Source organism: Hyperoodon ampullatus (assembly GCF_949752795.1).
Source record: "Hyperoodon ampullatus genome assembly, chromosome: 4".
NCBI lineage: Eukaryota > Metazoa > Chordata > Mammalia > Artiodactyla > Ziphiidae > Hyperoodon > Hyperoodon ampullatus.
Window position 1 is genome coordinate 116,578,173 of NC_136917.1, and position 287,171 is coordinate 116,865,343.

General features: G+C 39.6%; 2 protein-coding genes and 2 pseudogenes across 4 annotated transcripts; 3 read left to right on the forward strand and 1 right to left on the reverse strand.

Moving 5' to 3' along the window:
• Nucleotides 1-5,158: 5,158 nt before the first annotated feature.
• On the forward strand, nucleotides 5,159-141,432 carry ANKRD31 (ankyrin repeat domain 31; the record flags this gene model as incomplete). Its single annotated transcript, XM_079702042.1, has 26 exons — nucleotides 5,159-5,262; nucleotides 13,756-13,829; nucleotides 17,269-17,375; nucleotides 25,559-25,599; nucleotides 29,245-29,321; nucleotides 31,295-31,338; nucleotides 34,491-35,021; nucleotides 37,421-37,692; nucleotides 39,750-39,859; nucleotides 50,084-50,239; nucleotides 57,720-57,862; nucleotides 64,311-64,455; nucleotides 67,503-67,555; nucleotides 68,519-70,031; nucleotides 70,557-70,727; nucleotides 72,554-72,691; nucleotides 80,500-80,642; nucleotides 86,628-86,790; nucleotides 88,757-88,872; nucleotides 92,666-92,753; nucleotides 104,431-104,527; nucleotides 107,138-108,134; nucleotides 115,124-115,264; nucleotides 122,693-122,795; nucleotides 135,648-135,710; nucleotides 141,287-141,432. The coding sequence occupies 26 exons, from the start codon at nucleotides 5,159-5,161 to the stop codon at nucleotides 141,430-141,432; spliced, it is 5,736 nt and encodes a 1,911-aa protein (XP_079558168.1).
• Nucleotides 141,433-150,935: 9,503 nt separating this feature from the next.
• On the forward strand, nucleotides 150,936-176,559 carry GCNT4 (glucosaminyl (N-acetyl) transferase 4; the record flags this gene model as incomplete). Its single annotated transcript, XM_079703153.1, has 2 exons — nucleotides 150,936-151,027; nucleotides 175,194-176,559. Exons 1-2 carry the CDS (start codon nucleotides 150,966-150,968, stop codon nucleotides 176,557-176,559), a joined length of 1,428 nt encoding a protein of 475 aa, XP_079559279.1. The 5' UTR covers nucleotides 150,936-150,965.
• A 16,883-nt stretch (nucleotides 176,560-193,442) lies between these two features.
• On the forward strand, nucleotides 193,443-194,001 carry LOC307052521 (large ribosomal subunit protein uL22-like; annotated as a pseudogene). Its single transcript has one exon. The product of its transcript is annotated as a large ribosomal subunit protein uL22-like (transcript).
• A 69,633-nt stretch (nucleotides 194,002-263,634) lies between these two features.
• On the reverse strand, nucleotides 263,635-263,920 carry LOC307052153 (HIG1 domain family member 1A, mitochondrial-like; annotated as a pseudogene). Its single transcript has one exon. The product of its transcript is annotated as an HIG1 domain family member 1A, mitochondrial-like (transcript).
• Nucleotides 263,921-287,171: the final 23,251 nt, after the last annotated feature.

A 287,171-nucleotide genomic window follows, 5' to 3' on the forward strand; every position in this document is an offset into this window, starting at 1 on the left:
GGCTGGGCCCGTGAGCCGTGGCCGCTGAGCCTGTGCGTCCGGAGCCTGTGCTCCGCAACGGGAGAGGCCACAGCAGTGAGAGGCCCGCGTACCGCAAAAAAAAAAAAATAATAATAATAATAATAAAAACATTAAACCTACTAAAAGAATCCAGTTTAAAAAGATACATACAATATGATTCCATTTACATGAAAGGCTACTCTGTGGTGCTAGAGAAACTACATGATAGAAATCATAAAGTGTTTGCTTGGGGGTAGGTATTGAGGAAAGGGCAGAAGCAATGGAAATATTCTTTATCCTGTTTTAAGCAGTGGTTACCTGAGTGTGTGTGTGTGTGTGTGTGTATTCAATACCACTGAACTGCATCACTTTACTACATCAAAATTCTGATTAACCTTTCATGGCTGGCATTTTTGTGTCTTTCTACTTTGGCAGACCTGCTAATATATTAGTCTAAACTAGTTTACATGACTATTTCAGTTACACACAAAGAATATCCCATTACCATGTGTAAATTTGGCAATTTCGTGAGTCCAAAAATCAATTAAAATTTATTATTTTTTATGTATTAATCATTTATGTAAATTATACTTTTAAGATTTGAGCTTTTAAGATTACCATTTTTCCACTTACAACTCCGATTTTCCTGCTGTAGGTTGTGTATGCTGGTGTAAGAAATACAGAAACTTACAACAGTTAAAAAAAAATCCACCACACATTGAACTGAACACTAAGGTCCATATATGTCATTATATGCAAATTACTCCTTAATGAAGAGAAGCAATAAGAAACAGATTATACAGTTCTTCAGTAGCAGAGTCAGGGGGTGGCTTGGTATGCTTGATACCCTCATTTCTTCAATCCCCCTAAACAACCGCAAATAAACATACACTCTAAGAATCTTTAAAGGCTTGAATTTGCTGTGTAAGCAGCTAAGTGACAACTGTGTTTGCTATTCAAACACAACCTTTGTTGAAGTTTCATAGCTCTCACTTCAAAAAGATTATCACCCTGACACCTTTCCTATATGTAATTCCAGGGCTGTCATTGTTCAGCTTTTTGCTTTCCCACATTTTGCAGTTTTTGAGAAAGGGTCTCACATATACTGATTTTTCGGATTACATGCATATTCTCATTCATTTTTAAATTCACAAAATAGTTCTTATTTGTGAAAGACCATGCAAATAATTTGGGTTGATGGACGGCAATCTTTTTTTTTAAATCCAAATCTTTGAGAAAATGAATGTTCTTTTTGGAAAATGCATTTTAAAATACTCATCATAAAATACTCAGTGAAATACTTCATATACATTTATTTTGGGGGGAAATAAAGTAATAAGGTGAAAAGTGGGTTTACTCTCTTAGATATTCATGTTGTTATATTTATGATCAAGCAAATCTTCCATGAAAGACTCATCTCTTACAGTTCTGGGATCTAAAGTAACCTGGAAAAAATGCTATGAAGCTATATAGACAGGAAAAAATTTAAATTATAAAAGCCAAATATATTGTGTAACCACAAAAATCCTGAAGCTTCTTTTTCGAAATCCACACTTCCAAACAAGTCTCATTATAGTACACCTTGTACATACTCCACTGTCCTGCTTAGTGCCTGAGTCCTCATCTCACACCACTCTCCTCTGACTCCCCAACTTCCGGCACACAAGCCTCCTGGGATGTCTTAGGGCCTGTGCACTAATGTTCATTCTTTAAGTCTTAGGTCAAATGTCACCTCTTCAGAGAGGTGATCTCTGACCATGTTCTCTAATCAGAAGCCTCTTTATTTCTTTCAGGCACACATCACTCTCTGAATTATCTCACTTATTTATGTACTTGTTTGTTGTCTGCCTCATCCATTAGAAGGCGAGGCCAGTAAGGGAGGGGCCCTAATTCCCAGTCCTCCTTCAGGGCACTGAGCCTCACGAGCATTTGTGGTATAGCATATATGCTATTGGTATGATTTTGGAATTTTCCTTCCTAATGAAAATCTGAGGTGGCAAAGCCAGCCTTCTACTTTTAATTCACCTTTAAAACAAGTAAAGAATTCCCAAATAGAACTTTTTCTTGAAAGACTTAAAGCCTAAATGGAAATCAAGCAATGGAAATTTAATTATAGCTCTGAAGGATTACTTGGTTTCATTTTATAAATTTACTATACAATATTATTCCTCAAAGATTCAAATTTTGATATAATCTAACTTAATTGTATTCTGCCTCATATTCTTTAATTTTTTACAGATATTTGTTGGTTTAAAAAGAATATAATGCTCTTCTCAAGGTTTTCTGACTAATTCACTATGTGTTAGTATTTATATTAACAAGCAATCAATTTTCCTTTTTAACTGCTTGAATTTCTCCCCTATTCTTAGGGACTCTTTAAATCTAAAAGAGTTCCCATTCCCTCTTTTTTTACCCCATGATATTAAATTGTTGAAAGAAACCAGGTCATTTGTCCTATTGAATTTCCCACATTCTAGATTTGGTTAATTTTATCTTCCTGGTGTTAACACATTTCTCTGCTTTTCCACCTTCCCCCCTCATATAAATAACTGATAGTTAGATCTAGAGTCTTGATTAGATTCAGGTTTTAACTTTCGTGGAAGCTTAGAATACTTCATAGGTAGCACCATTTATTCCTACTGTATCATGCCTGGAGGAACATATTTGGTTGTCTCACTATTAGTGATATGTTAAGATTATCAGTGGATGTAATGTTGTCAGCCTGATCTACCTGTTACAAAATTCCCCATCAGCCTTTTACCTGGGAATTTAGGACTGTTTTAAACATGGAGGATATATAGGTGGAGAGGTGTAAAAAACACAAAGAGGTCTAGTTCTTTGCATATTTATTACTGTTCTGCCTCGTTTATAGAGTTGAGGTGAGGACTATTCAAATAAGTTTATTTTTTATTTTTTGTATATAAACTGTAGGTTAGTTTATTTTTATTGAAGTATAGTTGATTTATAATATTGTTAGTTTCAGGTGTACAGCAGCCTGATTCAGTTATACATATATATATGTTTTTTTTCAGATTCTTTTCTGTTGTAGGTTATTACAGGATATTGAATATAGTTCCTCGTGCTATACAGTAAATCCTTGTTGTTTATCCATTTTATGTATCACAGTGTGTATCTGTTCATCCCAGAATCCTAATTTACCCCCCCTTCCCCTTTGGTAACCGTAAGTTTGTTTTCTATGTCGATGAGTCTGTTTCTGTTTTGTAAATAAATTCATTTGTATTATTTTTCCACATATAAGTGATATATACTATTTGTCTTTCTCTGTCTGACTTACTTCACTTAGCGTGATATATTTTAGGTCCATCCATGATGCTGCAAATGGCAATACTTCAGTCTTTATGACTGAGTAATATTCCATCGTATATATATACACCACATCTTTATCCATTTATCTATGGATGGACACTTCAGTTGCTTCCATATCTTGGCTATTATAAATAGTGCTGCTATGAACATTGGGGTACATGACTCTTTTTAAATTAGAGTTTTTTGTCTTTTCCAGATATACGCCCAGGAGTGGGACAGCTGGATCATATGGTAGCTCTAGTTTTAGTTTTTTAAGGAACCTCCTCCACACTGTTTCCCATAGTGGCTGCACCAATTTACATTCCCATCAACAGTTGTAGGAGGGTTTCCTTTTCTCCACACCCAGAATCAAGTAAGTTTAAAAGACAACCACGAACCAAGTGTTTTAAACAGCAGTGGCTTAAATATGGTCTAAATAGTAAAGTGCACAGGGAACTCTGCTCAATACTCTGTAATAACATAAATGGGAAAAGAAATTGAAAAAGAACAGATACATGCATATGTATAACTGAATCACTTTGCTGTACACCTGAAACTAACACTGTTAATCAACTCTACTCCAATACAAAATAAAAATTTAAAAGAATAGTAAAATAATAATAAGTATGGCAAAGCCACTCCATGTACTGAAAAGCACAGTAAATTGAGGAGTCAGAAAACCCTAGTTTCTTCCATTTATTTGACAAACCATTAAAGACCCAATATGTGCTTGGACCCTGTAGATTCCGAAGTGAGTAGTAAAAATTTGCTATGCAAAAAGGGTCTGTCTTATTGGAATCTTCCTCTCACTTGGGAGGTGGAGCTCACTTGGCTTCGTTTCGAATGAGTCTGAATTAAAAACTTGCAAAGAGACTGAAATCCAATATGTAAGAATGTAGTCACTTCATTTAAAAATAATAATTGGTTACTGTGGGAGGCTTCTAGGCACCAATATTATTATAAAAAGTAATAAAGGGAAAATATAAGGCTTTTAACCTGCCTTTCCAACACAATCTGTATTCCAGCGTAACCAAAGAGTTGAGGAAAAAACAGAAATATAAAACATACCAGTTAGATCATCTAAAAACTTCTGATTAACATTTTTGTTTTGCTTACCTCAGGGGGACTCTTGGGGAAGGGATGTCAAAGGGATTAAGGAGAAAGGCAGCACTTGGCGGACTCAAAAACACTCTTCGGGGCTAAGGCCACATTCTGGCTTCAGAAAACTCTAGCAGAGCTGACAGTTCTTTCCGGGTCTGGGTCTCACAAGCCCGAGATGAGCTGTACGGCACATGACCCAGCTCTCCCTCGCTGCCGGTAGCGTTAGGCGGGCTCGGGCTCCAGTCTGTCTGGGGCAACGCTTCCTTTCCGATCCCCGCGGCCGCAGCTCTAGTCCCCCCACCGCCCAGCCACAAAGCAAAAGTGCGGAAGGCGGGTGTAGTAGCCGGCCACGCCCCAGACCGCCGGGAAAACCTGGGCCCGCGGGCCCACGCCCGGCCACTTCGGGCCACTTCCGGCCACGGGAGCGGAGGGGCGGGGGCCGACGTGCGGGGGCGGGGACGGCGTGTGGGGGCGGGGCCGACTGCGGCGCGCGGGTCAGACGAGCGGCGCGCGGCTCCCCCTGCCGGCGGCGTGGGGTCAGGCCTCCGCGCTGGCCCGCCTTCCCACGACGCCCTTCGGCCCCGCCGTGTGTACCCGCGTAGCGCACCGGGCTCCCGCCACCAGTTTTGTTCTGAATTCACAATTTCTCCTGGCCCTCAGAGCAAATTAAAAATTTATTTTTATTTTTATTTTTTGGGGAATGGAGGAGTTAGAGAAAGAGGATAAAAAAGACTTCGAGTGCGAGGCGGAGATGGAGGAAGGTGCCCAGGCCCCAGACTGGGACAGTGATGAAACGGTGATCGAGGCATCGGTGACGGAGAGCGACGAGGAAGAAGAGGAGTTGCCCTGGAGAAGGTGACCGCCGTCGGGCCTGGGTTCTGGCGGCGGGTGGCCCTCTGAGGGTTGAGGAGAAGTTGTTACCAGCCGAACGTCTGCGTGCGGGCGGGAGTCGGGCCTTGTGGGGCAGCCAGGCCTGAGCTCAGAATTTCGTAGATAAAGAAGACCGCAACTGCCCCCCAGCCCTTCCCCAACTTAGGACCGAATGAGCTGTATAGCAGGTGGCTTTCTGACATTTTTTAAAAGCCTTCTTTCTTAGCCTGGGGCTTTTTTGCGTAGGCAAAACAGTCTTGGGTCTAAACCCCTCAAGTGCATTTTGCTTCCAGCGACTCGTAGCTCAGGTCCAGGAGACGGTTAGTATACTTTCTCTCAGGAAGAGAATGTGTGACGGGGGAACTGGTTACTACCAAACTGGAAACGGATAGTTTTATAAGAATCAAGGGAAGATGGTAGTTCCGTTCATCAAAACATATCTAGTTCCCCGTGCTGGACACAGGGAGAAGATAAAAGAGATGAGGCCACTGACTCTGAGAAACCTACAGGCCAGGAAAGACGTAAACAGATCATTTCAGTGTAATGTGAGAAGTCAGGGTAGGAAGGATACCCGGACTGGTTTAGGAGCCCAGAGGGATGCTTACCTCAACCTGGGTGGTCATCAGAGTTTGCCAGGGTTGACTTCTGGGTAGAGGCTCGAAGGTGGGTAGGAATTTGTCAGATGAAGGAGAGGAGGTTTTCAGGAACTGCGTGCATGGGTAAAGGTGTAGTGGTGGGACATAACATTGTGTTACGTGTGTTGGAATGTGCAAACAGTTGGGTGTTACTGAAGTGTTAAATGGTGAGATGGGTGTGGTGAAAGATGAGCCTGGAGAGGAAGGTACAGTAAGGTCACGTGAGGCCTCTTATAGCCTGTGTGTGTCCTGGTAGGGAGCTTGTAAGATGTTAAGTGGAGGAGCAGCATAATCAGATTTTCATTCACTCGGGCAAGCCCTAGACTAGGGCTTTGCAAATTTTTTATTTTTATTTTTTTGCGGTACGCGGGCCTCTCACTGCGTGGCCTCCCCCGTTGCGGAGCACAGGCTCTGGACGCGCAGGCTCAGCGGCCATGGCTCACGGGCCCAGCCACTCCGCGGCATGTGGGACCTTCCAGGACCGGGGCACGAACCCGTGTCCCCTGCATCGGCAGGCGGACTCTCAACCACTGCACCACCAGGGAAGCCCGGGCTTTGCAAATTTTAATGAAAGTTATGAATTTCTTATAAATCACTTCAGAATCCTGTTACAAGGTGGATTCCAACTCAGGAGTTCTAGGCTGGGGTTTGAGATTCTGCATTTCTAGCAAGCGTCCAGGTTAAAGTTGGTACTATTAGATCAGGGATCACCTTTTGCAAAGCAAGGCTATAGGGGTTAGCTGTGGGATCAAAGTAGTAACAGACTGGGAGGATGAGAGCTCAGCTAGGCAGAAACAGTGGGAATAGAGGGAAAAGGACAAATCTGAGAAGTCTTTAGAAAGTAAATTTGGCCGCAGATGGTGATTGATGAGATATGGAGGATGAGGGCAGGGCAGCAGTAAAGGGTGATATCCAGATTTTTGGCCCTTTTATATATAGAAACGGTAATATTTGCTCTTATTGGTGTACAGGGACCATTTTGACTGGTACCTGGAGTCTTATAACAACCACTACACTCAAGATCCAGAACAGTTCTGTTATGCCAAAAAAACAAAAAAAAACCTCCTTCGTGCTGCCCTGTCCCTTGTAGTCAAGCCCCTCCCTCCCCATTTAAATCACTATTTCCATTTGTGTGATATATCATCTTTTTTAATCTGTCTGCTTTCATTTCCCCCACTGTCTTTCATTTTCAGCAGTTTGATTATGATGTTTCTGGTAATGATTTTATTTGTGTTTTTCCTGTTTGGGGTTCACTGCTTCTCAAATCTATAAACATATCTTTCACCAAACTTCGGAAGTTTTCTGTCATGATTTCTTCGTATATATTTTTATGTACCAATCTTTTTCTCCTCTCTTTCTGGGGTTTTAAATGACATGACTGGTAGACCTTTTGATAGTGTCCAGATCCTTGAGGCTCTAATAATTTTTTTCGATTTTTTCTCTCTTAGTTCTTCAGACTGTATAATTTCTATTGCTTTATCTTAAGATTCACTTAGTTTTTCCTGTCTCATCTCCATTCTGTTGTTGAGACCATCCAGTGAATTTTTAATTTCAGATATTGTAATTATATCTCCTAAATTTTCCATCAGATTCTCTTTTACAGTTTTTATTTCTCTGTTGAGAACTTCATTGTTTTCATCCATTGATAAATGTTCACCTTTATATAATAGAGAATTATTATAATAGCTGCTTTAAGGTCTTTGTCTTGTAATTCCAACATCTGGGCTTGGGAGGTTGGGGCATTGGCATCTGTTATTTTTTCTCTCAAGAATTAGTCAGATTTTCCTTTTCTTTGCATGTTGAGTAATTCTGGATTATATCCTGTATATTTTGAACGTTATGTTTTGGACTCTTGTTCCTGTTAAAATCCTCTAGAGGGAGTTGATTTTTGTTTGTTGTAACAGGCAGTCAATCTGATTAGGTTCTGACTGCATGTTCCGTTTTTGCCTTCTGTGGGTGGTAGTTACATCAGTCCAATTTTCAAAGCCTTTACTATTTGAGTAAAGCCTTTACTTTACTGTTTGAGTCTGTCTGACTTATGTGCCACTCAGGGATTAATCTGGATTTGGACAGTAGTTAATATCATAGTTCAGTTCTCTAAGCCTTTGTTACACTTTTCTGAATCTGCTCTGCATGTGGACAGCTCAGGGTTGAGCCTCACACTTATGTTGGATCATATACAGAAGTAGGTGATTCCCCTTCCTGCTCTCTTTTCTCCAGGATTCTCATGCACCCTTCCCTCCCCATGCCCACATGTTGATTCGTATGACCAGAAAGATGGATTTCTTTCATTGTTAGTCTTCTCGCTGTAGAGTAGTTCCCTGCAGTTGGGCCCACCTTCAGGGCAAAGTGAAAGAAAAAGTGAAGAAAATAAAAGAGGTTCTTTTCATACTCTTGGAAGTATGGTTCCTCTAGTAGGAGAGAGACAGGTTTTCTCTTCAGTTTTAAGTGCCCAAGCTACCATGATTGGTAGCAGTATAGCTCTGAAGCTAAAGAGAGAAAAGAAGAAAACTCAGGCACATTCCCCTCACACCTTCCGGCATTCAGGGATCTCTTTCCCTAGTTCTCTGGTACAGATAGGAGAGGTTTCTTCTGGAGTTTTTGCTGTCTGTGTCCACTGTACACTTCTAGGTTTAGGCCTAGGATCAAAGCTGGAGACAAAAAAAAGAAAAAAGGAGCAAAGAACAAAACAAAAAAACCAAGCAAACCAAGAGACTCACCTACTCCAGAGTTGTTATTTAGATTTCAATTTCAGCCCCCAGTCTACCTGCTATTGTTTACTTTTCAGATTGCTCAGGTAGCTTTTAAAAAAAAATTCTACCAGAGTTTTTATTTTTTTTATAGATGGCACTGTCTTTTTTTTTTTTAATATTTATTTATTTATTTATTTGGTAGCACTGGGTCTTAGTTGCAGCAGGCAGCCTCCTTAGTTGTGGCTCGCGGGCTCCTTATTTGCGGCACATGGGCTCCTTAGTTGTGGCAGGCGAGCTCCTTAGTGGCAAGTGGGCTCCTTAGTTGCAGCTCACTGGCTCCTTAGTTGTGGCATGCAAACTCTTAGTTGTGGCATGCATGTGAGATCTAGTTCCCTGACCAGGGATCAAACCCGGGCCCCCTGCATTGGGAGCATGGAGTCTTAACCACTGCACCACCAGGGAAGTCCCATCTACCAGAGTTTTTAGTTGTAATGAGTGGAGAACTAGGCTATAGATGGCTTACTCTATCTTGATTGACCAGTCTTTTTTTTCCCCCTAATTCATTTTTAAATGTTTCTCTGCAGTGCCATAGAAACATCATTCTTTCAGATCTCATAGCTCAAGTTTAAAAATTAGTGTTCTTTTTATTGGTATGGAAATACAAAGTCTAAGCATTGCTGGAGCTGAATACCATTGCTTCCCTCCCACCCATCTTCTTTGCTTACTTATATGCAGTTTATTCTGTTTTTCATTCACAAGCTCTCAACTTTGACTGGAATGAGGAGCACAGGTCCTAGTAGAGCAGAGACCCCCCCAACAGGTAAAATGTTATACATGAATAATCCTTAAATGTTGCAGCTATTGAGGTGCTTTTGCTAAGATCTGAGAAGGGGTTTGATGACCACTGGGATTAGATAAAGCAAGGCTTTCAAAGAATGAGGATGCCAGGTGTTAACTGTGCCTGAAAAGTACTCTGAGGACCTGGACTTGGTCCTAGCCCTCTTGAAACTGTAAAATGCATCCAGTCCCTTTTTTGGCTTGGTAAGTGTTGCTACTAATCTGTGAGAATTCAAGTTGCTGATTAGTGAGGTTTTGTTTGCTTGTGATTTGTTTACTAAGAGGCAGGATTCATTTTTCTTATATGTGCCCTGGGAACCTTTTACCAATCCTTAATTTCTGTCCCAGCCTCCCGTAAATGTGAACTGCTCAATAACATTAAGGGCTATATCGCAAACTAATCCTGTTCAATACATTTAAACAGAACCACCTTATAAGATAGTTCATTATTACCTGAATTTAGGTATATGTTCAGGTCAAATCACGTCCTCTGGACATTATAAGTGCATATAGTAAAAGGCTAATTGAACATAATTACCCTGCAAGATGAGTGTTAATTCTTTCCCTTAAGATAAACTAACACTATTTTCATGTGAATTGTCTAGATGGAAAATGCCTGTTTTAGAGGATACAGTTGCAGAAGGGAAAAATAGCAAAATACAAGGAGACAAAGAATTAATAATCACATTAAATTAGCTAAAGAAAGCAATATTTTTGGTCAGGATATATGGCAAATAGGGGCTCCTCTAATGATTAAAACAGAATGGTGCCGAGTACTATTCTTAAAACTGGTAAACGGAGAGAAGAGAAGAGACAGAGTGAGATTAGCTTCAGTAGTGGGCATCAGTCCCCCGTGGCCAGCAGTCACTCTCTGCAGCTGACGCATGGCCATTGGCCTGCCCACACCCCTCTTGTGCCACAGAACAAAGGACTTCATCCTTTCCCCACAGAGGATAGACAGAGCAGTGGGGTTGGCCAGGTACCATATGACACACACGTTTAAACAGAACGAAGGAGTACACACTGAGTCTAAACAGGGAAAGGGATTCCCATACAAGGTGGTAAGTCCAGTACAGGCTGGGAGGACTCTATCTTTTAGTAAGAAGGTGTGCCAGACCCAAGGCCTAGCAGGGGTTGAAAGACTGTATGCACAAGACTGCCTTTCTCAGCACATTCTTTGTTATCTCCTGTAGGAAGTACACACATTGCCTCCCCAAATTGAACTCGAATCAGATCAAACCTCTATATATAATAACCAGTTTACAGGAAATATGCAGGACAGAGGAACATGTTAAATGACATGCAGTCTTCAAATCCAAAATGTGGGAAACTCTATAGGAAAAACAACTCAGTTTCTTCAACAAATAAATTGTAAGGGGCAGGGAAGGGGATAACTTACAGATTTTAAAAGAGAATTAAGAGTCATACAACCAAATGCAATGTGTGCATCTTGTTTGGAGCCTGATATGAACAAAACAACTGTAAAAAGAGACAGGGAAATCTGACTACAATCTGTTTATTAGTTTACGTTGCTGTGTAACAGCTTACTCCAAAACTTACTAGCATCTTAAAACAATAAACATACTGTGTAGTTTCTGTGGTTCAGGAATCCAGGAGTGGCTTAACTGGATCATCAGCTTCAAGGACTCAGAAGGCTGCATTCATCTCCAGCCTTCATGAGAAAGATCTTCTTCCCAAATGGTGGCTGTAAGATTCAGTTCCTTTTCTGGCTATTGAACTGAGTCCTTAGTTCCTCTTTGACTGTTGACTGGGGGCCTCCCTTAGTTTCTTGCTACATAGGCTTCTGCAAATGGCTTTCACAACATGGCAAGCTGGCTTCCATGAGAGGGAAGAAGCAAGAGAATAAGAGAGTAAGATGGAAGCCACTATCTTTTCGTAACCTAATCTCAGAAGGAACATCTCAACCTATTTGCTCTATTTTGTTCGTTCGGAGAGTCACTGGATCCAGTCCGTACTCAGGGATAAATACCATACACAAGGGCATAAATACCAGGAGCCATTATAGAGGCTGCTTACTACGGACTGTAAATTTAATAATATTAAGGAGTTATTGACTTTTTTTTAGGTATGAAATTTTGGCTGTTTTTTTAAAGGTGTGATTATTACGGTTACATTTGAAGAGTCCTTATATTTTAAAGTTGAATACTGAAATATTTCCAGATGAAATGGAATAAGATGTCCAGGATTTGCTTTAAAAATAATCCAGTGGGAGACTCGCAGCAGGTAGAGAGGATGGCAGAGGGATCATAGAGGACGCAAGATCGGCTGTGTACTGATAATTGTTGCACCTAGACGATGAGTATACTATTGTCTCTGTTATTTGTTGATGTTTGTAATTTTCCATAAAAAAAGTAAAAAGCAAAATGAATAAGTAAATAAACCAAAAAACCCCTAGTTCCAAATCATATATTTATGCCTTAGTACATTGTTACATTCCTGGATTCTGGCAAGATTTTAAAACTTTTTTTTTTATTGTGGTAAGATATATATAAAAACATAGAATTTATCATTTTAACCATTTTTAAGTGTATAATTCAATGGCATTAAGTATATTCACATTGTTGTACAACTATCACTACTAGTTATCTCCAGAATTTTTTCATCTTCCCAGGCTGACACTCTGTGTACCCTTTAAATAATAGCTCCCCATTCTTTCATGCCTTCAGCCTCTGGCAACTACCATTCTACTTTCTATGAATCTGACTCCTCTAGATACCTCATGTAAGTGGAATTATATCATTTTTGTTCTTTTGTGTCTGGCTTATTTCACTTAGTATGATATTTCTAAGGTCTATCCATGTTGTAGCATGTATCAGTAGTTCCTTCGTTTTTAAGGATGAAAAATATTCCACTGTATGTCTGTACCACATTTTGTTTATCCACTCATCTGTCGATGGATACTTGTCAATTCCACCTTTTAGCTATTGTGAATAATGTTTCTATGAACATGGGTGTACAAGTTAGGTCCCTGCTTTCAGTTATTTTGTGTACATACCCAGAAATGGAATTACTGGATCAAATGGTAGTTCTATGTCTAATTTTTGAGGAACCACCAAACTGTTTTTCACAGTGGCTGTACCATTTTACATTTCCAGTAGAATGTACAAGAGTTCCAGTTTCTCTATATCCTTGCCACACTTGTTATTTTCTGTTTTTTGTTTTGTTTTTTGGTTGGTGTGAAGTGGTATCTCATTGTGGTTTTGATTTACGTTTCCCTAATGTTTAGTATTGTTGAGCATCTTTTCATGTACTTACTGGCTATTTGTATACTCTCTTTGGAGAAATGTCTATTCAAGTCCTTTGCCTGTTTTTTCATTCTTTAAAGGTTTTTTAAGCAGAAGAAATAAACACTTAGGTCTGCCTAGTAGCATACTCACCATGCTATATCATTGCTATTTGTATCCCTCGCCAGATTTGAAGCTTCTTGAGACCAAGAACTGTCTTCTCTCTTTACCTTGGTGCTGCCAAGAGCATAGTCAGAAGTGAATCCAAAGGTTAAAGTTCTGTAATTGTATGTTCTGAAAATATACACTCAGATTTAACCCTGGGATTTTAATCTTAAATTCTCTGTGGTGGGCTTCCCTGGTGGCGCAGTGGTTGAGAGTCCACCTGCCAATGCAGGGTACATGGGTTCGTGCCCCGGTCTGGGAAGATCCCACATGCTGCGGAGCGGCTGGGCCCGTGAGCCATGGCCGCTGAGCCTGCGGGTCCGGAGCCTGTGCTCCGCAACGGGAGAGGCCACAATAGTGAGAGGCCCGCGTACCGCAAAAAAAAAAAAAAAAATTCTCTGTGGTATAGAGAAAGGTGAAGGAAAAAACCCAACAGCACTGGTCCTTCAGATAATCTCCTCATTTCACTTCTGTTCAAAAACTATATTGATATTTGTCCCTTACTCCAAAATATCCAAAAATAACAATATTTATAAAAATGAACAGGACCATATGAATAAGTCTTTATTTTTCATCTTGGATAAGTTTTAAATTAAAGGCTACATTTCTGAAAAAAATACTTTGATATAGAATATTAATAGTGGTGTAACTAAGAATTTTAACAAATTAATTATAATTTTTATGAGTAGTTTACATTGAACCATGTTAAAAGTTTATCCACTTAATCATTTTGCAGTATATGCAATATATCATCATATTGTACACCTTAAACTTGCATAATGTTGTATGTCAATTGTATTTCGATAAAGCTGGAAAAAATTTTCTAAAAGATGACAGTTGATTTGTTAGTCTTTGTTTAGGAAACATCATAACATCTGTACCTTCTTTTCTTATGTTTGAAAGGTTGATCTTTAATCAAGACACATCTCTTAGATCTGAGTTCAGTCTCCATCCTGGTATAAGTAGAACACGCAAAGGTGAGAAATAATTCTTTTCTCTAAGTAGTTCCTTTAATTTTCCAAGTATTATTCCATTAACTTCTTTTATATTTAGTCTTATTCTTTAACTTTACACGGAGTTAGTTTCTTACAGGCATCTGTAATAGACCTTAAAATCTGTTATTTTATAAGGATAGCAGTGGGGATTGTAACTTCTGGAAGATGTTTATGACTCTTAGAGAGGGCTTCCGAGTTGTGGAAGTGGCACTCGAATAGCAATTCTCCCCCCAAAATCTCCTGCTTAACCCTGAACTTTCCTATTTGCAAAAATAAATAATACTTTTTAATAATCAGTCTGGTTCTTTCTGACTAAAATTAAGGTACAAATATCCTTGGTATATATATTTTTAAAAAGAGCCTTTCACTTACAAATTCTCCAAACCTCCTAAGTCCACTTCTAGATCAATTTAAGCACTTCTGGAAAAATCTATCACTAATTGTTACAGTTCAGAAACATCAAATCTGCAGTAGCTGTTCAAATTGTAGGTTATTTCCTTTTATGATTTCTTCCTGTGAGCCATTTTTTATTGGAGGATGTCTGGAAATAGGTGTAGAATGGAAGGAAAATCTCCTAAACATCATGAAAATCTTCTTGTGTGTATACACTTGTCCCTTGGTATCGATGGAGGATTGATTCCAGGAACCCCTGTTTACACCCGGATCCTCAGATTCTCAAGTCCCATAGTTGGTCCTCCCTATCTGTGGATTGAACATCCACAAATTCCACCAGCTGCAGATTGTAAACATAGTACATGATATGGTCTGTGGTTGGTGGAATCTGTGGACGCCATACCCATGGATATGGAGGGCCAAATGTATGTCTATTAAAAAAAATCCTCGTTTAAGTGGATCTGCGTAGTTCAAGCCCACTGTAGTTCACAAAGTCTTCACTGTACTTCCTCTCACCTGATACCCCGGTGGCAAATTACAGTTTCATCTTGGAGTAGTTTTTCCTACATGTAATCAGAAGGGATAGTGTGTAATATTGGTCTCCAGAATGTGTTCTTATGATATATAAAATGACACTAGGAAGAAGTTAGAGATCTGTTTCAATATTCCAACCAAGTTTTTTCCCTTCCCTTCCCTTCCCTTCCTCAAATGGATAGACCTTAATTATTTTTGCTAATTTTTAAAAGTATAAAATATTTTTTAAATGTAAAATTATATAATGTAGAAAGTGAAAGATCCCATCCCCTCCTCTTCCCTGTGATTCCACTCCCAACAATTGGCAGTGTTTAGTATTTGTGTTTCTTTCTAGACTTTTGCATACCAATATATGTATATTTTTTCGTAATTAGTATTGCACTACATGTATTATTTCTTTGTTATATTGATCTACCTCAGCTTGTTAAATTGCTACTTTTATTCCATTGTATGAATGTACCCTTATATAATGATTTGATTATGTTTGATGTTTCTCAGTATTATATCTTTGCCTACTTTTCTGATTATTTCCTTAGAGTAACTAGCTAAAGTTAGATTTGCTTTAAAGGATGAGCACATGTCAGACCTTGACATATATTGCCCCCTAAAATAGATGACTTTTTCCCTCTAGATCCAACACAGGACATATGCAATCTTTGCCAAACTGGTGAATAAAACATATCTGATTATTTTAATTTGCATTTTTGAAGAATACCAAGGCTAGGCATATTTTAATATCGACCATTTATAGTTTTTGTGTGTGTGTGAATTGCCTTAATGTCTCTTAATCTCATTTTATTGTTAATTTATTAGAGCATTTTATATATTAAAGGTAGCAAAACTGTCGTATGTACATTGTAAATAGTTTTACCCAGTTTCCTAGTTATCATTTAATGTTATTCATGATATCTTTTGTAGTACAGAAATTAAAAATTTTTATATAGTAAAATCTGTCAGTCTTTTCTTTAAAGGTTTCTTTTTTCAAGCTTAGAAATATTTTACCTATCTCAAGACCATAAAAATATTTTCTTTATCTTTTTTCCATTTATTATATTTATTGTTTTTACTTTTATGTCTTTAATATTTTTAGAATAATTTAGCATATGGAGGGTAGGTAGGGTAGGTCTCTAACTTCATTTTTTTCAAATGATTAACTACTTGCCCCAGTATTATTTATTGAATGTCATCTTGTTGCCACTGTTTAAAATACCATTATTGTTATATATTAAATTCCCAAATATATTATAGGTCTGTTTCCCACTTTTTGTTTTGTTTCACTGATATATTTGATTATTTCTACTTCTGTGCCATCACTACATTATTTTATCCACCTTAGATTTTAGTACATTTCTGTATCTTGGAGGGAACATATTCTCCTACACCCAGTAGTTGGCTGCAGCGTACATCCTAAGCTTCTTTGGTACAAACAGCAAGCTCTTTGGTACAAATAGTGTGAGACTTCAGCCACTGTGAGCTTCCAGCTTACCCTCCTTCATATTTTGTCTGTGGGATTTGCTCTGAGCTAGGTGGTTTTCTGGGATTCTGATGGAAGAATTCCATATACTGGTTACTTCTGAGGGAGCCCCGCCTTTTCCTATGATGAGTGACAAGCTGCTAACCAGGGTTTGGTTTCCCTTTAATCCATTCCCATCTTCTATATTTTTTATTTTATATATTTTTTAATTTTATATTTCCTTTTTCCCATTGCTGCTTCAGATTTTTTTTAAAAACTAATTTCTTTGGATTCTTTTTGAGAACTGGGAAGGGAAGAAAAGTTAAATATGGGCTAAATTTGCCGTCTTGAAAATTCTGACTCTTCTTGAATAATATATTAGCATTATGAGTTTTAAAGAATGACTTAAAATGAAAAAAGAAAGTGTTCTTTCTAGCAGGGTTTAAGTCTGTACAATTTTCTTTATATATCCTTTGCATTCATTCATCCTGGGAAAAAGAAATATCAAGTATTATTTCATTCAGTGTTGTATATACATTTCTTCTTAAATTTAAAAACCTTGACACATAAAAGTGGCAGTTAGGAAATTATGATTTACAAAATGATTTTAAAATTTTATTTATTTATTTTTGGCTGCGTTGGGTCTCTGTTTCTGTGCGCAGACCTTCTCTAGTTGCGGCTAGCAGGGGCTACTCTTGCGGTGCGCGAGCTTCTCTTTGTCGTGGCTTCTCTTGTTGCAGAGCATGGGCTCTAGGTGTGCGGGCTTCAGTAGTTGTGGCATGCGGGCTCTGGAGCGCAGGCTCAGTAGTTGTGGCGCACGGGCTTAGTTGCTCTGCGGCATGTGGGGTCCTCCCAGACCAGGGCTCAAACCTGTGTCCCCTGCATTGGCAGGCGGATTCTTAACCACTGCACCACCATCAGAGAAGTCCTGTACAAGATGATTTTTAATGACATTTTGCAGTGTTTATAAAATCCTTGGGTCATTGTTAAAGCAGAGCAATAAAACTATTGCAAATGATTTATGATTATATTTCATTCTAGGCACACCTCCAGAGATTCAACTTGGATTCAAACTTGGAGAGGATCCACAAGAGCAAATGAATAAAAGTCAGATGATGCCTATTCCTAGTGAGGGTGCAGTCTTACAGGTATGTAGTATATTGATGAAATACATACTTATTAAAAATTGGTAATGCTGTTTGAAATAGGGGCAAATTACTAATGATTAATTCTATTTGTCTATTATTTTATTTATTTCTTTTCTTACTCAGTTTTTTCCCTTTTCTTCGCCAGTCATTCTGTTTCTTCGCTGCAACTTCAGTAAAAGCCAAATGTTTTAAGCCCTCTTTCCTTTATTTATTTCTCTTTCTGGTAGAGTTGTGGAAATGAGAAGGTTAAAATAGGCTAAAATAGGATATAATAATTACAGTTTCATCTCCATTGTGTGTCAGAGGTCACCTTAAAGTTGTGAAAAAGATACTAGTCTATGTAGTATAATTTGAGATATGGGCCACTGAAAGACCCTTCTATTCGTGTGTGTGTGTGTGTGTGTGTGTGTGTGAGTGCATGTGTGTGGGCACACACTTAGAAACACAAATTTTCACTTGTTTCTTTTTAATGCAGTCACCACGGGGAAAGGTAAGGGATGATTCATTTAGCACCTTGGCATAAATAAGTTAGCTAACCAGAGATAACTACAGAGTCTTAAGGAATAGAACGGAGAATACATGTATTTTAATAGCAGAAACTGACAGCAGTTCCAAAGAGTGACCATGCGGGTTTATTTAATATTGTACCTAGGAAGGTGTATCACTTGAATTATATCTAGTCAAAAGAGTAAAATTCAAAACGAAATATTTTTTTAAAGCTGAGATGTCCATATTTAGCTTCTAATAATTTGTTGAAATATCATTTTTGTAACTTCTGATTTAAGAAAAAGAATTTTTTCCCTTTAGCTTCAGTAACTGTGAAATGGGAAATAAAAATTAACTTTTTTCAATTTATCTGAGAAACATTTACCATGTGAATATTGTACCAGGCTCTAGATTGTACCTCAGAACGGTGATTTTGAGAGCTTGATTACCAAACTTATTTGGATAGTGTTTACTTAAAGAATTGCACAACGTGAGAGTTACGAGGTAAGTTTTATTTGGGGCAAAATGAGCACTGCAGCCCGGGAGACAGCGTTTCAGATAACTCTGAGAAACTGCTCTGAGGAGGCGAGGGGAGGAGCCAGGATAAATTAGGAGTTTTGCAACAAAGGGCAGGTAGTCGGGACGTCAAAAGATTGTTAATGAAAGAAAACCAGGTATCTCAAGTTAAGGAATTTAGAGCTTTTCTGTGTATGGGAAGATGCAAGAGTCTGGGCTCGTTGAAATCATTCCTTTGATGTGAACCTCAGCTCTCTGGGGCCGGTATCCTGTGTTTTCACATCCTGAGTTTCCTCAGGGCTCACCGCAGGGAGTGGCTGCAGTCTGATGGCTGCTAGATGGCAGGTATTCTTTTCAGCCCTGAGTTTCCTCAGGGCTCACCGGCTCACGTTGGATGGTTGCAATCATTGATGACTGTGACAACCTTTGTTTATCGATATGGCAGGAAATACTCCATTTATAAATATTCCATCTATCTGTAGCTTTTTAAAAATATAGACTCTTAGATCCGTACTTGAGTAGAACCTAGGACTGTCCATTTTTCAAAAGCCTCCCAAGTAATTGCTGATGATCAGCTGTTGGAACAGTTGCCATAGAGGACTTGAAGAGTTAATTATGTATCTTTCAAAGATTTTTCATGAGTTTGTAACTCAGCCATCTGCTGGTTATGGGCTTGTTGTAAAATTAAGATAAGAAGGATAAATGAAATACTTGATATTTGTCCCTCTTTTTTGCCTTCATGGGAATTCATTGGTAGTAAAATAGATACCTCCTTTAACTTTCCACTGCCCCCCTCCACCGTTTTTGTTTACAGTAAGAGTTAGACCATGTTACCAAAGTGTTAAACATCTGTAGCAAATTTTAATTGATATTAGTTTTTAAATTGACAGATGCTGCTTTCACAGTTTTTAATTTTATTCCTTGAAAATAAGCCTTCAGAAATTTAACTATATGCGGAAAATTGATTTTGTCAAATAAATAGAGAGACCAGAAAAGGTGCTTTCCCAGAGTTATTTAAAGAAAAAAATGTATATTGTTTCACAACTTCAACCTGATTTTAAGTAAATTCTAAATAATTCAGTTACTAAACAGATTTCTAAATAAATTTTCCTTAAAACTCAGATATAATATTGATATTCAACTTCAAAACAAACTATTTTAGAAATGATGAGATTGGGATTGACACATATACACTACTATGTATAAAATAGACAACTAATGAGAACCTACTGTTTAGCACAGGGAGCGCTACTCAATGATCTGTGGTGTCCTAAATGGGAAAGAAATCTAAAAAAGAGTGGATATATGTATATGTATAACTGATTCAGTTTACTGTACAGCAAAAACTAACACAACATTGTAAAGCAACTATACTGCAATAAAAAATTTTTTTTAAATGATGGAACATTTCAAGTAAGGGCAAACTATGAAGAAATAGAGGATCTTTGGTTTGACATGCACTATGCTAATTTTTTTTTTTTTTTTTTTTTTTTTTTTTTTTTGTGGTACGTGGACCTCTCACTGTTGTGGCCTCTCCCATTGCAGAGCACAGGCTCCGGATGTGCAGGCTCAGCAGCCATGGCTCACGGGCCCAGCCACTCCGCGGCATGTGGGATCTTCCTGGACCGGGGCACAAACCCGGGTCCCCTGCATCAGCAGGCGGACTCCCAATCACTGTGCCACCAGGGAAGCCCCACTATGCTAATTTTTAAAAACATAGGGGGCAGTCTTTTAAAATATTTCATACTCATCATTTTTATTGGGTCTTGCAGTACCTTTTCTTGTTCTTTATAGGTGCTATGGCAAGCAGTTTTTAAACTTTACATAGAAATTTTAATAATTTTGGAGAGTTTAGTAGTATGTATGGAGAGATAATTGGAGACATTACTATCAAAATTAGGAGGTATGATAGTTAATTTTATATGTCAACTTGTCTGGGCCATCAGGTGCCCAGATAGTTGGTCAAACATTATTCTGGGAATTTCTTTGAGGATGTTTTTGAATGACATTAACGTTTAAATCAGTGGATTTGGGTAAATCAGATTGCCCTCCATAATGTGGGTGGGCCTCATCCAACCAATTGAAGGCCTATATAGAACAAAAAGACCAGCTTCCCTGAGCAAGAGATAATTATCCAGCAGATGGCCTTTGGACTTTATCTATACCATCAGCTTTCTTGGGTCTTGGGCCTGATGGCCCACAGTGCAGATCTGGACTTGCCAGTTTCCATAGTTACATGATCCAGCTCCTTACAATAAATCTCTTTCTGTGTATAAACATATCCTGTTAGTTCTGTTTCTCTGGAGAACCCTGACTAATACAGCAGGCATCATTGATCTTACTATAATCGTTTTTGAATACTGGAAAATACTTGTTTGACAGGGAATAATGATTAATTCAATCTTGTGATTATTACCATCAGGCTGCTTCTTCCATCTTCTGCTCTCTGAAATGCTGTCTAAGAGGTATGAATCCAGGTTGAATTCACTTTCCCTCTCCATTAAGCAGCTTCCACCTTCTACCCTTATCCATATGTAGTGGTAAAATCAGTTAAAATGAACATTTAAGAGAACCTTGAAAGAGAAACAAACAAGCACAAGTTTGACAACTGTGTAACGGAAGGATCATGGTTGGCAAGACCAGAGCTCATGGAGAGATTATGTATATATATACTGCAGGGTCTTTTTTCTTTTTTAATTTATTTTATTGAAGTACAGTTGATTTACAATGTTGTTAATTTGTGCTGTACAGCAAAGTGATTCAGTTATATATATATATATGTATATACACACATGCACACACATATTCTTTTTCATATTCTTTTCCATTATGGTTTATCACAGGATATTGAATATAGTTCCCTGTGCTATATAGTAGGACCTTGTTGTTTATCCATTCTATATGTAGTAATTTGCATCCTGCAGGGTCTTTTTAAGCCCCAGTAGGCAGGTAATATTCTCTCTTACTAGCTACCTCTCTGATTCATGAATAGCTGGACCACTCAAATTCAGGGTGAGTTTTCAAAACGTAGGGAACCCCTTGACTCTACTATGCTGATCATTAATGTCATTGATATCCTTTTCCTGACTCTAACCCATCCTGACCTGCTTTAACTCTTAGGGTCCTAGAATTGCTGTCTCTGCCCAGAGTTGCAATTGCTTAGGAATATTTGGGGAAGGAATGGATGAAAACAGGTCTTTGGCACCTGACTCAGCCAGAGTAAAGATATTTCTCATTTAGTGGTTAAATAACTTTGTGTTTAAGTTGTATTTAGATACTACTCAGTGGAGTTTAAAATGATCATTTTAGCATTTACTAACACTGAAGCAATGTAGAGATGGTACCATATGTCCAGATCAAACTCTCTAAAAGACAATCATGTGGATATTTGGAAATAATAAAAAATATTTGTATAGATAACCAAATTTGGCTACCTCAGTCTGAGAGAAAGGTATTTTAAGCAAACATTATCAATAATTCATCAAGATCACTAAAACGCTGAATATCAGGAATGTGTATTCTCTTCTGCGGAAAGTGAGGATAGTTTGTGTGAGACATCTCATGCCTCATGGAGAGCCAAGGCTGGTCAGGCTGATCAGGTTGGCCAGGCTTCCATTTCTCTCCCAGTAATCCATGATTCAGTTGAAGAAAATGATCTCAGATAGTAGAGTATTGTTTTTTGGTTAAGGATATATAAACAGATTTGCTCCTTTCCCAGATCCTCTAAATTAATGAAATTAATTTAAACCTTCTTTCACCTCTCACACCCCACCCCCAACAGATTTTTTTTTTTTTTTAATATGTGGTCTTATTTATTTATTTATTTTTATTTTTGGCTGTGTTGGGTCTTCGTTTCTGTGCGAGGGCTTTCTCTAGTTGAGGCAAGTGGAGGCCACTCTTCATCACGGTGCGTGGGCCTCTCACTATTGCGGCCTCTCTTGTTGCGGAGCACAGGCTCCAGACACGCAGGCTCAGTAGCTGTGGCTCACAGGCCTAGTTGCTCCGCGGCATGTGGGATCTTCCCAGACCAGGGCTCGAACCCATGTCCCCTGCACTGGCAGGCAGATTCTCAACCACTGCACCACCAGGGAAGCCCCCAGATTTTTTTTTTTTAATGTCTACACTTTAATGCCCTCGTAGGGGCAGGAGAAAAATGTCACATGTATCAAAAGCATAGATAGCAATTTGTACCCCTTAAGAAAGAATGGATTGAAGTGTGTCCTTACATTTTGTTAATCAACAAATGAACAGCTCCAACCCCCATTATATTCTGAGGCATTACCTCTTGAGGGGTATTTCTACCTATGGAAGAGGAAAAAAAAATCAGCTGTCAGAAGCAAACTTTCTTCTTACTTGCTCTCTTATCTTTTGTATTTTCCTTATGTGGGTAGGGTCAAATGAAAAATTAGCCCTCAGTGGGAAAATTCACTGGTCCTTTAGTAAGATGAATGAAATGAGTGTTACAGATACTTGAATTAATTGCTTTGTGAAGACTCAGAAATACCAAGTAAGTACATAAGTGTACCCTGTTTAATTAATCCTTGGAAATATCTAGGTTTACTTCTTTCTTTTTTTAAAAAATAAATTTCCTTATTTATTTATCATATTTGTGGCTGTGTTGGCTCTTTGTTGCTGTGCTCAGGTTTTCTCTAGTTGCGGCAAGCGGGGGCTACTGTTTGTTGTGGTGCGCGGGCTTCTCACTGCAGCAGCCTCTCTTGTTGCAGAGCACGGGCTCTAGGCACGCGGGCTTCAGTAGTCGTGGCGCACGGGCTTAGCTGCTCCGCGGCATGTGGGGTCTTCCCGCATCAGGGCTCGAACCCGTGTCCCCTGCATTGGCAGGCAGACTCTTAACCACTGTGCCACCAGGAAAGTCCCTAGATTTACTTCTTGAAATTCCTTCTTCACTCTGGACCTCTGAGCTTTTTGTAAAGTCTGCTTAGGAAGTATGTATATGTGGAACCAATGTGATAACCTTGAGCACTATAAGGATGCACTATCAATAAATAACAATGAACATTATTAATTGGAGAGGATTTAAGTTCTCAAATTACTTTGTGTTTTCTTGTTATTATGGCTGTTTCAGTGATCAAAAATGCTTGGAAGTTCAGGCTAGTGGCTTTACATATTTTCAGAAAGCTTTATTATTGATCATAGAAACAAACATAGAGGGTCCCCCAAAGAGAGACCTTTTTGTAAAATCTTTGATACTAATAAGATATTTAAGGTAAGAATTCCTTTTAAAGTGATGAAAGCCAGTGTGCTGTGAAATCTTAAAATGGAAACATTTTATCAGAACATCTTAATCTTTTTTGAAAGGGACACAACAACTTCAGATTTTCTGGCATGACTTGAGGATTAGGCAGAACCCATTAAGCATTAATGCTGTAACAAGAAGGTTGTATGATTTTTGGCCCTCAGGAGAAATATTAGAACTCAGAACCTGACAAGAGTGGCTCATCAGAACCATTATGGATTAATGAACTAAGAAAAGGGAAATACTAGGAATAAAAAGAAGGAACACTCCCTTTCTCTTTACCTAAGTTCCACAAATTCTTTTACAGAAAGAAATTAAAACAAAATACTAAGCATAAGAGCCAAAACTATAAAACTCTTAGAAGAAAACATAGGGGGAAAGTATCATGACATTCAATTTGGCAATGATTTCTTGGCTATGAAACCATAAGCAACAAAATAAAAAATAGATAAGCTAGACTTCATGAAAATTAAAAACCTATGTGCATCAAAGGACACTATCAACAGAGTGAAAAGATAACTCAAAGAAAGGGAGAAAATATTATTTGTAAATCATATATCTGATAAAGGATTGATACACAGAGTATATGGAGACTCTTATAACTCAACAACAACAAACAACTGATTAAAAAATGGGCAGGGCTTCCCTAGTGGCTCAGTGGTTGAGGGTCCGCCTGCCGATGCAGGGGACACGGGTTCGTGCCCCGGTCTGGGAGGATCCCACATGCCGCGGAGCGGCTGGGCCTGTGAGCCATGGCCGCTGAGCCTGCGCGTCCGGAGCCTGTGCCCCGCAACGGGAGAGGCCACGGGAGTGAGAGGCCCGCGTACCGCAAAAAAAAAAAAAAAAAAAAAAAATGGGCAAAGGACATAAATCGACATTTAGTAAAGAAGATGTAGGGAATTCCCTGGTGGTCCAGTGGTTAGGACTTGGCACTTTCACTGCTGGGACCCAGGTTCGATCCTTTGTTGGGGAACTAAAATCCCACAAGCCACGCAGCATGGCCAAAAAAAAGATATACAAATGGCTAATAAGCATATGAAAAGATACTCAGCATCTTTAACCATTATGGAAATGCACATCAGAACCATGATGAGATACCATCTCACACTCATCAGGATGGCTATTACCAAAACAAAATAACAAGTATTGATGAGAATATGGAAAAATTGGAATTCTTGCTCATTGCTGGTGGGAAATGTAAAATGAAATGGTACAGCTGCTATGGAAAATGGTATGGTGATTCCTCAAAAAATTAAACATATAATTACCATATGATCCAGAAATTCCATTTCTGGTTGTATATCCAAAATAAGTGAAAGCAGGGACTCGAAAATATATTTGTACACCCACACTCATAGACGCATTATTCACAATAGCCAAAAGGTGGAAACAACCCAGGTGTCCATTAATAGATGAGTAGATAAATCAAATGTGGTACATACATACAATGGAATATTATTTAGCCTGAGAAAGGAAAGAAATGCTGATACATGGTACAACAAGGATGAACCTTGAAGACATCATTACTAAGTGAAATAAGCCAGTCACGAAAGGACAAATATTGTATGATTCCTTTTATATGAGGCACTTAGAGTAGTCAAAACAGAGACAGAAAATAGAATCATGGATGCCAGGGGTTGGGAGAGGAGTAAATAGGGAGTTAGTGTTTAAATAGGTATGGACTTTCAGTTAGAGAAAATGAAAAAGTTCTGGAAATGGATGTTGGTGTTGATTGTACATCAGTGGGAATGTACATAATGCCACAAAACTTTAAATGGTCAAAATGGTAAATTTTATGTTATATATATTTTACCACAATTAAAAAAGATACTAAGAAAGAATAACATATCTTAAATGTTAAATTTTTAGCTTGTTGCATTAGCTTAGTATTCCTCAGTTGGAAAAAACTACTGTTTTTTCTTTCTAGCAACCTCAAGATGAAATGGAACAAATTGAAGCTCCGTTACAGTAAGTATAATGATTTTTGGCATTATTATATTATAGATAATTTTTGTCATTTTACACATATAAAATAAGTGTTCTTTTTCTTAAGAGTTTTAAAGTTATTGTATATTTTTGAATAATTGTCCCTTTAGCAACATAAATATATGTTATTTTACAAACATTGTAGATAAGTTTCATTTCATGAGAAAGACTGAATCAGATTAAGTTGATTCTCTAATATTACTTAAAAAGCAAATTTATAGCATAGCATGAGGGAAGAATTTGTAGAGCTTATTGAAATTAGACTTTCATAGAATTATTATACTTAAAGAGACCTTATCCTTTCAATTTTTTTTAAAACAATGGTTCTCAAAGTAAAGCCTGTGGACCCCCGGGGAGTCCCTGAGGCTCTTTCCAGAGGATCTGTGAGGTTAAAACTATTTTCATAATAATGCTAACACATTATTTGCCTATTTCATGGTATTGACATTTGCACTTACAGTGCTAAAGCAAATGGTGGATAAAAAGTTGGAGCCTTAGTAGGCATCAGGGCAGTGGCACCAAATAGGACTAGTAGTCACCGTACACACCGTTCACAGCCACGTACTAGTGGTTTAAAAAAAAAAAAGAAGGCCAGTTTTACTTAGTGCATTTGATGAAGCAGAAAAGTTATTAGTTTTATTAAATTTCTACCCTTGAATATATATCTTTTTACACTTCTGTGTAAAGTGTGATAGTTGTCTTAAGAAGAGCACTTGTGCACTTGTTTGAGTTATAAGATTTGTAAAAAAAAAAAACTAGCTTCACCTTTTTTTTTAACTTGGAAGAATAACTGACAAACTGGTTATTCACAGTGTAGTATATGGCAGACGTTTTCTTGAACTTTCTGGTAAAATCAGTGGAAATATTTACAAAGGTGACCTTTTTGAGATTTTTATGATGAAATAGATCAATATAGGGAAGACCTGCATAACTCAGCAAATCAGTATTTTCTGAAAGACCAATGCATAATGTCACAGCATCACCCACAGACAAGTAAAAGATCCATTCAAAGTGCAGCGTAGACCAATATAAAAGTTCATTGATTTTGTTTCAATTTTCACATTTCCAGTAACCTTTAAGGAAATTATTGCTTTTAGAGTTTTGGTATGTTATCTAAAAAGAATATGCACTATTATCCAAAAAGGCTGCTAAAGTACTCCTTCCTTTTCCAACTGCATATCTGTATGAGGCCAGATTTTTGTAATATACTTCAAATAAAAAAATATACCACAAAAGATTGAATGTGTTGTTAGCAGTTCAGATGGCAGCTGTCTTTTTTTTTTTTTTTTTTTTTTTTTTGCGGTATGTGGGCCTCTCACTGTTGTGGCCTCTCCCGTTGTGGAGCACAGGCTCCGGACACGCAGGCTCAATGGCCATGGCTCATGGGCCAAGCCGCTCCGCGGCATGTGGGATCCTCCCAGACCGGGGCACGAACCCGTGTCCCCTGCATCGGCAGGCGGACTCTCAACCACTGCGCCACCAGGGAAGCCCCGGCAGCTGTCTTGCATTAAGCCATACATTAAAGAGATTTTTTAAAATGTGAAACAGTGCCACTTTCTCACTAAATTTTTTTTCATTTTGGAAAATGCAAAAATGTTTCATAACAATATAATAATATATTGGATTATTACGGTTACTTAAAAATTAATGATTATTTAACATTTTTCTCTATTTTAATTTCTAATATGTAAATATAAATAAATAGAAGCCACATGAACAAAAGCTCTTTGAGTTCCTCACTAAGTTTTAAGAGTGTAAAGGAGTCCAAAGACCAAAAGTTTGAGAATCACTATTTTAAAAAAATCCTTTTACTGAATATATCAGCAGTATAAGTTCATCTACAGAAATGGAAAAAGAGAAAAGACTAAGAAAGACTAATGCAGCATCCATGGTCTCATAGCCTGGAGAGAACCATTGTTAACATTTTGGTACATTTTATTTTAGGCTTTCTATATATTTTTGTTTTGTTCATATTTTCTACAAAATTGGGATTATTCTGCAGATACTTTTGTTTCCTGGGGGTTTTTTTCTTTCTTTCTTTCTTTTTTTTTTTTTTTTTGGCCACACCACGCAGCTTGAGGAATCTTGGTTCCCTGACCAGGGATCGAACCCATGCCCCCTGCAGTGGAAGCCCAGCCTCCTAACCACTGGACCGCCAGGAAATTCCCCCTGTTTTCAAATTTTAAGTAGTGTTTATCATAATTATTATTTCACATCATAAATATTTTTTAAAAACATGAATTTTAATGACCTCATAATATTTCATTATATAACTTACTATACTGTAATTCATTTAATCATTTCACTAATATTGGACATGTATGTTGTTTGCAGTCTTGCCTAATATAAATAATTATTTTTTAATACCTTAGATGAAAGTTTGCTCTATTTTCAAAACTTCTGTGTTAAATTCTCTTTTATAATTAAGGAAAAAATTCTGCTGTTGATTTAAACTATGATTTTGTTTTATTTTAAATCAGCTTGTACTCAAAGAATCATGTTTTAGGGGAAAAAATGGCATTCTTTTCTGTTTGCCTCAGAAATTATTCTATATGAGCAGTTTCATTTTCAAGATAGCTTATACTGGTTACTTCTATTTTTTTAGGCAGGAGAGAATGTTCAATTTATTATTCTTGCTTAGGAATCAAGTAGCTATGCCTGGTTCATAAAAACTGTTCTTAAAACAACTGGAACAAGAAGCTTTTTTTTTTTAAAGGAAGATATCTTGACTGCATTTGTATAGTAAATTAGATTGAGAAAAAAATAGTTAACTGCTTTTCTTCAATCAACTTTTTTTAAACATCTTTATTGGAGTATAATTGCTTTACAGTGTTGTGTTAGTTTCTGCTGTATAACAAAGTGAATCAGCTATACATATACATATATCCCCATATCCCCTCCCTATTGCGTCTCCCTCCCACCCTCTTTATCCCACCCCTCTAGGTGGTTGCAAAGCACCGAGCTGATCTCCCTGTGCCATGCACCTGCTTCCCACTAGCTAGCTATTTTACATTTGGTAGTGTATATATGCCAATGCTATTTTCTTACTTCGTCCCAGCTTACAGTCAACTTTTAATTATCCCAGGGTAGATGATCAAAATTGTAGATTAGGCATGACCTTTATTTTGCTCGCAACCTCTTCCCTTCAGTAGTTCCTACCTTTTTTTCCCCTGCTGTGAAATACAAGAAAGGTAAATAATGTCTGAGAATTTTCTCATGAGTGACTTTCACTTACATCTCAAGCTATAATGACAAACTTTCAGTGTATTTGAAGATTTAAGTGGTCAAGCTTCATAAATTAGGACCAATTTTTCTCTCTCACTCCACCTTTCTATTTGGTAGACAGTCATCTCCAAAGTTACTTTCAGACCTAAATGTAGTTTAGCTTGTCTACACTCCTAAAGGTCATTCCTTAATTTTTTTGGCTTTCTCCATTTTTGCAGCCATTTGAAATTTAAATGTTAACAAATTGCTAGTAATTGGAGCAAAAAAAGATGATCCTATTTGAAATTCCTTTAAATTAAAAAGAAGTTTAAATTGTATCTGAATGAGAAATAGTGGGGTTTTTTCCATTTGAAAATTTATATGTATTTATTAATTAATTGATTGATTTTTTTTTTTTTTTAGGATTAGAAAAAGTTGTCCGGTGTTCACTGTGTCATTTCCCCAGGCTGAACTTTCACTGAACCACCAGAGCATTCAAGGTACACTTTTTTTTTTTTTTTTTTTTTTTTTTTTTTTTTTTTTTTCGGTACGCGGGCCTCCCACCGCCGTGGCCTCTCCCTTTGCGGAGCACAGGCTCCGGACGCGCAGGCTCAGCGGCCATGGCTCACGGGCCCAGCCGCTCCGCGGCATGTGGGATCTTCCCGGACCGGGGCACGAACCCGTGTGTCCCCTGCATCGGCAGGCGGACTCTCAACCAGTGTGCCACCAGGGAAGCCCCAAGGTACACTTTTATGAGTAGAGTCATATAAAGTGAATTTGTCTTTGCCTAAAAATAGAAGGCTTAGTTAGATATGGATTTATTTACAACTAGGCTGGTCTACTATACATTGCTACCATACATTTTTACATATGAAATCAGTGTTGCTGTTGACCTTGGAATCATGCTGCTTAAAGTTGCCCATATGCGAAGAGCTCAGGTGCTACTCCTCCACATCTACTTTTTTGACTTGTAATTTGGGGGCTGAAATTTGAAAACAATGTTTGTTTTCTCTATTCATAATATTCTTAATATGTATGTCATGTCTTTCTTTCTTTTTTTTTTTTTTTTTTTTGCGGTACATGGGCGTCTCACTGCTGTGGCCTCTCCCATTGCGGAGCACAGGCTCCGGACACGCAGGCTTAGCGGCCATGGCTCACAGGCCTAGCCACTCTGCGGCACGTGGGATCTTCCCGGACCGGGGCATGAACCCGTGTCCCCTGCATCGGCAGGCGGACTCTCAACCACTGCGCCACCAGGGAAGCCCTGTCATGTCTTTCTTGACTGGCAGTTAGGCAGGCCATTTACTTGATTTCAGCTGTATTAGAGGGTAGCTGTCTTTCACTTTGAAGTGCCACCTGTGTATGTTGTATGACAGTGTAGTAAATATTCTTAGTGGTCATTGAAACTTTGTATTATAAGAAAAGGCACAAGGACATGATACTTGAAATTGAAAAGCTAAGTTTTAAAATCTCTGTCTTCTCCTGATCTGTTGCTACTACAACAATAGCAGTACCACTTAACGCCATCACCAACTCTTGCATGCACTCCTAGTGCCTGCATTTTGGTCTGTAATATTATTTATTCATTATTTTAACAAATATTTATTTAGCCTGCTAAGTGCCAGGTGTATGGGTGCTATGACTTTACAAATGCCAAGCAAACCAGGGATCCTAAAAGGATAGCTGATCTGTCTTGGAGCTTGAAGATATTAGGATGGATCTGAAACTCTTACCATTGTTGGAAAACAAAAATGATTTCAAGGATGTCAGGGGGCAGTGCTAAAAGGATAAAGAGCTAGGTCAGTTGTGCTCCCACTGGCCAACCTGTGACAAATTAGCTGGGGGAAAAAACACATGATTTTGGTTCATGGAAATAAGTTAAGTTTGTGATTTTTTTTGATACTCAAAAAATGTTAGTAGTGTTCAAAAGGTAGTCTCAATACAGGAAAAAAAACAACTATAGTAGAATGTTTAAAAATTTTTAATGACTTTAAGAAATAGAGACTTGTTGATACATGTACCTTTAGGACATCTCCTGATTACTTTTGGCCGCTACATGAATGTTCCTTTTTATGCCTAACTCAACAGCATGAATTCATTTAAATTCTGTTACCTATAATGGAGATGATAATGACACAGAGAAAGTAGATATGATTTTTCCATGTAGTTGCGAATACTTAGGATAACTCAGCCAAAGTAGAGAGGTTGGTTTTTAACTAATCTAATTCCAAACAATTATAATATTACCTGGCTTCATGTGAAATATTTTTTAAGGAATGGAAGAATTTCATAATTTTATTGCCAACATACTTTTATATCAATAAATTGGTATAATATTTATTAAATATTTGATATATCACATGAATGTTTGAGGGAATCATTTCAAGTTATATGATTAAGAAATGCTGAGTCGGATAATATGTTTTAATGCTTTAATAAAACTGGAATGAAAACATGTAATGTTATCTTCTAGGACCTGAGGCTGAAGATCCTAAAGTGCTAACACACCCAGAAAAGGTTGGTCTGTATAATAGAAATTAGCTATTCAAATCTTGGGTTTAGATTTTTTTTAAAACATTATGTTGATTAAAGTATCAAGCTCATTTAAGTTTTCCCCTAGGCAGGAATATGACTAAACCATTTCAATAGATAGAATTGTGTAACAACCCATTTCAGTGTTTTTGTTTTTTTTTAAGGGGAATAATTTTCCAGTACTTTTCTCGTAAACTCTTGTAAATCTGTCTTTGGAATAAAGCAGGCTTTCACTGTTCACAGGTTTTTTTTTTTTTTTTTTTTTTTTTGCGGTACGCGGGCCTCTCACTGTTGCGGCCCCTCCCGTTGCTGAGCACAGGCTCTGGACGCGCAGGCTCAGCGGCCATGGAGCGGCACGTGGGATCTTCCCAGGCTGGGGCACGAACCCACGTCCCCCGCATCAGCGGGCGAACTCTCAACCACTGTGCCTGTTCACAGGTTTTTTTGTGAGTTGCAAAAAATTTTTCCCTGCATTCCCGCATTTACTCTGGGCTGCCACAGTCAGACAGAAAGCGCAAGGACACTTTTCTTACATCTGTAGTGGAGACCCATTTCAGTATTTATTCTTCCTTATCTCTAATGAAATAGAATTTTCTTGATCTGTGTTTCTTATCTAGCATTATAAGTCTTTTATTCTTTATGTAGAGGAGAAGCATATAATTTAATATCAAACTAGTTGCTGAGATGTAATAGCAAAAATGCCTTCTGTTGCTTTGTCTATTACCCTTGTTCCTTTAATACTTCCTGCTGGATACTGCTTTCCCATCTTTCAGTTACTAATCAGTAACCATGTACTGAGTGCTTGTTTTGGCTTTGCTTTCTGCTTGGTGCTATGGGAGATCAGAGGACTATAAGATTGGCTCTGCCCATAACAGATTCCAACAATCAAGGACATCCCCAGGCCAACCCTGTCATACACCTGTACCTTACTTCATCTCAGGTATACCTTACACATTCCCACCTCCATGCCTTTGTTTAAGTCAGGAGCCAGAAAGCAAGGGAAAGAGCATAAAATTTGGAACCACATAGGTTGTGTTCCAAAGGCAGGTGTGTCATTTACATGTGTAATATATGGAAAGTGATACTCATTTCATAGGATTATAGTGAGGACTGAGAGCAGTGATGGCTCACGGTGTTTGGTACCTAGTTGGTGCTTAAGAAATACATGTTTTTGCCTTCTTTTACGCCTTCACAAATCATTAATTTCTGGCTTAAGTTCCTTCTCCTCTTTGGATCTGTCTCAGATGACTGGTGATCTTGACCAAATTGCTCCCTCTTTAACATTGCTTATTCACTATGTCAGTATTTCCCTAGCACTTGCCTCCTGTGACATTAATAGATCTTCTGAGAATAAAGGATTTTTTTGAACAAAGTTTAGAGAACACTGTATCCTAAAGTATCCTCAAAGATTTATAGTGCATGTTTTGAAAAGTCTTGTAGTAAATAAATCTGTTTAACTTTGTTTACCCGAGCATTTTTCAGGCAATCTTGAAAACCCTTCACTGCCTCCCTTTCTTTCCCCCCAGAAAACTTATTCTTGTAACACTAGGGCTATGGTTTATGCCATTCATTTGAGTTCATGCAGTGTTTTTGACATTATTTATAGTTTATTTAATGTCTTATGTATTAATGCCTTCAATCTTAATTTAGAAATTAAGTTCCTTTAGGGCAGAGTTCAATATATATATATATATATATATATATATATATATATACTTTATTAGATCTAAGGCCTTGAATTTAGTAGATATAAGGACTTCAGATAAGAGGGAGATCTTGAACATGACTTCAAGAATGGATCGGGCTTCCCTGGTGGCACAGTGGTTGAGAGTCCGCCTGCCGATGCAGGGGACACGGGTTCATGCCCCGGTCCGGGAAGATCCCACATGCCGCGGAGCAGCTGGGCCCGTGAGCCATAGCCGCTGAGCCTGCGCGTCCGGAGCCTGTGCTCCGCAACGGGAGAGGCCACAACAGTGAGAGGCCCACATACCACAAAAAAAAAAAAAGAAAAAAAAAAGAATGGATAGGATCCAGTTCTTCAATTCCTTCTAAATTTCTTTTATCTTTCTGAGCAAATTATAGTTTGCATTGCTAATAAATATATCTTATTAAGCTCTGGATGCTATGTACAGAGAATATAAATGGTGGCAGGTAGAAAAGGAAGAGAGGGAGAATAAAATATTTTTCACTTCCCTTATTGAAATCAAATCATAGTATTAGAGGGCTTACAAGTTACAGTGCATTCTGGCAGAGTGATGTGTCAGTGAAGGTGGATTTGATTTTTAGAAACAGGCAAAAGTCACTGAAACCCATTCTGTTATTTAAGGTCAAGCAAATTAACAGTTTTCAATGTTGAAAAAAAGTTTAGTGCCTTTAAGTTATTGAGACTGATTTTCTTGAATGGCTTATAAACAATTTTGAAAGCGCTTTCAAAAGAGGAAGTCTAATAATATTTTGGTCATTGGAAATATTTTGAGAACAGGTATAACCTGTTAAGGTGATGTCTTTGAAAATAATAGTCATTTTGTGTTTTGTGTTTTTGTTTAAAACAACCACAAGTTAGAACCATTGATTTATAGCCAGAGCTTGTAATATTTACATAGAACTGTTTTCATTTCTCCTTTTCTCCTCCCTTACCACCTGTCCTTTGGCCTTTTTACATCACATTTACATATGCGTACAGAGGTGGGGAATAAAAGGAAGGTGAAACCACACCAATTTTGTTCCTGGTTAATTAATAAAATTCAATAGGGATTTATAGCAAGGGAGAATTTGTCAACTATTAACTGCAGTGAAGTTTTTAGATTATCTGTTGATTTAACTATCCATGTTATCTCTGCCTCTTCCCTTAGCCCAGATAATTTAAACTTAGCTGAACAGATAACTTGCCATCTGTAATTATGGCCCGGCCAATTTTACCCTTGGTCTACTATTAAATGTGTAACCATGTGTTCACAGTCATTAGTAATTTGGTATAGGAAAGTAATAAAGAGTATTTTTATTTATGGAAGGGAGGAAAGTTGATAAAGCTTTTTGGTGATAACTTAGCAACATGATGAACTAGAAAACTAACATTTTCATTTTAAACACTTTTTTGTATATGTAATAATGATTTAAATTCTGTTTGGAATATACAGGAACTAAGTAGAGACAGAGACTCTCCTGAAATAAGCCTTCTCTCAAGTACTACTATTAAAGAATTTGATACATTTGCTGTAAAGGAGAACTTGTTAATAGAGCCAGAGAAGGATCCTAGCAAGGAAGTCACATTGACCATGACTTCTGAAGAAATCAAAGATGAAGAAAGCTCTCTTGAAACTTTTGTGTCTGCCTTAGAAAAGTTGCTGACATCACCAGAAATCACCCAGGAGGAAAGACCGATTAGAATAATGAGTGATTTTCAACATAGAGAGTTGATGAACCCATTGAGCAGTTCCTCGAGTTCCATATCAATACCTTTGACATGTCACAAAGATTTACTAGAAAACTCAAAGGATGATGCATTGCCAGCTGAGTCGTTAGCAGCCTTAAACACGTTGTCAGAAGCCAAGGTGGAACCCATCTGTCACAGAAAAGAGGGAGATACCAGTCTCAGTGCTGGAAATGAATGTTTAGGAGTAGAGCCCAATATGTCTCAGACTGATGACGATTGTACACAAATAGCAGAGGTGAATTTTGAGACTCTTTGTTCTACTCAACCATTTGAACAGGATTCCAAGTTAGGTGAGCTACAGGACAAGCATCTTTCCGTGCAGCAAGTAAGTGCAAGTATGAGTCTATGATTTTGCCTTTTATAGTGACCTTTAACAAGTCTTCATTGTCCATATACTTTATTTTAAATTCAAACCTTCTACCCAAATACCAACACTCAGAAGATACTTTTTGACTTTGAAGCATATAGTACATTTTTCGAGGTTCCCAGGGTAGAGTTTTCAAGGGGTTAAAAGTTAAAATAGATCAGTTTCTCCTCTGAAAACCTGAGAAGATATATCGTCATTACATTGCTTATATAGAAGAAGGAAAAATTTTTTTTACCAGAATTTTCCTGGTTAGCTCAGAAAATCACTATGTCTGCCTGGGTGCAGAGTAGAGATAAGATACCCCACATCAGTTTCTAGTTGGAAGTAAAATATATGCAATTGGACTGCCAGGAGAGGGTTTAGAATTCCGGGATTATTATGCTTGGAGACCCTGGAGTGGCCTATCACTTGCCAAGTCCCTTTTTCATGTTGACAATTTTTTTCTTTTTAAAAGTAATCTTTATTTTTTCCTGATTATAATAGAAACACATCCTCATTATAAAAAAAAAATCAAACATTACAGTAAGAGGAAGTCTCCCACAATTCCACTTTCCAGAGATAATCATTGTTAACAGTTTGCTGCATGTCTCAATTTTTTTCTGTGCATATTCTATGTAAGTTTATTTTATATAAATGGGATTATATTATACGTAATGCTTTGCAACTTGTTTTTAAAATTTAATAATGCATCGTGGTTATCTTTCTGTGTCAACAAAAGTAGCACTACTTAAATCTTTCTACTTGTTGAATGGTATTCCACTCTATGGGTATGTTTGTGTGTGTGTGTGTATAATAATATAATTTATTTAACCAATTCACTAATGATGGTCATTTGGATTTTTTTTCTTTTTTTTTTTTTAAACATCTTTATTGGAGTATAATTGCTTAACAATGGTGTGTTGGTTTCTGCTTTATAACAAAATTAATCAGTTATACATATACATATGTTCCCATATCCCCTCCCTCTTGCATCTCCCTCCCACCCTCCCTATGCCACCCCTCCAGGCGGTCACAAAGCACCGAGCTGATATCCCTGTGCTATGTTTTCTTTTCTTTTCTATCCTCCTTCTGGCTATTACCAAAATACTCCTGTGAACATTTCTTGGAAGATATAAATAACATGATACTAAGCTCAGGTTATAACATACACACCTGGAATAATACTGCATGCAATTCTGGTCAAAAAATTTCAAAACAGACATAATGATATGTTTAAAAATCCAGAAAAAGAGAAACTAATCATGGGGATAGGGCATGAAGATTAAGTTAAACTTTCCAGGATTCTAATCTAAAAAGAGGTAATATGAGTAAAGTGTAGGAAATTATGACTGGTATTGATAGAGTGATCATGAACTTAGGAGGTCTTCAAAAAAAAGTCTACTTAGAAGTAGAAAAGAGATTGATTTAGAACAAATCAAATTAAATACTCTTTTACTTAGCTATAATAAAAATATGAAACCTGTGGGACTTCCCCGGTGGTCCAGTTGTTAAGACTCTGCGCTCCCAATGCAGGGGGCCCGGGTTCGATCCCTGGTCAGGGAACTAGATCCCACATGTGGCAACAAAGACCCCGTGTGCTGCAACTAAGACCTGGTGCGGCCAAATAAATAAATATATATATATGTTTTTTTTTAATATGAAACTTGTTACCTTGAGAAGCTTTGCAAGCTGGATATATAAATAAGCTCAAGAAAGGTTTACGTGATATATATAAAATATGTATCCCCACGAAAGTTAAATCTATAATGGATTATTAAGGGGAAGTTAGAGCCGTTCATGATATACTGCTAACCTTTTAAAATCAATGTAATGGAAGTTATATAGTATCTCGTCTCACAAATACACTTACTGTTGCTATCAAATAACAAAATACTAGGCTAGGCTGAATAGAACACTGATCTGGCCTGGTGTGACAGTACTACTGTTTTTATGTGTCTCTCATCATTTCGTGCTACCCACTTCCTGTGAAATTAAAGCACCCAGAGTGACCTTAGGTTTATCCTTGAGTCTTAAGGATGAATATTGATAAAAATAATGTTTACTTATGCTTTTCTTGTCTTAGACTTCTAAATCTGCATTGTCATTTGTTACCTTAATTATGATAAAATTTTCATTATGTCCACATATGTCTATGGGTTTTTGTATTTCCATCTTATAAGGTATTTTTGTGTAATCAAAGGACAAGATAAAACTTAATTTCTTCTAATTTTATTTTATTTTTTTGCATTGTTGTAATTATTTGTGTATGTATTTACATCTTATTACAGAGTCTAGAAGACCCAAATCCATTTGGATTGCAAACTTTGGTTCATCAAAATGTCACCTCTTGTGATCCACTAAATAATAAGGGAAATTCAAATCCGGTGGAAAATAGCTCTGACCAGGACACTCCATGTGTGTTAAGGAGATCGTCCAGACTGAAAGTAGGCAGAGATGCAAAGCCCACAGATGACATATATAAGATGCCAGAAAAGATTTTACCCAAAATACTTGGCTGTGAGGATCAAACAAATAATAACTCTTCAACTGAGAATTTCAGGTATGCTACCAACCTAATAGATAATTCTGTGTTTGGGACATTAGAGTCAGTTTACCTCTAAGTAAAGAACTTTATTTTTCAGTGTTGTTATTTTATTTATTTTGCAATTTAAAAAAACCCCAGAAAACTCTTTTACTTTCTTTTTTTAAGACAAAGTAATGGGAAATAATTGTATTTTAGCTTAATGCTAATTTTCTTTCTTTAACATCTCTCACCACACATAGTTACAAATTTTTTTTCTTGTGATGAGAACTTTTAAGGTCTACTCTCTTAGCAACTTCTCAAATATACAATACAGTATTATTAACTATAGTCACCATGCTGTATATTACATCCCCTGAACTTATTTATCTTATAACTGGAAGTTTGTACCTTTTGACCACCTTCACCCATTTCACCCACCCACACCGTCTCCTACCTCCAGAACCAGTCTGTTCTCTGTATCTATTAGTTTAGGGTTTTTGTTTTTTTGTTGTTTTTTTGTTTTAGATTCCACATGTAAGTGAGATCATATGGTATTTGTCTTTCTCTGACTTATTTCACTTAGCATAATGCTCTCGAGGCCCATGCATGTTCTAGCAAATGGCAGGATTTTTTCTTTTCTATGGCTGAATACCATTCCATTGTGTGTGTGTGTGTGTGTGTGTGTGTGTGTGTATCACATTTTCTTTATTTATTCATCCATCAATGGATATTTAGGTTGCTTCCATGTCTTGACTATTGTAAGTAAAGCCACAGTAAAAATGGGACTGCAGATATTATTTTGAGATAGTGATTTTGTTTCCTTTGGATAAATACCCAGGAGTGGAATTGCTGGATCATATATGGTAGTTCTGTTTTTAATTTTTGAGGAATCTCCATACTGTTTTCCGTCATGGTTGCACCAATTTACATTCCCACCAACAGTGCAAGAGGGTTTCCTTTTCTCCACACCCTCTCCAGCATTTATTATTTGTAGACTTTTTGATGATGGCCATTCTGACTGGTGTGGGGTGATATCTCATTGTGGTTTTGATTTACATTTCCCTGATGATCAGTGATGCTAAGCACCTTTTCATGTACCTGCTGGCCATTTGGATGCCTTTTTTGGAAATGTCTTTTTAGTTCCTCTCACATTTTTTAATCGGATTGCTTTTCTCTTTGCTATTGAGTTGTATGAGTTCTTTATATGTTTTGGATATTAATCCCTTTTCAAGTATATGATTTGCAAATATTTTCTCCCATTTGGTAGGTTGTCTTTTCATTTTGTTGATAGTTTCATTTGCTGTACAGAAATTTTTAGGTTGATGTAGTCTCACTTCTTTATTTTTGCTTTTGGTGTCAAATCCAAAAAATCATTGCCAAGACTGATGTCAAGGTGCTTACTTATGTTTTTTCCTAGGAGTTCTGTGGTTTCAAGTCTTACTTTCAAGTCTTCAATCCATTTTGAGTTGATTTTTGTATATGGTGTAAGATTGTGATCCAGCTTTATTCTTGTGTATTTGGCTGTCCAGTTTTCCCAACACCATTTATTGAAGAGACTGTCCTTTCCCCATTGTATATTCTTGGCTCCTTTGTCATAGATTAATTGACCATATATGGGTAGGTTTATTTTGGGGCTCTCAGAATAGAGAGAACCAAAATAAACCTACCCATATATGCTTTTATGCCAGTATTTTACAGTTTTTGATCAGTGCCATACCACAGGGCAAGTCCTTTTCTTTTGCCTGCCTCTTTTTTTCCTAGAAGTTGTGAATAGAGTGGATAGTGGCATGCCAGCATGGGGAGTGAGGGACAGGAGCCTCAGAATACTCACTTATAGGTGACTATCCCTAAAGGAGAGAAACCCATAGGTGGCACAAAGACAAAGAAACCATAATGACTGGCATGTCTCTCACAGAATTATCTGCAGTTTACTCAGGAGCCATCTCCATACTTAAAACTGCCATCCTGCTTGACAACAGCTCAGTAAAATATCTTTGAGTTTTAAAAAAATTTAGTCAAAAATTCGGTATGATTCTCTTTGAACAGTTGTGGAGAACATGATAGTAATTTTAAAAGCACATTTATTTTTCAAGAATGCAGAATCCTGCTTTAAGGATTGAAGGTAAAGGGAAGACTATGCATTCATCCAGACTCAAGAGTGGAGAACAGATCAGGAAAAACAGAAAACTTGCAGGGAAAAATGGTGAGGCCTACTTTATTTCTTTATTTCTTTAATAAGTAACTTATAAAAATATAGAATGCTGGTACTAAAAAAGGATTTAGAGATTATATGTCTCAACTTTCTCATTCTACTGATGAGGAAGTTCAGAGAGGTTAAGGATTTTCCCCAGCACTGCACAGCTCATTAGTAGTATAACTAGGATCCTGAACTTCTGCCTCATAGCCTGGTATATTTCCTGTACTTGTACTTTTAAGAGAATAGTTTCAGAACCCTTTTCAAATTTAGATATCTGACCTATTTGTGGTGTGACTAAACTAGCATAGGCTTTGGGAAATTATAACCAGAAGAATAAATAGAGGAAATTATTATATATTTAGATGTTATTTCTTTGTTCCTATATATAAAACCCCAAAGAATGAACTAAAAAACTATTAGAAATAATAAAAACCTAGGAGTACTGGTTACAAAATAATAGATGGTGGGACAGTTGGCATAATTGAAATATGGACTGTAGATTAAAGAATAATATTGTATCAATGTTAAATTTTCTTAATTTAATAATTTGGTTATGTTAGATAGTATCCTTGCTTTTAGAGAATATGCTCTTAAGTATTAGTAAGTAAAGAGGCATGGTTTATGCAAGTTATTCATTATGTGTATATGTGTCTGTGTGCATGTGTATGTATATATAAAGAGGGAGATAAAATGATTTAAGTGGCGGCAAAATGTTAACAATGGGGGAATCCTTTGTTTTATTTGTACAACTTTTTTATAAATCGGAAATTATTTCCAGCTAAAAAGTTTTAAAAATTCAATAAACCAAAAGAAGACAAAAGTAAATACCTTTCATATACATAAGTATTACCCAGTTACAAAATATAAGAGAAGATCCCATTTATAATAGTTACAAAAGAGAGAAAATACCTGTTTGTATACCTAATAAGAAATTGCCATACCTGTAAGAAGAAAGTGTAAAAATTATGCTGAGGGACATAAAAAAGACTTGAATAAATGGAAAGAAGAGCCTTATTCTTGACCATAAAGATTCAGTATTGTAAGAAACTTACTTCTCCCTAAATTATTCTGTAAATGCATGAGAGCTCAATCAAAATCAGATTTTTGTGTATTTGTTAATTGTTTTGTTTTATTTTGCTTTATAGGGCTGGAGGGCTGGAGGTTAGCTATGAGAATGATACAAAATTTCAGCTGGAAAACTAAATATAAAAGACTAACAAAGAAAATTCTGAAAAATGAAACAAAGGGAGAGTAGAGAGGCAGGAACCTGCTCTACATAATGTGAAAGCAATTAGAAAACAATAGAAGTTAAAATAAGTTGGTATTGGCACAGGAACAGACAGATAAATCAGTGAAACAGAATAAAGGGTTTAGATGTAGAAGCCAGATACAAGGGGAATATGGGGGTAGGTCTGTGATAAATATGGCATCTCAAATTGATGGCAGAAAGAAGGACTAAATAATAAATAGTGAAAAACACAAACAGTTGGATCCCTATAACATTCCTTATACCAAATTTAATTCCAGTTTGGCCAGAGTTAAAGGAAAAAAAAAGTTCTAGGAGAAAAGACAAGTGAATCTTTTTATAATCTTGGAAAAACCCTTTGTGAAGAACAATTCAAAACCAGAAGGAGGGAAAAGAATGATAAAATTGACTATATACATTTTTTAAAAATTATATGGAAAGATATCGTAAAGAAAACCAATCATCAAACACAGAAGAAATATTAATAACACATGACAAGGGGTTAATTATACTAGTATGCAAAGAGCTCTTACAAAACAGTAAGGATAAAGAAAAATAGGAGTTCACAGAAAAAAAAATTTTATATCTGAAAAGATTAACATCTCACTCATACTTAAAGAAATGCAAATTAACAAGTACAATTTTCAGCTAAGAAAATGCCAATAAACATTTGAGAATTCCCAGTGGCAAGAATGTGGAAAAAGTAAACAATCTCATGTTTTTGGTAAAAGTTTTTTCCGTCTTTTTATAAGGCAGTTTATTTACATTCATCAGAATTTTAAATCACAATTCTTTTGAATCAGCAATTCTGTTTAAAGGGATTTATTCTATGGCTGTATTTGCTTATATATGTAAATATATTTTATAAAGATGTTCATTACAGCATTGTTTATTATAATAAAATGACTAGAAACAATCTAAATTAAGTGAATAGTTAACAAACTATAATGTAACCAATGAAATAATATTCAGTCATTTAAGAAGTCAGAAGAATATGTATGTGTTGATAAGGAAAAAAAGGCCATGGATTTTTTTTTTCATGTCATAAGGATGATATCAAATTTCTTGTTGGAAACAATGCAAGCAAGAAGACAGTGGAGCAGCAGCTTTAAAGTACTAAAAGAAATTCTATAGAATTCTATAAAGAACCTAGAATTCTATACCTAGCAAAATATCTTTCAGAAATGAAGGTGAGGGGAGAGGAACCAAGATGACGGAGTAGAAGGACGTGCTCTCACTCCCTCTTGTGAGAACACCAGAATCACAACCAGCTGCTGGACAGTCATTGACAGGAAGACACTGGAACTCACCAAAAAAGATACCCCACATCCAAAGACAAAGGAGAAGCCACAATGAGACGGTAGGAGGGGCGCAATCAGAGTAAAATCAAATCCCATGACTGCTGGGTGGGTGACTCACAGACTGGAGAACACTTAGACCACAGAAGTCCACCCCCTGGAGTTAAGGTTCTGAGCCCCACATCAGGTTTCCCAACCCGGGGGGTCCAGCAACGGGAGGAGGAATTCCTAGAGAATCAGACTTTGAAGCCTAGTGGGATTTGATTGCAGGACTTCGACAGGACTGGGGGAAACAGAGACTCCACTGTTGGAGGACACCCACAAAGTAGTGTGCACATCGGGACCCAGGGGAAGGAGCAGTAACCCCAGGGAAGACTGAACCAGACCTGCCTGCTGGTATTGGGGGGTCTCCTGCAGAGGCGGGCGGTGGCTGTGCCTCACTGTGAGGACAAGGACACTGGCAGCAGAAGTTCTGAGAAGTACTCCTTGGCGTGAGCCCTCCCAGAGTCTGTCACTAGCCCCACCAAAGAGCCCAGGTAGGCTCCAGTGTTGGGTTGCCTCAGGCTAAACAACCAACAGGGAGGGAACCCAGCCCCGCCCATCAACAGTCAAGCAGATTAAAGTTTTACTGACCTCTGCCCACCAGAGTAACAGTCAGCTCTACCCACCACCAGTCCCTCCCATCAGGAAACTTACACAAGCCTCTTAGATAGCCTCATCCACCAGAGGGCAGACAGCAGAAGCAAGAACTACAATCCTGCAGCCTGTGGAACAAAAACCACATTCACAGAAAGATAGACAAGATGAAAAGGCAGAGGGCTATGTACCAGATGAAGGAACAAGATAAAACTGCAGAAAAACAACTAAATGAAGTGGAGATAGGCAACATTCCAGAAAAAGAATTCAGAATAATGATAGTGAAGATGATCCAGGACCTCGGAAAAAGAATGGAGGCAAAGATCGAGAAGATGCAAGAAATGTTTAACAAAGACCTAGAAGAATTAAAGAGCAAACAAACAGAGATGAACAATACAATAACCGAAATGAAAACTACACTAGAAGGCATCAATAGCAGAATAACTGAGGCAGAAGAATGGATAAGTGACCTGGAAGACAGAATGGTGGAATTCACAGCTGCGGAACAGAATAAAGAAAAAAGAATGAAAAGAAATGAAGACAGCCTAAGAGACTTCTGAGACAACGTTAAACACAACAACATTCGCATTATAGGGGTCCCAGAAGGAGAAGAGAGAGAGAAAGACCCCGAGAAAATATTTGGAGAGATTATAGTCAAAAACTTCCCTAACATGGGAAAGGAAATAGCCACCCAAGTCCAGGAAATGCAGCGAGTCCCATACAGGATAAACCCAAGGAGAAACACGCCGAGACACATAGTAATCAAATTGGCAAAAATTAAAGACAAAGAAAAATTATTGAAAGCAGCAAGGGAAAAATGACAACATACAAGGGAACTCCCATAAGGTTAAGAGCTGATTTCTCAGCAGAAACTCTACAAGCCAGAAGGGAGTGGCATGATACACTTAAAGTGATGAAAGGGAAGAACCTACAACCAAGATTACTCTACCCAGCAAGGATCTCATTCAGATTCGATGGAGAAATCAAAAGCTTTACAGACAATCAAAAGCTAAGCGAATTCAGCACCACCAAACTAGCTCTACAGCAAATGCTAAAGGAACTTCTCTAAGTGGGAAACAAAAGAGAAGAAAGGACCTACAAAAACAAACCCAAAACAAATAAGAAAATGGTAATAGGAACATACATATTGATAATTACCTTAAACGTGAATGGATTAAATGCTCCAACCAAAAGACACAGGCTCACTGAACGGATACAAAAACAAGACCCATCTATATGCTGTCTACAAGAGACCCACTTCAGACCTAGGGACACATACAGACTGAAAGTGAGAGGATGGAAAAAGGTATTCCATGCAAATGGAAATCAAAAGAAAGCTGGAGTAGCAATACTCATATCAGATAAAATAGGCTTTAAAATAATGTTACAAGAGACAAGGAACGACACTACATAATGATCAAGGGATCAATCCAAGAAGAAGATATAACAATTATAAATACATATGCACCCAATATAGGGGCACCTCAATACATAAGGCAACTGCTAACAGCTATAAAAGAGGAAATCGACAGTAACACAGTAATACTGGGGGACTTTAACACCTCACTTACACCAATGGACAGATCATCCAAAATGAAAATAAACAAGGAAACAGAAGCTTTAACTGACACAATAGACCAGATAGATTTAATTGATATTTATAGGACATTCCATCCAAAAACAGCAGATTACACTCTCTTCTCAAGTGCACAAGGAACATTCTCCAGGATAGATCACATCTTGGGTCACAAATCAAGCCTCAGTAAATATAAGAAAATTGAAATCATATCAAGCATCTTTTCTGACCACAGTGCTATGAGATTAGAAATGAATTACAGGGAAAAAAATGTAAAAACCACAAACACATGGAGGCTAAACAATACGTTACTAAATAACCAAGAGATCACTAAAGAAATCAAAGAGGAAATCAAAAAATACCTAGAGACAAATGACAATGAAAACACGACGATGCAAAACCTATGGGATGCAGCAAAAGCAGTTCTAAGAGGGAAGTTTATAGCTATACAAGCCTACCTCAAGAAACAAGAAAAATCTCAAATAAACAATCTAACCTTACACCTAAAGGAACTAGAGAAGGAAGAACATACAAAACCCAAAGTTGGCAGAAGGAAAGAAATCATGAAAATCAGAGCAGAAATAAATGAAATAGAAAGAAAGAAAACAATAGCAAAGATCAATAAAACTGGGGCTTCCCTGGTGGCGCAGTGGTTGAGAGTCTGCCTGCCGATGCAGGGGACACGGGTTTGTGCCCCGGTCTGGGAAGATCCCACATGCCGCGGAGCGGCTGGGCCCGTGAGCCATGGCCGTTGAGCCTGCGCGTCCGGAGCCTGTGCTCCGCAACGGGAGAGGCCACAACAGTGAGAGGCCCGCATACCACAAAAAAAAAAAAAAAAATCAATAAAACTAAAAACTGGCTCTTTGAGAAGATAAACAAAATTGATAAACCATTAGCCAGACTCATCAAGAAAAAGAGGGAGAGGACTCAAATCAGTAAAATTAGAAATGAAAAAGGAGAAGTTACAACAGACACTGCAGAAATACAAAGCATCATAAGAGGCTACTACAAGCAACTCTATGCCAATAAAATGGACAACCTGTAAGAAATGGACAAATTCTTATAAAGGTATAACCTTCCAAGACTGAACCAGGAAGATACAGAAAATATGAACAGACCAATCACAAGTAATGAAATTGAAACTATGATAAAAATCTTCCAACAAGCAAAAGTCCAGGACCAGATGGCTTCACAGGTGAATTCTATCAAAGATTTAGAGAAGAGCTAACACCCATCCTTCCCAAACTCTTTCCAAAAATTGCAGAGGAAGGAACACTCCCAAACTCATTCTGTGAGGCCACCATCACCCTGATACCAAAACTAGACAAAGATACTACCAAAAAAGAAAATTACAGACCAATATCACTAATGAATATAGATGCAAAAATCCTCAACAAAATACTAGCAAACAGAATGCAACAACACATTAAAAGGATCATACACCATGATTAAGTGGGATTTATCCCAGGGATGCAAGGATTCTTCAATATAGGCAAATGAATCACTGTGATACACCATATTAACAAATTGAAAAATAAAAACCATATGATCATCTCAATAGATGGAGAAAAAGCTTTTGACAAAATTCAACACCCATTTAGGACAAAAACTCTCCAGAAGGTGGGCATAGAGGGAACCTACCTCAACATAATAAAGGCCATATATGGCAAACCCAGAGCAGACATCATTCTCAATGGTGAAAAACTGAAAACATTTCCTTTAAGATCAGGAAGAAGACAAGGATGTCCACTGTCACCACTGTTATTCAACATAGTTTTGGAAGTCCTAGCCACGGCAATCAGAGAAGAAAAAGAAATGAAAGGAATACAAATTGGAAAAGAAGAAGTAAAACTGTCACTGTTTGCAGATGACAGGATACATAGAGAATCCTAAAAATGCCACCAGAAAACTACTAGAGCTAATCAATGAATTTGGTAAAGTAGCAGGATACAAAATTAATGCACAGAAATCTCTTGCGTTCCTATACACTAATGATGAAAAATCTGAAAGAGAAATTAAGGAAACACTCCCATTTACCATTGCAACAAAAAGAATAAAATACCTAGGAATAAACCTACCTAGGGAGACAGAAGACCTGTATGCAGAAAACTGTAAGACACTGATGAAAGAAATTAAAGATGGTACCAAGAGATGGAGAGATATACCATGTTCTTGGATTGGAAGAATCAATATTGTGAAAATGACTACACTACCCAAAGCAATCTAGAGATTCAATGCAATCCCTATCAAATTACAAATGGCATTTTTTACGGAACTAGAACAAAAAATTTACGTTACATTACATTTGAAAATCAATCACTGTAATTTGTTATATTATAAGCTAAAAAGGAAAAACCATATGATCATCTTAGTAGATGATGCAGAGAAAGATTTTGACAACACCTGACATCCATTACTAATGAAAACTCTCAGCAAACTCAGAATAGAGGGGAACTTGGTTAATCTGACAAAGGGCATCTACAAAAAAAATACACAGCTGTCATACTTAATGGTGAAAGACTGAATGCTTTCCCCCTAAGATCAGAAATAAGACAGGGATGTCTGTTCCCACCACTTCCACTGATCATTGTACTGGAGGTCCTAGCCAGTACAGTCAGGAAGAAAAACAAATAAAAGGCATCCATGTTGGAAAAGAAGAAGTAAAACAGTCTTTAGTCACAAGTGACATAATCGTCTATATAGAAAATCTGATGGAATCTACAATAAAAGCAACTGTAAGTGAGTTTAGCAAAGTTCCAAAATACAAGATTAATATACAGATACTAATTATATTTCTGTATTCTAGCAACAAACAATTAGAAAGTGAAATATGAAAACCAAACAACTAGGAAGTGAAATTTATGCCGCAGTTTCAAAAAATGTGAAATACGGATAAAATTTAGCAAAAGAGGGCTTCCCTGGTGGCGCAGTGGTTGAGAGTCCGCCTGCCAATGCAGAGGACACGGGTTCGTGCCCCGGTCCGGGAAGATCCCACATGCCGCGGAGCGGCTGGGCCCGTGAGCCACGGCTGCTGGGCCTGCGTGTCCAGAGCCTGTGCTCCGCATCGGGAGAGGCCATAACAGTGAGAGGCCCGCATACCGCAAAAAAAAAAGAAAAAAAAATTTAGCAAAAGATGTAAAAGACAGGTACACTGAAACCTACAAAATATTAAACAGAAAACAGAAAATTTGATGGAGAGAAATGGAGAGAGATTGAGTCAGAAGACTATATTATTAAGATGTTATTTCCACTCAGGTATATTTATGGATTCTACACAATCTCAATCAAAATTCCTGTAGGATTTTCTTGTAGAAATTCCAAAGCTGGTTCTAAAATTCATATGGAATGCAAAGAATCTAGAGTAGTAAGACAACTCTGATAAAGAACAAAGTTAAAGGGCTAACACTACCTGATTTCAAGAATTATTATATGGCATAATCAAAACAGCATGATGTTGGCATCAAGATAGGGAAATAGGTCCATGGAAGGAGAAGGGAGTTCAGAAATAAACCCTGAGTTTTGACAAAGGCACAAGGCCTTTTTAGTAGAGAACAATTGTATATCTGTATGCAGCAGAATGTTATTCAGTGTCATTCTGTGTATTTTAAGAGTGTTGATTTTTGTTTTGGCCAACAAGTTACTTGAAGATCAGTTTGATCCTTTCAACACTTTTTTTAAAACCTTGTTAGTCAGGTCTAGTGTAGGCCTTACTCTAGAACTATTTTAGCTCTGCTACTAAGACATGACCCATTAAAGGTCTCTCTGAATGTTCCAGTAGTTCAGCAAGGTCTCTCTCCTCAGCCTGGCAGGAATGTGAATGTCTCCCAGCCTGTGTGATCTCTGATGGTTGTTAATTTATAGTTCCTGGGTAACTGTTCTTGCCCAGCCTCATGAAGATTCACCCCACGCATAAGCAGTTCAGTATTGAGATAACGACTCAAGGAGCCCTTCTTATAGATTTCTGGTGCCTTTTCTCTATGCTCTCATCTCTGGTGCCCTGCCCTGTAAATTCTGTTCACCCCAGCCTCCCCAGACTCTGACCTCTGTCTCCTTAGCTCAGCAGAATCACCTTGCTATGCTTGTGCTATACTCTGAAAAGCCTCCAGGCAAGAAGCTTGAGTGAGTGACCTTAGGGCTCACTTCATTATTTGTCTTCACTCAGGGGAGTCAAATAGGTCTGAACTACCTGTTTTCCAATGTCTGAATAAAGGGTCTTTTCCCCCATACATTTTGTTTAATATTCTAGTTGTTTACAATGGGAGGGCAAGTCACAGCAGTTATTTAGTCATGACTGGAAGTGAATGTCTTTCACAACTTAGGTTCACTGAAAATTTTTGTATTCTTAATTTGTTATTTTGAATAAATTGCATATTTATAATAGCGGGTACAACTGGAAAAGAAAGATCTGGGAGTAAAGACTATTGATTTTTGCATATAGTTTATCTCGTGGGAACAGAATACTTTGTAGTCTGGGGTCGGGGGAGGCAGGCTCAGGTGTTCAGCAGTTGGTTTGTTTTACAGTGGAACTGAATGGAGAGAATCAAATAAAAACAAAGCAGTTAAATTGTGGTCCATTAAGAAATCTGTTGCAGTACCCAATTACCTTTCTGAGGTTTTAGGATGGGGCAGGTTATTTAGATGAAACTGGAAAAGCTATCACCAAAGTTACTCTGAGGGAATTCCCTGGCGGTCCAGTGGTTAGGACCCTGCGCTGTCACTGCCGAGGGCCCGGGGTTCAATCCCACAAGCTGGGCGGTGCGCCAAAGGAAAAAAATGCTATTCTGAAATTCAGGAAAACCAAATGAGTATTATCTGTAAAAATTGACAGGATTTGGATTATCTAGATGAGGAGTTTAGGAGGCACAGGGGAGAAATGATACTTGGTATATATAACCTGGAAAACTATTTTAATTGTGTATTTCCCAGCTTAGGAAATCAAAACTATTATACTGCTCAAGACCAAGCTTTATTTAATTTCATGACAGTTATTTTTAGTAAGGAAAGAAAATTTAGCATTCTCTTTTCTGGTCTTGCTGGGGTTAATTTTTGTATCTTCCTTATATACTTCTGAGATTTTCTCCTCATGGTTTTATAAGACATTTTGGTATTGTAATATTTTGTTAGGTTTAATAACATCTAATTCTGGATTTAAATAATCCCTTTCACCAGAACTTTTAAGAAAATAATCCATTGGTCTTCTCATGTATGCACCTTTCCTGGAGTTTCAATCAATATAAACTGCTTACATGATGTATAATTTACTCAAATATTTCAAACTAATGACATTTGTCTTTTTCACCTTTTTGCATGTAGATACCATTATAGTTGGGTTAAGGGATGAAATACTCCTCCATAATGTAATATACTCTATTCCAGAATGTTGACTGGATTCATTCTATTACTTATATTCCTCTTGATTTTCAAATAAGGATTATTAATTTTTTTGTTTTCTTTTGTTCATGCCCTCATTTCAGAAAAAATGAAGATGAATAAAGTATCTCGTTGTAACATTAACCGTAGAAACATCTTTGGAGAGAACTTATTGTATAAAGCTGCTCTGCACAATGACGCTAATCTTGTTCATCATTATATGAAGAAAGGTGGAAATGTTAATCAGCCAAGTTATGCTGGTAGGTTGTGGTTACCACTTACAGTTATCTTAAGAGTGGTTTGTAGTTTCAGCTGAGTCACTACTATGAAAGTATGGCAAAGTAGGCCTAAGACAAGTCTCAAACAGAAAGCTTCCATGTAATTTTTCTACTTAGGCAGTGCTTCACCATCATCTCCCAGGGAAGTGGTAAGTTAGGGGGGAGAAGCAGGAGAAGAACATTACATTTCACCTTCAAAGATTATGCCTTCCTTCAAAGGTTATGCCTTCAAAGGCCCACTGCACCAGGTGGGCCATGTGCAGTGGCATTACACAGAAGGATGGGGTTCCTGGGGCTGGCTTGCTGGCTTTGTGTGGGCATTTTTACTATGAGACTCAGCTTTTAATGGAAGAGGAGTGAGGTTCAAAGCTGAAAGAAGCAGATGGTACACTGAGCTTCAGGGAAAATTGATGATAAAATGGTAGATGTACAGCAAGGACAATTGCCAGGGAAATGGAGAGAACAGACTATGAGGTAGAGAGGGTGGGGCAGGAAGCTCAGAAAGAACAGTCTTTCTGCAAGGCTAGGTCTCTGGTACAGTCTTCCTGTGGGGAGAACCTGATACGTTCTCCTGGAGAGGAATGATTTCTTAAAGGCACGTAAGTACTTAAAACACTGAGCAGCACTGTGTCCATACTTTTACTATTGTTTCTAGACTTTCTCGGTGTATGAAACAGTGCACAAAGTCTTATGGTACACAGAGATCAGCAGCACAGTCCATGGACAAGCACCCCCAGTACTTACTTTAGCAGCACCTGGGTTTATCCTATAATCAGTGTTTTAAAGACTATTATTCTAAGTCTCACACCCAGTTCATCCATTATGGTCTTATAGCTCTCAACCTTGGATCCTTACTTGCTAGCCAGAGCACTTGCTCCCTTGATTTTGAGAAATATATGGTTCTTTCTCTTAGTCTCTATGTGCTCCTTAAGTTCAGGAGTAGTTCTGCATGCCACTAATTGGACTTTATGGATTTCCCAAGCATCAATCTTAACATGTTTCTTTTCATTAACCTTTTTTTCTGTGCCATCACTAACATCCCCAGTTGCTATTCCCTGCTTGTCTTTGGCAGTGACCTTCTTCTCACTTCCCTAGGTACTTCTGTGACCTTCATGAATTCCTTATCCTTCCATATTTTCCAGACTTTTTGAACTCTCTTGTTTTCTATTTTTCCTTCTCAATTTGCATCTTAATCTGACGTTTACTACTTCTGGCTACCACATCCCACAGAATTGCAGAGGGCAGTGTTTGCAAAGGGTTGTCCATAAGCCATTTTCGTAAGAGTCACTTAAAATATTTGTTCAAAATGCAACCTTTACTTCACCCCCCCCAAAAGCACACACACACACAAAATCACTCAAAGTCACAATCAAAATCTGTAGGTTAAAATCTGGAAATCAAGTTCCCTAGATGATTTTTATTCTCATTAATGTTCAAGAACTACTGACAAGAGGTGTATGGCCTCCATATAATTCAATGTAGTGAGCTTTTACCATATGCCTTCTCTGTGCCAGATACTATGAAAACAAAAAGATAAACAGTATCTACTAGGAAGGTTTAAATAAATTTATTTTGTGAGATAATCCAATAAAGGCTTAAGTGCCTTTTGAGGAATTAACAAAATGTTATAGTAACAGACCAATGGTCTTTTTATAGGTAACATTTGCATTTTATAAGTCCTCATTTACGTTTTGTGATATCTTTGATTTAAAAAACCAATTTCAATAATTCTTTACCTATCAAAACCAAGGGTGACAACCATGAAGTAGCCTGAAAATAAATTCTGAATACCTAAAATAGATCTAATAAAGCTTCTTTGCTAAAACCCTCTCAGATCAATGACTTGAGCATTATTTTACACAGAATCCTATCTGATTCCTAAACCTATGATACATTAGAACTGAAAAGAAAGGTTGGCTTAGGCCAGGATATTGATAATAGCAAGAAGTTTAAGCTAACAGCAAGGCAAGAGACAGATAAAAGATGAGAGGCAAAATTGTTGAGGACTGTAATGAAGAGAGTGCACTTTATATCTCTGTGGGTGTTAAGAATTGCTGCATTAGATCATATAACTAATATTATTATCTTGAATCTTTTTAAACAAATGCATTAAATTATATTGTCTTCATAGGAAATTTACACTCTTATTAACCTTTGAAGAAATTTCCTCCAAGATAGTTACATTTAAAAAAAAAAAACTATGTTGCTTAAGGATCTCCCAACCTGCAGTTTTGGGAGATAATAAAAGATCTGTTATAAAATGTACTCCATCTTTATTTAAGAGGAGTGGTTTTACAACACAGAAGGAGTAAGCCTTAGGAGAAGGGAAATTCTTTGTTACATTTGATTTCTTTCTGGAATATGTAGCCCTTTATGTGGTCTAGAGTAGCTTTCTGCAGAATAAGGGTCCCTCTGGCTTTGTTGCTGCTGGGAATTTCTTTCAACCCTGGAACTGATACTGTTCATCACTGGGTCATCCTTGCTTACTTAGGTCACACTTAAAGTAGCATTCATTTTCAGCTTCCCTCCCCAAGACCCCATCATTTACTATGAATTGCTCACATGGACTTTGTTTTCTTTGGGAATTTTCTGAAGTAAATTTAGTGTACGAGACTGGCTTTTTCTTGGAAGCCAGACAGTTGCTTTACATTTACCTTATATTTAGTCATTCTGAGCTCAGGGAAAACAAACATCCTTTGTTATGGTTATTTTCTCATTCCTGTAGCAGCCATTTCTGTCCCCTTTAGGAAACTAATTTTTATTGTAGTTTAAGCAAAACCTAAATAAGGAAAGGAAGTTTCCTAGAAGGAAAATCATCTACATTCCAAAGTTAATAACTTTTGGATTTCTGATACTTCATTTTTTATCCCACCAAACCTAGACTGTGACAAATAATCAAGTTAACCAGTGTACATTATCAGTAAGCAAATTTCCACTGGTTTACAGGTCCCAGAATCTAAATAGCAATTAGTTCACGCTTTTTATTGGAGACAGTACTTTGGGGGAAGAGAGTTTTTATATTATTTTTTAAAAAATAGATAGTTCTTAAATAGTTATCTTCCAAAAGTTCACATTTATTTAAAAATTTTTATGAAATTATGAAAAAATTCAAACATACAGAAAAGTTGAAAGAACTGAACAGTGATCTAATTCCTAGATTCTCTGTATTTGTTTTTGTTACATACTTATTGTAAAGGGAAACACTCATGTGTTTCTCCTCTACTCACACCCAGATACGTGGGTTTTCCATACATTGAACAATTCTTCCACACCAGCTGGGTATCCTGCAATTCAATTCAATTCTGACACTAAACATTGTTAGTGTAGACTCCACAGATTAAGAAATCAGTCCCATGAGGCTGACCCCCACTTCACATGCCAATCACAAGTAGGAGATCACCAGGTTACCCACAGCTTTCACTCACCTTAGCTACAAACTGGGGGTTACCATGACCCATTTCTTGGATTTGATCATTTCCTAGAACAGCTCATGGACTCAGGGAAGCACTTAACTTATATTTACCAGTTTATTATGTAATAAAGCATATGATTAAGGATACAGATGAAAAGCCAGATGAAGAGTGTACATAAGGTGAGGTCTGGAAGGGTCTGAAACACAGGAAATTCTGTCTCCATGGAATTGGGGTGTGCTGTCCTCTCAGCATGCAGATGTGTTCACCAACCTGGATAAGCTCTCCAAACCCCATACTTCGGAGATTTTTATGGAGACTTCATCACGTAGGCATGATCGATTATTAAATCCATTTCTAGCCCCTCTCTCCTTTCTGAAGTATAGAGGCAGACTTGAAAGTTCCAGCTTCTAATTATGACTTGGTCTTTCTGGTGACCAGCCTCATCTATGAGCCCACCAAAACTTGCCTCATTGGAACAAAATACACTTCTATCTCCCAGGAAATTCCAAGGGATTTTAGGAGCTCTGAGACCGATTCTCCTATCATTTAGGAAATTACAAAGGTTTGGAAATTCTGTATCAGGAACTAGGGTCAAAGACTATAAGGACGAAAGATTCTCCTGCCACCCCTGTTTACAAGGGTATTAGGAGCTCTGTGTTAGGAACCAGGGGGCAGAGGCCAGTATACATATTTTTTATTTTTTAAATTATTCTTTCAACTCCAACATGGCTTTCTCAAACATTTATTTCTTTATTATTTTTAAAAATTGAAGTTTAGTTGATTTACAATATTAGTTTCAGGTATACAACATAGTGATGCAATATTTTTATATGTTATACTCCATTTAAAGTTAATACAAAATAATGGCTATATTTCCCAGTCCTGTACAATATTTCCATATTGCTTATGTATTTTGTACATAGTAGATTGTGTCTCTTAATTCCCTACCCCTTTCTTGCCCCTCCCCACTTCCCTCTATCCACTGGTAGCCATTAATTTTTACTCTATATGTGTAAGGCTGTTTCTGTTTTGTTATATACATTTGTTTGTTTTATTTTTTAGATTTCACACATCATAACATATAGTATTTGTCTTTCTCTGTCGTATTTCGCTAAGCATAGTACTCTCTAGGTCCATCCACATTGTTGCAAATGACAGATTTCATTCTTTTTTATGGCTGAGTAATATTCCATTGTGTGTGTGTGTGTGTGTGTGTGTGTGTGTGTGTGTGTGTACCACATCTTATTTTTCTGTTCATCATTGTTGGGCACTTAAGTTGCTTCCAAATCTTGACTATTTGTAAATAATGCTGCTGTGAACATTGGGGTGCATGTATCTTCAAATTAGTGTTTTCATTTTCTTCAGATACATACCCAGCAGTAGAATTGCTGGATCATAAGGTAGTTCTGTTTTTTGGTTTTTGAGGAACCTCCCTACAGTTTTCCATAGTGGCTGTACCAATTTACATTTCCACCAGCAGTGTACAAGGGTTCTCTTTTCTCTGCATCCTCACCAGCCTTTGTTATTTGCAGACTTTTTGATGATAGCCATTTTGACAGTTGTGAGGTGATATCTCATTGTGGTTTTGATTTGCATTTCTCTGATAATTTTTCATGTTGGGCATCTTTTCATGTGCCTGTTAGCCAGCTGTATGTCTGCTTTGGAAAAATGTCTGTTCAGGTCTTCTGCCCATTTTTTGATTGGCCTGTTTGTTTTTTTGATATTGAGTTGTATGAGCTGTTTATGTATTTTGGATATTAACCTCTTATTGGTCATATCATTTGCAAATGTTTTCTCCCATCCAGTACATTGTCTTTTTGTTTTGTCGATGGTTTCCTTTGCTGTGCAAAAGCTTTTCAGTTTAACTAGGTCCCATTTGTTTATTTTTGCTTTTGTTTCCTTCATCTTAAGAGACAGATCCAAAAAAGTATTGCTATGATTTATGTCACAGTGTGTTCTGCCTCTGTTTTCTTCTGGGAGTTTTATGATTTCCCATCTTACATTTACATCTTCAATCCTTTTTGAGTTTATTTTTGTATATGGAGTGAGAAAATGTTCTAATTTCATTCTGACAACCTCTGCCTGTCTAATTGGGGTAATTAGTCGATTTTCATTTAATATGAATATTTGGATTCACTGCCATTTTACTAGTGTTTCTTGTGTCTTCATTTATTTGTTTTTGTCTTTGCATTATTTTGTAGTGCTTACTCTAGGGATTACAATATACATTTTTAATGTTTTATAGTCTTCTTAGAGTTAATATTGTAATACTTCATATAAAATGTAAGAACATCAAATATATCTCCTTTTTCCTTTTTTTAAATATATTTATTTATTTATTTTTGGCTACATTGGGTCTTCGTTGCTGTGTGTGGTCTTTCTCTAGTTGCAGTGAGTGGGGGCTACTCTTTGTTGCTGTGTGCAGCCTTCTCATTGCAGTGGCTTCTCTTGTTGTGGAGTGCGGGCTCTAGGCACACGGGCTTCAGTACTTGTGGCACACAGGCTCAGTAGTTGTGGCTCGTGGGCTCTAGAGCACAGGCTCAGTAGTTGTGGCACATGGGCTTAGTTGCTCCATGGCATGTGGGATCTTCCTGGCTCAGGGCTTGAACCCATGTCCCCTGCATTGGCAGGCGGATTCTTAACCACTGTGCCACCAGGGAAGCCCCTCCCTTATCCCTTACGTTATGTCTGTCGCATATATTACATGTATATACAGAATAAACTCCAAAACATAGTTACAATTTTTGCTTTAAGTAGCTTTGTGTATTTTAAGGAAATTTATAGGAAATAAATTCTATTAACTATATATTTACCAGTTTTGGTGCTCTTCATTTCTTCCTCAAGGCTTTCTAATTAATACTATTGGAGAAAGTCCTTCTATAGACGTTCTTAACTGGAGTGTCCCCTCAAAGGGGACATTTGGTAGTTTCTGGAAACATTTTTAGTTTTTACAACTGGAATGGGCAGCAGGGTACTACTGGCATCTGATGGATTAAGACCAGGGATACTGCTAAACAGCCTACAGTGCCCAGAACATTTAGCCTAAAATGTCAGTGCCAAGATTGAGAAACTGGATTATGGAGAAGGTTCTGAAAATATTAGTGCCAAGATTGAGAAACTGGATTATGGAGAAGGTTCTGAAAATATTAGTGCCAAGATTGAGAAACTCTGGTTTATGGAAGGAAAGAATGAAGCACACTTTAACTTGCAACTTTTTATGATTTCTTATATCAATCGTATGATTTTTTGGAGTTTAGATATCTTTGACTTATACCATTATATCTGGCTAGCAAAGGAAGAAGATATTTATTTGGATGACTGGTTTTTTTTGGAGCAGTTTGTGGTATGTTTGTTGAATTTACTGTAACTAACTTTTTGCAAATAGGGAGAAAAGAAATATACAATTTACCCATGAACAACGTGGGAGTTAAGGGTGCCAACCCTCTGTGTGGTCAAAAATCTGAGAATAAGTTACAGTTAGCCCTCCGTATCCATGGTTACTCCTTCAGCTAACCTCAGATTGTGTAGTACTGTAGTATTTACTGTTGGAAAAAAATCTGTGTATAAGGCGAACCTGCACAGTTCAAACCCACGTTGTTCACGAGTCGACTGTATACTTTTGAACTGACGTCTGCGTAGTCTTGCTGGCTGGGTGGGTTATTTTAATGGAAGTACCTTGAGTTACAAATAAGGCTTTTCCCCCTCTTCTCTGCAGAAAAGTAGCCTGCAACCAGCATTCTCTATGAGCTAATAATGAGCCCCCTTACAGCCTTTTTATTTGAGGGGGGCAAAAATAGTTTCAAATATTTTACTTATTTTCATAAGTAAAATTCCATATTAACACCAACAGAATTAGGGGTAGGAATTTTATTTGTCCATCAGATTTATTGAATCCACAAATAATACAGGTTGCTTTCATGGTGAGATTATCTTGTCTCATAACCAAAATATTTTTAAAGCAACAACTTAGAGTTCTTATTTTAAGGGCAAGCACAAACATTATTAAGATGCCAAATATAAACAAACACCATTTCTTTTTTGTGTAACAGGTTGGACAGCACTTCATGAAGCTAGTGTAGGAGGATTTTATCAGACAGCAAGTGAACTATTAAAGGGTGGAGCAGATGTAAATATCAGAGGAATGTACCAGATCACTCCCCTACATGATGCTGTGATGAATGGACATTATAAGGTACTGTGATTCTTTTGTTTGCAGAGCAAACACTACATTCTTCAAGTATTAAAAAGCCTCTGGGACCAAGCAATAGAAAAACAGATAGGGATCCAGTTTCAGTTCATTCTGCTAATCAATACTCAGAATTCATAATAAAATTTTACTGTGTGATGGATCGGTTGTGCCTAATGTGGTAGATCCCATTTTACATGTTACTTTTAATAACTACAGAATGTGTATTTTGGTTATACACAGTATTTTTAAAATTTCTTTAGACTCTTTTTGTATGGTTCTTTATAGGCTTTAGGAGAACATTTCCTTCTTAGAGTGTTACACAGTGATGTCCAGCCCTGATAGCAGGCTTACAGCTTTTTGTAGTCTAGTGTTACTTTCAGAGTCAGACTAAGACATGAGAACCTCCCAGGTTTTAATGATCAGCCAGTACACACCAGCACAGAGGTACCAGTGGTTATAGTATCAAAATACTATAATTCTATACAAGTTGGTTAATAGTAACTTCAATAATGGTAATATTAATTAAGATTATGAATTCCAGCACACTTGCTTTATCATATATGTTCTGAGCTTCCTAGACATTTTTCTGGTCCAGGAACTGCATTGGTCTGAGGCACTTGTGAAAATAGCTTATTATTTATTTCAAGTATTGGAAGTTGCCTCTGGGTTTAAAACCTCTAGGGTAGGAAAGGGGGCTAATCAGCTAGGCTCAGGAAGATCTGTTCAGTGTTCCTCCAGAAGAAATGCCTACCACAGGTAGAGCTGGGGAAGGCTGCCAGGAACCATGGGCATAGACAAATAGGACATATCCCTTCCTAGTTTGGAGGGTTTAGGTGGTTTTGCTTTTTTTGGATAATGTATCACCTGATGGTAGGTGGTCATTCCTGCACATTTTGTAGAGGGCTTGGGGGAGAGAACTCTGCCTTGGACCTAATTTAATGGCCAGAAGAATGCTAGAACAAGTGATGGTGTGAGCCCTCTCTCTTTTATCTGCTCTTCAAAACTGGCCTCTAGCAGAGAACCTCATGCCAAAGCATTTCTTCTCTCTTTCCATGGCCCATCCGCTCTCCAACTTGCCAGGGCTGACCTGTCCTGGTCAAGAATCTTTTCTCCCTTTGGGTAATATGAGCCGTGGGTGCTTTATACCTTTTTTTCTTTTCTTTCTCAGTTCTTCCTTTGCCCCTCCTGATAACTTGGCTCCAATTAACTTCTGCCTCACAGGCTATAACTGCAGTCTTCTTTCTGGCCTTTGCAGATATGTAGCCTTCTCTTGTACCCTTAGTGAAGTAAAAGGGACCAAAGACACAGGCCTCTAACTCCTGAAGTATCCTGTGGTATATAAATATTTGAGATGTTGAATTGGAGGTTCACTGACAGTGTTACTGGGATTCACAGATATTGAAAAGATATCCCCCAGACATGGTGATTATGCATTCCATTTGTGTCTCGAGTGAGCTTTCTTATAAAGTTTGATTGTATATTCTACTACACTTTAAAAAGTCATACCACATCAACAGGCCGGAGCATGGATGGTGTTTTGTTGTTGTTGGGAGTATTTTTTAAAAATCCCAGACATCATACCATTTTATCCATAAATACGTGTACCTGCATCTCTAACAGATAAGGACATTTTTTTCCACACCCACATTTTTTATCATCTTACCTAATAAAAATTAAAATTTTAAATACCATTTAATAGTATCTAGTCCATACTTAAATTTCCCCAAATTATCTAAAAATGTTTTTTATTACAAGTTTTTGTTTGAATCAGGATCTATCAATGTCTGTACATTACATGTGTTTGTTATGTCTCTTAAGTGTGTGTGGGTTTTTTTATAGGTTTATTATTTATTTATTTTATTTACTTTTGGCTGCGTCGGGTCTTAGTTGCGGCACACTGGATCTTCATTGAGGCATGCAGGATTTTTCGTTGTGGCGTGTGGGCTCTTTGTTGTAGTGCTCGGGCTTCTCTCTAGTTGTGGCATGCGGGTTTTCTCTTCTCTAATTGTGGTGCCCAGGCTCCAGAGTGCGTGGGCTCTGTAGTTTGCAGCACGTGGGCTCTAGTTGAGGTGCAGGAGCTTAGTAGTTATGGCACGCAGGCTTAGTTGACCTGCGGCATGCAGGATCTTAGTTCCCTGACTAGGGATTGAACCTGCGTCCCCTGCATTGGAAGGTGGATTTTTTACCACTGGACCACCAGGGAAGTCCCTCTTAAGTGTGTTTTAATCTATAACAGTTCTTCCTATATTTTGTTTTTTTGTGTCTTCTAGAACCTGGGTCATTTGTCTTATAGAACTTCCTAAATCCTGGATTTGACTGAGTTTATCTTTGTTTCTTCCCATATTTTCTCTAAATGGTGTTTTAATGTAAAATCTATCAGAGACCACAATCTGGGTGCTATGTGTGCTCATTGCTATTGGATGTCATTGTTTTTAGGCATTTTCAGTGAAATGTATGCTTTTAGAAAGAAAAACAAATCATGAGTTCTTACTGATATTTCCATTTCAGACTTAATATTATAGATTCATAATAACTTTGATTTTATACTTGTATCTCTTTTTCTCTTATGCTAAACATTTGTTTCTTAATACATTAATTTCTTTATTGTACAGCATACTTACAGTATTACTATTAGTGTATTATTATTATGAATATTAACAATATTATTATTAACAATGGAACTACTAATGAAGTGCTTTTTTTACAGTTCTTTTTGTTTTGTTTATATTCCATTAGGGATGTGTGGTAAAAATACTGTCTTTTCCAGTACTTGAAAGAATTTTATTCTCTGTCCTGTTGGCTTCTTATGCAAGGAAGTTGTTGGAAGGCAGAGATACGGAATAATATCCTCCAAACTGAAAAGGAACTTTGAGAGAGACTGGAAAACAAAGCAGGCAACTCCATAAAGTGCAATTGTGAAGTTTATTGTGGGTAATTTACATACTGGCAGGATTGGGCAGACAACAATCCAGAGGCATTCTCAGCTGTGCTCCTCACCGCTGAAAGGAGCACAGGGAGATTTAAAGTGACCAAAGCTGACAACAGAATCTGACTACCAAATGAGAAGCATGTCCACACTGACTGGAACTGGAGATTTTTCCTCCCCCTGCGGGGTCTCATGACCATTAAGCATCTGTGTCAACAAAAGACACTCTTCCAGTTTTCACATCAGATGAAAGCAAGGGTAAAAGTTGACAGGGAATTTATCTGGCTTGGGCACATTCCTTGTGAGTAGGCTAAAGCTTAATCATGCAGAAAGGGGAGGGGTAGGACTTCAGACCTAAGATAGAGCTGACAAAATGGAGTCAGTGTGGTTCAGCCACACAGAAGTCAGCTGATTCTAGAGGGAGGAAAGCACTAGAGTCAATAATATGATTAAAGGTGAAAAGCCACGGGCACGCTTTAAGTAGCAGTGTATTTCCTTATGGGGCCTATTGTTTGATGAACTAAATAAGTAGGGATTGTGAGGCCAGCCACTTACTGAAATTGCTCTGCTTGTTCCAGTTAAGAACATGTGGTAATCTTAAAATATGTCCACAAATTCTTTAACAGTCCTCCCTTCGCAAGGTGGATCCTGATTCCTCTCCTCAGGAGGGTGGGCTGGAGTTTCAGTGAGTTGCTTCTAACAAACACGATGTGGCAGGAGTGACACAGTACATGACTTCTAAGACTAGGTTGAAAACTGTTGTAGCTTCTTCCTTGTTCTCTCACTCACTTGTTCAGCAACGCTGGGAGAAGCCAGATGTCATTTCATGCAGCCACTCAAGCAGCTCCATGGAGAGGTTCATGTGTCAGTGGACAAAGGCCTCCTGCCCATAGCCATGTGAGTGAGCCATCTTAGAAACAGATCCTCCAGTCCCAGGCAAACTTTTATTTATTTTTATTTTTTAATTTTTAAATTTTTTAAAATAAATTTATTTATTTATTTTTGGCTGCGTTGGGTCTTCGTTGCTGCACGTGGGCTTTCTCTAGTTGCGGCGAGTGGGGGCTACTCTTCGTTGTGGGCTTCTCATTGCAGTGGCTTCTCTTGTTGCGGAGCATGGGCTCTAGGCGCGTGGGCTCAGTAGTTGTGGCACGTGGGCTCAGTAGTTTTGGCTCGCGGGCTCTAGAGTGCAGGCTCAGTAGTTGTGCCCCAGGGGCTTAGTTGCTCCGTGGCATGTGGGATCTTCCCGGACCAGGGCTCGATCCGTGTCCCCTGCCTTGGCAGGTGGATTCTTAACTACTGCGCCACCAGGGAAGTCCCCAGGCAAGCTTTTAGGTGATTGTATCTCCAGCCAACCTCTTGACTGTAACCTCATGAGAGACCCTGAGGCAGAACCATCCACCTGTGGCCACTCCCAAATTCCTGACCCACAGAAACTATGAGATTATAAATATTTATTACTGTTTTAAGCTACTACGTTTTGGGGTAACTTGTTAGGTAGCAACAGATAACTAATACAGAACCTAAATGCAGATTTAAAATAGGGGTAAAAAACGCAGTGGAAATAACTGATTTACTGCCATTTGGTAAGAAAAGAGTTTTTTAAAGAGGATATATTAGTTAGGCTTCAGAATTCCTGATACCAAGCTATAGAGAGGATTGGTAAATGTGAATAGTTGGTGAAACAGAGTATCCAGAGTCTAAAACAGAGACTGCCGAAGTAATGTATTCACTCCCTTGGGATCACCAACCCAGATTAACAGAAAAGTGAAGCTCTAGCCCTTGCCTTTTCCCTTCCTCCCATCTTCCTTCTCATGCTTATTGATCCTGAGTTACTTTCATACTGCAATGGCTTATTATTTGACATGAAACCTCCAGAGATAAGCAACACAGCTCCTTTGGCAACCCACTTATGAAATTACTTTTCCTGAAAGAAAGTGGTACACTCTCTATTTGTATTACTAAACAAAATGTGAAGCTCCAGGAATATGAATTATAAATTTAATTGTACCTACTATTACTTTCAATCCCCCTATCTAGCATTAAACTCCCACAGTAAAGCCATTTGAAAAGCAGAATCAAGTTGCTGAGTCCTAAGAATTTTTAAAAGATTTAGCTCATATTCTCCCTGTGTGTGGTGGGACATTTTTCTCTCCTAGAATGCTTTCTTATAAAAGGAAAAATGTATATATCTTTAATCTTTAGATGCATAAAATTTACAGAAATTCAGATCCTTTCTCTCTTTCCAGACATTAACATGGAAATCTAGGCTTCATTTAGTATGTTATTTAAAGCCTGTTACCCACATCCTCCTTGGTCAACGTTCATTCTTTTATTAAACAACATTTATTAAATATATACTCTATGCCAGATACTGAAATAGACACTGGGAATATAAAGATGATTAAGACATATATCTGTTGCAAAAACTTGGAAGCAACTTAAACATGCATCAGTAGGATACTGGTTAAGTAAATTATAGTACATTCATATAGTACATTCAAAAATAAACTATTAGCTGCTAAAAAGAATGATGAAGTTCAATCCGTACTGATTTGGAACAATCTTCAAAGTCTGTTGCAGGGTGGGGTGGGGAGGAAATAAGCTAAGATATAGAGGAATGTATATAGTATATGACCACTTGTGTAAGAAAAAATGTGTTTACACAGTTATGATACGTACATATATACCTGTTGGACTAGACTAACTCTGGAAAAATTCAGGAGAAACTGTAACCAGAGCTGACTTAGAAAAAATGATTAGATGACTAGAGGACAAGGGTTGAGGAGGGAAACTTATTTTTCATTGTCTACTTCTCTGAGCCTTCTGTATTTTGAACCATATTTATTAATTTCCTATTCAAAAATAATAAATTAATTTTAAAAGAAAACAGAGTCCTACCCTCAAAAAACTTGGAGTACAGGAGAGAGAAATATATAAGAAATAAGTATAATATAGAGCATATTGGACATAAAATATGTACATAAAGAAGAAAGAGGTCATTTTTCTCTAGGGGATCAGTGGGTGAGGAGGTCAGGGAGAGCATCATAGAGGAGGTGACTTGAGGAGGGGTAACAGATTAAGGATTTACCTGTTTCTCTCTGATACCGAGGGGGAGCAGCAGCAACACAGGTCTATACAGAAGATCTAGCTATTTCCTGGAACCTGTTAAAATTACATTTACTACTACAGAATGTAATCCTAATTCCTGGTATATCTACTCGCTCCATTTCATCAGCAACTGAACCACAAACATTTCTGCCCCTCCCTCCATTCCTCCTTTCCTCCCTCTTCCTTACTTCCTCTCTCCTTTTTTTTTTTTTTTTTTTTGTAAGAGAAGGCATATTTATATCAATAAATTATGATTCAGTAGCAGTTACATTAATTTTTGGTTTTGGGCAGTAGTGTTACAGGAAACCGAAACTGTATTGTTGAAAGAAATATTTGATGTTGCTTAGAGTTGTATGCTAGCACACATTTATAATAATACACCTTTTGTCTGGGCTCTCTCACACAATCTTCCTCTAGGTGGCACAGTTACTTCTTTTGAATGGAGCAGATCCTTTATTTAGAAATGACAGTGGAAAGTGTGCTTTGGATGAAGCCAAAGACTCATGTATGAAGCGTCTCCTTGAGAGATACGTTCCTAAACATCAAAAACATCTTATATCAGGTAAAATTAAACTGCCCTGTTATATCTGTTCATCATGTCAGTAGAGAGTTATAGAAATCAAACATGGAATTATAGAAATTAAATTGATTTTCCTCATAAATTTTGAGAAAATCCATCCTGTGGTGTCCTTGCTCCATTCCTTTAGTTGAGCACACTGACTTGTTTGCAAATGCACCAAATGTAAGAACTCTAAAAGAACAAAGAAAGATAGTATTAAATGTACTTTTCCCCAGGACATGTATTGGAAACAGTTAAGAAAACTTTTGTAAAGTTCTGGGTCTTTTCCCCATAATCCGTTGTCTGAATAACATGAGGTGATGTAACTTATATTTGGCTTTATCATTTTCCATGAATATGGCCAGGATTGTTTACTTTCATTCCTTAAGAATATTTTCTTATGGCTGTACTTTTGCCTTCTCATTCATCATTGCACTAAGTTGAACTACAAAAGAACTTGACCTGCAGTTTCAAGAAGATTATATAAAAACTTTAGTTTTTATTGAAGTATAATTGATTTATAATACTGTATTAGTTTCAGGTGTACAGTGTAGTGATTCAGTACTTTTATAGATTATACTCCATTTAAAGTTATTACAAAATAGTGGTTACGTTCTCTGTGCTGTACAATATATCCTTGTTGCTTATTTATTTTATACATAGTAGTTTGTATCTCTTAATTCCAAAATGCTATTTTGCGCTTCCCCCTTCCTTCTCCCCACTGGTAACCATTACTTTGTTCTCTATATCAGTGAGTCTGTTTCTGTTTATACATTGGTTTGTTATATACATTGGTTTGTTTTATTTTTTTAGATTCTATATATGTGATAACAGAGTATTTGTCTTTCTCTGACTTATCTCACCAAGAATAATACCCTCTAGGTATCCATGTTGTTGCAAATGGCAGCATTTCATTCTTTTTTATGGTTGAGTAATATTCCATTGTATATATATAATACTGTATCTTCTTTATCCATTCATCTGCTATGGACAGTTAGGTTGCTTCCATGTCTTGGCTATTGTAAATAGTAGTGCTGCTATGAACATTGGGATGTGTGTATCTTTTTGAATTAGTGTTTTCATTTTCTTTGGATATATACCCAGCAGTGGAATTGCTGGATGATATGGTAGTTCTACTTTTAGTTTTTTGAGAAACCTCCATACTGTTTTCCATAGTGGCTTTACCAGTTTGCATTCCCACCAACTGTATACAAGGGCTCCTTTTTCTACAAATCCTTAACAATCTTTGTTATCTGTAGACTTTTTGATGATAGCCATTTTGACAGGTGTGAGGTAATATCTCATTGTTGGTTTAATTTGCATTTCTCTGATGATTATCAGTGTTGAGCATCTTTTCATGTGCCTGTTAGCCATCTGTGTTATCTTTTTCTTTTTTTTTTTTTTTTTGCGGTACGTGGGCCTCTCACTGTTGTGGCCTCTCCCGTTGTGGAGCACAGGCTCTGGACACGCAGGCTCAGCGGCCATGGCTCACGGGCCCAGCCGCTCCGTGGCATGTGGGATCTTCCTGGACCGGGGCACAAACCTGCATCCCCTGCATCGGCAGGTGGACTCTCAACAACTGCGCCACCAGGAAAGCCCTTTCTGTGTTATCTTGTTTGGAAAAATATCTTTCAGGTCTTCTGTCCATTTTTTTTGATTGGATTTTTTTTATATTGGGTTGTATGAGCTGTTTATAAATTTTGGATATTAACCCCTTATTGGTCGTATCTTTTACAAATATTTTCTCCCATTCAGTACGTCATCTTTTTGTTTTGTCAATGGTTTCCTATTCTGTGTAAAAGCTTTTCAGTTTTATGAGGTCCCATTTGTTTATTTTTTGTTTCCCTTGCCTTAGGAAACAAATCCCAAACAATATTAGTATGATTTATGTCAGAGTGTTCTACCTATGTTCTCTCTTAGGAGTTTTATGGTTTCTGGTCTTACATTTATGTCTTTAATCCATTTGAGTTTATTTTTGTATGTGGTGTGAGAAAATGTTCTAATTTCATTCTTTTACATGTAGCTGTCCAGTTTTACCACTTATTGAAGGCACCGTTTGTTGAAGAGACTTTCTTTTCTCCATTGTATGTTTTTGCCTCCTTTGTCATAGACTAATTGAAGATAGGTGTGTTGGTTTATTTCTGGACTCTCTATTCTGTTCCATTGATCTATGTGTCTGTTTTTGTGCCATTACTGTGCTATTTTGACTACTGTAGTATTGTATAGTCTGAAGTAGGGAGCACGATACCTCCAGCTCTGTTCAACTTTCTCTAAATTGCTTTGGCAGTTCAGGGTCTTTTGTGGTTCCATATAAATTTTGGGATTATTTGTTCTAGTTCTGTGAAAAATGTTGTGGCTATTTTGATAGGGGTTGCATTAAATCTGTAGATTGCTTTGCGTAGTATGGAAATTTAAGCAGTATTCTTCCAGTCCAAGAACACAGTATATCTTCCCATGGCCTTGTATCATCTTCAGTTTCCTTCATCAGTGTTTTATAGTTTTCAGAGTATAGGTCTTTCACCTCTTTGGTCAAGTTTATTCCTAGGTATTTTATTCTTTTTGATGAGATTATAAATGTAAATGGGATTTTTTTCTTGCTTTCTCTTTCTGGTAGTTCACTATTAGTATATAGAAAAGCAACAGATTTCTGTATATTACTCATGTATCCTGCAACTTTATTAAGCAGACATATTAGAAAATGATGATAATACAATTAATTATGAAAAAATTTTTTGCCTTATAAAACCTTCCACACAGTTGCATATCTGAGTATAACTGTGGGGAATATAAAAATACTGAGTTCAGTGCCCATCTTTAGCATAATTTTGTTGGGTCTGTTTTGCTTTTCCTAGAGAAATGTTTTCAGCTCTCTCAATAAATATGGAAATTATAAATTATGGAATGTTATATGTGCCAATTTTAATAGAAAGTGTTTGCATAATTTCACTTTTTCCACTTGGTTTTCTCATGGCAAAGGAGTTTTGGTTTTAGAAGTCTAGAGTCTGACTACTGGAGGCTCTTTTCTTTGATTTTTCTCTTTTTGCTTACAGCGCAGACAAATAGCACTGACCCTTCAGACTTAGAGGATGAACACCACCACAAGGTATATCTCTGTTCAGCAATAAACATTTTTATAGAGCACACCTGCTGGTTATTTTATAGATCATCAGAGGGGAAAGAAAGACTACTGAAGCATTCACCAGGAACAGTGACTTCATTTGCTTTTAAGACACTTTGGAATAATTACATAATCAGAAGGTTCTGGCCTGTTAGTTTGGGAAGCAATTGAGTAAATAAAGCATATGTGGGCACACTAATGTATTGGTAGCCATTTCCATTTCCTTTCTCCTCTTTATGGAGCCATGAGGGTTATCAACAATGTCGAATTTCCTCTGGCCTGAGCACAGTATAAGAGTCAAAAGTGTCGATCCATCCCTTCAGACTTCACGTGGTGGGCAGTTACTTTTCATCTGGTGCTTGTGTTGTGATGTGCGAGAGGAAGCACTGTCCCTGTTTTAATCTTGGCAGCCCACAGTAATCTTTGCATGCAGGCCAACTTGGTTGTATATCTATCTTTTTGTTTTTAAATCCATTCTTCCACTGCCCTACCTGTGGTCTCTCACAGATACCAGAGGAAGAAACTCTCTTAATTCTAGGTCTATCTATATAACAAATGGAAGTGGAGAGTGTTTCTACAGTATTCTTGTAAAGATTCCTTGTAAAGGAATTATCTGATTGTTTTAAAAACCTCTAAAAATTAGGTAGATTAAAATTTTTCATTATGTTTAGTAAGATAGATAGTGCTAAAATACTGGCAAAAAGAAATTAAAATGTACAGGAGAAAATAAAGATTAGTACACATACTGAGTCTATTACTTTTGCCTTTCTTCTGTTAGTCTGCTTTTCTGAAATACAAATCAGGTTGTATATATCCCAGCAGGCCCTGTGGTTAGATCAAATTATAACATTGAATGGAATATTAGTTTGCTTTATCTCCAATCCAGAATGAATTAAGTGTAGAACTATAGTTGAAAATTAAAGCTAACTATGTGTTTTGTTTCTATAGAAACCAAAATTCAGTTCTAAAAATCACAGGGGGTTTGTTTGTGATGAAAATTCGAAGAGACAGAAGCCAGAACATGCAAAAGACAATAAAGGAAGCAAAGAGGGTTTATTTATAAATGAAGAAGATGTATATGAACATTTCCAAAAAGATTCCCAAAACACGAAATTTGGTAAATCCAAACATACACGATCAACTCTTAACCAAATACACTCGACAGGACTCAGAAAGGACAATCTCCATGGTGTTGAGGATCCCAGCACAAATGTGTCTAAAGATAAAGGAAGAAGAAATACACGACATAAAAGGACTCAAGTGGATGATGCAATCCAAGAAAGCAATCCAAGAAAGACAATCGCTGTCTCTTCTTCCAGAAAAATAAACAGATTGATTACTTGTCAACAACATACTCTCCAAACCCTTGATGACCTTCCAGAAAAGTCATGTAAACCTTTTAGCCCATCTCTGTCAGGCCTGAAAAATGGTTTAAGTAATGATGTTGAGACTTGTTCATTTCCCAAAGAGACACATACCCAAAGCCTGGATTTATCAGATAGACAAGAAATAAAATTTTTGGAATTAGAATCCACTGACCAAGCTGAAGCCGTTTCTTTCTCAGGACTTTCTTTACATAAAAAAACCGAGTTACCACTTGTTACTACAGATCAGCAGCCTCATACTCACCAAGAACAGCAGCACATTAGCCCTTATAAATCTCATGAAAACAGTAACTCAGTTCAAAAAGATGAGAGCCCTAATAAGTGGGAAAACTTTTCCCCATCCTTTATAAAGGAAAATTTTAATAATGATGATGATGGTGATTCCTGTGCTCCTGAGAAGACTGTAACACTTAAAAAGGTGATAAGTTCTTCAGGTTGCAAAAACCACAATAATTATAAAGAGAATAAAACAAATAGAGAAGAAATGGATTTTCAACAATTTTTACCTTCTCAAGACCATTTTTCACAGGAAAATGAGTTAATAAAAGCAGGCAGCCTAACCATATTTCCACAACAGAAAGCTGTTAGTTTTTCTAATTCAGATAATATAATAGTTTCTGAACATGTTTCAAATTATGAACAATGTACATGTGGCACTTCTTTTGATCACTCACATGGCAGTCCTGAACATACTTCACTTGCTTGTACAAGAACACTCTCAACACATGAAGTTTCAAAGTTGACTAGTCATGTGGAACTATTCGAGAGGCCTCAGGATAGTAGCCCCAGAATACCAACTCCTTTAATGAATCAAACGGATACACATATTGTGGAAAAGGTGAATAAGGAAGGAGACACTAAAAGGAATTACACTGACAAAGGCCAAAAACCAAGTTCTTCAAATAGGCCCTTATCCAGAGTTGTTCATTCTCAAGTAATAAAAACAACTAAAGTTGAAAAAAGGAGACAAGAGATCAAAACTATACATAGTATAGGCTTTCAGTCCACTGACAATAAAGAATTGACCGTCTCACAGCTTAGTCAAAGAGAAGAGAAGGAAATTTCTCACAAACCAGGTATTAGTAGTATTGCTCAATTTGTACACATTTCCTATAGATTTACTTATTTCACAGAAATTTCTAACTGAATTTCACTCAACCTATGCCCAAACTGATAAGAATGAGGACATGTGGACCATAATTTGGAGATACTGTTAATTAGTTAAGTAATGGTATTTACTTTGAAAGAAGGTGCTAAATTGATATTGACAGGAGATAATAAACAGTATATCTATGAGTTTTTATGTTTCTATGAGTTTTTTTAATATAGCACCTACTTAGTATCAAGAAACCGAACAACATTTTCATAACAGGAAATTGTTAGCTCCATTGATTTCAGTGATTCACAGTTGAAATTGCATCCAGAAAACTAATTTATGTTTGTTGTATGAAAACATTTTTAAAGGCTTCCACTCCTTTAAAATAAAAGCAGTCCGGCTAGGAACAGAAGCTTGGAACAATTAACATGACTAGACTCTTTTTTAGTCATGTAACGGGTAAGGAGAACTACAACACTGATATTGCAAAATGTTTGTTTTTCAGGTGAGGAATTAACTAATAATGTCAATGGAGATGAAAACACTATAAGAAATTGTGATGAGAAGAAAGAAAAAACAGATTCAGAAATTCACATGCCTACTAACATCCAGGAACACAAAAAAGTTCAGAATTTCAGAAAAAGGCAAAATTTCTTGAAAGCTACCTGCAGCCAAGGTTTGTATTCCTATTTTTATATAGGGAAAGGTTTGCATGATCAAGCCTAGCAATCCACTCTCCTTCAAAGAATTATACACTTTCATATTTACTGTTTTTTTTAGTCATTCACTAATTTTTAAGGTTATTTGAGCTATATTTGTCAGATGGTTTTATTGTAATCCACCACTTGAGAATCTCTTAGTCTTCCAATATATTGTCATATCTTTGCCTATGACTTCTAATTTGTTATGTTAGAGGAGATAAGATAAACAGTAGAGACAGCAAGAATGTTGAGTGGGGGCAGCACATCTGAATTGTGTCAGATCCCTTAGATACTTTCACTGAGCCCTTTTAACACATGGGAAACTAAAGAAGCATAGCCACTAGTTTCTTTGTGTCAGATGCATGAACTGTGTGTGTTTGGCAGCATGGATAGCTGACTATTCTTTGATAGTTCTTGGAGCTAGTTCTGTGTGAACAATAGGCTGGACTACTTCAGGTTAAATGTTAAGCACCGAAAAGTTGATTTAGTAAGAAAAAGTTGATATAGTAAGAGGTAGGAATATTAGGCATACTCTTTGAACCTTCCCCCATTGTCCGCCTGTCATGTAAACTAAAGCCCTTCTTATACATACCTCCTGTAGTGGGTTGAATAGTGGCCCCCCAAAACATATGTCCATGTCCTAATTCCTGGAATCTGTGATACTATCTCATTTAAAGAGTGAACGTTACCTTGTTTAGAAAAAATCTTTGCAGATGTAGTTAAGGATCTTGAGATGAGGAGGTTGTCCTGGATTTTCCAAATGGGACCCAAATCTTACAAGTATCCTTATCAAAGAAAAATGGAGAGAGCTTTGAAACACACAGGAAAGGAGAAGATAATGTGAAGAGCCAGGCAAAGGAACAATGTGGCCAAAAGCCAAGGAAGCTAAGGAATGCTGGTATCCATCAGAAGTTGGAGGAAGCAAGGAAGGATTCTTCCTTAGAGCTTTCAGAGAGAGTGCAGCCCTGCTGCCACCTTGGTTTTGGACTTCTGGTCTCCAGAACTATGAGATAATATATTTGTGTTGTGTTAAGCACAACACAACCACCCAGTTTGTGGTCATCTGTTACAGCTACCACAGGAAACTCATACATTTCTCTAGCAGCACTGAATCATATTTTAATGTAATTTTTTACATGTCTGTCATTCCACTGTACTGTAGGCCACTTGAAGAAGAGATAGTGTCTTCTATTTTCTTTATATGATGTTATAAAAAATCTTTTAGTACATCATTTTAGCATAGTTTGGGAAAAAAACTATTCACTGTTTTTAGTTCCAACTCAAGTCTAACTTGTGATGCAAGGAAAAGATTTAAAAATCTTCAGATAATGATATCGTACTACATTTTCTATGAAAGAAAATGAAATACCCAATAGGCCATAGTTTGGTTCTTGGCATCTTTTGTGATCAGAAACACGCCCACTGAGATATAAGAATAGTTATAGAAAGAGGATTTTATAAAATCACAATTTGGTTTAAGAAAATTTTTATCCATTGATAGAAGACTACTGAGAGTGAAGTGAGTGTAGAAATGAAGCAAGTATTATTTGTTTTAATCCAGCATATGATAGAGTGAACAACTGCTAGAATGAATTTGAAGTAATGTGATGAGATACTCTATCAATTCTTTACAAGTTATATTTTTAAATAGTAACAGCAGTGATATTAATTGAGGTATGTTTCTGTGTAGTGCATCCTACTTACGATGTTTTGAGGAAGTTGCTGTGTATTTTCTAAGATCCTTCATAATAATCAGCACTTGGCAGAAAAGAATACTCAGTTTTGCTTGGCAAATTTACAGAAATGAAAACAGCTGGGATCAGTAAGAGGAATGCCAGAGGAGAAAGCCGGCTTCATTTGGCTGCCAGAAGAGGAAACTTGTCTCTGGTGAAAGCTCTGATAGAATCTGGAGCAGATGTGAATCTAAAAGATAACGCAGGTTTCGATTTTAAATTGTAGTTGTCTTTATAATGTGAACTCACTGATATACACATTTCATCTACCCTCCCCCATTTTGATCCTGGCTGATATATAGCTACTCACTTTGAAAATCTTTTTTATAATATATTATTATTTAGTTGAATAGTAAGATTTATCTTGGTTCACACCAATTGCTAAAATAACCTCCTTTGAAACAGTTTTTAACATACGTTTGGGAGCATTCAGAGCGAGTATACAGAATGGGAAGGGAAAGAAGCTTTATGTAGACCTTTTCCTTAAAGGCCTTAATATCATTATCTAACTTTGTAGAGAATGCCAAATTTTCCCATTTCCCTGTCCCTTCTTTTCTTTCCTTGTCTATTAATACGATTCCTTTTTTCTCCCATGTCTTGTTTTTATCTTAAACCTCCATTTTTAAATTGATCTTCTAACATTTTTCTCAAGCACAAAAGAAACTTGTATAAGGAATTCCAGAGGGAAAAAACTCAGATTGATTGATCAAATGTCATTTCAAAGAGAAATGTGACAATACAAGATATAAATAGGAAGGTCAGATGATCTTACTCTATTTTAATATCTGACTTGAAACCATTTGACATGATTAGTATTTACTCTGGTCCCATTATATCTTATGCTCTGTGAGTCTTTTGGCACTTGTATCAACAGATATTTTTGATGTGGTTAATTTGTTTAAAAAATGAAGCATACTTTTTTATTGAGGTATAGTTGATTTATTATATTACATTAGTTTCAGGTGTACAACATAGTGATTCAAAGTTGTAATATTGTACAACTGTACCTCAAAATTTTTTTAATTAAAAATAAAACTAAAAAACAAAGAAAAAACCCAAAGTTGATAGATTATATTCCACTTAGTTATTATAAAATATTGGCTATATTCCCTGTGCTGTACAATATATCCTTGTAGCTTATTTATTTTATACACAGTAGTTTGTACCTTTTAATCCCCTACCCCTATCTTGCCCCTCCCCCCTTCCCTCTCCCTACTGGTAACCACTAGTTTATTGTCTATATCCATGAATCTGTTTCTGTTTTGCTGAATTTGCTTGTTTCTTTTCTTTTTTAGATTCCACAGTTACGTGATAACATAGAGTATCTGTCTCTGTCTGACTTATTTCACTAAGCATAATACCCTTCAGGTCCATCCATGTTTTTGCACAAGGCAAAATTTCATTCTTTTTATGCCCAAGTAGTATTCATTGCACATATATATATATATATACACACACACACACACACACACACACACCACCTCTTTATCCATTCGTCTGTTGATGGACACTTAGGTTGCTTATATGTCTTGGCTATTGTAAATAATGTTGCTGTGAACACTGGGGTGCATGTATCTTTTTGAATTAGTGTCTTTGTTTTCTTCAGATATATACCCAGCAGTGGAATTGCTGGATCATATGATAGTTCTGTTTTTAGTTTTTTGAAAAACCTCCATACTGTTTTCTACAGTTGCTGCACCAATTTACATGCCCAACAGTGTACAAGGGCTCCCTTTTTTACATATCCTCACCAATATTTGTTATTGGTGGGTTTTTTTTGATGATTATCATTCTGACAGGAGTAGGGTAATATCTCATTGTGGCTTTGATTTACATTTTTTTGATGATTAGCAATGTTGAGCATGTTTTCATGTGCCTGTTGGCCATCTGTATGTCTTTGGAAAAATGTCTATTCAGGTCTTCTGCCCATTTTTTGACTGGCATGTTTCTTTTATTGGTTTTGAATTCTATGAGCTGTTTATATATTTTGGATATTAACCCCTTATTGGTCATGTCATTTGCAAACATTTCCTCCCATTCAGTAGATTTTCTTTTCATTTTGTCAATGGTTTCCTTTGCTGTGCAAAAGCGTTTAAGTTTAACTGGGTCCCATTTGTTTATTTTTTATTTTGTTTCCTTTGCCATAAGAGACAGATCCAAAACAATGTTGGTATGATTTATGTCAGAGTATTCTGTCTATGTTTTCTTCTAGGAGTTTTATGGTTTCCAGTCTTACATTTAGTTCTTTAGTCCATTTTGAGTTTATGTTTGTATAGATGTGAGAAATGTTCTAATTTCATTCTTTTACACGTAGCTCTTCAGTTTTCCCAGCACCACTTATTGAAGAAACTGTCTTTTCTCCATTGTTTATTCTTGCCTCCTTTGTCATAGATTAATTGACATAAATGTGTGGATTTATTTCTGGGCTCTCTGTCCTGTTCCATTGATCTGTGTGTCTGTGTTTGTGCCAGTATGAGACTGTTTTGATTACTGTAGCTTTGTAGTATAGTCTGAAGTCAGAGAGTGTGATTCCTCCAGCTCTGGTCTTCTTTCTTGAGATTTTTTTTGGCTATTCGAGGTCTTTTGTGCTACAGTACAAGTTTTAAAATTTTTTTTCTAGTTTTGTGAAAAATGCCATTGGAATTATGATAGGAACTGCATTGAATCTGTAGATTGCCTTGGGTAGTACGGTCATTTTAACAATATTAATTCTTCTAATCCATGAACACGGTATATCTTGTCTCTCCATCTGTGTGTGTCATCTTTAGTTTTGTTTTTTTTTTCATCACTGTCTTATAATTTTTTGAGTACAGCTCTTTTACCCCCTTAGGCAGGTTTATCCCCAGGTATTTTAGTCTTTTTGATGCAGTTGAAAATGAGAAGGTTCCTTAATTTTGCTTTCTGATAATTTGTTGTTAGTGTATAGAAATACAACAGATTTCTGTATGTTAATCTTATATCCTGCAACTTAACTGAATTTATTGATGTGCTCTAGTAGTTCTTAGTGGTGTCTTTAGGATTTTTCTATGTATAGTACCATGTCATCTGCAAAGAGTGACAGTTTTACTTCTTCCTTTCCAATTTGAATTCCTTTTATTTCTTTTTCTTGTCTCATTGGTGTGGCTAGGCCTTCTAATACTGTGTTGAATAAAAGTGGCAAGAGTGGGCATCCTTGTCTTGTTCCTGATATTAGAGGAAATGATTCCAGCTTTTCACATTGAACATGATTTTAGCTGTGGGCTTATCATATATGGTCTTTATAATGTGGAAGTATGTTCCCTCTATACCTGCTTTGTGGGGAGTTTTTTTCAAAATGGATGTTGAATTTTATCCAAAGCTTTTTCTGCATCTGTGGAGATGATCATATGATTTTTATTCTTCAGTTTGTTAATGTGATGTATCACATTGAATGGTGTGTGGATATTGAGTCATCCTTGCATCCCTGGGATAAATCCCACTTAATCATGGTGTATGATGTTTTTAATGTGTTGTTGGATTCTGTTTGCTAATATTTTGTTGAAGATTTTTGCATCTATGTTCATCAGTGATGTTGGCCTGTAATTTTCTTCTTTTGTGTGATATCTTTCTCTGGTGTCAAGGAGATGCTGGCCTTGTAGAATGAGTTTGGAATTGTTTCTTCCTCTGCAATTTTTGGAATAGTTTGAGCAGGATAGGTGTTAATTCTTCCCTAAATATTTGGTAGAATTCACCTGTGAAGCCATCTGGACTTTGGTTCATTTGGAGTTTTTCATTACTGATTCAATTTCATTACTGGTAATTTATCTGTTCCTATTTTCTGTTTCTTCCTGATTCAGTCTTAGGAGACTGTATATTTCTAGGAATTCGTCCATTTCTTGTAGGTTGTCCTTTTTATTGGCATATAGTTGTTTGTAGTAATCTTTTATGATCCTTTGTATTTCTGTGGTGTCCCTTGTAACTTCTTTTTCATTTCTGATTTTATTGATTTGGGCCCTCTCTCTTTTTTTGTTGGTGAGTCTGGCCAAAGTGTTGTCAATTTTGTTTATCTTTTCAAAGAACCAGCTCTTAGTTTCATTGATCTTTTCTATTTTTTTAGCCTCTATTTAATTTATTTCTGCTGTGATCTTTATGATTTCTTTCCTTCTACTAACTTTCAAGTTTTTTGTTCTTTTTCTCTAGTTTCTTTGGGTGTAAGTTTAGATTGTTTATTTGAGATTTTTCTTGTTTCCTGGGGTAATCTTTTTTTTTTAACATCTTTATTGGAGTTTAATTGCTTTACAATGGTGTGTTAGTTTCTGCTGTATAACAAAGTGCATCAGCTATATATAAACATATATCCCTATATCTCCTCCCTCTTGTGTCTCCCTCCCACCCTCCCTATCCCACCCCTCCAGGTGGACACAAAGCACCGAGCTGATCTCCCTGTGCTATGCAGCTGCTTCCCACTAGCTATCTATTTTACATTTGGTAATGTATATATGTCTATTCCACTCTCTCACTTCGTCCCAGCTTACCCTTCCCCCTCCCCATGTCCTCAAGTCCACTCTCTACATCTGCATCTTTATTCCTGTTCTGCCCCTAGGTTCTTCAGAACCCTTTTTTTTTTTTTTTTTTTTTAGATTCCATATATATGTGTTAGCATGTGGTATTTGTTTTCCTGTTTCTGACTTACTTCACTCCTAAGGAAATCTTGTATCACTATAAACTTCTCTCTTCGAACTGCTGTTCCTGCATCCCATAGATTTTGGATCATTGTGTTCTCATTTTCATTTGTCTCTAGGTATTTGTTGTTTTTTCCTTTGATTTCTTCAGTGATCCATTGGTTGTTTAGTAGTATGTTGTTTAGCTTCCATGTGTTTGTGTTTTTTTCAGTTTTGTTCTTGTAGTTGATTTCTAGTCTCATAGTGTTGTGGTCAGAAAAGATGCTCAGCATGATTTCAGTTTTCTTATATTTACCAGATCTTGTTTTGTGGCCTAGCATGTGACCTATCCTGGAGACTGTTCCTTATGCACTTGAAAAGAATGTGTATTCCGATGCTTTTGGATGGAATGTTTTATATGTATCAATTAAGTTCATCTGGTATAATGTGTCATTTAAGGCCAGTTTTTCCTTATTGATTTTCTGTCTGGATGATCTGTCCATTGATGAAAGTGGGGTGTTAAAGTCCCCTACTGTGTTGCTGTCAATTTCTCCCTTTATGTCTGTTAATATTTGCTTTATGTATTTAGGTGGCCCTATATTGGGTGCAAATATATTTAAAATCGTTATACCTTCTTCTTGGATTGATTCCTTGATCATTATGAAATGTCCTTCTTTGTCTCTTGTAACAGTTTTTGTTTTAAAGTCTATTTTGTCTGATACAGATATTGTTACCCCAGTTTGCTTTTTGTTTCCATTTTCATGGAATATCTTTTTCCATCCCCTCACTTTCAGTTTGTGTGTGTCTTTAGATCTCAAGTGAGTCTCTTGTAGGCAGCATATATATGGGTCTTGTTCTTGTATCCATTCAGCCACTCTGTGTCTTTTGATTGGAGCATTTAGTCCATTTACATTTAAAGTAATTATTGATATGTATGTACTTATTGCCATTGTATTCATGGTTTGGGAGTTGTTTTTGTAATTATTTTTTATTCCTTTCTTCTTTTGTTCTCTTCTCTTTTGATTTTATGATTATCTTTAATGTTATGTTTGGTTTCCATTCTCTTTTTTGCATGTGGCTCTATTATAGATTTTTGATTTGTGGTTACCATGAGTTTTATTTATATATGTGTGTATATATATATATGATTATTTTAACTTGCTGATCTCTTAATTTCAGATGCATTTTAACAACCCTGCATTTTTACTCTCCTCACCTCACAATTACTGTTTTCAACATCATATTTTTCATGTATTTGTTTTGTGGATTCCTTAACTGCTTATTGTGGATATAGATGATTTTACTAATTTTGTCTTTTAACCTTCCTAATAGTTTTGTACCCAGTTGACTTACTATCTTTACTGTATATTTGCCTTTACTGATGAACTTTTTCTTTTGTGATATTCATGTTTCCAGTTGTGGCCTTTTCCTTTTTGCTTAGAGGAGTCCCTTTAACATTTCATATAAAGCTGGTTGGTGGTGCTGAACTCTTAGCTCTTGCTTGTCTGTACAACTTTTGATATCATCATCAAATTTGAATAGGAGCCTGGCTGGGTAGAGTATTTTTTGTTGTACATTTTTCCCTTTCATCACTTTAAATATATGCTGCCAGTACTTTCTGACCTGCATAGTTCTGTTGCAAAGTCAGCTGAAAGCCTTATAGGAGTTCCTTTGTATGTTATTTGTTGCTTTTCCCTTCCTGCTCTTAATATTCTCTCTTTATCTTTTAATTTTTCCATTTAAATCACAGTGTATCTTAATGTGGTCCTCTATGTTGATCCTATTTGGGACTGTCTGTGCTTCCTGGACCTGGATATCTCTTTCCTTTCCCAGATTAGGGGAGTTTTCAGATTATTATGTTTTAAAATATGCTTTCCATCCCTTTCTCTCTCTTCTTCTTCTGGGACTCCTATAATGAAAATGTTGGTACACTTGATATTGTCCCAGAGAGCTCTTAAACTGTCCTCACTTCTTGATTTCCACTACTCTGTCTTTCAGCTTGCTGATTCGTTCCTATATATATCATTTAGTGTACTGTTAATTCCTTTTAGTGTATTTTTCATTTCAGTTATTGTATTCTTCATCTGTTTGGTTGTTCTTTATGTTGTTCTTTATATTTTCTAACTCTTTGTTAAAAACTTCTAACCTCTCTGTTCATCCAGTCTTCTCCAAAGTTCTTTTGTTATCCTTACAGTCATTACCTTGAACTTTTTCTCAGGTAGATTTCCTATCTCCACTTAGTTCTTCTTCTGAGGTTTTATCTTGTTCCTTTGTTTTGAACATGTTCCTCTGTTGCCTCATTCTGCTTCACTAGTTATTTCTATGTATCTGGTAGGCTTGTTACATATCCCAACCTTGGAGAAGTAGCCTTTTATAGGAAATGTCTTAAGCTTCCAGGAGTTCACTCCCCTCTGATCACTAGGGCTGTATGTTCTAGGGGTGCCCCCTAGGTGGGCTGCATGGGTCCTTCTGTTGTGGCAGGCTGACTACTGTGTGTGGTCTCGTAAGCTTGGCTGGCCCCCAGTACAGTTGGTTGCCAGGCCCTGCTTTGTGTGGAGGCTGCTGGCCCCTGGTTGGTGGGGCTAGGTCACAAGGTGACTGGCTGCTAAACCCCAGGGGACCCCAGGGCTAGTGCTGGCTCACTGATGGACAGAGTCTGGGTATAGGAGATCCCAGGGCTGGTGCCCATCTGCCAGTGGGTGAAGCTAGTTCTTGGAACCAGTGCCAGCCCACTGGCGAGCAGAGCCAGGTCCTGAGGTCTGGCTTCAAGACCCAGGGGTCCCAGAGCTCGTGTTGGACTGCTGGTGAGTGGGACAAGTTCCTGATACAGGTGGCTGTGGGGTTCAGTGTGTCCTAAAGTTTGTGTTGGCCTACTGCTAGGCAGAGCTTGGACCCAGCTGGTCCTAGGGTTCGTGCTGGCCTGCCTGTGGGTAGGCTGACTCCTGCCACAGCAGGCTGTGGGGCTGTAGTTGTCCTGGGGCTGGTGTCCACCTACTGTGGGTGAGGCTGTTCCTGAGGCTAAAGCAGCCTTGCTGGTACACAGACCTGGGGCCCAAGGGTTTCTCGGCTGGTACCTGCCCACTGGTGGGTGGAACTGGGTGCTAGGGTCTCTGGCTACAGGGCCCTGTGCATCCTGGGTCTGATGTTTGTGCACTGGTGGGCGGGTCTGGATCCTGGGCCCTCTGGTGGACAGGGCCATGTCCAGGGGCAGCTCTGGGCTCAGGAATCTTAAGGTAGCCTGTTTTCAATATTATTTCTTGTCCAGTACTTAGTACATACATTTGAATCAATAAAATTAATAATTCCATTAGTGCAAATAAACTTAATAATGAATATACTACTTGAATACTGATTTGTAAGCAGCTTGTTTTGTTTTTTCTTTTTTCCCTTTTTAGGTTGGACACCACTTCATGAGGCAGCTAGTACGGGATGTAATGATATCATTGTAGAGTTGTTAAAAGCTAGTGCTAATGTTAATTGTGAAAATCTAGATGGAATTCTGCCCTTACATGATGCTGTTGCAAACAACCATTTAAAGGTATAGTGCACATCAGATTAGGTTCCTATTTCTTTTTCTTTAAAAAGTGAGTGAAGACAGTGAAGATATTTTAAATTGCGAACTAAAGTGATTCCTTAAAACAAATGATTTTTAAAAACTGCTTAAAAGTACAAATGAATATGATATTACATATAGATTAGAAAACCAGTGTATTTCCTAATGAATCATTTTTCCATGGTCTCTTCATCACGTAATTCATGTAAGTGAGAATAAAATGAAAGGGCTAGAAGTAAACACAGCCTATTAATATAATACATTCCAATTTTAATTGCGTTAAATGCTTTGCTGTTGTGTATAAAAGAGTCTATATTAGTGATGATATATGTGACAGCCAGATGTTTTTTAAACTCGAAATTTCTCAGTGGGTTTGAAGTTTCAAAGAAATGGGTAAAAGCTCAAGTTGCTTGTTTCCTTGGGGGTTCTTGTATTTTTTTCTCCTTTTTTTTTTTTTAATCAGATAGCTATGGTAAAAATATCACAAGAGAAAATCACCAGGGTAATTATTTCAGTAACACTCAATTTCAAATCTAGACTTTAAAATCCTCCAGATTTTTAAACTTATCTTTTTTGTTTGACAAACCTTAGGAGAAGATTTGTCAGTAGGCAATATAGACTTCAGGAATAATAATTGGCTTTGAAAAATAGTTAAGGAAACTACCAGCAACAATATAAAACCAAGGTTCATATAAAAAATTCCTTGGATCTCTCACTAAAACTACTTTATCTGTCTCTAGGTATTTTTAATAGCCTGGTAATTTTATTTAATTTTATGAAAATATATCCCCACTGTTTTCAGTCTAAATATAGTCATGTGAAAGAATAGTATTGAATTTATGATTTGCAGAGATAAGAGAGATAAACTAATGATTAAGAATAAACCAAATGGGTAGGCTAATGTCCAGGGAGGCTTCTTTTGATCAAAGAAGCTCTTTGACCTTTAAGATATTTAAATCAAAAAAGAATTGACAAAGTCTCAAAGTTATGTGCTCATGCAATGGCAGAAAGCAAACAGGAAGAGTCATTGAAGTGATGAACTTACTGGTTATATGTACAGGGAAAAGGTTACTTAAAGTGAAACCACTTAAATAAGGGTCAAAATTTCATAGTAGGAAAATCAGGATTTTAGACATTATCCTGAAAATGCCATATAAACAAAATAAGGGGTTTCCCAATACCACCCCATACTTGGAAATTTGTTAGAAGGTGTTACAGAGCTCAGCATATGATTGTATTCATAGCTAAGATTTATTACAGCGGTATAGTAAGGATACACAGGGAGATCATCAGAGAAAAAGGTGGAGTCTGGAGGTATTCATGTGCAGGCTGTACTATGCACTGTTCCTTATGAGAGGTCACATACAGTTTGCTTTTCCCTCAGCAGTGAAAATGTAACAACGTAAGTGCAATGTTTCTGTCCAGGGAAGCTCATTAGAAACTCAGTGCTCAAGATTTATATTGAGGGCTGATCATGTAGGCACCCTCTGCCTAGCACATAGCAAGATTCCAGACTCCCAGAAGCATAAATAAACCACATTGCTTGTGTAGACAGTTTAAGCACAGAGAGCCACCCTTATCAATTAGGGAAAGTTTTATATCAGTGTAGGGCACTGTTTACCAGCCAATTTCACAGATGCCAGCTACAGACCAACCTAGCAAGCAGCCTTTCTAGATAGCAGTTTTAGGCCTGCTATGTTAACTCCTTTCTAAATAGTATTATATTTAGTTTCTAATTGAAATACATACTGATTTCTGGAATAGCAAAAGCAGAATAATGTATGTTTTCTTGGCCTAGCTTTTCTGGAAAAATAGTATGATAGCACATAGGACATCCTTTATCTCACAGTTGGTTTTTTGCATCATGACCTCAGGGAAGGTCTTTTTTTCAAAAATTTTGAGAGGTACCACAAGTTTTCCCTAGGTCCTGTATTAATCCATTCATATTCAAAATTTTTCTTTTTTTTTAGGTTAACAGTTTTACCTCTAAGTTTCTCATTTATCAGTTGCTTCACAGGTGCTTCAAGCATTTCTACAATATTATTATTATTTTTTTTTTTTTTTTTTTTTTTTTTTGCGGTACGTGGGCCTCTCACTGCTGCGGCCTCTCCCGTTGTGGAGCACAGGCTCCGGACGCGCAGGCTCAGAGGCCATGGCTCACGGGCCCAGCCGCTCCGCGGCATGTGGGATCTTCCTGGACCGGGGACGAACCCACGTCCCCTGCATCGGCAGGCGGACTCTCAACCACTGCGCCACCAGGGAAGCCCTACAATATTATTTTAATATATGACTTCAGGAAATCCTACATCTTTACATTTTGGCTGTGTAATCAATTTGTAGTGTATTTCCATTTTATTGTTGGCTATTTACAATATCAGGGACCAGTGGTAAATTGACCAAAACTCAAGAGAAAGATGTTGACTTGATGGATGGGAAAAAATGCCATGTTATTGAGCAGGGAGGGATGTTTGATTAGATCAAATTTTGTGAGTAGCCTTCATAAGTGAGAATTTTCCTATTTTGAAGAGTGTAGCTTCCCTCATAGAAATTTGGTAACCTCAAGGGTTAGAGAAAATGATAACTCAGATGTAGAGGGTCTTCTGTAAAGATAAATGCCAAGAACTGAAAATTCACCACAGGAAATAGCAGATAGGGAGCTTGACAAAACACCAAACTGGATATTAGAGAACTTGAGTTCTAGGCCTAGCTCTGCTGCTTGAAAAAGATAAAGATATCTTTACCCCTGAAATAAGGAATTTGATCTAGAGCTCTACTGTCCTATACTGTAGCCACTAACCACATGTGGCTATTTAAATTTAAATTACTTAAAATTAATTAAATTTAAAAGTTCAATTCTTGGACTTCCCTGGTGGTCCAGTGGTTAAGACTTCACCTTCCAATGTAGGGGTTGCAGGGTTTGATCCCTGGTCGGGGAGCTAAGATCCCACATGCGTTGTGGCCAAAAAACCAAAACATAAAAACAGAAGCAATATTGTAACAAATTCAAAAAGCCTTTTAAAATGGTCCGCATCAAAAAAAAATCTTAAAAAAAAAAATTCAGGGACTTCTCTGGTGGTCCAGTGGGTTAAGATTCTGCTCTCCCAATGCAGGGGGCCTGGGTTTGATCCCTTGTCAGGGAACTAGATCCCGCATGCATGCCGCAACTAAGAGTTTGCATGCCGCGACTAAGAGTCCTCCTGCCACAACTAAAAGATCCCGCACGCTGCAATGCAGGTCCAGCCCACGGCAACAAAGAACCCTAGTGCTGCAACTAAGACCCGGAGCAGCCAAAATAAATAAATAAATAAAATTTTTTTTTGGAAAGTTTCAATTCTTCAGTTGCATTAGCCACATTTGAAGTACTCAATAGCTACATGTGGCAGTGGCTCCCATATTAGACAATATAGATTAGAACATTTCCATCATAACAGAAAACTCTGTTGAACAGCTCTGGTCTAGAGCAAGGATTGGTAAATACTTCCTACAGAGGGCTAATCAACAGTTTAGGTTTTCCGGGCCACGTAGTCTATTGCAACTACTCAACTGCTGTTCTAGTGCAAAAGCAACCCTAGACAACATGTAAATGAGTGGGTTTGACTGTGTGCCAATAAAACTTAATTTACAAAGTCAGGCAGCAGACTGGATTTGGCCCATGGGCCATAGTTTGCTATTGCTTTATCTAGAGAATTACTGACGTTCTTTTACCTAAGTGGTGATAAAGACAAAGTTTGCTTTTGGAATAACCTTTCACATCTCTGTTGCCTTTACTTTAAGGAGAAATATTCTATTTAAAAAGAAGGAGGTAGTATTTTTAATGATATTTTAATTCCTTTGATACTAATGTATTGCCAGCATCTTTCTTCATATCTTCATTAACTTTCCCTCCATGTGACAGTTCTTCTATCATTGACTCATTTTATTTCTGACTCACTCCCCTTTTGTCCCTATTTCTTTATTTTGAGGTAGGATATTGATAGATGATCTAGAAAGATTAATAAGGGGGAGCAAGAAAGGTAAATATATGGTACTGTAGACCTACTAAGTATCAATTCTATAACACCCTGTATATTTAATTCCTAATTTTCTCTCTGGCATGACTACATGCAAAGTTATTCAACATCTTATTTTCTTTTTCAACTTTCAATTTTAAAAAAATCTTAATTTCTTTTTTAAGTTATCTTCCAAGATGGTTGTATTCTACATTGTAAAATGTGGAGAATAAAAAGATAAGGAAAAGAAGAATAAGAGGAAAAGATTTTTTTTAAAGATAAAATGTGGGTGGGAATGGGTACCCACTTTTGTACAAGATGGGATAGCAGGGATAAGATATTTCCTCCTACCTTAAAAACTAGAAAAGTGAGCAAAATATATGAAATAACAGTTTTGAGACATTAGACAACATGCAGCAGAGGGCAGTGATCCCTGACAGGATGGAAACATGAGACGAACCGTATGATTGCCCCACCTCATGGACTTGGAGGAGTTTTCAGGCAGAAGCCTAGGGAGGAAGAAAGCAAATAGCCTTATGATCTCAATGAGTTGAGAAGGTTGTTTGGAGTTTAAAACTCCAACAGCTAAAATTTATGGAGCAAAATACCAGACAGAATGTATCTGCACAGAGAAAATTCTCCAGAGATTTAAAGGGGAATCCCCTCAGTTCCTTGGCTGATCTACAGATGTGTGTAAGGAAACTACATGAGATTAGGCAAAGAGCCAGCAGGCTGGAGATTACACAGGGCTAAATAGGGGAGTGTTTTCCTTAAGCCCCACCATGTGCCAAATACTTTACACGGGTTCACATTTAAGCCTCATAGGTGAGAGAAATGAGGTTCAGATGGTAAATAACTTGCCCAAGGACATAACTAGTAAGTAGCAGGAGTGAGTTTTGTATGCTTGACTTTAAAACAAATATATTTTCCTTTAGGCTGGGCTAACTCTAGGCTGATAGAACAAATAAGGAGCTATCCTTATTATTTCTACTGGCCCATTTGCTCCTAAGTTTTTCTGCTTTTCCATACCTGGACACAAGTTGAAAGAGAAAAGCTACTAGCACATATGCATATCTTTACTTTAACAAAATACTGACCATTTTTCCTAAACAAAAGGTTTTTCAGTGGTTTGAGTCATTTGCCTTGTGCAGATGGAATCACTGATTGTTTTTTACTAGTTGACTTATAGTGTCAACTAATTAGTGACAATCTTTAACTTCGATGAATTATAAACTTACTTCTAATACACAACTTGGAGTTATTCAAATTTTTTAAACACAAATTTGAGTTATTTGAGTTATTCAGGGAAGCATCATTTATATTAGAAACTTTTGCCCCCAAAATGTCACATTTATCTTTGACGTCAGTTTTCTCTTCTTTAAAAGGTGGGGTTGGAGTAGATTATTTCTGTTTCTTTTTAATCTTATTAACATTCTGTGAATGTCATCTATTTAGGAAACATACTTGCATAGAAAATATTAGAATGGACATTAGGTTCCCAGGCTAGCTTATAAAACCTCCTAAACAAGTAACATACCTGAAATATAGTTCCAATGAAACTTTATTCAACTATGTCTGATGGCAATTTATAATACAGTGTATAATTTAATATAATCCTGAAATGATCCCTGCTCCCTTCTCCACCCTGTCTTCCATCAGCTTAGGGGAGGACAAAGGGCTGTGTTAAAGAGATAGAGTAAATCCTTTTGCACATCAGTCTACCAAAGTCTGCCTCTTCAGCCATGAAGGCAGCATATCTGGTACTTGCATGTCATGGTGTTTGGTTCTTCTGTGAGGACAGATCAGGCCAAATCAGTGGAGCAGTTTACAGTTGTCATATCAAATTTAATCAAGATTTTCTTGGTCAGAGTTTGAAAACTTTTTGATAACTTTTAGTACTTGATAGTGGTGTCTTGTAATGAAAGCAGGAATTATTGATCTTAGGTGTCTGTAGAGATAACTTTGGAAAAATACCTTTTAGGCAGCTGAGATTCTACTACAACATGGAGCAAACCCTAATCAAAAGGATCAAAAGCAGAAGACTGCTTTGGATGAAGCAGATGATAAAAATATGAAAGAGCTGCTAAAATCTTATGGTGCTATTGAGACTGACAATAGAGATGAGAGTAATGCTGTAGTCACTGGTATGTATGTCAGTGGTGCTTGATATTTTATAAGGGTGTGTACCTCTGCTTAGAAAAAGAAAATCTTAAGATTTGTGTAAATTGTTTCATAACTAGGGATAAATGTTTTGTATGTTTTTTAAACTCTTGAAAAGCATCATTTATTTTTAGAAATAGCATTTCCAAACTTGGTTTAATTTATAGATTATATGGTCCTGTTGTATTGGGATTATATGTTGAAACAAAACAATATCATTCATTAAACAAACATTAATCTCTCGTAACATTGGATCTGAGATAGAGATGTTACTGAAACTATGCAGATTGGTTTACTTATAGTGGGGCTGGAAAAGAATGACATTATACTAAAGTCTTTGAAACTAAGATTCCATTACTTCAAAATTTGTAATGCCAACTTTTCGAGACAAACTTTCTAATGCTAGAATATGAATTTGTTAAGCAAATATATTATGCTTATATGTGTATGTGAGTGTGTGTGTAACATATTACAATGGAAAGAATATTTCAAGGGAATATATAGTCAGGTAAAATTTTGTGAACCATTTTTAGCAGTAGTTTGCACTTAAATAATATGATGAGTTATCTATAAGAAATAAGCATTTAATCCTGCCATTTGTGGCAACATGGGTGAACCTGGAGGATGTTATGCTAAGTGAAATAAGCATAGAAAGACACAGAAAGACAAACTCTTTATGGTGTCACTTATAAGTGGAACCTAAAAAAGTCAAGCTTAAAGAACCAGGAAGGTACTGAATGATGGTTGCCAAGGGCTTGGGGGAGGGGGTGATGGGGGGGAGATGGGGAAATGTTTGTCACAGAATACAAGCTTTCACTTATAAGATGAATGAGTTCTGGGGAGCTAATATATGAGATGATGATTATAGTGTATAATTGTAAATTGTATACTTAAAATTTGCCAAGAGAGTAAATCTTAAATGTTCTCACCAGCACGCACACACACACACACATACGGTAACAATGTCAGGTGATGGATGTGTTAAAAAAAACAAAAAAGCATTTAGTGAACACTAATTGAGAAAACATACATTTGTTGAGCACCTGCTATACAAACCAGGCACTTGCCCAAGAAGAGCTTCCAGTCTTGTGAGGAGATAACATTGGGAAGAGAAACCCCGTGACTCACTTTTCCCCCAGCCTACCACAGTCCTTACCAACTGTTTGTTTTCAAGGGAGGAATCATTATTACTGATACGATTGGTGAGAGGCAAGGATAATCATTGTTTCCTGTTTTACTAGTGAGCTAGATCACATGTAGGTCAAAGTCAAGAGACTGACACACAAATCTTTTCTTTGCCTGCTACCATATGCTAAGTCCATAGGGTCAGGGACTTTCTTAGAGCTCCAGGCATGTCTCTTTCCCTCTTCACAGCCATATTTGGAGTTATTGGGCACTCTTGTTAAAAAGTGCTATATCTATTCCCACTTTTCTGTTGTTTCTTGTATTTACCTTTCCTTCATCAGGTTCCCCAACAGAATGAGGGGTATAGGGTACCCATATATGGAGAAAGAATCCAAAATGGGAGAAGGTTCAGAGAGAATTTTACAGAGACAGTGAATTATAATCATAGTATTTAAGAGCATGGACTTGAAGTCAGATCTGGTTTCAGTACTAGCTATGTGACTTTAGGCAACTTCTTGAATCCCTCTAAGCTTCGCGTTCCTCTTCTGTAAAATAGATGTAATTAATTACCTACCTCATGGGCTCATATGAAGATTAAATAAGATGATTCAGGAAAAGAGTTCGATGTCCAGCATGTGATAAGTATTCAGCAAATGTTAGCTGTAGTTAGTCAATTGATAATAAATAATGAGGTGCTGACCAACATTAAGATATCATAGTAATTATAGACTTAATTTATCCTTCCCATTCCTGTCACCATTACAATTGATAAAATGATGCTAAATTTTTACACATTCTTATATTTTCTAATTTTATGTCTTAAAGTAAAAATTCCTGCTATCCAGGCAAAAAGACCTAAACAGTGTTTTTGTGATGACTGCAAAACTGTTGATACACGTTCTATTTCACACCAAGAAAAAACAAAAGAAAACCTTGCCATGGTGAGTGAAGTTGAAATCCTTTTATTCTTCAGCCTAGAAAATTCCATTCTTTGGGCCAGCCAGCCATTAGCTGTTGGCAGCACCCTTTCCATTTTAAGGATATACAGGTTGAAACTGTTTTTTGTCATAAGAAAATAATACAGCATAATTGAACAGAATGAACCAAGAAAACATGGTATATAGTTAACTCTCCATTATCTGCATTGAACACAGAATTATAGTTTAGCTGCTATCCTTTACACCTAGGTTGGGTTTTTTGGCTACTTCTTATCCGACAGACAGTGCCACTGTCATAGTGTGTCTTCACCCACCCACTTCCAAAAAGTATCTAAGATACATACTAGGTAGAAAAGACCCTGGAACCCACACAGAGAAGAGAAAAGAAACCTGGTTTAACCAACGTGGATCCCACATGGTTTATAGTGATAGTGTTTGCTATATGTGAAATCCCTCATGTAAACGTATATTTTTGAAAAAAAAAACATAGTAGTTGCACATATATTAATATATAAGATGGATATTCTTAGTTTGATTAAAACATACAGCTTACTAGACACTAACTTCTTAAGCAAAGTAGCATCCTCAATGAAATATTATTTTGAATAAGACTATGTTGATTAGATTTCCCTTACATATTTTTTGTTAGTGTAGAGGGGAAAATATTATTCATTAAACCTAAACTATGATTAATCAACTATTTTATACCTTAAATATTTTGAATGGTATTCAAACTAAATTGTATTTGCCTCAGCATTTAAAAAATATTTTACATTGTTCCTAGTATCTCTTGTAATGAATGAAAAGTTAATTGTCAATCTAATTGTCATTCCCTTGTAGGTAATGTCTTTTAAGCTTACAGTTTTTAAGATTTTTCTTTTATATTCTGCAGTTTCACTAGGTTATGTCTAAATGTGGATGTGTTTTTAATTAATTATTCTAAGGACTAGACATGCTCCTTTAATCTGAAGACACATTTCTCGTTTGTATTTTGGAAACTCTCAGCCCTTATATCTTTGAATATTAGCCCTCTCCTATTCTCAGTATCTCCTTTTTTGGAACTCATATTTAGATGGCTGTTAGACCAGTCTCCATATGTCTTTTTCGTATTTTCCATCTCTTTAACTCTCTGCACTATATTCTGGGCAATAGTCTTTGATCTCTGATTTTCTACCCAAAGCCTTGGGTGGGTGACAAGTAGAATTTTTTCTAATCCTTATTTAAGATAAAGGATACCCACTTAAGGTCACTAGCTTTATGAGGGGACTCCATTCTAACTCCTTCTTCATGTGGCCCTGAGGCCTTATCTTCTGTTCCTTTGTAGGACCCTAATCCCTAATAATCTATGTTTGTTCCAGATCCCTCATGGGCTGCTACTAGCTTCATTTTATTTCTCTTTCTTTTTCCAATCTTAGCTCAGGACAGGTGGTTAAAGTTTATTGTATTTTGTCTAATGTGTTTTTCCAACTGTTTGGAGTAGACTGGAGTCCTTCTGTATCAGCTCAGTTCACCATATTGACCATTAGTATCTTTAAGGTATATTTTCATGTAAAGATTAAAACATTATGGAAAAATCACCCTATTGTTATTAACTATATGGGCATTTGCTTTAGGAATAATGTATATTATTTTAGATGCTGAGCCACAGAGGAATATAGTGGAGATTTAGGAGTTTAATGAAAACCAACTTTAAAAAAAAGAAAAAAAACCTTAAATATGCAGACATTAAAATCATCAAGGGTTTGTCTTTTGTAAATGTAAAATTGTTTTTGAATGTTGAAATTTCCAAACCAAATTGAGGATGGTGGGGGGGGGGGTGCGACTCTATGGCCAGGTGCAAAGGAAATGAGATGATTTTAGTTTGGTGCTACCTTCTAACATCTTCAGATCACAGCATGTGTGGGCAGCCTCTTTCTCTACCTCCATATAGAATGAGTACAGAAGTAATAAAAAATAATAATGATAATAGTTTGCATTCACCGAGTATTTATTATATGGTAAGCTCTCCTCTAAGTGCTTTATGTTAACTCATTTAGTCCTTATAATAATTCTTCTAGGTAGTTTCTATTAATATCATTACCTTCCTCATTACAGATAAGGAAGCTAAAGTAAGAGAGGGTAAGTAACAATCCAGAATTACATTTCTATTAAGTAGCAATGGCAGAATTAAACTCCAGGCAATCTGACTCCAGAGCCTGTGCTCTTAACCACTATGTTTTAATATTCAAAATTATAAAAGAGATGTCAGAGGCAAAGATAATCCTGCCATAGTAAAAGTTGTAAATCTGGAATAAAATCATAGTGAAGCTTTACAGTAAGTAGAGTGTAAACTGTCTATGAGTTGCTTATTCCAAAGACAGATCCTAGGTTAGGAGTGTTTTTTTTTGTTTTGGGGTTTTTTTTTTTTTTTTGGTAAGATAAACAAATAGTAATGAAGGACTAAGAAGGGGGATCTTGGAGGGAAAGTTTTACTGGGCCCTCCTGGTAAAATGTGGAGCTGGTATGGACTGAAAAGTTACGGCCCATGGTGGACAAGACTGAGTGCATCTACAATATGAGACAAAACAGAAGGGGAAGTCAGCACCAAAAGATGTTTTCTTTATCCCAACCTGTAGGTAGAGGCTTAGTCTGGTCACAAATTTAGACCTTTAGTTTGCTTTTCCACATAACTGGATGGTTTTATTATGTGCATTTTCCATATCCCTTGTGGGCACCAAAGTAAAACTTCAGAGCAACGTACTTCACAAGGCTTTGAAGACATAAATCTTTTAAAAATGAATGTGTTTTGAGAATGTATTAAAGGATGCATAGTACGAGTCAGTCCATCAGTTGTCATTTATTGAGCAACAGCTGTATATCCAGCAGTGTGGAAACCTGTACAAATATGAAAGCCGTGCTCCTGCCTTCAAGATCTCATTGTTTTGATGGAGGAAATATAATATATAAGACATTATACATGTTAATGCTAATTTCTGTAGCACTAAAATTCTTAAGTAATTCTGAGAAAGAAGAAATCAATATGGATTAGATTAGTCAGGGGTTTTGTGTGTGAGATTGGTTTAATATAATAATAATAAGCAGTATTTATTGAGCTTTTACTTTGTGCTGACACTGTCCTAAACATTTTATATGTGTTACTCAGTTCAGACAAGGAGAGGATAATTAACTTGCTGTAGTCACCCAGCTAGGAAGAGATAAAGCCGGAATTCAAACCCAGGCAGTCCAGTTCCAGAGTCCACTCCACAATTCCATCTCTCATAAGAAAGAGAAAGTTCTGGGCAGAATACATAGAAGGCATTTGAGTCAGGAATATTAATACTGACAAGTATATAAAGAGGTGGTTTTAAATCCCCTTTGTGAGTTTTTGAGAGTGTTTTGTATTTGTAAGACTGTGTGAAATTTCAGTAGTGTGCAATGATAGTCATAAAGCCTTAAAGTGAACTTGTTGCATATATATGGTCTTTAAATATGTGCTGAGTTGTTCTTTTTCTCCTATGCCTATAACAGAAGTCATTGAGAAATTGTGATTCTTTGTATGCTTGCTACTCTTACATTCTGTTTTCCTGGAGCAGATCTGCTACATAAATCAAGATATATTTAAGTTTAATTTTTCCCCAGATATGCAATATATATACAATTAAGTTTAAACAAAGCCTGAGTACATTTGGAACATAAAGGGAAATGAGCATTTTTAGTGGCACTTTCTTTAGCACTTTTACTGTGCATTTGTCAATTGCATATCAGAGAAAAAACATCTACCTTCTTGTAATGAAGTTTTTAATATTTTATCTGATAGCATCAGACCATCAGTGCCATTCTACAAGATTTAGAAGAAAAACAAGAAAATTTGTTAGCGTTTGAAATAAGAACCCCTGAAGATGCAGGTAAATATATACTCATACTCAAGTCTGATTATTTCAATCATCCAAGGTATTGCTATCTCATCTTCTTTTTTGGGGGGTGGGGTATAAGTATGATTCCATTTTTATAAAGTTCAAGAACAGGCCAAATTAACTTTTGGTAGAATTCAAAATAGTAGTGCAGTGGGGTTGAAGGTGCCCTCCCCCCCAAAATATGTCCACATTCTAAGCCCCAGAATCTGTGAATGTGACTTTTTTGCAGGGGGGAGAGTCTTTACAGATATAATTAGAGATCTTGAAATGAGATTTATCTTGGATTTTCCAAATGGGCTCTAAATCCAATGACAAGTGTCCATATAAGAGGCACACAAGAGAGAGACACAGAGAGAAGGAGAAGGCCATGTGAAGATGGAGGCAGAGACTGGAGTGATGCAACCACAAGCCAAGGAATGCCTGGAGCCACCAGAGACTAGAAGAGGCAAGGAAGTTTCCTCCCCTAGAGCCTTCAGAGGGAGTACAGTACTGTCAGTACCTTAATTTTGGACTTCACTCTTTGCAGGAGTATGATATCCCTTGAAACCAAAGTAAAATAATATAAAATGAAATCATTTTTTTAAAAGTGATAATAAATCCTCAAAGTTAATTCTAAGTTATTGAATAGACTAAGTATCTTCTCATAGAAGTATTTAGGGCAAGTTTCTCTTTATAAAATGGTTATGCTACTGGTGTTTCATTAGGAAGAATTTTTAAAAATATAATTACACATCTTCAGATGCACTAGAAAAACTTCATGTCAGAGGGAACCAGTTCTGAATCATTTATGACTTGACTATACATTCCATATTTGTCGTGTTGCAATTTGATAATAATTACTAAGCCATAAGCCAAATTATTATTTGTCCTGAGTAGGATTTATTTGAAGACTTGTTTGTTTGCTGCTTTTATCCTGCATGAAACTTCCCATATTCTGCCCATAAGATAAAAGTACCCTTTGAGATAAAATCAGACACCTTGGGAAGATCCTTGATTTATAACCTTTTTTCTTCTTCCTTTTTGGCATTAATTTACTAAAACATCTAAATTTTAGAGTTGAAACTCACAGAATTTCAAACATTTAAGGCATTACCAGAAATAGTGTATTAGATGTGTGAGAAATAATGTATTAGATAGTATTAATTAAACAATGGATGGTCTATATTTAATTTTTTCTCCCATATGCTACTTTATTATTTTTTTAATTTTTATTTCATATTGGAGTATAGTTGATTAACAATGTTGTGTTAGTTTCAGATGTATAGCATAGTGATTCAGTTATACATATAAACATATCTATTCTTTTTCAAGTTCCTTTCCCATTTAGGCTATTACAGAATATTGAGCAGAGTTCCCTGTGCTATACAGTAGGTCCTTGTTGGTTATCTGTTTTAAATACAGCAGTGTGTATATGTCAATCCCAAACTCCCTGTGTATCCCTCTCCCCCACCCTCTCCCACTGGTAACCATAAGTGTGTTCTCTAAGTCTGTGAGTCTTTTTCTGTATTGTAAATAAGTCCATTTGTATCATTTTTTTTAGATTCCACATATAAGCAATATCATATGATATTTGTCTTTCTCTGTCTAACTTGCTTCACTTAGTATGATAATCTCCAGGTCCATCCACGTTGCTGCAAATGGCGGCATTATTTCATTCTTTTTAATGGCTGAGTAATATTCCATTGTATATATGTACCACATCTTCTTTATCATTCGTCTGTCGGACATTTAGGTTGCTGCCATGTCTTGGCTATTGTACGCAGCACTGCAGTGAATATTGGGTTGCGTGTATCCCCTTGAACCGTGGTTTTCTCCAGATATATGCCCAGGAGTGGGATTGCTGGAACATATGGTAGCTCTATTTTTAGTTTTTTAAGGAACCTCAGTACTGTTCTCCTTAGTGGCTGAACCAACTTACATTCCCACCAACAGTATAGGAGGGTTCTCTTTTCTCCACACCCTCTCCAGCATTTATTGTTTGTACACTTTCTGGTGATGGCCGTTCTGACTGGTGTGAGGTGATGTCTCATTGTAGATGTGATTTGCATTTCTCTAATAATTATCAATATTGACCATCTCTTTTCATGTGCCTCTTGGCCATCTGTATATATCCTTTGGAGAAATGTTCTTTTTATTTAGTTATTCTGCCCATTTTTTGATTGGGTTATTTTTTTGATATAGAACCTCATGAGCTGTTTGTAAATTTTGAAGATTAATCCCTTTTCGGTCACATCATTTGCAAATATTTTCTCCCATTCTGTGAGTTTTTGGTTTGTTTATGGCTTCCTTTGCTGTGCAGAAGCTTTTGAATTTAATTAGGTCCCATTTGTTTATTTTTGTTTTTATTTCCATTACTCTAGGAGATGGATCTAAAAAGATAATGCTGCGATTTATATCAAAGAGTGTTCTGCCTGTGTTTTCCACTAAGAGTTTTATAGTGTCAAGTCTTACATTTAGGTCTTTAATCCATTTTGAGCTATTTTATCTTTATGGTGTTAAAGAATGTTCTAATTTCATTTTTTTACATGTAGCTTTCCAGTTTTCCCAGAACCATTTATTGAAGAGACCGTCTTTTCTCCACTGTATAGTCTTGACTCCTTTGTCTTAGATTAATTGACCATAGGAGTGTGGGTTTATTTCTGGGCTTTCTGTCTTTTTCCATTGATCTATATTTCTGTTTTTGTACCAGTACCATACTGCTTTGATGACCATAGCTTTGTAGTATAGTCTGAAGTCAGGGAGCCTGATTCCTCCAGCTCCATTTTTCTTTCTCAAGGTCACTTTGGCTATTTGGGGTCTTTTGTGTCTCCATTGTTCTAGTTCTGTGAAAAATGCCATTGGTAATTTGATAGGGGTTTCATTGAATCTGTAGATTGCCTTGGGTTGTATAGTCATTTTGACAATACTGATTCTTCCAATCCAAGAACATGGTGTATCTTTCCATCTGTTTGTGTCATCTTTGATTTCTTTCATCAGCATCTTACAGTTTTCAGAGTACAGGTCTTTTGCCTCCTTAGGTAGGTTTATTCCTAGGTATTTTATTCTTTTTGATGTGATGGTAAATGGGATTGTTTCTTTAATTTCTCTTTCTGATCTTTCATTGTTAGTGTATAGAAATGTTGTATAGTATCATGTCATCTGCAGACGGTGACAGTTTTACTTCTTCTTTCCCAATTTGGATTCCTTTTATTTCTTTTTCTTCTTTGATTACTGTGGCTAGGACTTCCAATACTATGTTGAATAAAAGTGATGAGAGTGGACATCCTTGTCTTATTCCCGATCATAGAGGAAATGCTTTCAGCTTTTCCCCATAGAGTATGATGCTAGCTGTAGGTTTGTCACATATGGCCTTTATTATGTTGAGGAATGTTCCCTCTCTGCCCACTTTCTAGAGAGTTTTTATCATAAATGGGTGTTGAATTTTGTCGAGTTTTTTCTGCATCTGCTGAGATGATCATATGGTTTTTATTCTTCAATTTGTTGACGTGGTGTTGTATCACACTGATTGATTTGTGGTTATTTTAAAATCCTTGCATCCCTGGGATAAATCTCACTTGATCATGGTGTATGATCCTTTTAATGCATTGTTGGATTCAATTTGCTAGTATTTTGTTGAGGATTTTTACATCTATGTTCATCAGTGATATTGGCCAGTAACTTTCTTTCTTTTTGTGGTATCTTTGTCTGGTTTGGGTATCAGGGTGATAGTGTCCTCACAGAATGAGTTTGGGAGTGTTCATTCCTCTGCAATTTTTTGGAATAATTTCAGAAGGGTGGGTGTTAACTCTTCTCCAAATGTTTGATAGAATTTGCCTGTGAAGCCATCTGGTCCTGGACTTTTGTTTGTTGGGAGCTTTTAAATCACAATTTCAATTTCAGTACTTGTGATTGGTCTGTTCGTATTTTCTATTTCTTCCTGGTTCAGTCTTGGGAGATTGTACCTTTCTAAGAATTTGTCCATTTCTTCTAGGTTTTCTATTTTATTGGCATATAGTTTATTGTAGTAGTCTTTTGTGATCCTTTGTACCTCCGCAGTGTCCATCATAACTTCTCCTTTTATATTTCTAGTTTTACTGATTTGAGCCCTCTCCCTGTTTTCTTGATCAGTCCACCTAAAGGTTTATCAGTTTTGTTTATCTTTTTAAAGAACTTTTTAGTTTCATTGATCTTTTCTATTGTTTTCTTCATCTCTATTTCATTTATTTCTGCTCGGATCTTTATGATTTCTTTCCTTCTACTAACTTTGAGTTTTGTTTGTTCTTCTTTCCCTAGTTGCTTTAGGTGTAAGCTTAGGTTGTTTATTTGAGATTTTTCTTGTTTCCTGAGGTGAGATTGTATTGCTATAAACATCTGTCTTAGAACTGCTTTTGCTGTGTCCGATAGGTTTTGGATCATCATGCTTTTGTTTTCATTTGTCTCTAGGTATTTTTTAATTTCCTCTTAGATTTCTTCAGTGATCCATTGGTTGTTTAGTAGTATATTGTTTAGCTTCCACATGTTTGTGTTTTTTACAGTTTTTTTTCTTGCAGTTGATTTCTAATCTCATAGTATTGTGGTCAGAAAAGATGCTTGATAGTATTTCCATTTTCTTAAGTTTACCAAGACTCACTTTGTGGCCCAGCATGTGGTCAATCCTGGAGAATGTTCCTTGTGCACTTGAGAAGAATGTGTATTCTGCTGCTTTTGGATGGAATGCTCCATAAATATCAATTAAGTCCATCTGGTCTAATGTGTCATCTAAGGCCTGTGTTTTCTTACTGATTTTCTGTCTGGATGATCTGTTCATTGATGAAAGTGGAGTGTTAAAAGTCCCCCATTATTATTGTGTAATTGTCAGTTGCTCCTTTTATGGCTGTTAGTATTTGCCTTATATATTGAGGTGCTCCTATGTTGGGTACATATATATTTACAATTGTTATATCTTCTTCTTGGATTGATCCCTTGATCATTATGTAGTATCCTTTTGTGTCTCTTGTGACAGTCTTTATTTTAAAGTCTATTTTGTCTGATATGAGTAGTGCTACTCCAGCTTTTGTTTGATTTCCGTTTGCATGGAATACCTTTTTTCATCCCCTCACTTTCAGTCTGTATGTCCCTAGATCTGAAGTGGGTCTCTTGTAGACAGCATATATATGGGTCTTGTTTTTGTATCCATTCAGCCAGTTTATGTCTTTTGGTTGGGCCATTTAATCCATTTTCATTTAAGATAATTATCAACATGTATGTCCCTATTGCCATTTTGTTAATTGTTTCAGATTTGGTTTTCTAGGTCTTTTTTCCTCCCTTATGCTTCTGTTCTCTTCTCTTGTGATTTAATGATTAACTTCAGTGTTGTGTTTGGATCCTTTTTCTTTTGTGTGTGTGTATCTATTGTAGATTTTTGGTTTGCGGTTACCATGAGGTTTTAATTTAGCAGTCTATATATATATATACAAGATTGTTTTAAATGCTGTTTTTTTTTTAATTTCAAATGCATTTCCAGTATCCTGAATTTGTACTCTCCTCTTCTTACGATTGCTGGTTTTGATATCATATTTGTGTGTGGATGATTTCCTACCTTTACTATATGTTTGCCTTTACTGGTGAGCTTTTCCATTCATCATTTTCTCATTTCTAGTTGTGGCCTTTTCTTTTCCACCTAGAGAAGTTCCTTCAGCATTTGTTGCAAAGCTGGTATGATGGTGCTGAATTCTCTTAGCTTTTGCTTGTCTGTAAAGCTTTTGATTTCTCCATCGAATCTGAATACGATCCTTGCCGGGTAGAGTAATCTTGGTTGTAGGTTCTTTCCTTTTATCACTTTAAGTATTTTGTGCCACTCCCTTCTGGCCTGCAGGGTTTCTGCTGAGAAAGCAGCTGATAACCTTATGGGAATTCCCTTGTATGTTATTTGTTGTTTTTCCCTTGCAGCTTTTAATATTTTGTCTTTGTTTTTAATTTTTGACAATTTGATACTGTGTGTCTCAGCATGTTTCTCCTTGGGTTTATCCTGCCTGGGACTGTCTGTGCTTCCTGGACTTGGGTGACTATTTCCTTTCCCATGTTAAGGAAGTTTTCAGCTATTATCTCTTTAAATATTTTCTCAGGTCCTTCCTCTCTCTCTTCTCCTTCTGAGACCCCTGTAATGTGAATGTTGGTGCATTTAGTGTTGTCCCAGAGGTCTCTTAGGCTGTCCTCATTTCTTTTCATTCTTTTTTCTTTATTCTGTTCTGCAGCAGTGATTTCCACCATCTGGCTTCCAGCTCACTTATCCATTCTTCTGCCTCAGTTATTCTGCTATTGATTCCTTCTAGTGTATTTTTTTATTTCAGTTATTGTACTTTTCATCTCTGTTTGTTTGTTCTTTAATTCTTCTAGGTCTTTGTTAAACATTTCTTGTATCTTCTTGATCTGTGCCTACATTATTTTTTCAAGGTCTTGGATCATCTTTACTATCATTACTCTGAATTTTTTCAGATGGATTGCCCATTTCCACTTCACTTAGTTGTTCTTCTGATGTTTTATCTTGTTCCTTCATCTGGGACATATTCCTTTGCTATCTCATTTTGTCTAACTTTCTGAGATTGCTGTTTCCATTCTGCAGGCTGCAGGGTTATAGTTCTTTTTGCTTCTGCTGTTCTGCCCCCCCAGTGGATGAGGCGTATAAGAGGCTTGTGAAGGCTTCCTTGTGGGAGGGACTGGTTCCTGCCCACTGGTGGGTGGGGCTGGGTGTTGTCCCTCTGGTGGGCGGGCCATGTCAAGGGGTGTGTTTAGCCAGCAGCTGTGTGCTCAGGAAGACTTTAAGTAGCTTGTCTGCTGATGGGTGGAGCTGTGTTCCTGCCCTGTTGGTTGTTTGGCTCAAGGTGTCCCAGCACTGGAGCCCACAGGCTGTTGGGTGGGGCCAGGTCTTGGTGAGAAAATGGCGCCCTCCAGGAGGGCTCAAGCCAGTGAGTACTACCCAGAACTACTGCCACCAGTGTCTTTGTCCCTGCAGTGAGGCACAGCCACCCCCCACCTCTGCAGGAGACCCTCCGATACTAGCAGGTAGGTCCGGCCCAGGCTCTCATGAAGTCATTGCTTTTTTCCCTGGGTCCTGGTGCACATGAGACCTTGTGTGCACCCTCCAAGAGTGTAGTTTCTGTTTCCCGCAGTGCTGTGGAATTCCTGCAGTCAAACCCTGCTGGTCTTAAAAACCAGATTCTCTGGGGCCTCCTCCTCCCATTGCCAAACCCCCAGGCTGGGGAGCCTGACGTGGGGCTCAGAACTTTCACTCCTGTAGGAGAATTTCTGTGGTATAATTATCTTACAGTTTATGGGTTGCCCACCTGGCGGGTATGGGATTTGATTTTATCGCGATTACGCCCCTCCTACTGTCTCATTGTGGTTTCTTTGTCTTTGGATGTAGGATATCTTTTTTGGTACGTGTGCTAGATGTGCTGTTTTTACATTCTTTTTTGTCATAATCATCATTCTTAGTGGTTACATAGTAAATGTTCAATAAATATTCCATGGTTTACTTAATTTTCCCCTTTTTGTTGAACATTTAGATTTTTGTAATTTTTTGCTGTTACAACACATAGTTTTTTCTGGATTTAGGATTATCTTCTTAGGAAAAATTAACATAATTGAAATTATTGGGTCAAAAATATATAAACATTTAGGGCTTCCCTGGTGGCGCAGTGGTTGAGAGTCCACCTGCCGATGCAGGGGACGGGGGTTCGTGCCCCGGTCCGGGAGGATCCCACATGCCGTGGAGCGGCTGGGCCCGTGAGCCATGGCCGCTGAGCCTGCGCATCCGGAGCCTGTGCTCCACAGCGGGAGGGGCCACAGCGGTGAGAGGCCCGCGTACCGCAAAATATATATATATATATATATATATATATATATATATATATATATATAAACATTTAAAAATCTATTGGTTCATATTGATAAATGGATTTCCTAAAGTATTACATAAGAATTTGTACTTTCGCCAACACACATTCATGTTTGTTTGCCTTTACGCTGCTAATAGCATCAGTATTTTCTTTTTTTTTTTTTTTTTTTTTTTGCGGTATGCAGGCCTCTCACTGTCATGGCCTCTCCCGTTGCGGAGCACAGGCTCCGGACGCGCAGGCCCAGCAGCCATGGCTCACGGGCCCAGCCGCTCCGCGGCATATGGGATCCTCCCGGACCGGGGCACGAACCCGTATCCCCTGCATCGGCAGGCGGACTCTCAACCACTGCGCCACCAGGGAGGCCCCAGTATTTTCATTTTAAATAATTTTACAGAAAAAAATTTTTACTAGTTTAATAAAAAATATGCATCGTATTTTCATCTGCCTCATTGATTTTATTAGTGGTACTTGTTCACTAGTTTTATTTTCTGTTTCATAAACTGACTGTTCCTGTTTGTTAATAAATTGGAGCCATTTTATATAATCAAGTTATTGACCCCTTTTCTGCCATAACTGCTGCAAATACTTTTTTCACCCCTTAACTGTCTTTTTATTTATAACATGTTAATGTGTGCTTAAATAGAGAAATTCTCAAATTCTGTATAGTAGAATGTATCAGCCTCTTTGCTGTTTCTTTTAATGCTTCTAAGATTAGGAACTTTCCTCCCCTCCCCACCCCCAGGCTTTGTAACTTAATTTTATTCTGTTATAACCATGATTCTGTTATCGCCATGATTATTCTAATCATGATCCCTATTTTTGGTCTCATTGCCCCTTTAGGGGAGGAGAGGTAAGGCAGTAGGACTCTAGAGTTCTTGGCTGGTGATCAAGTCCTGACTGTGGTTGGTGCCATCACTCTTCCGCAGTTGTTTAAAACTAAGTTTCTTCAAAACAAAATTTCTGAGCCTGTTCTGAAACTTCTACATAGCTCCCATAATGTGACAGTGCACATTTTTCTTTCCCAGGGCCCTCTCAGTCTCCTCTCAGCTTCTTTTTTTTCCTGGTGGTCCACCTTACACTGATTGTCACCTCAGGTACAAACCTTCATAAGCAGGACCACAGGGCAGTCTCCACACTGTCTTCAAGATCCTGGCTCCTTGGACCCACTGTTAGAAGGAAGGACAATTAATTCCTAGCACAGCAGCAACTTTCTCCTTGCCCTGCTGTGGAAGCTCCCTGCTTTTCAGGGTCTCAACCTCTAGATGTTCAAGGTCAAGGAGGAAGTCAGATATGAGTCCATTGTCACCTCAATAGAAAGTCGTTACACTCTTAATAGTCCTTTGAGAAACTACCCCTTTAGGCTTGAGGTAAAGGGGAGAAACGCCCTCGCCTTTCACTTTTGCTGCTCACCATAGAGAATCCCACCCAGTTAAGCTACAGCTCTCTAAAGAAACAGCTTTACAAAGTCACCACCTCCGTATTCTGACATCTTTTGTATCTTTGATCTGGTTGAGAGATCCAAGAGTAACAAATTTTTTCTGTACATTTCTTTGTAAATTTTTCTTATTGATGTTTTATATACACTTTGATGTCGAATATTTTTAGTGCCTCAACTGAATTGAGGCAGAAAAAAATGTTCATTTTAAACATTTTATATGTTTTTTTTCTAAGCATCTTAACTCTATAATTCAACCGAAATTTCTCTGCCACATATGGTATAAGGATAGAATAGGGCTTTCCCCCATATTACTACCCCATTTGCCTAGTCTTATTTGTTGAATAATTCCTCTCATCTTCATTGTTTACAATGCCTTATTATCACATATTAAAATCTTACACATATTAGGGCAATTTCTAGGTTTTCTCTAAGATACCATTGATTAATTTTGTCTCTTTGATAAATAAGTATATAGTATCAAGTTACATGTAAAACATCTTTATATCCATTCTTATAGAAATATATAGAATCTTTTAGGTTTCTATGATAATGTTATTTTTACCAGTGGTTTAAAATTCAGTTAGAAAACCCAAATGTAACAGGAGACATAGATAATGTAAATGTTTTTTATTGAAGTGTCAAATCTGCTAAAAAATTGATATCTAAATTCTTAATTATCATACAAGTTTCTCCCCTTTGTTAGCCTATGCATCACATCGTGAAACTAATCTTTTGCCATAATAATAGGGAGATAGAAACTAGTCTCGGAACAGACTCTATAGTTATTTGTCTGATTTGCAGAGGGAGGTTCTGGAGTAAATTCCAACTATGAACTTCATGTCATTTTTCACCACTGATTTTGTCTAGTTAAATTATCTAGAAAAATATGCGTTGGTCTAAAAGAATTAGGAAAAAGCTTAAGAAACAAAGCCAAAAATGAAATGAATAGCAAGTAGGCTTAAAAGAGATAAAATGTATTCATCTAAGTGAAATTTCCTATTTGGGAATCTGGGTTTGGGCATAACTGACGTTTACATGTAAATCCTGTGAATCTGTGATGCGGGAGGTCATGATGCCTTGGGAAGCAATGGAAGAAAGTAGGAAAAATTTAATTGTTATAAAAGTAATTTTATATAGATCAATAAGTGACTGTAGATATCATATAGCCCTATCTAAGTGTTAAGTGTAAAGAACAAAAACTAACAGTGTGGGACTTCCCTGGTGGTGCAGTGGTTAAGAATCTGCCTGCCAATTCAGGGGACACGGGTTTGAGCCCTGGTCCATGAAGATCCCACATGCCACAGAGCAACTAAGCCCATGTGCCATGACTGCTGAGCCTGTGCTCTAGAGCCCACGAGCCACAACTACTGAGCCTGTGTGCCACAACTACTGAAGCCTGCATGCCTAGAGCCCATGCTCTGCAACAACAGAAGCCACAGCAATGAGAAGCCTGCATACTGCAAGGAAGAGTAGCCCCCACTCGCCACAACTAGAGAAAGCCCATGTGCAGCAATGAAGACCCAATGCAGCCAGAAGTAAATAAAATAAAAAATAAATTAATTTTAAAAAAGAACTGAGGGCTTCCCTGGTGGCGCAGTGGTTGAGAGTTCGCCTGCCGATGCAGGGGACGCGGGTTCGTGCCCCAGTCCGGGAAGATCCCACATGCCGCGGAGCGGCTGGGCCCGTGAGCCATGGCTGCTGAGCCTGCGCGTCCGGAGCCTGTTTTCCGCAGCGGGAGAGGCCACAGCAGTGAGAGGCCCACGTACCGCAAAAAAAAAATAAAAAAAGAACTGATAGTGACTCTTATTTTTAAGTACGTATAAGTTATATATAGTACAAATATAGAACAATATATTATATAAATATATTTTAAAGTTTACACACACCCCTACCAAAGTATTAACAGCAATCTCTTTCATGGGGTGAAATATTGAGGAAAAGGAGTGGTTGAGTGGGATACTCTTTGACTTCTCTTCTCCGTAAACATTCATATTATTTGCAAATTTTCTTTATATTGACAATGTATTCCTTTTGTGTTTTAAAAAGTAAATAATTTTAACAGACAAAATATTTATCTTCCTATTTATTTTCCTTTACTACCCTCATTTCACAGGTAAGGAAGCTGACCAGAGAGGTCAGTGACTTGTCCAGGTTCACAAAGCTTAGTCAGTGGAGTAGCAGGATTAGAATTCAGTCTGGCCTGCTTCTTCTTGATACCGTGTTCTTACTTATACACTTCAGGGTACTTTCATAGAGTGACATAATTCCTAGGGAAATAATGGCTTTTTAATTAACAGTAAGGCTAAGTCCTGTGTGACCAAATTTAACATTTATCTCTCAATTAACTGACTTTATTTTATTACCATGTTTCTAGAACAATACACTGATAAGATGTTAGAGATAAAGGAGGTTATGGACAACGTGCTTGCCAAACAGAAGGCAGAAAGGGATGATTTAGCTAAAAAATACAGGTGAGTGAAAAAAAATATAGGAATGCTTTAGAGTTTTCAGAATTTATCTATTTTTATCTACAATAGGCCTAGAATTTCTTAAGATTACAAATGTTGCTTAGGACCAGAAAAGGACTTTATGAGGTCATCTAATCTATTACCTCCATGAGGAATTATACTTCCTAGAAAGATGTTTTTCTACTTTATTACTTGAAATGTTCAGAAAAGGACATTTTACTATCTTAAAAAGTTGTCTACAGCCATGAATTTTATGAAAGCCTTTCTGGTCATGAATCCCATAAGTAAATTTCTTTCCTTAGTAAACTCACATTTTTTACATTAAAATTTTTTCTTTTATGCTATCACAAATGTTGTTCTTCTAAGCAGTTTAATCATGTATATTTTGTGGTTTTGTGTACTTCTAAACTCTCAGGGTCCTTAAAGAGTTTTATCCTGATTATATTGATTATTTAACTCTTATCCTTTTTTTTGAGAAATTTGTTATATATTTTTTCTTGTTTTGAGCATTATTTTTTTTAGTTTTTCTATTCCTTTTTTCTTTTTTCTTGTGATGAGAACTTTTAAGGTCTACTCTCTTAGCAACTTTCAAATATGTAATACAGTATTATCAACTGTAGACACCATGCTATATATTACACTCCCATGCCTTATTTATTTCATAATGAAATTTATACCTTTTGATTACCTTCACCCATTTCACCCACCTGTCACCTCCACCTCCACCAACCACCAATCTGTTCTCTGTATCTATGCCTTTTTTGTTTTTGTTTTAGCTTCCAAATATCAGTGAGATCATACAGTATTTGTCTTTCCCTGTCTGACTTTTTTCACTTAGCATAGCGCTCTCAGGATCTATCCATGTTGTCACAAACGGCAGGATTTATTTCTTTTTTATGGCTGAATAATATTCCTTTATATATGTGTGTCTTCATACTAATGTTGCTAGTAGCCTTAAAATCTTGTAATCTAAAGAGCACTTGTGGGCTTCCCTGGTGGCGCAGTGGTTGAGAGTCCGCCTGCCGATGCAGGGGACACGGGTTCGTGTCCCGGTCCGGGTAGATCCCACATGCCGTGGAGCGGCTGGGCCCGTGAGCCATGGCCGCTGAGCCTGTGCGTCCGGAGCCTGTGCTCCGCAACGGGAGAGGCCACAACAGTGAGAGGCCCGCGTACCGCAAAAAAAAAAAAAATAAAAAAAAAAATAATAATAAAGAGCACTTGTATTTTCTGTCTGAACTCTGTTTCACATAGTCTTAAATGTGATATTAATTTCTTCTTTCTTCTCCTCTATCTATCCAGCTTCTTGCATTTTATACTACCAGTTATTTACTAATCTTATTTCTTCTTGATGCTTCTTCCACTTACATCCACTACTTGCTTTAACATCCAGTTGGTTTGGAGTTCAGTACCAACAACTCTAAACTGTGTTAGGAGAGACAAGTGTCTATACTATTGCTTTCTCTTAAAACAGCTGCTCTAAAAAGATGGTCCCTGAGGATCCCTGAGACCATTTCAAGGGGTCTAAGAAGTCAAAAACATTTTTATAATAACATTAAGATGTTACTTGCCCTCTTTTGCTCTCATTTTCTCATAAGTGTACAGTGGAATTTTCTAGAGGCCACATGGTGTGTGATGATATCACCACTCTAATAGCTAATGGAATGTGCAGTTGTGTAGTCTTGTGTTTTAAAATTTTCTGTCTTATTTTCTAAAACAGTAAATATTGATAGATATAACTCAAATAAACAAAAGCTCTTTGCATTCCTTAATAATTTTTAAGAGTATAAAAAAAAGTCCTGAAACCAAAAAATTTGAGAGCTACTGGAAACAATGTGTCCAATATCCTGAAGATCAGTGTGGAATAGGTGAGTATAACCAAAAGACAGGTGTGGATGAGCCAGTTTCCTCCCATTCAGTCTTCAAGCCCCTGAGAGATTTGGTTTAAGGAGGGCACACAGGATAATGCTTATCTGGGTAGTCACTTCAAAGTACCTCACTACAGATTCAAAGTACAATTATTGGCTTGGCCAAAAAGTTCATTCGGGTTTTTCCATAACATCTTGTGGAAAAACCCAAATGAGCTTTTTGGCCAACCCAATACGATAAGTACTTGATGAATTGACATTTCTCAGGTCTAGCTTACTTATAATTATTCACAAAACAATCTCAGTCCTCCATAACTAGGGGAATTTGGGTGGAACTTACTCCCAAATTTTACTTCTTGATACACCATTTCACTGTAAACCGGTAAGCGAATTCCAAACTTAAAGAATGGTGTTGCTCCTTGGCCATCAATTTATACCTTCCAACTAAAGGACTACTAGGTATCTAGATAAACAACCCAAGTTTTGTTTCTCTTTTAAGGCTGACTCACAACTGATAAGTAATGATGTGAATATAAATGTGGATAACCACACTGTCACCTCCTAAAAAAGGCAAACTTATTTACCTCAAGTAAAGCAACAGTTTCCTCTCAAAGAATATACATTGCAAAGATAGACTCTTGTGTACTTTGAGCTGATTAAATTGACACAAAGTATAAAATCTAAATGATTGCTAAAAAAAAAGTTTTCTACTGTTTTTGTATTTTTTCCTTTCTGTTTCTTCCTACAGGGTGTCCATAGAGTCATTTAAGCATGGAGTCCTGAGAGAACAACTAGCTAACTTGGCCACAAGGCAGAAGAGCCTTTTACTTGTAGCAAAAAAACAGAAAAAAATAAGCCAGAAAATTCAGAACTATAAGAATGTTACATCTTTGTCTGGTCTTAGTTTCAAGAAGCTGCCATTGAGCTCAGAAATCTCTAATGAAAAGGACAGCCAAGAGTTTACTAGTCTGGAAAATTCAGTACAGCCCCAGTCATGTTCAGTTTCTCCTGTCAGCCTTGTTTGTGGAAGCATGCAGGAAACACAGTTGTCTTGGGAAATCTGGCATGACAACCAAAATACCAACACTTGTCTAAATTCAAAGACAGTGAGAAGAGAAGAATTTTCTGGAAATGAACTGAATTCTAAACAAAGTGTCAGTGACTGTACCTTAGATAGATTATCAAAATCCAGACTTTCAGATGGCACTAAGAAGATTAAATTACAATCCCAACCTATTTCTTTTATTGCTCAAGCGGAATATTCACAAAAAGAAAATGATCTTACAGATACTACAGCCAAAGGGCATGAGTCCTTTAGTCCTTCAGCAGTAACTGGCACATTAAAGATTTCAGAAACCGCAAGTGTATTTGCCCACAATGATGCCAATCCATCAACTGTTATTTGTGATCAGGCTCTTTCCAATTGTGATCCAAAAAAAGGAAACAGGAAAACAGCTTCCCAGCAACCACATAGGGGGACATCAGAATCCCTGGTACATCAAGGGATTGATGTCTTTGGCAGTAATACGGGGCATCAGGTGAAACCTTATCTTAGAAAATCAGCTCTTGCTGTTCCACATGCAAGTGATAGTCAGAGCTCCTCCTCCTCTGGGTCTGGCCGTCAACATACTGTAAAAAATCCTTCAAAATACAGCACAACTCCTAAAAAATGCATGCAGATAAAGGATCTGATATTGCTAGGAAGAATTAATCCGGGAAATAATATTCTGGAATTCAAAACACAGGTATCCTTTTTTTTTCTCTAAAATTATGTAAATTTTATAAGTAAGTGAGTAAATGTTGCTGTTACATAGTGTCAGTGTTTAGCTCTAATTAGGGGAATAGGGTTTGGCTGGGCTTCTTGAATGGAGAGACTTAACCATTATATCTTAGCAAGTGAAATCATGCTTCTAAAATTGCCCTGTACATTTTAGTCACAAGCACCTTTAGGCTCTCAGACCAGAATTAGTTTTACTGCAGCAGGAAGGATTTAAGAACAAAATAAAAATGATAAATTGGACCTGTGTTTGGTTCCAAAGTTTTGGGAACTACCAGTGTGTACTGCTGAAGCTTCCCCTAATATGGGTTAAGTATAAACTCATCTTCCATAGTAGCTCAATTTAGAAACAGAAAGTGACTTGTGTTGGGTAAATATAACTCAATTAAAACAATATCACATATGCATAATAACAGAAGAGGAAAAAAAAGGTTCTGCTAGAAATGCCTACAAAGGAGGCTTCCTTTCCCTTTCTCCCCCATTCATTTTTTGAAAGAGGATATAAGAGTGGCAGAGATTGCAGGGTCCTGGAATGCTGCTTTGCTTGTGGACCAATCCAACAGAAAACCAATTCAAGCTAATTGGAATTTAATCTAAATGACCCCTTTTTTCAACCCTTTCCACTTCTGGATTATAAGACTTTTCCTAGTTAATAAGCTTTATTTATAAGTTAGGAGCAAAAAAATTTAATTTCAAAGCTTCAAACTATAGTTTAAACACTAAATTAGCAGCTTGATCTCAGATCCCTCTAGATGTTCCTGTTTGCTTGCCTGTCAACCAATTTATTGCTAAGTAGTGCCTACTTCACATTAGCCAAAGCAACTCAAATTTCAGTTATTAATTGGTTACATTAACTAAAATTTTGACAGCTGTGGTTACTCCTCTGGATCAGCAATGATAAAATTCTAATATGATTTTTTGTATTTCAGCTATTTTTAACAGCTTTATTGAGATATAATTGATATACAATATGCTACACGTATTTATATAATTTGACAAGTTTTGATGTATGCACATATGCAAAGTATAAAGTAAATGATTGCTAAAAAAAAAAAGTTTTCTACTGTTTTTGTATTTTTTCCTCTTTCTTCCTACAGGGTGTCCATAGAGTCATTTAAGCATATTGGTCTGTAGTTTTCTTGTGTTGTCTTTGGTTTTGGTCTCAGAGTAATACTGGTCTCACAGAATGAATTCCAAAGTGTTTCCTTCCCTTCTATTTTTTGGAAGAGTTTGTGAATTGGTATTAAGTCTTTTTTAAATGTTTTCTAGTAATCAGCAGTAAAACCATCTGTACCTGGGCTTTTTTGTTGTTGTTGATAGTTTTTTGATTATTAATTCAGTGTCTACTTTTTATAGTTTTTTTTTCAGATTGTCTATTTCTTCTTGAGTCAGTTTTGGTAGTTTGTATCTTTCTAGGAATTTGCTCATTTCATCTAATTTATTGGCATACAGTTGTTCATAGTGTCTCTTATAGTCCTTTTTATTTCTATAAGGTCAGTAGTAATGTCCACATTTTCATTTTTGCTCTTAGTAATTTGAGTCTTCCCTCTTGCTTTTCTTGGTTAATCTAGCTAAAGGTTTGTCAATTTTATTAATCTTTTCAAAGAACCAATTTTGATTTTTTTAATTTTCTCTATTTTTCTATTGCATGTTTTACTTTTTTCCACTTTAATATTTACTGTTTCCTTCCTTCTGCTTGCTTTATGTTTAGTTTGCTGTTCTCTTTCCAGTGTGTTTTGTGTAAGTTTAGGTTATTGACATGAGATCTTTCATCTTTTTCAATATAGGCATTTACACCAATAAATTTCCCTCTAACCCACTGCTTTTACTGCATCCCATAAGTTTCAGTATGTTTTGCTTTCATTTTCATTCATCTCAAAGTATTTTCTCATTTACCTTTTGATTACTTCTTTAACCCATTGGTTATGTTGTTTGAGTTCCACATAATTGTGAGTTTCTCATTTTTTTGTTATTAATTTCTAATTTCATTCCATTGCTCTTAGAGAACCTACTTTGTATTATTTGGGTCCTTTTAAATTTTCTGAGACTTATTTTGTGGCTTAGATAGTGTATAGCCTGTGCTAGAGAATGTCCCATGTGTACTTGAGAAGAATGTATATATTCTATCATTAGGAGAAGTTTTCTATAGATGCCTGTTCAGTCTACTTAGTTTATATAGTGTTGCTCAAGTTTTCTCTTTCCCTTTTGTGATATTATTATATATATTATTGATATATCTGTAAATGTTATAAACCCAATAATTCATTGTTATAATTATTACTTTATAAAATTTTGTGACCCTTTTTTTTTTTTTTTTTGTGGTGTGCAGGCCTCTCACTGTTGTGGCCTCTCCCATTGTGGAGCACAGGCTCCGGACGTGCAGGCTCAGTGGCCATGGCTCACGGGCCCAGCCGCACCACGGCATGTGGGATCTTTCCGGACCGGGGCACGAACCCGTGTCCCCTGCATCAGCAGGCAGACTCTCAACCACTGCACCACCAGGGAAGCCCCTAAAGTTTTTTGACTTTTAAAGGAGCTGAGGAGAAGAAAGGAGAGCAAGTTTATATTTATAACTTTTGATATATTAACCTTCTTATTTATCCTTTCTGGTTCTCTTCATTTGTTCCTGTGGATTTGAGTTACCATATGGAGTCGTTTTCTTAGCCCAGTAAAACTTCTTCCACCCACCTCCTTTGTGCTTTTGCAAATATATATGTATTATATCCCTATTGTTTTGTACAATTGTTTTAAAAACCAGTTAAGGGACTTCCCTGGTGGCTCAGTGGTTAGGACTACACGCTCCCAATGCGGGGGTCTTGGGTTCAATCCCTGGTCAGGGAACTAGATCCCACATGCATGCTGCAACTAAGAGTTCACATGCCACAACTAAGGAGCCCACGAGCCGCAACTAAAGACCCAGTGCAACCAAATAAATAAATAAATAAATTTAAAATAAATAAATAAATAAATAAATAAAAATAAAAACCAGTTAAGCAAAGAAAGAAGAAATGTGCATTTATACTGTCTTTTATAATATGTGATTACTTTTACTAATGCTCTTTGTTTTTCCATGTGGATTCATATTACCATTTGGGGGTCACTTGATTTCAACCTCAAGAACTTCCTTTAGTATTTTTTGTAAGGCAGGTCTGCTAGCAACAAATTTTCTCAACAGAGGTCTTTACATCACCTTTATTTTTGAAAGATTTGCTGAAAATAGGATTCTTGGTTACAGGTTTTTCTTTGTGTACTTTGAGTGTGTTATTCCACTGCTTCTGGCTTTCATTGTTTCTGATAGTCAGTTGTTAATCTTTTTGGGTTTACCTTGTAAGTGATGAGTCATTTTTCACTTGCTTCTTTCAATAATTTCTTATTGTCTTTGACTTTCAGTATTTTTACTATGTATCAATTTATGGCTCTCTTTGTGTTTATCCTTATTGGACGTCATCGAGCTTCCTGAATATGTAGATTAATGTTTTTCAATAAATTTGGGAAATTTTTAGCCATTATTTCTTCAAATATTTTTTCTGCTCCTTTCTCCTTTCCTTTTGGTACTCCCATTATGCATATGTTGGTGTGCTTAATGGTGTCCCACATTTCTCTGAAGCTTTTTCTTTTTTCTTCACTCTTTTTTCTTTTCTTCCTCAGCTTACATAATCTCTATTGATCTCTCTTCAAGTTTACTAATTCTTTCTTCTGACATTGAAAATCTGTTGAGCCTCTCTATTAAGTTTTTCATTTTAGTTACTGAACTTTTCAACTCCATAACTTCTTTTTGTTTCCTTGTTTTTCTTTTTGTTTTTTTTTTTTTGTGGTACGCGGGCCTCTCACTGTTGTGGCCTCTCCTGTTGCAGAGCACAGGCTCCGGACGCTCAGGCTCAGCGGCCATGGCTCACGGGCCTAGCCGCTTTGCGGCATGTGGGATCTTCCCGGACCGGGGCATGAACCCGTGTCCCCTGCACCAGCAGGCGGACTCTCAACCACTGCGCCACCAGGGAAGCCCTAAATGGCTCTTTTGAAGTCTTTGTTAAATCTAACACCTGGTCATTCTCACAGGCAGTTTATGTTGCTTTTTCGTTAGTTTATTTTGCTGTATGTGTCATACTTCCTGTTTCTTCACATGTCTCATAATTTTTTGTTGGAACTGGACATTTTAGATATTTTAGAGTAGGTAATGTATTGTAGCAAGTCTGTATATTGATCCCCATCTTCTCTTACATTTGTTACTGTTCCCAGGCAAAATATTTGTGCCATGGCTCTGGAGCTTAGGGCAGGAACATGGCAACTTCTCTCTGAATGATACCCCTGCTTTAGGATCTGAGCATTTAGTGGAAAGGGGCACACTAGCCTCTTGCATTTTCAACTTGCCTCTCCTGACATGAAACCACCACCTTACAAACCAGGGCAAGTGTGAGCAGGACCCCAATAGTCTCAGTAGCACCTTGCCAAAGATAGAGACTCTGTCTCACCAGTACAGGTTAAACTGAAGAAAAGAACCCCCACCTCTTGGCTGCACTTGCCCACAACTTGGACTTAGCAACAGATAGCTGAGGCAGGATGAGAAGTATTTATGTCTTACCCCTACCAAGAAGGTAGCCCTCTGACTGGCAGTTTTAGGGAGAGAGAGCCCTGTGCTCTTGGCTGTAGCAGTCAAGGGGAGTCTCCACCTCACTGCAGGGGGAGGAAGGAAGCAGTCTTGGTTCAAATATCACTGTTTCTCACATTTTTTCAACCTACTTTTCATAGATTTTGTTGAATAGATGTGTCTTCACTTACTGCATGCCCTTATGACCATTTTCAACAACTTAAAATTTTTTTTAATAGTTTTTACCTGGAAGTGGATCCTCATACTGTCATGCCAGAAGTCAATTCTAGAATACTACATTCAATGTGACTTTTTATATAGTTAGTTTAAATCTGTCATGTGGTATTTGTTTTCTATTTCTCTTATCTCTCTTTGTTCCTTTTTTCATCTTTTTATGCTTTATCCCCTTTGTTCATTTATGAGCTATAACTTTCTTTTTTTTTTTTTTTTTTTTGACCACACTGTGCATCTTGTGGGATCTTAGTTCCCCAACCAGGGATTGAACCCGGGCTGCAGCAGTGAAAGAGCCGAGTCTCAACCACTGGACCGCCAGGGAACTCCCAGCTATAACTTTGTATTTTAGTTCTGCCTTGAGAGTTTATGGCATCTGTTTCTAACTTCTCACAATCTACCTTTAAGTGATATTATACCACTTCATGTATACTGTTGGTTGGGCCAAAAGGTTTGTTCATTTTTTTCCTTAAGATGGCTCTAGTAGCACTTAGTTGTCTTTAACTTCATTTGAAACAATTGTATGTGACAATAGATTGTATGTGACAGCTGTCATATCAGTGTGCATTTAAAAAAAGACTTATCAAAACTGGTAAATTTTTGTGTAGACATTTTAATATTGAAGGTGGAAGAAAAAAAGCAACACTTTCAGCATATTATGCTTTATTATTTCAAGAAGGGTTAAAACACAACTGAAATGCACAAAAAGATTTGTGCAGTGTATGGAGAACGTGCTGTGACTGATCAAATGCGTCAAAAGTGGTTTGTGAAGTTTTGTGCTGGAGATTTCTCGCTGGACGATGCTCCAGGGTTTGTTGAACTTCTTGAATCTCTGGTTTTATCATTGCCTCAAATTTGGAAAAATTTCAGCCATTATTTCTTCAAATATTTTTTCTTCCCTCCCCTTGTTTTTGAATTCCCGTTACATATATATTAGGCTGCTTAAAATCATTCCACAACTCACTGTGATGATCTTATTTTAAATTCTCTTTTCTCTGGGTTTTTTATGCCATTCCTATTCCTGTGTCTTTGAATTCACTAATCTTTTTGTTTGCAGTGTCTGATCTGTTAATATCATCCAGTGTATTTTTCATTTCATATGTTGTAATTTTCATCTCTAGAAGCTTGATTTGAGTCTTCTTTTATATCTTCCGTGTCTCCATGTAACATTTGGAACATGTGGAATATGATTATAATAGCTATTTAATGTCCTTATCTGCTAATTCTAACATCTTTGAGAGTTCTCAGTCATTTTCAATTGATTGCTTTCTCTCCTCCCTATGGATTTATTTTCCTACCTGTTTCTAGGCCTGTTAATTTTTTATTGGATCCCAGAATTGTGAAATTTATCTTGTTGGATGCCAGATATGTTTTTATTCTTAAAAATATTTTTGATATTTGTTCTAGAATATAGCTAATTTACACAGAAACAGTTTTATCCTTTTGGGTCTTGCTTTTACAATTTGTTAGGCAGGATTTGAGCAGTGTTCAGTCTAAGGCTAATTATATCCCACTACAGAGGCAAGACACTTCTGTGTACCTCCCAATGCCCCATCAGTTTTGAGGGTTTTGTAGTCTTACTATTGGGAACAGGTGCTATTTCTGCCCTTTGAGAATGCCAGAGAATGCCATTACCTCTAATTCTTTCAAGTAGTTCTTTTCCCAGGCTTGGGTAATTTCCTCACACACATGGCCAATCACAGCTCAGCGGAATACTTAAAAAGGACCCCCTGAAGATCTGCAGAGTTCTCTCTCTATATATTTCTCTCTTCTTCAGTACTCTGTCCTGCAAACTCTAGCCATCATGCCTCCCTAGACTATGCTCTGTCTATTCAACTCAGAATCCACGGGTTTTGCCTGGATGCCCTCTCCCTGTACCATGACCTGGAAACTCTCAAGGCAGTGAGTTGGGACAATTGTAGGGCTCACCTCATTAGTTTCTCATTTCTCAGGATCACTGTACTTTTTCCCCTGATGTTTGGTATCTTGGAAACCATTGTTTCATATATTTAGTTTGCCATTTTTTTTGGTTGTGTCATGTGTTAGGGTAAATCTGGTCCCTGTTGCTTCATCATGGACAGAAGCAGAAGTTCATATATTTCAGATATTAATCCTAATTTTTGTTCTATTTTTCACTTCAGGAGACTACCCATAAAGCCAGTGTTTTATTGAATGGCAAAATTAAGGTAGAAAATGGTCAGATTTATCAAAACCCAGTCATCTGGCTCAAGGATCTTCTAGGAGCTGACAGTTACGTGACCTGGAATTATGCTTGGAGTAAGGTGGGTCACTCTTAAGTTTATCTTTAACTTCATATTCAAATGGAAAGGTACATATTTTTTGATGATAAAACTATTTCCTTTTTTTAAGGAATTTGAAAGTTCTCCAAATTAGTTTTGTCCTCATGCATCCCTTCTGCGGTGTGCTACATGCTTTCTCCCACAATTCCTATTTGCCAGAATTCCCCACAGCAGGATTGCACAGCTAACTGAGCCTCTCCTTCCTTGTTACTCACCTAGTCTGAGAAAATTGAATGCCCCCGATCTTCCCCTCTTGTCCCTGCCACCTCACCTCCACAGTGATTGCAGGTCCCTGTGACTCCACAGAGAAAATTTGGAACCACTGGTGAATTGATAATTTAATTAATATGTTACTAATATTCTGATAAAATAAAGCAAAATCTTCCCCTAAAGACGAAAGTTATGATAAAGGGGCCTAAGACACACAGAAGTTATGGTGCACTTTTATGTTTGAACATAGTCTTATCCATGAATTTCTAGCCTCCCAAAAAAATATTTCTGAATTTTTATTCAGACTTCCCAGACTTAGTGGTCTCCCCCTCAGTTCTGACTTCTGAGTTATAAGCCCAGTTTAATAACCAATTGAAGAGTATCGATGACTGACACCCTTGAGGTCCAGTGATCAGCCACCTCCAGATGTCCATGGCACCCCTTCAGGGAACAGTATTGCAGTGATTCACCCAGAAAAGTGTGAGTCATCAGACAGTCACCATTACTGTTTCACAGAATTGCAAATACCTTCAACCTCCACTAGCCATTACAGTAAGTCTCAGTGCACCAGTAATAGAAGGTGGTTTCCTCTCTTGTTTTTTGTCCAACTCAGCTCTGCCCACTCTCTTTCCTAGCTCCTATCTCAGTCTTAGTCCCTAAACCCTGCATTCTGGTCTCCTAGACCTCTGTTGCAGGTGCTTCCAGAACAGTGTTTCAGTTCCTTCACTTACATGAGCACATTTTAAATTTTCTCTGCTTTATATTATAGTCTCTCTGTGTTCCTTTTTTCCTGTATTATTATTTTTTTTTCCCACCACTGGAGTCACCAGGCCGTCTGCTTTCAATTCAACCGCCTAATCCTTTCCATGGATTCATAAATCATATTTGCATGTTAGTAATTAACATTTTACCCATGGAAATCCCTTTTTATTACAAAGTTTCTTAAATTCATGATAGATGATATTGTTTTGCTGAAACTGAATCTATGCTCACAGTGTGAATATGGTACTAATTTGTAGCTTAGGTTCTTTTGAGCTTAACATGCCTGTGGCCCACTGATGATGACTCAGTCCTCCCACTCTTTTTCTCTGTTGGAACTACTGCATTTTCTGCTTTTGAATAGCTGGCTGTGATATCATTTGGCTCTCACTCTGTACTTATATGCCTCATTTACATATCACATTGCCTCTGGTCTTTTCTCATTAGCCATGTCAATTGGAGTCATATTGTTTAACATCTATGTGATAGTGAAGCCAAATACAAATGTGGGCACTAAAATTAGGGCAATTCTTGGGTATAAGATACTCATACAGATTATCTGAGCAAGCTTAGATTTTTTAAAAATTATCCTAAAAATGGAAATAGTTTCAAAAATTACGGTAGGATACTCATGTACTTCTAGTAAATACCACAAGCTGAGAAACACTGCCCCAGTGAGTTTGTTTACAATTTTTTAAAGCCTCTTTTAAAATTTACCACAGTAACCTCTACCCCTCTTGTCTTGGGGTAACTCCTGAATTCACAGTCACTTCTTGTTAGGAGCTTTTTGCTACCTCGGTAAATGTGAACATTTCTACTGACTAGTTCCTAGTACAGTGGTGGGGCTATAGAGCCAGGACTGGTTGGTTGTCAGGCAAGAAATGCCAGAAAACTAGGTCTTGTCCTACATCAGACAGAATGACACAGCCACTAGACACGGAGATGACTCACACCTCGTACCCAAACAGCTGAGCTGCTGTACAGCTTTGCCAAGGGAATCCTCATGCGTACTCCACTGGACATCACTCACTCCTCTTGCCGCTTCAGTCTCCTGAAGTGACCTAGTGCCTGTTCAGTTTGAGTTCTATTCATTGTTATCCTTGTTCATTAAATCACTCCTACCTTGTGGAAAATAGATTTTTAACTCAGTGGATTTTCTTAAAGCTGTGTTCTTTGAATTTGTGAATTATCCCTGGTGATGTCTGGGGCCTATGGGGACTCATGACCTCTAAGGCTACTAAGGTAAAATTTTACCCAGCACTAACTGATAAAAATATACTTTAAATCTGAGACATAGGTGAAAACATACTGAGCCTACACATTGATGAGTGCATAAGGTGTGTTGGATATTGTCAGGGTGATAATGTGAACAAAATCCATTCTTTCTTCTTTTTATATACTTGCAGGTAAACTTTATTATTTCTGAGGTATAGCTGATTTCGGCTGTACAACATAGTCATTCAAAATCTTCATAGATTATACTTAAATTTATTATAAAATATTGGCGATATTCCCTGTGCTGTACAATATATCCTCATAGCTTATTTATTTTATACATAGTAGTTTGTACCTCTTAATCTCCTACCCCTATCTTGCCCTTCTTCCCTCTCCACCCTGGTAACCACTAGTTTATTTTCTCTATCTGTGTCTGTTTCTATTTTGTTATATTCATTCATTTTATTTTTTAGATTCCACATATAAGTGATAACAGAGTATTTGTCTTTCTCTGTCTGACTTATTTCATGTAGCATAATACCCTCCAGGTCCATCCATGTTGTTGCAGATGGCAAGTTTACATTCTTTTTTATGGCTGAGTGATATTCCATTGTACATATATACCACATCTTCTTTATCCATTCATCTGTTGATGGGCACTTAGGTTGCTTTCATATCTTGGCAACTGTAAATAATGCTTCTGTGAACATTGGGTGCATGTACCTTTTCAAATTGGTGTTTTTGTTTTTGTTTTCAGATATATACCCAGGACTGGAATTGCTGAATCATATGACAGTTCTATTTTTAGTTTTTTGAGAAACCTCCATACTGTTTTCCACTGTGGCTGCACCAATATACATTCCCACCAACAGCATACAAAAGGGTTCCCCTTTCTCCACAGCCTTGCCAACATTTGTTATTTGTGTTCTTTTTGATGATAGCCATTCTCACAGGTGTGAGGTGATACCTCATTGTGGTTTTGATTTTCATTTTTCTGATGATTAGCAGTGTCGAACATCTTTTCATGTGACTGTTGGCCATCTGTATGTCTTCTTTGGAAAAATTTCTATTCAGGTCTTCTGCCCATTTTTTGACCAGGCTGTTTGTTTTTTGATATTGAGTTGTATGAGCTGTTTATATATTTTGGATATTACCCCCTTAATACTTTCAAATAGTTATATCATTTGCAAGTATTTTCTCCCCTTCAGAAGGTTGTGTTTTCATTTTGTCGATGGTTTCTTTTGCTGTACAAAAGCTTTTAAGTTTAAATAGGTCCCATTTGTTTATTTTTTATTTTGTTTCCTTTGCCTTAGGAGACAGATCCAAAACAATATTGCTCTGATTTATATCAAAGCATGTTCTGCCTATGTTTTCTTCTGGGAATTTTATGATTTCCAGTCTTACATTTAGGTCTTCCATCCATTTGGATTGGTATATAGTATGAGAAATGTTCTAATTTCATTTTTTTACATGTAGCTATCCAGTTTTCCCAGCACCATTTATTGAAGAGACTGTCTTTTCTCCATTGTATATTCTTGCCTCCTTTGTCATAGATTAATTGACTGTAAGTGCATAGGTTTACATCTGGGCTCTCTGTTCTGTTCTGTTGATCTGTCTGTGTGTTTTTGTGCCCATACTGTTTTGATTACTGTAGCTTTGTAGTATAATCTGAAGTCAGGGAGTATGATTCCTCCAGCTCTGTTCTTCTTTCTCAAGATTGTTTTGGCTATTCATGTCTTTTGTGTTTTTATACAAATTTTTAAATTATTTTTTCTAGTTCTGTGCAAAATGCCATTGGTATTTTGATAGGGGTTGCATTGAATCTGTACATTGCCTTGGGTAGTATGGTCATTTTAACAATATTAATTCTTCCAGTCCAACAGCATGTTTTTCTTTCCATTTGTTTGTTTCATTTTCAGTTTCTTTCATCAGTGTCTTACAGTTTCCCAAGTATGGGACTTTTACCTCCTTAGATAGGTTTATTCCTAGGTATTTTATTCTTTTTTGATGGAATGGTAAACAGGATTGTTTCCTTAATCTCTTTCTGATGGTTCATTGTTTTTTTTTAAATACATATTTATTGGAGTATAATTGCTTCACAATGCTGTGTTAGTTTCTGTTGTACAACAAAGTGAATCAGCCATATGCATACATAGTTCATTGTTAATGTATAGAAAGGCAACAAATTTCTATATATTAATTTTGTATCCTGCAGCTTTTCTGAATTCACTGATAAGCTCTGATAGTTTTCTGGTGGTGTTTTTAGTATTTTCTATGTTTAGTATCATGTCATCTGCAAACAGTGACAGTTTTGCTTACGTGTTTCCAATTGGGATGCCTTTTATTTCTTTTTCTTGCCCGATTCTTGTGGCTAGGACTTGCAATACTATGTGAATAAAAGTAGCAAGAGTGGGCATCTTTGTCTTGTTTCTGATCTTAGAGGAAAGGCTTTCAGCTTTTCACCATAAGTATGATGTTAACTATGGGTTTGTCATATGTGATCTTTATTATGTTGAGGTATATTTCCTCTGTGCCCACTTTCTGGAGTGTTTTTATTATAAATGGATGTTGAATTTGGTCAAAGCTTTTTCTGCATCTATTGAGATGATCATATGATTTTTATTCTTCAGTTTGTTAATATAGTATATCACATTGATCGATTTGCAGACATCAAAAAATCCTTGCATCCCTAGGATAAATCCCACTTGATCATGGTGTATGGTCCTCTTAATGTATTGTTGGATTCTGTTTGCTAATATTTTGTGAGGATTTTTGTGTCTGTGTTTATCAGTGATATGAGCTGTAATTTTGTGAGGTTTTTTTTGTGATATCTTGTTTGGTTTTGGTATCAGTGTGATGCTGGCCTTCTAGAATAAGTTCAAAAGTGTTCCTTCCTCTGCAGTTTTTTGGAATAGTTTGAGAAGGATAGGCGTTAACTCTTCTCTAAATGTTTGGTAGAATTCACCTGTGAAGCCATCTGGTCCTTTACTTTTGTTTGTTGGGAGTTTTAAAATTACTGATGCAATTTCATTACTGGTAATTGGTCTATTCAGATTTTCTATTTCTTCCTAGTTTAGTGTGGAGAGATTGTACATTTCTAAGAATTTGTCCATTTCTTCTAGATTGTCCATTTTATTGGCATGTAGTTGTTTGTAGTAGTCTCTTAAGATCCTTGGTATTTCTGTGGTGTTGGTTGTAACTTCTCCTTTTCATTTCTGATTTTATTGACTTGGGCCCTCTCCCGTTTTTTCTTGATAAGTCTGACTAAAGGTTTATCAATTTTATCTTTTCAAAGAACCAGATTTTAGTTTCATCGACTTTTCCTATTTTTTTTTTTTTAGTCTCTGTCATTTATTTCTGCTCTAATCCTTATGATTTCTTTCCTTCAACAAACTTTAGGTTTTGTTTGTTCTTCTTTCTCTCGTTCCTTTAGGTGTAAGATTAGGTCATTTATTTGAGATTTTTTCTTGTTTCCTGAGGTAAGCTTGTGTCACTATAAACCTCCCTCTTACAGCTGCTTTTGCTGCATCCATTAGATTTTGGATCATCATGATTTTGTTTTCATTTGTCTCCAGGTATTTTTTTTTTCTTCTTTGCTTTCTTCAGTGAACCGTTGGTTGTTTAGTAGCATATTGTTTAGCCTCCACGTGTTTGTGAGGATATTTTGCAGTTTTTTTCTTGTAGTTAATTTCTAGTCACATAGTGTTGTGGTTGGAAAGATGCTTGATATGATTTTAGTCTTCTTAAATTTATTGGGGTTTGTTTTGTGGCCTAGTATGTGATCTATCCTGGAAAATGTCCCATGTGCACTTGAAAAGAATGTATTCTGCTGTTTTTGGATGAATGTTCAAAATCCATTGTTGTTAACTGTTAGTTGTTTGGAGAAATGACAGGTGGCATTCAGTGGCCTCACCACTCTTTCTCCCTGGCAAGTGAGGAGGGTTTAGCATACTGAGTAGGCCAGGTCTGTTCCATTAACATTACCAAGCTTTGTTTAGTCATAGGATTGAACTAAAAGTCTGCCTAACCATTCTGTATTCCTTAGGCCTTCCTCGCCCTGTTCAGTAACAAGCATTTACTGAGCACTCAGGATGTGCTAGACAGCATGCCAAAAGTATATATTATCATATATATTATCTCCTTTACTCCTCACAACTTAAAAATCTGGAGATACTCATTTAACAGATGCACAAACTCAGGCTCAGAGAATTTAAGAATTTTGCTTAAGAGCTGGGACTTAAGAGTGTTTTCCTAGTATTGTCAGGCACTATATGAAGAGCTAGAGAATAAAAATTAATATTATACAGATCCTTCTTCAAGGAGCCTATAGTTTAGTGGAAACGGACACATTAATTCATAATTTCCTTTAAGTGGGATAAGTGCCTTGACAGAAATATGAGCACAGACTTTATGGGATCCTAGAGGATCGTCATTACTTGAGCTTAGCAGTTATAGGAAGGCATCCTGGAGGAAGGAATGTCCAAGTTGAGACTTGCTGGTTTAACCATAGTGAACCTAGCTTCTGGGAGTATACTATTAGATTGCTCTAGAACTAAGTCCGGAGGACGCAAAGACCTTTGGACTCAGAACATTTCTGGCAGGTGTTTGCCAGTCTACCTCAGTCCAGCCCATTTGTATGTACATATTTCTAAGCTCTGACCTTTTGGGCTGATAAACAACAACTAAGCTCAAAAACAAACCAAGAAAAACAAAAAAACTTTGATGTATAGACCTAAAATGCAGTTAATCTAACCAGTTTTGTATCTGATTTCTTGAAAAGTACCATTTTACTTTTATGACTTAATTTTATTAATGCAACATTAATTTTTTAAAGTTATAAAGTAGCAGGTGCTGGATTAATATTTGTTGAATAAGTGAACATATGAGAGAATTAATGATACATATCAGGGATCAGCAATTTTTTCTGTAAAGGGCCAGATAATACATATTTCAGGCTTTGTGAGCATATGGTCTCTGTCAAAACTACTCCATCCTGTTGTAGCATAAAAGCAGCCATAGATGTTAAGTAAATGAATGGGTATCACTGTGTTCTAGTAAAACTTTATTTAGAAAAAAGATGGCAGCCCAGATTTGGCTGTGGGCTAGTTTGCCAATACATAATGTACAACAATCAGTACTCTACTGGAGTTACAATTTGTAGGGGAAAGGTGTATTTGCTTCTTATAAAATATATGATTTTGAAGTTCTGTGTTTAATTATATGCAGGTAACATACCAGGGGAAGGAACTTTTAAAGTATATTTCTGAGGAATTACCCTTGCTTCCAGACACAAACTTGGTACCTCAGCAACATCAACCTTGTCTTCCAGGTATGTGCAGACCAACACCTATTTCTTAGTTGTGGGGAAAACACACCCACATCTGCTGAGAAGGCATTGGCACTTGTCTTTTCTTCTTTTTCCATTCAGGCTAAATTCACATGATATTCAAATAAACATTTTAAAGTGAACAATTCAGTGGCATTTAGTACATTGACAGTGTTTTACAACCACCAGCTCTGTGTAGTTCCAAAACAGTTTCATCACCCCCAAAAGAAACCCATACCCATTCAGCAGTTACTTCCCATTCCCCACTCCCTCCAGTCCCTGGGAACTACCAGTCTGCTTCCTGTCTGCATGGATTTGCCTAGTCTGAATATATTATATAAATGGGATCCTACAATATATGACCTTTTGTGTATGGCACCTTTCACTTAGCATAATGCTTTTAGGATTATCTACATTGTAACATCTGTCAGTACTTCATTCCTTTTTATGGCTTCCATTGCATATATATATAAACCACAATTTACTTATTTATTCATCCTTTGATGGACATTTAGGTTTCCACTTTCTGGCTATTGGACATAGTGCTGCTATTAACAGATGTATACATATATTTGTTTGGATACCTGTTTTCAGTTCTTTTGGGTGTATACCATGGAGTGGAATTGCTATATTATATAGTTATTATATGTTTAACTTTTGAGGGAACAGCCATTACTGTTTTCCACAGCAACTGAATCATTTTACGTCCCTACCAGCAATGTACAAAGGTTCCAGTTTCCCCACATCTCCACCAAAACTTGTTATTTTCTGTTTGTTTGTTTACAGCACTCCGTTTAAACACCGTTTAACTTAAATTCTAGAAGAATGACACCTTCCCTCACAATTCCTTTCTCTGAATCTGTGATGTGCTTACTTTAGGTAGTTTTTTTTAAAGTGTCATGTAAAAGAGAAAAATGGTATTTTTTTCCTTCCTGCAGGCATGATTTGGTTAGTTTTCCATATTTTCTAAAAATAGATCCTAGATACTAGAATTAAGTCTTTGCTTGTTAGGGTACACTAATACACTTCATCTAATGGAATAAACCTTCAGAAAACTGAAGAGAATGTTGTCTTCACCAATCAGCAGCCGATTTTGAAGTTATTGGAAAGGGCGGTACACATTTATGAAAAGCAGACATAACTAATGTTATATCACCCTTCTCTGCTGCAGTGCACCCTCTTTTTCCCCCAGTTTCCCTGTCTTAGACCAGTTGGGGACAATATATGAGGAGAGGAGGTACAAAACAAAAAATGATAATTCTGTGACAACCAGAGTCAAGAACCAAACAGGATTACTATCACAAGCCCCTAACCAGGGGTTTCCCAGGGTTACTCCTTTCCTTAAAACAAATCCTAATAATTCAAAGTACTTTCCTAACTTTATACTGAATTCACTCTAACCTTTGTCTCAAAAACTGGCTTCAGAATAAGATGCATTTTCCCCAGTTTTCTAAGGATAGCCTCAAAAGTATTTTTCATCATTTTGGGGAAACACATAAAATAAAACAATTGTGGGGAAGTTAAAGGGCTTAAGAAACTGGAAGGAGTTGTAGTAATTCATGGTCTTTGGTTCCTTACCTAATCTAATCTTAGAGATAGGCCAAGGAACCTGAGTTTTTAGGAGTGATTCTTACGCAGCCAGCCTGACTGTTGACTTTGAATGACTAGTAGTACCTGATTTCTTATGCAGGTAATAATTTGAAAATTCTTAATATTCAGCCCTTCACTTTGATTCCAAAGCACACCCACTTTTGTGCTTGTACACTCAAGCCCTCTGTCTCTCTCTCTTGTCCCTCTCGTCTCTGTCTCGTGCACGTGCACACACACGCACTTGAAGGAAAGTCAAGCAAACCCTTTCTCTTAGTTTCTATCCTTAAGAGTCAAAGCAGAAATATAGGTTCTTCCTCATATCAGAAAGGATATCTGCTCCTCAGATTTTCTAGCTCCCGGCACGTATTTCCAGCCCCAGCCATGCGTCTTCTTCCTCAGAGGGCTCACAGTTAGTTCCTCTGCTAAATCAGCATGAAATAAAAAATGGGTTCTGAATTGCTGCTTCTGTTGCCTGCAGTATAACAGTTTCTTGTTACTAATTTCTGTCCAGAAATCCTGAATTTTCTTTCCTTTAGATATTTCAGAAAATGTTAGTGCTAATTTGAGAACTGTGGAGGCGCGAGTATGCCAACCAGCATCTTGCTACCTTGATCTGGACCTAGGAATCTATAGAGAGGTCCCTGCAGGCATCTGTAGGCTGCTGTTGAAGTTTTGTTTGAGCATCCTTGATTTAGGATTCTTTTGTACCTGGTTTTGTGGTACCTGACAGAAATCCAAAGACCTGGTAAGTTAGAAAAATGTAACAAGCAAAGCATTATTACAAGCAAAGCATTCTGGAGAGAATCTTTTCCCCTCTTCTGCATATCAAAATGTGGTAATGGAAGTTGTGGCTATGACACCATAGAGACCATAAAGTCTAAAGGAAAAACATGTCCACGTGGGTTTAATTAGCCTACTTCAGATCATGAACATATCTGTTCTCTTACGCTTTTTGATAATCACACTCTTCAGAATACTGTTTTTTGGAAATAGTGGACTAGGAAGAGATATTTACATTTCCCATAACTAGGATGACCATGTATCCCCATTTGACCGGGGCAGTCCCTAATCCAGCAAAATTATTAGTACCACTCCCTTTCACTTTCAGACATGCCTTGTTTAGATGACCTAGTACAGGAACCAAGCAAATAGCTGTTGGAAAAAATGAAATTTGGACAAGGTGAAAAAAAAAAGAGAAACTTTCAGTTTTATTTTATTTATTTATTTGTTTGTTTGTTTTATTTTAACTATATAGTTTCTAGCATACTACTGTGTAAATAGATGGTTAAATCTTATGTATATCACTCTATATTATAAATAATTGCTGGTTACCTAATCTTAACCCCCAATAGACTGAGAAGATCTTTGAGCTCAGAGAGATTTTTGTGGGCTCTTGCTTCCTATTATATTCCCAATGCCTGGCATATAGTAGCTTCCAAGTAAAATGTTCATTGAATAAATGAATGAGTGAATGGAAACATGAATATGATCCAAAGGACTGCTTATTTTAAAACTGAATTTACTTACGGTTGACTGTCCTCATAGGTGGACATTCCTAGATCTCACAGGCTATAACAGAATTTGTGGTGAAGAATTCAACAAATGGTAAATGGGATTTTGGTTAGTTAATACTATCTCCTTTATCTGAATTAATCTCCCTTATCTGAATTTTCTGTCTAACTGTGAGGTATAAGAGTGATGGCCCTTCAGGCTTAATTTCCAAAATATACAAACAGCTCATACAGCTCAACAACAAAAAAACAAACAACCCAATCAAAAAATAGGCAGAAGACCTAAATAGACATTTCACCAAAGAAGACATACTGATGGCCAATAGGCACATGAAAAGATGCTCAACATCGCTAATTATCAGAGAAATGTAAATCAAAACCACAATGAGGTATCACCTCACATCTGTCAGAATGGCCATCATTAAAAAGTTTACAAATAACAAATGCTGGAGAGGGTGTGGAAAAAAGGGAACCCTCCTACACTGTTGGTGAATGTAAATTGGTGCAGCCACTATGGAGAACAGTATGGAGATTCCTTAAAAAACTAAAAATAGAGTTGCCGTTATGATCCAGCAATCCCATTCCTGGGCATACATCTGGACAAAGCTATAATCCGAAAAGATACATGCACCTCTATGTTCACAGCAGCACTATTTACAATAGCCAAAACATGGAAGCAACCTAAATGTCCATCGGCAACAGATGAATGGATAAAGAAAATGTAGTATATATACACAATTACTACCCAGCCATAAAAAAGAATGAAATAATGCCATTTGCGGCAACATGAATCGACCTAGAGATTATCATACTAAGTGAAGTAAGTCAGAAAGAGAAAGACATGTGCCACCTGATATCACTTATATGTAGAATCTAAAATATGACACAAATGAACTTATTTGTGAAACAGAAACAGACTAACAGACAGGGAACAAACTTATGGTTACCAAAGGGGAAAGGGGGTGGTGGGGGAGGGATGAATTAGGAGTTTGGGATTAGCAGATACACACTGTTACATATGAAATAGATAAACAACAAGGTCCTACTGTATAGCATGGGGAACTATATTCAGTATCCTGTAATAAACCATAGTGGAAAAGAAGATGAAAAAGAATATATATATGTATAACTGAATCACTTTGCTGTGTACCAGAAACTAACACAACATTGTAAATCAACTATACTTCAAAAAAAAAAAGAAAAAAGAATGATGGCCCTCCACATTTTCTTAACCAGAAATTTAAAAGAGAACTATTTCTCCTTTCCCCTCATCCAGTTTACTTCTACATATCATTTTGGATTCATGGTATCAAGAAAATCATGAGTCATGAAGCTAAGTGATAAAATGACTTGCTTCAGTAAGTCAGAGATAATGGAAGAGCTTTTTATTTATTTGAGTTCTACACAAAAACTAGTTAACTTGGCAACTTGAGGCAATGTATTGATAGACTCCAGGATGTTAAAATGTGGTATATTAACACATTTGAGGATATATGTTGTTTCTAATGAAAGATTGTAAACATACCAATGCTCATCTTTAAAAATGAAGTTCTGTTGATGAATGTTGATGAAATCCCTAAAGTATCTGTCTCTAAAGTCCTTTATAAGCTTTAAGATGGAGTGAGTCTATGATGCATTTTCCCTTAAAATTTCACAGCTTCCTCCCAAGCCTCTCTCCCCTCTGCCTACTTGGCTGTAGTTCCTCCTTTGTGTTATTGAGGGAATCTTCATTGATATTTCAGTATATATTGGAATGGGAAAAATGAACATTCCCAAAACTTCTATTACATAATGTGAACATTATGTATAAACATATTGACATATTTTTCACAAAGTTCTTTAGAAGAACATTCTGTTAATATAGATCACATTTCATTATTTACCTGGAAAGCCAGTTTTATATGTTTATGTCCCCTGTCACCATAGTACCAAGACACTCAAAACACATGAAGCTGAATGTATTCATCTAAGCAAAACAAACAAACAAAAAAAGAGTATCTCCTGAGGCCTTTCTTTTCCCAGGCTATCATTTAATGCACACTGATTATATAATTTATAATTTTCTCTCAGGAAGATCTAAATCACTTGTTCATTTGAAAATAGAATATACTTTTTCAGGAAAAAAAATATACTTTTTTTGTTTTTAATGAAAACAGCCTTTGACCTACTTATAATCTGTTGTGAATAAATGACTTTAAAGAAAGAGTTTTCTTCATTTCAGTGCTGTTATTGTGCTTCATTTCTCTGTAAAAGTATATGTAATAGAACACAAACATTCACAGGTGCTTCTGTTTTATGTGGTTAAGAACTTCTTAAACAGCCAAGGAAGATGAGTGCCTGATAACAGAGCAGAGGCTGTTTATTTCAGCTCCTGTTTAAACTCCTAATCCTTTTTCATTATTTTAATCGTATTTTTTTTCATCCTGGTATTTTATATCTACTGATAGGGGAGGAAAGAGAAGAAAACAAATTACCTGTTGAGCATTTGCCATGTGCCAGACCCCCTGCCAGATTATTTTACATACATTAGGACATTTAGGAGCTTCTTTTTAGTAGAACTCCAAGGTTCACATCTGTACGACAGAGACACAGAGAACCTGAACACTTTACATATAAAATCAAGTACCTCAAACCCAATTCAGCTTGAAGAACCACCTGTTAATTTCAATTTTCCCCTGAACAATGAGGGCCTAAATAGTTTTAAACTTCTAAATATAATAATCAAGTCTATTTCTTGATTCCAGTACAGTTTCACAGATGGCTTTTGATATTATCAATGTAAATCTGTGCCAAATTATTAATTTAGTTTTAGATATCCAATCATGTAATACTCTATCACCATATTTATCCTTTAGGATCCTTCATTTATCAGAAGACACTGAACTTTTTTTTTTTTCTTTGGCTGCATTGGGTCTTCGTTGCTGCACATGGGCTTTCTGTAGTTGCGGCGAGCAGGGGCTACTCTTCATTGCGGCGCGCGGGCTTCTATTGCAGTGGCTGCTCTTGTTGCAGAGCATGGGCTCTAGGCACGCAGGCTTCAGTAGTTGCGGTGCGTGGGCTCAGTAGTTGAGGCTCGTGGGCTCTAGAGCACAGGCTCAGTAGTTGTGGCACATGGGCTTAGTTGCTCCGTGGCATGTGGGATCTTCCTGGACCAGGGCTTGAACCTGTGTCCCCTGCATTGGCAGGTGGATTCTTAACCACTGCGCCACCAGGAATGTCCCTGAACTTTGTATTTAAATAGCCATAGTAGAATTTTTCCCCATCATAACTAGAGCAGATATATTTTTACAGTTTATTAAAATTATTCTTAATCATTTTGCTTTGATTGGAATTATATTTCTGATTCAGGATGAGAATGTATACATAAGTATGTTCATTTTCATTTGTAACTAGAGCAAGTGATGTTTCATTCCATAATTGTAATGAACTTTAGAATGCTTAGTTTGTAAGCACAAGTTCTGGAAGTCTGAGTTCAATAATTTTCAAGTTAGAAGTGAACCTAATAGATCAGCTAGTCTTGGACCTGTTTTACAGATGATGAAACTGAGAACCAGAGGAGTAAAATGGGTTAGGGATGTGTCAGAAGTGAACCATCAGTTAAAATAATGAATCTGATTATTTTTGCTTTTGATATATTAAGGGAATTTTTTTCAAAAACAGAGGAAAAGAAACGAAGTTGAGTTATTTGTAGTGAGGTGGATGGACCTAGAGACTGTCATACAGAGTGAAGTAAGTCAGAAAGAGAAAAACAAATACTGTATGCTAACACATATGTATGGAATCTTAAAAAAAAAAAAAAAAAAATGGTTCCGAAGAACCTAGGGGCAGGACAGTAATAAAGACGCAGACGTAGGGAATGGACTTGAGGACACAGGGAAGGGGAAGGGGAAGCTGCGACGAAGTGAGAGAGTGGCATGGACATATATACACTACCAAATGTAAAATAGATAGCGGGAAGCAGCTGCATAGCACAGGGAGATCAGCTTGGTGCTTTGTTTCCATCTAGAGGGGTGGGATAGGGAGGGTGGGAGGGAGACACAAGAGGGAGGGGATATGGGGATATATGTATACATATAGCTGATTCACTTTGTTGTACAGCAGAAACTAACACACCGTTTTAAAGCAATTATGCTCCAATAAAGATGTTTAAAAAAAATTCATCAGCCTTACATAATTGTGTATTATCATATGTAGTATTTGTATTGTGTATTGTTTTTAAGTATCAATGTTCATTTGTATTTATCTACATATTTACTACTTTATTTGCTCTCTGTTCTATTTCACTTCTCAAACTTTTCATCTAGGACAAGTTTCCTTCCCATGTTATATCCTTTAGAATTTCCTTCATTCATAAACCCTCTCTACTTTGTCTAAAAATTTTTTTATCTCACATTATTTATTGCATTTTTCAATGGTCATTGAAATCTGTATAAAAGACGTTTTCATGACATACATTAAAGGTTCTCTTTTACTGTAAAAAAAACCCAAAAAAACAGAGGAAAAAGAACAGTAAAAGTTAAATTATTTTTAACCTAACTAGTATGTCATTTTGAAGTGCCAGTTTTGGCCACTGGATAACATGAATAGTTGCATGAGCCCATTCTTTTGCCTACTAATGAATCTATCAATTCCGTTTAAGCAGACTTGTGCAGAATATCTAAAGTCTGGTGATATTACTTGAGGGAGATTTATTTCTCCCTACCTTGTCCATAAGCATAATGGTTCCTTAGTTCCTTAGTTGTGCTTTTCCTGTTGGGGCTTAGGGACAACAAGAAAAGACAAATGTCCGATTAAATGGCCATCTTCCTAGTTGTACTGGGCTACTAAATGTGCTACTGTTTAGAAATTTTATTTATAGATCTCAGAGGGCACTGACTTTGCCTAGGGAATCTACCCCAAGTAAAAGTGAAAATTAAAGGGAGAAGGGCTCCTACCTTCTAATGGGGTGAATTGGTGGTTTTCACAGTTCTGATGGAAAAATTCTTTGTCACAAAACTACAGGTAGATGTCCTTAGTTATCATTGCAAAGAAGATGGTAATTATTTGACCAAATAACGGATTAAGTTACTATCTCTCAGGGTTCTAATTTCTCTTTACCTCATTCACAAAAATTCTTTCAGTGATAGAACTTCTTTTTTATTTATTTATTTTTTTACATCTTTATTGGAGTATAATTGCTTTACAATGGTGTGTTAGTTTCTGCTTTATAACAAAGTGAATCAGTTATACATATACATATGTTCCCATATCTCTTCCCTCTTGCGTCTCCCTCCCTCCCACCCTCCCTATCCCACCCCTCCAGGTGGTCACAAAGCACCGAACTGATCTCCCTGTGCTATGTGGCTGCTTCCCACTAGCTATCTGTTTTACGTTTAGTAATGTATATATGTCCATGCCTCTCTCTCGCTTTGTCACAGCTTACCCTTCCCGCTCCCCATATCCTCAAGTCCATTCTCTAGTAAGTCTGTGTCTTTATTCCTGTCTTACCCCTAGGTTCTTCATGACATTTTTTTTTCTTAAATTCCATATATATGTGTTAGCATACAGTATTTGTCTTTCTCTTTCTGACTTAATTCACTCTGTATGACAGACTCTAGATCTATCCACCTCATTACAAATAGCTCAAATTCGTTTCTTTTTATGGCTGAGTAATATTCCATTGTGTATATGTACCACATATTCTTTATCCATTCATCCGATGATGGACACTTAGGTTGTTTCCATCTCTGGGCTATTGTAAATAGAGCTGCAATGAACATTTTGGTACATGACTCTTTGAATTATGGTTTTCTTAGGGTATATGCCCAGTAGTGGGATTGCTGGGTCATATGGTAGTTCTATTTTTAGTTTTTTAAGGAACCTCCATACTGTTCTCCATAGAGGCTGTACCAATTCACATTCCCACCAGCAGTGCAAGAGTGTTCCCTTTTCTCCACACCCTCTCCAGCATTTATTGTTTCTAGATTTTTTGATGATGGCCATTCTGACCGGTGTGAGATGATATCTCATTGTAGTTTTGATTTGCATTTCTCTAATGATTAATGATGTTGAGCATTCTTTCATGTGTTTGTTGGCAATCTGTATATCTTCTTTGGAGAAACGTCTATTTAGGTCTTGTGCCCATTTTTCGATTGGGTTGTTTGTTTTTTTGTTATTGAGCTTCATGAGCTGCTTATAAATTTTGGAGATTAATCCTTTGTCAGTTGCTTCATTTGCAAATATTTTCTCCCATTCTGAGGGTTGTCTTTTGGTCTTGTTTATGGTTTCCTTTGCTGTGCAAAAGCTTTGAAGTTTCATTAGGTCCCATTTGTTTATTTTTGTTTTTATTTCCATTTCTCTAGGAGGTGAGTCAAAAAGGATCTTGCTGTGATTTATGTTATGGAGTGTTCTGCCTATGTTTTCCTCTAAGAGTTTGATAGTTTCTGGCCTTACATTTAGGTCTTTAATCCATTTTGAGCTTATTTTTGTGTATGGTGTTAGGGAGTGATCTAATCTCATTCTTTTACATGTAGCTGTCCAGTTTTCCCAGCACCACTTATTGAAGAGGCTGTCCTTTCTCCACTGTACATTCCTACCTCCTTTATCAAAGATAAGGTGACCAAGAACTTCTTTTTTAAATCCTCCTATTCCTCTTTGTTTCTTTGAGGCTCCAGAGTCACAGGTGTCTAGCCCCTTAAGCAGAACTGAACTTCCGAGCACTAGTCCACTTAATCCTCCCCACAGTGAGGACTGGGAAAAATGAATAGTAGATATTGTCAGACTGCTTAAGACTATGTGTGTGTTTGCTCCTGGTATTAAAGTGCCGTACCTGTCAGTTCATATTGCTGCAGATCACAACAGCTTAGTTTTTCTAAGATCTTTCCATGGAACAGTAACAATTTACTAATGGACCCAAAGTAAAATCATTTCCTATAAAGTATATTAAATTTAAATGTTTTACATCCAATATCTGAATCTTGCTGCTTCATTCCCTCTTAGCTACCTACCTCCAACATGACTGTCAGGGCTAGAGTGGAAGCAAAACTCCAGTGTTTGGGAGCTTCCAATTTGGAAACGGGTCTTTTAAGTGTGTGCTTCCTGCAGTCCCTTTATTTGTTCCTATGCTAACTGGCCCAAAGCTTGGTGGGAGTAGTAAGTATTGTAGTAAGAGTATAGACTGCATTGGTGAGGGAACTTTAGTTCACTGTTCTTTTATATTTAAGTGCCTGTATTTTGTACAACCTATTCAGTTCCTATTAAGTAACAGTGAGTATATTGAGTACTATAAATGAATTATTAAATCAAAAAAAATCTAAAGCTCAGTTTCCTAACTACTTGGATTCTTTCCCTTTCTTGTCTCACATGGTTGTGCAAGGATTAAAGTATTGAAAAGTGATGGACAAATGTGTGATATGACTATTAGGGCACAGAAACAAACTATAGAAGGATATGATATACCCTGGGTTGTTATCGTTGGTTACCTGGGCAGCAGGGGAGTTGGGGCAGGGAGAGGATTGCAGGAAAACCATACCTTCGGGCCAAATTTAGAGTATATACAAAAGTAAACCACTGAAAACAGTTCTAAAAGCCCTGAAAGCAGGAGACATGCAGAGTGAGCCCAGACTAGGGCCCACAGAAGAGAATCTCAATTCTAGAACCGTGTTCTCAGCTACTGTAGTAACAGGTTATTATTTATTTCTCACAAGATTGATAATACAAACCACAATATATTTTTACTTATTTTAAGTAGCTGTAGTACACTGCATGTATGTTTAATTTTTTATGAAAAGAAAAAGCAAAGAGTTTTAAAAATATTACATACTGGCATTGATGCTTTCCATATGTAGACATGGAGAAAAGGTTTACTCAACTTCAAAAAAGGAAGAAAAGTTAGTGAAGTTCTTTGTCTTTAACTTTCCTGAATGTTATTTGCCTGGAATGATTCAAATAATTTTGAAGCTTGTACTATTACGTGATAAGACAACGTAGCAATTGTATAGTTACTTAACACAATTCAAACTGGGATCATAAATTTGACATCAGTTTGCTGTATTCTTATATTTTCTTATATGAGGATTACCCTGTTTAGCTCAGTTTTCTGTATGAATGTGTTTTTTGTTTTGTTGCCCACCCCATCCCAATATATTGGGAATTGTGGATAACAAAGAAATCTGGAAGCTAGAAGTTGTGGTCAGCCAAAGGTGCCGGATCCTGGTAGCATGGGCTGGAATGAAACGGGTGGGAATGCAGTGGCAGATGGAGTTCAGAGACACCTGTTGCGGAAGAGGTGGTAGAGGAGAAAGAAAAGGCAGCAGAAAATGAGAGGTAAAGGAGGTGAGAACAGGTGTTTTGTAAGGAATGGTCTTTGTTTCTTCCAGTCTGATGAGAAACTGGGGGATGGTCTTAATACTAAGTTTTGTGGTGTGATATGTATGTTCCCAGAATTTCATGTCCATGGGCTTACCCAGGAAGTGGCACTTTCTGTTACCACAGAGCCACTTGCAGTTTTCCTAAAGTCCTGCAGATTACAGGAAAGTCAGGAGTGTATTATGCTGACAGTGAAATTAAGTGGATCTGGGGGTGGGATTTTGGCTGCCATGACCTCTGTTCCTTTGAAAGAGAAGCCATGTGAATAGCCACTAGACAGAATATCAACCAAATAACTTTTGTGGATATATCATGGCTAACCTGTTGAGAAAGTTATAAATCAAAACCATCACACCGTACTGACTTTAGTGATAAAGTCAGCCCTGCTTAAAAAAAAGAAGGTGGGCCTAAAATGGTCCCTTTATCTTAATTTATTACAGCACGTAAGGGAGAGAGAGAGCCAGATCAGCTCCAAGCAAAGCTAGTTTAGAGTGCAAAGCAGTATTGAATAACACTTTACAATTTTACAGAAAACTTTCACATAGGTGTTATTTTCTCATTTGACAAAGGTGAATGATGGGAATGGTAAGGCAAAAGGAAAAAAAGGTTTAACATTAGCATTACTTTATTGAAAACTCCAAACTCCACTTCTATGGGTTAATAGGTTAACAAATGTCCATCCGAAAATGCTGTTTTTCAAACACTTTTGTTATATCATCTCAGCATCCCAAGTTTGGGCCACTCTGTTTCCAGCATGTCAATTGGGAAGATGGGCAGGTTGCTTCCTGTGGAGCTACTGCTTATCATTCTGCACTTTTGTTGGTGACCTTCTCTATGTGAGCCCTATGGTGATAATTTCTGGTTACAAACAAGATGAAGCTATTCAGGTGCTCTTGGCCATCTCTTACAAGTGCCCATGTTTGGATCTGTGACTTTTAAGGCAAGGCCCATTCACTGGAAAGAGAATAGGTTTTTTGTGCATACAGGCCCATCCTTGCTCTGATGAAACTAAGCTAATATTAGCAAAATTAATTTAAATTAATATTTAAAGCCTTATTTCCATGGGCTTTTCCTGAAGGATGAATGCTCTCCACTCCCAACTTTTGTGAGATACCTTGCTTCAGATAGTCTATAAAACAAACCTGCTAATAAGGGGAATATTTTGTTTACATATGGACCATGTGTAAAACAGTTTAAATTCTTTGGGTTGTAAGTAACAGTTTAAAACCCAAATCAGACTGGCTTACACCCCCCATAAAAAGGAATTTTATTGACTCATGTACATGAAAGACCAGGAGTAGGTTCTTCAGGCTTAAGCCAGTGTTCAAAGAGCATGACTGATCACCCAGTTTTTCTTGCTTTCCATTTCTCAGCTCCATGGTAGCAGCCTCTCGTCTCATCATCCCAGAGCTACATGCTTCCAGAGTCAAGTCCAGAGGGAAAGAATTTGGATGTGACTCTTTCCCAGAAGGCGAAACACAGATCTCATTGCATGTAGCTTCACTCTGAATGGGTCGCGTTCTTACCCTGAATCAATGCCTGTTCACTGATTGGCCTAGATCTAAACAAATCAGGAGATGAATGTTGGAAGGAAGAGATATTGAATTATATCCCCTGAACTGAGCAAGAACTTTAAGACCAAAAAACTAAGCAGGCAACTCCATAAAGGGTAATTGTGAAGTTTATTGTGGGTAACTTACATACGGGTAGGAAGGATCAGGCGGAGATGATTCAGAAGCATTCATAGCCATACTTTGCCTCTGAAAAGGGTAAGGAGGATTTAAAGGGACCAAAGCTAAAAATAGAATCCGACTACTTGGGAGAAGCATGGTTGGTCCACACTGACGGGAACCCCTGTTTTTCCTCCCTGCCCTTCCCTGAGGGGTCTCATGACTGTTAACTGCCTGCGTCAGCAAAAGGCATTCTTCCAGTTTTCATATCAGTTGAAGACAAGGGTAAGCTGATAGAGAACTATTAACTATCTGCGTCAGCAAAGGCATTCTTCCAGTTTTCATATCAGATGAAGACAAAGGTAAAAGCTGGCTTGGGTGCATTCCTTGTGAGTAGGCTAAAGTACAGTCATGCAGAAAGGGAAGGGGTATGACTGCAGACCTAAGATGGAGCTGACAAAATGGAGTCAGTGTGGTTCAGCCACACAGTTGAGAACAATTTCACCAGAAGCACATGGACCAAGTGTGGGGAAAGGGATGGTCCTCCAGAGGCAAATTAGGGTGAGATCACCATTAGAAGGATAAATGGGTACTTTATCAGGAGCACCAGATATCCATGCAGATGTGTAACTATGTAAACATTTGTACTGCTTAGAATTATGAACAAAGCACTTGGACTATACGATACGTCTATCTGAAACTGCCTGGCTGAGGTCACACAGAGAGCATGTTGGTGCTAACCTTGGAATAATATTCAGTTAGTTGAATGACGTATAGCTCATATAGCCAGTCTCCAAGAAAGGAATCTCTGAGACTGTCAGAGAGCTTAAAGAAGCCAGTTTTAGCATCACTGGCTCTTAAACTGGCAGAGCTAAAAGGGACCCTGCTGATCATCAACTCTCTCACCTCTCAGAGGAGATGGAAATCTAGATAAGCCATATAACTTGCTTGAGATCACAGCCAAGTTTGTGTGACCTAGAAAATTGATCATTCATCTTCCAGCCTAACACTCTTTTTAGTAATAAATACCTGCTATAATAATAGCAGCTACTATTTATTGAGTGTTTGCTCTGTATTAGGCAGTAGACGGGCATTTCACATGCAGTATCTCATTTAATCTTTACAACTGTTTTATTCTCAATTTATTGGAAATTGAGGAACAGAGGGGCTTTGTATAACTACCTTCAGAAGCTTCAGTTATCCTTTTTTTGCCTTGGTGTTTTAGACTGCAAATAGGCTTCTTTCTTCCAAGATAGGCCAGTGCTGATTTACAGCTTTATCTTGGGTATAGAAAATGGAGTGAGTGAAGAATGACCTGGTCAGAAAACCTGTTATATGTGCTCATAGACTTGACTAGGGTCTAGGGTTCGTAATAAGTGAATTTAAATCTTATTTTTTACTTTTTTAAAAATTTATTATTTTTTTAACATCTTTATTGGCGTATAATTGCTCTACGATGGGATGTTTGTTTCTACTTTATAACAAAGTGAATCAGGCATACATATACATATATCCCCATATCTCCTCCCTCTTGTGTCTCCCTCCCACCCTCCCTATCCCACCCCTCTAGATGGTCACAAAGCACCGGGCTTATCTCCCTGTGCTATGTGGCTGCTTCTCACTAGCTATCGATTTTACATTTGGTAGTGTGTGTATGTCAATGCCACCCTGTCACTTCGTCCCAGCTTACCCTTGCCCCTCCCTATGTCCTCAGGTCCATTCTCTACGTCTGCATCTTTATTCCTGTCCTGCCCCTAGGTTCTTCAGAACCTTTTTTTTAGATGTTGGGGGTAGGAGTTTTTTAATTTATTTATTTATTTATTTTTGCTGTGTTGCGTCTTCATTTCTGTGCGAGGGCTTTCTCTAGTTGTGGCAAGCGGCGGCCACTCCTCATCGCGGTGCGTGGGCCTCTCACTGTCGCGGCCTCTCTTGTTGCGGAGCACAGGCTGCAGACGCGCAGGCTCAGTCGTCGTGGCTCACGGGCCTAGTTGCTCCGCGGCATGTGGGATCCTCCCAGACCAGGGCTCGAACCCGTGTCCCCTGCATTGGCAGGCAGATTGTCAACCACTGCGCCACCAGGGAAGCCCCCATAACCTTTTTTTGAGGGTTTTTTTTTTTTTTTTTTTTGCGCTATGTGGGCCTCTCACTGTTGTGACCTCTCCTGCTGCGGAGCACAGGCTCCAGACGCGCAGGCTCAGCGGCCATGGCTCACAGGCCCAGCCGCTCCGCGGCATGTGGGATCTTCCTGGACCAGGGCACGAACCCGTGTCCCCTGCATCGGCAGGCAGACTCTCAACCACTGTGCCACCAAGGAAGCCCCCCATAACCTTTTTTTTTTAGATTCCATATATATGTGTTAGCATATTTGTTTTTCTCTTTCTGACTTACTTCACTCTGTATGACAGACTCTAGGTCCATCCACCTCACTACAAACAACTCAATTTCATTTCTTTTTATGGCTGAATAATATTCCATTGTATATATGTGTCACATCTTCCTTATCCATTCATCTGTCGATGGACACTTAGGTTGCTTCCATGTCCTGGCTCTTGTAAATAGAGCTGCAGTGAACATTGTGGTACATGGCTCTTTTTGAATTGTGGTTTTCTCAGGGTATATGCCCAGTAGTGGGATTGCTGGGTCATATGGTAGTTCTATTTTTAGTTTTTTCTTTTTCTTGTGTTATGTAAATTATATCTCAACGTACAGTAAGCAAGCATTTAAAATAAAATGCTACTTCCTTCTGGCCTCTGTTGTTTCAGATGAGAAACCCACTGTCTTTACAAGTGGAGTTCCTCTCTAGATTATGTGTTGTTTGTCTCTAACTGCTTTTAAGATTTGTTTTTGTTTGTTTTTACTTCTCTGAAGTTTAATTACAGTGTGTATTGGCATGGATTTCTTTGGTTTATCGTGTTTCTCATTTGCTTGGGTTCTTCAATCTGTAGGGTTTTGTCCTTTACCAAATTTGGGAAGTTTTATCCATTATTTCCTTGAATAGTCTCTCAGTCCCACGTTCTTTGTACTTTATTCTGGAATTCTGATAATACAAATATTGAATTATCTGTTTTTGTTCTACAGGCCCATGAGGCTCTGATTGTTGTTGATGTGTAACTTGACTGACCACAGTGACCAGAATGTGATCAAGCATTATTCTGATGTTTCTGTGAGGTAGTTTAGGAGAAGATTTACATTTAAATCAGTGGACTGAGTAAGGCAGGTTGCCCTCCACCATGTGGATGGGACTCATCCAATCAGTTGAAGGCCCAAATAGAATAAAAGGCTGACTTCCCCTGAGCAAGAGGGAATTCTTCAGCAGATGACCTTCAGACTTGAACTGCAACATTGGCTTTTCCTGTGTCTTCCAGCCTACTCTGCAGCTTATGGACTCAGAGATCCTATCATTTTTCTTCATTATTTGTTTTTCTGCTCCTCAGAGCAGATAATCTCTATTGAATCTGTATCTTTAAGTTCATTGATTTGTGTTTTTTAACATCTTTATTGGAGTATAATTGCTTTACAATGGTGTTAGTTTCTGCTTTATAAGAAGGTGAATCAGCTATACATATACATATATCCCCATATCTCCTCCTTCTTGCATCTCCCTCCCACCCTCCCTCTCCCACCCCTCTAGGTGGTCACAAAGCACCGAGCTGATCTCCCTATGCTATGCGGCTGCTTCCCACTAGCTATCTGTTTTACATTTGGTAGTGTATGTATGTCCATGCCACTCTCTCACTTCTTCCCAGCTCACCCTTCCCACACCCCATGTCCTCAAGTCCATTCTGTACGTCTGCATCTTTATTCCTGTCCTGCCTCTAGGTTCTTCATAACCGTTTTTTTTTTTTTAGATTCCATATATATGTATTAACATACAGTATTTGTTTTTCTCTTCCTGACTTACTTCACTCTGTATGACAGACTCTAGGTCCATCCACCTCACTACAAATAACTCAATTTCATTTCTTTTTATGGCTGAGTAATATTCCATTATATGTATATGTGCCACATCTTCTTTATCCATTCATCTGTCAGTGGACACTTAGGTTGCTTCCATGTCCTGGCTATTGTAAATAGAGCTGCAATGAACATTGTGGTACATGAGCTGCAATAGAGCTGCAATGAACATTGTGGTACATGACTCTTTTTGAATTATGGTTTTCTCAGGGTATATGCCCAGTAGTGGGATTGCTGGGTTGTATGGTAGTTTTATCTTTAGTTTTTTAAGGAACCTCCATACTGCTCTCCATAATGGCTGTATCAATTTACATTCCCACCAGCAGTGCAAGAGGGTTCCCTTTTCTCCACACCCTCTCCAGCATTTATTGTTTCTAGATTTTTTGATGATGGCCATTCTGACCAGTGTGAGGTGATACCTCATTGTAATTTTGATTTACATTTCTCTAATGATTAGTGATGTTGAGCATTCTTTCATGTGTTTGTTGGCAATCTGTATATCTTCTTTGGAGAAATATCTATTTAGGTCTTCTGCCCATTTTTGGATTGGGTTGTTTGTTTGTTGATGTTGAGCTGCATGAGCTGCTTGTAAATTTTGGAGATTAATCCTTTGTCAGTTCCTTCGTTTGCAAATATTTTCTCCTGTTCTGAGGGTTGCCTTTAGTCTTTTTTATGGTTTCCTTTGCTGTGCAAAAGCTTTTAAGTTTCATTAGGTCCCATTTGTTTATTTCTCTTTTTATTTCCATTTCTCTAGGAGGTGGGTCAAAAAGGATCTTGCTGTGATTTATGTCATAGAGTGTTCTGCCTATGTTTTCCTCTAAGAGTTTTATAGTGTCTGGCCTTACATTTAGGTCTTTAATCTATTTTGAGTTTATTTTTGTGTATGGTGTTAGGGAGTGTTCTAATTTCATTCTTTTACATGTAGCTGTCCAGTTTTCCCAGCACCACTTACTGAAGAGGCTGTCTTTTCTCCACTGTATATTCTTGCCTCCTTTATCAAAAATAAGGTGACCATATTTGCATGGGTTTGTCTCTGGGTTTTCTATCCTGTTCCATTGATCCATATTTCTTTTTTTGTGCCAGTACCATACTGTCTTGATTACTGTAACTGTGTAGTATAGTCTGAAGTCAGGGAGCCTGATTCCTCCAGCTCTGTTTTTCTTTCTCAAGATTGCTTTGGCTATTGGGGTCTTTTGTGTTTCCATACAAATTGTGAAATTTTTTGTTCTAATTCTGTGAAAAATGCCATTGGTAGTTGATACAGATTGCATTAAATCTGTAGATTGCTTTGGGTAGTATAGTCATTTTCAGTGTTGATTCTTCCAATCCAAGAACATGGTATATCTCTCCATCTGTTTGTATCATCTTTAATTCTTATTTTTTAAAAGAACAGCTTTTAATTTGTTGACTCTTCTTTAAACAGGAACTTCCAAAGGGTCAAAGCAAAGCATCCCACATTATCTTCAAATAAATGAAATACTGTTAATCACCGATCAAGAATTTCTCCCATGCCATATAATGGATGAGCACTGGAAGTTCTATGTGGAATGTGAGGAGCTAACATTCTAACGCCTTGTTTTCTTAATAATTTATTACGTATTTGTTCATATTATTAACCAATATTCATATTTTGTCATGTGTGGGCTGGTGGGCCTATTTAATACACACTTTATGAGTTACTACTTAAGATGTGTTTACTGTTTTAAGAAAAAATATAACTCTTCAACTATTGTAGTAAGATTAATAGCTTTTTGCAATTAAAATAAAGACATTTTTGACATAAACAATATTGACTCTCTGGCTTTCTTTTTACTAAAACAAACTTTAAACAAATCTTTAAATCAACACCTCTACCTTTGCATAAATAACAGTTGTTCCTTATGGGAAGTAAGAATAAAAATAGGAGTGACTATTGGTCCTGAAAAGTCCCTGGTAAAGTAAATCTACTTAAAAAAAAGAACTTAAAGTCCCACTACCTTCCCCCATTTATTTTGGAATTTATGTTGAAATCAAGATGTAAAATTATGAAAGAGGTTTGTCTTAAGTTTCACAAAATTTAGTGTAGATAGAATTGTAGCTGTGCTAAGTCTGAGAACAAAAAGTGAATCAAGTGTTGATTCAGGGGCTGATTATTTTAAATAGGATATATTTCATCTTTAACGTTTGCTCCACTGTCACGAAGATTTTTTTTAAAAGAGCTATATTCAAGAGCTTTATAAGTTTCTATAAGCTTTCTTTATACGGGTCTGTCTTAATCCTTTGATAGCCATCTTATTCTTGTCTGTCATTACCCCAGGCTCCCAAATACGCTTTTTAACTCTGTGGCCTAATTCTGTCACTTTTCTCTCATTTGGGTAGACAGGTCAAAATTGCAATAAAAATTACCCTAGCAAGTGCTAGAACTTGCGGGGGGATGGGGAGGAGCGATATGGTGTTGCTTTTTGATATTTTCTTATTTTAAATGTACAGAATCTTAAATATCTTTAGAATACACAAGAAACTTGTCGACAGTTGCTTGTGGAGAGAAGAATTATGGGACTGGGGAACTAAGGGGAAAGGAAGACTTTTAACTACATGCACCCTTTGGCAACTTTGAAATTGGTACTCTGTGTTTATTCTTTGTATTCAGATAAAAATTTTAAATATCTGAAAAGATAGCACCTGAAAATGTTTGCCTATTCATAAAAGTGTAAAGACAGATCATTTTATTTTTCTTCCTTTGAGAGTCCATTGAAAATGTTCAGGATAAAGTGAACCCTACATGTTGTAATGTTTGAGAACTGACAAGAATTTTATTGTTCCATTATTTTATTGTTCCAATTTTATTGTTCCATTACCCTATTTTTCTAATTTTTGAATAATATACCTGAGGTGGTCTATTTGGCTTTCATTACTTAAGGAGATATTTAAAACATGGGCCATTTGGGAATATATGTACTAATGTGGGAAATATATACAATATATATAAGTATACAATATACTTATATATATTATATATATAAGTAACTGAAAAATGCAAATTGTTAGACAGTATTTAGTACAAATCCTGGTTGTGTCAAATAAAAATTATATGCCTTTCTGCCTCTGTGGTAGGGAAGTTTGGGGGAGAATGGATACATGTATATGTACGGCTGAGTCCCTTTGCTGTGCACCTGAAACTGTCACAACATTGTCAATCGGCTATACTCCAATATAAAAAAGTTTAAAGAAAATTATATGCCTTTGAGTGCATGTATAATATATATAGCCATATAAATATACATATTTTTAGATTATGCATGGTATATCTACTTTATAAGCTATGCAATGTGTATTTGTATGTATAAGTATGTGTGTGGTGTGGGAGATGTCAAGTAAAAGGTCTGGAATGCTACAAATAAAATTGCAGTGCCTGTCCCTAAGGGAGTTGGACTGGGGAAGTTGGAAGGATATATTACAGTTTACTTTCAACTTAAAAAAAAAAGCCATGCACATATTTCTTTTGTAATTAAAAAATATTTTTTTTTCATTTTAAAAGATCTTTGTTGAGTATGATTTACATACCATAAATTTACCCATTTTAACAGTGCAATTCTTTGTGCAACCATCACCACAATCCAATTTTAGCATATTTCCATCCCCACCCAGAGATTCCTCCTGCTGATTTGCCGTCAATCCCCTGGCCACTGTTAGTTTACTTTGTCTTTTTTTTTTTTTTTTTGCTTTATAACAAATTTTATCAGTTATACATATACATATGTTCCCATATCCCCTCCCTTTTGCGTCTCCCTCCCACCCTCCCTATCCCACCCCTCTAGGTGGTCACAAAGCACCGAGCTGATCTCCCTGTGCTATGTGCCTGCTTCCCACTAGCTATCTATTTTACGTTTGGTAGTGTATATATGTCCATGCCACTCCCTCACTTTGTCCCAACTTACCCTTCCCCCTTCCCATGTCCTCAAGTCCATTCTCTACATCTGCATCTTTATTCCTGTCCTGTCCCTAGGTTCTTCATAACCATTTTTTTAAGATTGTATATATATGTGTTATCTGCTTAAACTTAATCATAATGTTCTCATGTCCCCAGTTCTCTTACCACCTAAATAAGAGGAACAGAATTTGAGGCCATGTCAAATCAAGTCGCCTCCATTTAAAGTCCCAAGTAAAAGCTACATAGTTAACTTCTAAATTCCTTGGACATATTTGTAAGTTCATATTCTTTCATTTAGGCTACTTTGCCAGGTACTTTAAAGTAGGAACAGTAGATGCAAACATTTGAAGCTGTAATGTAAAGAGTGGTACTTCTAAAGGTAAAAGCAGTTAACATTTCTGTTTTTCGCTGTTCACAAGACACCTTGAAGTTCAATGACCCCTGGCATTGTGGCTGAGATATGAAGTTGGCTCATGTTCTTCAAAGCTGGAGGCAAGGAAGTGGTAAGGCAAATCACCTAGCTGGTGGGTGAGCCTCGCCAATCCCCCAGCATATTCATGTCAGCACAGCTTATTTGTTCTCTGTTCGTTACTGCCTACTCATTAACTGTTGTGAAATGATTAAACAAAACAAAAGCTATGTTTCTTGGGTAAAAATGGCCCCAAAAGCAATGCTGGTGATGGAAATGAAGAGATTTAAGAAAATATTGGTTCCCAATATCTTGTAATAACCTATAATGGAAAAGAATCTGAAAAAGAATATAGGGCTTCCCTGGTGGCGCAGTGGTTGAGAGTCCATCTGCCGATGCAGGGGACATGGGTTCGTGCCCCGGTCTGGGAAGATCCCACATGCCGCGGAGCGGCTGGGCCCGTGAGCCATGGCCGCTGAGCCTGCGCGTCCGGAGCCTGTGCTCCTCAACGGTAGGGGCCGCAACAGTGAGAGGCCCACGTACCGCAAAAAAAAAAAAAAAAAAAAAAGAATATATATACATATATAATATATATTATATATATATAATTCCTTGAAACTAATACACCATTATAAATCAACTATACTTCATTTTTTTTAAAAGGGAAAAACAATATTATGTTGGTTCTCAGCCAAATAAAAAACCAGGGTGAAAAAAGGAGTAAACGGTGAAATTTGGAAGAGCTTAGCTCTGTGCCACGAATGATTATGTGTAGTAATGTAAACCAGAGAGCCCTAAGTCTCTGTACCCGTGCATCTCCTTTTCCTTTAGAAGCAAAGTAGAATGACTTGAGTCCCTCAGTCAATGTACAGGGCAAAGTCCACCACCTCCCTGACTTTAGGTACCCCTATTGCTCTACATTTTCCCAAGAATAGGCTCTCCCATTGTAGCTGCTTTTCTTTCTTTCTTTTTTTTTTTTTTTTTAAGATTTTTTTGATGTGGACCATTTTTAAAGTCTTTATTGAATTTGTTACAATATTGCTTCTATTTTATGTTTTCGTTTTTTGGCCCCCAAGGCATGTGGGATCTTAGCTCCCCAACCAGGGATCAAACCCACACCCCGTGCATTGGAAGGGGAAGTCCCAACCACTGGACCGCCAGGGAAGTCCCTGTAGCTGCTTTTCTATGAAATTCATCAGCAAGCCGGTCAGCTTGGTACCTGGGCATTGCTCTCAGCCACTAGTGCAGTCCTCACCCCCACATCTCTCTACCGCATGCTAATCTCATACCCCTGGTCCTTCCCCCAAAGCGCCACCCACCCCCGCTCTTGTGGGGCAGGCTTCACTGAAGGCTTGGTGGTAAAGGGAAAGGAGTGATAGCACAGCACAGCAAACAACCTAAGGTTGACTGGACATGACCCCTACCACAGGGACTTTCTCCCCAAGGACGTTCTCTTTAGACCCTGCTCTGGCTGAAGCAGTATAGGACGGTGGATATGAGTGCAGACTCACCTGACATCCTGGCTCCACCACTCACTGGTTATGGAACCTTGTGACCCTCCCCAGGTCTCATTCCATGTCTGAAATGGAACTACCAAGGTGCCTCCCTCCTGAGATGTTCCTGAGGATTAAATGAGATAATCTGTGCAAAGCGGGCATCCCGGTGGCTGGCACATAGTAGCTTTTGTTTCTATAAGGAGTAAGTTACCAGGCTCCTCCCTTTCTCTGTAAACCTCTGATTAACAACCCTGCTGCATCACACACACACACACACACACACACACGCACACTCACACTACACCCCTATATCCATAACAGCAGAATCTTTGAGAATGTCTGGGCATCAGTAATGACTTAAGCTCCCCAGGTGATTATAATACGCAGCCAGGCTGAGAACTCCATCTATAGACTCTTTCTACATCTTCCCTTTGGCTTTCTTTCCTGAGCCACCTATCACCTTTCTCCAGGCCCATGAGAGAAACTCAGTGTTCTCCTATGCTTTCCTCATTGTATTACAAGCATAGCATTTGGGCTCTGTGACTCAGTTCTGCCCATCTAGGCTCTGCTCAGGGTGCCTTGACTTTCTCACCATAAAAATATTCTTGTAGGTGTTTTCCACTCCAGCCATGAAGTATAAGAGATTACATTCAGTTGTTGCTTTAAATGACTTTTTTTTTTTAAACAAGAGCAAAAAGCTACTATAGTTCACCGCAAATCGAGTTACACGTGTCCCTTCCAGACTAGGAGATCAAGGGTTGCAGCTGAGGGATCCAAGAAGCTGGACACCACTGGAGCACAACCTAGCAATATGCTTGGAGTACTGATAAAATATTTCCACAGACCTTAGGGGGTTTTCAGCCTTGGCTGATCATGAGAATCACCTGAGGAACTTTAAAGCTGGCCCCAATCCAGGACCCACTGGCAGAGATTCTGATTTCATTGATCCGGAATCTGTGCATCTATGCATCAGTACTTTTTAAATCTCCCCCAGATGATTCCAATGAGCAGCCACTGACCTCGGGCACCTGCTCTTATCACTTCATTTTTCTCTTTCACCCGCCATCAATCACTGCATTAACCTTGTGTTTCTCATGCTGCCCCATTAAAAGAGTCACCTGGGATGCTTCTTTAAAACAGAGATTCCCGGGCCCTGCTCCAGGCTTACTGAATCAAAACCTCCAGGGAATTTTTTTGACAGCTGCTTAGGTGATTCTTATAAGGCAAACGTGGGAAACACTACATTAATCCAAGTTATCTCAGCCCATTTTCAGTTGATTAATATGTATTTTATTCATTTATTGAACAAATATTTAATGAGCACCTAATGTGTGTTCAACATTGTTTTAGGTGCTAGGAATACAGCAAAGAACATGACAAATTCCATGTCCTCATGGTTATGATGACTTGAGTATGTCTAGAGTAAACAAGCAAACATTTAATTTAATAATTAAATTCAGAAAAATTTAATTTCAGATAGTGATAAATGTCATGAAGCCCACATATCAGGATAAAGGGCTAAAAGGTGATATGGAGGTGAGGCAAGCCATTGTTTTTAAAAGGGGAGCCAGGAGGGCCTGGTTTTGAAAAGTTGCATCTGAACAGACGAGAAACTGCTTACAAATTTCATTTGTAGTCTCACTTATACCATGTTTACTCTATATGTCTCACGTCTCCTAAATTAAATGGGATTTTCTTCAAGGTCAGGGACTGTCTTATATTTTTGTATTCTTCCATAGCAACCAGTGCGGCATTTTGCACAAGCAAGAATTCAGTGAATCACAGTAGTCGCAAAAGGATTTCATCCTTAAATATACCTTTAAAGACTCAGCCAGAAGAGAATTTGGCAAGTTACCTGCTTGCTAAGTAAAGGAAAATCCAGGGAAACATATTAAGCATCAGACATTCAGCCCAAGGCTAGACTTCCTGCTTGCTGCCAGTTGGTAGCCATAGTTACAAATTCTGATTAGAAAGGCTCCAAAACACGCCGAGTCTGGTCATCTGTGTATGACTCCACGCTGGTGAGCCCAGACCCAGAGCTTCGATTATCAGTTTCTGCTGTCTTACCACCTTGTGGTGTAATTTGTCTTTTGTACTCAACTTCCCCTCAGCTTCTTACCAATGTCTCTGCATGCCTTCAAGTTCCATTCAGCCCCTATTTCCTTAAGATAAACAGCTGAGTTCTGCAGAAGGCCACTGGATCATATAATGTTTCTGAAGGCCAAAGACTTTTTACTACATTAGAAATTCCTCAGAAGGTTTCGTGAAACCAATTCAGATGGCTTGGGAGGGTTTTTCACAATTCCAATTTGGGATTTATATGGCTTTTAGGAGCCTTTCTATTTCTTGCAGGATTACTCTGTTCTTCAAATGCTTTCCTTGGGCCAAGAACAACACAATCAGTACTGGAAGGTTGACCCAGGAGGCAACATCATTTCGTGGGGAAATTCCTGAACGAGGAATAGCGAGACCAGTGTGTTTCCTACCAGATCTACAACTGATTTGCCAATTGACCTGGACAAGTTACTTGACCTTTGAGCCCCAGGATCCTTGGTTATATGATAACACTCAGGATTGTCATTTTTAAGACCAAATAAAATTAATGAACGAGAGACCACTTCACAACATGCTAATTGCTGCAGCACTACAGCATACTATTATTATAGCCAAAGCAATTCACCATGTTCTACTCCATATGGTAGTTATTTGCATCCTTTCAGCCTCTCATTTCTACAGCAAAACTTCAGAAGTAAGATTCTGCCAGGCACACCTTCCCCCTTGGAGCTGTGCTTTCGATAAGCCCTCCTTACTTATCTTTGCTTTTCCTACTTTTCCTTCAGGGATCTACTTGGAACTCACCACCACCCACCCTGCCACTCTGAGTGAAATCTTTTGGTGGTGTCCTCAGTGACTGTGTCCCCTTGGCTGAATTCCTCTGGCATGGCTGCCATTTGGCCCCAGTCAGTTGACTCTAAGCATCCCCTATCTTGTTGGTGATTTATGTTCCGAGTGCAGGGACTACCTCTGTAACTACAGTGTCTTTCTTTGAGGGCAAGGTCTGTGATTTATGCCTCTTTGCATCCTTAGCTCAAGCAATACATTTTCATTGACGATGACTTTTGGGGATTGTACTGGGTTGACTAGTGTCTCCTCAAAGTTCATGTCTTTGCATGTGTATTGTAATCAAGTTAAGATGAGGTCATACTGGACTTAAGTGACCCTAAATCCAATGTCTGGTGTCCTTAAAGAAGACAGAAATTTGGACACAGAGGAGACACAGGAAAAGAAGCTCATGTAATGACAGGGCAGAGATTGGAGTGATGCTGCTATAAGCCAAGGAATGCTAAGGATTGCCAGCAACCACCAGAAGCTAGGAAGAGGCAGAGAAGGATTCTTTCCTAGATCCTTCAGAGGGATCACAGCCTTGCCAATGCCTTGATTTCAGGCTTTTAGCCTCCAAATTGTGAAAGAATAAATTTCTGCTGTTTTAAGTCACCCAGTTTGTGGTAATTTGTTAGGCAGCCCTGGGAAACTAATACCCTGGGGATGCTAAGCACACTGTAGAGTGTAGCAGAGGCCTTAGTGGGCCACCATCCAGCCTAGAGGCATCCTTTCTGAAGACCTGGGATGCTGATCAGAGCAAGGTTTTAAGGGAAGAGAGTAACTAACTGAAGAAGACAGGGAATGAGCTGAATATGGTCTGAGTAGAAAAAAAATTTTACAAACTTTATGGTAAAGGTATTTTTTGTTTGTTTGTTTTTGGCGATATGTGGGCCTCTCACTGTTGTGGCCTCCCCCATTGCAGAGCACAGGCTCCGGACGCACAGGCCAAGCAGCCATGGCTCCCCGGGCCCAGCCGCTCCGCGGCACGTGGGATCCTCCTGGACTGGGGCACGAACCCATGTCCCCTGCATCGGCAGGCGGACTTCCAACCACTGCGCCACCAGGGAAGCCCAAGGTATTTTTTTAAGGTCCCATCATAGAAACAATTTGCTTTATGACAAAAAGGTTGATCTGGGAGTTGGAAACAGGGGAGCAAGTAAGTGAATGGACAACTACTTTATGATATGATATATTCAAATTTTTTAATTGACCAACTTGGGAGGAATTGTGTGTGTATGGATTTCATAGCACCCCTTGCTTAGGTAACTGGAATCTATGGTGTGAACCAGGCTGATGATGGCTGGTGGGTTATTTGGATTCCAGCCCTGGAAGCCTCCATTTCCTCAGCTGTTAATGGCATGGACACTGAGATAGACCACCCAGGGCTGAGTTCTGGCTCTGTCCCTTACAGGTACGTTATTACACCTCACTTACCTCTCTCTGGTCCTCCGTAAAAGCAGAATAGAAATGGCATTTCCCTCATAAAGTTGTGGGGATTGAAAGATGAATCTGCATAAACTGCTTAGAACAGTGCTCACGGTGGATAACAGAAGCCTTAATTGTTTTTATCATCATCATCATCATGAGGGAGACCAGAAGGGTGAATAATGTGACCTTTAATGACTCTTCCAGAAAGAGGAGGTCGCACTAGAGAGGAGATGAATGCAAAGCTGGTCATTTGCTTGAAAATAAGTCTGCAAGGTGGATATTAAAATACTTGCTTTCCGGAACACAAGGGATTTTTTTTAATGGCAGGGTGGTCTCAGAGTCTCTAGTACTGTGGTCAGACTCCAGATCCTGGGAGTAAAGGATATGGGGTCCCATGCAGCGCTCCCTCTTTGGGATTCCCTGGGTCTCAAGGCCTAACCCGTTTTACCTGGTCCTCTCTGGCAACGCATCTGGCATACAGCAGGCTCTCAGCCAACATGAGTTGACTGAGGACGGAAGGAAGAAACCGGCTGGGATTGACTTCCCTGGCGCATCCCCTGACTGTGAAGCGGGGCCCAGGAGCCTCTGGCCCCCAAGGACTTGGAGCGCCACGGGAGACGTCTGGAAGGTCGGGAATTACAAGCACAGCGTCGGGCATCCACTTCACAGAGTTAGTATAGTCCCAAGAGCCCGCTACCAAGGCTGAGGCGTAGATATTGCCCAGTTGGTTAAGTAGGCGTGTGCTTGCTTTCAAGCAATTATTTGGTGAGCAGAATTGGGACCGGATGCCGCGCCGGCACAGCCCGCCACCTTCACCCCCGCTTGAGGGTAAAGAGGAAGCTTTAGAATGTCTATTTGAAATGTAGGCACAGACTGAAACACAACTTCGTACTATTGGACATACAGCTCCCCCTTCCCACGCTGCTCCTAGATGATATTTCTCCAGGCTGCGTGGGACACTATCCTGGTCTTACCAATGAGAGCGAGGCGATTCCTGCAGGACCGGAGCCTCGCAGAGGGAAAAGCAAGGAGTCGCAGATGTGTTTGCTTTGTCACCGCCCCCTGAGCATCTCTGGGCAAGTCACTTAGCTCTCCAGACCTCGACTTTCTTGCCGTTTAATGTGGGGAGGGAACCGAACCTGGCTGACGCTCAGGGCAGCGGCAGAGAGCGGAGCGCGCCGCGCGCGCCTGGGAACTTTGTCTCGAGCGCGAAGCCTGGACCCCCGAGTGCAGGGGCGGGAGCTCCCTCTGCGGGAGCGCGGCGGAGGCGCTCCTCCTTCCCCTCCACGTCACGGGGGCCGCTCGGCGCTCTCCCGTCCCCGGCCGAGGGAGAGCAACTCTCTAGCAGGGCGAGCCGCCGAGGTGGCGGCGGAGGACCAGGAGGAGGAGGAGGCGGGAGCCAGTCGCCGCCGCCGCCGCCGCCGCCGCCGGACCGGGAGTCCGCAGCGCAGCCCGCGGTCCCGCCGCAGCGGCTCCTGCACCCGCGGGGACCCCGCGCTCGGGGCTCCCCCCGCTCCCTTTCGTAAGTCCACTTGGCCACGCAGTCCAGCGAGGAGCGCGCGGGGCCGGGGTGCGGGGCTCCTGGCCCAGCCGCGGACGGCCGGGACGCCCGGACCCCCTTCTCGCGACTTTCACTTTCCAGCGGGGGAAGACTTAGGCGCCGCGTCCCTCGCGAGGTGGGGGAGGGGGGAGGGAGGGAAGGACGGAGGGAGGCTGCCCGGGGCAGCCGCATTGGGTTAGAGGGCTGAGCCTTGGCCTGGCTGCACGCCCGCTTTGACTTTGGGGCCCCGCCGGCGGCCGGACGCTGGAAAGTTCTCCGAGGTCCGCGGGCTGCCGGGCGACCAGCGCGTGTCAGCGTGAGGGTGTTCTGGGAGACGGAGGCACGGCGCCCGCATCCCGGGCTCCCGGGGCAGGGCCGGCGGGGAGGCCGGGAGCAGCGGGGCGCGTCCGCACCAGGGTTTTCCCGGGACTCTCGCCGAGCGGTGAGAACGCGGCTCCCGGACGCGCCCTTTCCGGGGTCAGGGGTCCCGCTATCTCGGTCTCCTGGCCACTTGGAGCCGCCCAGGTGAGGGGCGCAGAGGGGCGGGCTCCGCGAGGAACGTGCCGAGCCGGAATCGCGACGCCTGCTTCTCTGCAGCCCTGCACCCGCGGGGCCGGGCCACGCTGCCTGTGGGCGGCGGAGGCGAGTGTGCGGGAGTCCGGCGCGTGGCGCGGGAACGGGCTGCTGGCGTGGCTTCTCCTTTAGGGCCAGGTGGGAGTGGGGTGTCTCTTAATAGTTTGGGGATTAGAAGCCGCGGAGCAGTCCCCCCGGCCGCGCCTTCCGCTGGGACGAGCTTCTGCGCTTTTTAAGGTCAAGTTTTCGTGCCGCAGAGCTGGCCCGGATCGTCCCCCTGTGAGGTGGCGGCACCTCCTCCATCGAGCTGGGAGCCTCCGAGGATCCGAGCCACGAGGTCTGGGCTCTCGAGTCAGTTTACCATCTTAACTTAGGCTAAAAGTGCTAGTGGGTGGGTATTGTTTTGTAAATTTCAGAACTAAGCTTTCCTGCCTGGGGGAGGTTTTCCCTGTTGTAGCCGGGAACCGTGTATTTCCCTCGCTGGGTAAGGGAGAGGTGGCCTTAGCCCTTAGGCACTTGTCTTTTCCTCTTCTCGTCCTTTAAACTGAAAAGCAGCAAACCAGAAGATTAAGGGAGTTGGGGATGATATTAAATAAAGTGTCCATGTGATTTGGCAGACAGGGGTCACCCCTTCTGATCTTCCAGAAGCATGCCCTTATTATTAAGCCACCTAGCCGTCTAAGACAATCTAGAACCTAGCTGTCCGTTTTGATAGCTTTTGTTGATGGTGTCTTGAGGAAGTAAAATCTTTCAAAGTAAGTCGGTTGTTGCAGAGAGCATTTCCTCTGCTGCACTTTCGAAGAATCAATTGTCTGTGAGAAATGACCGATTAAGATGCTATTGAATCATATCTTATATCTTACTTGTATTTGCAGAGAAACAATAGCCATAGAGTCAGGTTCTGTGGCACTGAGTGAAAGGAGAGTTTCCTTGGGGGAGGGGGGTTGGTGAGAAGTGTTCCTTTGAGAAGCAAATGTACTAAATACTGCAATGTCTGCCCAGAGGGGTATAGGAGTGAATGGCGGAGTTGGGCCATAAGTCAAGTCGGCACTTGATGGCATCACATTAAGTACCCTTGGGATAGGCAGGCAATAAATAGTTATCATCCTGACTTTGAATGAGCTCGGTCATGGGGGCGGTGGTGGAGACTGTACGTGGCAGTGCCCAGCATCTGCTCCCTTGAGAATGACTGACAGCAGAGCCACCACTGTTGGGAGTATGACTTGGTGACCTGGGCCTTTGTAGGTTTGAATGCAGGAAGAAAGCAATAAGACAGATTGTATGATGTGAGGTTGAAAAGTCAATCCGTCAATCAAAATTTAGTGAGCACTTACTGTGTGCCAGGCCCATACTAGGGTGCAGTGGGAGCACAGAGGTAGCTCACTGGTCTGGGGGGAGGCAGGAAGCCTTCTTGGGGAGATGTAAGGGGGACCCGAAAGATGAGTAGGAGCTGCATAAACTAAGCAGGAGGAGGTGAAAGGGCAAGTATTCTCACCCCAGGAAAGAGGGCACCCTAAGACCAGAGGAGGGCAGAGCAGGGAGAGTCCAAGGAAAGGAGAGGTCCAGTGTGAACTGAGGGGAGAATGACGCCAGATGAGGTCAGCAGGTGCCAGGGCTGGATGATGCCAAGCCTTGGGGCCATTTTGTGGGCTTGATTCTCAAGACAGTTTCACACCTGAAAGTATCCTGATGAGATTTAGATTCAAAACAAAACTCCAGGTGCTGTGTGGAGAATGGATTTGAGGAGCCCCTGAAGTAGACATGGCTAGTTTGGGTGGGGCGTATGAGGGGCCTGGAGGTCTATCTGAGGCAGTGGCAGTGAGGATGACACAAGTGGGTAGATTCAGGATAGACTCTGGAGTGACTTGACTAGTTTACTGTAAGGTATGAGAGTGCAGGGGGACTCCCTCTAAGTTTGGACTTCAGCACTTGGGTAGATGGATGCTGCCATTTACAAAGGAACGTGGAGGAGGTGCAGCTTGGGGGAGGAAAGACACATTTGCTTTTGTTGAGTCTGAGCTGCTTTTGAGGCTCCTGAGTGAAAATACTTAATAAGTGGCTGGAGAAAGCAGACCCTCCAAAGAAGCTGGGGGTCATCTGTATTGAGGTGTTATTTTAAGGCTGGGGTAAATGGGGGGGTGACCTGGAAAAGAGCCCCTATCTTTATGGGGAGAGGTGGGAGGAAAACCAGGGCAGCGGTGCTGAGTCTCAACCTAAACCGTAGTGGGAGTGAGCACCTTGCATGATGCCAGTGTGTGTGTGCTGGGGGGCTGAGGACTAACAGTGGCCACCGCACTTAACTCCCTGGAAGCAACTCCTCCAGTGAGAAGTGGGATGGAGGGATGGCTTTTTGAAGATGAGAGAGCCTCATGCATATTTATATGTGAATGGGATGGAGCAAGTTGGGAGGAGAGGTGGAACACGCAGGATATCTCAGGACCCCCCCGCCACTCTTGGAGCAGTAGGTAAAAAATGAGGATGATTGTGCTGCCATTCTGATATCAGACTCATGTAACATAAACCGTCACCATCTACCGAAACAATATTTTGAAGCCCATATGACGGTGAAATTTGAAGTTTTACTTTGTAGATCATGCAAGTTTAATGATTAGGAGAAACATAGATGGAAATCATGAAACAGAGCTGCAGTGTAGCTAAGAGTGGCCCCTGGAGTGTGACTGCCGAGGGCCCCTGGCTCTGGCCCTGCCACTCCCTAGCTTGTGACCTTGTGCAAGTTTCCTGACCTTTCTGCCTTGGTTTTCTAGTCTCTGAAATGGCACCACATCTAAGGGGTACACGTTCTATGGTACCTTCTTGTGGGCGGTTGTGAGGATTGCCTGTGTGCATGAGGTATGCACAAGGTAGGCATGTGTGCATCATGTATGCACAACATGTGTGTGCATCATCTATGTACAGTGTGTGCCTGTGTGCATTTTACCTGGCACATAATGAGTGCTCAGTAAGCCTTAGTGCTGGTGGGTTTATTATGATGATGTCATTTCCATCATTTCTAGATGCAGAATCTGAGACTCAGAATTTTGAAAACCTGTACAAGGCCTTAGAGCCGAAGAGTGGCAAAGTTAAAGCCAGGATCCCATTTGCCTGACTCACAGACAGGGTCGCCTCCCACTTAGCATGTCAACAAGTGTCAGGTGCTGGATGCTACATGAAATTAACTGTAGTAAAAGGATCCAGTCACTGCTTGTCAGAGTACAAGAAGCGAAACAGATATCTCAATGTCAAGGCTTACAGAGTTTTCCCAAGCAGTTTAGAGATGTATGTTTTATATTAATTTGCATTGCTTTGCATGTCATTTTATATGCATTTCCATATGCTGGTAATTTTCCTAGTGGGATCTAAAGGCTGAAACTTCACGTATATAAGATCAAATTAAATTAATCAGGAATTAAATGCAGCTGCTTCAAAATCTAATGGGCCCCTGGGCACAGTGTGCTCAGGTGGGCTTTGGGGGAAAGGATTGGGTCGATATTTACTATTTTAGAAGATGTGGGAAACCAGATACCATTTGATAAAAGCAGGTCACATCTTAATATGTAATGAAGCTTGATTTGCTGAACACAATAGAAAAATACAGGAAAAGTGGAAGAAGACCAGAGGGAAACTACCTATTATATAAAATGCCAGAAACGGAAGCAGAAGCAGAAGTCTGCTTTATGAAGCTGAACTAATAAGAAACACTAAGGGTCAGAAGGTAAAGGTGGAACTTCTGCTAAACAATATGAAATTTTAAAAGGAGCATAATCTTAAATACAAATGTGTGGTGTTTTAGAACCAATAAATTCTCCCTAATTTGGACTTACTGGGAAATAAGCCATTGTATCTTAGTAAAATCTTAGAAATATATATATATTACAAAACAAAAACAATGATTTTGTTACTTAGAACAGTGATTCTCAAAGTGTGGTCCCTGGACCAGCTGCACGTCACCTGGGAACTTGTTAGAAATGCAAATTCTGCGACCATCAGACCTGCTGAAACAGAACCTCTAGGGATGGGGCCCAGCAGCCCACGATTTAATATTTGGAGCCAGCTTTCATTCCTGTTGAGTTTTCACTTCTTTTGTCTTAAACTTCCATTTCCCTCCTGTGGTCACTCGCTTCTCACTGTGCTGCTTACCTGCTGTGAGACAGTATCCTAGTAGAGGGTTGTACCCAGACACAGACCCATCCGGTTCTCTGTCCCGGAGTCTACACTGATGGAAGATGCCCTCTAAGATCCCTTTAGGCTCTCACGTTCTGCAGCTCTCTGGTTCTCACGCTGTCCAGGACCACACTGGTTTGGTTTCTGGTTTGGTTTTTCTGCCTTTTAAAAATCTTTTGGGGCTTCCCTGGTGGCGCAGTGGTTGAGAGTCCGCCTGCCGATGCAGGGGACACAGGTTCGTGCCCCGGTCCGGGAAGATCCCACATGCCACGGAGCGGCTGGGCCCGTGAGCCATGGCCGCTGAGCCTGTGCGTCCAGAGCCTGCGCTCCGCAACGGGAGAGGCCACAACAGTGAGAGGCCCGCATACCACACACACACACAAAAAAATCTTTTGGCAGTCTCATACCAAATGAACCAGGACTCCTCCAGAGCAGGGTCAGCCAGAACACTGGACTGTTCTCTCCAGATGCTCCTGTTACATCACATTTCTCCATATGGTATGACGCAGTTAATTTCTTGGACCTCAGTGTTAGCCTTTGTATTTATCTCTTAAATTTCGTCTTACTAGATCCAAGTCTGTCCAGATCTATTTGAGTCCCATTTCTGTCCTTTTTCACGTAAACCTTTGAGTCCTCTGCCAATTTGCTGATGTCCTGGCCTGAGGAATTAATAACAATATGAGCTTCTTTGTTAGAGGCCTTCGTCACAGTTAATGAGGCTTAAAAACTTGGCATCTTTTGCAGACCTTGTGGGGCTAAAATCAGAAGAATAATTATCAGTCCCATCGTTGTTTGCATTTAAATTACTGCTGTTCTGATGTGCCCCCCGCACGGTTTCCCCGTGTGGCGCCATGTTCTCTAACTCCATCCTGTGCCCCTCACAGAACAATGTCCGTAGCATGTCGACAGGAGCAGTTGGACTGTGACGATTGCTTCTCTCTGTTATGTTTATACCATCAGCTTGGGGTTTTTTTCGTAGGTGACACAAAGGTAAGTTTCAGCTTATTTATGGTCAGATTAAGGTGAAATTCAGAAATTTCCAAATAATAGGAAGCAAAAATTGTGCCAGGCTCTAGAACTCAAGAATTTTGTGCTCAAGTCCATATTTCACCAAGAGATTCGGGTTATTTAATTTTTTTTTTTTTTTTTTTGTGGTACGCGGGCCTCTCACTGTTGTGGCCTCTCCCGCTGCGGAGCACAGGCTCCAGACGCGCAGGCTCAGCAGCCATGGCTCACGGGCCCAGCCGCTCCGCAGCATGTGGGATCTTCCCGGACCGGGGCACGAACCTGTGTCCCCTGCATCGGCAGGCGGACTCTCAACCACTGCGCCACCAGGGAAGCCCTTAATGTTTTTTTTTAATGTAAAATGGTACTCATACATGATTCTTAAAGGAGTACACTTAGATAATATAATCACACCAAAAAAAGTTTAAAAAGTCAAAAAGCAAAACAATTTTATGGCAAGAATGCTTTTGAGCCATGATTGCTAGGGCATGAAAAAGTGCCTGGAATCCTGCACTTTTCCATCATTCATGATCCTTATCCAATCCTACCCAAGCCCTGTCCTTCCTCCCTCGGCCTGGTTTGAAAGACCAGGGTTAAACCAAACTGCAAAAAATCCCAGTAAAATCCAAGCTGGGCTTCCCTGATGGCGCAGTGGTTGAGAGTCCGCCTGCCGATGCAGGGGACACGGGTTCGTGCCCTGGTCCAGGAGGATCCCACGTGCCGCGGAGCGGCTGGGCCCGTGAGCCATGGCCGCTGAGCCTGCGCATCCGGAGCCTGTGCTCCGCAACGGGAGAGGCCGCAACAGTGAGAGGCCCAAGTACCGCAAAAAAATGTATATATATATAAAAAAAATCCAAGCCTACTTTTCTCCTCCAGCATGCTACCAAACCGCTTTTGATGTGACATTCTCCCTTACCATGGCAAGCAAAAAAAAAAAGTGCCGGGTGATAAGGGCACTTATTTTTGTAATTTATAAAATTTGTAATTTCTAGTAAATCTCCATGAACACCCTGTACTTCTGGCTCTTTGATTGCTTTTCCTTCTCCCCCACCCCCTCTGTTTTTCTAATCTAGTTCAGGGGAGAATAGATGAGGTTGCCCCTTTGAAGGAGGGCTTCCTGGCTATGCTCAGGCTCAGACAGTCGGCCTGTCTGCTCTTGGATAGGTTGGACTTGTTTCCAAAGGCTCTGCAAACCTTGGTATTTTTCCTGGTCATCTACCAGACGGCAGCAGAGGGCGAGCATGTGCCCCCAGGATCAGGAAGAACAAGGCCTAGCATAGCTCCTGTGCTTGCCAAGGTTCCTTTTCTCTTCCTTCTTCTCTGCATCACTGTAGCGTAGCTGGACTATTTGCACTGTGGCGGCCTTTCCCCACCTGCCCACATTCTGCCTGGGGGCAACAAGGGGGGCTCTCTCTGCCAGCCATCATCTTTTCCGGGTTCTCCCTTACTTCAGCCCTTATAGCCACCACCCTGTGCTACTCTCAGGCAGGCGGAGACAGAAAGATGTTGTATCAGATGGGTCGGGAGAGAGAAGCGGAGTGACACACAAGGTAGGCACAACTTAAGTTGCAAAGGCTAGATCGTGGGACAGTACTACTGGGGGAAATGGAGATTGTGGAGCTGGAGGAACGGACGTGGAACCAGAGGAAAGATGCTCAGGAAGGAGGAACATGAAAGGAACACGACGGCAAGAGAATCCCTAAAGAATAGAAACGTTTCTAAACGCTAGCTAGTGACTTACCGTTTTGGGGAGATTATCTCTAGATACTAAAATTCAAATGTAACAGAATAACTGGGATTTCTCAGATTGCGTTGTCAGGTCTCCTAAGACCTCACTATTTCTTTCCCTCTGTATTCATTCCCCCAGGCAGCAGTTTCTAGGTGTATCTCTCCAGAATCTAACACAGTGCCTGCCTGGCATGTGGTAGACACACAGCTAATGTTTCCTGGATGGGCGGCCAACTGAATGGGGACGTAAATAGGATATATAAAAATAAAGGCATATATAAGATCTGTACACAGAAGAAGTGAAAGCAGGGACATGAACATTTGTCCACCCTTGGCCATCGCAGCAGCACTCACAGTAGCCAAGATATAGAAGCAATGTAAGTATCCATCCACAGACAAATGGAGAAACAAAATATGATAATACATACAAGGGAGTATTACGCCACCTTAAAAGAAAGGAAATTTTGACACATGCTGTAACATGGATGAAACTTAAAGACATGATGTTAAGTGAAATAAACCAGCCAGGAAATGACAAATATCGCATGATTCCTCTAATGCGAGGTTCCTAGAGGAGTCGAGTTCATAGGAAGATAAAGTAGAATGGTGGTTGCCAGGGGCCATGGAGAGGGGAGTGTTTAGTGTTTAATGGACACAGGGTTTCATTTGGGGAGGATGCACAAGTTCCGCGGATGGATGGTGGTGATGGTTGCACAACAGTGTGAATGCGCTTAACGCCACTGAACTGTGCACTTAAAGATGGTTAAAATTTTAACCATGGATCCATCCATGTCCATCTACCTCTCCATCCATCCAACCACCCATCTTTCCATCTATCCAACCACTCACCCACCCATGATCTCTCTAACATTTACGGAACGGCTTTTCTAGGATAGGCTAAGGAACAGAGACTTTTTAACACTACTGATTTTGTTTAAATGGTTAAAAGGGTAAATTTCATATTATGTATATTTTACCACCATAAAATAATGGAATATTTTTATGATCATCAACTAATTCCTAAATATGGAACAACAAAAGAAAAGTTATTTTTATAACAAAGAAGTGAACGGGGTAATGCTTTGAAAGTATAGATTATAGAGAGAAGACAGCGATGACACTAGACTTCAAAAGATGTTTAAAACCATGCTACTAAAAATGTGTCGCCTGAATCCTCATATAAGGCAGAGACTTTCAAAGGCTTTTAGTCCTGCCCACTCCCTGTTGCCCCTATGATTCTCTCTTTAAAAGAAAACAACTTTATTTTGGAAAATTTTCAAACCTATGGAAAAGTTGTAAGAATATTACAGTGAGCACCTGTCTGATTCCCTCCTGACCATGAGAATGTGGAAGGTTTTCATGTGGCCTCTGCATCATCCTGCCCGATGGAGACCCCCTGCTGCTGCCTCTGGAGGTGGTCTCTGGGTGCAGGAGTGGGGCTGGCACGTGGCGGACAAAGCACAGTCCACGTTTGCAGAGTAGCCCCTGGTCTATGTTATCTGGTGCTCCTCCCTGGCTGTTGCCTGTTTAAATGCTCTTGACCTCTTACCATCAATGCACCCCAAGTGCCCGTTGGCTCTTCCTGCCAAAATATACCCAGAGTATGAGCTGAGTTAGTCGTCACCGCATCCATGTGAGTGAGTGCCCCTGGCCCTCTTTCACAGATGAGGAGGCAGAGCGCTAACTAGATTAGGGACAGCTTGTTAGTGAAGTCAGAACTTAACTCAGAACCTTGGCTTTAAATTCCAAACCATTATGCTGTATACAAAGGTAAAACAGGAAGGTGAGATGGAGGGAGCCGAGGGTGTGGCAGGAAGGAGAGGAGGGAAGAACTACGCCACACAGTTCACCCTACATGGTGGTGATATCTTTCTCTTGATGTATAACAAGTTTGTAACCAAACAAGTTCTCAAGAAGGCAGCCAGCCTGCAAGGTGACCTTCAGAGATTATATGGGGCTCCTGGCCAAAACCAAGAGGAGGTGTGCCGTAAGCTGAGTGGTGCTTACCTGAGGCCTGGTGAGCAAGCTGCTCTGTTCATGCCAATATCAGAGTTAAATTGGTAACTCTTGGAGTTTGCTTTTCTTCAGAGGTTTATCCAAAGCCACCATCTGCCTCAAAATCCAGACAGATGAGAATTTCAGCATCATGTGAGACACATTTGCACTTGACAATATACAGGATTATACTATTGTTCAAGTAGACACTTTAACCTGGTTTAAGCTTTATTTTGTGTGCGTGTGTGTGTGTGTGTGTGTGTGTGTGAGAGAGAGAGAGAGAGAAGCATTGCCATCTTCATATTGTCATCTTTCAAAGTGCATGTCTGCAAAACTGCTTACACATATAAAGGCTTCTTCTCATGTAATAAGAATGCAGAGTGGGCATTTGCTGCCGGTGGTTCAGTGCTTTGAGGATTTTGGGGCTGAGGTTGCTAATATTCTCCTGGTCCGTTCTTCATGGTCCCAAGGTGGCTGCTACAATGCGAGCCATCATGTTGGAGTTCCAGGTAGAAAAGTGGATGAAGGGGGAAAAAATGGCATACTTTCCACCGTGAATCAGTGTTTTTTTTTTTTTTTTTGCGGTACACAGGCCTCTCACTATTGTGGCCTCTCCCGTTGCGGAGCACAGGCTCCGGATGCGCAGGCTCAGCAGCCATGGCTCACGGGCCTAGCCGCTCCGCGGCATGTGGGATCCTCCCGGACCGGGGCACGAACCTGTGTCCCCTGCATCGGCAGGTGGACTCTCAACCACTGCGCCACCAGGGAAGCCCGAATCAGGTTCTTTTGAAGAACTTTCCCAGATACCCGACATTGTATTTCATTGACTGCTCCTCTACAATGGAGGCTGGGGAGAAAGTCTTTTAGAGGGGTATGTTACTGCCACCAGCAATATAGAGATTCTCTTAGTAAAGAAGATAGGGAGGATGGATGTTGGGAGGCATTTGCCATCTCTACTAGAGCCATACATACAATCCTTACCTACTAGATCTGTTTCTGAATTTCATCCCACTGAACTCTGTCTATTCTGGCCACACTGTTTCCATGATTGTAACATAATACATTTGGAGATCTGAAGAGTCTTTTACTTTTGTATTCTGTACAGTTGGCATATAAATTTGCTGAGATGTTTAGTTTTAGGGGTTTTTTGTTTTTTGTTTTTTGCAGTACGCAGGCCTCTCACTGTTGCGGCCTCTCCCGTTGCGGAGCACAGGCTCCGGACGCGCAGGCTCAGTGGCCATGGCTCACGGGCCCAGCCGCTCCGCGGCATGTGGGATCTTCCCAGACCAGGGCATGAACCCACGTCGCCTGCATTGGCAGGTGGACTCTCAACCACTGCGCCACCAGGGAAGCCCGATATGTTTAGTTTTTAACTAATCTTTTTAATTTTTTATTATATCAGCCGAAAATAAAACCTACATGTTGAGACCTGTTATCTTCATTAAAACCATTACTAGAGGGACTTACTTCCCTGGTGGCACAGTGGTTGAGAATCCGCCTGCCAATGCAGGGGACACAGGTTCGTGCCCTGGGCCGGGAAGATCCCACATGCCTCCGAGCAACTAAGCCCATGTGCCACAACTACTGAGCCTGCACTCTAGAGCCCATGAGCCACAACTTCTGAGCCCGTGTGCTGCAACTACTGAAGCACGTACACCTAGAGCCCGTGCTCCAAAGCCCGCACACGGCAACGAAGAGTAGCCCCCGCTCGCTGCAACTAGGGAAAGCCCATGCGCAGCAACGAAGACCCAACACAGCCAAAAATAAAATAAATAAATTAATTTATTTATTTCAAAAGAAAAAACTGGTGGCGCAGTGGTTGAGCGTCTGCCTGCCGATGCAGGGGACACGGGTTCGTGCCCCGGTCCGGGAAGATCCCACATGCCGCGGAGCGGCTGGGTCCGTGAGCCATGGCCGCTGAGCCTGCGCGTCCGGAGCCTGTGCTCCGCAACGGGAGAGGCCACAACAGTGAGAGGCCCGCGTACCGCCCCCCCCCAAAAAAAGGAAAAACCAATACTAGAGAATATAACAAAAAAGAAACAGATTCACAGATATAAAGAACAGACTATGGGTTACCAGTGGAGAGAGGGAAGGGGGAGAAGCAAGATATGGGTAGAGGATTCAGAGGTACAAACTACCATGTATAAAATAAATACGTTAACATGGATATATGGTATAATACAGAGAATATGGCCAATATTTTGTAATAACTGTAAATGGAGTATAACCTTTAGAAATTGTGAATCACTATGTTGTACACCTGGAACTTATGTTGGAAATCAACAATGCCGCAATAAAAATACAAATAATAATAAAAACCATTACTAGAATGTCTCCTTGTAGGAGATGCCAGCTGGTTTTACATGAAACCTCTGCTTTTGAAATTCCTATTTTGGCAGAACCTTTAACTTAAGTTCCTGGGTCTTAACTTTATTGTATCTCTGTGCACACAAGCTCTTGGGACAATACCTCCATTTTATTATTATTATTTTTATTATTTTTTTTTTTTTGCGGTACACGGGCCTCTCACTGTTGTGGCCTCTCCCGTTGCGGAGCACAGGTTCCGGACGCGCAGGCTCAGCGGCCATGGCCCACGGGCCCAGCCACTCCGCGGCATGTGGGATCTTCCCGGACCGGGGCACGAACCCGTGTCCCCTGCATCGGCAGGCGGACTCTCAACCAATGAGCCACCAGGGAAGCCCAATACCTCCATTTTAAACCAAGCAATACAGATCGTGACTCAATGATAACATCATGACAGGGATGCCCGTCTAGAATTCTTTAGTGGAAGGGCAGAAGCATATTGAAATCTCCGGCTCAGCTCCCCACCACAGTGGCAGAGCACAGAAGGTAAACAAAGGAGCCTTTCTGATGATTTAAAACTGAGTGTATCTGATCCATTCATGGAGAGTGTGGCCTGGCTTTAAGCCATTTTTTCTGTTTGTACCCTTGATTCACCTCTGTGGGTCCCTGTGCTCCCTCTGATGTAGTTACAGCATTGGAAATTCTACTTTAAATGCAGGTGTGGAAATAAGTTACCGTGTCTCTTCAGTTGCTGCATAACCTTTGAGGAATTAATTTCGGCAGTGTAAAATAGAGAGTTAGCCATATAATACCAAAGAAGTGCTTCCAGAAATTTCTGGGGTGGGGTGAGATGGGGTGGAAATCATATCATGTAGACCTTGGGCAGAGAAAGTTCTTTTTTCTTTATAGTGCACTAAACATGTGATTGTTTGTTTTTTTAAAGGAGTTAAATGTTTTTCAGTGCAGTTTTTCCTCTTTATAGAAAAAGAAGCCAAAATAAAGCCACATTTTTAAGTTAGAACATAAAACATAAACTATATATTGGTTCTGTATTGGGCTAGCTAAGTGTGGAAGGCAGAGAAGAGAACTGGAGAAAGGAATGTAACCTCTCTGTTTATAAAGCTTGGAAGATAAAGATTGAATACATCACGAGCACCTTTTTTGTAACCTTTTATATCTACAAAGAAGGAAACATTTGATTTAAGCCATCAGAGCTGAAATTTGAGGGCATAGGTATTTTTGAACCAACTCCAGCCCCCCACCAGCATTTTTGTTTTTGTTTTTATGGAAAAACAATGTTTTGCAACATAATGAGGGTCATAAATTGTTACAAAATAAGAAACTTGTCCTTCAGTAGGATCATTTCTGGTCCTTTTGACTTCCTACTAAAGACTTCTTAGCCATATAGTTTGCCCAGCATGATACACAATCAGCTTTTTTTTTTTTTTTTTTTTTTTGCGGTACGCGGGCCTCCCACCGCTGCGGCCTCTCCCACCGCGGAGCACAGGCTCCGGACGCTCAGGCCCAGCGGCCACGGCTCACGGGCCCAGCCTCTCCGCGCACAATCAGCTTTTGAGGTTTGCCCTGTGGACCAGTTGCAACAAAGCCCAGAATCGTTGGCTGTCTCCTAATTGGTGTGAGTATAAACCGCTGGCTGAATTGGGCACTTGTTTTCTCTACTGCTGCAAGCCCAGCTTTGCAATGACCTTGAGGGACCACCGTGGGTAAATACATCCTAATGTGGGTTGCTCGTTTTCCACATGACCTTAAATGACCCTATAAATCTCCCCCAAACCGGAGAGGCTCCAGCCAAGTGACTATTTGTTAGAAGTATAATCTAAAGAGGTGGTTGATAGACTGATATTACTGTCCAGGATTTTTATTCAGACCTCTGTTCTCAAATCTTGCAAGTTAGGTAGACCTTCGTTTAAGGAAAGCGGTGACCATAGTCTTTGTACTTGTAAACAGAAGCCTGCTGCCTGTAGAGGAAGCTATCAGTTGTGACGTGGTCCACAGGGACCTCAACCAGAGCCCCTTTGGAAGAGGGGCATCTTATTTCCCTGAGTGAGACAGTTTAAACTGGACATATGATCTGAGAAACTGAGCCGTTGGAGGCCCTGTTTGAGGGTATGTTTTGTGTACTCGCATTGCTGCAGATTCCTCAGGACCACTTTCTTACGTGGTCCCTGGGGATGGCTTTGCCTGACAGGGATGCTAGAACAAGTCATCGCAGTTTTGTACTTTCTAGAGAATTGCCCCTGAAGAGAATGAACTCAGGGGAAAAGTTTACAGCTTCTGCAATGCATAAAGTTACAGAAACAGTTTAGCTGGTTGTAAATGCACAGAACTAGTTCCATTTGCTCTTCTTGGATGTCTTTTAAAGGAATTCTTTGGCTCTCGATCTTTCAAAAAGTATTGAGCAGACTGGGGAAAAAATTCTAAAGTTTAACTAGAGTAACCATCTTCCTACCTTTCAAAATCGAAGATAGGTGTATGTACATCTTCGGGAGCAATATACTTCAGGCATTAACAAAAAAGAATGCTGTCAGGAAGTGAAAAACATAATAATTAGAATGTCAGAATGAAGAGAATAATGAATGTACTATTTTAGAAATACAATGAACGCACTATTTAGAAAACTGGGAAAAAGTCGATATGTTGGTTTCAAAAAATCATTCATCTTGTAAAGGTCCTAGTACCTGACTTCTGCATATACCACAGTTTTCCTTCCATAGCTATTTCACATGCATTGTATCATAAGACTTTCATAACAGCATTGTGGGATAGCAAAAACATTATCCCCTTCAACATTTGGGAAATAAAGACTTACCCAAAATTAAATGACTTGCCAGGGACACTTGAGGCATTTTTGGTGGCGGAGCCCACATAGAACTTGGGTCTTCTGATTTTGTTCTGCTGAGCAACCACCCTGTGCCAGGTAGGTATGTACATGGGGCGGGGGGTAGAGCGTAAATGAGGCCTGTCCCAGAGATCGAAATAAACAAGTAGACAAAGTAACTGCTGCTGTGATGAGTGCTGAGAAGAAAACAAAGAGTGTGACAGTGAGGAAAGAGATTTGAGAAGGGTGACCAAAGACAATCAGAGGAAAGGCTATTTCTCCTATGACTTGAGGGATATGGAAGGGCCAGTCAGGCCAGGATTCAGGGAAAAATTATCTCAACATAGGAAGAGCAAGTGCAAAGGTCCTGAGGCAGGAAAGAGACTGTGGTGTTCTAGGGACTTGTAGAAAGGCTGGTATTGCTTAGAGCTTAATGAGCAAGAAAAAAGCAGAATAACATGAAGTTGGAGAGAATTCAGTGCAAACTGTGGAAGCAGACCCTCACCCTCTCACCTCAAGCCCCTGGGCTCCGACACTACTTGGACTGTTATTGCGTTTGAAGGAGAAAGTTGGGGGAATCCAAAATAAGAGAATACGATAAACTACTTTATTTATGATGCTGGGTATTTTAGTTTTTTTGTTTTTAAAGAAAAAAAGCACATTTTTTTTTCTCAGCCATGTATGAAGTGTTAGTGTTACTGTCAACCTCCTGAGAAACTAGCCAATAAACATTGTGCAGAACCTCCACGCAAGGATGTCAAAAAAAAAAAAAAAAGATGAAGTTGGAGAGGAAGGCAGGGGCAGGAACAGCCTGGGCCCCTGTCTGTGGAAAGGATTTCTGATTTTACTGCAAGTGCAGTGAAACCCAAGTGAAGGTGGTCTAAGTGTAAGGAGTGGGGTAGGGAGGGGGAGTGATGTGATTGGTGGGTTTAGAGGATCCTTTTGGCTACAGTACAGAGAGTGGGTTAGAGCAGCGGTCCCCAACCGTTTTGGCACCAGGGACTGGTTTCGTGGAAGACAGTTTTTCCGTGGACCAGGGTGGCAGGGTGGGGGAAGGCTCAGGCAGTAATGCGAGTGATGGGGAGCGGCAGATGAAGCTTCACTCGCTGTCCCGCCGCCCACCTCCTGCTGTGCAGCCCGTGGACCGGGGGTTGGGGACCCCTGGGTTAGAGGGGAAGCAAGGGAGGCTAGTGAGGAAGTTAGTTCATATACAGGCAAGAGTCGATGCTGGCTTGGGTTAGAGTGGAAAGGGATGGGTGGATTCCCCTACATCCCCTACATTTTGGATGCAGAACCAACAGGGTTTTTCTACTGCCAAGAGATTGGAATGGCAACCTCGCATTATGGTTAATAGCGTAGGCTCTGAAATCGGGCCACAGTTGAAAATCCTGGCTCCTCCACATACTAGCTACTTATCCTCTGTGACTCAGTTTCCTAATCTGAAAAATGGAGACAATGATAGTGTCTCCCTCACAGGTTTATTGAATGGAATTCATAAGATAATGTAAATGGTACTAGCATTCAGCATAGACCATCAGAGAGCAACAGGTCTGTGTCCTCTGACTCTGGCAGCATGAAGATTTTTGTTGACTTTGGCCAGAACAGCCTCAGCTGAGGGGGCCGTGGAGCCAAGTTGGACTGAGTACCACCTGAGGGGGCCTGGGTACGGGGAGTAGAGGTCCCCCTCTCTCCACTCCCTTAAGGGGAAGCAGCTGGATATACAAACATGTATGTAACGGGGGAACGTGTTCCCGGCATCCCAAGAGTGAAACAGGGTCTAATGATGGGTAGGTCTCTGCTTCCTCATTTAGAGAAGGAGGAATTTGGACTCAATCACCATTGAAGTTCTTGTCAGCTTTAGGATTTTCCTTCTAAGCTTCTTCAAGAATTATGGGATAATTAATTCAGCTTTGGTGGGGAAGGCCCAGAAAAGTCAATTCTATTATTTCAATTGTCTTTTTCCTATAGAAAATTATGTTGACCTCAGAAATCGTTTACTTTCTAACAGTTCACAGACCCAGTTTAGAGGAGGACTCATTCACAGTATATTGTGAAATGAAAGAAACAGCTAAGGCAGTGCCTAAGGAGTGAGCCTTCTTGTTAAAAAGCAAGCTGGGGGTGGGGGAGATAAATTGGGAGACTGGGATTGACATATACACACTACTATATAAAATAGATAACTAATAAGAACTTACTGTATAGCACAGGGAACTCTACTCAATACTCTATGGGAATAGAATCTAAAAAAGTGGATATATGTATATGTATAACTGATTCATTTTGCCATATACCTGAAACTAACACAATATTGTAAATCAGCTATATTCCAATAAAAATTAATTTAAAAAAGAAACGTAAAAAACTTTTTTTAATTAAAAAAATTTTTTGTTTTTACCAAATTAAAAAAAAGGAAGGCAAAACAGGCATGTTTATTTAAAACAGTTTGGATGGACGTACTGCCACAGAATGCTATGGCCAGGTGGCAGATTACTGGTGAGCTCTGTTTTCTTTTTTAGACTATTTTGACTTCCTGATTTAAGAAAATAAAGAAGAAAGTTTACTTTTACAAACAGAGAATGGAAAACCTTTTTTTTTCCTTTTTGAGACTATAACCTCTTATTATTTGAGGACGTTTGTCCTCAATTTATATTGTATGGTATTAATGACCCAGTGACACCAGTCTTACTGTTTAGCTGCACACAGTCTGATAATTACTTGCCTTTTGCAATCTTCCCTCTAGAACAATGAAGATGTAAGGTCATCAGAGCAAGAAACTTGCCTTTCTGCTCCTTTGCTAACTTCAGGTGCTATGGGGGCATTGAGGAAATGCATCTCAGCTGAGTCATTCTCCCACTAATGGTCTTACTCCAAAACTTTCCTTGGGTTTGGTGATGAGCATGTCACCAAGGGGAGAATCAATGGCTTTATTGAAATCAAAGAGGTGCAGTATGAGGACCTTGGCTTTTTCAACTAGATCAGGATTTTTTTTTTTGAGTGAGCTCATCTTTATATTAGTGTTCTTAAGTGATTCCTCTTTGTAAGACTTTAGAAAGAAACAAAATTCTGACATTTCCAAATCAATAAACTCTTCAAAGCCTATTTTTTACACTGACATATAATGATACAAACTTTAAGAATTTACAGGTGGCCCATAGAGGAAATATTCACCACGTAGAGAGAGATTGCACCCAGGCAGTTCTCTAAAACAATTAGTAATTCTCAGAGAGCCCAATCTGTGTCACTGGTCACAACAAGAACCAGTGAATCAGTGAATAGTCAGTGACAGGATACAAGCGTAACTGATGGCAGAATTTCTTAGGAGGAGCTCGCTTTCTTTTCCTTTAGTGGATTCCACTGGCCGGGAGGTTGACTGATCTCTTCACTGGCATGTGGATTGGCGCCAGCCTCTGATTGCAGGAGCAGAAGTGTTCATCAGCCAGCATTCCTCCAGGCTGATTCTCTGTCTAAATAAGCCCTTAAACTGGGTGGAAGTTCTGAGGACTTCAAACGTGGTTTGATGTTCACTTCTGTTCCAACTTTAGGACAGCTAGATAAGACACAGTAATGAGAAATTTTAATCAAGGACTAAAACTGTTGTGGCAAATAAGGAGTATTTTTAGATTTATATTCCAAGAGACAGCATTGCCTAGAGGGTTCATCCCTGGAGAAAGACTCTGGGTTCAAGTTCCAACTCAAGCACTTTCTAGTTCTGTATAACCTTGGGCAGTTTCTTTATCTCCACGTGCCTCAGTTTCCTGTCTTGTAAAAGAGGAAGAGAGGTAGTACCTAACCTCATTGGTCTGTGGAGGGAACTGAGTTATTACACACGGAGTACCTATAACAATGCCCCGAGTAACAACTCTTTATTGAGTGATTCTACATGAAGCATAATGATATTACTAAATTAATAACGAGCATGACATGGACGCATTCAAGCATTGGTTCTAAAGTATTGAAGTCACACCTGCATTAACCAGGCAGTCAAGATCTGGACTGTGCCAAAGCACTTTGCATGCATTACCTCACTTAACTTCAAAGGCCCTTTGAGGTGGTTACTATTATTAATGTCTTTTTACTGATGGGGACACAGAGATGTGGAGAGGTTGAGGGGCTCGTCCAGGGTCCAGCGCAGGGGCCTCCCGCAAGCTGAAGCCGGGCTGTGCCGCCAGGACCACGTGTGGCTGCCTCTTCTCCAGCTCAGCCCAGAGCAAGGTCTTATGAGCTCCCAGCCGCTTGATTCTTCCTTCTGCACTTTCCACCTCCTCCTTTGGTCAGAAAAGTGAAGGTCATTTCCTTCACATTGCCTAAAATTGTTCAGTGGATTCTTTTCTTAAAAACACACAAAACAAAACAAACACCAGCACGCCCTGTGTACTACACTGGAAAACCCCCAAGATTTGGAGTCAGGCAAGCTGGGTGCCGGGAAAGAAAAGACCTGTAATGTGCCCTGAGGACCTCTGCGGACAACTCCTTCCACCCAGGCTCCAGAGCCGTCACAGCCCCAGCGGGGACACTTCTAATCCCCAATTTGAGACCAGAAAACCAGGCTTAGTTTGATCGGTCTTAAAGCCACTGCTTCTCCAGGGATCCATGTCCGGGTCTGGGGCATCCTGAAGCCCTTGCTCTACTTTCTCTTCTCCTCCCGGTGCCCCCCCAACACACACACACATACACACCTGTGTGAGCGCCTGGGAAGACGTGCAGGTGTGCAGGGAGGGGGCGGAAAGGCAGAGGCCACCTCATCTGCAACATGCACGGTGGGCCCCGCAGTCTTGGTGCCTAAGCTAAACCACATGCACAACCCTTCCTCCAGTTCGCTGGTGATTTACCATTCGCCCTCTTGCCCTGGGTTAGGAGTCACGTACTTCAGTGACAGCCCTGGGTTTTAAATTGCTGACGAATTGCTGAGGAACGAAAGTTCATTGAAAAGCTGCTAATGGCTGTGGCCATTTAGCCCTGAATGCAATTATAGCCACTTAGCTGGGGTGTACCTTGGTGTGCCTGCTGTTTCCTTTAAGACTGTAAACAATGCCTGGGAGGGTAGAGGAAAAGAAGATGGTTTGGGGAGAATGCTGCATTCCACATCCCTGCTGGGGTTTTATTGACTTATCCAAATAGACCTCATTTGATGTAGTGATCCACCCTTGCTGCCATTTCCTTCTCCATTCTGCATCATCACCAGGCACTCGCGCCCATGTGGTGATAACTCCCTAAACAGGTCAGCTTCCTCGTCTGCTTGGGTGGGTGGGAGGGAAATACCCCTTCTGCCAGGCATGGGGAATTATTTGTAATGTAAGACTACCTCGTGGCAGCAAAACACCTGCTTGCTCTCTGCCCATGAGCTTTTAAGGGGGAAAGAGTGGGTGGGGTGTTTGTAGAAGGTGACCTCGCTGCCCTGGTTTCGTCTTTAGAAAAGACTTGGCTGCATAATTGCCAGTCCTAGCCCAGCCAGCTCCAGTCACACCTGGGTCACGCCTCTGGAAATCATTCCCAGCCCTCCACCCCTGGCCCCTGGTAGAACAGTACCCCAAGTAACAACTTTTTTTTTTTTTAAGATTTTTTTTTGATGTGGACCTTTTTAAAAGTCTTTATTGAATTTGTTACAATATTGCTTCTGTTTTATGCTTTGGCTTTTTGGCCATGAGGAATGTGGGGTCTTAGCTCCCCGACCAGGGATCCTAGGGATTGAACCCGCACCCCCTGCATTGGAAGGCGAAGTCTTAACCACTGGACCACCAGGGGAGTTCCAACAACTCTTTATTGAGTGACTCTGCATTAATAATAATGATATTATTAAATTAACAAACAGCATTACATGGAAGCATGCAGACATTCATTCTACAACATTGTATGTATGTCAACATCGTCTGTGCTGGGAGGGGCTGTGGGTATCATGCATAGGTTGTGTCCTGAGAAAAGCTAAGGTTGAGAACTGTGATCTCTAACCTGCACCCGCGCTTCCCTGCCGTTCCTGAGGAGACTTGGAGCACACACTTCCCGACTCCAGCTAGTGCGTCGTCCACAGTCTGAGTTGAGCCAGGAGGCCATGGCTGCCTGCCCAGAGAGGGAGGGTCGCAGGGCACCCAGGAAGGAGAGGCGGCAGGCACGCTGTGAGGAGTCCTGGGGGAGCTAGCTCTGGGCCCTGTGTCTGAGCTTCGCCAGCCAGGGACAAGAATTAATTCTCAAGGAAGAAGAGGAGGGAATCGGGACAGCCCAGAGGCCCTGCTTTCTGACTTTCTTCCCACGCCAGACATTTTTAAGCAGGAGAGCTCGTCTGTCTCCGGGACGGCCTTTTAACATCAGGGGAAGCAAGCAGCCCTCCCTATTCTGCCCTGTCCTAAGTCCAAGTAAAGCCCCTTCACCTACTCACCAGGCCAGAATTGCCTTTGACCGAAAGCATTCCTTTCCCCAAGTTAGAAGGAACAAGGGGTGGAGGTGCAAGCCTTTTGGTGAGAATGAGCTTTTATCAAATCCTGAAAGGGGCTTTTGACCTTTTCCCAGTCTGGGGAGATGTCATCAGGTTATCCCCAGGCACTGAAGCCTTTGCCCTTTTATGTAAGTGTGATGCTGGTCAGCAAAGATGTTGTCTGGACCTGGTAATGGAGAAGGAGACGAAGGGATGAATTTGAGGCGTATCTGTGAGATGATTCTGTGGGTGTACAGGAAATGGAAGAGTCGGGTGGCTCTCGAGTTTCGAGCTTGGGTCATTGAGTGGATAAACTGAGACAGAAAACACAGGAGAGGTGAAGGTGTCCTGTTCGGTTATGGACTCACTGATGTTGAGTGCCCGTGGGCTATCTAGTGGAGATGTCTATCAAGCAATTGGATGTTCACGTCAGAAGCTTGGGCAAGACCTAGGTGCTGAAGATAAAGGTGTTGGCGATGTATATACATGGAAATCCCAAAAGCAAGGAAGAGTGTTCGTGAGAAGAGCAGTTAGCTAAGAATAGGACCCCGGAGAAACCCACAGAGGAGAGACTGAGGTGTGGTGGGGAGGACCCAGATTCTACAGAACAGTTCAGCGTTGATAAATAAGGTATGGTTCTTTAAAGGAGGGTAATTCAAGTGAGGGTGAATGAGAGTATGGTATTCCTAGGAGAGCTTTTTCAATCAATCTGTATAAAAGAAAACTACAAAAGTAAATCAGGTTCAAATGCCTTGCTACCTCTTCTAAGGAAATTGGGTGCAGTGATTATGTCCTCGGTTAAGATTTATTGAGATGTGTAAGGAAATTGTATGTGGGCTCCTCAGACCTCCCCAGGGCTCAGTAATTGAACCTCCTGGAAGCAGGCCTAGGAGCTTGCTCAGCCCTCCTGTCCTCGAGCCTCTGGGTAATACTCCTAGGATTTCCCCATTTCCCGCTGCTCCCCAAATAAGCCCATGTAATGCCCTTCTGTTGGGTAGCCCATTTTTATCTGTTAAAGTAATATAGTCATTTTCAACATTCTAATAGTCCAAAAGGCTATTCAGTGATAAGTAAACCCCCCTCCTCCCCAGGCTCCAGATCCTTAGTCCTTCTGGAAGTATTGGCCTGTGGGCCAGATCCAGCCAGCTGCCTGTTTTTGTAAATAAAGTTTTACTGGAGCCCAGCCACACCCAGTCATTTACACACAGTCTATGGCTGCTTTCCCACTACAGCGGCAGAGGTGAGTAGTTGTGACAGAGAAAGAAAAAGTTTGGCAACGTGTGCTCTTTGTGTCTAGGCTTCTGGGTGTATATAGTCTTTTTTGGACACATATGTGAGCTCACTCTACACTGTTCCTTATTTCTGTTTCACAGTCTACAGTGGGGACTGTCCCACAGGGATATGTGCAGATTCTTCTCAGGCTTTTTCACACAGTGTGGGTGTAATTAATCAATGCCCCATAGGGCATTTTAGTGCTTTTCAGTCTTTAGCCTTAACTTCAGGGAAGCTTCTCATTACATACCTTCTTTGCACACACATGAGCTCTTCTGGATGGGTTCGTAAAACTGACAGATTCTGCCAAACAGGCCCCTGGCCCCTGCCTTTTCTCAGTGCGTCCGGTTCTTTTCATTTTAAAGGCTAAATTTCTAATCCCTGTGAGGAAATGGGGCCTAACAAAATAAATAAGTGAAATGTGCAAGTTTACCAAATTTGTATAATCTATATAAAATTTTAGTGTCTAACATTTACTATAGCTCCTTTGGGGGTCTGCCCACTGCTCTTATTTCTGAAGGTGGGTGTCTTAGTCCGCGCAGGCAGCTATGATAAAATACCACAGACTGGGAGGCTTATCAACAACAGAAATGAATTTCTCACAGTTCTAGCGGCTGGGAAATCCAAGGTCAAGGCTTCAGCAGATTCCGTGCCTGATGAAAGCTTTGCTTCCTGGTTCATAGACAACAAGCTTCCCACCGTGTCCTCACATGGTGGAAGGGGCAAGGGAGCTTCCTGGGGTCTCTTTTATAAGGGCATCAATCCTATTTATGTGGACTCCACCCTCATGACCTAAAAATTTCCCCAAAAGCCCCACCTCCTAATACGATCACATTGGCAATTAAGTTTCAACTTAAAATTTGGGGCGGGGTGGGGGGATGCAAACATTCAGTTTATAGCAGTGATTTACTGGGCTTTCCCCATTTGACATCAGATGTAGATCTAATCAGGATCTGAAGGTAGCATCAAGATGGATATTCCTTTTAGCCTCAGGTGGGTCATTTGCATTTCTAATGACCTCTTGACAACATCCAATTCTCTAGGCCTCTGCCCAAACCAGAGCAATCCCTCCCCAAATATGCTAAGCACAAATACAATTAAGATATTTAGTACCTATATTTTAGGAGTTAACATTATTTTTCATTCTATTTAGTAACCAACATCTCTCAAAATTAGGTATAGTTAACACAGACTACGACAAAATACAACTGTTGTACATATTTCCGTGTTTCTGGATTCTTTTAAGGACAAGAATCTTGTTTTAATCATCTTTGGGCCCAGCATTCTGCCTGGTGTGTGGTAGGCACCCAGTGGATGTTGGTTGAACTGAACTAATTTTCTCTTCATATTTCAACTGAATTATTCCTTTGTTCTCTTACAGAATGAAGACATTCAAATGTTGTTTTAAATACCACCTAAAGCAGAAAGTTTTCATCCTGTTTCTAACCCTATGGCTGTTCTCCTTGTTGAAGCTTCTAAATGTGAAACGCCTCCTCTTCCCTGAAAGAGGCATTTACTTGGTTGAGTACTTCCTAAGTACCTCGCCTTTTGTAAAGAACAGATATACCCATGTTAAGAATGAAATCGGGTATGAGATTAACTGTTCAGGTGTCTATGAACAGGAGCCTTTGGAAATTGGCAAGAGTCTGGAAATAAGAAGAAGAACCATCATCGACTTGGATGATGATGATGTCGTGGCAATGACCAGTGATTGTGGCATTTATCAGGCCCTACGAAGCTACCATGAAAAGCTTGTTTCAAGGGAGGAGAAAAGCTTCCCAATAGCCTATTCTTTGGTTGTTCATAAAGATGCAATTATGGTTGAAAGGCTAATCCATGCTATATACAACCAGCACAATATTTACTGCATCCATTATGACCGTAAATCATCTGATACCTTCAAAGTTGCCATGAACAATTTAGCTAAGTGCTTCTCCAATATTTTCATTGCTTCCAAATTAGAGATTGTGCAATATGCACACATTTCCAGACTCCAGGCTGATTTAAATTGCTTGTCAGACCTTCTCAAGTCTTCAGTTCAGTGGAAATATGTTATCAACCTGTGTGGGCAGGATTTTCCTTTGAAATCAAACTTTGAATTAGTGTCAGAGTTGAAGAAACTCAACGGATCAAATATGTTAGAGACAGTGAAACCCCCTAACACTAAGATGGAAAGATTCACTTATCACCATGAACTCAGACAGGTGCCTTATGAATATGTGAAACTACCAGTGAGGACAAACATCTCCAAGGAAGCCCCCCCTCATAACATCGAGATATTTGTTGGCAGTGCTTATTTTGTTTTAAGTCGAGCATTTGTTAAGTATGTTCTCAACAACTCCCTCGTTAAAGACTTTTTTGCCTGGTCTAAAGATGCATACTCGCCTGATGAGCACTTTTGGGCTACCTTAATTCGGGTACCAGGAATCCCCGGGGAGATTTCTAGGACAGCCCAGGATGTGTCTGACCTACAGAGTAAGACCCGCCTAGTCAAATGGAATTATCTAGAAGGCCTTTTCTATCCCAGTTGTACTGGCTCTCACCTCCGAAGTGTGTGTATCTATGGAGCAGCAGAACTAAGGTGGCTTATGAAAGATGGACATTGGTTTGCTAATAAATTTGATTCTAAGGTGGACCCTGTCTTGATTAAATGCTTGGCAGAAAAGCTTGAAGAACAGCAGAGAGAGTGGATCACTTTATCTTCAGAAAAGTTATTTATGGCTAAAACAGCCACAACCACATTATGATAAAGCCATGATGGAAATAAGGTTAATATGGAATTGCATGCTATACCATGGCCAGTACCATTTGCGTTTAACCTTCTCATAGTCTGAAAGGTGTCTACAATTCCACACACAAGGGAAAGTGACCTGGCCTTTAGTGACAATTAGTCTGTGGTTGGTTGGGTGTATTTATGTATGTTTTTGCTTGTAATCTCATTGAGCTAAATGGGAGATTTTCAACAGTCAGTAATCTGATATCTATTGAGTTCCTGCTATATGCCAGGCACTTTTTTAGAAACAGGTAGGAATTGCATCCAAGTTGTGATGAGTTATACAGTGCCCTCAAGGAGCTGTGGCTTACCCCAATCACACAACAACCTTCATATCTTAAGTTGTCCACATAGCAGTCAGGGTCCCACTGAAGAAGTTGTGGAGTGTGCGGTAACTATATAGCCATAATAACCACCAGTTTCAGAGCAGTGTTGACGTACAGTGACCAACATTACACTTGCCTCTTAATTCAGCTCCCTGGACTTTTCTTAACCATTAGAATATTAGAAGGAGAGACTCTACTACCTCAGAAGAACTAAAAGAATTGTCCAATTTCCTGCTTGCCAAAAGCATAACTTACCTTATGGTACCTCGCTTATTCAATTCAGGGTTGGGTGACTCTGTTGGGGGGGCATTTCTAGTGTATGGATGTTAGGGAGGGGGTGAGGTTAAGTCGGAGGATTGGGACAGGTGGTGCCTGAGGAGAAACAAAGGGATTTGGGTGACTTTTCCATCATGTTAAGCAATGGTGTCATGAAAGACCTCCTTTGTAATTCAGCTGTTTCTTTAATACATTTACTGATTAAAGTTAAAAACTGATTAACAGTTCAAAGTGTCACTCTCCAGAACATTGAACCTAAGTCTTTCTGTTCATAGATTATCATTATATGTAAGTTTTTTTTACAATGGAATAGTATAATTTTGTTTTGTGGAACTGTCAAGCTAAGAATCACAAAATTTTCTTGAAAAGGTTGTGTGAAATATGACAGCTTACTAAATTAGCTATTAGTCATTAAAATAATGTTCTTACTTCTCCAGCAACTGTCAAGTGGAGCCCAAACGTAAACTTATAAAAGCTCTAAGTTCATTGCAGTCTTCTCAGCTTCAATCCAAGAGAGAAAAAGCTAATTTTCCTAAGGACATAGCAAGAATATTCACTAATGATATTTTATGAAACCTACACCTTAGAAAACTACCAAAATCAGTCAAAATATACATATATTTTCACGTAACTATTGTGCTGGAGGTGAAATGGGACAGGAGTGGGGTCCTCAGAACAGGCTATAATATTTTTATGTCTCCTGGGAAATAATGGAACTCATGTAAGAAATTCTCCATGATCTTATGTTTCAATGTCAGCCTCAATAACTACATAAAGATGTAGTCATCAAGACCAGTATGAGACTGTTGGAAGACAAGTATTTAAATGTTTTCAAATGTCTGTGTTCTACATGTGAAATGCCTTTTCCTTGTTTTAAAGTTTATGATACGATCTGCCAAGTGACACCATTTCTCTCTCCCTTTCTTTTTCTCCTCAACTTGTTGGTTTTCCCTTTTTTTTCCCCTACCCCTTTCAAATTACCAGTTTTTCCATGTGTGTGACCGTGACAATCTAATCACTATGATCTCCAGGAGCCTCAGTTTTCTTGGTCTATAAAGTGAACAGTTGGATGTGTCCTTGGCTTCCTCACACATTTCTGTGTGAGAATCAATTGAAATAATATATAAAGTGGTTTGAAAGTGAGGACAAATGATTGAAATATCAGCGAGCAGTCTTACTATGAGGCAAACATAGGTCTAACCCCATTGTGACACTTAACCATTTACCTTTTCTGAAAGACCTTCGAAATACAAAAAGAAGCCACAATTGCAGGGGCAACTTTTGTAACAGAATCCAGGTACAAGAACCCCCTGTCACCACATCTGGGGGCTCCTTTTAAATGAATAGGATTAGCAAATTGTTCCAGTGGCTTAGATCAGGAGTAATGGTAGAAATATTTTTCCTACTATCCAGGCTTAAATAACAAAGCCCTGTCGAAATCTTGTTTTCTATGCCTTTGGTCATCGGAATAAATGAAAATGATGAAAAATAAATATCGACCTCCTGGTCTGGTGTCTTGCCTCCTGGTGAGAAATGATTCTATCCCTTGTTTATTGGGATATTTTCCAATGGTTAATCACTTTAGTGCCATATTCAAATGAAACATGACACCAAGAAGAGGTGGCAGTGCCTTCTCCACATGGACATATTTCTCAGGATTCAATTCCTGACATTCCAGGAAGGTTATCAGATCATTCTCTCTTGCCTTGGAAATCCTGCAGATTCCCTGCATGCCTTCAAACCTCCATCAAACCTGATTCTTCCCTAAAACACTTTGGTATGATTCTCTCTAGTCTGGAGAATGTTCTGCAGTCTGTGTTTTATAATTATTCTTTGCATAGTATTTATTGACTCTAGATTATTACTTGGCAATGAGGCCAGGACCTTGGAGTTTGTAAATTATATTAGATAATATTAATAGTGAAAGAGCTACCCAAATATATCTACATTATGTGAATAATCTACTGTAATAATATTTAAAGACCAGTGTTGCTGCTATTTTTAATGTTTTGGTTATTTTAAGTGAAATATATGTCATGTTTTAAACTTAGGGAATTAAATTTGAAGATTTTTCTTGCCTTCCAGAATGTGAATATTACACATAAATATATATATATTGACATATTGCAGAGAAAACAAAATGACAATCTTTTTTGAGAATGTAAAGTGAATGTACTCCATGTATGTTATAACTGTTGCTGTTGATGATGGAATGAGTTTTGATTTTTGTTAACATTTTTATCAACTGGTCTCTAAATCTCCTAATTTTTTTTTGTTTGTTTGAACGACATATTTCTCATTGTATGAGTTTTAAGTAGATTGGTGTTGCATTTTTGTATTATGCTGCTACTAGATGTTAATTCTCCAGTACTGTCAAATAAAATGTGCTCCCAAAACCAAGGCCCTGGAATCTTTGATGTTTCCTTTTTCAGGTTGTGCTGGTTCCCCACAAAGATTCTTTCAGTTGATGACACTTGCCCAGTATTTGAAGAACACAGTTAATTTCACATCAGAGTAAAAAAAAATTCAGTGTGTGCACTATACACAGAACATAGGCACACAAACTTGAATTTAATTTGGCAAAATCTCAAAGAATCTTTCAGAATTTCTCTGTTTTCATTCTCCTTCAAGTTGGTTTCTCCTCTAAGATTAACTATCTAGATAAATGTTCTTGTTTCCTTGATTACTTTATGGAAGTTTATTCGCAATAGAGTAGGTTGAGCTCTTTATCTCACATCCCTCAACCCCTGGAAAATCAACTCTTTCTCTCTGCACCAGGATACCTGCCTTGGTTGTAAGCCCCATGAACATGAGGACCCTGGCTCCGCCAGTATCCTCAGGCTCGGTTGGTGAGTGATTCTGGATGAGTTTCCCTGTGTCCTGAATAACACCATCTTTTCCAGCTCTACTAAGCAGAGGAGCATTTGTCATCACTGATCCCCACGCTCCCACCCCTGTTCTGAAAATCCCCCTGGTCAGTTAGTTTTCTTCTATCACACTTTCTAAAGCTATAAGAGTCCCCAGCTTCCCTAGCTGACGGGGAGTATGCATGTCACACTCATAAATCACAATCCATCTCAAGGAGTAGGGCCATTTTAGGAAACTTCAAGATAAAAAAATTAACATCTACTTTAACCTAAGGTTAATTCTAGGTCTTGCCAAACTGGACAACTATGTAATCCCATGAAAGAAGTTGGACTGCTTTTGGTAGTGGCAGTGGTAGGATGGGTAGGTATACAGCATCATATTGAAGACCCATAGGCTTGATTCCCAGATTAGCAATTCCATATATTTTTAATTCCCTTTGGTGCCTACAAATCTGCATCTAAACTAGGACAACTGGCTTCTAGTTTCATGAAACCGATTATGAAGAAACCTTGGCAAGGGAAAGTAGATGATTGCAAATTTATTCCTACTACTTGGAAAAAAATTTCTATGATGATGCATAATAAACAGCTTCAGCTGTGCTTCAGAGACAGATGATCAGTGTGTCAACCCACGAAGATGCATAAAAGCCACAGGAAGACTATTCACCTGACCTCAGGTATGGCCTTCACATAGAGTAGCACTGTCCTTCCTGGGAGCATCGTGGACAAAATCATGCAGAGGACAAATAGGAAAGAATCTGAGGAAGAATCTTGGTCAATGACCTGAGTAACTTTATTTTACTTTTTTGTTGTTGATATTGCTGTTGTTTTCTATAGAACAATAAAGGAAATTTAAGCAGAAATCATTCGTATTCATAATTCTAACGTCCTGACAAAACCATTATAGTTCTCTGAATGCCCTTCTAATCTTATCCATACCCGTATCCATTTTTTGTTTCTTCCCACTGCCAGTATATTTTCCATCACTTTCCCATGTTGCTGCATGATCTTTATGGCTATCTAATGGTCATACCATAATTCACTCAGTCCTTCCTTTATTGTAGGGCATTTGGATTGTAAACTCCTTTTTTCTTTCTGTCATAAATAATGGTGCTGTGAACAGCTTTATACATAAATCTTTTTCTTTCCTTGAATCACTTCCTTATTTCTGAGCGAGGAATGACAATCCTGAAGAGAATGGATTTTTTTTTAATGTATTGGTTTTTATATATGTTGCAAATCCCCCTCTCAAGGAATTGTATAGGACACTCGGTTGGTGTATATCAACTATAGCCTCAACCTATGTGAAATAAATTGTATTTATTTATTCTGATGAATGGCTAGGCTGATTCTCAAAGGTAAGCAAAGACCTTTGCCTAAAGCAAGGATGCAGCCAGTCCTCTAACAGATCAAAGAAGGTGTTTAATGTATGGTTAGTAACGAGGTCTTTCAGAACAGTAGTATTCTCGAAATTTACATTTTGATGACTGCTCCATTCCAGGAAGGATCTAAAGGCTGCTAGTTCCTTCTAGGATCCATTCTCCCTGGCTTCTGTGGTTTAATTCTGAGCAAAAATATGACCAACTGTTAATTCCCAGCCTTCCTTTTGTTAACTAAAATTTCAGAAAAGGAGACCTGACTGAAATAAGGAGGCATTTACTAGGGAGTTGTTAAGACTGCAGCCAGGGAGACACAGTTTCAAGAAGCACTTGAATTATGTTCCCTGGGACTACAAAATGGGGGAGGCTTATAAAGGCAAAACCCCACAAGGTTAGATACATTGTCATGAATTAGGATTGAAGCTGGCAAGAAGTAAGAGTGTTTGTTAAGCAAGGGTTGGTTGGGATCTGAAATGATTACACAGTTGCGAAGAGGGAGAGAACTTTGAAGCAACAAGTTTGCAGCTAGCAGATATTGTTTTAAAAATGGCTGGTGGTGTCCTTGAGTTTGATATAATTCAGAGAAGATTCAAATTCTCAGTGATGTAGGAAAGTGTCTGAAACCACATCCAGAATGGCCATCCAGCTCCATTTTGGATGCCTGAACCATAGTTACTCTTTTTTGATCTTTAAATGAACTTAAATATGTAGCCACTTTCAACTAATGGTGGCAAATGAGAAAAAGCAGAAGTCATTGCACAGGGCAGCTGAAAACACACTTGAACTGTGGGTTACCTAGCTTGCCTTTCCCCCACCTCCCTTTCTTTTTCATACTCCCTGGAATGTGTTTGTAATAGCTGGAATTTCAGCAGCCATTTTAAAACCATGAGGGTGTAAGTTATAAGGCAAGGATAGAATAAAAATATGCCACTTGAACCACCCAAAACTACCTACCTCCAGTCTTTTTTTATGGGAGAAAAAAACTGACATGTACTTTAAGCTACTGTTACCTCACTTCTCTATTACTAACAGCAGAACCTGATCCCAAACTTAAACGATGTTTTTCTAGGACATTGCAATCATTCACCCATTATTTAATTTTGTCTTAATGGCTACTAATTATTTTTTTATTCAGGGTTATTATTAATCCAGTTTTACATGTAGTTTCACTCACTGTTGTTGAGAAGACCACTTGTGCAGGAAGTATGGAATCCAATATGGAAAGAGGTGAAAGGGATCCCTAGGGTGATGGTGAAGGGACATCCTAGGATGAAAGGTGGGTACCAATGCAAACGGCAACCAGTTCAGACCGGAGTAGGTCAGAAAGCTTTAGAGATTTCTTCAGGATGATGAGTATAATGAATACCTCGTAAATCTGAGTGTATTTATTTAGAAGCAAATTAGACCATCGAGAATTAAGGACTGAATAAATGTCTGTGGGAAAAAATTATGAACTCAAAGGAGAACAATGAGTGGTACAGCTGTGGCTTAACTGGAGGTACTGTTTTCATAGTCATAATCATATAATGTTCATCATGTACTATTTAAATATTGATCTAATCAACACGATGCTGATATAATTTATTGGGAACTTGGGGAGATAAAAAGTGTGAACACATGGGGTGGGGAGTGTGGGTGTGTGTGAAAGATATCAAAATCATCTCCCATTCTGGTGATCAATAGATACTGCCTAAGACTGAAACGTCAAGTGTAGGAGTATAAGGATGTCATTCAGAAACGTGCAAGTAAAGCCAAAGAACCCGTTCAGAGAACTGAAACTAGTCGCCTCCGAGGAAGGGAAACGGGGGAAGAGATGGAAACTGCTGATTTTTTTTCAACAAGGCTTGCAACCAGCTCCATAAACCTTAAAATAAAAACTGGGGGTGGGAGAGACAGACACTGGAAAGGAAAAAGACATGATCTGTGATCAAAGGCTGATTGTAATCTAAAAACTAGTGCAAATAACCAGAAACCTTATAAAGGTAGCTACTGTTTCCATCTCCTCAGCCCCTGTCCCTCCACCCATCCCTCCCAAGTCTTCAGAAAACAGCCCTCCTGGCTACAGAGGTGGCCAGGTGACCCAGGGTGGGCCAATTATAGTCCCTCACAGCCACAGTGAGTGGTCTGAGTGGGCACATGACCTAAACTAAGCCAATCGGGGCTCCTGGGACTTTTCAGATTCCTGCCCAGGGATAAGAACCTCTTGTTCCTCTCTGATCACAAAACCCAAGGATATACCTCAAGGGCAGTTCTCCACCCCACCACCTGGCCAAGTTTGTACCAGCCAACGAAGTTAATGTGCCAAAAGCAACAGAGAAGAAATAGAGAAGGACAAAGAAGGTCCTGAAGGTATTCAAGGCAGTGAATCCAGTCTTCCCTGAGACCAGCTCTATGCTGCCCTCTGGTCAGTTAAATCCCAGCCCAGTTAAATCCCTTCTTTTGTTTAAGCAAGATTAAATTGGATTTCTTTCCATTGTAGTCAAAAATATTAATACACAGTCGAAAACCATCAAACAAACAACAACAAAAAAGAAACCATCAAACAAAACTTTAAAATAATTCAGCAGGATGCCTAGTTCACATAGCACTTCCCAAGGAGCTGGCTGCTTCGTGAGGACAACCAGAAGTGGAGGTATAGGAGGATCACCTCGTCATTTCTTCTCAAACATGCATACAAATCCCACATGGATCTTGTTAAAATGCAAATTCTGATTCGGTAGGTCTAGGGTATGTCCCAAGATGCTGCCTTTCTAACAAGCTAACAGGTGGTGCCAATGCTGCTGGTCCGTGGACCACCCTTTGAGTAGCAAGAATCTAGATCACTGGTTCTCAAAACCAATTGTACATTAGAACCCCCTAAGGTGCTTCTAATTAAGGGAGACAGGTGCAGGGAGTTATAAAAGCTCCCCAGCTGATTCTAATGAACAGTCAGAGTTGAAAAATACTACTTTGGAGGCTGAAGCAGCAGCAGGAATTGGGTGGTCAGTTGCATGAATCCCTGGCCAGATGGAGGAAGTGAGGCGGCCACAGGAAGGTGGGGCTCCTGGCTTGTAAGCGTCTTCCTTCCTTGTGCTTCCTGCCTCTCCTTGCTGTCACTTGCGTTTTCTCTCTTTTATTTTCCTCCTACCAATCCTTCCACTTCCCAAATCCTCATCTCAAAAAGAAAAAAGATGAACAAACTGAAAATCAACAACTCTTCCTACATCCCTCAGAAAACTGAGGTCACAAGGCAACCATCACCTGAAAATTGGAGCGACAAAAAACTACAGAGAATCACAACCTACCAGGGGCACAAGTTCACAGCTGGAGCCAGTACCAGTGGGAACACTTCAATGTAAGTGACAAATTGCTGGAGGCTCAGGGAGGACTAGCTTGAGAGTTTAAAATTCCAAGGGTGGGGGTGGAGATGGGGGTACTTCTAGGGGACCTCTGCTCTTTTGTTTAGTTCCTGAAGCCGCATCAGATTTTCACGGTGAAGACTAGAGAAAAGTCCCCTTATACTTCCAGCAAGCAGAGGGGAAAAGAAGGTGTGGCTTCTAGGAAATAAACCTTTCTGAAAAAGTTGTTGGAATTAGTAAACAACCTTAAAATTGAGCAAGTAGGGCTTCCCTGGTGGCGCAGTGGTTGGGAGTCCGCCTGCCGATTCAGGGGACGCGGGTTCGTGCCCCGGTCCGGGAAGATCCCACATGCCGTGGAGCGGCTGGGCCCGTGAGCCATGGCTGCGGAGCCTGCACGTCCGGAGCCTGTGCTCCGCAACAGGAGAGGCCACAACAGTGAGAGGCCCGCGTACCGCCAAAAAAATAAATAAATAAAATGCAGGGCTTCCCTGGTGGCGGTTGAAAGTCCGCCTGCCGATGCAGGGGACGCGGGTTCGTGCCCCGGTCCGGGAAAATACCACATGCCACGGAGCGGCTGGGCCCGTGAACCATGGCTGCGGAGCCTGCGCGTCCGGAGCCTGTGCTCCCCAACGGGAGGGGCCACAGCGGTGAGAGGACCGCGTACTGCTTAAAAAAAAAAAAAAAAAAAAAAAAATTGAGCAAGTAGGCAACTAACACACAATCAATGATGGGTTATTATATGCTAGATGCTGCGGATTGAGGATAAAACTGGCTCCCTCTCCTCCAGGAGCTCGTGTTCTAGTGGGAAATGCATATGTGCATACAACTGAAATAGCACAACCCAGATTGGGACTTGAACCCGCAGTCTTTTCATTGACATCACACACCTGGTCTCAGGACTTGATGAAGCTCAGGTTCTTTATGTCTCATCCCAGAAAGAATTCAGTGAGAGATAAAGTGATAGGTAAGAAGTGGATTTATTTAGAGAGATACACAGGTGGTTAGTTTTTATGGGCTGGGTAATTTCATAGGCTAATGAGTGGGAAGATGATTCCAACTATTTTGGATAAAGGATGGGGATTTCCAGGAATTGGGCTACTGCCCAATTTTTGACCTTTTATGGTAAGCCTCAGAGCTGTCATTTAGCATGCTAACGTATTAAACAAGTGTATAATGAGGCTTAAGGTCTACTAGAAGTCGAATCTTCCACCATCTTGGACTTAGTTTGTTCTAATCAGTCTTTGTCATATCCTAAATGGCTACGTCATTCTTTTAAAGGTTGTGCCCTGCCCCCTTCCCTTCTGTTTCACAATGATGCCAGAGATCGATAGTTGCTGCCCCTTACATCCTACCTCTGCTTCTTCCATAGTAATAGAACTCTCCTTTTTAGCTGAGCACATGCTCCCCAGAATAAAGATTATATTTCCCAGCCTCTCTTGCAAGGTAGGTGTGGTCCTATGACAAAGTACTGGCCAGTGGGGTGTAGTGTCCTTACTTCAAGCAGGTGTCTAAGCCCTCACCCCCGTAACTGTGAATATGACCTCATTTGGAAAAAAGGGTTTTGCAAAGGTAGTTAAGTTAAGGATCTGGCTGTGAGCTCACCCTGGATATGAGGGGCAGGGGCTCTCCATCTCCCCTTTTCTCTTGTCTACTGGCTGGAAAGCAGATATAATAGCTGGATCAAAGTAGACATCTTAGACAGTGAGGTGGAAGCCTCAACCGATAGCCTGGGTTCCTGATGACTGTAGAGTCACCATAGTGTTACCGAATTAAAAGTCTTATGGACCCTGCTCGGGCCCTAGCCTGAGAGCTGAGGCTCTCTGCCTTGGCGGGGGAGAGTTCTTTTTCCTTTCGTGTTTGAGCAGCCAAATAACGACGGAAGCTGAGATCAACACGGCACAAGCTTTATTCAGTGACCAAAGAATGGAGAAAAGGGAACTAAGTTCAGATCAACTTCTCACCCCGCTGGTGAGAGGGATTTAATTTTAAAGAGTAAAGGGAGGAGGAGGGAGGCTAATGATGGGGAAGCATATGAATTAATTCACCGGGAAAGGCTTCTTCCAAGGGAGTGGGTTGCCACCACCTTTTTATCCTTTTTCGGTCCTTAATGTCCGGTAATAGTCGCTGGTAGGTATGTCATTTAATATGCTAATGTAGTAAAATCAAGGTGTAATGAGACTCAGGGTCTGTTAGAGGTCAGATTCATTGCCATCTTAGTCCCAGCTGGTTCCACCTGGTTTTTTGTCTGTAGCTTCCCTTCTTATCTCTGGACCCTTTAACTTGAAGATTTATGTTAACTCCTGCGAAAGGTGGGAGTTGGCAGGTTTTGAGCAAGGACACTCCTGCTAAAGGTGAGGGTTGGGGGGTTGTGAGCAAATACCTGGAGAAGCTCCGGTAACGACAGCAGCTGACATTTACGTAAACTAAGAGAAAAATAGATTTGTAATTTGGTGAAGCCTTTGTGGCTTTTGGATTTCTGTCTCTTGTAGCAGAACATTTTACTAACAAATATACCAACTAACCACAATAAATCTGCTTCTTTTTATGCCTCTCATAAATATTCAAAATACAAAGCAATATATTGGGCAAGTTCTATTTCACTTAGAATAAAATATAGACTCCTTTAAATGGTCAGAAAGGCCCCGGTGCGATCTGACCCCTGTCTACTTGTCCAATCTCATACCACTCTTCTCTGGCCTGGCACAGGCTATACTGCAGTGTTATGCCTGTGTTCCTTCATAACACATATACCTTGTGAGGACCTATTATGAGCTACGTGTGCAGTGGGCACACAGCAGCAGACCTAGCCCTTACAGCCAACTTTTTTTCTATTTTGCTTATAAGCTAATTTATTTTCCAACTCAGAGCCTTGACCCATGCTCTTCCCTCAGTCTAGGGCAGGGCTGTCCAATAGCACCTCCTGCATGATGGAAATGTTCTTATCTGTGTTGTCCGATATGATAACCACTAGCCACGAGTATTGAATACTTGAAATGTGGCTGGTATGTCTGAGAATATAAATTGTTAATTTTACTTAATTTTAGATTAATTTATGTTTTAAGCAGCCACACGTGACTAGCAGCTGCCAGGATGGACAGTACAGGTCTCGACCCCTCTATTCCCTGCGACACATAACTTACTCCTTGGTCACTGATTCTTTGACACACCTCTAACTGAGAGATGGGGTCTATATCTCCTCTCTTTGAATCTGGTTGGGCTTGTGACTATATGACAAGTGATTTTTTTTTTTTTTTTAGATGTTGGGGGTAGGAGTTTAGTAATTTATTTATTTATTTTTGGCTGTGTTGGGTCTTCGTTTCTGTGCGAGGGCTTTCTCTAGTTATGGCAAGCGGGGGCCACTCTTCATCGCAGTGCGTGGGCCTATCGCGGCCTCTCTTGTTGCGGAGCACAGGCTCCAGACACGCAGGCTCAGTAGTTGTGGCTCACAGGCCCAGTTGCTCCGCAGCATGTGGGATCTTCCCGGACCGGGGCACGAACCCATGTCCCCTGCATTGGCAGGCAGATTCTCAACCACTGAGCCACCAGGGAAGCCCGACATAAGTGATTTTAATGTGACTTCTGAGGCTAGGTAAGAAGAAACCTTGCAGCTTCTGCCCTGGTCTTTTTTTTTTTTTTTTTTTTTTGCGGTACGCGGGCCTCTCATTGTTGTGGCCTCTCCCGTTGCGGAGCACAGGCTCTGGACATGCAGGCTCAGCGGCCATGGCTCACGGGCCCAGCCGCTCCGCGGCATGTGGGATCTTCCCGGACCAGGGCACGAACCCATGTCCCCTGCATCGGCAGGCAGACTCCCAACCACTGCGCCACCAGGGAAGCCCCTGCCCTGGTCTCTTTAAGGTCATGGTCCTAGGACACTTGGTTTCAGGAAGCTCCATCACAGAACCCAGTCACCATCCTATGAGAAGCCAAAGCCACATAAAGAGGCCACATGTAGCTGCTTCATCCTTTGAGTCATCCCAGCCTAGGCACCATACTGGTTTCCTGTGGCTGCCATAATGAATTACCACCAACTTGGGGGCTTAAAACAACAGAAATCCACTCCCTTGCAGTTCTGAAATCTGCCAGAAATCTGAAATCAAGGTGTCAGCAGGTGTTGCTGCGCTCTGAGTCTCTAAGAGAGAGTCTGTTCCATTCCTGTCCCCTAATTTCTGGTGGTATCTGACAATCCTTACCATTCCCTGGCTTGTTGACACATCAGCCCAATCTCTGCCTCCACCTTCACATCACTTTCCCCCATGTTTCTCCTCTTCTCAATTCTCTCCTTTCTCTTAAAGGACAACAGTTATTGGCTTTAGGGCCCACCCTAAACCCAGGATGATAGCATTTCAAGATCCTTAACTGTGATTACATCTTCAAAGACCCTTTTTCCAAATAAGGCCAAATTCACAGGTACTGGGGATTAGGACTTGACATATCTCTTTGGAAACCACTATTCAGCCTAATACAGCCCCAGCCATGTGCATGAGGTGGCCTAGAGATTATTCCAGCCCCCAGTTGTTTGAGTTACTGCCAGACACTCACATTTTCCTGGCTCAGACCCTAAACATTGTAGAGCAGACATAAGCCACAATCACCATGCCTTGTTTGAAATCCTGACCTATAGAACTTCTGAGCATAATAAAATGGTATTCTAAGTCACTGAGTTTGGGATGGTTTATCACACAATAATAGATAACTGGAAATTCCTGTTCATCTTTTAAGGACCTGATCAAGTAACATTTCTTCAAAGAGGTCTCCTTAGATACCTCCTCCAAGTCTAAATTACATTCCCCTCTTTACTTTTCCTTTCTGGCACATATCACAATTTATAGTTATAAATGTCATTAGGTATTTTTCCTTTTTTTTGATTTTTTTATTTTTGGCTGCATTGGGTCTTCGTTGCTGTGTGCAGGCTTTCTCTAGTTGTGGCGAGCAGGGGCTGCTCTTCGTTGCGGTGCATGGGCTCTAGGCTCGCAGGCTTCCGTAACTGTGGCACGTGGGCTTAGTAGTTGTGGCTTGCAGGCTCTAGAGCGCAGGCTCAGTAGCTGTGGCTCACAGGCTTTGTTGCTCCGTGGCATGTGGGATCTTCTGGGACCAGGGCTTGAACCCATGTACCCTGTATTGGCAGTCAGATTCTTAACCACTGCACCACAAGGGAAGTCCTGTTTTTCCTTTTTAAATGTCTCCCCCACTAGACCTAAGTTCCATGAGGCCAGGGACCATGTTTGTTTCATTCAACACTACGTCCTCTGTGTGTACCAGGCACACAGCAAATGCCCAACCAATACCTGCCAAATGAATCAAATTCTGAGCTTTCTGTGACTGAATCTACAACTGACGTTTCTTTGTCATCTGAACTGAGGCAGCTCTAGGAAGACATGATTTATTTAGCCTTTTTGCTCTCAGCAGATGAAATAAGCCAGCATGCAGCAAGTGGGAAGCAAAGTGTTCATTTTCCAAGGCTTAAACCTCAGTTCTTGCCATTACGGTTCTCTGCATTTAAATAATTGCTGTGGTTTTTAATTGTGGTGAAAACAAATGAACAAAAGACAAAGCTGGTCAGACAGCCAGGCATTGAGAGACATCTTTAATTTTTTTAAGAAACATCTGTGAGTTCACAAATGAACCTTAAATTGTCCTTGTATGTGAGTGTGAATCTCATGATACATTCTTCCATGAAATGAGAGCTTAATGACAAATCACAAAGCATAGGCTCTCCCTGGCATCTTTGCCATCATCCGTCTTGTTCTAGAAAGTGCATGGGTACAAATTCTGCTGTTACTTTTCTTGGAACAGAAAGAAAAATAGGACTTGGAACAGGAAAAAAAAAAAAAACAGAAAGAAAAAGCAAAATGTGCTAAATAATACCAAGAATGGTCAGCTAAAACTTGTAAGCAGCTGTACAAATGAGCGTAGGGATAGAGCCTAAAATAAGTCAGGAGGTAGTAAGAATCTTAAAAACTGAGTATAAGCAGTTGGCGCTCACCTTTGTCACTGTCACACAGGTCACTGGTGATTGGAAGGACTCCTGACTCTCCCAGATGCATCCATCTTTCCCACTGTAGGAATTTTAACATGATCTGCAAGACCCTACATGATAATGTTCTGGGTTTTCTCGGATTCTGTATTTGTCTATTTGGCATCCATTAATCACAGCACCAAACTAAGGCTCAAAGTTGCTTACCCTTCGCTGTGATCTGGAGCCCACGCTCTGAACCACTTCCTTGTCTAACTCTCACACACCAAGCCGATGTTTTCCTTGCCCTAAATCACCCCAGGGCCAGTGCCCACTTCTATAGTCAGAGCCCGCCTACATTACTCAGAGTAGCCACGCCTCTGCTGCTTCCTCTGCCTTCGCTGTGGAAACCCCATTCAAGGCTCTGGCAGGGAGGCTTTCCCCTCACTCCACTTCTGCCTTGTGACCGAACCCGGTTCCTCCCAGTGTGGCCCTGTGTGGCGTGGCATGCACCATCCCCCCAGGAACTGTAAGCAATACATTTTTCTTTCAATGGCATTAGCATTTCCACGTCATCACTCGGTCACCTACATAAATTGAAATCCATGGTGGGTACAACTGAGACTGATCAGCCCTTGGGACCTTTTACAGTCGCTGTTTCCTCTGCCGGGAGCCTGTGTCCACATGGCTCCTCTCTCACTACATTGAAGTCCCTGCTCAGACATCACGACCTCCAAGCAAGGCTTTCCTGAGCACACATCTAACTAGCATGCCGACCCCTCCCAACTCTAGCTGTCTATCCTTTGTTTTGTTTTGTTTTTTGTCTTTTTAATTAATTTATTTATTTATTTTTGGCTGTGTTGGGTCTTCATTGCTGCACGCGGGCTATCTCCAGTTGTGGTGAGCGGGGGCTACTCTTTGTTGCAGTGCACGGGCTTCTCATTGCAGTGGCTTCTCTTTGTTGTGGAGCACGGGCTCTAGGCACATGGGCTTCTGTAGTTGTGGCACACAGGCTCAGCAATTGTGGTGCACGGGCTTAGTTGCTCCACAACATGTGGCATCTTCCCAGACCAGGGCTCCAACCCATGTCCCCTGCATTGGCAGGTGGATTCTCAACCACTGCTCCACGAGGGAAGTCCACCCCCCTCCTTTTTTTTTTTGTTTTTTTGTTTTTTGGCTGCACCAGGTCTTCGTTAGGGCACATGGGCTCTTCACTGCAGGCTTCTCTCTAGTTGTAGCGCATGGGTATGTGGGATCTTAGTTCTCATATTCTGTATTTGTCTATTTGGCATCCATTAATCCCTTGGACTTGGAACAGAAAAGTTCCAAGATCCCCTGACCAGGGATCAAACCTGCGTCCCCTGCATTGGAAGGTGGATTCTTAACCACTGGACCACCAGGGAAGTCCCTAGATGTTTATCCTTTTGTCCTACTTTATTTTTGTTACTAGCTCTCATCACCACCTGACTCGTTTATTTTGTGTGTTCCCTCACTCTGCACCACATAGGACTTAAGTTTTACTAGAGCGAGGCACAGATTTTTGTTTTGTTAACAGCGAAGTTCCTACCACTTAGAACAGTGCCTGGCACACAGAGGGTGTAAAATATTTCTTAAATGATGAAATTTTATTTTTCCAGAGTAGCTGGCCTGTTAATGAGTACATGAATGGCCGAAATCTCCTTCAAATTTATAACTCTCATTGGGCCCGGAGATCCGTGAGAAGCCAGTGCTCTGGATCAATAAGACATGAATTTCTAAAAGAGAGTAAGTGGTTCAAAAACATATCCTGAAAAAAAAAACAAAACAAAACAACAACAAAAAAAAAACAAAAAACATATCCTGGGGAATCGCAGGATAAAACCCCAAGCAAGCTGGTTTGTGGAATTAATACTGGGGGTTAGGACAAGTGAGCAATTACCATTCCGGAATTATCTGGCCCTCTGCCATTCCTCTGAAAATGTGCCTGGCATTGGGTTATGGGCTCTGTAACTCCGAGGGGATAAGGAAAATACTTTCCTTTATCATTTAGGAATAGCATCATGCCCTCCCATGAGGTTGAAGCAGGGTCTAGGAAGCATCTTAGAAAGGGTTGGCCCAGACACCCTTCAGTGTGTGCTGTGTGCTTTCCCTCCAGAAGGAGCCTAAATGACTGTGAATGCAGCTCACCAGTTGTACAACTCAGCTCAACACTGGTTCACACTTGATACTGGCAGCCTTTTCTCCCAATGAACACAAACACTGCAAACACATTTCAGAGGAAAGCTGCATATCACATGGTGCTTATAATGATGTATCTCAAAAAGATCTGTATACCATGTAGGTAAAGAAAAGTCTAGCAATGCTGACCAAAACTATAGAGGCTTAAAACAAGGGAGGGGAGGTGGAGGGAAGAGAGGAAGGAAGGAATTTCTGCTCTCTGAAAGACAGGAGAACTTACATTCTCACTGGTATGCCCCATTGCCTCTGTGAAAAACGTCCCCCAAATAACTTTGATGCAAGCTGATATGAAGGCTGATCCACTATTGACCTTAAGATGTTTCCTTTACCTAACCCAGATGCTATCATTTAGAACTAAAACTAGATCAATTTTTCTCTAGTCTCAGAGGTTAAAGACATTATGAGATTATTGAAATGAAGAAAGTTAAAGAAAGGAGAATCAGAGAATAAGAATTTGTAAGTCTCCTTTTTCCGGTAAGCGGCCTGAGGTTACCTCTAAAAATGGTTCGCTATTCACTTGACCCAGAAAACCCCACAAAATCATGCAAGTCAAGAGGTTCAAATCTTCATGTTCACTTTAAGAACACTCGTGAAACTGCCCAGGCCATTAAGGGTATGCATATCTGAAAAGCCACCAAGTATCTGAAGGATGTCACTTTAAAGAAGCAATGTGTGCCCTTCCGTCGTCGTTACAATGGTGGGGTTGGTAGGTGTGCCCAGGCCAAACACTGGGGCTGGACGTAGGGGTCAGTGGCCCAAAAAGAGTGCTGAATTTTTACTGCACGTGCTCAAAAATGCAGAGAGTAATGCTGAACTTAAGGGCTTAGCTGTAGATTCTCTGGTCATTGAGCACATCCAGGTGAATAAAGCCCCCAAGATGCGGCGCAGGACTTACAGAGCTCGTGGTCGGATCAACCCATATGTGAGCTTTCCCTGCCACGTTGAGATGATCCTTACTGAAAAAGAGCAGATTGTTACTAAACCAGAAGAGGAGATTGCCCAGAAGAAAAAGATATCCCAGAAGAAACTGAAGAAACAAAACCTTACGGCCTGGGAATAAATGCCGCAAAAATATAAATGCAAATAAAAGTAAGAAAAAGAATTTGTAAGTCTCTCAGACTGTCAGGGGACAGAGGTCTAACAGGCAGGGCTAACCAAGCTCTCGTCTGCATGGATCCAGATAAAGTTGGGCCACAGCCACGCTGTTGTTTACGTGCCATCTGTGGCTCCTCTGTAACTGTCGCATTAACTGTTTGCAGCAGAAATGGTCTGCAAAGCTGAAAACATTGAATATCTGGCCCTTTACGGAAAAAGTTCGCTGATCTTCGGTAGCTATTAAAGGAGCAGCGTGACTTACCAGGCTACTGTGATCTTACTGAAATATTTCTGAGGACTGTGTAACATCCTTCACTTTGAGTCCCTCTTTATCAAGCAACGTTCTGAATGTAATTGGGCTTCTGGAGTATGTTTCTCTATTAAAGAAAGAGGATGTGCAGACTTGCTACACGGATTTCCAAGCATCCTGGGCAGTTGCATTTCTCACTATAAACTACTAAACTGGGCTTCTGCCACAGCCTCTCATAAATTCACATGGTACGCCAGTTTTCAGGGGGTCCAGCATCCCTCTATATTAGGTCCAGACCTGAAGGGCTGGAAAACTGTGCTCTGGACCTGAGGTGACCCCTTGGAGTCCGAGCCCCACGCTCTGACCTCACACAGCAATCACACTCACATCCCTTAGCGTATCAGGGAAGAATTTGAGCCAGGAGTAGGTTTGGTATTTGTGAACTTCAATTTCTAGGCCTCTTACCTTTTACATTTTTTTTTGGCTGTATTGAAGTAATTACATGAATACAATTTTAAAAATCAAATAGAAATACAGGATTAAAACAAAAATAGGGGCTTCCCTGGTGGTGTAGTGGTTGAGAGTCCGCCTGCCGATGCAGGGGACACGAGTTCGTGCCCCGGTCCGGGAAGATCCCACATGTCGCGGAGCGGCTGGACCCGTGAGCCATGGTCGCTGAGCATGAGCGTCCGGAGCCTGGGCTCCGCAATGGGAGAGGCCACAACAGTGAGAGGCCCGCGTAGTGCAAAAAAACAAAACAAAACAAAAAACCCAAAAATAATATTCACTTCCCCAAGGTCCTCCTGATCTCCAATTCCCACTACCCAGAAGAACAGTTTTCAAATCTTCTCATTGTATTTTTTCATATTTGCCTTCATACTTCTAAATAACACTAAATCATGCTCTTTGCAGGACAGTCATATCAAGTAAATAATGGGTCCCCCTCCCCTTTTTTTAAACAATCCCTTGGAGTTGTCCTACTCTGTGACCTGCACTGACTGATCTCTCGGCTTCTGTACAACTGTAACCCTGCAGCTTCCGTTCAGCATTGTTTGGGGGCTTCCTACAGTCTCCTGTTTGAGTTTCCCATTTTCTAGACCCTGTATCTTTTCACTCTGAGTTGATGGAACACATGCTTCTGTTGTTTCATGAGAAAGAATGAATAGAACATAAAATTTTTGTTGCCTTGCCTGTTTGAAAAAGTCTTCATTATACTCTCACATGTAGCTGGTAGTTTGTCAGGGTATGAAATTCCAGGTGACAATCCTGTCCTCTCAGAAGCTGTAGGCATTTGCCCATTGTCCTCTAACTTCCTGTGTCTCTGTGCTATTCTAATTCCTAATCTTTTGTATGCTTTTGAGGGCTTCTCTTTCACTCAGGTGTCCTGAAATTTTGTCACAATTTACGTTGGTGTGGATCTTTTTTAATTCATTGAACTGGGCAGTTAGTGGTCCTTTTAAATCTAGAGGTCCATACGACTCAGTTTGGGAAATTTTCTTTTCCTTTTTCATAATTTCCTGTCCTTTTTTCTTTTTTATTCTTTTTCTGGAGGTCCTCTTGGTTGAAAATTTGGGCTGTCTTGATCAACCTTGTAACAGTTTTGTCTCATATTTTCTATCTCCTTGTCATTTTGTTCAGCTGTCTGAAACATTTCCTCTATTGTATTTTTGATACAATACTTGTCATCTTCTAGTGACATTCTTATTTCTGCTAGCATGTTTTTAATTCTAAAAACCTTATTCTTGGGCTTCCCTGGTGGCACAGTGGTTAAGAATCCACCTGCCAATGCAGGGGACACAGGTTTGAGCCCTGGTCTGGGAAGATCCCACGTGCAGCAGAGCAACTAAGCCCGTGCGCCACAACTACTGAGCCTGCTCTCTAGAGCCTACAAGCCACAACTACTAAGCCCATGTGCCACAATTACTGAAGCCCGCGCACCTAGAGACCACGCAACGAAGAGCAGTCCCCGCTCACCACAACTAGAGAAAGCCTGCGCACAGTATCAAAGACCCAATCCAGCCAAAAATAAATAAATAAAATAAATCAACCCCTTTTAAAAATAAAAAAATAAAAACCTTATTCTCTGAATTAAAAAAAATTTTTATGGCATTCTGTGGTTTCAGCAATGGAGTATCTTCTCAGATCCTTTTGAGGGTTTTAATTATATTAACATTTTCTTCTGTTCCCTGCATTGTGTGCTTTCTTTGGTTCCTTTTCTCCTTTTTGTTTTAGTCTCTGTTTCATAGTGGAGGTTCCCTCAATCTGGTAATCCATTGCTGGAAACTCAAACTTAAGAGTGAGGCAACTACTTGTTCTTATCTTTTGATAATAAAGGAAGATGATCCAGAAGTACCTTCCCACCAAAACAATTAGAAAACTGGAAAAAAAATAGGGAAAAACTAATTCCAGACATTGGACAACAGGCAGCACAGAACTGTGATCCCTGTGGAAAGGGGAACAAGTGGGGTAAGCCTCACTACCATCTTGGTTTTCTGCCTGGAGACAATACCCAGTCTGTGGGACAAGAAGGAGAAACCTAAACAGAGACTGGAGTCTAGAGAGGTCAAGGTGGCTAAAATTTTCAGGGCAGAGTACTTAAAAGGCAGGAATTACACAGACATCCAGAAATCTGCATAGGGTCTCTCTTGATAGGCTGAGCACCAATCTGCTTATGCATATGGTGAAATTCCACTGGACAACAATGGGAAAGAATAATTGAAATAGAGCTATGAGATAAATCTCAGGTCTCACAGGGCTGAAATCCTTTCAAGTACCCACTGGAGTGGAGAGGTCTCATTGAATACCTACCTGGAGCATTCAGTAGAGATCCCAAAAGGACCTTGACTTAAAAGTGGGGCTAAATTGGCTTTAGTATAATGGTTATTCTAGAACTCCCTTAAAAGAGCGAAAAAACGAATTTCAAAGGGATCAAACTAATCCACAAGTAACTTAAACTGCCTACCAGAAAAAGTTCAACATGCTTTGAAAGAAAATAAAACCAGCACTTGGTGACATAAAATTCACAATGTTTGGCATCCTGTCAAAAATGACTAGCCATATGAAGAAGCAGGAAAATGGGGCCCTTAACTAGAAGAAAAATCAGTTATTAAAAACAGACTAAGAAATGATAGAGGTGATGGAATGAGCAGCAAGTACATTAAAACAGCTGTTATAAATATGTTCCATATGCTCAAGGATATAACAGAAAATCTGGACCTGATGGGAAAAGAAATGAAAGATATATAAAGATCAATGGGAGTTTTTTAGAGATGAAAAATATCTGAAATAAAAAATATACTGGTTGGGATTAACTGATTAGATACTGCAGAAGAAAAGATCAGTGAACCTGAGGATGTAGCAATAGAAACTACCCAAATTGAAACACAGAGTGGAAAAAAAAAAACACATTGAACAGAACCTCAGTGAACCATGGGACAATATCAAGCTAACATACATGCAATGGGGGAAGGGGTTATAAGAGAAATATTTGAGGAAAGAATAGTCAAAAAAGTTTCATATTTGATTAAAACTATAAACACACTGATCCAAGAATCTCAATGAAATCTAAGTAAAAGAAACAAAGAAAATCATAATTAAATTGCCAAAAATCAATAAAAAAGAGAGAATCTTCAAAGCAGCCAGAGGAAAAAAGCAAACTGTACACAGAGAACGAAGATAAAATTTAAAGCAGACTTCTCATTAGAAACTGCACAAGCCACACTGAAAGAAAGAAAAGCTCAACCTAGAATTTTACATCTATCAGAAATACCTTTTTTTTTTTTTTTTTTTTTTTTTTTTTTTTTTTGTGGTACGCGGGCCTCTCACTGTTGTGGCCTCTCCCGTTGCGGAGCACAGGCTCCGGACGCGCAGGCCCAGCAGCCATGGCTCACGGGCCCAGCCGCTCCGCGGCATATGGGATCCTCCCAGACCGGGGCACGAACCCGTATCCCCTGCATCGGCAGGCGGACTCTCAACCACTGCGCCACCAGGGAGGCCCAGAAATACCTTTTTAAAATAAAGGCTTTTCAGGGCTTCACTGGTGCCACAGTGGTTGAGAGTCCGCCTGCCGATGCAGGGGACATGGGTTCGTGCCCTGGTCCAGGAGGATCCCACATGCTGCGGAGCGGCTGGGCCCGTGAGCCATGGCCGCTGGACCTGTGCGTCCGGAGCCTGTGCTCCGCAACAGGAGAGGCCACAACAGTGAAAGGCCCACGTACCGCAAAAATAAATAAATAAATAAAAATAAAGGCTTTTCAAACAACCAAAAGCTGAGAGAATTCATTGCCAGCAGACCTGCAATACAAAAGAATGTTAAAAGAAGATCTTCAAGTAGAAGTAAATTGACACCAAATGAAAATTTGGATTTACACAAAAGAATGAAGAATGCTGGAAACTGTAAATACGTAGATAATTATAGAAGACATGGTTTCCTAATTTAAAATTTTTCTTTAAAGGATAATTAAATTTCTAAAAATTGAAACATATTGTGGAGTTTAAAACATCATTAAAGTAGAATCTATGACAGTAGCATGAAGAATGGTTGTTTTTCTGGAGAATGGGAATATTCTGTTTTAAGTTTCTTAAAATATACTTTTATTTGAATGGAGGCTGTGATAGGTTAAAGACATAAACTGTAAACCCTAGGGCAAATATTTAAAAATTAAAAACAACAAAGAGGTATATCTATTAAACCAATGGTGGAGATTAAATGGAATCATAGAACATACTAAATTAATTTAAAAGGAGGCAGGAAAGGAGGGAAAGGGGAACAAATAACAATGTAGAAAACAAATGACAAGGGACTTCCCTGGAGGTCCAGTGGTTAAGACTTTGCCTTGCAATGCAGGGGGGTGCGGGTTCAATCCCTGGTCAGGAGCTAACATCCCACATGCCTGGTGGCCAAAAACCCAAAACATAAAAACGGAAGCATTATTGTAACAAATTCAATAAAGACTTTAAAAATGGTCTACATCAAAAAATCTTTTAAAAAAAAGAAAACAAATGACAAGATAATAGATTTAAACTGAATCATAATAATAATCAAATTACATGAAAATTAGCTAAACACTCCAATTAAATGTAGACATTATCACACTTGATTGTGGGGGAAGGAAGAAAAATCCATGTCATATAGCTTTTTTTTTTTAATGCTGTCTTGACCCAATCTTGAGACTCTGGCTAGAGGCCAGTCAGTTCCCCTTCTTGAGCAGCTGATAAAATCCACACCCTAGTCACTTCCTTTTTAGGGGCTTTCACACTCCTGGCCACCATACACCAGCCCTAATTGACCAGCAGCCAGACACCAGACAACTTGGGACAGCCCCTGTGCCCCAGAGCCCTTGAAATTATTTCAAGTAGCCAATCTACTGGGAACCTGAAAACCCTAGCCAACCCCATGCAACTTACCATACGTAAACTGTCTTCTACAGCTCCAACTTGCTGTTACCCCTGGTGCAGATCCCTGTGTGGCACTGACTGGCAGCCTGCTCTCCTTTGGACCTGTAAGTAACAGAGTTCTGCCTTTCAGCTATCTGAGTGTCACTGTGTTGTATCATGCCATCAAAAGAATCTTTAAATCTTATAAAACAACCCATCTATATGCTGTCTATAAGAAACCTACTTACAGTATAAAAACAAATAGGTTAAAAGTAAAATCATGGGAGGGCTTCCCTGGTGGCGCAGTGGTTACGAATCCGCCTGCCAGTGTAGGGGATACAGGTTTGATCCCTGGTCTGGAAAGATCCCACATGTCGCGGAGCAACTAAGCCTGTGCACCACAACTACTGAGACTGCGCTCTGGAGTCCATGAGCCACAACTACTGAGCCCGCGTGCCACAACTACTGAAGCCCGCGTGCCTAGAGCCCATGCTCCACAACAAGAGAAGTCACTGCAATGAGAAGCCTGAGCACCGCAACAAAGAGTAGCCCCTGCTCACCACAACTAGAGAAAGCCCACACGCAGCAACGAAGACCCAACACAGCCAAAATTAATTAATTAATTAATTATTTTTAAAAACTGAAATCATGGGCAACGGTAGGCCATGCAATTACTAATCATAAGAAAGCGGGGGGGGCTGTATTGGAGTATATTCAGATAAAATAATATCCTTTGAACAAAGAATATTAGGGACAAAAAGATATATTTCATAATGATAAAGGGAACAATTTGTCAAGAAGGCATAACAATTCCAAGCATGTAGGCACACAATAACATAGCTTCAAAATACATGAAACAAAAACTTTTGGAACTTCAAGGAGAAGTAGACAAAGTTAAAATTTTTGTTGAAGATTTTAATACTTTCTCAATAATGAATAGTTGAAGTTGACAGAAAATGAGTCAGCGTATAAACAATTTTATGACACTCTCAACTGATTTGACCTAATTGATGTTTATGGAATATTCCACCCGACGACAGAGTACACATTATTTTCAAATGAACATAGAACATTCACCAAAGTAGAACATATTGTGGGCCATAAGACAAGTCTCAATGGATTCAAAAGGATCAAAATGCCACAAAGCATATTCTCTGCTCAATAGAATTAAATTTAAAATCAGTAGCAGAAAGGTACCTGGAAAAAAACCCCAAATAGTTGAAAATTAAGCAGCATATTTCTAAATAAGAAGTCAAAGAAGAAATCACAAGAGAAATTGGAAATATTTTGAACAGAATGAAAATGAAAACCCATATATCAACATTTGTGGGACACAGCTATATAGCAGTGCTTTAAGGGAAATTTATAGCATTAAATGCTCCTTTGAGGAAAAAAGAAAGGTCTAAAATCAGTGCTCTACATTTCCACTTAAGAAACTAGAAAAAGAAGGGCAAGTTAAACCCAAAATAAGCAGAAGAAAGGAAATAAGATGACAAATCAATGAAATAAGTAGGAAGTGGGCAAAGAATAGAGAAAATCAAACCTAAAACTTGGTTTGTGAAAAGATCAGAAATGAAGCACTTAGAAGAAGCTATTGACCCATAGGTTTCATTGGTGTTTCTGTCTTGGCTGAGCATTAAAGTCCCCTGGGGCAATGTAAAAAAGCTCTGATCCTGGGCTGTTCTTCTGACCAATTACATTAGATCTCTGGAAGTGGAACCTAGGTATCTGTATATATTAAACGTTCCAAGTGATTCCAGTGTGCAGCCAAGTTTGAGAGCCACGGCTGAGATATCAAGCAAGGCCCTACCCTATCATACACTTGTCAGTATCCATCTTGGGCTGGTCAGTCTCTGGATTAGAAACCTCTAATCTCTTGCATGGATTATATGTGTCTGGCTGCTGGTGTTCTAAGAGTGAAGCAGGAGAAGGAGGCTGGGAGCTCTCCCATTTCATCTGCAGACCTTCACCCAATTTCAGTATGGTGTCTCAGCCCTACTTGGGTCCCCTAAGCCAGGTCCTCTCTGATTCAGTTTCAGGAGTCAATCTTGAGTTTCCTGACATATTGCAGAGAGGCCGTCATCTGCCTATGCTGGTTGAGGAAGGGAATCTAGGAGGCTCACTGGTCCCATGTATTCAATCAATCTTCCAGTTTCAGCCCTATTCTTCACCCCTGCTTTCAGATTCCTAAGGCTTTTCAGGGTTCTGAGCAAATGAACTACTTTCTTGCTGGCTTCCCCACCTGCAGGCTTTGGTTTCTGTTTTCTTTGGTCTGATAAGTCAGTTAACATACTCCAGCTCCTCCAAACTGTTTTCTTTTGATTTATCTTGTCTCAGTTACCTCCATTTCCATTCTCTTGAATGGCAATCAAGAGATTTATGGCTCTCATTTATGGCTTTTTTTCCTCCTTTACTATTATTTTAGTGGGATTTCAGAAGACAGTGGAGATAAAACCAAGTGTGGAATCTGCAAAGTATAACCGGAAATTTTTCAGGGTGTTTTTTAAAAATCAGAGTACATAATTATGGTAATCACTTCCAATTAATTACCTTCACAGGAGTGTAGAATGTGAGCTGTATGGCCCCTGGGATTTAGGAGTACTAGCACGGAGTATGATAACGGTTCTCCTGCTCAGAGTTCACAATGTATAATTTATCTTAAGCCTCTACATAATGTGAAATTGCATCACAGAACTCAGATTTGACTGGTGACAGTGTGCTGGTAAATGTTAACACTGGCACTCCAAAAAAAATACCTGATCTGTAGCCTTTGCTCAAATACTCCCACCATGACAGTCAAGCTATCCCTGTCATCAAGGAAAAGTTGGGAGAAGATGAACAATAGCAGGCCATTACATTCTATTTCCATGTAGAGAATTTCCTCAAGAGAATATAGATAATAGTAAAGGTAAAAAGAAATTAGGATGTAATGAGTCCCAAGTGTTTATTACATTTGTTTAATATAATTTATTTAATTGTGTTTACATAATTCCATTTCTAATCATGGCTGTTTAACAGCCAGCTTGCAAAACTCCACCTCTCACAGGCTGGAACAAGTTTGGGGCCAAGGGGTTAAGGAAGGCTTTCCTGAGGAGGTGACATTGAACCTGAAGGATGAATTGGAATTAGCAAAATTAGCTATACAGAAGGGATGAGGATACCCGCTCCAGGCAGGAACATTAGCATGTAAGAAAGTCCTGAGACTAAAGAGGGCCTGTCATACTTGAGAAATAAAAGGCAAAGAAAGGAAAAATGTGGAAAAATGAGATTAAAGAGAAAGACAGGGACCCAATGATGCAGAATCTTGTAGCCCATGGAGAGGATTTTGGACTTTATCCTAAGTGCAATGGGAAATTATTGAAGGTTTAAACAGGGGAGTGAAAATCAGGTTTAAGTGTTTAAAATATTATCCTTCTCTGGGCATGGGTTAAAGGACACAAGAGTGGATGAAAGACATGAAAAGCACAAGGAACAAAAGAAAAACATAGATCAATTCGTCTTCATCAAAATAACAACTTTTGTCCATCAAAGGACGCTACCAAGAGAGTGAAGAGACAACCCACAGAATGGAGAAAATATTCAAAAGTCATATATCTGATAAGGGCCCAATATCCAGAATGTATAAAGGACTCTTACAGCTCATCAACAAGAAACCAAACAAGCCAATGAAAAAATGGGCAAATGGCTTGAACAGACATTTCCGCAAGAAGGTATACAAATGGCCAACAAGCACTTGAAAAGATGCTCAACGTCATTAGTCACTAGGGAAATATAAGTCGAAACTAAAGTGAGACACCACTTCACAATCATTAGGATGGCTATAATTAAAACAAAACAGAAAATAACATGTGTGATGAGGATGTGGAGAAATTGGAACCCTCCAGTTTCTGGTGGGAATGTAAAATTGTACAGCCACTATTAAAAAATTTTGGCAGTTCCTCAGTAAGTTAAACATAGATTACCACATGAGCCAGCAATTCCACTCTTAGGAATATATACCGCCCAAAATTGAAAACAGGTGTTATAACACTTGTACATAAGTGTTCATAGCAGCACTATTCACAGTAGCCAAAGGTAGAAACAATCCAAATGTCCCTCAACTGATGAATGGTCAAACAAAATGTGGTATATGTACACGCTTGAATTTATTTGGCCATGAAAAGGAATACAGTACTGATACACGCTGCAACATGGATGGACCTTGAAAACATTCAGCTGAGTGAAAGAAGCCAGATACAAAAAGCCATATATTGTATGATTTCATTTATATGAAATATCCAGAATAGACAAATTCATAGAGACCATAGATAAGTGGCTGCCAGGAGCCAAGGGTAGGGGAGAATAAGAATTGTTGCCTAATGAGCCTGGAGTTTCTTTGGGGATGGGGGTGATGAAAACTTTCTAGAACTAGATAATGATGATGCTTGCACAACTCTGTGAATGTACTAAATGTCACTGAACTTACACTTTAAAATGGTTAAAATGGTAAATTTTATGTGTACTTTGTCACAATGAGAAAAACAATTGAAAACAAGGACCCCGTTAGAAAAATGTCTGGTTGGGGGAATTCCCTGGCCGTCCAGTGGTTAGGACTTGGTGCTTTCACTGCTAGGGGGCCCAGGTTCAATCTTTGGTTGGGGAACAAGTATCCCGCAAAAAAAAAAAAAAAAAAAGAAAATGTTTGGTTGGTAGAATTATGGGGACTTGGCTTGAAGGGAGTGAGTCAAGTATACCGTCCAGGTTTTTGACAATCATAACAGCAGGAGTGGTGATGCCATTTACCAAAATAGGAAATCCTAAAGGTCAAAATGGAAAGATCCCGAGTTCCCCTTTGGGCACGTTGAGATTGAGATGCCTGAGAAACATCTTAGCAGAATTTCAGGAAGGCAGTTGGCTAACTGGTATGTCTTCCTTCTGCTGGTTACCTGTATCTCCAGGTAGCTGCTGTGCCTCCAGCCTTCCTGTCCATGTGTCATAAAAGCAGTTGTGGAGGATAGGGAAAAAAGCTTTCCCAGAAACTCCCAGCTCAGGTCTCGTTAGTCAGATGAGGGTCACATGGGTACCCTTTGCTGCAAGGGAATGTGAAGAGTAATTTTGCTGGGCACATTGCCATGCCTTAACAAAACGGCGATTCTATTTATGAGGAAGAAACTGGAATGGATGTCGAGTGGACAAATATCAGTGTCCACCATACGGTGTAATTAATGTCATGAGCAATTCCAGCAAGAGTTGGACAGGAAGGCTGGGAAATAATACAAGGTAGAGATTCAATATCCTCTGAACTTGTCATGGAGGCTGAGTGATTGCAATTCCTTTCATTTTTTCTCAGAGTTCATTTATAATTTTCAAAATTTAATCATTCTAATAACTTTTCCCCAAGTCACTATGCCTCTCCAACATCTCCTGTGAGCCCAGATTTGAAGTCACTTTTCTGGTAAAGGAAGAATAGTGAGTAGAAATCATCCTCCCTCCACCGGGAAGTTCTATGCAATATGTGCATTGGTGCTATGCTCTAGAGAAATAAAGTTAACCACACAGATAGTTAGGCTAAGGTTCCTAACTTTTGTTTGAGACACAGGATATTGATAGCACGTGGAGCCAGGAAGGTTCTCATTCACCCATGATTTGATGAAATACTCATGTTCCTCTTCTACCTCAGTTAGAATTTTCATTGTTTGGCCTTTGCTCAAAGATGGGAACATCTAAGGAATAAAATAAACTTTCCACGCTTCATGAGTAAGCCTAATCTAAAACAAATTTAGTTTTAAGTTACCAAGAAAAAAAAAGCCATGCCATTTTAAAAATGTCAACTAACACAAAATGACTGAATTTTTACACTTCACTTTTAACATGTGAGTACCCTTGGAAACCTCAGGACTGAAATGCCGGCTGCTATTCCAGCCAGGCGAGCTCAGAGGGGCAGTTAGCCGAGGCAGACGCTGACTCCTGGAAGTGAGTCTGCACTTGAGAATTACTGTTGGGGCAAGTGATGTCATTTTCCTTTACTTGCTTCAAGAGACCAGTGTTTAATTAATGTTTGCTCTGTGACTCTAGGAGAAAATATCACCTTTCTCTCCTGTTCCACAAGACTCTGTTGCCTCATTTATAAAACATACAACCGTTCCTTTAGGTAATTCCACTTGTAAGCATTAAATTCCACTCTGTTTTTTTTTTCCTCTTTGTGGTTTTAAGGAAACAAAATTTAGAAACCAAAAAAATTGAAACGGCAGACCACAGTATGGCATCCTGGAAAGAGCCCCAATTTGGGACTCTGAATACTGTGGTTCTTGTCATCGATCTCCTAACAGATCTGAGCAAGTCCCTCCATGTTTCTGGGTTTCTAATTCCTTTAGCTGAAAAAAAAGGGGGGCTGCTGGTTGTTGGGAAGACTTTAATGGCTAATCCCCAAAGTCCTTCAAGCTTTAATATGCTGTAATTTTTATTATGTAAGCCAAGGTGTTGGGTAGATATAGTAGTAAATTTTGCTTCCAGCTTCAAATACAGGAAAAATTACTTATTTGGGGTTAATTATTTAGATTTTTTTCATAATTAATGATTTGAAGATAAGCGGCCATTGACTAAATGGCTTAACAACATCAGGGATAGCATCTTTTTTCCCCCCCAGCTTTCTAGAGGTATAATTGACATAGAGTCCACATAATTTTAATGTACAATATGATGAATTTTGACATTTGTATATATCCATGAAACCATCACAACTCTCAAGATAGTGAACATGTCCATCACCCTCAAAAGTTTCCTCCTGGGCTTCCCTGGTGGCGCAGTCGTTGAGAATCCGCCTGCCGATGCAGGGGACATGGGTTTGTGCCCCGGTCCGGGAAGATCCCACATGCCGCGGAGCGGCTGGGCCTGTGAGCCATGGCCGCTGAGCCTGTGCGTCCGGAGCTTGTGCTCCGCAACGGGAGAGGCCACAACAGTGAGAGGCCCGCGCAAAAAAAAAAAAAAAAAAAAAAAAAGTTTCCTCCTTCCCCTGCATAATCCTTCCTTCCTGTCTCTCCCCACACTCCTCAGGCAACCATTAATCTGCTTTCTGTCCGTATAGATTAGTTTGTATTTTCTAGAATTTTATATAAATAGAATCAACAGTATGTACTCTTTTCATCTGACTTCTTTCACTCAGCATAATTATTCTGAGATCCATCCATGTTGTAGCATTATATCAATAGTTCATTCCTTTTATTTCTGAGTAGTATTCCATTGTATGGATGCATCACAGATTGTTTATCCATTTACTTACTGAAGGGCATTTGGTATGGTGCCAGTTTTTGACTATTACAAATAAAGTTGCTATGAATCTTTGTGTAAAAATCTCTGTGTGGACATATATTTCTTTTTCTCTTGGGTAAATACCTAGAAATAGAATGGTTGGATCATATGGTAAGTAAATGTCTAAATTTTTTTTTTTAAGGAAGTTGCCAAGCTGTTTCCAACATGGCTCCACCAGTTTACCTTCTCACCAGCACAGTATGAGAGTTCCAGTTCTTCATCCTTTAGCCAACACTTGGTATGGTCATTTTTTTTTTAATCTTAGCCTTCCTAATAGCTGTATAGTCGTATCACACTGTGGTTTTAATTTGCATTTCCCTAACAGTGTTCTCTTTATGTGTTTATTTCCATGTATTTTCTTGGTGAAGTGTCTGTCCAAAATGTTGGCCATTTCTTTATTGGATTTTTGTTTTCTTTTTATCAAGTTTTGAAAGTTCTTTCTCTATTCTGGAAACAAGTTTTTTTTATCAGATATGTGATTTGCAAATACCTTCTCCCAGTATGTGCTTACCTATTCATTCCCTTGACTGTGTTGTTCAAAAAGCAGATATTTTTTATTTTGATAAGATTCAATTTATAAGTTCTTTTATGAATTATGCTTTTAGTGTCGTATCTAGAAATCTTTGTGTAACCCAAAGTCACAAAGATTTTCTACACTTTCTTCTAGAAGTTTTTTTTTTTAATGTAGCTTTAGATTTTACATTTAGATCTATGATCTATTTTGAGTTAATTTTGTATATAGTATGAGGTATGGCTCAGACTCCACCTTTTTTTTTCTTTTTGTATATGGATATTCAATTATTCCAGCATAATTTGTTTGTTTAATGTTTTTTATTGTGGTAAAAGTCACATAATATAAAACATACCATTTTAACCGTATTTAACTGTGCAGTTCAGTGGCACTAAGTACATCCACATTGTTATGCAACTCTCACCATCATCCGTCTCCTGAATTTTTCACCTTCCTAAACTGAAACTCTGCCCCCATTAAACACTAACTCCCCATTCCCCCTCCTCACCTCCTTCCACCACTGGGCCCCCGGCATCTACCAATGTACTTTCTGACTCTATGAATTTGACTATTCTATGTACCTCATATAAGTGGAATCAAACAGTATTTGTCTGTACCTACTGTATATTGGAATGCATTTTTTTTGGAATGCATTTTTAAGATTATCTTAATACATGTCCTACAACCAGATTGTACCTTCTTTTTTTTTTTTTTTTTTTTTGCCCTGTGCTATACAGTAGGTTCTCATTAGTTATCTATTTTATACATAGTAATGTCTATATGTCAATCCCAATCTCCCAATTTATCTCACCCCCATTTCCCCCCTTGGTGTCCATATGTTTGTTCTACATCTGTGTCTCTATTTCTGCTTTGCAAATAGGTTCATCTATACTATTTTTCTAGATTCCACATATATGTGTTAATATACAATATTTGTTTTGCTCTTTCTGACTTGCTTCACTCTGTATGACAGTCTCTAGGTCCATCCACATCTCTGCAAATGGCACAATTTTGTTCCTTTTTATGGCTGGGTAATATTCCATTGTATATATGTACCACATCTTTTTTATCCATTCCTCTGTTGATAGACATTTAGGTTTCTTCCATGTCCTGGTTATTGTAAATAGTGCTGCAATGAACATTGGGGTGCATGTATCTTTTGGAATTATGGTTTTCTCCAGGTATATGCCTAGGAGTCTGCATTATTTGTTGAAAAGATTATCCTTCTATAGTGAACTGCTTTTGTGAAAAATAAGTTGTCAATATACGTGTGGACTTATTTCTGGTATCTCTATCCAATTTCTTTGTCACTATTATCCTGTGTCACTTTATCTGTGTCACTATTATCCTGTCTTTTTATAATTTATTGATTTTTTTGGCCACACTGCACAGCATGTGGGATCTTAGTTCCCCAATCAGGGATCGAACCCACACCCCCTGCAGTGGAAGCACAGAGTGTTAACCACTGGACCACCAGGGAAGTCCAGTATCACCCAGTCTTGATTATTGTAGCTTTGTAATGTCTTGAAATCAGGTAATTTAATTCCAACAATTTTTTTCAAAGATAGTTGGCTAGTTTTGGTCCTTTGCAGTACAATATGAATTTTAGAATCAGTTTGTCAATTTCTACAAAACAGCTTCCTGGGATTTTGGTTGAGATTCATGAAATCTACAGAATGCGGAGGAATGGCATTGTAACAGACCCATAAACACTGTTGATCCATCCATTTATTTGTGTCTTAAATTTTCTTTCAATAATGTTTGCATTGTACAGATGTTGAACATTTTTGTTGGATTAATCTTTAAGTATTTTGTAAATTTTGTGCTATTGTAATTGGTATTATTTAAAAATTTTTCAATATCTGGTTGTCCATTGCTAGTATATAGAAATACAGTCGATTTTTATAGGTTGTGCATGTATCTTGCAACCTTGCCAAACTCACTTACTCATTTTAGAAGCTTTTTTGTAGATTACACTGGGTTTTCTACAGATCATGTTGTATGTAAATAGGGAGTTTTATTTCTTTCTTTCCAATCAGGATGCTTTTTATTTCTTTTCTGTTTGATTTTTTGTTTTTGCCTGATTGCACTGCCCTCAAGGGCAATGTTGAATAGAAGTGTTGAGAGTCGTCTTCTTTGTCCTGTTCCTGATCTTAGGAAGAAAGCATTCAGTCTTTCATCAAGTATGATGTTAGCTGTACATTTTTGTAAATGTCTTTTATCAGGTTAAGGAAAATTCCTTCTATTCCTCGTTTGCTGAGAGTTTATATCAGGAATGGATGCTGAATTTTGTTAAATGTTTTCTTCATTTATTGAGATGATCATATAAAGTTGTTTGGTTTTTTGTTTGTTTATATGGTGAATTACATTGACAGATTTTTCGAATGTTAAACCAAACTTGCCTTTCTAATGTCTGTTTAGAATTTTTGCATCTATATTCAGGGGGGATATTAGACTTTAGTTTTCTTTTCTTGTAATGTCTTTATCTGGTTTTAGTCTCAGGGTAATATGGTCTCATAAACAGAGTTAGGAAGTATTTTCCTCATCTTCAATTTTGGGGGGAGAGTTTCTGTAGGATTAGTTTTCTTAGAGTTATAGTAACATTATCTAGGATTAATATTCCTTAAATGTTTGGTAGAATTTATGAGCAATGCCATGTGGACCATGTTTAACTATAAATTCAATTTCTTGATATAGAGCTATTCAGGTTATCTATTTCTTTTTTTTTTAAATAAATTTATTTACTTATTTTTGGCTGAGTTGGGTCTTTGCTGCTGCGTGCGGGCTTTCTCTAGTTGAGGCGAGCAGGGGCTACTCTTTGTTGCGGTGCACGGGCTTCTCATTGCGGTGGCTTCTCTTGTTGCGGAGCATGAGCTTCATGCATGCAGGCTTCAGTAGGTGTGGCTCACGGGCTCTAGACCACAGGCTCAGTAGTTGTGGCGCACGGGCTTAGTTGCTCCACAGCATGTGGGATCTTCCCGGACTAGGGCTCAAACCTGTGTCCCCTGCACTGGCAGGCAGATTCTTAACCACTGCGCCACCAGGGAAGCCTCCCTATTTCTTTTCTTTCTTTCTTTTTTTTTTTTTTTGCGGTACGTGGGCCTCTCACTGCTGTGGCCTCTCCCATTGCGGAGCACAGGCTCTGGACGCGCAGGCTCAGCGGCCATGGCTCATGGGCCCAGCCGCTCTGTGGCCTGTGGGATCTTCCCGGACTGGGGCACGAACCCATGTGCCCTGCATCAGCAGGTGGATTCTCAACCACTGCGCCACCAGGGAAGCCCCCCTATTTCTTTCTGAATGAGCTTTTCTGTGGGTCTTTCAAAGAATTTTTCCATTTCATCTAAGATATCAAGCTTACTCCATAAAATTATTCATAATATTTCACTATTATCCTTTTAATATCTGTAGAATCTGTGGTGATATTACTTTTATTATTCCTGACATTGGTAACTTTTGTCTTCTTTCTTTTTTTCCCTATTAACATTTATCAGTTACATATATTGATCTGCCCCAAGGACTGGCTTTTGGTTTCATTGATCTCTTTTTTCTGTGTTCTATTTCATTGATTTCTGCCCTTATGTTTATTATTTCCTTTCTGCTGCTTATTTTGGGTCTCACTGGCTCTTTTTCTAGGTTTTGTTTTTTTTTTTGAGATCAAAGCTTAGACCACTGATTTGAGATCATTTAGTTTAAAATCTTTCTTCTTTGCTAATATAGATACTTAGTAATATGACTTTCCCCCTAAGTACTGTTTTAGTGGCATCCCATAAAATTTGATGTGTTGTTTTCTTTTTTCTTCAATTCAAACTACTTTCTAATTTTCCTTTTGAGTTCTTTGATAATGGTTATTTAGAGAAGTGTTTAATTTCCAAATATTTAGGGATTTTCCACAGATCTTTCTGATATTAATTTCTAATTTACTTCCATGTGGTCAGGCAACATACCATAATCCATTTGGTTTTTCTGCCCAGCCTTAGGTAATTTTCTTACATGCACGTGTTGATCAGTATTTGGCTGAAACTCAAGGAGAACCCTCTGCAGATCTCTGGATTTCTCTCTTTGTATAGCTCTCTCTTCTCTGGTACCCTGTCCTGCAAACCTAGCTGCCATTCCTCAGATTCTTCCTCTGTCATTTCAATTCAGGATGTCCACTGGGCTTTGCCTGGATTCCTGCTCCCCGTTCCACAGCCTAGAAACTCTTGTCAAGGCAGGAATCTGGGGCAATCATAGGGCTCTCATTTTTTTCCCCCAGTCTCTTATGTATCACTTTTTCATTGCCTGATGTCCCAGGGTCTTGAAATCTGTCATTTCATATATTTTGTCCTCTTTTATGTTCATTTCAGGTAAAAGGGTAAACCTGATCCCTGTTATTCCATCTTAGCCAGAAGCAGAAGTTTGGGGGGAGAAAGCTAGCTAGCATCTTAGTCTTTTTCTTGGAACTTCCCTCCTGCTTGGCGCCTAATGATCACAAAATGACTACTACATCACTAAGCATTATCTTTACATTTAAGGCAGGATTTAGTGCCAGCCATGCTTGTCCATTTCATTACAAATACAAATATTTTCCCAAAGGTTCCCTAGCAAACTTATCGTTATACCTCATTGGTCATAATGAGACCATCCTTAGCTGTGAGTCTGAGAAAACAGGAAACAGTGTTGTCAAGATTGGCTTTAGCTAGGTATGATTTATCACTAGACATATTGCCACCCCAAAATAATTACAGAAGGAAGGAAAGAGGAACATAGGATATTGGATAGATAACTAGCAGGTTCTGGCACTGAGGCAACTACCAGTGTCTTTTACAGACAGTAAAATCAGCATCATTGCCTTGCACGTAATCCACAGAGACTTTTCTGACAGCTGCTTTCCAACCTCTCTATAGCTGATAAAAAGGTCCTATGTCCTGAGGACCAGGGATAACATTCTAGTGCTCTCTGAGGGCTACTTCTTACCTTCAAGAAGGACTTTGAGGCTCTAAAACATCAAACCAAAGAGAAATTAGCAATTAAGCTGCTACTTGTTCAAGCCTCTGTGGTGAGATTTTCTGTTACTTGCTTCTAAATAAGTTAAAATAGCAAGTAGACATACCATCCAAGTGATGCCTACTTCACTAACTTCAAAGGCGACCTCAGAAGATTTCTTACAGCCCATCTGAGGATCCATTGTTTTGTTTATCCTGTTTGGCTCGGCTCAGAGGCGATCAGGGAGAATGGAGAGCCAGTTAGTTCCTAGCATTCTTCCCAGCAGTCATGGCACAGCAGTGCCAAGTTCCAGACAAATTGATGAAGCAGTTTACAAGCCTGCAAGCCTGACTTTTGGGCCAAGGAGGCATCTTATTTGGCCAAGGAGACATCCTTCTGTGCGAATGCTTGAGCTTTCATGTTTGGGTCACTGGCAGAGCCTCCAGGCACTTAGATGTTAACTTTACAGAAAAAGAAAAAGCAATTATTTATTTGTTTGTTTGTTTGTTTGTTTGTTTGTTTATGGCTGTGTTGGGCCTTTGTTGCTGCGCGCGGGCTTTCTCTAGTTGCGGCAAGCGGGGGCTACTCTTCTTTGCGGTGCACAGGTTTCTCACTGAGATGGCTTCTCTTGTTGCAGAGCACGAGCTCTAGAGCGCAGGCTCAGTAGTTGTGGTGCACGGGCTTAGTTGCTCCGTGGTATGTGGGATCTTCCTGGACCAGGACTCGAACCCGTGTCCCCTGCATTGGCACGCGGATTCTTAACCACTGTGCCACCAGGGAAATGCAAAAAAGCAATTATTTTTACACCAACATTTTAAGTCCTAAGACTGACTTATAGGTGTCAGGAAATAGGGAAAGTAGTTCTTATATTTACCTAGTAAAGACAGACTTGACCTACTTTCCAACTGAGTCAGGTAAAGATACTTATTAAGTGAAGAGAGTCAAATAGTGTCTCTTTCCTGGATACCCAAACTAATTCTCCATGGAGCTTAAAATTGTTTATTTCATGAAACAGTTACATGAGTTTTCAGCAGAATTTCCTGCTTAAGCCAATCTGGCTGAGAAAGATTCTTGGGTCTGCAGTGTCCTAAGATTTGGGTGGTTAAGCATAAACTCTACAACTGAGCAGAGTCTGTGGAAGAAAGGCCTGGGAGGGGTATCTGGCTTGGAGAGGATTGGAAGAGAGAGGTCCAGCTTGGAGGATAGTACCTGGCTGGAGGAGGGGAAAGATGGGATCAGAGGAGAATTAACAGGTACTCCATTGAACATTACTTCTTATATTAGTAAGGATGAGCTAAGTTATGCTGCAATGACAAACAACCCCAAAATCTCAAAGGCTTTATGCAACAAAAATTTATTTCTCTCTCATGAAAAGACCTTTGTGGGCCCAGGCAGATCTCTAGGGTGGTTGTCCTCTGCATGGTGACTGAGTTGTCCAGGCTGTTTAAATTTTTTGGACCTTCCATCTCAACTTACAGCCTTCTCCATGATTGCCTCAGTGGTGCAAGAAAGAGCCTAGAGAATCACACATGGGCGTTTCACTGTCTCAGCCTGAAAATGATGTGCACCATTACATTGGCCATCACAACAAGTCATGTGGCCCTGTCCAACTGCAAGGAATATAAAAACTGAGAAGTGCAGTCTTTCGTATGCCTGGAATACAAAAGGAATCAGATATTGGTAGATAGAGTGATGTCAAATAGACTACTCTAATTTGTAAAACTTCTCTTAGAGAAGAATTCTGTCCCAAGTTGTCCCCCAGTTTAGAATTTCTTTCCAGAAGGGGTTCAGGGTCAGCCTTATGGTTGGAAGAAGTTTTAAGGGACTTATTTTGAAACTGCATTTACAAAGCCAGAAACAGCTATATAGATTGAACATTTATTTCAGGCAACTTCGGAGGATGCTGGTGGAAGCTGTGAGTGGGCAAAACCCCCTATCCCACCTCTTTCTCTCTCCCCTGCCTTGTCACTTACAGTGCCTGAGCTTCAAGTGCTTTAAGTATGATGCAGTGAGCATGTGCGCATTTGGTACCAGTCAAAACCCCCAAAGGGCAGGTCACCAATGGGCCCTCATGGGCAGGGAGGCCCAGGGAAGTGGTGTAGGCACCCATGAGACACTGGCTTCCACAACATGGCCCTTCAGTCTGTGCTGATACCTTGTCCCAAGCTCTGTTTCCTGCAAACATCAGCAGTTCCACAGCTTGCTATCCCAGTAATGTGTCTTCTCAGGAAAGACCACTGGAAAAGTGCAATCAATAGATTAGATTACTGCTGCAACTCTTGGAGCTCATCTCCTATTAGGAGTGGGTCCGTGTGTTTGTGCTGGAAAGAGCAGGAGAACAGAGAGTAGCTTGCAGTTTTCTCAGCAGGACTGTGACGGTTAAGCACTCAACCCAGTCAATGAGCTGGGAGGAGGGCAGACAGGAAGACATGCAGCCAGATGACTCACAGCCCCTCCACCTTGGGAGGCTCTTATCAGTCTAGGGAGTCCAATCAAATCACAGAGGTGCCAGGGACAGTGAGAGTTTTATCATCCGAAATGGCCACATTGGCCCTCCAGGTGGTATCTCAGCCATTTTCTGACCCTGCCAGATATGGTAACCAGATGTTGGTGTTGTGCTTTGTCCTCTCAAGGCTCAGCCGGCCTTGCACACAAAAGGCCTGTGATACCTTTATGTGTGATACCTTTAGGTGTGATATATTATGGGTCTGCCTAAGGGAAATGAAGAGCAAATAAACTTGTCTTTTGTGTTCCTTTTGTGCTAGTCACCAAATAAGCAGATCTTCCCTTCTCCTCTATGTTAACTCACCTAGGAGGGCCCTCTCTGGTTATCATGCCCAGTCTTGGAAATTTCTCCTTAAATGTTCCTCTCTTAGTGCTCACTTCGGCAGCACATATACTAAAATTGGAACGATACAGATAAGATTAGCATGGCCCCTGCACAAGGATGACATGCAAATTCATGAAGTGTTCCATATTTTTTCAGTTAAGGGATACACAAAACAATTAGATGTAAAATATGGTATCAAAACAGTAATCATGAGGGGGAGGAGAGTACAAATGCAGGGTATTTTAAAAGCATTTGAAATTAAGAGATCAGCAACTTAAAATAATCACAGATAGATAGACTGCTATACAAAATCTCACAGTAATCACAAACTAAAAATCTATTATAGATATACACACAAAAAAGAAAAAGGAATCCAGACACAACACTAAAGATAGTCATCAAATCACAGGAGAAGAGAATAAATCTTCCTGCCTTAGTCTCATTCCCTTAGCTAAATCTCTATTATTCTGAAAGTATTCTTGCAAATGGAGAATAATTAACAAGTTTTCTGCCTTATCAATTAATGAATTAATTATTATCTCAATTAATTTTAATTCTTCAAATATATTCACCCATCCATTTCTCTATGTTCCCCTTCTACTCAATAAAGTATATGTAAAATATTCTGTTGGTGCCTTGGGGGATTTTGGAAAAAAGAGAGTGATAAACAGGGCTAGTAAAAGATATCCAGGGGTTTCTGGACAGGACACCAACAGTGACCACTTTAGGAGGTGACATTTAAGCTGCTATTGGAGTGGCCATACTACCCAAAGCAACTACAAATTTAACGTGATACCTATGAAATTACCTATGACATTTTTCAAAGAACTAGAACAAATAATCCTAAAACTTATATGGAACCACAAAAGACCCAGAATTGCCAAAGCAATCCTGAGGAAAAAGAACAAAGCTGGAGGCACAACCCTCTCAGACTTCAGATAATACTACAAAGCTACAGTAATCAAAACAGCATGGTATTGGCACAAAAACAGACATATGGATCAATGGAACAGAATAGAGAGCCAAGAAATAAACCCACACACCTACAATCGATTAATCTTCAACAAAGGAGGCAAGAATATACAATAGAGAAAAGACAGTCTCTTCAGCAAGTGGTGCTGGGAAAGTTGGACAGCTGCATGTAAATCAATGAAGTTAGAACACACTCTCACACCACACACAAAAATAAACTCAAGATGGCTTAAAGACTTAAAGGTAAGACACAACACCATAAAACTCCTAGAAGAGAACATAGGCAAAACATTCTCTGACATAAATCGTACCAATGTTTTCTTAGGTCAGTTTCCCAAGGCAATAGAAATAAAAGCAAAAATAAGCAAATGGGACCTATGGTGCCATTGGAGTGATAAGAAAAAGCTGGCCATGCCAAATGCAGAGGAAGAGTGAGCTTGGTGAGTCAAGGGTCTGGGCAGAAGATCAGTGGGCCAGGACCGTAGGATGCGAAGGGTGATTTGGGGGAGATCAGATCATGAGGAACTTTGTCAGCTGGGACAGGCATTCAGAAGACACTGGCTGTCTTAATCAGAAGCACATAGTTGAATATTATGGTTTTTCTGATGTGGGCCTGTCTCTGGCCTATAGTTGCCTTCCATTTTTTGTGTGATACTGGTTTTTCCATTTAAGATAATGTGAAGTTTCCTTTTAAAGTAAATGTATTTAAGGAAACAGTAAGGCCTTATAAAAATATTGAGTGAATAATATAGATATGGCTAAAACCATAAAGTTGGTACCTGAATGACTAAAATTAGAGAAACACTGCCTTTGGGCAGAGCGAAATGGAACAATCTGTTTGCGTCCCGATATGCTTAGGAGACCAGATGCTCAGTACTTTGCCGAGGATTTGAGAAGGCAGCTGCCTAGAGAAAGAGGCAGATGTGACTCTGCCTTGTGTTGTTCTAAAAGCCCAAGTGTCCACATAAAGGTAGCACAGAATATCCCTCACCTCATGGGTCACCTAACTGATGGCCAGGAAGCACTGAGGCTCCTAGCACCTTCCACACACCATTCAGATGCCAGTCATGGCCTCTTTAGGGTGCTGTACTTTACTTCACCTTTTAAGTTGCTCTTGATAATTATTTTAAACAGATTTCCCCAGCACAAAATAAGGAGGAGACTCACTGTGATTTCTTCTAAACCTTATACATCGTTAAAAAAAAAAAAAAAAGCCCTCACAAATACGGAAAGAAAATTCTGACAATTAAATATCCAGTGGCACACAGAAATAAAACGATGAGAATTACATTACAAAGATACCAAGATTTCTTGATTGTAAGTTCTGTTTAAAAGTCTGTATTTCTGCAAATATCTGCATTCCTGAAATCAGACTACAGTCTCACAGTTGATGTTTTTAAAAAATCTTACCAGGATATCTAGAACCTTGACTTTTTTTTAATGCACCTTGAAATTATCATGTAAGTTTAAATGAAGCAAGACTCTCCATCTCATTGTTAAAATGAGTTGTAAGCATTTATTATGTCTATTATGTATGCGATAGAAAAGTGCTAATAATTCTTTTCTGACCTGACAGAACAGTCTTACAAGTATTTATACAGTTAAGGACACAGAGATGTTAATACAACACTAGTACCAAGAAAGCAAATGATCAAGTAAGACAACAAGTCAGAATTGCAGGTTTCTTTGGGAGATTATTTTCCACAGTACACGCAAAATTTTCTGAAGACTTTAGCGTCTTGAAAAACTCTTTTGTTCAAATTATACCACCAAGGATGATTGGTTACAACTAGACATCTTCATATAAGCTTCTGCGCACAGGAAAAGCAGATAAATGTTCTTGTGAGGGTTCTCCATCTATTCCTTATCAGTATGATTCGTTAAACTGATCTGTGACAAAAATGACCCCCCTCTTCCTCTGAAGTTTAAGGGGGAGACACAGCTCCATCTTTTTCTGAATCTCTTTTTGTTCATTATGAGGAGTTGCATTTTAAAGCCAGATTCTAGAATTTCATTAACTTTCAAAACACTAATCAGGCCTAAAGACCAATTCTATTAGGAAAAAGAAAAAATGGAGAAAGGGATGAAAAGAACTTTACCTAAAGACAATTAAATGGGAGCATATAGCATTAACTATTCACAGGACTAATAACAAAGTTGCAAAAGACCCCAAAACACAAGAACTGGTTCAATAAAGCAGAGAGTCAGTGTGCTGTAAAACAAAAGTAATTCAAAAGAATCTTCAGATTGGACGTGGAAAACATTTAAACTCAAACTTTGATTATGGTACCAAAGAAAAAAGTAGTGAATATATATATATATATATGGCTATTAACATTTACTAAGAAAAAAAAGGAGTTCATTTAATATGTTTTTCTTTTTTCTCAAAAGCTGTTATGAAACCAGTGATCTATCTTCTATTGACGCATCTCACAATTGAGGGAACATGGTACTTCTGTCATCAATATGTGTTAACATACTGGTCCTGGCTCTAAAAATGTGTGGCCATTTCTCAAGTTAGACAAGGGAAAATAAATCAATATAGCCTGGGGAAATTTTGCAGATAGAAATATTTACCAAAACCACTGAGCTAAATCACTGATTTTAATAAAATTATCTCAGGACAAGGCATACACTTTCTGATAATTAAAAAACAAATAGTCTTCAAGTAAATTGGAGCACTGTGGAATCTTTGAGTCTAAAAGACCTGAGGAGGGTTCTCTTCCTAATTCCAGTATCGCTTCTATTAAGCCCCCGAGTGTTGTAATAATGTCTACATAACTATTGGTTGCCTATAAGTTTCTTAACAGAATATATAGGGCAGGTTGTATCTCTGTTCAGAAAACATAATAAGGCCCAAACTCTCTATATCATTTATAATTAAGCTTGACTGTGAATCACAGAGACCTAAAATAACAACAGTTTAAAGAAGGCAGACATAAAATTTCCATGTTATTCTGGCAGCTGGACTGCATAAATTCCTCAGAAACCCAGGATCCTTCCATTTTTTCCTTATAACCCAAGTTGATGGCTAGAGCTCCAGCCATCACATCTGCATTCCAGGTAGCAGGATGGAAGACAGGCAAAGAAGAGAGGAGCAAAGGGCACATGGTAGCTTTTGCTTAAAGAACATTCCCAAAAGCTGCCAAAAGGTATTTCAACATATGTTGACCAGGCTTTAGTCACATGGTTATGCTGAGCTTCAAGGGACTAAGAGAAATATTTTTATTCTGGAGGTCTAGAGCGCAGTTAAAATTGGGAACTCTATTAATATGGAAGAAGGGAAGAATGAATAGTGAGGGGGAAACAGTATTCTCTGCAAACCTCTTGGCCAACTCTATTAAAACTGGTGTGTTTTTTTGGTAATTGAAAAAGTCAGTTAAAGTAGGGAATCACAAAAAAAAGACTTACACATTAATGATATTTACTGTAAATGTTCCTTACAAATTCTACCATATCAAGTATGTCCATTCATCACTTTCTTTTTTTTTTTTTTTAAGATGTTGGGGGTAGGAGTTTATTAATTAATTTATTTATTTTTGCTGTGTTGCATCTTCGTTTCTCTGCAAGGGCTTTCTCTAGTTGTGGCAAGCGGGGGCCACTCTTCATTGGGGTGCGTGGGCCTCTCACTATCGTGGCCTCTCTTGTTGCGGAGCACAGGCTCCAGACGCGCAGGCTCAGTAGTTGTGGCTCACGGGCCTAGTTGCTCCACGGCATGTGGGATCCTCCCAGACCAGGGCTTGAACCCGTGTCCCCTGCATTAGCAGGCAGATTCTCAACCACTGTGCCACCAGGGAAGCCCCATTCATCACTTTCTTTAACTACGAGGCTGCTGATGACAGTCAGTCTTGCATTTTTCTGAGTAGCTATCACTTTGGCTTCTTGAAAGAGAAGCAGAGAGCTTCCAGGTTGGTGAATACATGGAGATTCAGGGAGAGTGGTGAGCTTGGAGAGGGCATGGAAGCTCCACGCCCTTTCCCCGTACTTTGTTCTGTGCATCTCCTCCATCTGGCTGTTCCTGAGTTATATTCTTTTATTAAAAACCTGCAATCCAGTCTTTTATAATTGATTCATGTAGCTGGCAAAAACACCACAAACATCTTCAGTACCTCTGGTTGCATAAGAGCAGAAGATGACATCTCAAATGTGGCTGGGGGGTTTAAGTCTCATTTCATTTGTCTGATTGGAAAACTGTGCTGTAAGAATAAAGATAGCTAGGACAAGGTAAATGCACTGGATGACAGCTCCTTAATCCTGAACAGCTGCAGCGTCAGTGACAGTAACCCCTTTCTGACCCAGTGGGTGGTACATGGCATCAGAAACCTTACAGGAGACAATAGCCAGAAGCATCTCCCTACTTTTAATAAAATGGGTTTTGAGGTTGAAAGAAGGGTGACAAGCTGATTCTGAAATCTACTAGTGACGCACCTTAGTTGTGAATGAACCCTCCATCCAAATATCTGAATTTTTTAGATCTGTTTCATGGATTTTTCATCCATAATCTGTGAAATTACAAGTGTTTGAAGATTGATAAATACAGATTAAGGAATATATGACTCTTTTAGATAATAGAGTTAAATGCTTATAAGCTAAAAAGTGAAAGTACAGGGGTATTCTCTTGTTTCTTTGCTTTCAAAGTGTAACTGTCTGGTTTGCCTTCATCTTCATGGGTACAAAGCATGTTTAAGTAATATATTGTACTTATTGTGGCAGCAAATAACAAATTCTTCTCTTTGGGGGAAGAAAAGAGAAAGAGAGAGAAGCAGGAACTTAAAGATCTTGAACACTCTAAGAACATGATCCTATAGACTTCTATAATACCCCCAATCTATAGTTGTCTCATCCACACCTAATTCTACAGGATCTTTTTAATGATTTGGGTTTTGGATTTGGGGTTTGGGGGTTTGGCTTTGTTTTCTGTCTTTCCTAACTACTTAAATTAGCTTTCATAGAAACAATTCCCTTTTATGCTCACATTTTCCCCATTTAAGTGTTGTCTAAGGACAATGTCAAAATGGAACATTTCCATTTTCTTAATTTTGGCTGAGGCCCTGAAACTGAGAACAAAGGGGATTAAGTATCCGCACATTTTAAAGAGAGGACCCATATCATTCTTGGAGGATATGCCAAGCTGTGGCCAAACGTTTCCATCATAACTTAGCTCAACCCCAACTTCCAGGCTGCACAAGAGAAAAGTAGAGCTATTGAAGAAGGTTGATAGAAGGAATTTCTTTGAAGTTGGGATTGGGGACATCTTCAAAGTGAACTTCTAGAAGAGCATGATGTGGCTTATTGGAGCTGAAGGTCACCAAGACGGGAAGCAGGCTTTGTGCCTGGAAAAGTTTAAAGGCAGGAAGCTGCGCTTGGCTGCAGAAGGGGGAGGTAGTGGTACAGTGAGCACAACTGTACTTCCAACATCCTGTGCTTCCACCAGCGTCAGGCAAGTCTGTTTCCCAGTGACCAGAGTGGACATCACCGAAGGACACTGAACTCGACCACCTTGAAAGGGCCTCGTCCAAGACATCTGCCCACCAGAGCAATGTACTCATCAGAAGTTAGGAGCTGAGTGGAGAGTCATAAATGGCCAACTGGGGGAACATTCGCCTGTGCCAAGGGATGGGGAAGTGGGAGGTCTAGGCGGTGCTGGTGATGGTGGAACCCACAGAAGTGCCCCAGAGAGAAAGAGCAAACCGCTGGGCATCTGCCACTCAGGGGCACTGGTACCAGATTATAGTCACTGGTCACACACATTCCTTTCTCTTTCTCTGACTAGTTTTAGCCCTTTATATCCAGACACAGCACAGTGAGTGGGGAAGGAGGCACAGAAGAGTAGATGGAGGAATAGTAAGAAGCCGGCCATGCCCCTGATGGGATTCTGAGCCTCAGTCAGGCCCACGCTGGAGGACGAGGTGAAGCTTTGATATTAAACTAGCCTGCACTTTTGTATAAAAAGTCAGATTACTTATTAAGGTCTGAAAGTGAGTAGAAATGTTATGGGATCTGTTGGAGAGACCATACAATGGCAGGGAAAAAAATTCAATACTGCATATTTGAGAAAGAAAAAGTTGGTTTTGGGGGGGTTTTTTTCTTCCGTTTGCACACTGAATTCTTATTCAGTACATTGGGTACATATTTAATGAAGTTACATAATTTTAATACTTAGTACAACAGGCACAAGCAATTTTGGAGACAGTTACAACTGACTGTTGGTAAGCAGACAATTAAATTAGTGGCAGGGGAAGACCTCAAGTGCTGTGGAGAGAGGCCAGGATATCCAGAGGGCATTGTTTTACAGAGGAAATCCTGAGTGGTGAGTGGCTTATGTGGAGGGTGTGAACTTTACCATTCCCTCTTTTGAACACCTGCTTTTTCTTTTCTTTTTTAGTTGAAGTACAGTTGCTCTACAATATTATTAAGTTACAGGTGTAAAATAAAGTGATTCACAATTCTTAAAGGTTATACTCCATTTATAGTTATCATAAAATATTGGCTATTTTCTCTATGTTGTACAGTATTTCCTTGTAGCGTAGTTTATACCCAATAGTTTGCACCTCTTAATCCCTGACCCCTTTATTGCTCCTCCCCATGTCCCTCTCCCCACTGGTAACCACTAGTTTGTTCTCTATATCTGTGAGTCTGCTTCTTTTTATTATACTCACTAATTTGTATTTTTTAGATTCCACAAATAAGTGCTATCATATAGTATTTGTCATTCTCTGACTTCTTTCACTTAGCATAATGCCCTCCAAGTCCCTCCATGTTGCTGCAAATGGCAAAATTTCATTATATTTTTATGGCTAAGTAACATTTACATATATATACTTATATCACATATATATATATATATATATATACACCACATCTTCTTTATCCATTCATCTGTTGACAGACCCTTAGGTTGCTTCCATATCTTGCCTATTGTAAATGATGCTGCTATGAACATTGGGGTGCATGTATCTTTTCGAATTAGTGTTGTTTTTTTTTCAGATATATACCCAGGAGTGGAATTGCTGGGTCATATGGTAGTTTTATTTTTAGTTTTCTGAGGGACCTCTGTACTGTTTTCCACAGTGGTTACACCAATTTACATTCCTACCAGCAGTGTATGAGGGTTCCCTTTTCTCCACATCCTCACCAACATTTGTTATTTGTGTTCTTTTTCATGATAGCCATTCTGACAGGGAATACTCCCTTTTTAGAGGCAAGCCCACTTAGAGGTAATACATGAAAAAAAAAAAGTCAAACTTAAAGTAATGGTACCTCCATACAATGAAATATTAGCACTTCAAAAAGGACTTAAGAGATCATTTCAATTATTAAAGTCAAGTGAGTAGTAAGGGCATAACTCTCATTTATCCTCTTTTATGTGTTTGAAATTTTCCATTATAGAAAGATTTTTTTTAAAACAATTTGTCTGTTATGAAAGTTATTGGCTCCTCTTGGGCCACTCACTCCTTTGAGAATTTGGTGAAAGTTCAGAGCCCTTTCCATAGAAAATTTAGATAGGCCATTCATGAATATCTTGCATACCACATACAAGAATCCCTGGATTCTAGTCCTTCCTCTTTAATTTACAAATGAGGAAACTAAGTTCCAGGAGGCGAGAGGATTTGCCAGAGGTGATGGAAGGAGTCTGTGATGGGAGAGCTGCTGTCTGCTTCTCCTGCAGCACATTCACCAATCCTTCAACCAGAAAGGTGGGCAAATCCCAGAAGGGAACACAGTGCCATTATGAGCATCCTCTAAAGGGGCTGCAAGGCGTTTTATATATCTCTTCTTCCTGACTCCCTTATTTCTTTTTTTCTTCACACACACTGTATTTTATTTTTACAAGAGATAAATAAACTGACACCAAGCATTGTAAATGGATGACCACAACAAAAGCAACAATGATTGCAATTACCAAACACGAACCACACTCATACTATGTCATAATATTGACATTCAGTCCAGTAATCCTCCACTGTAACAGCTCCTTTACTTTGCAGTGAAAATTGATTTGTATATTTTTTGCCTCTGAGTGTTTGTGGGATACTTTTTTTTTATTCAAACAGAAAGTCACAAAAATTATAATCATCCTCATCAGTTCACTCAGTCCCATGTAATTAATTTTTTTTCGTCTTGATCTTTTGTTAGCACTTTTATGAATTCATCAGTTTTCCATTAGAGTTCTGAAAATGCTTATTCATTCAGTTCAGCAATATAGTCAGTTACCAGAAACCTGTACTTGTCAGAGTCTTTGCCATGAATTCCTTGAGGATGAAACCCTTTTATAGGAACATTTTTGCGAAAACATCAGAGTACACCCAGAACTGTCTGTAAATGACAAAAGACTTAAAAATGACCATGGTTAAAGATTTGATGAAAGTTCATAATAATGCAATTGACAAGGAAATTTAGTTATTTCTGAGATATACATTTTAAAGTAATAACTAGAATTACGACTTATAACATTATACCAGAACATATAAGATTTTTAGAAATTTTATGTAATGTCTGAAACATTTATATTAACATATTTCCATACAAATAACCCAAAGAAAGTTTAGTATTAGTTTTTTGTTTGTTTGTTTGTTTGTTTTTTTATACTGCAGGTTCTATTAGTCATCAATTTTATACACATCAGTGTATACATGTCAATCCCAATCGCCCAATTCAGCACACCACCATCCCCATCCCACCGTGGTTTTCCCCCCTTGGTGTCCATACATTTGTTCTCTACATCTGTGTCTCAACTTCTGCCCTACAAGCCAGAAGGTTCATCTGTACCATTTTTCTAGGTTCCACAAACATGCATTAATATATGATATTTGTCTTTCTCTTTCTGACTTACTTCACTCTGTATGACAGACTCTAGGCCCATCCACCTCACTACAAATAACTCAATTTCATTCCTTTTTATGGCTGAGTAATATTCCATTGTATATATGTACCACATCTTCTTTATCCATTCGTCTGTCGATGGGCATTTAGGTTGCTTCCATGATCTGGCTATTGTAAATAGTGCTGCAATGAATATTGGGGTGCATGTGCCTTTTTGAATTATGGTTTTCTCTGGGTATATGCCCAGTAGTGGGATTGCTGGGTCATATGGTAATTCAATTTTTAGTTTTGTAAGGAACCTCCATACTGTTCTCCATAGTGGCTGTATGAATTTACATTCCCACCAACAGTGCAAGAGGGTTCCCTTTTCTTCACAGCCTCTCCAGCATTTGTTGTTTGTAGATTTTCTGATGATGCCCATTCTAACTGGTGTGAGGTGATACCTCATTGTAGTTTTGACTTGCATTTCTCTAATAATTAGTGATGTTGAGCAGCTTTTCATGTGCTTCTTGGCCATCTGTATCTCTCCTTTGGAGAAATGTCTATTTAGGTCTTCTGCCCATTTTTGGACTGAGTTGTTTGTTTCTTTAATATTGAGCTGCATGAGCTGTTTATATATTTTGGAGATTAATCCTTTGTCCGTTGATTCATTTGTGACTGACTCCCTTATTTCTATAAAGGAAGCCTCCATTGACCTAGTCACCCAGGTGACTTTTTTTTTTTAATTTACAGTAAACTTTATTTTCATTGATTTCACTTAACATAATTTCAAAGTGGGTCTGTGCTCTAAGATAAGAAAAGAACAGATATCCTAAATCTCATTAATAGATCTTTATCACACTGTTCCTCTGAGTAGGGTATGGGTTTCAGGGGCCCCAATGGTAACACCTTACATTTTATCTCTCGTGATTTTACCTATAGATTTAGAAAGAATAGATAACACCAACATACAAGAATCAAACTGTATGCTTCTACTATAGGAAGAAGCTCTTGTGTTATACTCTACCCACTTCTTTAGGGTTGTAATGATAATAACTGACTTTTTTCTCTGCAAAGTTGGTTTTTTTGGGTTTGTTTTTTAAATGTCAGAATATGTGAAAATGCTGTACTTATTTACCTTAATATGCTAAAAATAGTGAAAATTTAAAAATTCTTCATGAATTCAAGCTGAGCCATGGCTACTACTGATGGGGTTTACCCAACCCTGGGACCCTTTTCCTCACCCTCCATAGCGGATCAGTCACTGAGTCCTCTGACTCATGCTCCGCACCAGCTCTCCTCTCTGACCCCCTTTGCCTTTCCTTCCATCATCCCTTGTCACAGCTCTGCCTACACTGCGGCAGCTACCTCCTAACTCGCCTCCTGCTCCCATGTCTCCGGCCTCAACGCATCCCCAAAGAGCCACCAGCTTGACCGCCCCAAGGCCTACCTCTTACCGTGTTTCTGCCCTGCTCAGAAACTGCTTGTGATCCATTTCCCAAGTGAGACTCCTGAGGCCCAGAGCATGACATGTTGAAACCAAGGCTACACAGCTGGTGGATGGAACCCTGGAATCCTGGAACTCCAGAACTCAGGCCTGCTCATTTTAAATGTGATGCCCTAAAAGGATAGGCTCTGGATAAGTGGCATCAGAACCAACTGGGGAGTTTGATGAACATGCAGATTTCTAGGACTCTTCGCCAGATGACTCAGTCAGAATCTCCAGGGAATCTGTATTTTCAACACGTTCTAAAGATAATTCCAAGAATCCGTCGTATTTGGAATTACTTCACTAGAGTAATATATGTAGCGTTAGATAACCAATAAGTTGATTAAAAACCATTCATAGGTTCTTATTAATTTACTGTTTATCTAATACTGCGTATATTAGTAAGAGTTTGTTTAGACATCACTGCTACTTTGATTATTGTAAGCATTGTTTGTCAAAATAAATAGCCTGCATGTGACTGCAAATCCTGAAGACCAGAATAGGACTCCAGTGGCTGGTGTTCCTTTGTTTGAAAAGTTAGTGACATGGTCGTGACTGCTTGGCAATATTTATTCTTCATCCAGTTATACTTAGCAAAGGGATAAAGCAACAGCTAATGTTTCATCGCCACCTCTGCAGAGCTGCTGAATCCACATATGAATCATGAGCTTTGTCACTTATTACAATTCCCTGTGAATCAGAGCCAAAGTCCCCGAACCTCTTTCCTCGGAGGTCTCCATAGCTAGAATCACCTTTCCCTTTCTACAATGTTCAGACCCTTCAAACGAAGGACAAGCTTATAGCATGTACACCCATCCCCCACAGACCTCCACAGACCATGAATTCCACACCTAAAAAATTCAAGGCTTCAGAGGAAGTTCAAGGGTTCAGAAAGGCTGAGATAAGCAATATGTGGGCAAACGAAAGAGAATGCGTGTGCTAACAGGGTGACATACACTGATAGGCTGAGCTTTCTGGTTGAAAGCAAATGTCCCCAGACATGTTTGGCACGTCGTGGGTTGTGGATGCAGGCTGGTTGATCCCAGCCAAACTGAACGACCAGTTAGGTGCTTCAGACAAATGCTAGGTCTCCTGGGCATGACGAAGGTCCCTGAAACTTCATCTCTCAATGCCAGACCTCTCTCCTCACACCCAGAAGACTAGGCTGTCTGAAATAAGACTAGGTATCCAGAGGGCCCCCGTCTGCCAACAGATAGTTAAGTTAATCAACTCAACAATAGACTACAAAGGGCATGAGGGGGCATTTTGAGGTGATTGAAATATTCTGTATCTTGATTGAGGTGGTGGCTACACAGCCAGATCCATTTGTCAAAATTAATGCAACCGTACACTTAAAAAGAGTAAATTTGGGGACTTCCATGCTGGTGCAGCAGTTAAGACTCCACGCTTCCACTGGAGGCTGTGCAGGTTCGATCCCTGGTCAGGGAACTGAGATCCCACATGCCGCACGGCTGAAAGGTTAAAAAAAAAAAAAAAAAAAAAGTAAATTTTCTTGTGAATATAAATTGTACCTCAGTAAAACTGACTTTAAAATCATACATTAATTAAACAATTTAATTGAATACATATAAGATTAGAAAGTACAGAGAAAGGATATAAAGAAGATTAAGAGTGAAGGAAAGAATAATAAAAAAGTTATATTTTCTTTTAAACTTTATGTAGCAACTTCAACATATTTTGAATGATTGAAAAAGTATTAGAAAGACATACTAATCTAGAGATTTATAATCACTTATACTTCTTTTCTTACTTTCTTATTTATTGTCTGTCTTGCTCACTAAATTTTCAGCTCCATTAGGACAGGGACCAGAGTTGTTTTTTTTCACTGAAATATCATCCATTGCTTACTATATTTACATACTACCTGAGGCACAATTGGAGTTCAATAAATATTGGGTGGTACCATATGAAACTGCAGCTTTCATAGGTAAAAATAGTTGATTATTAGCAGTTTCATGTGGTTCAGTCTAATACTTGTTGAACAGATGAGATTTCTCCCCGTAAGGTATTGATTTCTAAAGAAGTCATGGAAATATACTCCAAATATTGTAAAATTGTTCCTACCATTTCTGGCTTGTTTCACGCAGAATTTTCATAGACTGTAAGAGACCTCCGAGAATTCCTTTCTTGTTTACCATTTACACCAGTGTCTCATATTGCTAGAGTTTTAGAAGTTTATCCCAACACAAGTTCCACTGTCTCTAACAGCAGCATAAGTTTTTTCTCTCTCACTCTATCATGGCTGAAATTGAAAACCTGGCCACCATTCTATGGTTTCTATTGAATTCATCAAGGAAGTATGTAACACCTATCACAAGCCAAGACTGTGGTAGGAGCTATCAGGTATATAAATATGAATAAGGAACAATATTTACTATCCAGGAACTCATAGTCCAGTAGGAAGTTAATATTTGACACAAATTTATCTTTGCAGGAAGAAGGAGAAAGTTTAGTTTGATGAATGAGGCATAAAGTGTCACAGGATATCCTTATGGAAGAAAATAATTAGATCCCTACATCACAGACAACATGAAATCCACATATAATAAAGATATGTGTATGTTTTTAAATGTGTCCGTGCACACCTTGGGGGAAGATAAAATGCCTTTATAATTTAGGGTCAGAGTAGGTGTTCCCAAGGAAGGCATAACAAAATCCAAACATATTAAATAGAAAAAAAATTAACATAAGAACTTAAAATTTCTTTACAATGAAAGACATCATAAAGTTCAGAGATAAATGACAATTCTTTGACCCAGCAATTTTGTTTCTAGGAATCTATCCTATAAATACACTTCGCAGATATATGTAAAATGGTATTCACTTAAGTGTTGTTTATAATTATAAAATAATTGGAAACCACTCAGTTGTCCAGCATGAACTGTGGAACATCCACACAATAGAGTACTGGGCGACTGGAAAACAGAATGAGGAAGACCCCTATGTATTGATATGGTGTGATCACCTGCAGATCTATAGTGTATATTAAGTGAAATAGTAAGTGAAAAAAACTAAGGTCAGAACATTTTTTTATTGTTTGCTACATTTTATGTAAGAAAAGGAGAGAAAAGACTATAGAGACATTTTTACTTATGTTTACAAAGTGAAGAACAGGAAAAATGGTTTCCTATAGGGGATGGGGAGAAACAAAATGGAGGGATAGAGGTAGAGTTGAGACTTTTCTGTGTTTACCCTTCTGTATAGTTTTGACTTGTGAATCTTGTAAAATACAGTATCTATTAAAATTTTAAATTAAATTAGAAAGAAAAATGACATTCTAGGGGAAGTACATAAAGGGTTTTTTTAAAAATATAAATTTATTTATTTATTTTTCGCTGCATTGGGTCTTTGTTGCTGCATGCAGGCTTTCTCTAGTTGCGTTGAGCGGAGGCTACTCTTCGTTGCAGTGCGCGGGCTTCTCATTGCCATGGCTTCTCTTGTTGCAGAGCATGGGCTCTAGACGAGCGGGCTTCAGTAGTTGTGGCACACAGACTCAATAGTTGTGGCACGTGGGCTCAGTAGTTGTGGCTCGTGGGCCCTAGAGTGCAGGTTCAGTAGTTGTGGTGCACAGGCTTAATTGCTCCACAGCATGTGGGATCTTCCCGGACTAGGGCTTGAACCCGTGTCCCCTGCATTGGCAGGCAGATTCTTAGCCACTGCGCCACCAGGGAAGTCCCTACATAAAGGATTAATAGCCATGTTATGGACTGAATATTTGTGTCCTGGAATGTTGTGGATTATATGTTTTTGTCCTCCCAAGATTCATATGTTGAAATCCTAACCCTCAATGTGCTTGTATTAGGAAGTAAGGCCTTTGGGAGGTAATTAGGTCATGATGGTGGAACCCTCATGATGGGATTAGTGCCCTTATAAGAAGAGACACTAGAGCTGTGCTCTGTCTCTGACGTAAGAGGACACAATGAGAAGGCAGCCATCTGCAAACCAGGAAGCAGACCTCACCAGACACCAGATCTGCCAGCACCTTGATCTTGGACTTCCTGGCCTCCACAACTGTAGGAAGTGAATACTTGTTGTTTAAGCCACCCCATCTTATAGCAGCTCAAACTGACTAAGAGATACCATGATAATAAAATGTTCACACAAATCAATAAGAAATTTCAATCTAATAGAAAAATTACCAAAGGAGACTCATAGAAAAATACACTTCTGTTTGTCTCCTCTACCCTCAGTACTATACTTCTGGCATTTCTGATCACCAAATGTGTCGTAGTTTTTTCTGCACTAAGAAATCCTACAACACCAGCTGGGTGTCATACAATAAACCCAATCCTGACACTGTCTACCTGAAGATAGCATCAGATTCCATAGGGTAAGTGTTCAGTTCCACAGTACTGCACCCCACCCCCACCCCCCACACACTTCAGATGCCATTCACAAGTTGGTGATTAAGTCAGTCTCCAGCCCTCTAATTATAAGGTTGGTTCCCCTGGCAACCAGCCCCTATCCTTATGGGCTTTCCAAAAGTCACCTCATTAACATAAACTCAGGGGTGGTTGAAAGGGACTTGTTATGAATAACAAAAGGCACCTTTATTGCTCTTTTCACTTAGGAAATTCCAAAGGTTTTAGGAGCTCTGTGCCAGAAATGGACAAACATCAAATTTCTTATTATAAATCACAATATCACAGACATGAACATGTAATTTATAGAAGGCAAACAAACAACAATAAACATACATAATGATACCATTCTCAGCAGGAACAAAAAAATTCAAATTAAAACAATAAGATATTTTTCATGAACCTGATTATCTTAAATTTAAAAGATTGATGATATCAGTGAAGGGTGAGAAGATGGGGAAACAGGAACTTTTTAATACAACTGTTGGTATGAGTATAAATTGGTAGAGCCTTGTAGGAATATCTTCAAAATTCCAAATCTAGGAATTTATACCAAATACACTTACAGTGAAAACCAAGAAGTATACTGCAATGGTGCTTATTGCAACAATGTTTGTAATAGTAAAAATTGAAAACAGCCCAAATATCCAATGTATTATGACACAGCCATACAATGGAACAACAGAAAGATCTTTAAGATAGATCAAGTATACAAAGCAAATTACAGTAAATTATGGTCATATTTTATGAACCAAAGGGTTAATGATTTTATTATATGTGTGTATATGTATATATACACATGTATGTATGTGTAAACACACACATATATGGAAAAATCTGGTATAATAGACACCAAACATTAATATGGTTATTTCTGAGGATGTACAGCCTATAATCTTATATCATTCAAATTTTTTTTACAACAAACCTATATTCCTTTAAAACCATAAAAAGATGTTTTTAAAACTCCAGTTGGGGACTTCCCTAGTGGTCCAGTGGCCAAGACTCTGAGCTCCCAGTGCAGGGGGCCAGGATTTATCCCTGGTCAGGGAACTAGATCCCACATGCTACAACTAAGAGTTCTCATGCCGCAACTGAAAGATCCTGCGTGCCGCAACTAAAAAAAAGATCTTGCATGCTGCAACTAAGACCCGGCACAGCCAAATAAATAAATAATAGATATAAAAAGAAAAAAAAACTCCAGTTGGAAAGTTTAAGGTTGACCTCTTGGAAGAGCTGACATTTCGTGCCATCAAAGACTCTGAGCTGAAGAAAACCTTAAAAGTCATCTAATTTTGTGGTTTCCAAATGCAAGCTGTATTCTAATTGCATCAGAAGCACAAGGGAAACTTTTTTGTAAGAAACTTTTTTTTAATGGGGACAGATTCCTGGTCCCCATCTTCCAGAGACTATGATTCAGAATTTTGGGGGTGAGGCTGAGAAACCTATTTTTAAACCTATTTTTAAAACAATCTTCAGGTGACTCTGGTACTAAGCCAGACATAAGAACTATTTATTTCAACCTCCTACCCAAAGCAGTAACCCTCCTCTGGAAACCTTGATGTAGATTACTTCAGAGACGAACATTTATTACACCTGTGAGAAACTTCTAGAGAGAAGATTCCATGTTTCATTGATCAGGTATAGGTGGGACTTCCTTGCCCCTGCAAAGTCTGGGTAAAATTGGTTCCAACCCTAACAATTTTATAGCATGTTCAAGTTCAAAGTCTTCCCCAAGACATTTGCAAGTTTCAGAGAGGGTGCAGGTGCCTTGTATTGTGATGGGGGTTGGACCTCCATCTCAGGCTCTAGGCTCCTGTGTCTTCACATACTGCCTCAGTCCTGTACAACCTCTATCTCTGCAAGCATTGGGTTTGGGGGATGGGGCACTGGTGGGCATTCACAAGACAGCCAACAACTGAAAAACAACCAACAACTTCCCCTCCATCCCACCATCTACTCCAGTCCTGTAGACTTTACAGTCTTTTCTGCCAAAGTTTTCCCCACAGATACTCCCTAGGCTCAGTCCCTCACCTCATTCAGTTTCCTGCTTAAATGTCATCTTCTCAGAAAGGCCTTCCCCGACCACTCTGTTCACCCAGTTGCTTTCCTTGGCTTTGTTTTTCCTCATGGCACTTCCCATGGGCTGACGTACTGTGTGCTTATTTGTGTGTTGGTCTATTGTTATCTCCCCACTAGAACGTGCGCTGAGAGTAGGCACTCCGTGTGTCTGCTGTATTCACTGCCCTGTTCCCAGTGGCTATGACAGCACCTAGCACAGAGGTTTGAGCACTCAAAAATATATATTGATATTGGTCTTTCTCTGTCTGGCTTACTTCACTGAGTATAATAATCTCTAGGTCCATCCATATTGCTGCAAATGGCATTATTTCACTTTTTTGTGGCTAAGTAATATCCCATTGTGCGTGTATGTATATGTATATATGTATGTGTGTGTATATATATATGTGTGTGTGTATATATATATATATACATATACACACATACACCACATCTTCTTTAACCATTCATCCATCGATGGACATTTAGGTTGCTTCCATGTCTTGACTATTGTGAATAGTGCTGCTATGAACATTTGGGGTACATGTATCCTTTCAAATTATGGTTTTCTCTGGATTCCTGAGCTGTACACCTGAAACTTACATGATATTGTAAATCAACTATACTTCAATAAAATTTTTAAAGTATATAGATACAAATATATAGATACAGATTGCTGAGGGAAGGAAGGAAGGAAGAGATGTTTCGGTTCTCCCAAATCCATTCTGTCTTCCCCAGGTCTGCCTCTGTGCCATTCTCCTAGCTTCCCACTTCTTGCTGGCTCTACTCTCTTCCCCTCTCCCTTTTCTACTCACTCCTGCCTCTCAGGAACACAACAGACGCAACTTTTCCTTCTCTCTCTTTTTAAAGCAGACCTTATTTCTTAGAGCAGTTTTAGCTTCACAGCAAAATTGAGCTAAAGTTTCAGAGGTTTCTCCTACACCCCCTGCATAGTCTCCCCCATTATCAACATTCCCCTCTCCTTGCCCCTTGATAGGAGTCTCCCTCACCTCCTCTAATCCTTTAAAATCTGACAACATTTCAGCTCCAGAAATCTCTCCAACACAAATTAGACATTGTATCAAGGAACTTCCCCCCAATCATAGACAATCTTCTCCATGAGAGAAATTCTATGCCAGAAATATGTTTGTACTCATTGAAAATCCCTTTCTCCATAACTGCCACTGGATGATCTCAGTTTGCCCCTTAGGAGCAGAGGAAAACATATCTGTGGTCTGTCTCGTCCACATGGCCACCCTGGCTGAAGATGCTGCTTCTGCCTAAATTCCATGGTTCCCAATTCCTGGTTCTATATTATATGGTTCTTTGTGTAATTTGATATCCAGAACTTTTCTCCATTTTTCTGATGCTCTTTACCTGGAATCCTCTGGCTTCCAATGCCCTTCTTAGAATGTAGCACACATACTTGAAAATGCCCCAGGTATGGCTTAAACCGATTCAAAGAACAATAGGTTTATGGATTTGCCTGGTGGTGCAGTGGTTAGGAATCCACCTGCCAATGCAGGGGGCACGGGTTTGAGCCCTGGTCCGGGAAGATCCCACATGCGGTGGAACAACTAAGCCCGGGCACCACAACTACTGAGCCCGTGTGCCACAACTACTGAAGCCCGCTTACCTAGAGCCCATGCTCCGCCACGAGAGAAGCCACAGCAATGAGAAGTCCACGCACTGCAATGAAGAGTAGCCCCTGCTCACTGCAACTAGAGAAAAGCCCGTGCACAACAACAAAGACCCAACTCAGCCAAAAATAAAATAAAATAAATAAATTTATTAAAAAAAAAAAAAAGAACAGCGGGTTTATTCCTTTTGAAGATGTGGCCATAATACACCTTTAATGCATTAGCTGACTGGGAACAAAAATGTGCCTGTCCTTTTCCTGACCTGAGTTCCAGGTGGTTGGGGTTTTATCAACACGCATATTTTTGTCAGAGATTAAACAATGGTTCAGATAAAGGTGTGGAAATAATTCTTATCTTCTCCCTCAAATTACCATAGTCCAGTTCTAACGTCAGTGCCCAGATACAGCCCTCTGGGAAATTCAGGCTCTATTTTCCAGATTCAGCAGCCATTGGTGGCAATGGTGCTTTTAGAGGAAGCTACAATCCCCAAAGAATCCTCTGTCTGATTAAACTCCCCAAATGAAATCTCTACTAAGAACACACACCAAATGTGCTAGCAGTTGTTTTCAATAATTTAATTGGGTAAATATACTGCTATTCTCCAAAAATAACTTTTTTTCTGAGTCAGGTTCCCTTCACCGTTTCTTCCTTGAGGCAAGTTTGAGATGCCTCACATTATATTAACTGTGTCTGGAATCCTTTGTCAACTGATATAGCTCATTTAAATGGACATCTGTGAAGGCTGTTTGGAGCAAATATCTGGACTCATCTATCTTTCTGGAAGATGGTCTTTGTAGTGGAGACAAACTGGGGTGGCTCCTGGCTTAGCATCTTCCCAGTCGCCCCCTCAACCTGGGCAGGCCGATTGATCCAAGAGTAGAAGACACTGACTCAGACTTGGCCAATGACAGAGAAATTGCCTTGAATATACAGGCAAGTGGAGTTGAGGTGTCTAATGCCAGTGCCGTGGAAGAATACAGGAGCTCCTACTGCTGCCTTGGTCCTGCCCTCCCTTAGTTCTGCTCTTTCTACTATTCGGAATCCTTCCTATAAATCTGACTTTATTATGTTGGCCAGAGCTGAACATTAACAGGATTAAATTGCAGAGGGCCTCTAGGGCACTATCACAGGACTCTAGCACTAAGCCCTATGCTCCTCATCATTTCGGTCAGAGCCTTAGACCAAACCTTAAGGTGCCTGTGTTTTGCTCAGAGCCTGAGTTCTGTACTTCTAACATATCCTAACAACCCATGAGATGTGTGTTATTATTATCCCAGTTTTAGAAATGAGTCAAGTAAGGCCTAGTAGGTGCCCAGGGTCAGACAGCTACTGAGAGGTGGAGGCCAGGTAGACCCCAAGGCGTCAGATTCCAGAGCCCTGCTCTTAAGCAACACACAGCAATGTCTCTCTGAGGGTGTTCAGGCCTAAACCATAGGAGTGCATGCTTAAGCATGCCCAGCACCATGTGGAAAGCCCTTCAGCAAGATGTTGGATTAGATGACCTCCAGCCTCCCACCTCCTTCCCACCTAACCAAGAATCTGAACTTTCTAAGCCAAAACCTCTGTTTCTCTTACTTTGTCTCCTGCCCCATCCTCTGATACTGAAATACAGAAAATGATGAACGCTCAGAGAGAAATCTGGGACTTAGAAGGAGAGAATGGAGGTGGTTCATTTGTCAAGCCTTCCAGTAACTCTAACCCACGCTTTGGGGGGTATGAGCCAACTCTCCCGCTGTAGTAGTCAGAGTTCTCCAGAGAAACAGAACCAATAGAATGTGCATATTTATAGAGAGATATTTATTATAATAAATTGACTCCCATGATCATGAAGGCTACAAATCTCAAGATCTGCAGTCGGCAAGATGGAGACTCAATGGTGTGGTTCTAGTCTGAAGGCCGGCAGCCTCGAGACCCATGAAGAATCAGAGTTTCAGTTTGAGTCCGAGGGCAAGAAAATACCCAATGTCCCAACTCGAAGACAATCAGGGAGGAGAAATTCTCTCTTATTTAGAGGAAGGTCAACTTCCTATTCTATTCAAGGCTTCAACAAATTGGATTGTTCCCATCCACATTAGGGAGGGCAATCTGCTTTACTCAGTCTTCTGATTTAAATGTTAAACTTATCCAAAAAGAAACACCCAGAATAATGTTTCACTTCGTATCTGGGCACTCGCTGTCCCAGCCAAATTGACACATAAAATTCACCATCTCCCCCATTTTCTCCAGAGGATGTCTCCAACTGACATCTCCTGTCCCTGGGCATGGGCTAAGATGGCAGATTTTACCTGGAGCAGACCTCACTTGACACAGGCCACAAATTGGGCTTCTTCCCCCACATCCAACCTGTGCAAATGCAAATCCAAATAAGCTTTCAATCAACAAATGCAGACCCCTCAGTCACGGATGATTTGTGTTTTGCTTCTTTAGAGTTAAAGGGATTATGTAAAAGACCTCTAGGTGACACCTCCAGCTTTGAAATCTAAAAATGTACGATTCTGGAAAAAGTGTCAGTCTTTTGGAAATTATTTTGATGAGGCTCAACTCGGTATCATCCTAAGGAGCTTTGAGTCTGTAGAAGGGGATTGTGCATGCTCATATCAGAACCATTCACTTGGGGTAACTTGAAAGATAGCTAAAAAATAAGTATAAAACACCCCCTCCCCCAAAGAGACCTTCCAGCAAAGTGAGTTTTCTTAGATGGCATTGGAAATAGCATCTGAAGGCAAAGGGAAAATTGTATCTGATGAGGCAGAGAAGTTGTTTTATAGTAACTCTTTATTGTTAACAAAGTTTAGTGAATAATGTTTAAGTAACAAGAGTAATAAATGAGTCACCATAATCATTACTCTTTTATACTCATGGAATACCAGCAGGGAGCTTTGTACCAGAAAACTACATATCATCACATTTCCCAAGGAGAGAATTTTTAGAGTTATCTGACAGAAAAGGCAGAGATAGAGGGTACAACCTGTGGAATTCTGTTCACTGAGTACACTAAAATTACTCCTTATTATGGGCAATTTGCTTGTAAAGAAGTACGGGTAAACTTTGTCCTGAACAAATTCCATAATTACTGTCTCTACCTGTGACACTTCATTTTCCTGGAATTGTCATTCCCTACCAGGCCAAGGGATATGAGTTTACAGGCAGGGCAGGAAGCTGCCAAAGCCTAGTTCTCCTGTTCCCAAGTTGGCCATCACCATGACTTAAGGTGAATTCTAGGGATGCTGATGCTACAGAGACCTGCCTCCTTGATGCTCCATGTATACCAGACAGACACGGATGCTGGCTGTAGAGGCACTGTGGGCTCTGAGCAACTTTTTAAGAATGGGGTCTAAAGTTGGGTTTCAAAGGACTCCCATTGCCCTTATGATCAAGACCAAGTCCTTAGCACAGCAGGGCATCCTCCAGCCACTGGTCAACTTTCAGTCCCAGGATGTGTAACACTCCCTGTCACAGGGCCTCCTCCAGCCACTGGTCAACTTTCAGTCCCAGGATGTGTAACACTCCCTGTCACAGGGCCTTCTCCCATGCTGTTCTTCCCACTGGTGCACTTTCCCCTCTCCTCTTTCTTTAGCTATCACCCCTTTTGTCACTGAGTCACAGAAGCCTTCCCTGACCTCCCAAACCAGTGCACTTTCCCCTTAACACATTCTCACAGCATCTCATTCCTCTGTCTTGTAGCTCTTGTCCCAGCTGCAATTTCACATGTATGTGTAATTACTCCATCTGTGTTGGAGTCCCGTGTAAACTGTAGGCTTCATGAGAGCCGGGCCACATCAGATACTGATCACCTCTGTATCCCCAGAGCTCGTTCTCGGTGTGGGATGTAGTTGGTGCTCAGTTTTAAACATTCACTGAATGCATATTGAAAGGATAAATGGCAAGTGGGGAGAAAGTTGTGACCTCAGGGAACTAAGGAAGGGTGAGATCACCATGAGCTCCGAACCCTGTGATTTTGCCCTATGCATATATACTGTCTTAGTCTGTTCAGGCTGCTATAATAAAATACCATAGATGGAGTGGCTTATAAACAGCAGAAATAGATTACTCACAGTTCTGGAGGCTGGAGATCGGAGATCAGGGTGACAGCACGGTCAGGTTCCAGTGAGCGCCCTCTTCCTGGTTGCAGACTGCCAACTTCTGATTGTGTCCTCACGTGGTAGAAGGGACTAGGGAGCTCTTTGGGATCTCTTTTATAAGGCCACTAATCCCAATTATGAGGGCTCCACCCTCACCACCTAATCACCTCTCAAATGCACAACTTCCTAATACCATCACCTTGGGACTTACAATTTCAGCATATGAATTTAGAGGGACGTGAACATTTGGACTGTAGAGTATACAGACAGTGTCTACTATGGTTTGACTTATGATTTTTCAACTTTTTTTTTTTTTTGGCCGTGCCATGTGGCTTGTGGGATCTTAGTTCCTTGACCAGGGATTGAACCTAGGCCCTTGGCAGTGAAAGTGCAAAGTCCTAACCACTGGACCACCGGGGAATTCCTGATTTTTCAACTTTTTTTTTTTTTTTTTTGCGATACGCAGGCCTCTCACTGTTTTGGCCTCTCCTGTTGCAGAGCACAGACTCTGGACGCACAGGCTCAGTGGCCATGGCTCACAGGCCCAGCCACTCCGTGGCATGTGGGATCTTCCCGGACCGGGGCACGAACCCACGTCCCCTGTATTGGCAGGCGGACTCTCAACCACTGCGCCGCCAGGGAAGCCCTGATTTTTCAACTTTTTGATGTTGTGAAGGTGATATGCCTTCAGTAGAAACTGTACTTCGAATTTTGAATCTTGATCTTTTCTTGGGCTAGTGATATGTGTTATGATACTCTCTCATGACCAGTAAATAACTGATACACTTAAAACCATTCTGTACACATACAATCATTCTGTTTTTCCCTTTAGTATGGTATTCAATAAATTACATGGGTTACTCAATGCTTTATTATAAAATAGGATTTATGATTTTGCCCATTATAAGCTAATGTTAAGTGTTCTGAGAACACTATGATGTTCAGTAGGTTAGGTGTATTAGACGCGTTTTCAACTTAAATATTTTCAACTTATGATGAATTCATCAGGATGTAACCCCATCGTAAGTCAAGGAAGATCTGTACTAACTATGGAAGTGGTGGAAAAAGAGGAGAGGTATACATACACTACATGTTAGAAGCTCAGCCCCCAGGTCAGACACTCCTGGTCTGAAATGTAGTTTTGTCACTTGCTAACTATACAACCCTGGGCAAGCTACTTCAACTCTGCTTCCTTAGTTTTCTGATATGTAAAATTGGGTTGATGCTGGTACCTAATCCTATCACCGATGAGGCTACATGAGATAATGCAGGAACATGTATGGCACATGGTAAATACTCAGTAAATGTTAGCTGCTGTTATTATTATAGGAAAGACCCTGGATCCTCAAAACCCTCTTCCTCCTTGATCACTGTAAATTGTGTAGATCACTTCACCTGGCAGCCTGAAGATATTTTAGAATCGTCTGATAGTTTATCATAAGGATTTTTTGGCATTAGTAATCTATAGGATTTAGTGAGGAGTGAGATTTAAGAAAGAAAGGTATTTTTAACCTGTAGTCACAGGTAAAGGACATTTGAACTTGGGTTTAAAAGCAAAGAAGTTATGTTCACAACATCTCCAGATAAAGTTTCAGGAGAAAAATATGGCATATCTAGAATACAAAAACCATTGTGAGGTGACCGCTAGTCAATTCCTTCCTCTGTCCATTTCCCTGGGGCTCTTAGCCTATGAGGAAGCTGGGATCCAGGCCACTGTCCACCATCTTGCTTGCTAAATGGGTCTTGTTCCCCATTAAGGAACACTCCCAGAAGGATGGTCAGTTCAGCTCAAGCCCTGTGCTGAGATGTTGGAGCAATCCCTGAATTATGATTTAATCTCCATTTGGGTCTGTTTTAGCCCAAGGTGTCGTAGCCATGAAGTCATAGACCTTTGGGAATTCTCACCCACTCCTGACTGATATGTGGACTGCTGAAGGGCCACATTTGTCCTGAGTTCCCTGGATTGGTCCCATCCTTAGACCTGAATGGTCTGGTTGCTCTTTTTTTTTTTTACTTTGAGTTACTGGGAGGGGCTGTGCTGAACACAGCCAATGACAGACATGGAAGTCATTCAAATGAACAGACAGGATTTCAACTACCTTGTTTGTGCACGTATAAGCAGAATTGGCATGATTTTCAAAGACTCTAGAATGAAAAAAATAACCAAAGAGGATGGATTATTGGGAAGGGTCCAAAATGCTAACTTGCCCCAAAATAGGTCCCCTATTAGGTTCATGCAAAAATGTAAATATTCCCCAAAAGGAAAATAAATAATAATATTAACTTACATTTATTGAGCAGTTCCCATGTGCCAGGCACACGTGCTAAGAGCTTTACACAAATGATCTCACATAGCCTTCACAACAGACCCATGACTATCATCATTTTACAGACAAGGAGATAGAGGCACAAATGGCTTAAGTCTGTGTGCTAAAGATCATACAGTGGTCAGTGGAGGAGCCAGGATGGACACCCAGGGAGCCTGGCCTCAAAGTCCACCCTCTTTACTGCCACCCTGAAGAATCTCCCCAGTTGCTTCTGTAATATTCTTTCATCCTCCAACAGTTTACGCCAAATGCTGTGGAGAAAATACAACTCAATCTGACACAAATTATGCATTTGAAGAACCAACTATCAAGTAAAGATGTTAAGACCTATGCAGAAATATTAATAACAACCATTCCAGTAGAACTCCTATGTTCCAGGCACCACTCTAAACACCTTATGTATATTAACTCACTTAATCCTCAGAACAAGCTTTATGGTGGATTCTATCATCTCTGGTTTATGAATGATGAAACTGTTAAGTGCCTACGACCACACAGCTAGAAAGGGGTATAGTCTGTATTTGAACCCAAGTTCTTAAAGGGATAAAAATGTTGAGCAGACAGAAGTAAGGACAAAGCCAGGGGTGCTCCCATGCAGATGTGGTCAGTTAGCACTTAATCTTTTTTTTTTTTTTTTTTTTTTTTTAGCACTTAGTTAATCTTGAGTGTGCTTGTTCAACCAATGGCAGATTCACCCAGCACTTTCTTCATTCTTCCTACTGGGCTTCATTTTACATTAATGAATTCAACAAATGTTTCCTGAGTGCCTGCAACATGCCAGGCCCAGGAGAGTCTGCTGGGCCAGAATGATGATATGACCTCTGAGGCAAGAGAGAAACAGAGAGGGGCTTTCAAACCACACTGGGGAGATGAAGGCAGCTTGGTACAGGAGTCTCAGGGGTGGGTGGGAAACTGCCAAGCTGACCAAAGGAAAGGCATTCTAGGCAAGGGGATAAGCACATCAAGACCCAGAGTTGTGAAGGAGCATTGTATCCAGAGAACAACATGGAGCTGGATGAAGTTAGAGCACTGGATGAAAGCATGACCTACAGAAAGAGAGAAGAAAAGGAAGTATGGGCGAGAAGGTGGGAAAGGTCCTTAAGTGACAAACTAAAGAATTATAAGTTTTTCCAGCAGGCCACGGAAAGCTGTTGGAAAAGTCTAACCAGCACAGGGAGATGGTCTGATTTGCACTTTAGAACTCTGGCAGGTGGGGTGTGAAGGATGACTTGGAGGTGGGATTCCAGGTAGGGAGGCCATTCTGGCTGTCATAGGGAGCAAGGGGCTCTCAATAAGGCTGAAGGAGTTTAGGGACTTTGCCTAATGTTTTGGTGAAATTGGTTTATTCTGTGTCTGGCATTTCTGTGGTGGACTCAAACAAGAGAATGGTTTTGAAAAGAATTAACTGAACTGATATTAAGTCATATCCTCCCAAATATTATGAGAACGTGTGTCATCAAAAGGAGTCACCAAGGGCTTCCCTGGTGGCGCAGTGGTTAAGAATCCACCTGCCAATGCAGGGGACATGGGTTTGAGCCTTGGGCCGGGAAGATCCCACATGCTGCGGAGCAACTAAGCCTGTGCGCCACAACTACTGAGCCTGTGCTCTAGAGCCTGCAAGCCACAACTACTGAGCCCGCGTGCCTAGAGCCTGTGCTCCACAACAAGAGAAGCCACCGCAATGAGAAGCCTGCACACTGCAACGAAGAGTAGCCCCCGCTCGCTGCCACTAGAAAAAGCCCATGCGCAGCAACGAAGATCCAACGCAGCCAAAATAAATAAATAAATTAATTAATTAATTTTAAAAAAGGAGTCACCAAATTCATTCAGATGGGCTGTGCTATCACAAAAGTATAGGAGGCTGAGAACTCCTGGGTTGAGTCTTTCAGTCGGCAAATCTTGACACACAAATAGCATGGTGCCTTCTCTTGACTAATCCAGACCGTGTACTTACTTATTACCTGCCTAAGTGAAATCTTCCAATTGTTTTCTCTTATTTATTTTTGTTTTTAAATGTGTTACACTTCTAAATCCATGGATCAATCTTAGCATCAGTAAAAGTGGCACAAGGAAACATCATGTATGTCTCAACGTGATGCAATAGCAAGTCCATGACACCACCCATGAAGGTTTCTTGTCTGAATCACTCTCTAGATGTAACCATCAGCTTATGGTAAATATGGGGACCAGAGGTACAAGTAACCATAAGGAAATATTTTGCCAAATCTATAATGTGGGACATTCTACAGGACAAATTATCAGCTTCTTCAATAAATTGGTGGCATAAAAGATAAAAAGAAAGGATAATTATTATGGAATTAAAGAAACAAAAAAATAACAACCCAGTGCCATGTCTGAACCATGATTCAAAGAAACAAACTGTAAAAGACATCTTTCCCAGTTGTGAATGATATTGAGGAATTATTACTTTGGTTAGATGTGATTAATGGTGTGATGTTTATGTTTTTAAAAAAATGTCCTATGTATTATATTGGAGGGTTCCAAGTAAAATAACATGATCTCTGGGATAAATGAAATGAAAGAAATTTCATTTGATTAAAATGAAAAAAGATTGGCAAAGTGTTGATAGTTGTTGGTTAATGAGCACCTAAAGTAAATCATACTAGCGTTTGGCATATTTGCAATTTTCCATAATAAAAAGGCTGTGTGTGTGTGTGTTTTAGTTAACTCTGCTTGCTTTTTTTTTTAGATTTTTAAAAATTGAGACAGTCGCTTTATAGTATATTGGTTTCAGGTGTACCACATAGTGACTCAAAATTTTTATAAATTATACTACATTTTTAGTTATTATAAAATATTGGCTATATTCACTGTGCTTTATAATATATCCTTGTAGCTTATTTATTTTGTATATAGTAGTTTGTACCTCTTAGCCCCCTACCCCATCTTGCCCCTTCCCCTGTCCCCCTCCCCACTGGTAACCACTAATTTGTTCTCTATATATATGAGTCTGTTTATTTTAGTTATATTGACTAGTTTGTTTTATTTTTTAGATTCCACATATAAGTGATGACATACAGTATTTGTCTTTCTCTGACTTATTACATTAAGCATGATACCCTCCAGGTTCATCCATGTTGTGACAAATGACAAAATTTCATTCTTTTTTTATGGCTGAATAGTATTCCATTTTATGTATATGTGTGTATATATATATGTATGTATGTATATATATATATATATATCTCTCACAACTTCTTTATCCATTCTTCTGCTGATGGACACTTAGGTTGCTTCCATATCTTGGCTCTTGTAAATAATGCTGCTGTGAACATTGGGGTACATGTATCTTTTTGAATTATTGTTTTCATTTTCTTTGGATATATACCAGTTATGGAATTGCTGGATCATATGGTAGTTCTATTTTTAATATTTTGGGGAAACTCCATACTGTTTTCCACAGTGGCTGCACCAATTTACATTCCGCCAATGGTGTATGAGGGTTCCCATTTTTCCACATCCTCACCAATATTTGTTATTTGTGTTCTTTTTGATGATAACCATTATGACAGGTGTGAGGTGATATCTCATTGTGGTTGTGATTTGTATTTCTGACAGTTAACAATGTTAAACATCTTTTCATATGCCTGTTGGTCACCTGTATGTCTTCATTGGAAAATCATCCATCCGGGTCTTCTGCCCATTTCTCAATTAGGTTGTTTGTGTTTTTTGATATTGAGTTGTATGAGATGTTTATATATTTTGGATATTAAACCCTTATCAGTCTTATCATTTGCAAATATTTTCTCCCATTTAGTAGATTGTCTTTTCATTTTGTTGATGGTTTCCCTTGCTGTGAAAAAGCTTTTCAGTTTAACTAGGTCCCATTTATTTATTTTTTTCTTTTGTTTCCTTTGCCTTAGGAGACAGATCCAAAAAATTATTGCTACGATTTATGTCAAAGAGTGTTCTGCCTCTGTTTTCTTCTACGAGTTTTATGGTTTCCAGTCTCACATTTAGGTCTTTAACCCATTTTGAGTTGATTTTTAATGTGGTGTGAGAAAATGTTCTAATTTCATTCTTTTGCATGTAGCTGTCCAGTTTTCCCAGCACCACTTATTAAAGAGACTATCTTTACTGCATTGTATGTTCTTGCCTCCTTTGTAGATTAATTGACCAGAAGTGCATGTGCTAATTTCTGGGTTCTCTACTCTGTTCCATTAACCTGTATGTCTGTTTTTGTGCCAGTACCATACCATTTTGATAACTGTAGCTTTGTGGGGGGCCCGGGGCTAGTGCTGGCTTACTGGTGGGTGAAGCCAGGTCCTGGGTCTCTTGCCAGCCCACTGGCAGGCAGAGCCAGGTCCTAGGGTCTGGCTGCAGGGCCCATGGGTCCCAGACCTAGTGTTGGGCCACTGGTGGATGTGGCTGCTTCCTGACACAGCTGGCTGTGGGGTCTGGGGTGTCCCAAGTTTGTGTTGGCCTGCTAGGGCCCAGCTGGTCTCAGAGCTGGTGCTGGCCTGCTGGTGGGTGGGCTGGGTCCATAGGCTGTGGGGCTGAGGTTTTCCTGGGGCTGGTGTCTGCCCACTGGTGGGTGAGGCTGGTCCCAAGGCTAGACCAGGTTTGCTGGTGAGCAGGACTGGGGATTCCTGGGCTGGTGCCTTCCCACTGTTGAGTGGAGCTGGGTCCCAGGGACTCTGGCTGTGTCCCAGTCCTGGGACCAGCAGACTGGTGGGTGGAGCTGGGTCCTGAGGCTGGTAAGGTAGAGGGAGGATTACAGAATGGCGCTTTGCCAGCACCATTGTGCATGTGGTAGAATGAGTTCCCCATAACGGCTGCCGCCAGTGACTGTGTCCCCAGGGTGAGCTCCAGTGGCCTCCTGCCTCTTTGGAAGGCTCTCCAGGATCAGCAAGTGGGTCTGGCCCAGACTCCTTTCAAATTACTGCTTCTGTGCTGGGTCCCAAAGCATCTGAGATTTTGTGTGCGCCACTTACGAGTAGAGTCTCTGTTTCCCACAGCCCTCTGGTGCTCCCAATAGTAAGTCCCGCTGGCCTTCAAAGCCAAATGTTCTGAGAGCTCATCTTCCTGGCACAGGAGTCCTAGGCTGGGGAGCCTAATGTGGGACTCAGACTCCTCGCTCCTTAGGGAGAACCGCTGCAATTGTAATTATTCTTTTTTTTGTGGATCGCCCACCTGGGCTTATGGGTCTTGACTATCCTGCAACTCCACCCTTCCTACCTGTCTTGTTGTGGCTTCTTCTTTCTATCTTTAGTTGTAGAAGATCTTTTCTGGTAGGTTCTGGTCTTTTTCATTATTAGGTGTTCTGTAATTTTGGTGTGCCCATGAAAGGAAGTGAGCTCAGGATCTTTCAACATCACCATCTTGGCCAATCTCCCTAGAACTCCACTTGGTTTTCCACTCTAATATTAACATAAGCACTTTAAGGAAAATGAAAAAATATATACAAAAGGGTTAACTACATTCCCACCACTCTTAACATGGTCGGTATTCATTATATTTCCTTGCATTTTTTTCTTTGAACACACTAGATTTTTACATAGTTAATAATCATTTTGTATTTCAATTTTAATTCTTACTTTTCACATAATATATCATAGCATCTTTCATGTTATTCCTTGGGCTTTATAACCAGTGACATGCCAACTCCTAAGAGCTGACCATGAGCACTTCTTCCTAATTCTGTGTTCTTGAAATCATTCATGATGGAAATATTTAAACCATGGAAGTCAGCAAACAATACAAATCAGAGCTTCTTTTTCTCTCCAAGGGAGCCAGTAAAGATTTACCAGCATATCACAGTTTATAACCATTATTTTTAATGGTCACCGAATAGCTCTTTGAGTAAATACATGATAGTAAACAGTTATATGATACTTATTACATACCAGGTACTGAGCACCTTATTCATTTAGCCATTTAATCCTAGCAGCAGAACCTATCAGGTAGGTGCTATTATCATCCACATTTTGCAGATGAAGAAACTCTGGCAGGAAGTAGTAGAAAATTGCCCACTGTCCCACTGGTAATAAGCAAGCCTGAGAGCTGGGATTTGAACTCTTACTGCAGCATCTTAGCCTTTACCATACCCAGCTGCTTTGTGCCTCTGCTCCAGCCAACAGCTGGGCAGCCACCCTCTGAAGCCAGCACCTCTGCGCCACGAATCATTCAGTGAGTGGACAGAACGGCAAGGTAGCATCTCTCACCTTCTTCCCGCAGCCTGAGTGCATGCCTGGGGAGCCCTGCCCCCACCAGCAGTTTCAATTCCCTCTTGGAACACCGCTCCGCGCTCCAGCAGAGCAGATGCACCAGCCTGCGCTGCCAGCTGCTCAGCGGGCACCACCTTCCTTGGGTTGCTTTCAGAACTGAGCTGGGTTTGGGGGGGATGCTGGCACACCCCAAGTTTCAAGGGCCATTATGACCTCAGAGCCCAGGTGAGCTTCTGTATTTTTTCGGGGACAGGGACTCCATGGGTGACTTCTTTCTCCTGCCCCAAAGGTTGGAAGTGTTTTAAGCTCCTGCCAGGCAGTCAGGAACACTGGGCAGGATTCTATTTCTGGTGTAGCTGCTGAGTTGCCAAGTGATACTGGGGCAAGTCATTTGACCTCAGCAATGATCCTTTTACAGAATAGAGGCGTCATAAGACCCAAGTGTTTTCACAGCACTCAGAAGCTGTTGCAGGCACGATGCTGTGTATGCAATTTAGCTGCCTGCAGGCTCTCTCAGGGCCCAGCATTCACCTTCACGGGGGCTGAGAGCCTCAGGGCTCCCATTCGATGCTCTCATATTAGAGTGATAAGTGAGAGGTACGGCAATGGGTGGTCACTGAAGTTTGCCAGCCCAGCTTTGGAGAAGGGGCTCACATGAAGCCAAGAATAGACTATTTCATCAAGAATCGGGGCAGAAGAAATATAGTCTCAGAAGGTATAGGGGGGACTTCCCTGGTGGCGCAGTGTTAAGAATCCACCTGCCAGTGCAGGGGACGTGGGTTCAAGCCCTGGTCCGGAAAGAGCCCACGTGCCACGGAGCAACTAAGCCCGCGTGCCACAGCTACTGAGCCTGTGCTCTAGAGCCCGCGTGCCACAACTACTGAAGCCTGCGTGCCTAGAGCCCGTGCTCCGCAGCAAGAGAAGCCACCGCAATGAGAAGCCCGCGCACCGCAACGAAGAGTAGCCCCCGCTCACTGCAACTAGAGAAAGCCCGCGTACAGCAACCAAGACCCAACGCAGCCAAAAATAAATTAAAAACAAAAAATTTTTAAATAGTTTAAAAAAAAAGAAGGTATGGGGGTTTGATTATCATATGACTAACATCATCACTGAAAGAAAAAATGTTTGTGTCCCCTACATGCAAAGCCTTGCAATACCACAGGGATTCAATCAATATTTATTGAATAATGTCATTGTCACTCTAAGAGCAAGGGAGGAGGTCTTGTAAGCATCTAGGTTCTGTCCAGTTTAGGATTTTCCCTGATCTTTCAAATTCTCCAACCCATTAAGTACCAAATAGGGATCCAGCCAGGATTAGAACATAGCCAACAGCAAAGCTCTTTTTTCTGACAGTGCTTCCAAGAAAGGAGTTCAGAACCTATAAATAGATGGGAGAGAGAAGGAGGAAGGGAAAGAAAGACAACGTGTAGAGGATTTGAAGGAATCATTTATGTTTAGGATTCCCTTGCCTCTCCGTACTCAGATTCTGAGTGCCTTTGATCCAAAAAGAAAAAAGAAAGAACTGGATGCTTCTACGATTCCAGATTACTCTGCAGAATTGGAGGTACAGGGGAGGACTGGGACACAGACAAGAGTTGAGGAGAAACAGAGCATTTGGGGAGCAAGAGGCAGTTGTCCTAGCCTCCTCTGTGGCAACCGTCAACCAATAGAAAGAAGATGTGGGTGGAAAATAGCCATGTGAATAAAGTCCATGTTGCATTACTTGGTCTGCAGATGTTTGAAATCATGTATGATGTCTCCAGCTGGATGCATTTTTCTGTTCTTTTGTAACCCCTAAAGACTGGTAACAATCATGGGCACTTGCTGAGGCTTGTTTTCCCTCACTGTGATCTCATGTGAAGAGGAAGATTTACAGACAGCGATTCTGTATTTGCCATTTCTTTTTCAAAAAATGACAAGGTACAGACCAAACTTGAACTCCCCTACAGTGCAGTGATGAATTTCATAATTGTGTGTGTGAACTCTGCCATCTTTTACTTCTCACATGAGCCCTGACACCCGGTCCTCTCAATATGGTCACCAAATGATGCTTTCAGACAGTGTGATGGCTGACACATGGCTAGCTTTCACTAGAGGACTCTGCGCAGTGTCCTGGGTCAGCAGTTAAGAGTAATTGCCAGGGCTGACATCTGACTACAGCTAATGGCCTGAGGTGTCCAGGAGTCAATGACTCATGCTCACTCTGACCTCAGCCCTCTAGCAAGCCTGTTTTTGTGTTTGATGTCAGTATTTCTACAACTCATCTAGATAGCACATCATACTGCTGCCCGGGGCATTTTAACAGCACAGTGGGTTATGTTCCAAACCACTGGCAGCCTTCTCCCTCCACAGCATTGTAGTTCTTGCTGTGATTTAATTAAATTGAGAACCACTGGCTCCAAGCTTGACCCAGGGCGGTGGCCCATCCAATCCCTTAAGCCTGAGGGGGTTTTTAATCAGGGCTGCAAGGCATAGGCACACCAGGCAGAAGAAGCGTAATCTTCCAACTGCTACTGGAGCAGGGACTGAAGCATCAGAAGCAGTCTGAAGGAGTGCAGTTCTTTTATGAGGGGGACAGTGATGAACCTCTAAAGTGTTAGTGGTTTATCCAGCAGGTCAACAGGTCAATCTGTCTCCATTAGCTGGGCAGGATAAGCTTGGCATCAGAGCATAAGGTTCTTATTGGGTGCAGTGATTTTCTCCTTTCTTATACCCTTTTGGGCTGGACAGTATTATCACCTGGAGATGGAATCCTTTCTCCACTCGCTCTTTGTTCTACTCTCTGAGGACTCAGTTGGTAAGATTTCAGTCTACTGCTGTGGCATTCATATATTGTTTTACCTCAACTCAGGGTAGAAAGTGCATTATTTGTAGTAACTCAGCGCATGCACATGCCACACGCACAGAGACACGCTTGAAGCAAAAGCTTCAAAACTGCATAGGGAAGAGGGAAGAGATATGGAAACATATGGATATGTATAACTGATTCACTTTGTTATAAAGCAGAAACTAACACACCATTGTAAAGCAATTATACTCCAGTAAAGATGTAAAAAAAAAAGCTAAGCAAGAAAAAAAAATCAGTTCTTCAGCTGGCTGACAAATCATAGGAAACTATTGCTCCTAAGTCTTATGTTAGGTAACAGATCATTTTGTCTTCCCTGAGGATTCATAATTCAGCAGCATTGTCAAACCTCAAAAGTAATAAATTGTATTTGTGTTTAATCTTTGTCAGATCCAGACTAATTTGCTGATGATTAGTTGGACATTAGCAGTAATATTTTTTCATTGGGTACAATCTATGGACTTTGTGTTCCACTTAGCTGTCACTTATTTCAATTTGTAAATAACAGTTGGGTGTTATATATGTATTTCTTTATGATTTGAGGAAGTTACACTCACTCAGGGCCTCTGTTAAAATAAAGGCATGAACTACAATCGCTAGAGTGTTATTGGATCAAGTTAAATTGCCAGCCTGCAAATATACCCACTTTATGTCATCTCTGACCCAGCCTAGGAGACCTCCTAGGGGAGCAAGGAAAGAAAGGAATAGGTAGTACAGGGTGGTCACCTTTCAGAGCTGGTGCTTCACATCTTCCTTCATTCACTCCCTTTTCCTATTGAGTACATTCTTGCTACCTTTCAACCCTTTGAAGCTCCCTATACTCAAGTCCTGGTTGCAAAGGCAGTTCATTGAGCCTGCAGGGAGGCAACCAATCAAAATCATCCTATGTTCCATCTTTGCCAACCTCAGAATTTACCAATTGAAATATTAAGCAAAATAATAAACTAGATTTGGGTTTTTAAACTACGTTTAGTGATAGAAGCAGAATGTAAATGAAGTAGAATTTTTAAATTGAATTATCCACTTTCTTATTAGAACCTCTCCCCTTTGGCACCATTCCTTTCTGTGGCTAAGCACTTAGCAACGTCATGCCGTTTCCTAGGCCTCTTTTTATGTATTTTTCTCTCCTCTAGTTCTCAAGCTTTCAGAGCTACTTCCCTTTTTCATGTATGTTTATCTGTCCCATTTCTATTCTCTCAGTATTCAGCTTATCTGAAGAAGATCTTGGGATCTGAGTTGACCACACTTATGAGCTGTTAGTGGCAGGGATAAAAAGTTCCATAGGAGTATACCATGCTTGGTCTTATATGGCTATCCTCCCATGTACAAATTATTAAGGCTGTATGATCCTCCTCACAATGTGGTCATTGCGGAAACACCAATTAAGGAAAGATGCAGCCTTTAATCAATGAATGGGAGCCTTCCCCCTAGTGTGAATGGAGGAGACAGCCCAGAGCACAGAGGGTACAAGAATCCAGAAGTGACCTGACACCTGGCACATAGCCACACGGAATTTATTGGGACTAAACACCTTCTGGACCCCAGAAGTATTGGCCAATTGAAGCCCTCCTGGAGGGATCATTGGTTTAACCAGCTAGAACTGGTTTGTTGTTTCAGATCTCCACAGAGAATGGGAAGAGCAGGCAGAAATCAACTGAATTTGTTTTGTGGTGAAAGTTTCCGCTGGGGAATGACTGCTTTGGGTTCCCACCAGCTTCAGCAGGAAGGTTAATTAAATCATTATCCTGCTGACTGGCATTGAAACAGTGGATGCCTTGAATCAGCAAGGCAGTTTCAAAAGTGTTCAGCTGAAAACAGAGTTAAGACCCTCCTTGTCCTGCTCTCTAAAGGTGACCCAACTCAGGGCCATTAACCTTCCACACTGACAGACTGGGTCAGCTTCCATGCAACTTGCATTAGCTGCACAATTTCCTTCGGAGCCTGACTAGGAGTCATTGGCTCTTTCATGTCAGTTCCTATAGCACTGAAAGAGCTCTGTTAATACCTGAATCAGGAAACCCAGTGGCATTTTCCAGTGGTGATGAGGCATGCCTTGTTTTCCAGGAGCACAAGCAATAAATGGACATGTGACATCTGTTAGCTACATTGTTGCTAATTTGTATCTATTATACCTCAGAGTAAGTAAGAGGATATGCAGGGGCCTCTGGTGGTAGTCTCCACCAATATGGTCTTGATCTATAAAGATTTCTTGTCTTATCACTATGAAAAAGGATTGTGTAAACTCATTTTTCCAAAAGGCTGTTATGAAAACAAGCAATAATGAAAGGGTACACCAGACATACTACTCCATGGTGTCTCTTGTTTTGTGAGAAAAATTTAAATGACAGGGCCACTAGCTGACATGGAGTTTCTGACCAGGATGTTTAGTGGCCCATTGCATAAATGATTAAGCAGAGAAAGGTGGAGTGTACTGTATTGTCTTAGCTTCCTGTTGCTACTGTAAAAAATTACCACAAACTTAGTGCCTTAAAGCAACATAAATTTATTATTGAAACCAAGTCCCCCGAAAACTAAGTTTCCCTGCCTGAGTTTATGATTTACCTCTCTATCCAAAACTTTATTCTCTTTCTTGTCCCGCCCCTTGTTTCCCTCAGGATGGAGGAGTAAAAAAGAAAATGGGTGATTGAAACTGAGCAGGACCCTTTGGGGCCTTCTTGGGTACAAAAGCCCCTCTGTGTCCCCTGTTTCTTATTTGTAGAAAAAAAGGGCTTTAGTCTCCTATACCTTTTCTGAGTTCCAAAAAGCAGACTCAAGCAGTTAATTTTTTATTATTATTTATTTGTTTATTTGTTTATTTATTTATTTATTTATGGCTGCGTTGGGTCTTCATTGCTGCGTGCGAGCTTTCTCTAGTCACAACCAGCGGGGGCTACTCTTTGTTGCAGTGCGCAGGCCTCTCATTGCAGTGGCTGTTCTTGTTGTGGAGCACGGGCTCTAGGTGCGCAGGCTTCAGTAGTTGTGGCACATGGACTCAGTAGTTGTAGTGCACGGGTTTAGTTGCTCCGCAGCATGTGGGATCTTTCCAGACAGGGCTCAAACCCGTGTCTCCTGCATTGGCAGGCGGATTCTTAACCACTGCGCCACCAGGGAAGTTCCAAGCAGTTAATAATTAGGGAAGTGAGAGAATGCAGAAACAAAGGAAAAGCAGTAAAGAAATAATAGTTCAGCAATAAAACAAGAGTCCTAGTTCCTCCTCAAGGGATATACATAACAACCTGATACATATCTTTGAGTTACTCTGCAGAGACTAAGATCCTCACCCAGATGGAGGATAGTGACTGCATGCTGACCACAAGCACTAGACCCCAGACTGGTTGGAACCAGAAGGTGGATGATTAAGATTCCCAAAACATCACCCTGTGACCACACCACCAACCAATCAGAAGAAAGTCCACAAGCTGCAACCTTCATCCCAAATGTTGCCTTGAAAAACCCTTCCCTGAAAGCCATCAGGAAGTTTGGGTCTTTTGAGCATGAGCTGCCTGTTCTTGCTTGATGCCTGCAATAACTGCTGTACTTTCCTTCACCACAAACCGCTGTCAGTAAATTGTCTTTGCTGTGTGGTGGGTGAGCAGACGTAAGTTCAGTTCCGTAACGTTATCGTACAGTTCTGGAGGTCAGAAGTCTGAAATGGGTCTTATGGAGCTAAAATCAAGGTGTTGGCAGGGTTTTGTTGCTTCTGGGGACTCTAGGGAAGTACCTGTTTCCTTGGTTTTTCTAGCTTCTAGAGGCTGCTTGCATTCTTTGGCTCATGGTCTCCAGCTAGCAATCCCATCACTCCAGCTTCTTATGTTGTCGTATCTCCTTCTCTGACTCTTCTGCCTTCTTTTCCTTAAAAGGACCCTTGTGATTACATTAGACCCACGAAATAATGCTTAATAATCTCCCACATTGCAAGATTCTTTTTTTTGGGGGGGGGGGATTCTTTGGATTTGTCAAATGTTTCATGGATCTTCCAAAACATTTTGGCAGGATAATTCCCTAAAGTGATTCATTATCCGTCAATTCATATTTCAATGTCACTTAATATTTGTTGAATATTCACAACATGCTAGCATTGCACAGCTGCTGAGAACATGCTTCGCTGTCTCTCAGCCTCACACTGCATGTTTTTTTCAAGATGAAAACATAACATATATTTTAAATTTTGTCGAGAGGATAGGAGAAAATTGGTCTAAAAACAGGTCAGCACACACACCCTCCAAGAATGAATCTTCATATCCCTATTAGAAAGATAATCATTGGTTCTGAAAGCATGAAAATGTACCCTTTATATCCATTTATATCTAATACATATCCCTTTTTTTGTCTTTAGATATTTTTTTTTACATCTTTATTGGAGTATAATTGCTTAACAATGGTGTGTTAGTTTCTGCTTTATAACAAAGTGAATCAGTTATACATATACATATGTTCCCATATCCCCTCCCTCTTGCGTCTCCCTCCCACCCTCCCTATCCCACCCCTCCAGGCGGTCACAAAGCACCGAGCTGATCTCCCTGTGCTATGCGGCTGCTTCCCACTAGCTATCTACCTTACGTTTGGTAGTGTATATATGTCCATGCCTCTCTTTTGCTTTGTCACAGCTTAAGATTCTTAATTTAAACATATCTGCAAGTTCTCTTTGCCATGTAAAGTAACATATTTGCAGGTTCCAGGGAAAAGGATGTAGACATCTTTGGGGAAGCATTATTCTGCCTACCACACCTATTAAGGGAATTGCTGCTTTTCTCTCTCAATATTAGAGCTGTTTCAAATTCCTTTGCCATGAGAGGACAAAATAGCAACGTAGATATGGTCCCTCAGAGACACAGAAACGCATTTTCCATTATCAAATGCAATTTCAGGAAATGACCATGTTAAGGGACCATAAAGATAACGGCACCCCCTGGTTGAACAGATGGCCTCTGAGCACAACTCTAAGATAGGTACAATAACAGTTTCATGGTTGGGAAGCTGGGGGAGGGAGGGCGTGTTGGGACTGCAGGGTAGGAAGGGGGTGTTTGAAAGGTAAAATAGCCTCTGAGTAGAATGCTCAGCCTTACTGTCTCATGAGTTTCTAGGTTATTTGGATAACCCCCTAGGGAGAAGTCAGCCAGCCTTGAAAAATAAGAACATCCTCTTTCTTAACTGCCCTCTCGACCCTGAAAAGCTGAGGTGGAGCAGGGGCTCAGAGAAATGTGGGAAAACTGAAGGAGCCTGGGCTTGGGAGTCAGACAGAATGGGGTTCCAGCCTCCACTTTGTGCAACTTGGAGCATATTGCTTAATCTTTCTGTAAAATGAAAATATCTGCCTCAGGGTTGATGTAAAGGCTAGACACAATATATGTAAAGCTTACAGTATACTGGTTGGCTTGTGGCTGGTGCTCAAAATAGTTAGTGCCATTATTGCTATTATTATTATTCTTATCATTAGAAAAGGAAATGAAAATTGGAGTCAAGTCTTCCAGGAAAATTTCTCACACTGTTACAACCACTAGACATTTGACCCAACCAGGGGAGAGAATTTGAGGGCAAGAATGATGTACAGGGCTTCCCTGGTGGCGCAGTGGTTGAGAGTCCGCCTGCCGATGCAGGGGACACGGGTTCGTGCCCCAGTCCGGGAAGATCCCACATGCCGCGGAGCGGCTGGGCCCGTGAGCTGTGGCCGCTGAGCCTGCGCGTCCAGAGCCTGTGCTCCGCAACGGGAGAGGCCACAACAGTGAGAGGCCCGCGTACCGCAAAAAAAAAAAAAAAAAAGAATGATGTACAAAAATGACTCTCTCCTTCCCACTCCCTGTGCCCAGATGCCCGTCTAGAAGAAGTCTTGCGAGAACCTTCTTAGGCTCTAAGGGAAAAAAACGGAACACAGTAACACCCTCAGTCTTTTTTTTTTTTTTAATATTTATTTATTTATTCATTTTGGCTGTGCTGGGTCTTAGTTGCAGCATTCAGGATCTTTAGTTGTGGCATGGGAGCTCTTAGTTGTGGCATGCGGACTTTTTAGTTGTGGCATGCATGTGGGATCTAGTTCCCTGACCAGGGATCAAACCTGGGCCCCCTGCATTGGGAGCGCAGAGTCCTAACCACTGGAGCACCAGGGAAGTCCCAACACCCTCAGTCTTGAAGATGCTAAAATTAAGCCAACAGGGAAGCAATTTAGTTCTTCAGATTCCTGGCTGAGTTACCTAACTGTATTCTCTTCCCACAAATTTTGAGGTTTTGAAGAGGCTCCATCTTCCCCTCCAGTGTTCAGAACTGGTTGATACAAGTCATACAAAGAGAACTCAAAATATCACTGGCAATGCTGATGTGAGATCATGATTTTAGATCTACAACCATGTGGGTTTACCATCAATTCACCCCAATGAAATGAACTTACTTACCCAGACACTGGCATATCTGGACAAGTCAGGGACACCCCAAAGTGCTGGCCCTTGACTCTGGTCTGGCCAAAAACAGATTAGAATGCCTGCAGCCTGGAGACATGCTTGCTCCAAAATAAAATAACCCCAGAGAAGCTGGTGGACCATGCTAGTTCCTTCAACCAAATTCACCAATCGGAAGTCCCACCTCCTCCCATGGGCAAGAATAGGTGAGAGGTAATGAAATAGGCCAGAAGAATTACTCTAGCAGGAATTCCTTTCTCTGCATCAAAACCTGAGGCCTGGATCACTTGTTCAGGGGGAAGCCAGCTGCCAGTCATAAGACTCTCAAGCAACCCTGTGGTTGAGGAACTGAGGTCTCCCACCAACAACCAGCACTGACTTGCCAGGCTTATGTGTGAGTCACTTTGGAAGTGAATCCTAGCCCTAGTCAAGCCTTCAAATGCTGGAACCTGTTGTGAATGATAGATTTTGTCAGTTAGGCAGATCAGACCCCCATTTGATGAGCAGCCAATCAGTGAAACAGATACCTAAACAATTGAAAATGGTGGAAGAAGATACAGTTGATGTGTTGGGCAGCAAAAATGAGGTGTCTACTAAAAAGAATATCTGCTACTTGACCCCAGAACTTGGTTCTACAAACAAGGATACATTCTCAGTTAGAACGCTATAATTTGGTCCCATCACTTCCTAGCAACTAGAGTGTCATTTTCTCTGATCTTTTATTTTCCCTTTTCCCATTTTTTTATGTGTCTGTGTACAAGCTTATTGCATTTGTTTTTTGTTTTTTTTTTAAGTAAATGGCCAGTAATGTGTTTTTTTTTTTTTTTTTTTTTTTTTTTGCGGTACGCGGGCCTCTCACTGTTGTGGCCTCTCCCCGTTGCGGAGCACAGGCTCCGGACGCGCAGGCTCAACGGCCATGGCTCACGGGCCCAGCCGCTCCGCGGCACGTGAGATCCTCCCAGACCGGGGCACGAACCCGTGTCCCCTGCATCGGCAGGCGGACCCCCAACCACTGCGCCACCAGGGAAGCCCCAGTAATGTGTTTTGACCAGCATCAAATGGACATGAAAAAGCTGTTTTTGTTCGATCTTTTCTCCATAATGGCATTCTAGTTCAACTTTTATCTTTAAATTCTGTACGTTTTTAATAAAGAAAGTGAGGGATTTAGGATAAGCTCTGACTCCTGTAGGACCACGGTGCCTTAAATCCCAAAGATGCAAACTCAAGGAATAGAAATAATAAAAAATCATGCTGGTTTCTTGTGATTTGAGTTTGTGCGTGTCAGTTTCTTGGACAATGAACCCATCATCTTCAACCGATAGGCAAGAGAGTCACATAATGTTGAATGTCTAGACCTGGAAACAAACAAAAAACAAGCAAAAAACAACAAACTCAACATCAAGAAGACATCAGAGCTCTGGAGGTCTCCTAACAGTATAAGCGAAGGGATGCTATGTGAAACAGAGACATGGTCAACGGGAAAAAGGATGTACAGAAAAGAAAGACAACAAACAAAAATAGAAGAAGATGGGTGAGGAAATAGCTCCCACTTGACTCTATGCCACATGCCAGACAAATGCTCCTGGCATCACTTTTGGAAAGGCACCTGGTTCTGAGAACCAGCCACCATTGTTGTTCAGCAGGAATGTGATTGGTGAGCTCGGGTGGGAGGAGGGTGTACTAAACCTTTGATAATTACGGACGGAGTTCATACATCACCAACAGTGGCATCAAGCCAGAAAAGGAAAAATGTGATTTGACTAGAAAACATCCACCATTTAAGCCATTGGCTTAAAATGCGCTTTCTCATCTTCCACACTTTCATTCCAAGGAAAGGAGACAATTGCTATGGAACCAATAATAAAATCAACCTTGGATGTTGTAAGTCTACTTATTTGAAACCCAGAAAAGTTTTGTCTCCTTAAATAGAAGCACTCTCTAGCAGCGCCTACACTCTATTTCATCTAATTCCTCATGAATTTGTATGTACAGTAAAGCAACTTGGTTAGTATGGTCCAGGAAGATGCCGTTATATTCTGATTATGAAGACTTCAAGCCTCACAGTCAGGCATACCAGGCGGAGCGCTCATTTCCAAGAGTTAGAGTTTCCCACATGCAAGTCTGTGTCGGTGAGTGGGAATGCAGTGTCTGCCTTCCTCATAAAGTCGTGTCAGTATAAACCGGAGGATTTCCTCTGTTTTCTCAGCATAAGCTCAGAACTGGTGCGGTGCGTATACATGACTTGATGGCTTCCTCCCTTCGCAAAAGAGAAAAACAAACCCCCTGCTGCTTTTCCTCGTTTGGGACTGCCCAGCACAGCTCTGATCACAGGTGAGGCTTTACAAAAACAAGATGCAACCACTCGCAGCTCTGTTTGAGCCCAGCAGGGCTTCCAGAACACCAGAACCCCCTCTGTTCATTATGAACGAGCTCTCCAGTACCTCACTGGGTTGCTTCTTTTTTACCAGAGGAAGGAAGGCTCTTGGACAGGGAGGGATGCCTTCTAGGACAGGAATCTCCTTCCTCCTAGCCCCACCTGGGTGGTGTACATCCACCCCCTTCAGGACAGCTAACTCTTAGGTCTTCTTGACCTCCTGACCCCATCGGCCAGAGCCCTCAAGTAGAGCAGGTTTCTGGCCTGCGGGGGACCCTGCCTTTCCCCTGGGTCCCATGCCACCTCCTCAGATGGAGTAAGAGAAAGGGAACAATTTCCTCCCTCTTCCTCCTTTATCTCTCTCTCTCTCTCTCTCTTTCTCCTCCTTATCTTCCCCTCTACACACACACACACACACACACACACACACATACACACACTGTGATCTTATGATACACACACACACACACACACACACACACACAGAGTGATCTTATGATATCATAAGAAATATATATTTGGTCTTCATTCCGGTTCCTGGCACAAAGCTTCTAAAACCCTTCTAAATTCCTGAGTGGCAGGGCTGAGTGGAGCGTCTTTCGTTATTCATAATAAGCCCATACCTGAGTTTATGCTAATGAGGTGACTCTTGGAGGATGGGGGCTGGTTGCCAGAGGAACCAACCACAGAGATTGAAATGTTGGAACTTTTATTTTTTTTTTTATTTTTTTATTTTTTATTTTTTTTAAAGAAGATGTTGCGGGTAGGAGTTTTTATTAATTAATTTATTTATTTTTGCTGTGTTGCATCTTCGTTTCTGTGCGAGGGCTTTCTCTAGTTGTGGCAAGCAGGGGCCACTCTTCATCGCGGTGCGCGGGCCTCTCACTATCGCGGCCTCTTGTTGCGGAGCACAGGCTCCAGACGCGCAGGCTCAGTAGTCGTGGCTCACGGGCCTAGTTGCTCCGCGGCATGTGGGATCCTCCCAGACCAGGGCTCGAACCCGTGTCCCCTGCATTAGCAGGCAGATTCTCAACCACTGCGCCATCAGGGAAGCCCCTGAAATGTTGGAACTTTTAGCCCTACTCGCTGACCTCCCGGGAGGGGAGAGGGGCTGAGGATTGAGTTAATCACCAATGGCTAATGATTTAATCAAACATGCCCACATGGTAGAACCTTCATAAAAACCCTAAATGACTGGATTCAGAGAGCAGCTGGTGGATGGTAACTAGACGTATGGTGATTGTTTTGAAATGTATAGAAGTATTTGTTGACTGGATAAATAAACGCACACCATAAAGGCTTTGAGTTGAGTTTTATTCCGTGTCTTACTGAGGACTAGAGCCCAGGAGACAGCCTCTCAAATAGCTCCAAAGAACTGCTCCAAAGAGGTAGAGGAGGGGCCAGGATATAGATGAATGTTTTGCTGAGAAATACATGTAATTGAGCATACATCTTGCTAAAAGGTTACAGCCAATCACAAAAAACGTATCACAAGTTAATAATTTTAGTGCTTCTCTATGGATGGGAAGATGCAACAATCTTGGGTCATTGAAAGATTGTATATGTATATGTATATGTATATATATATGTGTGTGTATATATATACATATACATATGTATATATAACTATGTATATATTAACTATATACATAGTTAAGATATGTATCTTAACTATCTAGGGGCTCATATAGCCACACCACAGAAAGCTTCACTGTGAATTCCTTTCAGGTTGTACTGTAGGTCTGTAATGGCAGCAGTTAATGACTTGATCTTTGTAGAACTGGAATGGCAGGCAGCATTTTTTGTTTATGTATTGAATCACTGTGTTGTGTAACAGGAACTAACATAGTGTTGTAGGTAAATTATACTTCAAAAACAAACACACACCCCACCAGAGGTAGGGGTAGGGGGATGGGGAATTCAGTGAAGGCTGTCAAAAGGTACAAACTTCCAGTTATAGGATAAATAAGTACTAGGGCTGTAATGTACAACATGAGAAATATAATTAACACTGCTCTATGTTATACATCAAAATTGTTAAAAGAGTAAATCCTAAGAATTCTTATCACAAGGAAAAAAATTTTTTTCTATGTCTCTAATTTTGTATATGAGATGAGGCATGTTCACTAAACTTATTGTGGTCATCATTTCATGATGTGTGTAGGTCCAATCATGATGCTGTACACCTTAAACTTACACAGTGCTGTGTGTCAATTATATATCAATAAAACTAGAGGGGAAAAAAGAGAGTATCTGGTGGGTAAGGAGGAATATTCTCCAAGCATTCAGATATGCTGCATTTCACAGAGTAATATTTATATACTCATACAGTTGAGTTTTGGTTTTTTTTAGCATTTCCTTTTCCCTGCATTACTGGGTGTTTCTTTTTGTTTGTTTGCTTAATGGTTTTTCTTTTTAAGTTGAGAATTATGTTTTATTCGGCAGAAAGTTTTAGGACTTCAAGCCTGGGAGGCAGCATCTCAAGGAACTCTGAGAGAACTGCTCCAAGGAGGCACAGGGGGAGCTAGGATATATAGGAATTTTGCAACAAAGGAAAAGTAGTCTGAACGTCAAAAGATTATTGTTCATTAAAGAAAACTGGATATCTCAAGTTAAGGAATTTAGCGCTTTTCTGGGCTCACTGAAATCACTCCTTTCATATGGTGTTCCTTTTTAGATTATGTATTTCTTCAGCTGAAAGTCAAGTTCATTTATTAAATACCAACTTAAAACTCAATATCTTGAATTAGGATAGTCAAAAATAAAATAACTTTTCTTTACTTCCCTTTCCCCAAGCCATACATTACATCTACAAGAAGAAAATTCTAAATTCTGCAAGGGTAGGGATCTTTTTTTTTTTTTTTTTTTTGCGGTACGCGGGCCCCTCACTGCCGTGGCCTCTCCCGCTGCGGAGCACAGGCTCCGGACGCGCAGGCTCAGCGGCCACGGCCCACGGGCCCAGCCGCTCTGCGGCACATGGGATCCTCCCGGACCCGGGCACGAACCCGCATCCTCTGCATCGGCAGGTGGACTCTCAACCACTGCGCCACCGGGGAAGCCCAAGGGTAGGGATCTTTGATTATTTTTTTAGTGATATAGTCTGGGCACCTCCGAGAGTGTTTGGCACACTGCTGGCACTCAACACTCATGTGTTCTGTCAGCAAATGAATGCATTCAAGAGCTGTCAATCATTTACTTTGCCTTACGCCAGTTGTTGTTAATTTAACCTGGGGTCGTATGCCCACGGTATTTTCTTTTCACCATCTAAATCCTTTTCAAGAATTGCTCTGTGTGTGTGTGTGTGTGTGTGTGTGTGTGTGTTCACTTTCTTTAATATCACTACATTACCATGTTATCACCATGGAATGTAAATTCAGGTTAGACAAGCGAATTTCACAAGTACAATAAAGCATTCTGTAACATACCAAAGTATGTATAAAGTCTGACCAATCCAGCTTTCTCATAAACCACTTCCATTATAGGTAATTTACTTAGTTTAACATTTATGATTCTTATAGAGATAATAAACACACTGCAGACATTTAAAAAGTGTTTTTTGGGGCTTGCCTGGTGGCGCAGTTGTTGAGAATCCGCCTGCCAGGGCACGCGGGTTCGATCCCTGGTCCGGGAAGATCCCACATGCCGGAGCAACTAAGCCCGTGCGCCACAACTACTGAGCCTGCGCTCTACAGCCCATGAGCCACAACTACTGAGCCCATGTGCCACAGCTACTGGAGGCTGCGCACCTAGAGCCTGTGCTCTGCTTGCAACAAGAGAAGCCACCACAATGAGAAGCCCATGCACCGCAATGAAGACCCAATGAAGCCAAAAATGAAAAAATAAAATAAATTTTAAAAAATAAATAAAAATTGTTTTTCATTTACCTTTGCACTAGCACGTAAAATACACATTTCTACTTCAAAATGACATTGACAAATTATTCTAGTATACCAGCAGCAAAATATAATTCTTCAATTTCAAAAGAGCTAAAAGGGGATCTACAATTGAGTTATTCTCACGTTTACAACTATGATTCTGAAATAAATATTACTTCTAAGCAGCTCTGTTATCAGCTTTTTAGGTTTGGTTTAAAACACACACACATACTTGCCAGGAGGTTTATAATGTCCATGTGCTGTTCTGAAAGGTTCCTCAAGCGCTAACCAGCCCTTAAAACAGTACTCATTCCACAAGGCAGTCAGAAAGAGTTAAATTAACTGGGGTAAATAGGATTCCTACATTACATCAAAAGTATATGATATTCTGCAGCAACTGGGAGCATTTCAGGATTGGCATGTTGTCCTCTTTAGAACTAATTTCATCAGAAGGGTTTAAGCAGGTGGACATTGTACCACTATCAAGTGCATTTAAAAGTGACATGTTTCGGGCTTCCCTGGTGGCGCAGTGGTTGGGAGTCCGCCTGCCAATGCAGGGGACGCGGGTTCGTGCCCCGGTCCGGGAGGATCCCGCATGCCGTGGAGTGGCTGGGCCGGTGGGCCGTGGCCGCTGAGCCTGCACGTCCGGAGCCTGTGCTCCGCAACGGGAGAGGCCACAGCAGTGAGAGGCCCGCGTACCGCAAAAAAAAAAAAAAAAAAAAGTGACATGTTTCTTTTGTGCTAATTTGACTCCCCTGAATGACCTAGCTAGTGAGCTAGTCACCAGTAACTTGGTCACCAGGCAAATCAAGCCTGCAAGAAAGGAAGCCAGTATTCAAATTACCATGTTATTGTCTGACCCAAACAATTTATTTTCAACATAAACATACAACCTCAATATGAGATGTCTAACTAAAGCAAGCACCACTAACAAGACCAAGACAGCATCTCCTCCTCTAAGGTTTAGGTTTTACCCAGAATTCTTGATACATGGAATAGCCCATACCAAGAATAATTGTTCCCACAACAAAGCCTTGGGCTGCCATGTGCATGTGGATCAGGTGAACAGACATTTTAGTATTTCCCCTGCTCTTCAATTTAAATATATAATCCATACGCAATGATTGCTGCAAAATGTGCCATTCCAAGGGGGACAAATGGTGCCTCTCTAGGTTTTCTAATAAGTTTACATCCCTGATCTTCATCATATGAAGAAGAAGAAACATCTGTATCGCTTGACATAGTGATTGAAGACTCTTCAGACAACTACAAGACGTCTCAGGCTCCAACCAGCTTCTGGCCCACCTCCTGTACCTGCCATCCATCAGGCTTCTCCTGGTCCCGCCCGCCAAGAATTGGCTTTAACGTTTGCATTCATTTGGAGCTCACTTTTGAGAAATTTTAAATTTGAAAACAAATGATAACACAGCTATTTATACTCAGTTTTGTGAGGTGAATTGTTTTCGATGTTCCACTTCTTTTTTCTTACTCTGACTTTTCCAGTCATGAGTTCTTGATTTTGAGTATTACTCTGGCAGTTGGAATTTGTTTTTGAGTAATGTTTTCAGTAAGGATTCATAATATGTGGACTGAAATAAAAATACACAACATGAGAGCTATGAGTTTCAGTTTTATTTGGGGGCTTCCTAAGGACTATAGCCTGGGAGAGAGCCTCTCAGCTCTGAGGGACTGCTCTGAAGATGTAGGTCAGTATATAGGTGATTTGGGCAAAGGGGTACATGCACTCAAGCACACATCTTGGTAGAATGCTACTAGTCACAAGGAACAGACATCTCAGTTAATGATTTTAGTGCTTTTCTAAGTAAGGAAGATGCAAGAATCCAGGTTCATAAAAAATTTCTCGGGCTTCCCTTGTGGTGCAGTGGTTGAGAGTCCGCCTGCTGATGCAGGGGACATGGGTTTGTGACCCGGTCCGGGAAGATCCCACATGCCGCGGAGCGGCTGGGCCCGTGAGCCATGGCCGCTGAACCTGCACGTCCGGAGCCTGTGCTCCGCAATGGGAGAGGCCACAAGAGTGAGAGCCCCGCGTACCGCAAAAAAAAAAAAAAAAAAAAAAAAAAATTTCTCCTGAAATATTTCTAACTAAGGGCCTGTTTTGCCTGTTTCCCCAGAGCACAGAGTACCTCATCCTGATCTTCACCTTGAATTCCTTTCAGGGTGTATTGTAGGTCAGCCACTGTAGTGGCTAGTGACTTGATTCTTGTAGAACTGGTTGGTGGGCAACATTCTTTATTTCACAATTAGTAGATTTAAAAATCTCTGACATATTTAAGATTTCCTGGTTTTCAAATTATTTTGCTTCCATAATCTCAAAAAGAATTTTGTAAAACAGTGTCCCTGTCACACATTTTTAAATTGACATATGAAAGTTTATATCGTAAGTTTAAATAGCTACAAAAGATGTATTTTCCAACATGGTATATACTGAGTTTTTAAAATAAAACTATCCCTTTACAGTTTTTAAAGTAGCCAATGGAATCTGAATATCATAGCAAAATGATATCCACCATTATCCATTATAAGCACTGAGAAAGCTTATTCACACAAATGTGTTTAAAATGGTGAAGAGATTTTTTTTTAGAGCAATATTACTCAACTCTGTGAACTCCTGAGTTTTATGCCAAAATGTATACAGTAAGCTATCATTGATAGTTGTTGGAAATCATATCCATCTTTTTTTTTTTTTTTTTTTTTTTTGCAGTACGTGGGCCTCTCACTGCCGTGGCCTCTCCCGTTGCGGAGCACAGGCCCCGGACGCACAGGCTCAGCAGCCATGGCTCACGGGCCCAGCCGCTCCGCGGCATGTGGGATCCTCCCGGACCGGGGCACGAACCCGCTTCCCTTGCATCGGCAGGCGGACTCTCAACCACTGCGCCACCAAGGAAGCCCCATCTATTTTTTTTTTTTTTTTTTTTTTTTTGTCCCATCTATTTTGATGAAAGTAAAAAACGAGAAACCACCGGACTGGCAAAAGGACTTTTTTTTTTTTTTTTTTTTTTTTTGCGGTACGCGGGCCTCTCACTGTTGTGGTCTCTCCTGTTGCGGAGCACAGGCTCCGGACGCGCAGGCTCAGCAGCCATGGCTTACGGGCCCAGCCGCTCCGCGGCATGTGGGATCCTCCGGGACCGGGGCACACACCCGTGTCCCCTGCATCAGCAGGCGGACTCTCAACCACTGCGCCACCAGGGGAGCCTGACAAAAGGATTTTTAAATCTGGTCTTGGACTCATTTATTTTTTTCAGAACTGACACAAGGGACTTCCCTGGGGGTCCAGTGGTTAAGAGTCTGCCTTCCAATGCAGGGGACTCAGGTTCTGTACCTGGTCAGGGAACTAAGATCCCACATGCCGTGGGGCAACTAAGCCCACACACACAACTAGAGAGCCCGCATGCCACAATTACTGAGACTGCATGCTCTGGAGCCCATGCGCCACAACTAGAGAGCCCGCGTGCCACAACTACTGAGCCCACGGGCTCTGGAGCCCACCTGCCACAACTAGAGAGAAGCCCACGTGCCTCAACAAAAGATCCTGCGTGCTGCAACGAGGATCCCTCATGCTGCAACTAAGACCCTATACAGCCAAATAAATAAAAAAAAAAAAAAACGGACACAAATATTTCAAACTGCCATTTTGTTTTCTAGCCCAATAACACCCATGTCTCCCAGGTGAAGAACCATAGAACAATTCTCTGTTTTTTATGAAGTAAGAGAAGTGAGATTTTGAAAAAGGAGGAGGGAAAGGAGACCCTGACACTCTCATGGGCACATTCTCAGGCAGATGCATTGTAGCAAAGGGTTAATGGAAACGTTTCCATCAAACTACCTGTGCCCAAGTAGCACTTGGAAGTCTTCTCACACTAGGTCTAGAAGCTGGTGAACCCTAAGAGCATTTTTCAAATATATTAGTGGTATATTTGATGACATATATTGGTGGTATATTTAAAGAATATCTTAATTTTTATAGTCTCATACTTATTCCTATGGTTATCTTCTAGTCATAGTCAGCAATCCTGGTTTTTGTTTCCTATCAAATGTTTCCTTTTTAAATAGCAATTTTTCTTTTTAAAATAATGTATATAAAGATAAATCAATTAAAATTTAAATAGTGGTTCAGATGGTACATTCATATGATAAAATTGTTAAGGTAGTATGATATTTTGATGTAATAAGAAATATTAATATATATTTTGGTCTTTGTCCCTGGCTCCTGGCCAGAGCTCCTAAAGCCTTTGTAATTTCCTATGTGATAAACGTGCTAGGAGCATCTTTTGTTCTAATATTTGGTCTTTGACTCTGGTCCCTGATACAGAGCTCCTAAATCCCTTGCAATTTCCTGGGTGATAGGAGTGTCTTTTGTTCTAATAAGGCAACTCTTGCTGGGTTCCTGGCTAGCTTCAGGATGGGAACTGGGCACCAGTGAGACCAAGCATGTTAGCTGTGTCTAACAAAGGCTCAGGAATAATCCACCTACAACAAAACCAAAGGGTTTAAAAATCAAAGGACTTTTTAAACTGCATCTCATTTTGGAAGTAAAGAAGGACAAACGATGTCAGGCACACGGGAACCTTAAACCTAAGCATAAACCTAGGAAAATGCTGTGAAGAAAGGAAAATATTTGCATTTTCTCCTCAACGTTGAAAGAGGAAAGAAATACAGAAAGAGGAAAATACAGGAGAAAATAAGGTAAAAATGTGAGAAGTCCACACAGTGCAGGGCTTATTGTCTTTTTCATGAGGGCATTGATCTGGAAATAGTTTCTCACATTGATTCAGACATGTATTGATGAATATAAAGCAAAAATCTGTGAATGAGGTAATAATACAATCTGAGTAATTCAATAAGTTATTCAGACTTATTATTCAGTTCCAATTCCAGAAATCCATGGATGTTAAAGTTAATTAATGTAGATAAAAGCTTTTTTTGAAAAAAATATAGACTACTATAAAAAGATTACTTTTTAAATTGAAAAATGATTATTTTTTATATAAAGATTTTAAAAAATTGGAATGTTTCCTGGTTTGTATCTGAGACATATCATTCTTATGATGTATATGAGGAGAGTTAATCAAAATGAAGATTTTTTACTAATACGAACTCTTGTTTTCATATTTGCAGCAAAAGTGTGTTGTAAGTAATCGCTCATTGCTATCATGTTATTATCACTAGGTGTTTTGATGCATTTAAATGAAAACAATGAGAGCTGAAATATAGAAGAATGTAGGCCAGAGTAGGAGGAGATAAATGGGTAGTCAGTGAAAGGATATAAGGAAGAGCGTTAGGACACAGAGTTGATGGAGGTTTTCCAGTTCTAAGAGGTCTCAGTCCCAGTGCCCAGCGCTGTGGAAAGGTGAGTGAACAAGCCAGCCTGTGGGAACAGCAGCAGCTGGAGAGCACCTGATCCCTCCAAGGAGAGGACAGAATATTCAACCTCAGCTCATTTTCTGGGCTCAGTGTTTCTAGGTCCTCAGGGGTTTTTTTCCCAAGAGAAGATGGAAATCTGGATTTTTATGTGAACTCAACTATTTTTCATATCATGACCCAAACAAAATATACTCTGTAACAGACTCAGGCATCCAGTTTTTTTTTTTAATTAATTAATTTATTTATTTATTTAGTTGTTTGTTTCATCTTTATTGGAGTATAATTGCTTTACAAAAATATGGAATGCTTCACGAATTTGCGTGTCATCCTTGCACAGGGGCCATGCTAATCTTCTCTGTATCATTCCAATTTTAGTATATGTGCTGCTGAAGAGAGCACAGGCATCCAGTTTTGGGGGGAGTTTAAAAACGACGGTGACTTATCATAAGAAATCAGGCTTTTGCCGTAAATAACAGGAATCAGCAAACTACAGCCCAGAGGAATCCCAGGACACAGCCACACCCACTTGTTTGCATCTTGCTGCTTTTAGCCTACAATGGAGCTTTGAATATTTACTATCTTGCCCTTTACAGAAAACGTTTGCCAGCCGTGGTAATATTTTGACCTTTAGCAGATCTGAATCTGTTGTGTTGAATTACGTTCTAAGAAGATTCTACTAGATTTTAATGTCAAATTATTTTAAGTAAAAAAAAAATTTTCCCCAGAATATTTTAGACCGTTTAAAATAATTATTGTAATTATTGTACATTAGAAATTTAACTCAATAGAATCTGATAGGAAATGGCTGTTAGGACACATTTAGTAAAGTTTCTTTTCTGTATTTATTGACCTCTGTAAATCATAGATAAGTGTGTTAAGAAATAGACTAAGCAGATAAACAACAAGGTCCTATTGTATAGCAGAGGGAACTCTATTCAATATCCTGTAATAAACCATAATGAAAAAAGAATATGAAAACATATATATATAAGAAATAGACTGAGCAAACTGTAATAAATAAGATCAGAAATGCCTTTTCTATGGTTATGCAGAAAAAGGTAAACCTGAAGATATTACAAATCATCTCATGTAGCTAAACCCTGAAAAAGAGCAATTACTTTCAGCTTGCACCATCTAGAGATGAAAAATGTGATTGCACACATACCTTACCAGAGTAGAAAGGCAGTATACCCTGCCTTCGTCATTTGAGGTCTGTTTTATGTCTATTAGGGAGAGGTGGGGGGAGATTGGTGCTCACTGGCAACAACAATGGCTAGCACATATCAAAAGGAACTTCTAAATAGAAGGATTTTTCTAACAGTGGTCTTCATGGCGCTTAGATTTTCATGCTTCTGTTATTATTAGTCACTTACTTTCATATGTGACATTCAGTCAAAATAAACTTTTTTTTTTTCTTTTAAACCTGAAAGCCTCCTTTTGGCTCATCCTGAAAGAACTGAAGGGTGTAAGTTTTGGACATCCTTGTGTATATGTGTTTGAACATCTTTGTCTACTCTGAACAAGTACCTTCATTGAAGGTAAAGACTTCTTTGTACGATTTTTATAATAACACATACGTGCATTCTCCAAGTTATTTTGTACTTGAATCTTACTATTAAAAATATATATTTCTGCACAAACAAGATGATCATTTGTATTGATACAATGAAATAGATCACCCATTTGTATGGACTAGCTATAATCCCTTTGTGAGTTTTTTTTTTTTGGCTACAGAAAGAGAATTTTGAAAACGTCTAACATAATTTTATTGTTTTAGGCTGATTTCCTTATGTTGTACAACTGAAAAGCAAAGTATTTTTAATATTGTTCATCCAAAAATAGATGTCATAAGAGTTGTCTTATTCTATTTATGACCCAATTCTAGCCAACACTTAACTCTTTTGATACCCTCCCTCCCACCTCCCCCTCTTTAACCATAACCAATTTACCCCTCTTCTCTAGGGGTGGTATTTGCCTTTTTTTTAAAGTCAGCTCCAGTGACAGCCCCGGGAAAGTCTAGGAAAATATTTGAACTCTTGAAAATGCTTACATTTCACTGAACTATCCTAAGAGTTTCAAAGAAGCTTCATTAAAAGCCCACTATTGTTGTTTTCACCTATTCTTCTTAAGATATAGTGAAGAATTACTTTTTTAAAAAATTTATTTATTTAATTAATTTATTTTTGGCTGCATTGGGTCTTCGTTGCTGTGCGTGGGCTTTCTCTAGTTGTGGCGAGCGGGGGCTACTCTTCGTTGCGGTGAGTGGGCTTCTCATTGTGGTGGCTTCTCTTGTTGCAGAGCACGGGTGCTAGGCGCGCAGGCTTCAGTAGTTGTGGCACGTGGGCTCAGTAGTTGTGGCTTGCGAGCTCTAGAGGGCAGGCTCAGTAGTTGTGGCACACAGGCTTAGTTGCTCCGCAGCATGTGGGATCTTAGTTCCCTGACCAGGGATCGAATCCGCGTCCCCTGCGCTGGAAGGCAGATTCTTAACCACTGGACTACAAGGGAAGTCCCTGTTATTGATTTAAATTTTGATTTTATTATAGTCAAATAGCATAGTTTTCAGGAGACTGAGTCTTTGAAATAGATTGACACTTGCTTTATGGTCTAGAATGGGAGTTGTCAGACTGCAACTTATGGGCCAAATGTGGCTTGCTGCTTGTTTTTTTTGTTTGTTTGTTTTGGCTGCGCTACATGTCTTGCGGGATCTTAGTCCCCTGACCAGGGATTGAACCTGTGCCCCCTGCAGTGGAAGCCCAGAGTCCTAACTACTGGACTGCCAGGGAATTCCCTTGCTGCTTGTTTTTTTGTTTCTGCTTTTTTTTTTTTTTTTTGGTGGCGTTGGGTCTTCGTTGCTGTGTGTGGGCTTTCTCTAGTTGCAGCAAGCGGGGCTACTCTTTGTTGCGGTGCATGGGCTTCTCATTGTGGTGGCTTCTCTTGTTGCGGAGCACGGGCTCTAGGGGCACGGGCTTCAGTAGTTGCAGCACAGGTCTCAGTAGTTGCAGCACACGGGCTTCAGTAGTTGTGGCACGCAGGTTTAGTTGCTCCGCGGCATGTGGGATCTTCCCAGACTAGAGATTGAACCCGTGTCCCCTGCATTGGCAGGCGGATTCTTAAACACTGCGCCACCAGGGAAGTCCTGCTGCTTGTTTTCATAAATAAAGTTTTATTGGTATACAGCCACACTCATTTGTTTACATATTGTATATGTCCACAAAAGCAAGAATTGAGTAGTTGAGAGAGGGACCATATGGTATTCCAAGCCAAAATATTTATTATCTGTCTCTTTACAGAAAAGGTTTACCAAACCCTGATCTAGAACATAACTGCTTCATTTGTGTTAAAAATACATATTGCCTGGACTTGAGGATATGGGGAGGGGGAAGGGTAAGCTGGGACAAAGTGAGAGAGTGGCATGGACATATATACACTACCAAACGTAAAATAGATAACTAGTGGGAAGCAGCCACATAGCACAGGGAGATCAGCTTGGTGCTTTGTGACCACCTAGAGGGGTGGGATAGGGAGGGTGGGAGGGAGGGAGACGCAAGAGGGAAGGAATATGGGGACATATGTATATGTATAACTGATTCACTTTGTTATAAAGCAGAAACTAACACACCATTGTAAAGCAATTATACTCCAATAAAGATGTTTAAAAAAATGCATATTCTCCAAATCATGGGCATTGAGTTTATATTTATATTGACTTACTTATTTGTGTTCTTCAGATCTTCTTCTATACATTCATTGATTTTTTTTGTATACTTGATTTAAGAATTATTGAGAGGGACTTCCCTGGTGGCACAGGGGTTAAGAATCCGCCTGCCAATTCAGGGGACAGGGGTTAGAGCCCTGGTCCGGGAAGATCCCACATGCCATGGAGCAACTAAGCCTGTGTGCCACAACTACTGAGCCTGTGCTCTAGAGCACGTGAGCCACAACTATGGAGCCCACGTGCCACAACTACTGAAGCCCATGTGCCTAGAGCTCATGCTCCACAACAGGAGAAGCCACTGCAATGAGAAGCCCATGCACCACAACAAAGAGTAGTCCCCGCTCACTGCAACTAGGGAAAGCCTGTGCACAGCAACAAAGACCCAACACAGCTAAAAATAAATAAATAAATAAATAGATTTATTAAAAAAAAAAAAATTATTGAGCGGTATATTAAAATCCTCCACTGTAAGAAAGAAGAAAGTAAAGTTAGTTTTATATTAAATATCCCAGTGCCTCATGGAATTCTATTTAGGTATTATAACTTTTGAAATTAATTAAAGACACAATGGAACCTCAAGTGCAAAATAAAGTTCAATATTTTTCTTTGAAAAAGAAAAATCTTCCACTGTGTGTTTTTCAACTGATCCGTGTACTGATGTTAATTTTAGCTTTATGTATATATATATATATATATATATATATATATTTTTTTTTTTTTTTTTTTTTGCAGTATGCGGGGCCTCTCACTGTTGCGGCCTCTCCCGTTGTGGAGCACAGGCTCCGGATGCGCAGGCTCAGCGACCATGGCTCACGGGCCCAGGTGCTCCGCGGCATGTGGGATCCTCCCGGACTGGGGCACGAACCCATGTCCCCTGCATCGGCAGGCGGACTCTCAACCACTGTGCCACCAGGGAAGCCTGCTTTATGTATATTTTAAGTCGTATTACTAGGTGTATATGAATCCAGAATCATGATGTTAGTTTCACCAACACCCACACCCACAGCAGTAGTTCTGTTCCTCATCTCAGCTTTCTTGGATCATGGCTGACAATAAGCACACTTTTCATTTATGTCAAGCCTGGTGGCATCTAGCACTACCTAGAAGGAGAGATCTTCAAGTGTTTTGAGCCAAAGAGATTCTGCTTTATGTCAATGAATTTTCTTAAAGCATCTAAGGAACATTCAAAACAGCTTTACATTGACCCGAGAGGCAGACCATCTGAAGTGCATGTACTCAGGTCTAGTTGTGATGATTGTTTGGGAAGGACTGAATATGATGTAGATAGGGTGGAGGCTTTTGCATTTAAGTTAACAGGAACATTATTTATGGCAATGATCCTTTAAAAATGGTTATGAACAGTTTCATGGGGGACTTTCCTCCTCACGAATATGAGTTTTCTTACTGTTGTGTGTGTATGTGTGTTGGGGAGGGGGGCAGGTGTTGTCCTAGTTTGCCCTTTCACTAAGAATGCTGCCTCCTGTTCCCTGCATCGTATATGCCCTGAGGATACTAGACTATGTGTCCTGTCACCTACACAATGATTAAAACAGGAGCTCACGAACAAAGTTGGAGGGCTCACACTTCCTGACTGCAAAACTTACTACAAAGCTACAGTAATCAAAACAGTATGGTACAAGCATATAGACAGATGCATAGACCAATGGACTAGAATAGAAAGCCCAGAAATAAACACTCACATGTATGGGCAATTGATTTCCAACAAGGATGCCAAAAGCATTCAATGAGGAATGGGCAGTCTTTTTAACAAATGGTGCTGGTAAAACTTGATATTGACATGCAAAAAAAGAATGAAGTTGGGACTTGCCTGGTGGCGCAGTGGTTAAGAATCCACCTGCCAAGGCAAGGAACACAGGTTCGATCCCTGGTCCGGGAAGATCCCACATGCTGCAGAGCAACTAAGCCCGAGTGCCACAACTACTGAAGCCCACGTGCTCTAGGGCCCACGTGCTACAACTGCTGAGCCTGCATGCTGCAACTACTGAAGCCCATGCGCCTAGAGCCCATGCTTCACAACAAGAGAAGTCACCACAGTGAGAAGCCCACACACCACAGCGAAGAGTAGCCCCTGCTTGCCTCAACTAGAGAAAGCCTGCACGCAGCAATGAAGGCCCGAAGCAGCCAAAAAATTTTTAAACTAAAAAAAAAAAAAAAATGAAGTTGGACCCTTATACTACATACAAAAATTAACTGAAAATAAATCAAAGACATAAGACATAAAACTATAAAACTCTTAGAAGAAAACACAGGGGAAAACCTTTGTGACATTGGATTTGGCAATGGTTTCTTGGATATGACATAAAAAGCACAGGCAACAAAAGAAAAAATAGATAATTTAGGCTATATCAAAATTTTAGACATTTGTTCATCAAAGGACATGATCAAGAGAGTGAAAAAACAACCCATAGAATGGGAGAAAGATATTTGCAAATCATATATCTGGTAAGAGGTTAATATCTAGAACATATAAAAAAACTCCTAAAACTCAACAACAACAAAAAACAACAACGTAATTAAAAACTCATCAAAGGAACGAATTCCCTGGTGGTCCAGTGGTTAGAACTCCATGTTTCCACTGCAGGGGTTCTGGGTTCGATCCCTGGTCAGGGAACTAAAATCCTGCAAGCCATGTGGTGCAGCCAAACAACAAACAAACAAAAACCAAAAGATGGTCAAAGGATTTGAATTTCCCTGAAGAAAATATAATACAAATGGCCAATAAGATACTTAGCATCATTAATCAGTGGGGAAATGCAAATCAAAACCACTATGAGATATCACTTCACACCCACTAGGATGGCTATTACTTAACAAAAAGAAAAAAAAAAAACAGAACACAGCAAATATTGACAGATGTGGAGGAATTAAAACCCTTGTGCATTGTTGGTTGGAATGTAAAATGGTGCAGTCACTCACAAAGTTTAGCGGTTCCTCAAAAAGTTAAACAGAATTTTCATATGACTCAGCAATTCCACTCCCAGGTACATACCCGAAAGATCTGAAAACGGGGATTCAAACAGATACTTGTATGTCAGTGTTTGTAGCAGCATCATTCGCGATAGCCAAAATATGGAAACAACTGAAGTGTCCGTCAACAGATGAATGGATAAACAAAATGAGGTATATACAAACAATGGAATTTTACTTAGCCATTAAAAGGATTGAAGTTCTGATACGTGCTACAACACGGATGAACCTTGCTTGCTTCATCATGGATGAATACGTGGATTATATATGCTACGATAAGGGTAAACATCCATGCTAAGTTAAAAAGCCAGACACAAAAGGACAAAGGTTACATGATTCCACTAATACGAGGTATCTAGAATGGGCAAATCCATAGGGACAGAAAGTAGAATGGTGGTTACCAGGGGCTGGGGGGAAAGAGGAATGAGGATCTATTGCTTATGATTAGAGTTTATGTTTGCGTGTTAAAGTTTATATTTTAGGTGATAAAGTTTGGGTGATAGTGTTGATAGTTACACAACATTGTGAATGTACTTAATGCCACTGAATTGTACACTTGAAACTGGTGAAATGAGGGAATCCCCTGGCGGTCCAGTGGTTAGGACTCTGCCCTTTCACTGCTGAGGGCCTGGGTTTGATCCCTGGTAGGGGAACTAAGATCCCACAAGCCGTGTGGCGCAGCAAAAAAAAAAGGTAAAATGGTAAAGTGGTAAACTTCATATTATGTATGTTTTACCACAATTAAAAACCAAACCAAACAAAAAAGATTTTATAACAAGAGTGGCATTTATGTTTCTTAAAACTACCTTCCATAGTAGAGTATAATACAGAAAAAAGACACTTTAACAAGAGAAATATGGAATGAATCATAAATCCACTTGATGACAAAGGAAATCAAAATGCTTAAGGTAAACACAACTACATCAAATACTACCATGCACTAAAATTAATCTGACAAACTATGTACACTTCTAGTAATTTTTTTCAAACAATGGTAAAAGATGTGAAACTAATTCAGTAGGAACAGATCAATCTCTATTTTGCCTGAGTTTCAAACTTTCTGACAGCATCAACTATTCCACTATATTAGAAACAGCAAACAGTCTGCTGCATCCATACATCATGGACTAGGTGGCATACAGGGTAAGCAGATGCCTTAGGGCAGCACCCTTCAGCACTCACTCATCTCTCTGGATATATATATATATATATATATATATATATATATATATATATATTATATTGCATTTTATTTAGCATTCATAGGTATTCTATAGCAGAAGCATTTTCCAGGATATCTATTATATTGCCAGAAATGTAAGTTTCCCCAACTTATCTTTTAAAATTCTACTGAAATCCCATTATGTTTTTAAAACACACACACACACACACACACACACACACGTATAAAACATTTACCAGATATATTGTTAGATTTTTTTAAATTGAATGATGCCAAAGAGTATTTATATAGTATGCTTCCACTTGTGTTTTAGTAAAGAGGGAGAGATATATGTTTGTATTCACTACTTTGATATAAAATAAAATACTTCTAGAATAATACATCAATAACTGCTAGCAGTTCCTTCTGGAGAGTGGACTGGGGATCTGAGGTAGAAGGATGTTTTTGTATTGCTTGAATATTTTACTCTGTGTGTGTGTGTTTAATTTTAAAAATCTACCTATGTTTTTTGAGAGGGGCTCTTCTAGTTTCTGCTACATTAGATAATATACCTTTTGTTGCAAGTTGCAACCAAACTGCTTTGGGTTCATACAACCTTCTCCTTTAAGGAACTCATGTAACTGCAAACTCTAACCTTCCAGCTTCACAAAGGAGCTTAAACAACGTGCTGAGCGCTTATCCAAGTCGCAGCAGAGATGACTGCTTTTAAGTACTTTATCTGCTCACTAGGCAGTGCAGCTCCTTCTAAGATAGAATCTTAGATTCTCATTAGAGAGGAAATGGATGACCTCATCAAACCTCTGACATCCTCTTTGGTGGAACTAGATATTCCAACCCAAAGGATGTATCTGAAACTGAACTGATAGCAATGAATACAGTTGCAGTTTTAAATGATATCTTTTTCTGTAAATAAAAATTTATATTCATTAAAGTGAGTTTGAACTACTAGTACTAGCATAGAAATAGCTCCAAAGCATAAAATGAAAAAAACTGGTTTTAGAACAATATATATAGTACTGCTATAAGTTACAAAAAATTAAAGTCAAACTAATGTTTTGTAATAAGAATATATGTGTATGACTCGCATAATTCTTTAATATAATGTTCATTGTCTAGATTTTGGTAAATACAGAAAAGTTTAGGAAGGGAAATTGAAAGTGAATCATAACACTTCCCAACAGAAATAATTCCTATTAACATATTGGTGGATTTCCTTCCAGCTTCTCTGTCTATTTCTCTGTCTCTCTTTCTCTCTTTCATCTGTCTGCGTCATATGTGTGTATGTATGGAGATATATGTATTACAGTTGTAATGCTGCTTTACTCTCATAGCACTGTATTTTTTATTGAAGTAAAAAAATGTATACTATTGTGTTAGTTTCTGGTGTACAGCAAGGTGATTCAGTTATATATATGTATATTCTTTTTCATATTCTCTTCAATTATAGTTTAATACAAGATATTGAGTATTTAGCTCCCTGTGCTATACAGCAGGACCTTGTTGTTTATCTCTTTTACATACAGCAGTTTGTATCTGCTAATCCCAAGCTCCTAATTCATCCCTCCCCCACCCCTTTCCCCTTTGGTAACCATAAGTTTGTTTTCTGTGTCTGTGTGTCTGTTTCTGTTTGTAAATAAGTTCATTTGTATCAGTTTTTAGATTCCATGTATAAGTGATATCGTATAATATTTGTCTGTCTCTGTGTGACTTACTTCACTTAGTATGGTAATCTCTAGGTATATCCATGCTGCAAGTGACATAATTTCATTCTTTTCATGACTAATATTCTATTGTGTATATATACATATATATATATACATATATTACATCTTCTTTATCCATTCATCTGTTGATGGACATTTAGACTGCTTCCACGTCTTGGCTAGTGTGAATTGTGCTGCTTTGAACATTGGGGCACATGTATATTTTCGAATTAGAATTTCCTCTTAGCATTATATTATATGCTTCCATGTCAATAAATATTACTTGGAAACACAATTTAAAATGTTAAGCAATATTCCTTTATGTGGAAATATCATTTATTTAACCATATTCCTATTTTTACACATTTCCCCCTTTCTTTTTTTTTGAATGCATTTTTTATTGGAGTATTATTGCTTCACAATGGTGTGTTAGTTTCTGCTTTATAACAAAATGAATCAGTTATACATATACATCTGTTCCCATATCCCTTCCCTCTTGCGTCTCCTTCCCTCCCACCCTCCCTATCCCACCCCTCCAGGCGGTCACAAAGTACCGATCTGATCTCCCTGTGCTATACGGCTGCTTCCCACTAGCTATCTACCTTACGTTTGGTAGTATGTATATGTCCATGCCTCTCTCTCGCTTTATCACAGCTTACCCTTCCCACTCCCCATATCCTCAAGTCCATTCTCAAGTAGGTCTGTGTCTTTATTCCTGTTTTACCCCTAGGTTCTTCATGACATTTTTTTCTTAATTTCCATATATATGTGTTAGCATATGGTATTTGTCTTTCTCTTTCTGACTTACTTCACTCTGTATGACAGACTCTAGGTCTATCCACCTTATTAGAAATAGCTCAATTTCATTTCTTTTTATGGCTGAGTAATATTCCATTGTATATATGTGCCACATCTTCTTTATCCATTCATCCGATGATGGACACTTAGGTTGTTTCCATCTCCGGGCTATTGTAAATAGAGCTGCAATGAACATTTTGGTACATGACTCTTTTTGAATTACGGTTTTCTCAGGGTATATGCCCAGTAGTGAGATTGCTGGGTCATATGGTAGTTCTATTTTTAGTTTTTTAAGGAACCTCCATACTGTTCTCCATAGTGGCTGTACCAATTCACATTCCCACCAGCAGTGCAAGAGTGTTCCCTTTTCTCCACACCCTCTCCAGCATTTATTGTTTCTAGATTTTTTGATGATGGCCATTCTGACTGGTGTGAGATGATATCTCATTGTAGTTTTGATTTGCATTTCTCTAATGATTAATGATGTTGAGCATTCTTTCATGTGTTTTTTGGCAGTCTGTATATCTTCTTTGGAGAAATGTCTGTTTAGGTCTTCTGCCCATTTTTGGATTGGGTTGTTTGTTTTTCTGTTATTGAGCTGCATGAGCTGCTTATAAATTTTGGAGATTAATCCTTTGTCAGTTGCTTCATTTGCAAATATTTTCTCCCATTCTGAGGGTTGTCTTTTGGTCTTGTTTATGGTTTGCTTTGCTGTGCAAAAGCTTTTAAGTTTCATTAGGTCCCATTTGTTTATTTTTGTTTTTATTTCCATTTCTCTAGGAGGTGGGTCCAAAAGGATCTTGCTGTGATTTATGTCAAAGAGTGTTCTGCCTATGTTTTCCTCTAAGAGTTTGATAGTTTCTGGCGTTACATTTAGGTCTTTAATCCATTTTGAGCTTATTTTTGTGTGTGGTGTTAGGGAGTGATGTAATCTCATACTTTTACATGTAGCTGTCCAGTTTTCCCAGCACCACTTATTGAAGAGGCTGTCCTTTCTCCACTGTACATTCCTGCCTCCTTTATCAAAGATAAGGTGACCATATGTGCGTGGGTTTATCTCTGGGCTTTCTATCCTGTTCCATTGATCTATATTTCTGTTTTTGTGCCAGTACCATACTGTCTTGATTACTGTAGCTTTGTAGTATAGTCTGAAGTCAGGGAGCCTGATTGCTCAAGCTCCGTTTTTCGTTCTCAAGATTGCTTTGGCTATTCGGGGTCTTTTGTGTTTCCATACAAATGGTGAATTTTTTTGTTCTAGTTCTGTGAAAAATTCCAGTGGTAGTTTGATACGGATTGCATTGAATCTGTAGATTGCTTTGGGTAGTAGAGTCATTTTCACAATGTTGATTCTTCCAATCTAAGAGCATGGTATACCTCTCCATCTGTTTGTATCATCTTTAATTTCTTTCATCAGTGTCTTATAATTTTCTGCATACACGTCTTTTGTCTCCTTAGGTAGGTTTATTCCTAGATACTTTATTCTTTTTGTTGCAATGGTAAATGGGAGTGTTTTCTTGATTTCACTTTCAGATTTTTCATCATTAGTGTATAGGAATTCAAGAGATTTCTGTGCATTAATTTTGTATCCTGCTACTTTACCAAATTCATTGATTAGCTCTAGTAGTTTTCTGGTAGCATCTTTAGGATTCTCTATGTATAGTACCATGTCATCTGCAAACAGTGACAGCTTTACTTCTTCTTTTTCAATTTGGATTCCTTTTCTTTCCTTTTTTTCTCTGATTGCTGTGGCTAAAACTTCCAAAACTATGTTGAATAAGAGTGGTGAAAGTGGGCAGCCTTGTCTTGTTCCTGATCTTAGTGGAAATGCTTTCAGTTTTTCACCATTGAGGACTATGTTGGCTGTGGGTTTGTCATATATGGCCTTTATTATGTTGAGGAAAGTTCCCTCTATGCCTACTTTCTGCAGGGTTTTTATCATAAATGGGTGTTGAATTTTGTCGAAAGCTTTCTCTGCATCTATTGAGATGATCATATGGTTTTTCTCCTTCAATTTGTTAATATGGTGTATCACGTTGATTGATTTGCGTATATTGAAGAATCCTTGCATTCCTGGAATAAACCCCACTTGATCATGGTGTATGATCCTTTTAATGTGCTGTTGGATTCTGTTTGCTTGTATTTTGTTGAGGATATTTCCATCTATGTTCATCATTGATATTGGCCTGTAGTTTTCTTTCTTTGTGACACCCTTGTCTGGTTTTGGTATCAAGGTGATGGTGGTCTCATAGAATGAGTTTGGGAGTGCTCCTCCCTCTGCTATATTTTGGAAGAGTTTGAGAAGGATAGGTGTTAGCTCTTCTCTAAATGTTTGATAGAATTTTCCTGTGAAGCCATCTGGTCCTGGGCTTTTGTTTTTTGGAAGATTTTAAATCACAGTTTCAATTTCAGTGCTTGTGATTGATCTGTTCATATTTTCTATTTCTTCCTGATTCAGTCTTGGCAGGCTGTGCATTTCTAAGAATTTGTCCATTTTTTCCAGGTTGTCCATTTTGTTGGCATAGAGTTGCTTGTAGTAATCTCTCATGATCTTTTTTTTTTTTTTTTTTTTTTTTTTGCGGTACGCGGGATTCTCACTGTTGTGGCCTCTCCCATTGTGGAGCACAGGCTCCGGACGCGCAGGCTCAGTGGCCATGGCTCACGGGCCCAGCCGCTCTGCGGCATGTGGGATCCTCCCAGACTGGGGCATGAACCTGTGTCCCCTGAATCGGCAGGTGGACTCTCAACCACTGCACCAGCAAGCCCTCTCATGATCTTTTGTATTTCTCCAGTGTCAGTTGTTACTTCTCCTTTTTCATTTCTAATTCTATTGATTTGAGTCTTCTCCCTTTTTTTCTTGATGAGTCTGGCTAATGGTTTATCAATTTTGTTTATCTTCTCAAAGAACCAGCTTTTAGTTTTATTGATCTTTGCTATCGTTTCCTTCATTTCTTTTTCATTTATTTCTGATCTGATTTTTATGATTTCTTTCCTTCTGCTAACTTTGGGGCTTTTTTGTTCTTCTTTCTCTAATTGCTTTAGGTGCAAGGTCAGGTTGTTTATTCGAGATGTTTCCTGTTTCTTAAGGTGGGATTGTATTGCTATAAACTTCCCTCTTAGAACTGTTTTTGCTGCATCCCATAGGTTTTGGGTCGTCGTGTCTCCATTGTCATTTGTTTCTAGGTATTTTTTAATTTCCTCTTTGATTTCTTCAGTGATCACTTCATTATTAAGTAGTGTATTGTTTAGCCTCCATGTGTTTGTATTTTTTACAGCTCTTTTCCTGTAATTGATATCTAGCCTCATAGCATTGTGGTCAGAAAAGATACTTGATACAATTTCAATTTTCTTAAATTTACCAAGGCTTGATTTGTGACCCAAGATATGATCTATCCTGGAGAATGTTCCATGAGCACTTGAGAAAAATGTGTATCTGTTGTTTTTGGATGGAATGTCCTATAAATATCAATTAAGTCCATCTTGTTTAATGTATCATTTAAAGCTTGTGTCTCCTTATTTATTTTGATTTTGGATGATCTGTCCATTGGTGAAAGTGGGGCGTTAAAGTCCCCTACTATGAATGTGTTACTGTCGATTTCCCCTATTATGGCTGTTAGTATTTGCCTTATGTATTGAGATGCTTCTAGGTTGGGTGCATAAATATTTACAATTGTTATATCTTCTTCTTGGATCGATCCCTTGATCATTATGTAGTGTCCTTCCTTGTCTCTTCTGGTAGTCTTTATTTTAAAGTCTATTTTGTCTGATATGAGAATTGCTACTCCAGCTTTCTTTTGATTTCCATTTGCATGGAATATCTTTTTCCATCCCCTTACTTTCAGTCTGTATGTGTCTCTAGGTCTGAAGTGGGTCTCTTGTAGACAGCATATATATGGGTCTTGTTTTTGTATCCATTCAGCCAATTTGTGTCTTTTGGTAGGAGCATTTAGTCCATTTACATTTAAGGTAATTACCGATATGTATGTTCCTATTACCATTTTCTTAATTGTTTTGGGTTCATTATTGTAGGTCTTTTCTTTCTGTTGTGTTTCTTGCCTAGAGAAGTTCCTTTAGCATTTGTTGTAAAGCTGGTTTGGTGGTGCTGAACTCTCTCAGCTTTTGCTTGTCTCTAAAGGTTTTAATTTCTCCATCAAATCTGAATGAGATCCTTGCTGGGTAGAGTAATCTTGGTTGCAGGTTTTTCTCCCTCATCACTTTAAATATGTCCTGCCAGTCCCTTCTGGCTTGCAGAGTTTCTGCTGAAAGATCAACTGTTAACCTTATGGGGATTCCCTTGTGTGTTATTTGTTGTTTTTCCCTTGCTGCTTTTAACATGTTTTCTTTGTATTTAATATTTGACAGTTTGATTAATATGTGTCTTGGCATATTTCTCCTTGGATTTATTCTGTATGAGACTCTCTGAGCCTCCTGGACTTGATTAACTATTTCCTTTCCCATATTAGGGAAGTTTTCAACTATAATCTCTTCAAATATTTTCTTAGTCCCTTTCTTTTTCTCTTCTTCTTCTGGAACCCCTATCATTTCCCCCTTTCTGCCATACAATGTGAAAATATGAAAAACTTACTTGTGTCTTCAACATTTCTTTTTTTTTTTTGCTGCACTTCTTGGCTTGCCAGATCTTAGTTCCCTGACCAGGGATTGAATACAGGGCCATGGTGAAAGCCCAGAGCCCTAAGCACTGGACTGCCAGGGAACTCCCTCAATCATTTTCACTGGAAAAATTTCTATCAGTAGACCTACTGGATTTGGAATGTGAACATTTTAAAGCAATTTTAAGACCTAATTTACTGATTGTTATGTCAGTGTACACTTCCACCAAGCCTATAGGAATGTCTAATGCCTATTTTCCTCATCCCAGTACTGGGTATGACTCTCTTTAAAACTCAGTACTAAACACACACACACCCACACCCACACATGCACATGCCCATGTACACACCCTTTACATTTCTTTAATTAATAAAGATATTGAAAAAAATTTAGATGTTTACTGACCATCTGTACTTCTACATTTTTAACATGAAACATTTGCGCTTACAGGGAGATCAGCTCGGTGCTTTGTGACCACCTAGAGGGGTGGGATAGGGAGGTTGGGAGGGAGGGAGACGCAAGAGGGAAGAGATATGGGGATATATGTATATGTATAGCTGATTCACTTTGTTATAAAGCAGAAACTAACACACCATTGTAAAACAATTATACTCCAATAAAGATGTTAAAAAAAATTTGTGCTTTTTCCCCAAATAACAATAATCATTTCACTTCTGAGTGTGTGTGTGTGTGTTTTCTAGGTGCTGAAAGATGAAGTACACAGAGTCACCACAAGAGGTTCCTAGCACACGTATTATATCAAAATCTGAAGTCTATTGGGCTCAAGTTTCAACAAGTCAGCATCTCCTGGAGTGGACAGTTTCATTAATTTCAATCTTAGAGCCTCCAAACAATTGTCCTGGCCTCATAAGAACAGGCCTTTGGACATCGACAAAACTTATTGAAGAGAACAAGAGACAGTAGCTCAGTAATTCAGAAAGCTAGATTGAACTGTGCACTCCACACCGCACTCTCCTTCGTTTCCCTATCAAGATCCCCCATAACTTGACTCTTTTCGTTAGATATAGTCACTCTCAAATTTCAAAAGAAATATAATCACTTTAAGCCTAAGATGCCTTTGAGTCATTCATTTGATTGTCCTGCAAATATTTATTACTCTTTCATATTTAACCAGAAGAACGATGGACATTTTTTTAACTCAGCAAATAAATATTCGCTACCACGTGCCACTATCCTAGGTGCTGGGAATATACACTGACCCCAGCCTTGCAGAGCTCACACCTGCGCTCTCCTTCCTAGTACCTCTAAGCAGACTCTCAGAGAATTCACCCCCATAGATGCTTTTGCCTTGATGGGAGACATCGTGTGCAGCCCACACAGGAAGTGTCTGCTGCTCCAAGGTCCAGAACATTGTCTCCAAGACCCATGATTACATCCCGGTCTGTTCTGCATAACAAGCCAGCTAGTTATGACTTTTAAATTGCTTTTAAAAAATTTCACAGTGTAATATACCTACCCCATAAAGAGTACAAATTATACAAATATAAATAACAAAAATGAAAATCACCCATAGTCACAATCTTCACAGGTACCTTTTTTTGTTTTGTTTTGTTTTGTTTTTGCCACACCACACGGCTTGCAAGATCTTAGTTCCCCGACCAGGGAATTCCCACAGATAGCTATTTTTAAACTTTTTTATAGGTATATCGTTATACATGCACATTTGACAAATACTTATTGAATACTCACTGTGGAGAAAGTATATTCCAAGGGCTGTGTCTTAGTCTGCTTGGGCTGTCATAACAAAATATCGTAGACTAGGTGGCTTAAACAACAGAAATTTAGTTTCTCACAGTTCTGTCGGCTACAAGTCCAGTCAATCTGTTGTCTGGTGAGACTCCTCTTTCTGGCTTGCAAATGGCTACCCTCTCTCTTTGTGTTCACGTGGGCTTTCCTCTGTGCAAGTGGGCAGGGGGAGCTCTCTGGTGTCTCTTCTTATGAGGACACTAATTCTATTTGATCAGGGCCCACACTTATGACCTCATTTAACTTTAATTACTTACTCACTCCAAATATAGTCACACTGGGGGTTAGGGCTTCAACTTACGAATTGAGAGAGGAAACACAAGCATTCAGCCCATAACAAGCTGTGAAGTCTTTACAAATGAATGAGACACAATGTTTGCCCCCTTCTCACTAATGTAGGAATTCATGGCACAAACTCTGTTCCTGCCTCTTTGTGCTTTATCTATTTTATTATCTTTTGGAATTTCCACCAAGGCTGGATATACGAGGTAAGGAGAGAAAGTGAGATTCAAGAAAGTTTTATTTCCCATTTGGTTTGGAGAACACTTTCTGGAAAAGGAGGTTTGAAGCTCTTAACTACTCCAGAGATCCCCACTGAAGCATCGTCTCTCACTTTCTGGCTTCTCCTTTAGGAAAGGAAGTTGTTAAATATATGCAACACGGACAGCTCTCTACATCCATCTACTCTACAGAGGAGCAATGATTCCAAGTGGGGCTGGATTCACTCCTTCAGAACATGATGGCTGACAACACACACCGCTGAGAACAGAGGTGAGTGAAATACGGTCTCTACTCCTGAGGAGCTCGCTACCCAGTAAGCCGGTGATGAGAAGGTAGTGTGAGAAGTGCCGTCTAAGAAAGAGGTAAACTCGGGAAACACTAGGAGAGAAAAAGGAGACCCAGAAAGAGTTCTGGGAAGAAATTACACCCCCACTGAAGTCTGAAGAAAACTAGGATTGAGCTTGGAAGGAAAGGGGAAAGGTAATCTAGGTAAGGCTATAATAGTAGCCCACTTGGGCAGATGAATTGTATGTCAAGGCTGAATTCTGAAAGGGCAGGCTGAATGTGCTCATCTAGGGGACCAATCTAGACTGTCTCTAGGTAGAATGATCCCTCAAAAGGTTACCTTGAGATTTTTATCAAGATGGCAAAAACCTTATTGTTAATTAAAAAACATATGTTATAGTAAGATGGCAAATTGCATCCCCAGAGAAGCCTGTGGGAATCCTCAGAAAACCGAGGAAAGGAGAATGTACCTCTTCCAAATCTCTTTAGCATGCATACACATATCCCTGTGCTTTATGTCATAAAAGAATTAACCTGAATTAAGCTGAATTGAATTTTGCAGTTCACTTAGTTGCTTGTGCCAGAAGCCTGTTATTCATTCTAAGCTACCTCTTTCCTTCCTTTATTTTATTTTATTTTTATTATTTTTTGTATTCAACAAATAGCTGTCAAATGCGCACTCTGGGCAGGCACACTACTAGACGCTGGAGAGACAGTGGAGCAGTGAGGCCTGCAGAAGAGAAAGGGGAGATGCAGTGAGAGAGAGGTGGGGGCCAGATCCTGAGGGCCTTGTGTGCTAAGCCAGGAGTTGGAATTTTATCCTGCAAGCCATAGATTACCACTGAAGTATTTTAAGCAAGAGAATGATGCCTCTAGCAGTCACAGGGAGAAGGTTTGCCCAAAGGGGCAGGATTTAGCAACAGTGAAACCGGTTAGGCCTCTGTGGCAAATGCTATCAGTGACCTATTCTTTATCCATCTTTATCCAATCCTTATTTTAAAAAATAAAAAGAACACTGCTAAGTATCTCTTATTTCTCTCTTCCCTTGAAACTGCTGTGACAACAGTTCTGGCAAAAGTAGAATTCTGCTGGGAATTTCCAGAAATGTTTTACTTTCCAGATAAGATGCTGCCCTCCATTCTCACTACTCCTCCCACCTGCAATGCAGTTAGGAGGCTGTTGGTTTGTCCTTGGTAACTTGTTTGGGTTGTTGCACCAGCTCTGCGCTGTTAATTTCTCTTTGGTTAAGACTCTGTATTTGGGTTTCTTTTACATGCAGCCAAACACAATCCTGATACGATTGTTACTACAGCAATTCAGGTAATGACATAATGAGAACCACCCCACCCCTCTGAACTAAGACAGTGAAATGAAGCTATGGGTGACAGGATTAACTTACAAGCTATTAAGGAAGCAGGATCAATAGGACTTGTGATTAATTTGATGTGATCTATTGGAAATTATCATCAGAGAGATGACTTTTCCTCTGAGTTCAAGGACCCACAGCCCTCCTACTTATTTTTTACTACCCAGTGCCTTTTCTTCTCCCAGCATTTTCCCTTC